This window comes from Rosa rugosa, chromosome 1 (assembly GCF_958449725.1).
Source record: "Rosa rugosa chromosome 1, drRosRugo1.1, whole genome shotgun sequence".
In the NCBI taxonomy this organism is placed as follows: Eukaryota; Viridiplantae; Streptophyta; class Magnoliopsida; order Rosales; family Rosaceae; genus Rosa; species Rosa rugosa.
In genome coordinates, this window is record NC_084820.1 from 26,156,053 (window position 1) to 26,417,955 (window position 261,903).

The 261,903-nt window shown below is 40.5% G+C and overlaps 10 protein-coding genes and 5 long non-coding RNA genes across 36 annotated transcripts; 5 read left to right on the forward strand and 10 right to left on the reverse strand.

Annotated features, from left to right (window-relative positions):
* Window positions 1-11,505: 11,505 nt before the first annotated feature.
* Window positions 11,506-13,910, reverse strand: LOC133724984 (glucan endo-1,3-beta-glucosidase 8-like). Its single transcript, XM_062151972.1, has 2 exons — window positions 13,412-13,910; window positions 11,506-12,689 (listed from the first exon to the last, which is right to left on the reverse strand). The coding sequence occupies exons 1-2, from the start codon at window positions 13,750-13,752 to the stop codon at window positions 11,594-11,596; spliced, it is 1,437 nt and encodes a 478-aa protein (XP_062007956.1). The 5' UTR covers window positions 13,753-13,910; the 3' UTR covers window positions 11,506-11,593.
* A 1,033-nt stretch (window positions 13,911-14,943) lies between these two features.
* LOC133725001 (glucan endo-1,3-beta-glucosidase 8-like) lies at window positions 14,944-16,779 on the reverse strand. Its single transcript, XM_062151997.1, has 2 exons — window positions 16,331-16,779; window positions 14,944-16,199 (listed from the first exon to the last, which is right to left on the reverse strand). Exons 1-2 carry the CDS (start codon window positions 16,663-16,665, stop codon window positions 15,095-15,097), a joined length of 1,440 nt encoding a protein of 479 aa, XP_062007981.1. The 5' UTR covers window positions 16,666-16,779; the 3' UTR covers window positions 14,944-15,094.
* A 7,080-nt stretch (window positions 16,780-23,859) lies between these two features.
* Window positions 23,860-26,459, reverse strand: LOC133725264 (uncharacterized). Its single transcript, XM_062152454.1, has 3 exons — window positions 26,316-26,459; window positions 24,587-25,181; window positions 23,860-24,494 (listed from the first exon to the last, which is right to left on the reverse strand). Exons 1-3 carry the CDS (start codon window positions 26,457-26,459, stop codon window positions 23,860-23,862), a joined length of 1,374 nt encoding a protein of 457 aa, XP_062008438.1.
* A 3,553-nt stretch (window positions 26,460-30,012) lies between these two features.
* LOC133724442 (S-adenosylmethionine carrier 1, chloroplastic/mitochondrial-like) lies at window positions 30,013-37,640 on the forward strand. Of its 2 annotated transcripts, XM_062151179.1 has the most exons (12): window positions 30,013-30,122; window positions 30,536-30,643; window positions 30,893-30,975; window positions 31,213-31,289; window positions 32,510-32,600; window positions 32,977-33,030; window positions 33,106-33,201; window positions 33,353-33,442; window positions 34,493-34,544; window positions 35,688-35,749; window positions 35,976-36,056; window positions 37,229-37,640. In XM_062151179.1, the coding sequence occupies exons 1-12, from the start codon at window positions 30,065-30,067 to the stop codon at window positions 37,352-37,354; spliced, it is 978 nt and encodes a 325-aa protein (XP_062007163.1). In that variant the 5' UTR covers window positions 30,013-30,064; the 3' UTR covers window positions 37,355-37,640. The 2 variants fall into 2 exon arrangements, with proteins under 2 accessions (XP_062007163.1, XP_062007164.1); XM_062151180.1 differs by lacking the exon at window positions 33,353-33,442.
* Window positions 37,641-38,073: 433 nt separating this feature from the next.
* On the reverse strand, window positions 38,074-139,025 carry LOC133724444 (putative disease resistance protein RGA3). Of its 6 annotated transcripts, XR_009853682.1 has the most exons (10): window positions 138,640-138,771; window positions 134,322-134,435; window positions 134,157-134,211; window positions 133,779-134,067; window positions 40,714-40,955; window positions 40,488-40,632; window positions 39,154-39,279; window positions 38,990-39,043; window positions 38,582-38,900; window positions 38,074-38,258 (listed from the first exon to the last, which is right to left on the reverse strand). XR_009853682.1 is itself a non-coding variant. In XM_062151182.1 (2 exons), exon 1 carries the CDS (start codon window positions 138,940-138,942, stop codon window positions 136,285-136,287), a length of 2,658 nt encoding a protein of 885 aa, XP_062007166.1. In that variant the 5' UTR covers window positions 138,943-139,025; the 3' UTR covers window positions 136,072-136,169; window positions 136,262-136,284. The 6 variants fall into 6 exon arrangements, 1 of the variants encoding a protein (XP_062007166.1); XR_009853683.1 differs by lacking the exon at window positions 134,157-134,211; XR_009853679.1 differs by lacking the exons at window positions 134,157-134,211; window positions 134,322-134,435 and having other exon boundaries at window positions 136,262-139,024.
* LOC133735241 (AT-rich interactive domain-containing protein 3-like) lies at window positions 61,165-61,916 on the reverse strand. The gene is made up of 5 exons (XM_062162655.1): window positions 61,868-61,916; window positions 61,674-61,725; window positions 61,518-61,593; window positions 61,322-61,388; window positions 61,165-61,239 (listed from the first exon to the last, which is right to left on the reverse strand). Exons 1-5 carry the CDS (start codon window positions 61,907-61,909, stop codon window positions 61,180-61,182), a joined length of 297 nt encoding a protein of 98 aa, XP_062018639.1. The 5' UTR covers window positions 61,910-61,916; the 3' UTR covers window positions 61,165-61,179.
* LOC133735250 (uncharacterized) lies at window positions 61,924-62,460 on the reverse strand. The gene is made up of 3 exons (XR_009858862.1): window positions 62,413-62,460; window positions 62,255-62,332; window positions 61,924-61,977 (listed from the first exon to the last, which is right to left on the reverse strand). It is a non-coding gene; the product is annotated as an uncharacterized LOC133735250 (long non-coding RNA).
* LOC133726284 (uncharacterized) lies at window positions 120,563-123,962 on the reverse strand. The gene is made up of 9 exons (XM_062153795.1): window positions 123,880-123,962; window positions 123,741-123,762; window positions 123,559-123,646; window positions 123,350-123,440; window positions 123,167-123,251; window positions 122,881-123,037; window positions 121,478-121,584; window positions 121,183-121,251; window positions 120,563-121,031 (listed from the first exon to the last, which is right to left on the reverse strand). Exons 1-7 carry the CDS (start codon window positions 123,960-123,962, stop codon window positions 121,580-121,582), a joined length of 531 nt encoding a protein of 176 aa, XP_062009779.1. The 3' UTR covers window positions 120,563-121,031; window positions 121,183-121,251; window positions 121,478-121,579.
* LOC133724446 (S-adenosylmethionine carrier 1, chloroplastic/mitochondrial-like) lies at window positions 126,962-168,554 on the forward strand. Of its 11 annotated transcripts, none has more exons than XR_009853684.1 (10): window positions 126,962-127,525; window positions 127,623-127,730; window positions 128,149-128,201; window positions 128,277-128,372; window positions 128,515-128,604; window positions 129,673-129,724; window positions 130,842-130,903; window positions 131,093-131,214; window positions 131,849-131,915; window positions 168,070-168,207. XR_009853684.1 is itself a non-coding variant. In XM_062151188.1 (9 exons), the coding sequence occupies exons 2-9, from the start codon at window positions 127,655-127,657 to the stop codon at window positions 168,193-168,195; spliced, it is 636 nt and encodes a 211-aa protein (XP_062007172.1). In that variant the 5' UTR covers window positions 126,962-127,525; window positions 127,623-127,654; the 3' UTR covers window positions 168,196-168,554. The 11 variants fall into 11 exon arrangements, 7 of the variants coding, with proteins under 7 accessions (XP_062007172.1, XP_062007175.1, XP_062007171.1 ...); XR_009853686.1 differs by having other exon boundaries at window positions 131,134-131,214; XR_009853685.1 differs by lacking the exon at window positions 168,070-168,207 and adding an exon at window positions 132,393-132,486.
* Window positions 140,961-142,135, forward strand: LOC133725296 (uncharacterized). Its single transcript, XR_009854342.1, has 2 exons — window positions 140,961-141,600; window positions 141,793-142,135. It is a non-coding gene; the product is annotated as an uncharacterized LOC133725296 (long non-coding RNA).
* Window positions 168,555-168,622: 68 nt separating the features above from the next.
* On the reverse strand, window positions 168,623-182,354 carry LOC133724445 (putative disease resistance protein RGA3). The gene is made up of 3 exons (XM_062151184.1): window positions 180,337-182,354; window positions 169,490-170,280; window positions 168,623-169,100 (listed from the first exon to the last, which is right to left on the reverse strand). Exons 1-2 carry the CDS (start codon window positions 182,252-182,254, stop codon window positions 169,586-169,588), a joined length of 2,613 nt encoding a protein of 870 aa, XP_062007168.1. The 5' UTR covers window positions 182,255-182,354; the 3' UTR covers window positions 168,623-169,100; window positions 169,490-169,585.
* Window positions 170,292-179,659, reverse strand: LOC133724447 (uncharacterized). Of its 2 annotated transcripts, XR_009853689.1 has the most exons (4): window positions 179,446-179,659; window positions 178,612-178,686; window positions 171,495-171,569; window positions 170,292-170,493 (listed from the first exon to the last, which is right to left on the reverse strand). It is a non-coding gene; the product is annotated as an uncharacterized LOC133724447 (long non-coding RNA). The 2 variants fall into 2 exon arrangements; XR_009853688.1 differs by lacking the exons at window positions 178,612-178,686; window positions 179,446-179,659 and adding an exon at window positions 172,329-172,808.
* A 3,947-nt stretch (window positions 182,355-186,301) lies between the features above and the next one.
* On the forward strand, window positions 186,302-197,928 carry LOC133724448 (subtilisin-like protease SBT2.3). Of its 4 annotated transcripts, none has more exons than XM_062151195.1 (4): window positions 186,823-186,957; window positions 196,374-196,482; window positions 196,754-196,803; window positions 197,766-197,928. In XM_062151195.1, the coding sequence occupies exons 1-4, from the start codon at window positions 186,844-186,846 to the stop codon at window positions 197,772-197,774; spliced, it is 282 nt and encodes a 93-aa protein (XP_062007179.1). In that variant the 5' UTR covers window positions 186,823-186,843; the 3' UTR covers window positions 197,775-197,928. The 4 variants fall into 4 exon arrangements, with proteins under 4 accessions (XP_062007176.1, XP_062007179.1, XP_062007177.1 ...); XM_062151193.1 differs by lacking the exon at window positions 197,766-197,928 and adding an exon at window positions 196,893-197,565; XM_062151192.1 differs by lacking the exons at window positions 196,374-196,482; window positions 196,754-196,803; window positions 197,766-197,928 and adding exons at window positions 186,302-186,781; window positions 189,361-189,768 and having other exon boundaries at window positions 186,897-186,957.
* LOC133724449 (uncharacterized) lies at window positions 194,499-196,176 on the forward strand. The gene is made up of 3 exons (XR_009853690.1): window positions 194,499-194,644; window positions 194,756-194,849; window positions 196,040-196,176. It is a non-coding gene; the product is annotated as an uncharacterized LOC133724449 (long non-coding RNA).
* A 76-nt stretch (window positions 197,929-198,004) lies between the features above and the next one.
* LOC133725412 (uncharacterized) lies at window positions 198,005-200,196 on the reverse strand. 2 transcript variants are annotated; one of them, XR_009854427.1, is made up of 3 exons: window positions 200,119-200,196; window positions 198,644-198,915; window positions 198,005-198,284 (listed from the first exon to the last, which is right to left on the reverse strand). It is a non-coding gene; the product is annotated as an uncharacterized LOC133725412 (long non-coding RNA). The 2 variants fall into 2 exon arrangements; XR_009854426.1 differs by having other exon boundaries at window positions 198,005-198,338.
* Between the last annotated feature and the right edge of the window lie 61,707 nt (window positions 200,197-261,903).

The window sequence follows — 261,903 nt, forward strand, 5'->3', positions numbered from 1 at the left end:
ACTAGAACAATTACACGGAGCTGCTAACTTGAAATAATGAAAATGAAAATAGAAGCTATTGACATCATGTTGAAAAGATACTAACATAGACATAGAAAGATACTATCACTATGTTGAAAAGTCGCTATAACAGTTATAGAGAGTTACTAACTGCAACAAATAACATATAAGAGATGGTTCATTATTCATCAATCAAAATACATCACAACACCATCAGAAAACAGAATTCAACCACAAAAACAAAAACACAAACCAGACTACAACACCATCAGAAACATAGATACCATAAGATCAAAATTGAACAATGAGGCAGAAAATTAAGATCCAATTTCATTACCATAACTCAAAACAATACAAAAGCTACTCAGAAATCAAAACAATTGTAAAATTCATAGTAATTGCCCAAATCAAACCAAAGCTATCAAACTGAATGAAAAAAACAATACAGGAATTTCTGCCATTTCCAAAAACAGTAGCAATACATGATTCAAACCACAAATCTATAAGAAAATCAAGAACTTAGCACAACGAACCATAGAACGATCAATTCCGGTGAGCTATATTCCGGCGACGGTGAGAATCTACTACGGCTTGTCTCCGTTCGGTTCGGCTTCGACTGAGAAAGGTGATGGAGATGGAATCGACAACAGAATAGGCGATGGCGTTGAGGAAGGGTGCTGCCGGAGCCAAGGCTGAGATCCATCGTGCATCAGAGATCCATTTCGTGCGTCCGAGATCTAGTCGCTAAACGGCGCGTCTGTCGGGGATTTAGTTCCAGTCGCCGACGTGATGGTGGAGAGGAGTGTTTCGCCGGAGAGAGAGGCAGAGGAGAGAATCGGAGATCTGGTTCCAGTCTGCGTCGTGCATCAGAGATCTAGATCGTGCGTCAGAGATCCAGTCGCGAAACGGTGTCGTACGTCGGAGATTCAGTTCCGCCGATCTCGTGAGGTTTGCAACGACATTGATTTGGTTTGTGAGGGATAGTCGCACCATGCCTCCAGGTCGTCGCCAACGTCCTCTGAGGTCTGCAACAACATCTTGATTTGAGAGAGAGAGAGAGAGAGAGAGATGAGAGATGAGAATTGAAAAGTATCAGTTCTATCGAAAAGAGAGAGAGAGAGAATGTTGAGGGAAAATAGGTATAGCATAAAAAGAAGCTGATGTTTTTGTGGTCTAAAGTGGCCTTATGTGTACAAAAAGATTTAGGTGGCTTTATCACTAATTAAAGTTTTAAAATGACACTTATATGTAATTTTCTATTATTACAATAACAAAACTTTCGTCAACAACCTGACATGCATATATCTTGCAATGGTTACAAATATATATATCCACATAAATAAGAAATCTGTTTTACATAAAATTATTTCCTATTGGCTACATGTTCTACCATAAAAAGTACAACTGGGAAGCTTAATTTTCTTCCTTAATCAGTTTCTAATTTACTAGAAGTCTTCAATCTCTGTCACATTGCATCACTTCAGTATATTTGAGTCCTGTCATTGGTGGAGATTTATGTTGGTATGAAAATATTTACCCATTACCCTCCAGCATCCAGAGCCATGAGTTAAGAATTGTTGGGTGTGCACACCAAAAGCTAGGCTCGATAATATTGCAATGTTCTACAACTACTTTTTTCAGAATTTTCAACAGATGGCTTGTTGTTGTTTATCATTATAACGTCTTCCTGCATACAAAAGATAAAAAGAGCGAAATTAAAGACCTGCATACGGGAAAACTACATAGAACTACGTACCAATGCTATAAACTATATATTGGGAAAAGCTAGTCCCTTGAAGTGTCTGGTCAATACTAGGGTTTATCTTATTAATCTATTTGATACCAGTTTGCCTTTGTCATGGAAAACTGGTATCAAATAGATTAGATATGAATCAATTCACCATGTTGCTCAGAGTCTCAACTCATTCATGGCCCCATATATGGACCTGGTCTGAATTTTCTTAGGTACCCGGGTGTTTGCCATACACCCATTTTGTTAAATATTTTGGACCATTGGATTAGTAATATATCCAATGATCCAAAATATTTAAAATTTGGTAACCTGTTTAGTCCTTAGCCAATTTTTTTTTTTTGAGTTGTAATGTCACGGGGGCGAAATAGTATATTCATCACAAGCCAGAATAGGCCGTTACATACCCTTCCGCTGTCATTTATAGACATACAAGAAGCTAGTGGTACGTACATATAATCCTACTCATTGTACATTCAAATACGTAAAAATAGCGGATAATCGGATATCCTCCTTCGGTACTACTCCAGAGACGCTAAAGAGACATAGGGTGCACAATAGTGCTAAGGTTCCTAAAACAAAGGAAATTATTGTAACTAGACAAACTAATTAACATAGGGATGGGCCTAAGGAAAAACCCTAGCCCAACATATTCAGTTCAAGGCAGATCCAAAGAGGCTCATGCAAAAAGCCCAGCAAGTCTGACCGGGCCCAGGCCCAACCTTCATCTCCACACACGCCTGGCCATCGAACAGATTCAGCGCCGCGCCTTCTCTGCCTACCATGCCGCGCCTGTTCCGCCATGATCCCGCCGCAACGAATCATCGTCACAGCCCAAATCACCCAGAATCACTTCGCCACACCTAGCATCACCACGATGCGCCCCGATCCAAAAGCTTGCCATCCCCGCCGCCGCAAAAAGTTAACCCTTCGCTGAAGGTCGTTGATCCAGCAGCAAACCGAGGTCCCGATTCCACCTACATAGCTACCACATATAGAGATTTCAAGCCAAGCCTTCAGCCCGAGCCAACCTGCAAAAAACCTCAAACAAGACCCCTCAAAAGGAGCTCCTCGAAACGATAGCTTTCATCCCCGTCCGGCAGCAGACCGCGCAGCGTCGGCGAGGCCAAAGGCCAACCAAGATCCCGGGGTCGCCACCGGACGAGAGCGATCAATTCGGTCTAGGATTGTCGCCACCCCTAGGGTTTTCGCTCTTTTAGTCCTTAGCCAATTACTATTAGTTAAATAGTATTTATTACTAATTAATTTTAGGGCAAAATATTGTTTAGTCCCTGAAGTATGGCTTCGTCCTCGATTCAGTCCCTGTCTTTCTAATTTAATCCCAAAGGTCCCTGAACTCACAATTTTCAGTCCAACTGGTCAATTCCCTCCACTTCCTCCGGTTGCTCGATGACGTGTCAGTCATTACTTGCCAGCTCGGCGCCACGTAAGACGCGGAATTTGTAAAGTGATGAGAATGCCCCTGCTTCAGTTTCTTCCAAAATTTCATCCAAAATGGTAAGTTTGACTATCATAGCAAATCATGAACACAAGATCGAAACAATCAAAAGCAAAGGAAAAAGAGCAAAGCAAAATTGGAAGTACCTTGAGGGAGAAATTTTTGTGCGGTCTCGATGGGATCCTTGCTCTGTTGTGTTGGACGAATGGCTAATCAGAATCGGCTATTTCATTTGAATGCAAGGGCATGTGCTTCGCCATTGTGGGTGTACTGAGCAATTGCTCAGACTGGGATGAAGAGGAGAGGGTGATGGTACGCCGGTGGGATGCGGATGCCCATTACAATCGACACCAAGCTTCAATTGAAACATTAAAATCAGAGCATACCCATTTGCCTCATTAGCCTAGATTTTCTGAAAGTGGATGCCCAGGCAAGCAGTTCGACGATTTGGGTGTCGGTAAGGGATGTCGGGTGCAGGCCGGGAGTCGGGTTGGCGAAAGTTGGAGTGGTGGCGAGACCGAAAGTAGGTGTCACTATCGCTGTCGCCGGGAGCATGTGGCCAGATGAGTTTTCGAGATATGAATTGATGTCGGATGACTAACTTATGATGAATCACCGAGAGGAGGTGCTGAGTTGTTACTGAGATGTAGGCCGGAGATGTGATGGTTGAGGCTGACTCGCCGGAGGCCTACAAAGGTGATGGTGACGGTGGTGAGCCATGGAGGCAACCGGAGTTCGTCGACTGTCAGAAAGAAAAACCAGAACCCAAACCCAGAGTGCCTCTCGTTTCATCTCTCTCCCATCCATGATCCCAGAACCATGAAATCTTCAGATTGGAGAAATAGAGGGTGATGGAAGTTGATGATAACCAGTTGGAGAGAGAGAAGTCGGACACCCATGAAGGTCTGGGTGTCCAAAGCAATAGTGGGTGCTGCTCCGTCGACGCGTGAGCCTACCTCCGGGGGTCGGCGAACATCTTGGGGGCTGGGTTTGACTCTCTGGAGGTCGCGTGGGCAACTTTCGAGCATCGCCGGATGATGGAGAGGCTGCCGGTGAATTGTCGGAAGCCACTAAGCATGATGGTGGTGGAGGTGAGGCACTGGTGGAGGAGAGAGAGAATCCCAGATATGCTTTCTCTCTCCTCGAGTTCTCTCACGCTAGGTCCAAAACTACCGTAATAGAGGCCAAGGGCATTCTCGTCACTTTACAAATTTCGCGTCTTACATGGCGCCGAGCTGGCAAGTAATGACTGACACGTCATCGGGCAACTGGGGGAAGTGGAGGGAATGGACCAGTTGGACTGAAAATTGTGAGTTCAGGGACCTTTAGGATTAAATTAGAAAGACAGGGATTGAATCGAGAACGAAGCCATACTTCAGGGACTAAACAGTATTTTGCTCTTAATTTTATCATTAGCCAATTAATGTTTGATTATCAATTAACAATTACACTATTGACAATTACGTTTTTTCCTTATTAAAAACAAAAAACTTCAAATTTAGGCTCACGGAATTAGTATTAATTAAATGGTCTTTATTGCTAATTAGTTATAGCATTAGTATTTTCCTTAACCAAATATAATTCTTTTTACATGTATTTTATGACAACCACAACAATTAATGTAAAAAAAGATAATCTTTGTTTTAAATGTAATAACTACTTCACGTACAACTTGTTATTACTATTTTTTGAACTAATTTACAAATGTTACCACAATGTGTTATCATATAGGTAAACCATTATATTTGGACTAAAAGCAAGTATGTTCTCATTGGTGTAATGAAGTTCTCTCTTGCGTAATTTAAGTAATATATTGTGTAATTTCCATCGTCGAGGTTGTAATTACTTTCAGTCGACGCAATTTACCACAAACTACAACAACTGATATAAAAACGATAATTTTTGTTCTAATTGTAGTAATTACTTCACCTACAACCTATTTACTAGTTTATGGACAATTTAACAAGTTTGACAACGGATTCACACATTTATACGATAAAAACCACCACATAAAAAAAGAACTCTCCCGCAAAGAAAGAAAAAACCCGACGGTGTGCTCTTTCTCTCCCAGCCGGACGCCGCCGGCGTTCCGGCCCGGGAGAGGATTTTGTTTCGGAATTGCAGGACTTCAGGGCAGCGGTGTGGTCCACGGATGGAGGATGGATCTTTGTTCTTGGGCTGTACAGATCGATCTCGATATGTCCATCTCGGATCGGAGGCGAACGCAGTTGAGGCGCAGCGACTGGGTGCGACTTTCCGGCGGTGGGATCTAGCGTCATCGCATCTGAGATCTGGGTTATGGCTGATAAGATCGAAATACGGCAATGGCAATCCAGGGTTGTTTCATCTATGGTTTCGGATCTGGTCCTGGTTGTCAGCCGGGTGTTGGGGCTGTCTGCGGTGTGGCAAGGCGTTGCGGTGGCGTAGGGATGTGGTGCGGCGGCGTGGTGCTGCGAGGCGGCGGCGTGGTGATGAGGGAATTCGCCGGCAGTGGGAGTGGTTGCCTGCAACGCGTGTTCTTTGCTGTGGGGAGTGGTGTTTGGACTGGGCCTCTGTTCCTGGGCCCTGCTGGTGGTTTTTTGTTTTTCAAGTTGTGTTGGTTTTAGTTGTTTGTTTATCGTTGTTGTTTTGTTGATAATAAGTCTCTACCATGATTTGGTAGGACGGCGTGGGCTTTGTGCCGGTCTATGCACCTTGTGTGAGTCTGCTCTAGGTAGGCGGCGAGTTCCTTGCTTTGGCAAATGGTTGCAACCTCCTAGTGGCAGTAACGTGTCTGCTCTAGGTAGGTGGCGAGTTCCTTGCTTGGTCAAATGGTCGCTGCCTCCTAGTGGCAGGGTGAAACTTAGTGTCACTAGATGTATTTTCCAGTGGCAACATGATGGGAAAGCTGTGAGTATGGAAATTATGCTATGCTGTAATCGAGTTGCAGATCGAGTTATCTTTCAGTTGTGTCACCGCTGTAAAGCAAATAGAGTCGCCTGTAGAGCGCTCTTTGCTAGTTGGTGCGTAATTGAATACAATTGTTTAGTAGAGAGTCATGATATTATTTCAGGGTGTTCTCTAGGTGCCTATTGTAATAAGGGGTTTAGGCTCAATGTCCCCCCCCCTTGTATTCGACAGTTTCATTAATAAAGGCTTGAGGGCAGCCGCACCAGCCCTTTATTCAAAAAAAAAAAAACAAAAAAAACAAGTTTGACAACAAATTTGTTGTCAGAGTGGTAAATCTTTATGTTTTTATCATTAATGAGATGATTACTTCAATGAGTATGCATTTTACCACAATCCACATCAATTGATGTAAAAATGGTCATTTTTGTTCTATTTGTAGTAATTACTCCACTTACACTAATGTACTAGTTTGTGGACAATTTAGCAAGTGTGACAACAAATTTGTTGTCAGAGTCGTAAATCTTTTTGTTTTTATCATTAATAAAATGATTACTACAGTGACTACACATGTTACCACAACTCACAACAATTGATGTAAAAGTGGTAACTTTTGTTCTATTTGTAGTAACTACGTCAAAAACTATATCATTTACAAGATTATCAACCATTTTACAATTCTGACAACATTTGTGTTGTGAACATGGTAAACTTAAGGGGCCGTGACCACTTACCCAATTTCAGTTTCAAAATTGCCCACTTACTCCACTAATAGTTTTTTAACCTCATTTACCCAATTCAGTGTTAAATGACAATTTCAACCTTCAACTAATTAAAAAATTACATGTTCACTCTCTCTCCTCTATCTCTCTCTGCAGCTGCAGACTCTCTTCCCCTCTCTCTCTCTCATCTCTTTCCGGCGATGAACATCCCCATCGATTTTGACGGCGCAAGTTCGGATCCTGATGGCAACGGAGACGGCAGCAACACAGTGAGGCTGAGTGACGCCGACGACGCTGCTTTTCCCTTGAGGGTTTCCTTTCCCGGACAGAGGCGACGCTTCGAAGCTCCACGCTCCAAGTTCGGGTCTGGGCTTCGCTCGGACGCTTCAACATCGCTCAGACGACGTCGTTCTCCAGGTTCGGGTCTGGGCTTTGCTCGGACGCTTCAACATCGCTCAGACGGCGTCGTTCTCCAAGACTGGGCTTCACTCGGAAGTTGACACTTCAACGTCGCTCAGACGCATCGTTCTGTTGGATTTTTTTTTGGGTAAATTTGGCATAAGGCTTATACATGTCTAAGAAAAGAGGAAAGAAGAAAGAAAAAAAAAAGGTTTTATCGAGGAGTTATTGCGGATAAATAATATGATTATTGGGGGGCAATAAAATTATTATTGACAATAATAAGATTATTACGTGGCAATAATAAGATTATTTATTTGGATAAACCTACAAAAACTTTCAAAATTATAAATATTTTCATTTTTCACTAATTATTGATCCCCAATACCCTTGTTATTGGGGAGCAATAATATGTTTATTGAGGGGCAATAACATGATTATTGGGGGGCAATAATATGATTACTGGGTATTATTTGGGGGTAATAAAATCGGACGCCGGAATCCGGTCACCAAACCGGTAGCCGGATTCCGGATTCCGGTCATCGGTCGCCGGAGTCCGCGGCCGGCCACTGGTCACCGGAGCACAGCAAGGTGGAGGATGACTTTTCTCTCTAAGTGAGAAAGAAGGAGAGGGCAAAAAAGTCCCAAAAATAAATAAAAAGAATAAAAAAAGAATTAATTGGGTATTAGGGAAATAATCTCTTAGAGTGTTTTGGGTAAATGGGGTTAAAAAACTGTTAGTGGAGCAAGTAGACAATTTTTAAGCTGAAATTGGGTAAATGATCATTTCCCCTAAACTTAATATTGGGTGCGGCTATTGCCACCCTACTATTTTCTTTGTTCACCCTACTTGCTCATTACACCCTACATTTTACTTTTAATTATTAAAATTACTTATCTAACCCATTTCTCTTTCTAAGAATATCCTTATATATATATATGACAAATCCAATTAATTTTTTTTTTAAGGAAAATCTCTCATTTAATTTATACCAATAAAAAAACTAAAATATATTCAAGTTTTCTAATAAAATCATGATATGATTTACTTCTATTTATTTAATTTTTGTTTTTGTTTTAATGTTCGTCTATTTTAATCTATGTCAAAAGGTTAGTAAGTTAACAACTATGAGCAATAAAAAAGAGATTAATTTTTTTTTTCATGTTTTAAATTTTTACTTTCGTTGTTCACAAATGATATTGCAAAGATTTTGATGAAATTAACACTAATGGTTTTGTGAATTGAATAACGAATTAACGATGAGGATGCAACAAAAAGATAAAAAAAAAGTAATAAATTCAAATTTGGGTGGAGAAGATGAAGATTATTGTTATCCAATGAGGAATTAAGTAGTTTGTGTATTTAATTAATTGGTTATCTATTTATTTTTCTTACAGAGATTTAGATTTTAGAAAATTAGTGTATTTATTAGTCATTTTGTACTTGGATAATATAGTCTTTCTATAATTCAAATGTTTGTAGGGTGAACTAAGAAAATGGTAGGGTGGCAATAGCCGCACCCCTTAATATTAGAGCAAAATATATGTAAGTACTCAGTATTGTAAGGAGGTTCTCCATTAATTTGATAATTAATGTTATCCATTTGATAAAAGTTGTCCTACTATAATATTTACATCTTTGACCACTCAATTACAATAACCACAATAAGTGTGGTCATGAGTCGTAATTTTTTTGATCAAAAGAGGTCAGCCCATTATATTATTATTATTATTTTTTTTGAACCAAACAATTCTCATTCAACTCAAGCCAGAATGGCACGGATACATACCTTCCCTTGCCATCTACGGGCAAGTCTAGGACGTGGCATGCTAGCACCACCCATTAGACAATCAGTGCTCACATATTCAGAAGCGAACCTATACACTATGAAAAGAATACATAGTAAATAGGCTACATTTAGATCTAAGATAACCATAGGTGCATTTAGTTGAGTTAATGATCCTCCAGGATCCCAAATACGAAACCCTGAAGAAACAGAGTGTATCCGGGTGGCCCACAAAAGAGCCCAATTCCAGCAGGTACACACAACAGGTTTGGGCGCTCCAAGCCCAGTTGAATTTAGCCCCCAAACTGATTTGGGCCGCCGAATCCTTTTGGGCTCCCAAGATGATCTGGGCACCCACCTTGCTGCACCCTTGCCAAACGCAACAGACGCCGCCATCTTCTCACCTCCGGTCACCTTGCCGGCATACTCTGCATTCACCAAGGCCTGGCTTTCTTCCATCAATGCATCTGCAAAACGACGCACGACGACTATCTCCTCCACTCCCACAGATTGGAGAGCAAAGATTCGGGCCGTCATCAATCGGATCAAGGACCCCAGAAGTGCAGCGAGCCATGATGCTCTGTCTTGGTCACCAGAAGCAAGCCTCTGCCATGGGTAACTCAGAAGACCGTCAAGGCCAGACCATCGAGTTTTCGAGTCATCAGGAGGTTTGAGTCGCCCCCTCCTCGGTCAGATCCTTAGTCCAGAATTCCAAACCCCCCCATTGTCGATCTCGCCCAGATCGATTCGGTGAGATGAGATTCCGGGAAAAGCCACCAGTAGTTGGCTTTTATGGGTTGGCATCGAGATGCATTGATGTTGGAGGGCTGCGGGCCAACAGCCTGATGCGGAGAGAAAACCCCCACTTAGAGAGGAGACCGGTGCCGATCTCCACAATTGGAGCACCACACAGAGGCGGCTAGGTTTCGGGAGCCACAAGCTCATTTTTTGTATACAATCATGATCCTATCAAATCTTGCGTAATTGTTTGAATTATGGACTAATGAACTATGTCCTAATATAGATTCAGCCCATTATATAGATTCAGCAAGCAGTATAAAAACAAAACACCCCTAAGGGGTCGACAGAAAGAATCGTTTCTTAGAGCACCCTAAAACCCTACTCTAAAACAGAATAGGAGCCCAACATACCCCTAGTACACCCACCTTTTAGAAAGTCCATGCACTTTTATTCTAAACAAACACCTAGTACTCCGAAGCATGAATAAAATGTCCCTCAGAGTTACTAGATGTTTGCGATCTCTTCTCTAAAAAAAAACAAAATATAAGGCCCATCATCTTTTCGTGAAAAAATATGCGAACCCAAAACTAGTTTAAAAACTAAAAAACTAACAGTTCTATGGACCCAGTCAGACCAGGCCCACACTGCTAAGGCCCAAAGATGAGAAACCCTAACACACCAGACCCAAGCCCAGTCCCAAGAGCTCAAGTTCGCCCTAGGAACACCATCTCCGTCGCCGCCAAAGACTCGCCGCCGTCGACATCTTCACTGCCTCTATCGTCTTCAAAGATGCCCCTGGTGGCTATGCTGTCGTTGCCACCACTAAAACAAAAACGAACCACAACCCCGGCCATAAGCTGCTTCGCCGAAAGCAACCTGGAGCAAAGTCGCTCCTCTAGCAACCCTGACAAAACCAGCATCCCACTTCTACCAATACCGGTTGTGCTGGTCGAGAGAGATGTCGCTCTGATCCTCCCAATACGAGAGTTTCCAATCTCAGCCCAAACTAGCCCTATACCTGCCCCTCGATCTCCATCGCATCCATCAAATGATGTTTCCCCAGCCGACGGCTGAATGCCAATCCAATCGTTTGTGCCATCAAACTCGCCACCACTGTAGGGCGAGACGACCCCTGCCCTCGTTCCCAGGCAACTCCGATCCCAGATCCAATCGGGCACCAGTCTATCATAGCCATCACAACCACCAACAATAACAATGAGAAGAAGGCAAAAGCCTATGTTTAGGGGATACCGACGAACAAGCCCGCCAGCACCACCGTAGATTAGACGAGGGAGAAGAGAAGAGATCCCCTTCCCTGTCAAAGGAGCAGAGCCGCCACCAGTCGAAACCAGCCGCCGCCACGGAAAAGCCTCTCTTGCGAGAGTCAAAGAAGAGAGCATTTTTTCTGTTTAATGAAATTTCTTATGTTATTTTAAAATTTGTCATGAGTCGTAATTTTAGTTCTACTAGGTGTATTTTATTATTTTGACATTATTTATTACTTGTTTCCGAAAGAATGTGTTGTTAATATAGTAAATTTTATTTTTTAAAATGACACATGTCAACATTTAAGTGGGTAACCTGTTAACCGGTTCAATAGGTTTCCACTACATTAATTTATTAAAAAAAAAAAAAATAAAGGTATGGCATACATCAAGGTACCCAAGACGACCCCCTGAACTAAATCGTCCAGGGTATAATGTATAATGAATAATCGAGTTTAGCGAATGCCATAAATTTGTAGAGACAGACTATAGAAGAAATGATCATAAAATGTGAATTACTCTGATCTCAATGAGTACATTACAATCGATTATGTATATAAATTATGTATCTTGCTTAGTTTACATTAATGTAAGAAAGTCATAAAGACTAGTCCTGCAAAGATACTCAATGCATAAGTCACTTGATGCCTCACTCCCGCACTGTAAATCTGTATATTGAATACGCAAGTTCCTTTAGAAGGATCGTTCTTTGTAATCGTTCCCTTGCCATCAAAATTGCAGGTCCGAACGTCTTGGTCTCTGCTTTGGAAGAAAGAATTGAAAGCATAGGAGACTTTCCCCGGCAAATCCAAATCGCATGACCTTCCACTTCCCAAAGATGTGCAATCCGTCTGAGAACAAGCGTAACTGAGTTCGGTTTTTAACAGAGTCTCATTTCGAACATCGCCGTTCAAGACACACCATTGCTTGTCCATGTACTGCACTCCTTGTACCGCCTTGAGCATGTTATTGTTCCCTTTCCCGGTGAGGTCCATCGGGAACTTGGGTTTTCCCTCATAGCCTAAGATGCCCCAATGGCGCTCAAAGTCCCCTGGGGCAATACTTTTTTTGTCCTCGTCAGTGAGCCCAAAAAGGTACACTTCCAAGTACCCTTTTCGAAGAGGGGTTCCGTCCGCCTTTGCTAATTTCTTGAGAAGTCCATCATAGAATTTCTTGGCCAAAATTTTATTGGCATTCTTGTCACCATCTGTAGGCCATCCGGCTTCTCCAATAACTATGTCAAAGTCCTGGTAGCCAACCTTCTTGAGTGACCAAATAAGTGTGTCATGATTTGCATCAAACACATTGGTATATTGGTAGTTGTTGTCTTCAACAGGTTTGCTAGTACCATCAAAGAAGGCAAATTCTTTGGGGAAATGAGAGCTTTGCTGGAGACTAAGGAAGGGATATATGTTAACGAAAAATGGAGACTTATTGCTCTTGAGCAAACCTAGTATCTTGAGCATCTCACTTTTGATGTCCTTTCGGAACTGACCATCTGATGGTTTGTCCGAAGCAGATTCATAAACATCAGCGTTGAAGGGCACTATGGCTTTGATTTTCTGTCTAGTGCCAGCTTCATCTAGGGCCTTTTGAATGTTTTGCAATGCTGGAAAAGTAGCCTTGAGAAAACTCCCATTGTAACTTGTTAAAAATGGCTCGTTTCCAACAGCCACATAGCTGTGATAAAACAAACCCAAAGTTAATCAACAATGTTCAAAAACAGAAAAGTTAATCTACAAAAGATCAAGTGAGTTTCAAATTTTCAGCTACAGATTTTTGCAAGACAGTTAATTTGCATGTCTATTTATTTTTTCTAATATTTGAAATAAGCTAAGAAGTTTTAAACATATGTGTACACACGTACACAATTTTTTATGTTGTATTTTATTTGAAGTTGTATATGAATTGTACAGTATATTTTAGAATTATACATTACATTTTGGTGGGCCAAATTGTTATTTTTTTTTATATATTCACCAAATTTTGCCACTGATGTTGGTAGCATTGAGAAAACACACTGATACAATAACAGTGGGAGAGAAAAAGGTTATATGCTGCATTGGGTTTTGTATGCCACTGTTGTTTTAACAGTGTGGATTGTCCCAATAGCACCTGCAATAGAGGGGATTGATCTCTCATTAGTAGCTGCATAGTGACTAATGGCATTAGCCACTATTATCAGTGTGCTTTGTCCCAATAGGGACTAATTCAAATCAGTGTGGAATGGGGAAATTTCTAGTAGTGTGGAATGGAGAAATTTCTAGTAGTGAGTTGAGCACATTGCCTATATCTAATAGCTAGAAATGCAAAAATTAGTTAAAATAAAAGCGAGGCAAATTGACAGTTTCACTAAATTGTGGCTATTAAAAACGACAAAGTTTACAGATACAAATCCAAACCTGATATCAACGCCCCCATTATGATCATATTTGGTGATATTTTCTTTCACCCACTCTTGGGCATGTTTGTAAGCCGAAGAAATTGAGGCCAATTTTTCGTTGGGAATTCCAACAATGACCGAAATACCTGACCCGGACAAAGCCTTCATGGTGGCAGGCTCTGCGTCGAAAAGCTTTACTCTCTTGATCCCATTGTCCTTGAGCATTTTTACTACATTGCTGGGATCCAAAGGGTGCGACGCCATTGCTCCCCAGTTGACACCTAAACCTTGAGCATGGTCTGTGAAGACCACTAACATTAGGCAGATTACACATGTTACAAGAATTGAGACTCGAACCATGGCTTCCGCAACTCAGATATGGAGCGCTACTGAAAAGATATGCACGGGAAAAACAACGGTCGGAAGTGTTGTATTAGCTAGGGCTACTAGCTAGCTGGGTTGTGCATGAGCAATTTGATCAAGTTGTAGAATGTAAATGGTGGCAATGGATTTTGATTAGTGCCAAAGATGGAGGACATCACTCTTATTTAAGCATTGAGAAAGTGATCATTTAATTTTAGCAAGTATAGACGAACGGTAGCTTTTGTGATATGCAACGGAATTGTAGATGAAATTCAAGGTGTGAAATTTTTCTCTCCTTGTGGTCTCTTTGTCTAATTTGGGGTCAAACCTGTCTCTAGACTTGTTAACGATCTTGGAAACTGACCTCAAAACTAGAGTCTAAAATTTAAGTGTGGTCTGCAAGAAAGCTGCAAATATAGGATAAAGTTATCGTCTCTTCGGATGTTTCTCTCTTGGAAGTTAAGCTTTAACCTTCACTGTTTTCAGTTTTTCTCTTTTTCTGATCGTGATAGAGAAGTTATACGAGCCAAATTGGGGAAGAAAGAATGAGACATTATGAGTAGGAAAAATGATAGAAACAAAAACAAATCAATTTCAAATATTTTCTCTATCTTTTCAGTCATTTACAATTTCTTCATCAGTTCTCCCTAATTTCTTCCTGACACCTCTCGTCTTTCAGCCGTTCTCCTACTTTAATTGAACGATCAAAATAGTTATCGGTTTTATCATCTTATTCCTAAAACGTTGCAAAATTAGGGCTCCCGTAATTGATCAGTACCATTATCAACTTGACCTTAATTAATTGACCATTATCAACCATGCACGGCTAAAGAGAGTATGCATGCATATATATATATATATTTACACACAGTCCTTCTTGGCTAAGGATGTCCTTACCTTAGCTTAGGAACGGATTTCAAGTTTTTAACCACTTTTCGATCACATATTCACATCTTAACCGTTCAGTTTTTAGGTCCTAATGTATAGATCACTTCTACAAATTTTCAGCCAAATTGATGAGGGTTAAGGTATCGAACTCGATTAAATCAATGAACGAACCGAATTTGTTTGAGGGATCCCTTGTTTTGACCATTTTAAGGGATCGCATATTAAGCTCACTTTTCGATCACATATCAACATCTCTACCATTCAATTGTTAGGTCTATATGAGTATATCACTTTTGCAAATTTTCAGCAAAATTGATAGCCATTAAGGAAGAACCTTGTATACACTCAAAACCGTTCAAAAGGAGTATATACAGATAGAAATTGCTTAGATAATATTACCCATTTCAACACATCACTTGTATATATGGCTACCTAGTGGCTATCTATTCTCTTACATTAATGCGAAGAAGGTCATGAGCAATAATAGTCCTGTGGAGAAACTCAATGCAGCCATATCTGTAGCAATACTTTCTACCTGTATCGGAAATAGACAGTCTCCTTTTGAGGGATCTTCTGTTACCCTTGTTCCCATCCCATTAAAATTACATGCCTCCACGCTTTGGTTTTTCAATTGGTAGAATGAATTGAAAGCGTAAGAGATTTGGTCATGCGGTTCAAGAGAGCTACATGAGCTACCATTTTTAATGCTGGTGCAATCCGAATTTGAGCAAGCATAGTCCTTTTCGACCTGTGCCTTACTCAAGTTTTTCACATCGCTGTTTAATAAGCACCATTGCTTGTCCATCATTTCCACCCCTTTTACCGGCTTGAGCATTTGGTTTTGCCCCTTTCCGCTGAGGTCCATTGGAAACTTAGGTTGTCCGTCATAACGAAATATGCCCCAGTGACGCTCGAAGTCCCCTGGGGCAATACTTTTGGTGTTCTCATCAAAAAGGCTGAAAAGGTACACTTCTGGGTTTCCTTTTCGAAGAGGGGTTCCCTCCCCTTTTGCTAGTTTCTTGAACAGGCCATCATAAAACTTCTGCGCCAATTTGATGTTGGCATCCTTGTTACCATCTGTAGGCCATCCGACCTCCCCAATTTGAATTTCCAAATCCTGAAAACCTTCCTGTTTCAGTGCATTGTAACATGTATCTAAATTTGCATCAAAGACATTTTTGTACTGGATGTTGTTGTCTTGAACTCCCTTGCCACCATCATCAAAGAAAGCAAACTCCCTGGGAAAATCAGAGCTGAGGGCTAGACTAAGGAAGGGGTATATGTTAACAAGAAATGGCGACTTCGCTTCCTTGAGAAATTTTAGAATCTGCACCATACTATCCTTAATGTCCTTTCGGAAACGACCATCTGATGGCTTGTCTGATTTCGATTCATACACATCTGCATTGAAGGGAGTGGTAACCTTTATTTTCGTTCCGATATCCTTGCTATAGTCATACAAGGCCTTTTGAATGTTTTGCATTGCCGGGTAAGTAGTCTTAACAAAACTCCCGTTGTAACTTGTTAAGAATGGCTCGTTTCCAACAGCCACATATCTGTAAAATCAAGTTGAAACAGCACCAAAAAATTGGACTGGAAATTATTTCTCCAGACATATAATAGAAAATTGGGAATATGAAGGTTAAAAATATTGACATGCCATTAGATTAAACAATTGAATTCATACTTGATAGCGACGCCCCCATCATACAAATAGCTGGTCACATTTTCTTTCACCCAGGCTTTAGCATTTCCATAATCGTTAGCAAGTGATTTTAACTTGTCATTGGGGATCCCAACCATAACCTCAAGGCCTGAACCGGCCAATGCGTCCATCATTGAAGGATCTGCATCGAAAAGCTTCACTTTCTTGAACCCATTTTCCTTGAGCATTGCAACAACTTTCTTTGGAGGCAAAGGGTTTGTAGCCATTGCACCCCAGTTGATACCATAACCTTGTGCAAGATCGATCGAGACTAACATCATCGACAAGAGCCATACAAGAACCGCGGCTCGAGCCATGGTGGGAGCCGGTTCTAATATGGGGGGAGAAACTAGTTACAATGGCAGCTAGTTTTGTATTGGCTAGGGCCAAGGGCAAATGTGTTAAGGAACAGGGAGATCTTTACTTGGGGTGAAAGGAAGAGTTTAATAGAGGTTGGACGGCCGCAATGGAGCTAGGTTTGTGGTCGCAATTAGAAAAACTAATCAACCAATTTTCTAAATTTAACTGAAATTCAAGGTGTAAATATCTTCTTTCTTTAACAAGCTATGGTGTGAATTTTTCTCACATCAATTTATTTGTTCCTATTTCTAATTCTGGACCATACATTTTTCTAGGATATATAGCTAGATCTAGGAATGAAAGCCTTAAATATAGGTAGGGATGAGGCGATTTAGGGATGGGGATCACAATACCATCCTTATCTCCAAGTTTATTTTTCGCCCCATCGATGCCCTTTTCAATCCCCAATAAATATCATCGGCCGGGATTACCCATCCCCATCGCCATTAGGGATAAGGCGTCCATACGGGCCCCGATCTCCAATAAGAATTTAATTAATCAAACATTTTTGTTCTTTATTTTCTTGCAAAAATTAAAATCAAAGTAACTTAAATTTCTAATTTTTAGACATATATTTTAATATAAAGTTAAACCACAAAAGAAAATGTAGGCACAAAATATATATTTTTTAATTAAAAAAGAAAGAAGAGAAACGTACTATTGGTGGCACTACACCATAAAGTCTCATTGATAGCATTCGAAAAACGTTATGGTAGGATACAATAGCGCTTTAGTAAACTCTATGTCTGCCCAAGCTATAATAGATCTAGGGTTTGTCATAGCAATTCTGCAAGCACTATGAAAAGTTAAACATCCATAGCGTTTTAGAAATGCTATTGTATAGGCTTCGATAGCACTTTACAAACGCTATCGTTAAACTTTTCATAGCATTTAGTCAATTGCTATGCTTAGATAATCCATAGTGTTTGTTTAAATGCTATTTATTCATGATCTAATAGCATTTCGATAGGGTTACTATCCTATACTTTACGCATTATACACTTACTATTACATGGATATACAACAATAAGTCCTCAAATATTTGATCACAAGTGCATTATTTTCATTAATAATCTCAAAACAATCAAAATACAACGTGACATTCATAAAGTTACACACCTACGTACTGCATTGTCTCAGCGGACAAGTTTTCCTACCTTGTGTACTATTGATACAAATCTAAATAAAATAAAGAATAAAACTACTCAATTACTTCTCTAAAGCATATCCAAAACTTTGGCATTCATAAGCGGACAAGTTTTCCTACCTTGTGTACTATTGATACAAATCTAAATAAAATAAAGAATAAAACTACGCCATTACTTCTCTAAAGCAGATCCAAAACTTTCGATGTTGAGTCACTTCGCCACATATTTGAGAGTGTTTAAAGGTGATTAGATCTCCTCATTCTTGACCACCATGAATCCTTCAGGTTATATTCTCATTGCAGTGACAGAAAATCCCTGTTCAATTACAGGCTAAGAAAAAAATAAATCATTAAATTTATGGAGGTTACCAAACCAAACAAAGAAACACAATCTAGCCATCCACCACAATCATAAGAGGAGCCAAAGCTAAAGCACAATCTAACCATCGACCACAACCCTGAATACAACTGTACGTATTGAGAAGCCAAAGCTAAAGGTGCTTTGTTGAAGCATTAAAGTTTCTATGCAAATAGAGAAACAAAAACCAAACAAGGAGCAAATATATATAGAACAAACAAATTTCATTACCTGAATTGCTCCAACATTTCAACCCTTGAGCTAGCTCTAAGTCTGTTAAATAACCTTGAACTCGTGATCACTATAAAATCTTGAGCTTGCGGAGATCGAGAATAGTTTGCGGTAGTTCAATTTGACAAAGGGCTCAGGTTATATTCTGGGCAATGGCGTGGGCGTGGCCGTCGCCGACAAGACTAGGCACCTTGACGTCTTCGCCATCAAGAACTGCGCCTCCAAGATGCTCATTGTCCTGCTAATGCTCTTAATCATATCTCCAGACTAAGATTAATCAAACATATATAAGATAACAGTTAACAAAATTCAAATTGAGAAACTGAAACCATAGCTAGCCCCCAATTTCACATTCTCGTACCCTAAAAAATTAATCCCAAATTAATTTTCCTAAATCCAAATAATCACCCATAACATAGAGGAAACAAAGAAGAAAAAACGGAGAATGGGAGATGACGTACCATGTTCCATGACAGAAAGGAAGAAAAGAGAGAACGAGAGAAGAGATGTGAGGACAAGAAGAGCTTAAGTTAAAATGTTTTCTTATACAAAGTTAAAAATAGTTTTAATTTTATAAACGAAGGAGAAGTGGCCCTTTTCAATTTTGAAGCCCGCATTTCATTTTAGAAGCCCGCTCCCGTATTTTACTTATTTTAAACTTCTTTCATAGCGTTTACAAAGAAAACAGCTATTAATATTAATTGAATTAATAGCACTTTGAGTAAAAACACTATTACTAAATGCTATGAAGAGACACTTTTGTTGTAGTGTGGGACTGTGGGGTGGGTTTAGGGATGAGAATTCCAGCCCCATCCCCTATTTAAAAATGGGGATCATGGATCTCCATCCCAAAATTTCTCCCCCATGCATTAGGGTTGACGATCCAATAGAGATTATCTCCAATGGAGATTTTTGTCATCCCTAAATCCTAAATATAGGTGATCGCATTACATAGTTGCAAATAGAGAAATGTTTTGGTGTATAAAATTCACAAAACTCATGTGACATGGATATCTCACAATTACATCATTAGTCTCCAATATTAAAAAAAAAAAAAAATTATAAAAGCGGTTCCAAAGATATGATAATGACTTTTTGTCAGCCCCATGAGCTAGATTAAATAAAAATGATTTTTTGAATTCAAGCTCATCAATAATACACACTCTTTTTTCTTTTTTGAAGAAATATAATAACTCTTTTATTGATTAGCAAAATCATACATAACAATATACTTGCGTTGGGCTGACAAAAAAATCTTTACCTAAACAATTCAACCTTTTTAAAGAAGCAATGAAGCACATCCAACGAAGTTCTAATTCATCCATAAAAAAATCAAGAGGCGCAAATGAAAGGAAAGCCCTTGGCGTCATATCTCAACAAATACAAAATTAGGTGCCATGTCCAATGACCCTAACTCACCAAGGTCTCAACCCCATCCGAGCCCAATAACCCAAACCCATATAGGGCTTGAGAACTAGGCAGACCTATTTGCTAAGGAGACCTAATAAGCAGGACAGCCTAACCACCACTCTACCGTTGTCGTTGCGCTCGTTGAGTCTGCTGGTAGCAGTTTCAGACTCGTCTCCACCAGCCTCAGGTCTGCGATAGCTTTTCACCTCGAGATTTTTGACATAAAAGACAGAGAACCCCGAGCACGAGAGGCCCCAACCCGGAGCAACACCACCGGTGCCACCACTGATCAATCTGCCGCTCCCACAAATCCACAGCCATACCATCTCATGAACCTCGCTAACCTTTCCAAGCTTATCACCATGGTCAATCTCCTGCCCATTAAAACCAACTTTACATCGCCAAATCGAGATCGAACCCGGCCACCCTTCCAATTTGCCTTCAATCGTCGTGGAATCGAGGAGGATTTGACTACCTTCTCCACCATTAAGAGAATCGAAGAGAAAGGAAAACCCACCCAACCCGAACCCCCAAACAAACAGAGCCAACTTTAGGGAGATTACTCCTCATATAGCCATCAGAGATGACAAAAGGTAAGCAAGCCGGTGGCCTGCCAAAACCTTAGCAGAGCAAGCATTTCCCTCTAAGTTTTTACGTACACACACACATATATATATATATACTCTCTAAGAGTATCTTTAGCACTGCTAGCCATTTTTTAGTCAAATTTTAGCCAAAGTAGCTAAAAAGTCATTTTGACTAGTCATTTTTTTACAATACGTCTACACCAATTCTTTCTACTTTGGTTAGTTTTAAATTTAAGTTACTTATTAAATGAAAAACCAAGAGTGTGTTTGGATGAGGCAAAAAAATGATGGAATTTAATTGAAAGTGAGGATTTCATAATTCCTCAAAGCCAATTCCTCCGTTTGGCATTATCAAATTAGAAAATTTAAAATTCACTGCGGAAGAAAACGAAGGAATCATTATTTAAATTCCTCACCTCAATTTCCACCAAAAATAGGTGTCATTTACGAATTCATTTGCAGTATTCAATTTTCATTTCCAAAACAAGGCTTTTTTCTATTTTATTTTAACTTTCTTAATTTATTACACATTTCAAATCCTAAATAGATACAACAAAAAAATAGAAATTGCAATTAATGGAATTTTAGATTGATGGAGTTAAAGATTCCATCATTTATAAATTTCTACGGATTTCATAATTTTATCATCCAAACACACCCCAATAGTTTAAATGTAGGATTAATTCCTGTTTACATACTTGAACTATTGGTCATTCTTCATGTTAGTCCCTAAACTTCTAATTTCATCAACAACACACCTGAACTCCGAATTTTCATCAGCCATGTCCAATTCTTCTATGAGCATTTCCACCGGTCTCGTTTTGACCGGGCACTAGCAGGGATTGATGATGTGGTGACCGAGCTGAAGGAAAATTTTGCTTCCACCGGCCCAAGCTTCACCAACCAAGTTTTGGCTTTGCATGACCAAGTCCAAAAAAAAAGGGCAAGCCCGTGACTATTTTCCTGACCCAGTCTGCCTAGCTGCCAGCTGGACCCGAGTACCACAAGTGGGTGACGTTAGCCACTGATGCCCAGAGAGAGACGCGAAGGAGGAGAGCGTGGAACACACGGATGAAGCAGGAAGCGCCACAACGCGTGTGCGGCATTTTTTTGTCGCGTAGCGACAGAGAGTGGGCCGGGGCAGCGACACGTGCACAAGAGCCGTTGGCTGAACATAAAATTTGAAACCAACGGTCCTTTAATCTGGGCTGTTGGTTTCAATTAATGTTGAGATCCGACGGTTTAGGAATTAATATGTATATATAGGGTTGTAACGGTAAGAAAAAAAAATTGTAAAAAATTCTAAAAATTTATCTATAAATACCTACCATTTTTTTTACATCTCACACCCAAAAAATTATACTTCATAGTTACACCTTCCTCCTCTTCATATAGCTCTCATCATCCAAATTTGTTTATATCCAATATGGCCGAACAAAGGGGAAACACACATCCAGTGGCCGGACAAGAGGGAGATCAAAGTGAAGATGATAATACCGAAGAGAAAAGGAGATGGACAGATGAGGAAGATGTTCAATTGTGAAAGTCTTGGAAAGCTGTAAGCCAAAATCCGGCAGTGGGCACAAATCAGAAAAAAAAACGACTTATGGAGGCGCGTGAAGCGACACTTTGTCGCAAATTGGCCCAAGAGCCGATCAGCTTCCTCTTTGCAGGGAAGGTGGAAAATTTTGAAGGTTGAACTCTTTGAGTGACATTGTGCATTAAGGCAAGCGAAAAATTGGTACAAGAGCGGTTCGAATGCGGTTGATGAGGTATGTATTTGTTGATAAATCATTTAATTTGTTGATACATTATAGTAAAATATTACTTGATAAATAATGTAGTAATTATAAAATCGTTTTAATTGTAGTAATTGTTTTTCGTTATAATTAAAATAATTAGTTGATAAATAATGATGTAATTACAACAATGTTTATATTTGTACTTATTGATTTTTATTGTAAAACGGTGAGATACTTACTTATTAAAATTATGACCTTTATAATAGATGACCCTTCATAATAGCGTTTATATTTGTACTAATTGCATTTTTTTTTTTTTTTAATTACGTAGCAAGATGAAGCACATAAATTGTGGCATGTCGGGATGAAGAGAAGAGGGAAGACCATAAGACACAATTTTCAGAGTTTTGATAGTTACGCTGTTGTGGAGGGCTTTGCACAATTTAAAGACATCCATTGCCATATATCCGGAGGAACATCAAATGAAGGAAGTCAACATATGCACACATAACCAATTGCTGAAAATTCTCCCATCAACTTGGACATGGATGTAGATGAGGTAATTGCCGGTGAAACTACAGATCCTAATGTGAGGCCTCAAGGAAGAAAGGCTGCGAAAAAAGCAATTCGGAAAGGAAAGAAGATAGCAAAAGATCAAAGTCCTTTGTCAAGCGCTGTCGAGAGTATAGCGAACAACCAAATAGAGGCAACTGCTGGCAAGAAAAAACTCGATGAGGAATTCGCTCGAAGTCTCAAAGAGGAAAATCAACGAGAATGTATCCGATTGCAAATGGATATGCGAAAAGAGGCATTCCTATTACAAGATAGGGAAGAGCGAATTAAAGAGAGGGAAGAACGTATTATGGAGATTGATACAAGTCAAATGACGCCAACTAAAAAGCGTTATTGGTCAAGAAGGCAAAAGAAGATAGCGGAGAAAGAAGATCTTGGCGAGCAGACGCCACCTTCTATGGGTGGATACTATCCGCAACCCAATTTTGGTGGTGCATTCCCACAACCAAATTTTGGTGGTGCATACCCATAACCTCCTTACCCCGGTGCATACCCACAACCACCTTTACTCAGTGCATACCCACAACCACCTTGTCCCGATGAATTCCCACAACCTCCCTTCACCGGTGGATTCCCACAACCCCCTTACCCCGGTGAATTCCCACAACCCCCTTATCCCGGTGGATACTATCCGCAATCACCTTACCCCGGGGGATATCATATCCTACACAACCACAATTTTCACCTTTCTCTACGGGTGATTCCACCAACCCTAACCCTAATGATGACCCTTCAAACACAAATTGGATTCCTAGAGAGGATGAGGATCATGATTTGAATAATTAGGTGATTATGCATGTTGTGTAATTGTATTGTACTTATTCCTAGTTTTTCATTTATGTAAGCACAAATTTTATGAAATAAAAGTTGTATTTGAAAATTCCTCTTATATATTAAAGCACATACCTTATATTCAAAATCATAGCACATAAAAAACATAATACAAACCAAATTAAAATCACACTGAATTAAAAAAAACATAGACATTAGCCAAATTAAAAGCACACCAACTTCCTAAAACATAATACAAGCTAAATTCAAAGCACACAAACATAAAAAAAACATAGATATTAGCCAATTATTCCAAAAAACCTATACCAGATCTAGATCTCCAGGTTGCCTTGAATGTTCCAGAAATGCTCTATCATATCTTCTTGAAGGTTTGAGTGACTGTTTGCACTTCTAATGGGCATCGTATCGATCCATGAATCCGTTGAAATAATAACCATCTCTACCAACAGGATCAAAGTCATCACCGGTCGGTCCTTCCCAAACCTGGGCCTCATATTGTTATCCTCTTCTTCATCGGACTCCAAATCTTCATCGCTGTCATCTGGTTTTTCATCCTCGATTATCATGTTGTGTAATATAATACAAGTCAGCATGATGTATCGAAGGTCTTCTCTATCCCAGCCACGAGCCGCTCCTCGAACAATACTAAAGCGCGACTGTAAAATGCCGAAACATCTTTCAACATCCTTCCTGTACCCCTCTTGAACCTGGGAAAACTTCAGATCCTTGGGTCGTGTAGGCCTTGGAATTAATTTCACGAAAGTCGCCCATTGCGGATAGGAACCATCAGCGAGATAGTAGCCTAAATTGTGAATTCTGTTATTCACTTGAAATTGGATCTGAGGGGCTCGACCAGCAATGAGCTCGTCAAACAACGGGGACTTAGCAAGCACGTTGAAGTCGTTGCATGATCCAGGCATTCCAAAGAAGGCATAAGAAGCGATTGCTTTGAGGATGATAGTGGGCACATGTTTTCCACTGCTGTATTCTCCAGCCCAACCTGTTGGGCAATGATGCTTCCAATCATCCCAGGAAAACCTCTTCTCTCAGCTTTGGCAAGAAGTCTTCTGAGGTCGGCCGGAGTAGGAGCCCGGAGGTATTCTGCCGAGTACAGATTAACGATTCCTCTTGTAAATCGTTTCAGAGCCTCGATGGCGGTAGATTTCGCCATCCGACAATACTCAAAGCATTGATCTGCCCCAGCACCGTAAGCAAGCATTCTTAAGGAACATGTCAGCTTCCGCTGGGGAAGTAGTCCGACTTTCTTAGCAGCATCTGATTTCTGAACAAAGTACCGGTCATAGCGACAAAGGTCACTGGAGATGCGGTTGAAAACATTGTGACTCATCCTGTACCGTGTCCGGAACTCCTTTTCACTGAAAACTGGACACTCCACAAAGTAATATTCCATCATGTTTTTCCCTCTTGATTCCCTAAATCGCTCCTCATTCGGTGCACGCCCCGGTCGAGAACCCCCTCGTCGTGTTTGAGAGGAAGCTTCAGCTTCAGCGACTACTGCTACCACAAGAGCATTAGTCGTACACATCTCTTCATGATCTTCATCTCGAGATTGTCGATACTTAGCCCACAATCTCTTCATTGAAATAAGGGAAGGAGAGGAAATGTGTTGGATCTGGAGATATGAAAAAGAAGGAGATTTGCCAATATCAGATTGTGTGTGAATGGTGTGCTGTCTCTTGCTCTATTTATTTACAATTTTCACATAAAACATGATCAAATGATAAGGTATGCTTTTTAAAATAGCTAAAGAGCTAAGATAGAGAGTCTGCTACACATACTTACCTCAGTTCATTAACATATGATACTATAAGTGTGCAAATGTATGAAATAGCTTGCCTCACAAAATAGTCATTTTTATTTGATCTGGCTGTTTATAAACTTTACAGTTTACACTCACAAGATTTGCACTCAACTTCTCGTTTTTCAACAATTTCTTTATCTTACTTCTTTAGCTACTTTGGAAACTGACCTCTACCAGTCTCCCAAATCTCTTTGGTACATTTGAGCATACAAATTTATGTGGTATCCCAAAAATTTCTTTTGACTCGAAAAGTCTTTATAGCCCCATTCTACTTTTGTATATATGGCGCTCTCTACATGTAGAGAGTGATACAAATTCTTTATATATTTGCTAAATTCACAATATACTCTTTTTTTTAGTTGTTTTCTATAGTTTTCAATTACAATAAATTATCTTTCAATAATTCAAAAAACAACAAAAAAATTAATACACTTTACATTAGAGACTGAGAATTGCTAGAATAACATTTTTGTAAGAATTCCTTTTTTTTGAAAAGGGGTTTGGAACCCAGCCTACCTGGGAGGCTCAGCCTTTTCAGTAAGAATTCCTTTTGGCTACTTTAATTTTGACAAATGGACACCTCAAAGTTGTTTAGTTTTTAGGGGAGTGTATCCAGAATGTTCTGTTTGATTATCACCATTGATTTTGGCATTATGAACAATGTTGATTTAGTTTTATTTTTTCTTAGATTTTTCCTTCGCTTTTCTTTTGGAAATAAGGATTAGAATTTTTTATCAAACTTTAAGAGTGAATAGCCTTCTCTTCTCTGCCGTTTTGAGAGTCAGCAGCTCTCCTGTTTCTCCACCCTCTGTGGAGTTTTCTGAGCTTGGTCTCAGTTTTGATGTCTCTTTTTCATTCTATGTCTCCTTGTTCTACCCCAATTTCTCATCAGATTTTCAGATCTACTACCACACCTCTCATCCTCCTCCATCTCATACACCTCACCCTCTCGTCTTTCATCCGAATTTTCTCTTTTTCAACAACCTCATCTTTACATTCAACCCTTAGAGTCTCGACAAGGATCTGTTCACTTAACTTCACATATGAAGATTGCAGCAGTATTGGCAAACCACTGAAGCTTGTGGACATAGCCGGACCAGTGGTGTTGACGTGTTGTGCTGCTGGTAGTCTCCACCTCCACGACTACCTTTACTAAGTTCTTTGTTTGTTCTTATTGTTATTCCTGTGCTTGCAATTTCGGAGTGGAGAATGATGGTGGAGAGTTATTTGTCCTCTGGAAGTCAAGAGTCTGTCGGAGCTCGTTTGGTCGTGAGTACTACCACGGCGACCAACTTGTGTTGCAGTGAAGATTGTGGATTTAGATCTAGGGTTTTCTGTTATTTTGGGCTTTTGGGCTTCGGCTTGTCATTTAGTATTAGTGTAGTTATGGGTTTGTCTATTAGGTTTTTGGGCCTAGGACTCCTACTGTCTTTGTTTTACCTTTGTAATATGTGTTTCATCTAATGAACGAGTTATTTGACCAAAAAAAAAAACTTTAAGAGTGAAAATTTTACTAGCACCTCTTATTAAAGGTTGACTGGTTTCTATTAGCTCGATAACCACTGACATAACTGACATCGGTTTTTTCATTTTCTTTATAGCAAAGTTAATTAGAAATTTCTATATCTGACATAATGCGGTAACTAGTTTGATACTTTGATTTGGTTCGACTTCATTTAGTTTCAACTGTGTTGACTTTAACAAATACTGCTTCAATTGCAATTTTTCATACTTAGTACACATCCAAATATATTCACTATGCAATTTGAATAAGATATTCAAATAACATTATTGAAAAAAATTAAAAGGCTAGAGAAATCGCGGAACATATTACTCGCCTGAGTGAAGTGGCTTTGACTTATCCTAAACGCTTTTCATCACCTTGGTACATATCCACCATCCCAACTTTGTCCTCGGTTTTCCTTGCTGGTCAAGCTAACTTCATCATTGATAAGTTCATATCGTCTTCATGATAGATAGATATATAGAAACACACACACACACACACACGCGCGCGCGTACACACACGTGGAGCCGTTCAGAAGAGGACTTCAGCAAAACTGAAAAGGTGCAGATTCGGAGTCATCGTGCATCCTCTCGCCTCGATTACGCACCGATGGCGGCGCTGCTATTGCCGGACGGAGACCAGGTCTCGTTGTTGAGCTTCTTCTTGCCGGTGGACTCGTTGGCTACGAATTTACAGTCGACCTCTATCATGTGTGAAGTTTCGGGTGACGACGCCTCCCAGACCTCCGACCTCTATCACCTTAGCCTTCATCTTAATGGTGACGCCGTCTGGGATGCCCATGGCAAAAGCAACGCCACCGTCGATGCCTAATGCAGCTGTGAGGATGGGCATTCACACTTTTGTTGCACTGCGGATGTCCTCTTCTGATCGAGATATATATATATATAGTGAGGGATTCTTTTTTTTTTTTTTAGTCATTTTAAGGGATCACTAGTGAGACTCACTTTTCAATCACATATCGGCATCTTTACCGTTCAGTTTTTAGGTCCCAATATATAGATCATTTATGAAAATTTTTAGCCAAATTGATGACTATTAAGGTATCAAACTAGATCATAACCAATACCCCGTCTCTCTTCCTTCTCTCTAAAAGCTAGAGAGAGAAAGTAGACCTCGTCCTCTCTTCCCCCTTCTCTCTGGCTTAGATCTGGATCCCTTCGGATCTTGATCACCGGCTAGAGAGTAGGGGGAGTGTGTTTGCCGGTCGGGCAGCTAGTCCCGGTAGTTAGCTTCTTGTTTTGCGGCTTGTTTTCCCAACCCAACCACAGAGATCCAGTCTTATCCATGGAGATTGTTGTCGGCGTCATCACCTCAATCCCCCTCCCATCCTTTTTCTTACTTTTCTTCAACCCACCCTACCCAAATCCAAAACCCATTATTCCTTCCTTGGCCAACCGCAACAAGTATGAACCTTCTATTTCGCTAGAAAAAAGTCCCCGAAACCGTACGATGTTATGGACTCTAGAATGACCCAGTCCCTTCGAGGGACAAGTGTGTGGGGAGATCGGTGAAGATTCCACCATGGGTGTCGGATAAAAGGCTTGCAAGCTTCATGCGACCGAGCAGGGGAAGGAAGATGGTGGAGGATCCATGTCAAGCTCTCCGACGGCGGCGGATTCCCTAATGGCGAAGGCGTGTTCTGTGTGGCTTTCGGTAACCACCGACCTGGGCTGGGTCTTTGTTTCGCTAGATTGTCTGGGCTATGTTTGGACCCTTTGTTTCTGTTGTATGTATCTCCTCGTGGGACTGTTTGTATTTCTTTGGACTAGTTGTCCGTTTTTAATGAATCGTTTATATGTATAATTGTAAATCGCAATTATGAATACCCAAACGATCATCAATTTGGTTGAAAATTTGCAGAAGTAATCTACTCATATAGACCTAAAAACTGAACGGTCAAGATGTAGATATATGATCAAAAAGTTGGTCTAGGAAAAATATCAAAGCCTCATGAAACTAACTAAAAAATTCAAAAGGAAAATCAATTAAAAGAAATAGCAGAAGCTTGAGCCCAAAAGTTCATTGAGTTTTCAATAATCTTTACCCATAAACCAAAGCAATGATCTTAATAGTTGCAAAAGATAGAACAAAAAAAATTAAGAAGATTTTCTTTCATTCTCTTTTTGTTGTTCTTACCTAATCACATGGTTCGGAGATCAAAGACATAAATTTTTTTTATCTTGTAACTAAGAAAGAACTCTCAAACTTGAATCCGTTCCTCATCGTTGTGATGTACGGGCAACAATCTTGGTGGTTGAAATATGTTTCTTTTTCTTTATGGGCAAATTAGAATTTTTAAAAATTTCAAAAAAATGACGACGTCTAAATGTTAAATAGAGAGGTCTAAATCTTTCTTCCTAAAGCACATCTATCGTGAATGCAATATGATGGCAGATTGCCTTGCAAAGAATAGCATTGATCATGCTTATGGAGTCATCGAATTTGATGCTCCTCCTGTTCATGCTGCTAATGTTTTTCTTGAAGATTTTGATGGAGCTACTAGAGTTAGAAGATCTGGTGTCGGACCTTCTAGTGGTCATGCTTAGCTAATTTTTAGTTTTGTTCTGTTTTCTAGGCCTCTTTAGGTCCCTTTGTAACCAAAAAAAAAAAAAAATTGAGAGGTCTAAACAGAGTCAATAAATAATCCCCCATCGTTTAATTAAGAAAAAAAAAATAAAAAACTCAACTTTTGTTTTCTCGTGTAAAGAATAGCATAAGATAGGAGGGATTGAAAGGGCTGTTATAGTGTTGTGGCACTTGTTTCGCATGAAAAATTCTTACATATGGCAGCCGCACCACGCTGCCCAATCAAAACCCATTAAATTTTATATCTATTCTGAAATTCCCTGTATTTTTAAAATGAAATACCTAAAATACCCCCTACTAGAAACCTAATTGGCTAATCCGTACCACGTGTCCCCTACGCCCTACGCAAGACTTTCTCGTTTGGCATACTACAAGTGCAGAAGCTATAAGCGTTGCCGGCTCCGCTCATTCGTTTTACCACTGCTGCTACAGCTCACTCTCTCTCTATCTCTTCTGTGTTGCACTCCTAATTTGGTGGTAAAGATTTGAGCCTTTTTTTTTTTTTCAGTTTCTCTGTGCAATGTTGTCAGCAACTCTTTAACAATTTCATGGTTGTTTCGACAGGTATTATCGGGCCGCAATGGGTCCTCTTACTCTGGCAGTCAATTCGGAGAGCTTTGCCGGAGCTTCTTCATCAGGTAAACCATTCTCTCTAGATTGCTGATGTTGTGTGTTTTGTCCGGTGACTCCAATTACTGAAATGCCCCGCTTCTGGGTCTGATGTGTTCTAGGCCTTGTTCAAAGTTTAAGCCTTTGTTAAAACCCATCACGCATTGTGGAATTTTGGATTTTATTTTGTAATTTAGAGAGACTCATAGCCTTCTATCTTAGAATTTGTGACATCCATTTTTCGGTTGCGGGTTAAATGTTAACTGAGGAGATTGTATACAATAGTTGATATAGTCTCTTTCAGCGTTATCCTCAGTTAAGTGAAGTTTATTTGGTTTACTGAAGAATAGTTAAAGTTCTTTGGCTTTCGGATATAGGAATGATGTATAGATGCAGTTGTATGCTGTTGCTTTTTTATTGAACAGGTAATATGGTTTTGCAGATGCATGTAGCAAGAAATTTCAGAATGTTACTATGGCAAAGCGGAAGTCTTTTGCATCTGTCAGCATGCAGGACGATAAGCCATTTGATTTCTTACGTACTTTATTTGGTATGTGTACTACTGTGCATTATTGTTGAAGTTACATATGCATTGAATGCTAGATTGCAGTCATCATTGTTATTAATTTGATTCCTTGAGTTGATGATTGTGAGAAGTCTGCTCTAAAGATTTGTATTTATGTAAAGTATAGACCATCCTTCATATCTTCAAAAGACCTTTAGTTATAAGATATTGAATGGATAAACTATTTACTTTCCTACTTTAATCGTGATTTAGCTTCTCTGGTGGATTTTGCAGAGGGTGTTATAGCAGGAGGTACAGCTGGTGTTGTTGTTGAAACAGCTTTATATCCCATTGATACTATAAAGACAAGATTGCAGGCAGGTTAACTATGCAAATAAATTTAACTTAACTTATGTGTTTTGTTAGACACAGTTATCTCTTAGTCCTCTGTCTCTTCAATCTTTCATTTTTTTAATTTTTTTTTTCTGGATAGAAAAAGCTACAATGGCTCAGGAAATCATTAATCTAGATTAATGTTGTTTCTCGCATTCAGTTTAATTATTGTTATTATTATTACTATTATTTTTTATCTTCTTTCCACTTCTTGATTGCAGGCTGCTCGTGGTGGAGGGAAAATAGTCTTGAAGGGACTTTATTCTGGATTGGCTGGAAATCTTGCTGGTGTATTACCGTATGTGCCTTCTGAGTACTTGATTCAATATTAAGTAGTAGTCTAGGACCATGTTTATCATAATGATGCAGACATGGCTTGTTGAGAATATGTCCAGAAATGACTCATTTCATGTTTCAGATCAGTTTTACTAGTTTGTTGATTATTCAAAATTGTCCGGAACAAATAGCTTCTTGGTCTTGAGTTGGGCGCTCTCAGAATATGGTCTCATAGGTTTTTTGATTATAAAATTGTGGATTGTTTGAATTCCAAATTCTCAATAGACTTATGCGGGTCTTAACAATTTATACCAGCTATTGCAACATGCTTTTAATTTCAAAAACTGCTCTCTTTTTATTTGATTTTTCATTTTTTTTTGTTGATTCAGTTTTATGAAGATCTTTTAGTTCATTCAGTTTAGTATTCTCTTTTAGGCCCATGGTTTGCTTTTATGTGGTATGGGCTTCGAAATCCTCTCACATTACCTAGCTAGGTATTTGCTAGAGTTTCCTGCCACCTGAAGATTGTAGGGTTCGGCAAGAGGCCCCAGTTTTGAGCTTGGGTCCGTGAATCAGGTTTGCAGGATTTCTGAGTATCAAAGAAGGATAAAAGTATTTACTTGATTCTCACTTGTTTGATTTTTCTAGTTCTATTTAAAAAAAAAAAAATTGCCTACATTGGTCTGCTTACACTGCTATGTTGAACTATGCTGTTGTCCAGTTTGGGGTGACTTTTTTAGGTTTCTAGTTGCAATGATCTTCATGGTCTTGTTGTCAATCTTGCTTTTGCAATTCATTCTTTCTGTAATAAATTTGTCATTTCAAATTTAAATATGGGCGAGAAATCTAGTTGATAGGAGATAATTTTTATGTGCTCTCTGCTCTCTCTCTCTCTCTCTCTATGTGTGTGTGTGTGTGTATTGGGTGTATTTGTGTATGTAATGCACATATCCTTGCTTTCATGCTTGGTATGTGTGAGCTTGCCTGGGCATGCTATCCATGCTTTATGTGCTTTCCAACCTTTTTAAAGGATGTTGATTTTTTTTTTTTTGTCAAATAAAGGATGTTGATTTTGCGTTTGCAATTTCAACTGCTGAGAATTTGCTTTCATTTGGGTTCGGTGATATGAGTTCATTTATCATTCTGGTTACCCTATCAGTTATACTTTTAGATAGTAATTTGAATATGTTTACCGTGTAAAAGAATTTAATTTATGTTTGATAATTATTTGTTTATGTACAGGGCTTCTGCAATTTTTGTTGGAGTTTATGAACCTACAAAGCAGAAATTGTTAAAGATGTTTCCTGAAAATCTAAGCGCTTTAGCTCATTTTGTAAGCGACTCTTGTCTCTTCCTTTCTTTATGTTTTATGTATTCTCGATAGGACATGATGATTGAGTGGTCTGACAAGTTTACTGAGCTTGTTGTTTGAAGGTCTTTGACAGCACACACAGTGTTGCTGTCAGCCTCAGGATGCTTGGTCGTCACACCACTGAATCCTCAAAAACATTTTGATGCATGCTTCCTGGGATCGGTTTTCTTATATTTTACATTATGTGAAGTACTGGTTTATCATCTACCTTAATTAAAACATTCTGTTTCTTGTCTTCAATGGAAATCCTTTATGTGGTTGTTCAATTCTTCAGCTGACAATTTGGCAATGTAAACTTCTTTTCTGAATCAAATTTTGTTTTTCATACTTTATGTAGACTGCGGGGGCTTGTGGAGGCATTGCGGCTTCGCTCATTCGTGTTCCAACGGAGGTAGAGTAGTTTATAGTACTCAGTCCATGCCTAAATTTGCTTGACCTGACCTTCTTTCTCTTTAATACTTTTTAGGTTGTAAAGCAAAGGATGCAAACGGGGCAATTCACATCCGCCTCTGCTGCTGTTCGCCTTATTGCTGCTAAGGAGGGCTTCAAAGGACTCTATGCGGTAGGTGTTTCCACTTTCCACTGTGGATAATCATACTAGTTCATACTTTGTTTCCCTCTTTCCTATATATAAAAGAAACAAATTACTTCTCTGTTGTGTTTCTTAAGTTATTGTCAATATATTAACTTTCTTTATCTTTTTGAGATGGTAGGGATACGGATCATTTTTGTTGCGAGATTTGCCATTTGATGCAATTCAATTTTGTCTATATGAGCAGCTTCGGATAGGTTATAAAGTGGCGGTAAGCTCCTCCTTTTTGCCTATTATATGCTTGCAGATTATAGTAAATAATTGGTAAACTTATGATGCCTAGTACTGTTTGGATTTATAGCCTTGATGCACGAACTGTCGACTATGGGGTTGATGCTTCTGTAGCACCATTGTGCTTAACCATGTTCGTTATGGATGATATCTAGGATGTGTTTCCACGTGTGATAAATAAGACAAGTTCCTTTGGGTTGAATCCTTATCCAAAAAGGTCGGATATGTAGGTCAGAGCTCACCTTCTCTTCTGATTTGTATTCCACTCAGATCTTATAAGAAAAATCCATATCCAAAAAGTATTCCCTGCAGTTATTTTCATGATGTTGCTTTCTTTACATGTGTTATACCACGTCTAGAATTCTATTCTTCCGCTTGAGTCTCTGGCCTCTTTCTGTTCAATTCTGTTGCCATGTGTTTTGCAGTTGTGTTGTTTTGCAGTTGTGTTGTTTATCTATATTTTCAGTTCACCTTTGAGTTGTATATTTTAGATGGAAGCTTTTATTAAAATGGGTTAAACATGAGAAATTACCATCAGACACAACCCCCCCCCCCCCCCCCCCCCCCCCCAAAAAAAAAAAAAATACATCAGCTCCCCAATCTGCATAAAAACAGCCAAAAGTGGAAGCCTTAAATTCTGAAGATCACAAAGAATACTTGCTTGTCAATTTCCCAAAGTGGAATTTCCTAAACTCTGAACAAGTAGTCATGAAACAATTTTCTGCCCTTTCTACTTCCCCAGTAATATACCAATGGGAGAGTCACAAACATTAGTTTTTCTATTCCAAGCCAAATGCACAAGTGGTAGCCCTTCCATGAGCAATAATCTATGATTATGTAACATGAGATCATGACTTATATAACAAAAATTGTGCATGTGAGTCAGACAACAGGCCTCATCTTGATGCTTCTATAACGTATAAATACACGGTGTGTATATATACATATATGTAACAATGATTTGTATTGTATATTCATTTTCTTCGTCTTGATATCTATAATTAGCTTTCTGATCTTCTCTTTTTATCAGGCAAAGAGAGAGCTCAACGATCCTGAGAATGCTATAATTGGAGCTTTTGCAGGTACTTAGCTTTCAACTCTCCCCTTTCATAGGAAATCAGCGATCATATTATTCTATTTTAAGTGTTGTCAACTCTTTGGGGATGGTTGTGGGATCTTCTTTAACATGCATAATGCGAATCCAGTGCGCGCCTTTGGTTTCTCTTGTCTGAGTGCAACTCTTAAGGAGTGTGAACTTTGGCTTCAGAGAAAAAAATTTCACACTAGTCCATAGCTTATTACCTACAAATGGGGTACACATTAATGTTTCCAAACAATATCAGGATATTATGCCATATCTATTAAGTATGATCCATGCATGCCTACCAAGTGTGCTGCGCAGTATGATTCAGTCAGTAAAATATTACTGCATCAGATACTGATGTTAATAATAGCTGGTATTATCCTTAGCAAATGAGAGACTCAAGAGTCCACAACTTCACATATATGGAGATCTTCATGGCACATTGATGTAACACCCAAAAGGCCATGTCACGAATGGAGTTTCTTGTAATAGCTTATATACATAGACCGACTTAATAGAACTCTCGACCTGGAACTCACCCAAATTCAGAGTCCCATATAGACAAAATTAGGGTGCTAAGGTCTCCCCTGTTGAAATTCTTCCGTCCTCATTGGGGCCTGACAACTCAAGTCTGCCAATCTGCCATGACTACTCCTCAGCCTACATGGGGTGATATTAGGATGACTACTAGTATTTGTCACAACATGAGATATTCTAAAATGAGTTTTTACTAATTCAGCTCCTCATATTGACTTGTGTAGCTCCAGAATGACTTGGCAGATATACAGTATTCTGTGTACGATCAAATAATTCTTACATAAACTGTAATAGAGTACTAAAGTCGTATCATACTATCTCTGAGCACTTAATGTTGGCAACATAGGATAATCAGATAACAATAGTGCGTTGTCTTTCTTATGTATTGTGAGTTTAATATGATAAGTTTTGGTGAAAAAAATTACTTTATGTCTATGGTTCTGAGTTTTAATTGGGTTAGTTTGGTTGGGAGGAGTTCCTGTCTGTCCGATTGTCTTCATAGAAGAGTACTTCTCATTCTCTTTTACTATGAAGAGTTAACTTAATTATCCATCTGTTATACCTAAAGCAATTATCTGATACATTTAACATCTAACTCTTCTAGGTGCATTAACTGGAGCTATAACCACTCCCCTTGATGTGATTAAAACCAGACTAATGGTACAGGTAAGGCCATCTGCTGTTCTGCATGATATTTGTCTCCCCGTGATGTTACTTCCAAATAATATGTGTGCCCTGGTGGTAAAGCCTGAAATTTATTGCAACGGTCCCATATTTTTGTCTATCATATATATGAGGGGCTGTAAAGTCGAGGCCAAATCAAAATTGATAACTAACTACGCTATTTGCCTCCAACTGTTTGCTCTCCTTTTTCTTTCCTTTTTTTCAAAAGGGATCTGCCAACCAGTACAAAGGAATTGTTGACTGTGTTCAGACTATTGTGAGGGAAGAAGGACCTCCCGCTCTTTTGAAGGTATGCATTGAGCCTTTATATCCCTTGTCATATAGAAATATAAAATATGATTGCTATGCATCTATTGGAGTCCTTGAAAATTTAAACAATTATGCAAAATGTTGTGCTCTTAATATTGAGTTTGTTTTTTCTTCAATTCTTGTAAGTTATGTTTCTTAGGGGAAGTGAAATTGATTGTTTAGTCTTATGCCTTGTTCATCAAGAATCTTGTAGTTACTTTGACTCGACCTCACTAATATGCTGACTTGACTTATATTTGACTATAACATCAATATGGTGACACGGGAAGTAAAATGTGCACTCAGATAACCCAGCTTCATGTAATGCATTGTTGGCAGAGACATATACGCTCTTTGCTGGCCACAAAGAGGGAATCTGTATTGGGAAGATGTGATATGATAGCATCTTTGTGGGTTGTGTGGATGGAACGAATAATTATATCTTTGAGGGAGCTAGGTGTGACGAGGTGGGTTCATTTGGGATAGGGTTCTGAGATTGGGCTTTGAACATCTGTCAGAGTTTAGAAAGTTATTTTCAGGCATTTATATTTAGGGAATGAAATTCACTCTTTATCAACAACTTCATATTTTATAAAATAACCTCTGTTCTCTGCCCTTTTCTCACATGCAGATCCATTAACCCATTCTTACCAAACTATTTGCCCAAAAACCTTTCGGATGGGCATTTCTGTTTTATGGTGTTGATTGTTTCATACTCAAAATTGTTTTGAGAACACCAGACTTGTTTATTTCACTTTTATCCGTTGCTTTTGCTTACCAGTTTTTGTTTAAATCTCATAGCATGAAAGCAGTCGTGTGATGGAGGTTTTATTGTGAATGAAAAAAAAAATGCACGAGACAGAGAATAAGTTGTACCGTGCTGGTAGAAATTGGCCTCTTAGTGTCCTCCTTCCTGGGGCCATAAAGACTTGTCCTTAATTTCAATAAAAGAAAAGGAAAAACAAAAGAGACTAGTAGTCCCTTGGTTTGTATAGATATGCCTAGACTAACATTATCCCCTTCCTGGCATTACTAATCAGGAAGTTCTCTTATGTTATTACAACTTAATGAATTTATGGTCCCCTCAAGTCATTACAAATCAGGGTATGGTGTGATTGTTGCCGGAGGCAATCTGATTGATTCCAGTTTTGTTTACATATATGTTTACTTCAGGGTATTGGACCAAGAGTGCTGTGGATAGGGATTGGCGGTTCAATCTTTTTTGGTGTTCTCGAGAGAACAAAGCGCTTGCTTGCTCAGAGACGACCAACAGTTGGTGAAGACACGAAGCAGGACTAACTTGTAGATTAACTAAGGGATCCTTTATGTTCTTCACTTTTAGTGTGTGAAATGCCTTCGGCATTAAAATTACTTCTTGGGTGGTAGTTTGAAAATCTTGCCATCAGCTTTGATAGGCTTTTATAATGTCTTGTTATTTCTTTTTTTTTTTTTTAATTTTTTCTGTACAAAGAGCCAAAATTGTCATTAGCTTGTACCAGAAAGTGAATAATTTTATTACTGGTCGAACACATTTCCATTTCCTTCATTGTTATATAAATTTCCTTTGCACCTTTTTCTTTTTCCATTCCCCATTGCATTATGTATTTTCCTATTCATGCCTTGCATCTTTATTAAGTTGCTTCTTACAATAAATGGTTAGCAACATCCATCACCTCAATACTGTTGATCACCATTTAAGCACTACAACCGGTAAATTGACAATTTAAACACTACTGTTGATCACCATTTAAACACTACGACCGGTAAATTGACATAACGCCTCTGTATCAGAGTCCTCAATCGGCTCTGCCAACAGGGGCATCCTCACAAACATGGCCTATGCCAGGGAATTCAGGAATAACCATCTCAAAAGTGGATGTCTTTCGTTTCAAAGCTTGGCTGCCTCCCACATATGATTATAATAATTTAAAGTTTGATCAGCTTCAAATTCGACTATACATTTCCCAAGTTTTTGAAACATTCCGGCTTATACCTTATCATACAGTAAAATCACACCATCACAAATGAAGCTACTCAAACAATCTCATTGCTTTATCACACATCACTTTTGAGTTCATCAACATCTCTCTAATTCCAAGCTCGAACATGATCCAAGCATAAAACAAATAAACAATACAGCAGTGCAGGACTTTTTCACTTTGAAGCACCTCCAATGGCGGCAGTCATGCTTTTGCTGGAAAGCCTACATGTTAAAAGTTTATGAAAATCAGGTAGCTAGCTTGCTTGTTATAAGAATCATTTCTGATTATAATATATGGTGTAATGAATAAAATTTCGCATTCTTTTGGTACTAACTCCTAATCTGAATCCTCATTTTACATACTTTATTGAATAAGCAGCTATTGGTACTTTATCTTGCAATGCAGTTGTGAAAGATTGGAGAAGGTAAAGATCATAAAACTAGTAGCTAGCATATATACGAGTGTAAAAGAAGAAATTAATGATCTGATATATGAAAGCCACATATGTAAAGAAGAAATCAGTAAGTAACAGATTGTTTGTTACCTAAGTATCAGTTGATTTGGTATTGTCATTGAAAGCTCCTTCTTGACCTTCAGCTTCATCTTCTTCATCATTGTGTGCCTTCATCTTCTTCATCTCTCAGTCGATCATTGGTCTACCTTCATCTTCGTCTTCTTAATCATCAGTATCCACATAAGAGTCGAGTGTAATCTTCACCTGACGTGCCATCTTTGACCAATCCAAGCTCGAACAATACAGCAGCGCAGGACTTCTTCATTTTGAAGCACCCTGATTGGAACAAATGGATATATTCCCAAGCAGCTAGTTTTCCTCGCTTGTTCAATAGGCATTGGAAAGATGTCTGCAAATTGATATACAAAAATATTAAGAGAGGAATATCTTTCTTCAGGTTTTTATCCTGCTATTTGCAGATCAAGCTTGGGATTTTACCGAAAATGTATTTGCTAAAAAAAGGAGGTTCTCCAAAGAATAAATCCAGCATCTCTGTCAGGTAAATCATCCACAGTAACCAAATAAGAAAATGCCACAAACTGAAAGAGGAAACTAGGAAGAAATTAGCTGCAGAATAACAGAGGAATAGAGGGAAATGGAACCTGAAATCAGTAGATGGATCTCTTTCCTGGAATCAGGTAAATCCTAATTCAACTCAAATGCTTTCGAAAACCCAGTAGTTACAATGTAGTCAGCTGCTGTACCCCAAAAAACTCACCCAATGCAAGCTGCATCATAAGCCAATCATAAAATAAGAACAGATACTTCAGAGTTTGAAGTTCACAGTTTTATTCACAGAACAAATATATTTTAAGCTATATGAAATCAGCAGAATACCATGTAGTCCAGATGCAAATAAACTAAGGCTTTGTTACAATCATATAATTCAGAACATACACCACCTCTAGCAAATTCTCATGTTTATTTCTTCCAAATTCACATCAAGCGCTGTTCACTTTTTCTTCACTTGTAAGCTCATTCACATTCACAGAAACACAAAGAAAAAAAGAAAAAAGTCAACAGATTCAAATTTTAACCCGCATGAAGCAGAAGAACTAATCAGCAGGCACTAAAGAGAAAAACTTGAAAATAACAAAACATAGAGCAAAAACACACCCTCAGATTAAGGTTGGATCTAAAGTTCCAAATTCTGTGCTCCTTCGGTTTTCTAGTAGTAAGATCGGTTTCAAGATTGAATCAGTGATCAGGCTGATCATTCTATTTTTTTTTTCTTCCCTTTTTCGGCATCAATTGAGCATATTAAAGCAATTGTAAACCATGTTCTTCTTCTTCTTTTTTAATGCATGCACAATCTCACTTGACACTGACCAAGAGAAAAGTAAAATGACTTAGATGGAAGGGCATTGTAGTTCCATGAGCAAATTACAGGTGAGTTTGGGATTGCAATGGCTTAATTATTGGTGAGACTGCAAGCATCAGTTCCTGAATATTATCAATCTAAGGACAGCTCCCACTTAGGCTTCTAAGACTAGTAAGACATTTTCACATAAACCAAGTCAAATATCAAACCCGGGCAAAACCCACTGAGGTTTCTAAGACTCATAAGACGTACATTTGAAAAACATTCCAAGCTGCCAACTGCACCTTATAAAAGTCTTCTTCTGTTACCACTTATCACCACCACACAAACTCAAAAAATTAGAAGTAAACTTTTCATGAAAAATCTTAAAACCATGTGTTGTGATAATATATTTTGATATAAAATGGGTCAAATGGGTATGCAGGACTCATAGCAAAGCATGGCAACATTGTTGAATCATTTTCTCGGCCTTTCAGCTATGATTACACAAGCTTTTTTCGTCTTCATATATGATCTATACTATGCCAAAGCCTATATTATGTTACAAGTAGAGTTAACAAGATATCTCACTCAAACCCAATATATATTCATTAAAATAGATGAAACAACCATTACCGGCTGTAGACCACTCTATCACAGGTCTCCTTGAGCCACCTGAAGCTCTTCCTGAGAGTCCCTTTCAGCTTCCCCTCCACAGTGTACACCTTATAGATAGCAGCCCTCTTCTTCCACTGACCTGATTCCAAACCCAGCAGGGATACTAAAAATAAGAACAAGTAGCTTAATAAGACAGATAACATGATGACCAATTTTCAAATGAGAAACTGAACAGAGCACTCACCTCTACGCCTCTAAGTGCTCCCTCCCCTATTCCAGCTTCACCAAGCAATCACCAATCAGCACACAAATCACCAAAATTCTCACAAATTGCAGCAATTCAATACTCCATATCGCGGCGTCGTCGCGGGTGGCGCGGTGGGAGGTACGCGAGGGATTGGAGGCGGACTCCTTGACCTTCAGCTTCATCTTCTTCATCATTGGTGTGCCTTCATCTTCTTCATCTTCAGTCCATCATTGGTGTACCTTCATCTTCGTCTTCTTCATCATCAGAGTCGAGTGTAATCTTCGCCTGACGTGCCATCTTTGACCACTCCTCACCTTTTAATTGCCTTTTGCAGCTTTTGCTCAATTCAGGACACCCTTCAATGTTCAGTTCTCTCAACTCAGTAAGGCAATGCAACCCTTGCGGCAAAGCCGACAATTTGGAGCATTCTTCAATGTATAGTTGCTCGAGGAATGTGAAGTTCATCAACTCCGGAAGTGCCGTGAGATTATGACATCTATTAAGTGTTATGCTCTGTAGAGTGTCTGCAGAATCTTCAATGAGCCAAGGGGGCAAAGCCTCCAAACTTGACTTCGCGATAACCAATGATCGAAGACGTTGAGGACCTTCCCCTGATCTCATCATCACCTGAAGCTTCGCGCAATTTTCGACACCCAAAGTATCTAAAGCGGTCATGCGTTTCATATTTGGTGGCAAAAATTCCAAATTATTACACCTGATCATGTACAATTTGCGAAGGTCGTTGAGGAATTGGATCTCTTCGCCCAAAGATTTAAGATTGACACAATCCTGAAAATACAAAAATTGAAGTAAGGGGAGGCGTCTAATTCCTTTTGGCAAATACGTCTGCTGTGTTGTTATCGACAAGCTTCGGAGGTTGATCAGGCTCCCTATGTATTTGGGTATCTCCTCAAGTGCGTGACAACCATCAAGCCACAAGGTCTCCAAATTCAGCAGCTTACTGATGGAATTGGGAAGCCTTTTTATCTTCCTATTATCAGACAAGTTGAGATATCTCAAATGATACAAACTACCAATGGAACTTGGTAGCTCCTCAAGAGGCGACCCATGGAGATCTAGCACCCGCATACATTTGAATCTCGAGATGCATGTCTTCACAAAATGTTGACTCATCTGACCATCTTCAGGAATTAGAATGGTTCGCAATTTTTTTGACATGAGCATGAAATCAGGAACTTGTGCCTCTTCTCCAAGCAAGTCCTTTTCAGATATTGACAAATGTCGAACCATTTCCAAAGCACTAGAGGAACGAAAATTAACTGTGGAGTACTCTACTTGTGCCACAAAAATTGCTAAATCATGAACTAGATCATGTATTTTAAACTTTATGGCGGTTTTGATATCCATCTCGACTTGAAACAACGATCTAGAGCAAAACTGCCTTATGTAGTCTATACCCATCTGTTCAAAATCTTCATTTTTCTTACTTGTTTTGAGGTAGCCTTGTGCTATCCACATTGGAACCAATTCGGGACTCTCAAATTCAAAATCCTTTGGGAAAAGTGAACAAAATGCAAAACACGGCTTTAAGTGTTGTGGCAATGCATCATAGCTCAATTTGAGTGCAGGTAAAATATTATCATTCCCTATACTCCACATGTCATCATCTCTGACACGCAACCAATGGTGTTGCTCTGTATTCAAATAGAGCATGCTCCCTACGGTAGTTACCGCTAAAGGAACTCCTCCACACTTCTTCACAATATCCTCTCCAATTTTTATCAAATGTTGATAACGGTGCTCCTCTCCTCTTTTAAATGCCCTTTGGATGAACAAGGACATGCAATCTTTGTGGGAAAGACTTTCTAAAGGATGCATGTATAAGGGACTCACAAGTAAAGCAACTGCTTTATTCCGTGTTGTTATGATGATTTTGCTTCCATTAGCTCCCACATTTAACAAAGTTTTTAAATCAGTCCATTTTTCAATTGTTACTCCAATCAACTCTGTATCCCAGATATCATCCAACACCAATAAAAATTTTTTACCTCTAAGAATATCTTGCAACTTTCTTTCCATAAGATCCAAACTTTCATCCTCACATTTTGGTCCATTTGCAGCATTAGTAATACCTCGAATTAATGTTTGAATATCAAAGTTGTCTGAGACGCATATCCACATCTTTGTCTCAAAATTTTCTTCTACCATGCTATCATTATACACCAATTTAGCAAGTGTTGTTTTCCCCAACCCTCCTAACCCAATTATGGAAACGACAGAAACATTCTCCTCACTAGAGAAATCAGTGTCATTCAAGAGATGCTTGATAATCTGTTTTTTATCATCATCTCTTCCAATAACATTTGAAGCCTCAACTTTAGAGGTAGTCATCCTCCTATCATCGTGCACTTGTTGGGGCGCACGTTGATCTTTGGCTTGCTCAGCAACTTCAACAAGAGAAAACTCTCTCTTGTCTTTTTCAATTTCAACTAGTCGTTCTCTAATTTCTTACACTTTATGTCCCAGCTTGAAGTTAAACACAATTGGATTCCAACGCGAAAAAAATTGGCGTACCTGTCCTTTGACTCTCCCACTATTGTTGACCAGAACTTTCTTCCGCAGCTTAGGGAACTCTAGTTCATCAAGGACATCGTCAACGTCATGGCAAACATCTTTGAGATCTCCCAACCAACGAGTGATTAGGGGATTCTTCACTTGCTTCTTCTCTGCATCCTGAAGCACTAGTTTGATGGCAGATAAGGTCTTGTTGAGCTTGGTGAGCTCAAGTTGGGCACCCCATGCCAAGGAGACCTCTTGGGAAGCATAGGAAGCTAGCCTACCCAAGACGTTCTCTGCAATGCTGGTGGCAAACTCCATGATGAGTCTGAAGGAAAGAAAGAAGTTATTTGAAGGAGGAAACAGTATATGCTTTTGTTGATAAAATGGGAAGGAAGAAAGTGATTGTGAATGTGCGTTTTATAGAAAGTTAGGAGCGAGCTTGCTGCTATCCGCTGACCCAAAGAGAAGTTGTGAAAAGAATAATGACATAGAGAAACAACAACTGGGCAATAGAAATTAAAGATGGATCAATAATAATATGGCTCAAGTCGACTATATTTCCAGTAAGACAAATTTGAACAGCTTAGCAGAGTCATAAAAGTCATTTTAAATGAGTTAATTTCTTGAATAACGTGATCGTAATCTTCAGGTTCACATAGTGAAAATGTCGTACTATATATTTAAAACGCATTGCTTGAGAAAACACCCAAACCCAGAAATTATAATATCTCAACCTGTCGGCCAATAAGATATTGAACTCTGTTACAGCTAATCATGTGTAATTAAATTAGTAAATTTGAAGCTGATCTTAATCAACTTGCGTAATATATTTAATTCTGTCCTCTAATCTCACATGCATACATATGCGTCTGACATCTTCCACGGCTCAAGACTTCGTAAGTCGTTCCAATTTCTGTAATTATATGTTTCCATTACATGTTCTTGTATAATACTTTTGTGTAGTACTATAGTCTGTTCTTAATTTAAGCCCATCGACTCAAAAGTCGGGCTATCTTTTGATTAATTTTCATTGTTTATGAGAGCCCTAGTTCGAGATCGGTGTTATTATTTATTTAAGTTAATTAGTTATTGAATCTAGATGAACCTCACGCATATTTAAGTGCAAGCTGTTGGCTATGCTATTCCAAAGTTCCATTAACTTATTATGCAACCGAAAAATACTTCACTCGAATTAATCCGCTAACAAGAGGAATTAGGCTGAGACACAAGCCTCTGAAATGTCTGAAAAACCAAAAAGCACATGGTTAAAGATTTTTACATCTGAGAAACCAAAACAATCCACCTTCCCATTCATTTTTACAAATTTTATCCCATTTACACTAATAAATTTCTTTACGTCCACACATTTTCTCAACAAAAGTTGTAATTTGAGATTGGAAAGCCTATGAAGACAGTGATACATTTTGAATTTTTCTTTTTTTTTTAGCTTTTTCTAGGCTATAGGTGGGAGATTATTGGCACCTAAAAATAAATCAACCTATACTACACTCAAACTCAATGATTGGTGCACAAATCAAAAATAGCCAAATAATATGACCATGTTCTCTCTTTCTGTTTTATTTTTTATTTTTTGGTTGCTGTGTGATAAATATGATAAAATTGACTTTAGGTCTTAGGGAGCAAAATTCACACTTCTCATTTACAATCTACACATCATGTTTTCTTTTTTAGTATATATATATATATATATACACACACACACACAACCTTGCTCAGGTGCGGATATCCGTACCTAAGCAAAAGGTACGGATTTCCATATTTGACCAACTTTTCGATCATATTTTCACATCTTAACCGTTCAGTTTTTAGGTCCTACTGTATAGATCATCTCTACAAATTTTCAGCCAAATTGATGATCTTTAAGGCATCCAAAACTGCAATTTACACGAACGAACCGAATTTGTCGAACCGGAACCGTTCGTGTTTATAATGGTAAGTTGCAGTTTTGGATGCCTTAACGATCATCAATTTGGCTGAAAATTTGCAGAAGTGGTCTACTCATATATACCTAAAAACTGAACGGTTAAGATGTGAAAATGTGATAGAAAAGTGGGTCAAAATTGGAAATTCGTTCCTTAGCTTAGGAACGGACGTCCGCAGCCAAGAAGGGCTGTATATATATATTTTGGAGTGTGGGGGAATGAAATCCACACTCCCCTCTTTATAATCTACACTCCCAATTGAGTTTTTAATTTATTTTTTTTATCAAGACATGATGCTTTTATTACCAAAATACCATAGATTTTAAAGATAAAATAATAAAAAAACTAGCAACCGACACACACGCGATGCGTGTGCAAACTTGATTTAGGCATTTCAGTAAATACAAGCAAATTCTATCAAAAAATCTATATTCTAAGCCATTATATGAGCTTCATTTTGTTTTTTCAATCCTAAGTCGGTCACTGTAATTTCAAATATTCAAAAATAAATATTAGAATTTGAATACGGGATACAACTTACAATTTTATTCAATCTAAGTAACAAATTCTAATATATCAATTTCCAAAAGGGTGGGTCTAGTTGGACCTCTAAATTAGATATTTAGACCTCTAACTTTTTTCAATTATTCATGGACTTTATCAACTCATATGAAAAGACAAATAAGGACAAAGAGAGAAAAAGAACAAAAAAAATACTCTTCTTACCTCCCCTATTAATATAACATTTATGTTTAAGGACATCTAATTTATGTGTCTGACCCAAACTGTATTGACTTATTCAAGTTGTAATAGGGTTAGTCTTGGAGATTTCCTCCGAGATATCCTATTCATTCTATGATTCAGTTTCCATGTATGACTCATATTCTTTGCTTGTAATCCTCTATATAAAGAGGCCCCTATTATCAATGAAAGTACAGATCATTCTCTCCCAATTTCAGATTTCCTAAAACACGTTATCAACATGAAGCCCTAACCCTGAAACCCTAAATTCATAACCTTCAAACCCTAACTTCCACCGCTGTACACCTTGAAGTCCTCGATCCCAGGAGTCCAGAACTGGAGGCGGAACCACTAGAACTGCCCGAAAAAGCCCTAAACCGGGCATTGGAAACCCTGAACCGGTCTGCTTAGCCTCGCTTGCGCACCCCTGTGCCTACCTCTGCACTCCCATGTGCCCTCCATGCCGTGCAGTTAGCCTCGCCTCAGCTTCTGCAGCACCCTTGGCGCCCCTGCGCAGCAGCTACGTGCAATTCCCGCGCAGCCTGCCCTAGGCCCCGCACACACCAGCGTGCAAGCAAGCATGTACAACGCACACACAACGTTAGCCTCGCTACCAACAAGCTCCAGCGAAGTTCCGGCCAGCAACCAGCCACCAGCGATCTTCGACGACTTTTTTCGGCCGTTTTCTGGCTACTTTTCCGGTGACCCTATTTCTAGGTAAATTTTTATAAAAATTCCCTCTTTGAAGTAATTTTACTTTCTTTTCTTTTCTCGGCCACTTTCAACCTCTCTTCTTCTACCTCCCACTTCTTCTTTTGTGGGAAGATTTAAGCTGAACTGTAGGGGTTCGAGCTATCTTCAAACTTAGAGTTTGTTGAGATCTCCAAACTTAGAGTTTGTGAGTATCTCCTCGAGTGCGTCACAACCCCAAAGGTGTAAGGTCTCCAAATTCACCAGCTTACTGCTGTAATTGGGAAGCCCTTTTATCTTACTATTACAAGACAAGTCGAGGAATCTCAAGTGAAACAAACTACCAATGGAACTTGGTAGCTCCTCAAGAGGCGACCCACAGAGATCAAGCACCCGGTATATTTGAATCTCGAGATGCATGTCTTCACAAAATGTTGACTCATCTGCCCACCTTTAGGAACTAGAATGGTTCACATTTTGTTTGACTTTAGCAGTGTTCTAAAACTCGGCCGCCCAGGCCGCCTAGGCGCTGGGCGGTGGCTCTCCGATTCGAGGAATGCCAACTCGGTACTATTGGGCGGGCAAATGTTCGGCGGCCGCCTAGGCAGTTTTAGGCGGGTCTGGGCGGGTCTGAGCGGATCTAGGCGGATCTGGGCAGAATGGATTTCGAAACCTGAAAATTTTTCAAGATCATGAATTCTTCTCTGTCCTCTGTAAAACATGTCTTGGTGAGATCAGATTGCACTCAGAGCTCCGCTTCTAAATTTCTGACCCAGAGTGAAATTGAGAGATAGAGATAGAGGGGGAGAGAGAGTGTGTGCCGTGATTTCGATCCAGTTGCTGGAGGGGGAGGGGGAGGGGGAGGGGGAGGGAGAGAGAGAGAGAGAGAGAGAGAGAGAGAGAGAGGGGAGGAGCAGCGAGGAGAGCAGGAAAGAGAAAAAAATTTGTTCTTTACCGTATTCTCTCTCTGACAGAGAATAAATAAGATTAATTGTTCTTTCCAATGGCATCCTTTCCATTTTCCAATGTTCCCCTACCCCTTAATTCATTTATTAACTTTGAATCGACAGACATTGGAATATGACAATAAAATATGTTATTATAGAGTATCTCATTATTCTTCTTTATTAATTATAATAAGAAGCAAATATATTTTGAGTCTATATATACTCTTATTTATATTTTTATATGCTATAAAAATGAATTAAAAATTAAAAAAATGTAAACCGCCTAGTCACCCGCCTAGGCGTCTAGGCGCTAGACCCTTGGTCACCGCCCGACTAGCGCCTAGCGATTTTTCGAACCTTGGACTTGAGCATGAAATCGGGAACTTGTACCTCTTCTCCAAGCAAGTCTTTTTTGGATATTAACACATGCCGAACCATTTCATAAGCATTAGAGGGACAAAAATTAACTGTGGAGTACTCTACTTGTGCCACCAAACTTGCTAAATCATGAACTAGATCATGTATTTTAAACATTATGGTTGTTTTGAGATCCATCTCGACTTGAAACAAAGATCTAGAGCAAAACTCTGTTATACAGTCTATATCATTTGTTCAAAATCTTCATTTTTCTTACGTGTTTTAAGGTAGCCTTGTGATATCCACAATGGAATCAAAACTTCACCCTCGAATTCAAAATCCTTTGGGAAAAGCGAACAAAAGACAAAACATGGTTTCAAATGTGGTGGCAAGGCATCATAACTCAATTTTAATGCAGGTAGAATATTGTCATTCCCTATACTCCACATGTCATCGTCTCTGACACTCAACCATTGGTATCGTTCTATATTCAAATAGAGCATGCTCCCTATTGTAGCTACTGCTAAAGGAACTCCTCCACACTTCTTCACAATATCCTCTCCAATTTCTATCAAATGTTGATAGCATTGCTCCTCTCCTTTCTTAAATGCCTTTTTGATGAACAAGAACATGCAATCTTTGTGGGGAAGACCTTTTAAGGAGTGCATGTATAAGGGACTCACAAGTAAAGCAACTGATTTATTTCGTGTTATTATAATGATTTTACTTCCATTGGCTCCCACATTTAACAAAGTTCTAAAATCAATCCATTTTCAGGTGTTACTCCAACCGACTCTGTATCCCAGACATCATCCAACACTAACAAAAACTTTCTATCTCTCAAAATATCTTGCAACATTCTTTTCATAAGGTCCAAACTTTCATCCTCACATTTCTGTCTAATTGTAGCATTGATAATGCCACGAATTAATGTTCTCTGCAATGCTTGTGGCAAACTCCATGATGAGTCTGAAGGAAAGAAAGAAGTTATTTGAAGGAGGAAACAGTATATGCATGCTTTTGTTGATAAAATGGGAAGGAAGTGAATGTGCGTTTTATAGAAAGTTAGGAGCTTGCTTGCTATTTCCCTTCGACACTAACCCAAAGAAAAGTTGTGAAAAGAATAAGATCCAAAGAATAATGACATAGAGAAATAACAACTGACCCATAGAAATTAAAAATGGATCAATAATATAGCTCAAAAACAACTTAATTTCCAGTAGGACAAATTTGATCAGTTAAGCAGAGCCATACAAGTCATTTTAAATGACTTAATTGCTTGAATAAGGTGATCGGAATCTTCGGGTTCACATGGTGAAAATGTCACATACACAAAAATATTATATATTTAAAACTTATTGCGTGAGAAAATGTGTGAAAATGACATTAAATAGTTCCTTAATCTCCGTGATTAGTGGGTACCTAACATGCCTCTGACAAATTCCACGGCTTTAGGTAGCCAGACGACGTTACAAGTCGTTCCAATTTGTGTTATTGTAATAAGAATGTTCTTGTTTAATATTTGTTCTAGTTGAAGACGATGGCCTCAAACGTATCTTCCATTGTTTATGAGTGCATGATTATCCCTGATTGAGCTATATTAAATATTGAATCCATGTGATGATGTGTTTGCCGCCGGTTCGAGTAAAAACTGTTAACTACTTAACTGTTATAGTTTTACTGTAATTTAGTTTTACGATAATTTATTAAACCTCATTTACATTAACAAATTTAGTTTAATGGATGGATTAAACTGATAAAAGGGGTTCCTAGAATCAATTCAGTGTCGAGGTTATCGACAACTGTGAGAAATGTTTGTATGCAGATATTATCTACACATACGTGAAATCTTGGTAATTTGTATCGTATTTTTAATTTTGATCCGCCTGCTCCAGTTAATTTTTCTTTTAATTTTTCACAATATTTGGTAGGGATTATTCCTTGTTGAATACAGTTCATATCTGCTCCTGTATCGATCAAGGCAACTATTTGAATAGTATAAGAGTCTGAAATTGCAAGAGTTATTAATGTTCTCCATTTTTGGTAGGTTACTCTAGTAATAAATCCAATAAATTGTTCGTTAAACACGTTTTCTTGAATATTTTGATCGTTTTGGCTAGTTTCTCCTTTTTCTTCAATTTTGGGTGGTTCCTCATTTGTAGGTTTGCTCTTGAGTTCTGCAATTTCTGTTTTTAGGAGAATTATATCTTTCTTAACTTGGTTTATTTCTTGCTATAAATCTGAAATTGTTACTTCAGAATTTTGTTTCTTATCAAGTCTTTGGAAAATATCTTTTATGTTATAGAGATCATTTGACTGATTATCTTTTCCTATATCTTCTTTAATTAAATCTTTGAAGATAGTAAGAAATTGAGCTTGAAGTTCTATGTCTTCTATTTTTGAGGCTATTTCTAAAAACTCATTTTTTGTTTTTCGGGAAATCATTTGAATTTTTAATTTGTTTTTGCAGTTACAAATTTTAATACCTTCTCTTGAGATTTTACATTCTGTTTCTTCTTCATCAGAACTTGAAGTTTCTGAGAAGTCAATTTCATCTATTTGTAAAGCTTCTTCTGAATCAGAGTCGTCATAGACTGAGCTATCTGATTCGGAATCAAGCATGATTTTGAGAAGTTTATTTTTTGTTTCTTCATCAAGATTTAAAGCATTGAGTTTTTGTTTGACTCGACAATCTTTTTTGTAATGTCCTGCTTTGCCACACTTGTAGCAAATAGGAAGTTTTGAGTTTCGTCCCAAGTCTTTCTTGACAAATTTTCTTTTGTATTTTTTATAAGGTTTAGAGTTTGTATAGGGTTTAGATGTGACTTTTCTGTCAGGCTTTGATTTACGTTTTTTATAATATTTTGAATATTTCTTATGATGCTCTGGCTTTTTCCTAGAAGGAGATTTGAGAGATTGATATCCAAATTGTTCACAAAAAGACCCTAGTTCTTTCTTTGTTGTGCTTTGATTCTTTTTCATTTGGGCTTTTAACCTAATATCATTACAGAGTTCTAAACCTGTGGTGTTAATCGTACTAATTAACTGTCCATAGGTTAAATCTCCATAAGGGATTTCATTGCCATAAGTTTGTTTTAACTTTTGTCTAATTTTTTCAGCAAAAAGATTTGGTAATCCTGATATGAATTTTTCTTTCCATACAGGTTGGTTTGAGTCAGTTCTAAGCATGACTTTTGAGAGAAAAACATCTTTGTACCACCGAAAATCTTGAAGTTTCTTGCATCTAAGATTTGTAAGGGTTTCGGCCATTCTATCTTTGATTGCTTTGTGGTCACCTATAAAGTGAGTCATGATGGAGTAACAAAGGGTTGCCACTACATCTGTTACAGGGTGATTTTGCTGGTCAACAATCATTGCACCAGTTGTTTGTTCTATTTTGACACTGCTTAAAATTTGATTGCGTTGATCAGATGTGAGATAATTATCCCACCATCCTTTCAATTGGCCAGTAAATCCTGCTACAAGGATATTACCGATTTCTCTATCTGTTTTTGTATTTTTGTAAACATTGCTAACCATTAACATTTCATTGATGTGTTGTATGATTCTGTATTCACTCATGCCGTCTATATTCCACTCATACAAAGTACCAGCAGAATATCCAACATGTTTTTCAAGTTTTGCTTCTTCAAATTGTAAATCTATTGGAGTCGGTCTTGGATAATAATTTCTTGAAGGGGGAAATTTTAGTTTTTCTATTTTGAAATTTTCTTCAATTTGGCTGACGTCAGAGTCACTATCCGAATCTTCTCTAAGGTCAGAAAGGGTATTGATTCTCAATGAGTTTGAAGGATTTGAACTAGTGGGTTCACTTAAATTTAATCTTTTTAAATGTTGTTCAATTTCTTCAAGTAGTTGACTATCATTTTTTAAAGAAAGGTTTTCATCTGGTTGAAAGGGTTTGAGTATAGGCTCATTTATTTCTTTATTTTTTCCTTTTGAGTCTGGTCTAGGTTCGGACCTAACCAATGTTTCTATTCGATCTAATTGGGTTCCTACAGTATCTAAATACTGGTTTGTAAAATTGTTTTGTTCCATAATTTTTTGAATATCATCTTTTGTTGATTCTTTTTGTCTATCTAGCGCATTTTGCATTTTGTATGGAGAAACAGTAATTGTGTCTTTTCTTATTGGAATTTTTATTTCTTCCATTGGTGGTCTCTTAGCTTCTAGGGTTTTCCACTACAACAAATCTGGGCATTAGTGGCCATGACAGTGATCACTAAAACTAGGAAATTTGGTCACTAAACGTGGTTAGTGACCAAATTCGGGTGGTCACTGTAAGTCCCTCACTGATTCTATTCAGTGACCAACTTACAATGTTGGTCACTAATTCAAAATGTCTTAGTGACCAAGATTTTATGGTCATTAAATCAAAATTTCTTTAGTGACCACGATTTCATGGTCACTAATTCAACATGTCTTTAGTGACCACGATGTTATGGTCACAAATAATAATGGCTTTAGTGACCTACATATTCATCACTAAATTGTATTACCAATAGTCACTAAATAACAAAATCGGCTCATTTAAAGCCATGCCCTCACATGGTTCTAGTGACCATATTTCTAGGTCACTAGTAATTTGATAACATTATTCTTGGTTGTTCTATTGGCATTATTAACTATAACAAATCTGGTCATTCAATGTCACTACAAATCAAATATATATGTGAACAATGGTCAATTCTTTATGCAATAAACGAATCAATAGTAGCCTTCAATATCCCAAAACCACCATATGAAAATGTACTGTAAAACTGATGGTTAACAAGGGTTGATTATATCAATCCAATAATAAACATCAACATCCATCTTGAAATACTAATTTTCTAAATCCAAAATATACAAATGTCAATATCCATCCTTGATAGCCATTTCAAAATAAAAGGAAGTACATACAAGTCTTCCTAGAAGTTCAAAAGCCTTCAATGATATGTATGTTGCTTGATGCCCTTTTCATCTGCCAATTTTTTCAATGCTGCACCTGTACATATTGTGTATGTCTAGATTAATTAACAAGAGCACATGGGCAAAACACAATCTGAAGGTAGCAATGGCAAAATATCCATCAGTCATATCCAGAAACAAATCTTCTATGTAACAACTTCGCTAAAACCTATCAATCTTGATTTTGCAACAACATGTAGGCAATGGAACTGAGATATTGATGGAAGCTTAATAAACAAGATAATATCATAACCAAAGCTATCCAACAAAACCCAGAAACCCAAAACAAACAAAACCCCACTGTTCACAGTCAAAGTTCAACACCACCAGACAAAACCCAAAACAAAAACTCAGCCTTTGAAAAAATGAAACAAGGGGTTTGGTGCTTTTGGTCTAAGGACTCTAAGCTGAGCTGGGTCTGGGTTTTAAGGAGCTGTTATAGAATACTCAAAAGAGCTGGAATATTTTTGTGAGTGAGTGAAAGACACAAACTCTCTTTTTCCTTTTAACTTCCTTCTTTATCAGCTTTCTGTGGGAATCAAAATCAAGCTGCAGGTAAAGTGAGAGAAGGTTTTGTGGGGACAAATTAGTACTATTGCAAGCTGCACAACTAATAAACTAATCAGCAACTGAAAGTCAAAAGATATTATGAAGGCTATGACCAGTAATAGTTGAACATACAAATGTTAAATGCCTTTGAATATACTCTGGAACAAAACGAGTTCAAATTAAAAAATTAAAAAAAGGGATGGCATATTGAAACAACTTATCAAGCTATTCTGTTATCGCAGTGCATATACTAAATTATCAAAATCATATAGCAAGTTAGCAATAGCTTATCAATCATCGCTGTTATCAAAATCCTATCCAAAAAATTCTCAAGAACTCACGAAAGGTAAGCTTCTTACAAAGTTTTACAATCTTATTTTTTGCAGGGAGGGGTCCTGATCCTACACCAAAGAGGTACATAGCATCTTCAAACCACTTCAGAAAAATCAAAACCGAAACACTAAAAACCCTAAAATTAATTCTAGTACCAAAACTTTTCATGAAACCTCTCTATTCAGACCCCAAAATCAATTTGATTGCCAAATAAACAAAACCTAAAGCCAAGTAGCTCAATCATGAAGTGGAATCAGTTCAACAAGCCTCTCAATCATGAAAGAGATACTTACAATCAAGTAATTCGTTGTAGAAGAAGAAGAAGCCAATAGGAACAGAGGAGAAGTCAATATGAGTCGGAGTCGGAGTCGATAACCGATGGAGTCGTTGATTCAAACTACCCAACCTGAAGGAGAGAAGAACACGATCATGGAACTTTCAATTCAGAATAACAGCTACAAAGAAAAACCAAACAACAGCTACAAAAATGGAATCCCTGTACATTTTGTGGAATAGTTATAACCAATTCTGCCAAAGAGGAATTACACTTTTGGCTCATCTCTACGGAAAACAAAATCTTCAAGTTCATTGAGAGCAAAATAAATAACCAGCAGTTCAAATTTCAAGTTCGTTTAGTTCTGTATCGTTTTCTGAGCAACAGAACAGGCCCAAGAAAGCTTCGGATTACAATTTTACATGGAATCGTACCTGAATCGCAATCAAAATTCGGTGCCAAAGCTTCGAATCCATTGCTAGTGACCAAAGCTCTCAGATTATCAAAATCTGCAACCGCTGATTGTGATTCTCCGGTTCTCGAATTGTCCTCAGATTCGTACACTAAGCTTCCTGAAATTCCAGAAATTAAAAAGAGAATGAAAACTCATAGATCATAAGATGAAGAAATTAACGATGAGCGAAACAAACGACAGACTAAAACCTTGCGAAGATTCAATCTGACGGAGTCGGAGTCGGAGTCACAGTCGTTGCTGAGGGAAGAAGGCGATGGAGTCCAGCTTTCGATTCGTTCACCTCGAGGTATGCGAGTTATATATCAAACCTTTACTAGTTCGCCGCTTGAAAAAAAAAAAAAAGATAAAATAATTGGTCACTAACCCTAAAACGACAGCGTATTTGTTCAAATGTAATCAAACATGTAGTGGCCAGACTTAGCTTGGTCACTATTAATTATACATTTGGACTAATAGTCAAATGATTAGGCGGGAATCTGAAAATTTTTGCGCCAACTGTTTTAGTGACCAGTGACTAATGTTGATCACTAATTCTATTATATTAATTACCAATTACAAGTTGGTCACTAGGATTTGGTCACTAATGCCCAAATTTGTTGTAGTATTCCTATCTGCTAGAGTCCAAGTTTTTGTGACTTTATTTGTTACATTAATTTTCTTGTTAGAATCATGTTCAGTTTTGGACAAGTCAAAGTACCAATCAAAGAAATAAACATTTAATTTGTGCTTATTTAAAAAGGCATAGTATTCTTCTTGAATTTGGTCTCTTTCTTGTTTGTCAAAGATTACAAAGAAGGCTTTACGTTTGGAACTATTTTGGTCAGAATAAAAGTCTTTCCTTAGGTACTCTTTGTCTATTTCAAAGGGTTTTAATATTGTAAAGATTTGAGGATCTCTTATTTCTTCTGCAGCCATTGAGGATTGGGTTGGCGAAGCTTGCCTAGTTTCTTGTTCTTCTACAGTATAGAAAGGTCTTGGTATTGTAGAGGATTCATCTAAATTTCTTAAATTAAGGTTTCTGAGATTTCTTTCATTTTCATGTGGAATTGGGATTGATCGGGTAGATCTATTTGAGCTTGAAAATTGTCTGCAGAGCAGATTGTTTCCTGTACTACTTGATGCAAAACGTATGTTTACGCTTCCATCAGAATTTTGGGAAATATAATCTACTTGATGGCTTTCTATGGGTTTTGGAGGAACTGCTTCATCAAGTTTCCACTCATAGGGTAGCTCAATGTCAGTCCACTTTATCATTTTGGGTATGACAATATTTGACTTTCTCATATCTGTTTCTAATAAAAGAGTTTGACCTTTTGGATCTGTAGACTTTGCTTTTGCACTTAACAGAGTATTCATCACTCTGTAGTGAATTCGGTAAATGACAGCCAAGGGTTGTTCACCTGGAGACATGTCATAACCATGTGTTTTGACATTTAAGGTTAAAGCTTTTAATAATCCTGGATCATTAAGTGACACAGGAAAGTTTGGAAAACATTCAAAGTGAATAGGTCCATTGCATAGACTTGATTCAACTAGTCCTAAAATTGAGTCTTCAAAGTTTCTGTGTCTACAATCGCGTAGAGCAACAAAAACAGAGGCTTTGAGACCATTTCTGGTCAAGGGTTGAATTCCTACTTGTACTGCACCTATATGCAAATACTTGTAGTCTTTCTTTTTGTGTTCTGCTAAAGCTTTTTGAGTAAACAATTGAATCATTTGATGGTCAGAACCTACTTCAATGGTTTGTTCTTGTGTTTTAATTGAATATAAAGTTTTGAAGTCAAAGGTTCCTATTTTGTAAATTTCATTGTAGCTTTTCTTGGGTAATTTCCAGTTTCCTACAATTTCAGTTAAGCTATGAGAAGACCACTCCTCACAGTTTAGCATAGTATCTGAAATACTACTCGATACAGAAGTCATCGGGATTTAAGAGATTTTAGAGGGAGATGGACTTAAATCTTAGGTTGAGGTCTCTTATGGGGCACCCAAGCTTACCAACGGTTTCACTGCGCTTCTCCGCGACTTACTACCGGGAACACAAGTTGCTACTTCCTCAAAGGACAACTTCCTAAGGTGTGGGTCTCTCTCTCACTAACTTCCATCTTTTTAGTAAATCTCTTTTATTTGGAATTGGGTATCTAATCCATTGAAGGACTTTGTTTAAGGGTTTGTAATTAATTACAAGTCTTGGAGCTCCTCTTTCTAGTTCAGAAGCCTTCTGAACATAAAAAGCTGAACAACTCCATGGAGATTTGCTAGGTCTTATCAACCTTTTGTCTAAGAGATCTTGAATTTCTTTCTTGCAATATTCTAATAATTCATTGTTCATTTGAATTGGTCTTGCCTTTGTAGGGATTTTTCTTTCGTCAAAGTCTTTTTCATATGGTAGTTCAACCATGTGAGTTTTTCTATTCCAAAAAGCATTTGGGATGTTTGAGCTGACTTCTTTTTCTAATTTTTCTTTAAATTCTTTAATTCTGTTTTGCAGATAAGGCTGTTGAAGTTGATGCTCAATTCTCTTAACTTGTAAATCTTCTTTAAGATGATTTATGTGGTTTTCTTTGTTTTGAATTAAATTTACTTTTTTGGTAATTGCAGCATTTCTAATTAAGTTTAAGTTTCTGGTTTTTGCTTTTTCGGTAAAAGGAAAACGAATTGTTTGACCTAAGATCGTTGTTTCTAGGCCTTCATCAGTTGTTAAAAATGGATGGATTAAACTAATAAAAGGGGTTCCTAGAATCAATTCAGTGTCGAGGTTATCGACAACTGTGAGAAATGTTTGTATGCAGATATTATCTACAAATACGTGAACTCTTGGTAATTTGTATCGTATTTTTAATTTTGATCCGCCTGCTCCAGTTAATTTTTCTTTTGATTTTTCACAATATTTGGTAGGGATTATTCCTTGTTGCAAGAAACTTCAAGATTTTCGGTGGTACAGAGATGTTTTTCTCTCAAAAGTCATGCTTAGAACTGACTCAAACCAACCTGTATGGAAAGAAAAATTCATATCAGGATTACCAAATCTTTTTGCTGAAAAAATTAGACAAAAGTTAAAACAAACTTATGGCAATGAAATCCCTTATGGAGATTTAACCTATGGACAGTTAATTAGTACGATTAACACCACAGGTTTAGAACTCTGTAATGATATTAGGTTAAAAGCCCAAATGAAAAAGAATCAAATCACAACAAAGAAAGAACTAGGGTCTTTTTGTGAACAATTTGGATACCAATCTCTCAAATCTCCTTCTAGGAAAAAGCCAAAGCATCATAAGAAATATTCAAAATATTATAAAAAACGTAAATCAAACCCTGACAGAAAAGTCACATCTAAACCCTATACAAACTCTAAACCTTATAAAAAATACAAAAGAAAATTTGTCAAGAAAGACTTAGGACAAAACTCAAAACTTCCTATTTGCTACAAGTGTGGCAAAGCAGGACATTACAAAAAAGATTGTCGAGTCAAACAAAAACTCAATGCTTTAAATCTTGATGAAGAAACAAAAAATAAACTTCTCAAAATCATGCTTGATTCCGAATCAGATAGCTCAGACTATGACGACTCTGATTCAGAAGAAGCTTTACAAATAGATGAAATTGACTTCTCAGAAACTTCAAGTTCTGATGAAGAAGAAACATAATGTAAAATCTCAAAAGAAGGTATTAAAATTTGTAACTGCAAAAACAAATTAAAAATTCAAATGATTTCCCGAAAAACAAAAAATGAGTTTTTAGAAATAGCCTCAAAAATAGAAGACATAGAACTTCAAGCTCAATTTCTTACTATCTTCAAAGATTTAATTAAAGAAGATATAGGAAAAGATAATCGGTCAAATGATCTCTATAACATAAAAGATATTTTCCAAAGACTTGATAAGAAACAAAATTCTGAAGTAACAATTCCAGATTTACAGCAAGAAATAAACCAAGTTAAGAAAGATATAATTCTCCTAAAAACAGAAATTGCAGAACTCAAGAGCAAACCTACAAATGAGGAACCACCCAAAATTGAAGAAAAAGGAGAAACTAGCCAAAACAATCAAAATATTCAAGAAAATGTGTTTAACGAACAATTTATTGGATTTATTACTAGAGTAACCTACCAAAAATGGAGAACATTAATAACTCTTGCAATTTCAGACTCTTATACTATTCAAATAGTTGCCTTGATCGATACAGGAGCAGATATGAACTGTATTCAACAAGGAATAATCCCTACCAAATATTGTGAAAAATCAAAAGAAAAATTAACTGGAGCAGGCGTATCAAAATTAAAAATATGATACAAATTACCAAGAGTTCACGTATGTGTAGATAATATCTGCATACAAACATTTCTCACAGTTGTCGATAACCTCGACACTGAATTGATACTAGGAACCCCTTTTATCAGTTTAATCCATCCATTTTTAACAACTGATGAAGGCCTAGAAACAATGATCTTAGGTCAAACAATTCGTTTTCCTTTTACCGAAAAAGCAAAAACCAGAAACTTAAACTTAATTAGAAATGCTGCAATTACCCAAAAAGTAAATTTAATTCAAAACAAAGAAAACCACATAAATCATCTTAAAGAAGATTTACAAGTTAAGAGAATTGAGCATCAACTTCAACAGCCTTATCTGCAAAACAGAATTAAAGAATTTAAAGAAAAATTAGAAAAAGAAGTCAGCTCAAACATCCCAAATGCTTTTTGGAATCTCAAAACTCACATGGTTGAACTACCATATGAAAAAGACTTTGACGAAAGAAAAATCCCTACAAAGGCAAGACCAATTTAAATGAACAATGAATTATTAGAATATTGCAAGAAAGAAATTCAAGACACTACACCAATTTTTCAATCAGACGACAGTTTTTCACTGTCGTCTGATTATAGAGTTTGTTGTTGTCTATCTCAATGCCGTCTGATACATAATCAGACAATACCAAAAAACTGTCGTCTGATAAAGTTTACTACAACAGCGACTACTATATTGTCTGTTGTCCGAATACCACGAAGAACAACAGCAATAATACCAAAAAACTGTCGTCTGATAAAGTTTACTACAACAGCGACTACTATATTGTCTGTTGTCTGAATACCACGAAGAACAACAGCAATTGGCAACTTAACTGTTGTGCAAAGTAATTTCAGTTGACAGACCCTAGAAGAATATGGACGTGTAATCAAAATTTAGAGAACATTGATTTGTAAAAAAACTGTTGTCTGAAGGAAGCTTGTACATCTGCAAAGTAATTGAATACTATTGACTGACTTTGAACAAGACAAGAGCAAAACTATTAAAGCCATTGTGTATCATTGCTTCATACTATTGTATCCTAAAATAAACTGTTGTCTGAGATTTTGTTGAACTACAGCTTTCTTGCTTCATGGATCCTTAAAGTCTCTTTTCAACCATATGGCCTCCCAAGATGCTGTACTAGTTGATCAATTCATACAATTGTAGCTTTTCAATTCTCTGTGGTCTTCGTTTTCATCAGACAATAGAACATATTATTTTTTTTTTGTGTTATATCTTGTTAGACAACTGAATATGTTTAATAACTATTGTAGATAGATGATTCGGACAACAGATTTTTCTTTCTTTTTTCATCATGTTCATTTGTTAGACAATGGTTTGCTGTTGGTTTTGAATTGTCTGAGATATAAGAGAAGACATACATTCTGTACAATTGAACACATCCTTGATTCCAAAAGCCATTTCATTCATCAGCAATATTCATCCAAACATTTACATAAGATTTAACATTGCCTAAGTGGCTATAACTGCATAAAGCCGGAAAACATAAACGCGTCCACATTGCATTAACCATGCCTATAACTAAAGCAAAAACTAAAACTAGCTAGCAGGAGGCTCATCAAAATACCAAAACAAAAATGCCTTCAACTGCGCATTAACCATGCCTATAACTAAAGCAAAAACTAAAACCAGCTAGCAGGAGGCAGGTGATCAAAATACCAAAATAAGAGCCCTGCCTTGAACAACCATCACAGCTATGCAATATGATACTTCATCACAAACTTAGCCCACTCTGACCTCACAACATCAACATCCTTTTGGGTGTAGAACAATTCGGATCGTCGCTGCCACTGAAACAAAAGATCATTGTTAACAAAGACAGATACGGAACTGATGACATATCATAAACATGCATCTCTGGAATAACATATAAACTTACATCTGCAATTAATGCATTTTAAGGGATTCATATGCATTCATTTTACGAAGTTATCTGTTAGGGGCCTATAAAATCCCTTTGTAGCCTGGAGAACGAATCTAGAATATCATATTTGAATCAGAATATTAGAGAGAAACTCTCAATCTATCTTCTGTTTTCTTAACTTTCGCTTGAGATTCAAGGTCCTTACAGAGAGGGCTCTCTACGACCCTTGGTTTTTACCAGGCATTGGTTCTCTTGCTTGCTTCCGCTACATTAGGAATATAACAAGCGGAAGCGGGTCACATCTTTGACAAAAAAGTATCCAAGGTTGATAAACTACATTCCTACCTATGTTGTTTTAGACGTCCTCTGTTATAAGGTAGTAAAATTATCATATGCGTAATTCGATCTGGGGAAAAACATCCCAACTTTAACAACAAAAACAAAGATAATAGTTGAAAAAGAGAGAGATACTGTTAATAAACTAGTTTACTAGCTAACCTCCTCACGCAGAAGTCCAGGAACTAGGGCACATACCTCAAAGCAGTCGCTCTGTAGTCAAATTTGAACTTATTCATGAGAAATAATCAAACCAATATCTTCAAGTCCCAAGAGAAAGATGATAGAAACTTACAAATCGTTTCACGTTAATTTTCACCCAATCTGCTGGCGGTCCAATATCGAATACCGTCATATCTAACCTATAAACAAAGAAAAATAAACATTGAGCTCTAACAAGAGAAAAGGTACTTATTAGTTATTATAACTATTACTATTTTGTTGTTATTATATATGAACAAAACCAATGACGCCTGAGGAAAAGTAGTAACCGTGGCTTTGTCGCTTTCATGTCAGTAATCTGGGCAGCACAATCCCCAGGAGATAGCTTTTTCCGCTTTAACAAACCTGCGTAGAGAAACCAATTTTCAAAAAAGAGAAGACCAATACTGCAGCAAAATGTGGTCAAAGTATTACACTCATGATACCAGAGCTCTTGAGCTGCTTGTCGCTTTTTGGCATAGTACTCAAATGCTTCTCCTAACATACAAGCAAAAGAAAAAGGGATTACCAGGAAAGGAAAAAGGAAAACAGAATATAAATATATATATATATATATATATATATATATATATATATATATCATCAAAATTCTCCAGGCCTTGGTATTTGCATCACCAACCTCGCCATTTCCAAAAAGGCATTGAGAGTGCCAACCCTGCATGTCACGAGCTGCACTGCTGCAGCATCCCTTAGTGTCCTGCCTGATCCACAAGTTTGACTACCATCAGCCTGCATTATAAATCCAAATGATCATTTAATCAAAAACAAATAAAAATAAACCAGAGACAATCAGGTACAGTTCCAATAACTAAGTACTACTGATTTAACACTGAGCATTGCTTTAATCATCTTATACACCCTAGTAAATAACAAACATATACACCCTAGAAGGGGCAGAGGCAGAAAAAAGAGCACACGTTTTATAACTGTAGAGAAAAAACCATCAATCTTCTTGAAGCACTGAAAACAATATTAGCATCATAAAAAATTAGCTAACTTTTATTACCCGAATCTCAACTCTAGAAGGTTCAGGAAGAGCAAGCTCACTGCCATGCCATCTATGCTTTTCAAACTCAAGTAATGCCTGAAAAAAAATGGTAATTGGGACTCAAGATCCATACAGTAAGGCATACAGTAACCAAAACATAATAAATAGAGCATAACCTTCTCGTAGAAAATCCGAAAAGTCCAAGAGACAGTAGTACAAGTCCTGTGCAGCATGAGAATCTACCCCTAAAACCCAAACAAATACCACAAAATTAAACCAAAAACTGAAACACAGAGATAGGGAATCGGCGATGAGATAAAACCCCGAAATCCCTCAAAACCACCAAGTCGAAGCTTTTGATTGAAAAAGTAGATCAGGTAAACACAAACACACAGAGAGAGAGAGAGAGAGAGAGGCCGGAGTACCTGAGAGAGGACGGAAAGAAGCGGTTTGTGTAGGTCTGGCTCTCTTCTTCTTCGCTCTAGTGGTTCTTCCTCATATCTGAAAGGAATTTTAAAAAAAAATCAGAAACAATCCTCAATTGTAATTGGGAGAGACATATTTACTCACCTAATGACCGGATTATTGGCTGCCTTTACACTGATGGGATGGCATCGAGCAAGGATGAAGAGAAGAAGAGGAAACGGGTGAGAGATGAAGGAGACTGAGAGATCTGGGTTTGGCATCTTTTCGAAAAAGAATGTCTTCCAAGTAAAAGGTTTGGTGGGAAATTAGAATTTAGCTAAAACGACTGAGCGGGGGATTCCTAAATTTTTGCTAGTCATTTACGGTTTCTGATTTTTGTGAACTAGAAACTGAGAGAGAGAGAGAGAGAGAGTAGGGTTTGGAAGGACAAGGAAGCGAGAGAGAAGGAGAAAAGAGATAAGTGTTGGTCGAAGGCGGGGAAGGATGAAGAGGAGAGTTGGGAGAAAATGAGTTGTTCTCGGTTAGGGTTTGGGGAGTAAATGCAAGTGTGGGAAAATATATCCAAGTGTGGGAATTAAAATTTTTGTTCCCACTTTCAACTGTTTTAATTTTAAGTTTACCGCTCTAAAGACCCTACCCGGTTTTTTAGGGAGGGGAGGGGGGAATCTAGGGGTCATCATGGGCCGGGCTAGGGCCGGCCCTACCCTAAATTTTAGGGCTTAAGGTCGGGCCGGGCCGGGCCTAGTCAAAGTCAACAAAATTTAGGGTCGGGCCAGGACTTAAATATGTTAACCCTTACCCGCCCGAAAAGCCCGATCAGTTAGGGCCGAAAGGGCCGGCCCGAGCCGGCCCTCAAATAGGGCCAAAATGGGCAAAAAAAGGGCCTTATTTAACAAAAAAAAAAACATTATTTTTTTCTTCTCAAAATATGGCTTAATAGTATATATTAATAGGCATATAAGGATTATATGTGATCCAAAAATTCTGAAATGGAAATTGACCAATCTGAAAATTCTCATATGTTTATATAACATTGATAGGTATTGTGTAAAAAAATTAGGCCGATCTGCCACGCATAAGGCGCCCAACGTAGCGGTCAACGCTTTGCACAAGCAAACTTCCATAAGGGGAGCGGCACCATGCGCGGACAAACGTTGCGGAATTTTGACATCCGTAAGTATACCCCCTACCCATGAGAGTGTGGGAGCTGAAAGATCAAAAAAAGTGAATTGCCAAGGACCGGTTAAGAGCATATTTGTTTTATGTTCTATTTAGGGTATTGAGTTGACCGGGTAGATCGAGGTCCAACCGAATGCGGAAATTGTTGAAATTTCTACCACTAACATATATTCATATGCAAACAACATCCAGCGGTTCATTTTAAAAAATTCCATTTCGTCCCCCATTTTGCTCATGGAGGGTAACAAGCCTAATAAACTAGTTATACATTACAAGACATATAAGAATTATGTGCGATCCAAAAATTTTGAAATGAAAATCGATCAATCGGAAAATTCTTATATGTTTATACAATAGTGATAGGTATTGTGTAAAGAAATTAGGCCGATCCGCCGTGAATAAGCCACCTAACGGAGCAGTCAACGCTTTGCACAAGCAAACTTCCCTAAGGGGAGCGGCACCATGTGCGGACAAACGTTGCGGAATTTTGACATTCTTAAGTAGACCCCCTACCCATGAGAGTGTGGGAGCTAAAAGATCAAAAAAATTGAATTGCCAAGGACCGGTTAAGAGCATATTTGTTTTATGTTCTATTTAGGGTATTGAGTTGACCGGGTAGATCGAGGTCCAACCGAATGCGGAAATTGCTGAAATTTCTACCACTAACATATATTCATATGCAAATAACATCCAGCGGTGCATTTTAAAAAATTCCATTTCGTCCCCCATTTTGCTCATGGAGGGTAACAAGCCTAATAAACTAGTTATACTACATTACAAGACATTTAAGGATTATGTGCGATCCAAAAATTTTGAAATGAAAATCGATCAATCGGAAAATTCTTATATGTTTATACAATAGTGATAGGTATTGTGTAAAGAAATTAGGCCGATCCGCCGTGAATAAGCCACCTAACGGAGCGGTCAATGCTTTGCACAAGCAAACTTCCCTAAGGGGAGCGGCACCATGCGCGGACAAACGTTGCGGAATTTTGACATCCGTAAGTAGACCCCCTACCCATGAGAGTGTGGGAGCTAAAAGATCAAAAAAAGTGAATTGCCAAGGACCGGTTAAGAGCATATTTGTTTTATGTTCTATTTAGGGTATTGAGTTGACCGGGTAGATCGAGGTCCAACCGAATGCGGAAATTGTTGAAATTTCTACCACTAACATATATTCATATGCAAACAACATCCAGCGGTTCATTTTAAAAAATTCCATTTCGTCCCCCATTTTGCTCATGGAGGGTAACAAAGCCTAATAAACTAGTTATACTACATTACAAGACATATAAGCATTATGTGCGATCCAAAAATTTTGAAATGAAAATCGATCAATCGGAAAATTCTTATATGTTTATACAATAGTGATAGGTATTGTGTAAAGAAATTAGGCCGATCCGCCGTGAATAAGCCACCTAACGGAGCGGTCAACGCTTTGTACAAGCAAACTTCCCTAAGGGGAGCGGCACCATGCGCGGACAAACGTTGCGGAATTTTGACATCCATAAGTAGACCCCCTACCCATGAGAGTGTGGGAGCTGAAAGATCGAAAAAAGTGAATTGCCAAGGACCGGTTAAGAGCATATTTGTTTTATGTTCTATTTAGGGTATTGAGTTGACCGGGTAGATCGAGGTCCAAAAGAAGGAGGAAATTGCTGAAATTTCTACCACTAACATATATTCATATGCAAATAACATCTAGCGGTGCATTTTAAAAAATTCCATTTCGTCCCCCATTTTGCTCATTAAGAAGTTAACATTACATTGGTAAAAAGGTTTCAACTCGACCAATTGATTATTTTTAGTTATGTTGATTACTTGATTTATTTCAAAATTGGTATTACATGAATATATTGTCCAATTTGAAATAATAGCTTTGTAATTATTACAGTTAATTAGTTAACAGTAATTATTGGTAAATATTAAGGGGAATACCCATAAGATTATATTAAAACGGCGGCGTTTTTGCCGAATTAACGGTTAATTCTTAAAAAAAATTTATTTTTTTCTTCTCAAAATATGGCTCAATTTAAAAGACTCATTTCCTAATATGGCAGATTGAAATAATTTTCTACACTTCCATAGTTTTATACATATAACACATGTAATAGAAAATAACCAAAATAAAATATAAATTTTAGGGCCGGGCTTTAAGGGCCGGGCCGGGCCGTAGGGTAGGGCCGGGCTTTATTTGTGTGACCCATACCCTACCCTAAATAAAAAAGGGTCGGGCCGGCCCGCCCTAATGGAAGGGCCGGGCCGGGCGGGCTTAGGGCCCAAGGGCCATATGATGAGGCCTAGGGGAATCTAACTTCAGACAACAGCATTTAGGGTGCATTGTCTGAAGATAATGTGACAACAGATGAATAAAAACAGTTGTGTGAAACCAAATCAGACAATATCTTTTAGCAAGTATTGACTTAAAAGTTATTGCACAACAGACAATGAATAACAGTTGTGTGATTGAACAATCAGACAACATCAAAAATCAACCATTGTCTGAATAAACCTTGGACAACATTGAAATAATAACTGTTGTCTGAATTGATCCATTCAGACAACATCAAAAATCAACCATTGTCTGAATAAACCTTGGACAACATTAAATAATAACTGTTGTCTGAATTGATCCATTCAGACAACATCAAAAATCAACCATTGTCTGAATAAACCTTGGACAACATTGAAATAATAACTGTTGTCTGAATTGATCCATTCAGACAACATCTATTATATCAACCATTGTCTGAAAATTAATTGCACAAGAGCCAAGTAATGACTGTCGTTGGATTCGAAAATTCAGACGACATATATTTTTTTGCTGTTGTCTGATTATTTCAGACGACAGTTAAAATGTTTGCTGTCGTCTGATATGTGTTGTCTGATTGAAAAATTGGTGTAGTGAGATCTCTTAGACAAAAGGTTGATAAGACCTAGCAAATCTCCATGGAGTTGTTCAGCTTTTTATGTTCAGAAGGCTTCTGAACTAGAAAGAGGAGCTCCAAGACTTGTAATTAATTACAAACCCTTAAACAAAGTCCTTCAATGATTACATACCCAATTCCAAATAAAAGAGATTTACTAAAAAGATTAATTCAAGCAAATGTTTTCTCAAAATTTGACATGAAATCTGGCTTCTGGCAAATCCAGATTGCCGAAAAAGACAAATACAAAACAGCATTTAATGTTCCCTTCGGACATTACGAATGGAATGTTATGCCCTTTGGACTCAAAAATGCCCCTTCAGAATTTCAAAATATGATGAATGACATCTTCAATCCTTATTCAAATTTTTCAATTGTTTACATAGATGATGTTTTAATCTTTTCAGAAAATATTGATCAGCATTGGAAACATCTCTACAAATTCTTTCAAATTATAAAAACCAATGGATTAGTTTTGTCTGCACCAAAGATCAAATTATTTCAAACTGAGATTAGATTCCTAGGACACAATATCAAACAAGGTACTATTGTCCCAATTTCAAGAGCAATAGAGTTTGCTGATAAATTTCCTGATGAAATTAAAGACAAAACTCAATTACAAAGATTCTTAGGATGTCTCAATTATATCTCTGACTTTTATGAAAAACTAACAGTTGTGTGCAAACCTCTCTATCAAAGATTAAAGAAAACCCCTACAGCATGGACAGATTCCCATACTCAAATAGTTAAATAAGTCAAAGCTTATGTCAAAACCCTACCATGTCTAGGGCTACCAGACCCAGAGTCCTTTAAGATAGTCGAGACAGATGCGTCCGACATCAGATATGGTGGAATATTAAAACAAAAATTAGCAGATGATCAACCTGAGCAATTAGTCAGATTTACCTCAGGATTGTGGAACCAAGCACAACAAAATTACAGTATTATCAAAAAAGAAATTCCAGCTATAGTGCTATGTATCACAAAATTTCAAGATGATCTTCTAAACAAAAGGTTTTTACTTCGCATTGATTGCAAAGCAGCAAAATCAGTTTTAGAAAATGATGTTCAAAACCTTGCCTCCAAACAAATTTTTGCAAGATGGCAAGCAATACTTTCAGTCTTTGATTTTGATATTGCATTCATCAAAGGAGAGAGCAATTCCCTTCCAGATTTTCTCACAAGAGAATTTTTACAGGGAAGATGAGTGAAAAAACCAATCCAACATCAAAAGAATCCTATGCAATGACTCCCGCAAGGCCACAGCAAAGCAGACTGGTTTCCAGTCCAAATACTTTAAATGTTGCAGGACAGTTAATTCCTATCAGGAACTCTTTCACTCCCTTAGTGGAGCAATCTCAAACTTTTGCTCAAAATTTACTCTACCAAAATCTCCTGCTTTACCGTCTTCAAGCCAAACAAAGACTTCAAACCAGCAAAAACCTTTTAAAAGCCCATATTTTATCAAACCTGAAACCAAAACCATTCTGGTAATTGATCCAGAAATCTATGATACTGAGCCTTATCAAATTCTTAGAAAATCAACTTACCCCCATTATTTTGTTACCAATGATCCAAACAAAGGCCAAAGGTTTTATGAATTTATCTTGGTTGATACTAACTCAATCACAAGCACCCACAACCAAGACAAAGAAAGTGGTCAAATTTCCCACTCAAAAATCCAAATTCGCCAAATCTTAACTTTTGATGACTGGAATCAGCATCCAATGACTCCCAAAAGGTTTTCTCAAAACTTTATTCCTCAACATTTTACTTACTGGGATTACGTGGATGCTTGAACAAATGTATTTTATCTTCAAAATAAAAGCAGGCAACATTCCTGGTTTGTTTTCTTTTGCAAAAACTTTCGTCCAAAATTCCCTTCATGGTTCAAATCATGGTGGCAGTACTTCGGTGCAACCAAAATTATTTTGCCTCCACCAACGAAGAGCTTATTCAAAAAATTTTCAAGAAAATTGTGAACTTTCTACCGTCAAACCCTTTGATGCAATTTTTACTTTTTATGCCTTTCAAAATATTGCATGGATCATCTCGTGGGATATAATTGTATCTCCACCAAATCAGGACCAATCAATGACACTGATCAGAAGGTTCAAATAGAAGTGGTGGGATGGCTTCACAGTTGATAGGTTCTCTGAAGAGTCCCTCCTCCAATGGTTCAAAACCCATCCTCAATATTGGAAGCAAGGATCAATAATCCAATGTCAAGAACAAAGCCAATTCTTGTTACAAAAGTCCAAGATTCAAAGTCAGCTAGCAGGCATCTCTTCTCCTCACGAGTATGCCCTAAAGCTCAAAGAGGTGTTATCTCAAATATCTCAAAGCGACAATGGAGATGATGACAATGACATCACGGATGAGGTTCAATCTCATTTCGCAAATCATGACCCAGATGCTTTTGTGCTCGGCGATTTTTAATCGCACAGCTGTCTCTCAAAACAGTAAGAATCTCTCAAAAGATCTCAAATCAGACAAAACCCAAATCAGATCTGCAAACGGACAAGGCCCAATCTTTACAGGTGTCCTAACCCTGATAATTGGGACATGTGTGAATAGTTCAACCTCCCTCAAAATTCACCCGTTGTTGACACGTTCCTTGCTACGAACATGCAGGAGCAAACATTTCAAGTCAAGATTTTCCTTTCAACATGCAAGTGAAAGTGACAAGACCAAGAACATGACCAAGATTTTCAATGATGGTGACTTTACTCTCCAGTATGACTAAATTCATGCATGAGAAGAAACACGTCAAAAGTTGATGCACCAAAGTCTTCAAAGCCTGTCAAGTTCGGCAAGATCTTATCTTGACGAATCTCCTCAAGTCCAAGAAAAATCAATTCACTTTCCAGCTGTATTTTTACTACAGTATTGTAAACGGCTATAAAAAGCCATCAAATGTAACAAGTTAGGCAGAGTTATTTAGAGAGTTGGTTAGAGAGTTTTCTTTCAGAGTCTTTTAGAGTAAAAAAAGAATTCAAAAGAGAGTTAGTCTGAGAGTTGCATTGTAACCTGCATACTTCCTCTCATCAAGATCAATCTTGTATTCAAACACTTTCATCAATCAAAGTTGTTCTTCAAGTTTCAACACTATTTCAAGGTATCTTACTTTTATTATCTTGATATTATTTTATCATGTCTTTATACTTACAATTAAAATTAGATATTGCCGAATATCAATTTCAACTTCGAAAAATACGTTTACAACAAAAATTTGTTGAAGGAAAATATCATGTTGTCCTTCTTCATGCAGATCCAGAATCTTTTGATCATGACTGTTATAAACTATATGATATGCCTTTTGAAAATTTTCAAATTATTATTTCAATGATTAAAAAAAGAATAGATAGGTGCCAAAGGGTTCTTGAATTGTTAGCAATCTAGAAATTCTGAATCCTGACAAGTCATTTTCAAATACTGTGAAGCCATTTCAAACCTAGTTAAGCCCCTCAATTCCAGTTTAGCTCCGCACTTTTTTTCACTAAAAGTTGTAATTTGGGACCGAAAAGCCTTTAAAGAGTTTCACACATTTTAGAGAGTCTCAAATATAATGCCTTCATAGAAGAAGAGTACTATTGACTTTTACTTCAAATGGAACTTAACCTAATTATATGCTTCTGTTTGACCTAAACTAAGTAGCTAACCATTCAAGTACATTTAATAGACTTCTGGTGGTAGAGCCTGAAAATTTTTGCAATCGTCCCATATTGTCTAGTGTATCTAGATTAGGGCTGTTAATTTCAACACGACCCAATAACACAACTCGAAACTCATACGAAATAAAACAGGTTGAATCCGCACGATTTAAAAAGCAGGTTTATTTGTATGTCAACTCGCTAACACGAGATGAACCAGCGTAACTCGTTTATTAAAACGATCGGGTCATGTTGTATGTAGTTCGCATACAAGACCCATTAAAAATAAGTTTTAGGGGTTTAACATCTTACATGGGTCAAGTGGTGAAATTATGTATTATTATTTCAAGATTTTATTCAAATTTTTTTTTTTCAATTTAATATCAGAAAGATTTAAGTGTTGACCCATTTATATGATTTAAATTAGTCATCGAATTCAACCCGACTCGACCTATTTATTAAACTGATTAGATGAGTCATCTCGGGTCACCCGTTTATTTTCGACATGATTATTAAATGGGTTGAGTTTGGGTTTGTCTACTGTGACACATTTAATACCTTGACACGACATGACCCAATCCATTGACAACCCTAATCTAGATATGGTATTTCAATCAAAACTGAAAAATCTGACATAAGTACCCTGTAAGATTTAAATTTTTTGAGAACCAATTTAATTATAAATACAATTGTGATGATCACAATATAGGCTCTTATCTATCTATCTATAAAGCCATGGCAAGAGTTTTGGTGTCAAAAGTGTCACCAAAATAGGGGATTGAAATCCACCCTCTCCATTTTACAATCCACACTTCTCCTATCATTTTTTGGTTGAAATTTTGATAAGAAGACAAAATTTAAGTCATAAAGACAAAATTTAAGTTACTAAGAAAGGAAACACAGAGTATGAATTGTAAAATAGGGAGTGTGGATTTCACTCCCCCCAAAATATGAGTAACTTATAATGCTCTTAAGAATAAAAATATCATAAAATGAAAAATGAAAAAACATAAATATAAGAAAATTAAAAAGGGTGGTTCTAGTTGGACCTCCAAATTTGATATTTGGACCTCCAACTTTTTTTAATTATTAATAAACTTTGTCAACTTATATGAAAAGACAAATAAGACAAAGAGAGAAAAATGAAAAAATAAGTAAATAAATAAATATTCTTCTTATCTACTCCAACCAAATATAACATTCAATTAAATTTTTTTTTTTCGATATTTCCTTATATTGCCTATATAGTTTTATAATTTACCTAAAACAATTAAGTAAAAATAATAATTTCTATATATGGCCCATCATTCATTACAAAAGTAAATTCAAAACAATCTGATTTGGAATTTTCTTAAACTAAATTAATTGAATATTATGATATAGCTATTACTCGATCTTCCAACCCAAAACCCTCGAAATCCTTCTTTTAGCAAATTCAAAGGGATTCAAACAACATATCAAGATCGAGAACCAACCCTCTGATTAATTTTGGTGGAGGAGAGACCTACTCATAAGAGAGCAATGTCATGTGATTTGATTCATTCTTCTTCTCGTGGTTGAAGATAGAGATAAAAAATATAATAACAAATTGTTGTATCTCATATTCAAGGGCGTTTTGGTAAAAATAAGGAGGTCTACTTAGCTTTTCAAGTATTCTAAAAAGTAAATTAGAGGTGTACTAAGTATGAGAGGTCCACATAGCAAATTTGGAGGTCCAACTAGAACCACCCTATTAAAAAAGTTGGTGAAAAAAAAAAAAAAACAACAACAACAATAGCATGTGCATCACATGGGTATGAGGACTAGTTAAAAATATTATTTTACCGATGTCTAGTGTAAAGAGTTCCAATATAATATACATGAGGGCTTTAAAATTGTTCTTTTGGTTGCTTCTTTCATTTTCTTTTTAAAAAAGGGATCTGCCAACCAGTACAAAACAATTGTTTGCTGTTTTCAAACTGTTGAGTGGAAGAATGACCTCTTGCTCTTTTGAAGGTATTAATATAATTTATAATGAGCTTCATTCAGGGTGTCTCTAACATACTAGTCATTTTAATTAGAAAAATCGTTCGTACCATACTTGACGTTTCAGCCATTCTAAACATTCGTACCTCAAGTTTGAAAAACTTTAGAACGATACCTGAGAATCTGAACCCTACCGAAGATTGGTACCTGGAGACGTTAGCTACATTATGGAGGCTTCCAGGCATATTTTGAAATGTATTTTCGTCGCTTCAGTTATTCCCGTCATTTAGTCCGTATACTTTGGCACCAAATTTTATACTTGGATCTTTTTTTGTCAATCCCGGGAATGCCATCACCTAGAGAATCACCGAATTGAGCACCTTCGGTCCTGATACCTGTCAAGATAGAGAAATAAGTCTGGGATAGACTGGAAGTGCCGGCCTATAACCCTCTAATGCCTAAATCAGTATCGATGTTAGATAAAGACACAATAACGGTACGGAGAAGATACAGTTTTGACTTACTTAATTTGAAAGTATATGCCTGTATGTGTAGGAAGTGTTGGGAATCGCGCCCATAAGGCTTCCATGTGGGAGAGTGTGCCCTCTCCATATATGATGCAGAGGTCTTGCAGCCGGCCTGAGAACTGTTCTTACATCCATGTCTTGTCGTCCACCGGAGGTGGTTCTGGTCAACGTGGATGTCAGCGACTTATTGTGCTCCGCTGTGGGGGTTCCGATGTGCCTCCGATAGGCCAGAGGCGGTTTCCGGTGGTTGTTTAGCTGTGTTCTTCCTGCATTTGCGCTTGACATGTATATGGTATAAACAAGTCTCCCAAGTCCCCAGTCAAGAGTTCTCTTTGACAGGGAGTTTGTCTAGGTACAAACATCAGGAATACGTGGCGAGAGGCCTGCCGGGAGATGCCCATAGGGAAGCATCTTGCCGGGACACCCAATCACACTAGTCCCCAGTCAAGAAGGGTCGAAGGCCGGGTCCCGGTGAGAGTTCTTAAGGTCCTACCTGTATGGCAGGAGAAGCTGTTGGTTTTGAGAAGTTTGGGATACTTGTGCTTTCGAGCACTTTGATTATCATTTCATGGTGACACGTGGTATGGCACATGATGTGACAAGTGGCGCACTGGGGTTCACAGTTCGTGCGTGATAAGACGTCATTTCAATTTCCGTAATGAGCCATAAATGCAATGCATAACCGTCGCTTGCACTAATAATTAGGGGTTGTGTCTGGACACATGTCATAATCGTAAGGGTCGTGTCCTTTCAATTTTGAAAGATCGCGATGGATCATCATTTTTCGCATTTATATAAGTGACTGGAGAGGGGAAGAGGAAATCACTTTTAGGAAGATTTCGGATTTCTTTAGTCTGGAGAGCTTCAAAGCCACAGAATTCCAGTTTGTGTTTTTGTGTGAGGTTTGCGCTCTTCCTGGGTTTGAAGGAGATTGAGGTATTTGCAACCACCGTCATTCTTACGGCCCGTACCTAAAGTTACCCGTTTACCTGTCATTTGGACGGTAAATGATAAGATTCTCCCATTTTTACTTTCGTAAAACCATTTATAGGGCCCTAAAGTTGACTTTTTATTTAGTTCACTATTTTAGGGAACATCCTTCACAAAAGATATAGGGCACGATAATCGAGTCTGTGGACATGCGGCACGTTAAAATCAGGGGGCCGTGACCACTTACCCAATTTTAGCCTAAAAATTGACCACTTACTCCACTAAGAGTTTTTTACTCCCATTTACCCAATCTAACATCTATTGACAGTATTGCCCTCATTTTAATTAATAAATTACACTCATCTCTCTCTCTCTCCCCCCTCCCCTCTTCGATCTATTCTCTCTCTCCTCCCCCCCCCCCCCACCGATTTCTCTCTCTCTTTCTCTCAACTCGTCTCAACTCTCTCTCTCTCTCTCAAATTCCACTCTGATTTCGACTTCCGCAGGCGCCGGCGACATCACAGTAGGGTTGGCGGTGATGACGAAGCGGTGAGGCCACAGTTGTTTGGTGACTTTCGGAGAAGTTCAACCTCCGGCAGTGATCGGATTCGAACCGAGAGGATCCGAATCGGATCCTGCAGAACCAAACTCCTCGATCACCTTGTTGCTTCGAATAGGACTCCGATCGATCTGCAAGTACAGCAATTTTCGGAGGCAAGAACCTATCGAGCACAAGCAGCAGATCAAGGAAGCCACCGCCTCCGTGAAAACCTGAAACAAAACGAATCTCGCCGCCGGGTCAATCCAAAACTCGAATTCTGCACAGCCACCACTCTGGTTTCTCCACCGCCCGGAGCCATACCTGAGATAAGCCAATCACCGGCTAGTCCTCCAACCCAACCGGTCGCATCTTCCGCTGCCCAATCCGGTCATGACCCCCAAACACCGGTGAGAAAACCAGCCGGCCTCACACTCCGGTGGGTGCCCATAGCACTTTTTTTTTTTTTTTTGTATACTGTGAGCTCCGAGAATGAGGAAGGAAAAAAAAAATTACGTGTACAATTGAACATATAAATTGATCAATTGTGTCTGTAATGTATTCATTTTGGTTTTGGGAGTTTATGCAATTCACTTGAGGGCAATAATATGATTATTGGAGGGCAATAATATGATTCTTGGGGGCAATAATATGATTATTGGGAGGCAATAAAAAGAGTATTGGGAGGCAATAATATGATTATTGGGAGGCAATAATATGATTATTGGGGGCAATAATATGGTTACTGGGTATTATTAGGGGGCAATAAATTCAGACGCCGGAATTCGGTCACTAGTCCGGCGACCGGATTTGGGATTTCGGTGACCGGTATCCAGATTCCGGTCTCCGGTCGCCGAAGTCCCGTCACCGGAGTCCCCGGCCGGCCACTGGTCACCGGAGTCCGGCAAGGTCTCCGATGACTTCTCTCACTAAGTGACAAAGAAGGAGAGGGCAAAATTGTCCCAAAAATAAAAAAAAAGAATAAAAAAATACTTAATTGGGTATTAGGGAAATAATCTCTTAGAGTGTTTGGGTAAGTGGGCAATCTCTTAGAGTGTTTGGGTAAGTGGGCAATTTTTAAGCTAAAATTGGGTAAATGATCATTTCCCCTAAAATCAGAGTTTGTATGAGTAAAATGCAGTCTACATAAGTTTAATTATTTCGTCGGAGTTTTTCCGAGACTGTTATAGGGGCGATATCACAATTCTGATCGTGGGTATATAAAAGAGGAAACCTACGTTTTTGGGAAGGGGGAACCCTTGGTTTCTCAGGCTATATAGTTCATGACCTTCTTTCATTCTCTTTTGGTTGTTCTTACCTAATCACGTGGTTGAGAGATCATTCAGAGAGCTTTACCGGAGCTTCTTCATCAAGTAAACCATTCTCTCTGGATTGCTGAAGTTGTGTGTTTTGTCTGGTGACTCGAATTACCGAAATGCCCCGCTTCTGAGGTTGATGTGTTCTAGGTCTTATTGAAAGTTTAAGCTTTTGTTAAAACCCATCATGCATTATGGAAGATTTGGATTTTATTTGGTAATTTAGAGAGATTCATAGCCTTTTATCTTAGAATTTGGGACATCCACTTTTTTCGGCTTCGTGTTAAATGTTAATTGAGGAAATTATATGTAGTTGGTATGGTCTATTTCAGCGTTATCCTCAATTAAAGTTCTTTGGCTTTCGGATATTGGAATGATGTACCAATAGAGTTGGTATGCTATTGCTTTTTGATTGAAGATGTGATATGGTTTTGCAAATGCATTAGCAAGAAATTTCAGAATGTTCCTATAGCAAAGCGGAAGTCTTTTGCATCTGTCAGCATGTGGGACGATAAGCCATTTGATTTCTTACTTGCTTTATTTGGTACATGTACTACTGCAATTGAAATTCCTGTTTTTTCTTTCCATTTCACACAACCAGAAACACAATTCTATTGTTCTTCGGTTACACACAGCAAATCCACATCATTATTAAGAGAATAGGCTTTGTTAGCCAAAACTGAAATTGTTTATTTTTATACCCTCAAAATAATAAATAACTTTACATATCTATCAAATTCTCAGGGATAAAAAAGTTAAAATTTAAATGACTAATTTAAAAAAATATATTATTTTTTAGAAATTAACCATCTACTTCTCCATACCTATAGGGTGTGAGCAGTTTCTAGTATATTTAATAAGAATTAAAATTATGTATACATCATGTTGAACGGATATTGGTGAGGGAGAAAAAAAAATTCCTATTATAAACTAAATCGAAGTCTACTCATTATATTTGCAACAAAAAAAAAACAGAGCTAGCAATCAAGAAAAAATTAAAAAACTTTTGAAGTAATTAATCATGAGGTACAAAAAATAGAGAAACTTTTTTTTTTTTATACAAAATAGTTCATGTTAATTAAAATTTAATTTTTGAAACCCAATACCTTGTGTTTGATTTTTTTTTTTTTTTTTTGAATGAGAGCTTTCATTCATACATCCAAAATTGGTATTTGGACCTCTCACTTTTTCCAAGTAATAGTTGACTTTGTCAACTCATGTCAAATTACCAATAAAAACACAAATAAGAAAAAAAAAAAATCTCTTCTTATCTCTACGAACAATAATAGTCTTCAACTTGGAAAAATTTTTCTCCTCCAATGTAAACCCTAAAATATATATCGTCAAATGTTATTTAACGTCGAAGTCAAAATTTTCTGAATTTGACTTTGTCCTCGTAAAGTGATAGATTTCCTTGCTCACATAGCTGACAATTTACAAGATCTATCACTACGCTATAAAAAAAATAAAAAATAAAAGGAGAGAAAATGGGAAATACAAAGACACCTCAGTTGATGAAGCCCTACTCATTCTGAATGCAATCAAAAATGTGAACGAGAGGCGACAAAAAGCAGCACTCCAGCACGTTTATATGACAAACGCATCAATGGGTAATTGTCCACAAGATCTTCCCGCACATCATCAATGCAGAGCAATTTTATGTGGAACTATTATATAGATATGATGAAAAATTCGACCCTAGCTCTGATATAAATCTATGGAGAATGCACTAGACTCATGGTTGATTATTGTAATTTCCCCCACTATCCCATACATATCTGAAACAAAAGGACCATGCATGCATGTTCATTTCAAGTTGCTATGGAAACAAGTAGGAGAGAATCAGTTTAGGGACAATGACACCTAAATGCAATGAAAATAATACTTGGAAAACATATTTGTACGAGATGATGAGCAAACATGGTATTGTTGCCTACGGTAACCAAAAGTCGACAATTCATTGAAAAAGTGCTAGCACCTCTGTTACTCGTATGTGGAGGATAAACTTCCAAAAAAAAAAAATTGATGCAATTCCAAATCTTCAAAAATTGGAGGAGATCCAACTACTAATTTTTGAAAGTATGAATAGAATCTAAAAATAAAAATAAAATTATTGATTTTATTGGACGATGGGCATTATAGGAAAATTAGAGAGGTGTAGATAGCAAATTTGTTATTTGTAAAAGTAAGTTGGAGGTCTATTAAGTAGGGAGGTCCAAATGTCAAATTTGGAGGTGAATAGAAGCTCCCTTTTTTGAATAAAGGGCTAGTGCGAGCTGCCCTCAAGCTTTAATTAATGAAACTGTCAAATATAAGGGGGGAATTGAGCCTAAACCCCTGATGTACTACAATAAGCATCTATAGTATTTAAAGAAGAGTCACCATGGGGGTAGGAGTGAAATCCTTTGATCCTCTTTTAAAGAAGAGGAAAAAAAAAAAAAAACTACAATAAGCATCTATAGTATTTTTCAAAATAGTATCAGAAATCTTTGTCTAAGACATGTATTCTAACAAGCACCAACTAGCAAAGAGTGCTCTACTGGCTACTCCATTTGCTTTGACACAGCAGTGATATAAGAGAAAGATAATTCGATATGTAACCCGATTACAACATAGCATAATTACCATAAACACAGCTTTCCTACTATGTTGCCGTCAGAGAATATATTCGACGACACTTAATTTCACCCTGCCACTAGGCAATAGCGACCATTTGACGAAGCAAGAAATTCAAGAAATTCGCCGCTGACCTAGAGCAGACAAGACACTATGAGTGCACACACAGGCACAAAGCATGACTAGTCCTACACGATAAGTATAGGGATTTATTGCTCACAAAAAGCCCAACCAAATCAAACAACATAAATAAATAACAACTTTAAATAACTAAAGACTATAAAAGAAAAAAGAAAAAAAAAGCAACTCATCTTGGACCTAGAGTGATACCCCAGGCCTAGAGCAGGCCCACAACTGACAAATCTAGAGAGGATCCAGCCTTTGCTTCCAGCCCAAGATTGCTTCTACACGGGCAGCACCTCCACCATCACCCTTCCATCGCCAACGCGCCGCCACCGCTGTCTGACCCCACCATCATCACCGACCAGGAACCATCACAAATTATCCCCCACCACCATAATCCCAAGATTGGGGAGACCAAAACAAGAGTCAAGATGAGATCATGTTCCACCGTCGTCCTCCCCAGAACCGCCGTCGCCGTCCAGAAGGAAAATCAATGCCAGCATCACTATCGAACACCCTGTGGCAAGATCTAACCTTCACGCTAGAACCAGCCTTCAATGGATTCGCAATGGGATCCGATTGGATTCAATCACAGACCCACCATTCAGATCGGATCCAACCACAAACCCGCCATCAGATCAAGTGAGGAACGCAGCCACAACGTCGGTCTCCAGCGTCTGCCTGACCCCCACAACCTGTGCATCCACTGCCTTTAGGTGAAAGCATGACAAAAGAAAACTCTTCGCTCCATTGTCAGATAACCAGAAGCACCACATTCGACAACCTCCCGTCCGGCCACACCTGACGCATGCCGACGACGCTAGAGCTCCGCGTTAGTGCTATGGCGCAGCCGGACGAGACAATCCAGGGAAGCGGCAAAGGTTAGGCTAGGGATAAGAAATTTATGTTGTCTGATTGAGGAATGAATATGTAATTAAGATCTATAGAATAATTATATGAGTCATTTACCAATAAGGTTATTAGTCTCAGTCAAAGATCCATGCGGTGAATACATCAATTAAAGTCCTGCATGTGCGGACAGATTAATGCTGACTACATTAATAGCCTGCTCTGACAGGATAACAGGTATTCAATTTTTTCTAAAAAGCTCATGTAAATTACATAATTGCCACCGCTTGTTTTTTGCCTCGTTCTCTCTCTCTCTCTCTCTCATTCATATTTTTGCATGTACAAGACCACAAAATGCTCTTCACTTCATAACCACTTCTTTTTTCTTTTTTTTGAAATTAAAAATTGATTCGATACAACACAAACCAAGACATACAAAACCACCAAGGCAAACAAAGACAAAGAAGAGAAGCACGCAGACCAAACAAATATCCAATCAAAGTGGTGCTGAAGAAGTAATTGAAGAGCAGTCATTCTCTATTGCACAAGAGCTTTTACGTTTGGTTTCATTAGAATACTTGTTGCATTATCACTTGAAATCAATGTAACAGACTGTCAATAATATTCGCAATTACGGTCAATAACTAAAACGAAATTGTGGTTACAAAAGATCCAAGTCACTTTGAAACAAAATAACCAAACAAAATTAGTACATGTGTATTGCTAGCTTTTGAGAAATAAGGTTGCATATTCTCAATAGCAAACTATCAATATGAAAATAGTACTGACCCTCAGTAATAAAAAATAATATTGACCGTCAATAATGTAGAGTAATTGTTGCTGACACCCAGAACCAAATATTTATAGCAAAATAGCACTGTGACCAGAAAGAAAGAAAATATCATATAAATTTGAAGCAAGATAACAAGCAAGACAAGTATAGTAGCTGGAAACCCTATAAACATGTATTGCTATCCTAAGATAACTAATGCTACTGATCGTCAAGAGCAAATAATGTTATTGATTGTCAATAATAAATGTGTAAGCTACACCCCAAACCAAACAGAGCAAAATGAATGTGAAATAAAAGATCATAAAATCTTGTTGAAACAAAATAACAAACTAAGATTCTTAAATCAGCTGAAAAGCCCATAACATGCATTGTTATCCAATAAAAAACAACTCTACTGACCGTCAATTACAAATAATGCTACTGGCGGTCAATAGCAAATAATGCTACTGACCATCAAATACAAATGGGAAAAATTCACCAACGGTGTCTGGACACTTAGGGGACTTTCAGAATGATACCTGAACTTACAAAGTTATCAATGTGATACCTGGACTCATTTTTTTGTATCAATGTGATACCTACGGCCAATTTCCGTAACGGAGCCGTTACGGAAATTGGCCGTAGGTATCACATTGATACGAAAAAATGAGTCCAGGTATCACATTGATAACTTTGTAAGTTCAGGTATCATTCTGAAAGTCCCTAAGTGTCCAGACACCGTTGGTGAATTTTTTCCTATTTTGCACGTGCGATGCACGTGAGTCACTTAATGAAGACAAAAGGACCGATTTACCCTCAAATTCTTTCTTTCTTTTCTTTTCTTTTTTTCTTTATTCTTCTTTCTTTCTTTCTTTCTTTCTTCTCCTTCTTTTCTGGTTTCTTCTTCCCCTGATTTGAATCATCAAGATTCAAATCATCTTGCTCGTCCGATTCCTACCGTCGATCGTCGATCAAACACCGCCGCTGCGTCTCAATCCATCTTCATGCACCATAGATGTTTCTGGTTCCCCCAACTTCAAATCCTATAGCAAATTGAAATTGTGCATTAAGGCTTCACCGCTCACTCCGAGTTCATCCTCACCGTCGTCGCCAATGACTTGACCACAACAACCTCCACCACCGCACAACAACTTCGTCCTCTGTTGCTTCTCGATTGGGTTTGGGGATAAGGACTGCTTCTTCCTCCACCGCTAGCGAAATCGTGGAGGCTCAATGCCACATTCTAAGGGCCACCGACCGGAAGGACCGCCACAGCAAGGTTTGCACCACCAAAGGCCCCAGGGACCGCAGCATCCGGCTCGTCGCCCACACCGCCATTCAATTCTACGACATGCAGGACCGGCTTGGATACGACCAGCCTAGCAAGGTCGTCGATTGGCTAATCAAGAAAGCCAAGGCCGCAATCAACGAGCTTGACTAGCTGCCACCGTGGAACCCAAACTAAATTTATGTTCATACAACATTTTCTCCGACGATGCCGATATCCGCCGCGCTGGACACGCAGAACGTGAGCCTCTATTTCTCGATGGTGGAGGCTCCGAGTTCTTTTTCTACTAATCGGCGAGGCACAATGGTGGGTAGCAGCGGAGTGGCGAAGCTGGTGAATAAGAACAGCTCGAATTTTCTGCAGGTGAGGATGGTGTGGAGGCCGAAGTTGTTAATCTTTGTCTGCCTAAAATTGCCTCTGATCGAAGTTGGGCTAAACCGATGAAGTTGCAGGTGAGGATGGTGTGGAGGTGGTGTTGCATGTCGGGAACGAAGGAGAGGATGGAGGGGTGGGATTGGAGCTGTGATTTGAGAGTGGAAGGCTGGTGGAGTCTGAGTTTCTGATCAATGGTGTATAAAAGGGGGTCGGAGGAGAGAACGAGAGTGGTGGTGGTTAAGTCATTGGCGGCGGCGGCGGGGATGAACTCGGAGTGAGCGGTGAAGCCTCAATGCACAATTTCAATTTGCTATAGGATTTGAAGTTGGGGGAACCAGAAACATCTGTGGTGCATGAAGGTGGGTTGAGACACAGCGGCGGTGTTTGATCGGCGATCGGCGGTGGGAATCGGACGAGCAAGATGATTTGAATCTTGATGATTCAAATCAGGGGAAGAAGAAACTAGAAAAGAAGAAGAAGAAAGAAAGAAAGAAAGAAGAACAAAGAAAAGAAAGAAAGAATTTGAGGGTAAATCGGTCCTTTTGTCTTCATTAAGTGACTCACGTGCATCGCACGTGCAAAATAGGGAAAAATTCACCAACGGTGTCTAGACACTTAGGGACTTTCAGAATGATACCTGAACTTACAAAGTTATCAATGTGATACCTGGACTCATTTTTTCGTATCAATGTGATACCTACGGCCAATTTCCGTAACGGTGACGGAAATTGGCCGTAGGTATCACATTGATACGAAAAAATGAGTCCAGGTATCACATTGATAACTTTGTAAGTTCAGGTATCATTCTGAAAGTCCCCTAAGTGTCCAGACACCGTTGGTGAATTTTTCCCAATACAAATTTGTAACTTATACTAGGATCCCAAATGAAACAAACACAGCAAATGAAATGTGATTAAAAAATATCTGAGAAAATTAGAAAAAAACCCAAAAAATGAAGCTCCTATGAAGAAAAACTCATTCCTATAGTTTCTTTTAATCTACACCCATTCACATAATTAAACCTTCCTTATAGGTTTTAAGTCTATAATTAAGTTTTTTCACGTTTTTTTAGTTTGACTATTTTACCCTTCTGATTGGATAAGGAAAATATTCCTCAAATATAGCTGTTTTTTTTTTTTTAAATTTAAATATGGCATAAGTTATAAACACAAATTAGAATTTAATACAATCAATTTATTTTCCCTTATTTAAAAACGATTAATTGCCTTAATTATTGTATATCTCTTCCTTTCTGATTTGATCTATATATTTGCCATTTTTTAGTAGATATGTTTCTGTAGATATTCCTATTATTAGATATCTCAACGTGATTAATCGCCTTAATTATAGTATATAACTGATGCCATATTTTAGGAGATATGTTTGTGTAGATATTCCTTATTTAAAAAGATTAATTGCCTTAATTATTGTATATCTCTTCCTTTCAAATTTGATCTATATATTTGCTATTTTTTATTAGATATGTTTGTGTAGATATTCCTATTAGATTTCGTAGATTTCTCAACGTGATTAAACATCCTTTTGTGGAGATATTCCTATTATTAGATAGCACCTAAACTCTAGGTGGGAGTATTCTTTAGCCATCAAAGAACTTGTAGAATCTATTGAAAAACAATAAGAGGAAAAAAAAACATGCAATTATTCAATAGCATAAACCCTGAAAAATCACAAAACAAATACCTCTTCGTCAGGAAGACACACACCTATTGAATAGGTAGCAAACACAATGTTCATCAACCGTGCCAATCGGATTAAAGGGATATGCAGTTGAACAAAGGCAACCCACCAACCTCTGATTGTGTTATCCATTTATATCACAATCACAATTTGAAATCAAAAACATAATCGCATGATTGTGGAGGAGGTCGCACCTAAACTCTAGGTGGGAGTATTCTTTAGCCATCAAGAACTTGTAGAACCAATTGAGAAACAATAAGAGGAGAAAGAAACATGCAATCAAGAACTTGTAGAGTCTATTATACCTATTCAATAGCATAAACCCTGAAAAATCACAAAACAAATACCTCTTCGTCAGGAAGACACACACCTATTGAATAGGTAGCAAACACAATGCTCATCAACCGTGCCAATCGGATTAAAGGGATATGCAGTTGAACAAAGGCAACCCACCAACCTCTGATTGTGCGATCCATTTAAATCACAATCGCCATTTGAAATCAAAAACATAATCGCATGATTGGGGAGATATTGATACCGGCTTTGAATGTAGAGATTAGGCTTTTGAATGTGGAGATTACATAACCTCCAACCCAGAGGAAAGTTTTCAATTGTTGGAATCAAGGGTTGAGTAATTCCGGGCAACGTCTATGGGCAACCGTTTCATGACTTCCATCGGCAGCAAGACTGGATTTTAATATTAATCCTATTTAATAGGTGAATGGGGAATTTGATAGTGGCAGCTTTAGTAATTCTTAACAACATTGGGTTTTAATATTTATCCTATTTAATAGGTTTTTGTAAAAGTAAATTGAGAATTGGAATTGGTCTACTCATTTCATTTCATAGCCCCTTTATATAGAGAATGAATTACAACGGAAACATCAATTACAATGATGACACTAAATGCTGATTGATCCGTAATCGATGCTGATTGATTGGTAATCACTGATTCCTTGATTCCCTCTTCGTCAGTTACTTTGCCGAAGACACATAATGTTATTTTCCTTTAACACTCTCCCTTGTGCCAAGTCAAAGACGAAATGGTGCATGAGTTGTTGCTTCACTAAAAACCTCGCCAAGTAACAATAAAAACCCTGTGGGACAAAAAATACACCTTGGTCGAAGGAAAAGAGCACAACGCACCTTTTACATTAAAGGATGACATGTGTGTGTTAGACTCCCCCTGACGTCTACACCTCCCCCTGATCCTTACATTAATCAAGGGAGCTTGGAAAGTCTTCGCATTCCTATGTTTTTCACATGTTTCTCAAATATGGCCTTAGGCAATGATTTGGTGAACAAATCTGCCACATTCTCCTCAGACCTTACTTGATTCACTAGAATCTTGAGGAGGGCCTGTTGTTGCTGATTGTAGAAAAACTTTGGCGATATGTGTTTTGTATTATCACCCTTGATATATCCTAGCTTCATCTGTTCAATGCAAACTGCCTTATCTTCATAAATGCAAGTAGGCTCTTCAGTGGTAGAACTCAAACCACTAGTCCCTCGAATATGTGTAATGATAGCTCTTAACCATATACACTCACGAACCGCCTCATGTAGAGCAATGATCTCTGAGTGGTTCGAGGAGGTAGCCACAAGGGTTTGCTTGGTTGATCTCCAAGATATCGTCGTGTTCCCAATGGTAAATACATAACCAGTTTGATAACGACCTTTATGTGGGTCAGAGAGGAACCCAGCATCAGCAAAACCAACCAAAACATCATTTGGAGTTTCGGTGTAGTGAGTGGCGCTTTCGCCATCAACATTTCCTTTAGGGATTGCAGTTCCATCTGCGGTCCCTCTTATCTCTCTGTAGGGAAAGAACAGTCCCAAGTCAATGGTTCCTTTTAGGTATCAGAAGATGTTCTTGATATCATTCCATTGACGCTGCGTTGGCGCTGAGCTAAATCTAGCTAACAAGTTCACTGAGAACACAATGTCTGGTCGAGTACATTGGGCTAAGTACAATAATGTGCCTATTGTACTTAGAAAGGGAAGTTCAGCTCCCAACACCTCTTCGTCATCTTCCTTTGGACGAAATGGATCTTTCTTGCATCCAAACTTAGACCGATCATGGGAGTGCTAGCAGGATGCGCTTTGTCCATGTTAAATCGCCTAAGCATCTTTTGGACATACGCAGACTGGTGGATTAGTATTCCACAAACTCAGTGTTCTAGTTCAAGGCCTAGACAGAATCGAGTTTTCCTAAGATCCTTCATCTCAAATTCGGATTTCAAGTAGCTCGCGGTTTCTCTTATTTCATCAAGAGTACCTATTATGTTCATATCATCGACATATACAGCTACAATTGCAAATCCAGAACTTGTTTTCTTTATGAATACGCAGGGGCACAATTCATCATTCTTATATCCCTTCCCAATTAAGTAGTCACTTAGACGGGTATATCACATCCGCCCGGATTGTTTCAATCCGTAAAGTGAGCGTTTCAACTTAATTGCAAACGCACTCCGTGGTTTAGAGTCACTTGACTTGGGTAATGTAAGGCCATTAGGCACTTTCATGTATATCTCTAAATCAAGATCCCCATAGAGATATGCAGTAACCACATCCATAAGCTGCATTTCCAGTCCTTCGGAAACTACCAAGCTAACTAAGTAGCGGAACGTTATAACGTCCATTACGGGAGAGTATGTCTCCTCGTAGTCAATTCCAGGGCGTTGTGAGAAACCTTGCGCCACAAGGCGAGCCTTGTACCTCAGGACTTCATTCTTCTCATTACGCTTTCTGACAAAGACCCATTTATGTCCTACAGGCTTTACACTTGGCGGGGTTAGCACTACCGGGCCAAATACCTGTCTCTTTGCCAGAGAATCTAATTCTGCCTAGATTGCTTCTTTCCATTTAGGCCAATCTGCTCTTTGTTGACATTCTGCAACAGAGCGTGGTTCGATATCATCGTGCTCTATGATTTCTTGAGCAACAATATATGCAAATATATCATCAATGTGTATGGAAGATCTTTCCATCAACTCATACGCACTCTCATAATCCATTGAGATTTCTTTGTTCTTTGGAATCATTTCAAACATCGGAGCGTCCTCCAGTATTGATTCACGGACATAACTATAATAAGAGACAATCTCATGAGAGGGATTCTCTACATTGATGATTAATGGATCGGTTTGTGCCTTAGTCGCCCTCTTCTTCCTTGGGTGAGTGTCAATCGAACCAAGTGGCCTCCCCCTCTTCCTTTGGGGAGCCACGGCCTCAACCACACCTCCACTAAGTGTGGTTGCAGCGCCTCTATCTGCGGCGCTGTGCCCTTTTTTGGGGACTTCTAACCTTGCAGGCACGTTTGCAGCTGGTATATGTGATCTTGTCACTTTTGTGATATCAGTAAACGTATCAGCCATCGAATCTGCTACGTTCTGAAGATCGATTATTCTTTTCACTTCACTTTCACATTGTGAAGTGCGGGGATCAAAATGAGACAGGGTGGGGACAAACCACGACAATTCTTGTCGTTCCCTTGGAAAATCCTTTTTCCTATCTCCCCTTAACGACGGGAAGACTGTCTCATCAAAGTGACAGTCCATAAATCTAGCGGTAAAGAGATCGCCTGTCAAGGGTTCCAAGTAGCGGATAATTGTTGGGGATTCGTATCCAACATAAATACTTAATCGTCTCTGGGGACCCATTTTTGTGCGCTGTGGGGGCGCAGTAGGTACATATACTGCACAACCAAATATGCGTAGGTATGAAATGTCAGGCTCATATCCAGTTACCAACTGGTACGCAGAAAATGGTTGGCTAGCAGTGGGTCTGAAATGAATAAGTAAAGTTGCATGCAATATTGCATAACCCCATGCAGATATAGGCAGGTTGGTGCGCATAACCAATGCCCTAGCCACCATCTGTAGCCTTTTGATGGTGGCTTCTGCGAGACCATTTTGTGTATGCACATGGGGTACAAGATGCTCTACATCAATCCCAATAGACATGCAATATTCATCAAATGCTTTTGATGTAAACTCTCCAGCATTATCAAGCCTTATAGACTTGATAGGGTGATCAGGGTGGTGAGCCCTTAAACATATAATCTGTGCTAGGAGTTTTGCAAATGCAGCATTTCTTGTGGACAATAAAGCGACATGTGACCAGCGTGTCAAAGCATCCACCAGAACCATAAAGTACTTGAATGGTCCGCATTCGGGATGGATAGGTCCATAGATATCTCCTTGTATCCTTTGTAAGAATGGAATGTTTTGTTTTGTATCTTTAGCATAGGAAGGTCTCGATCCTGCTTTTGCTAAAGAGCAGGCTTTGAAAAACGAGTGATGTGCCTTTGAAATAGTCAATGAGGCATAATGGGAGGGAGGTAGTGCTTCTGGTACTTCAGAAGGCAATGGCTGCATTTGAGCAGTACTAGGACCGACACCTTGCAGTGTGGCGGATTTTTCTCCCATTTTATTTTTCACTCGAAAGAAGGGATGTCCATATGAGTTCTTTAAAATACGGATCATCATGTCACGACCGGGGTGCCCTAGGCAGTCCTGCCAAAGCCTGTATGAGTTAGTGTCCCACATTTCATTGTTGGTGACAGCATAGGATTCAATGATCCGAATTGTAGTGAGGTACAGTCCACTAGATTGACTCATAAGTTTCTCTAAAATGCGTTTCCTTCCACATTCATTAGAGGTATTATAAAGGTATTCAGTTACATTCTCACAGTGTGTTTTTACATGATAACCATTGGCACGAATATCTTTGAAACTTAACAAGGTTCGATTAGCTCTTGGTGCATACAGAGCGTCTGTGACATTAAATATATCTCATACTCTTTAGAGTATTTCTATTTTAGGTAGAATGATAATCTTTTCATTCAAATAATTTTTTCTTTTTCTAGATGTATTGCTTTACATCTTTATAGTGCTATTTTGAACCATGTAAATATGTATAGTAAATAAATTTGAATAAATTCAGTGCTTCAGAATAAAATTTGAAATTTATTAATAAACCAACGAAAATCAAATCAAGGTCTTGTTCAGAAATCTAATGCATCAAATCATTATTGAAATCAACTTTAAGACGAAGCAATAGTCTAATTCACTACACCAATTTTGTTATCAGACAACGGCAAAAAACCGTTGTGTGATTTGATGTATAACCGTTGTAGAGTGAGCCGTTGTCTAATGAAAAATCAGACAACGGTGGAACACAGTTGTGTGATAAACACACAGACAACAGGTATGTGTTATAACTGTTGTTTGATAGCTCGGCAGATGGCTCGGCAGATGCCAAGCGCGCAGCTGCGCAGCAGTTTAGGGGCGTCTTCAGACAACAGTGCCAGTTTGCAACCGTTGTATGTTAATCATGTCAGACAACATTTTTTTATTTTGTCTGTTGTCTGATTGCTCTTCAAACTTCAGTTCTTAGACTATATCTGTTGTGTGATTAAATTTAGGACAACAGAGTTCAATTGCTTCTGTTGTGTGATTAACTTGTAGGACAACAGAGTTCAATTAATTCTGTTGTGTGATTAGCTATTAAGACAACAGAGTTCAATTAATTCTGTTGTCTGAGTATTAATCAGAAGACACTGATTCGTTAAAAACCGATGTGTGATATATTGATTACAATGTGTTTTTCTCCCATTTTTGGTCATTCAGACAACAGGCAGTGATCATTAGCTTTGGTCTGTTGTGTGATCATTTGAACATTCCATTCCTGAATTAGATTGTGCATTCATTTGGTCTATTTACGAAATGAACAGTACTCTATCAAATACAAACATTGCAAACCATCAAATGATTCATATAACCATTACTTTAAACTTCAAAAGCAAAATGGGTGCATTTCCCAATCATTGAAACCAACATTTTACACAAGAAAAGCATTCTAGTGCATGCCCATCTACTTGGGACATCACCAATTCGGCTTGTTCTCAGCTTCTTTCTCTTGGGTTCCACAGGTGGTTGGCTCTGAGTAGCGCAATCTGGCTCATCATCTTCTACAGGTTCTGCTTTTGGTCCTGTATATTGCCATTGAGTACCACAACTTGGACAAACTCTTTCACCCTGAAATTCATCAAGCAGATTGATTAAGCACTAGGCTATTTTGTTCTTTTGTTCTTTACTACCATATAAGTAAATCAATAGGGGAGTCAATAAGCTAATCAATATCAGTGAAGAGTTCGGCAATGTTAAGATCTATTTAAATGTGGAGTGCAAAATCTACTGCCCTATCAATATAATATACCTTTTTCTTAGCAAACAGTTTTCCTAGGCAGTACTGATGAATTCGAACCAAACAACCCTCTTTCTGGCATAACACTGCCTGTCAGACATAATACACCAGCAAATTGTCATATACGACAGCATCAGCAAACTATTGGCAAGTTGCGCTAGTAATAATTATCCTGGAATTAAAATGGTTAGGAAGGAAGAAAGAAGCATAAGAGCAAGGCTGTAACTTGAATTATTTAATTTAGAGCAGTCGAAAATCACAAATTATGAATTGAACAATTGTGAGACAAAGCAAGAGACAACCTTCACGCCAGCTTCGTTGCACACTTCGCATGAAGGAACATCATTATTGCGAAACCAACTTCGCAGATCAAGGAAGGATCTGACACCAAGTCCAACATAGAAAATGTGCAGTGAAGGAAAGCCATTTATCCCGTACAAATTCATCAAGAGTTTTTTCCTTCTGGGACATTGAAAAGTTCTTCAATGCAGTAGGGATAGGAAGTGAACCTCCTTGTGATTGTGATGATGTACCACTGTTAACCTAAAGAAAGACCACCAGAGTTATCAAGCATGCATGTACAAGATTAATAACCTTTGCGTATTAAATAGTGCATCCCTTTGATTTTACTCTGATTCCTTAGTCTCAAATTCAGGTTTATTTTTGGCCTTTCTTTAGTTCTGCAGCCTCATTAATCTTAGAGAGTGGCACATTATATTAATCTTAGTTCGGATAAACAAGACCTTTTTACATTATATTTGGGTTACGAGTCTACTAGTCCTCAATCAAAGACACAGTTGTTGGGTTGTGTGCTGCCTTTTGCTTGGTCTCATACGTTATATACATGTCAGACACCATATTATATCTAATCACTCAGGCTAACTTGATTAGAGTAATTAGCTAAGGAGGCCAATTCAACCCTTTTTTCTTTCGGAATGAGGGAGACCACATCTGACACCCATACAAGTTCGCAGTTGAGCAGAAGGTGGATATATACCTAGAGTTCTAGCGTTCAGTTTCTATCAAGAGCTTTTTATAAATATCTAAACCACCAATAATCCACTTTGAGAACTTCCTTATTGGATAAGTCCCTGCTCAACTAACTACAGTCATCTTAAATATACTTCTCCTATTTTGTGTTTGTAAAACTGGAAAACAGGCAGCCAGGAAGGCAAATAATTTCCTATCTATTTCGTCAACAAGACCTACTTTATCAACTTAAGCTTTTATACAAAAGTTAATGCAATGTAAAGACAAAGCTTGCTGGAAATTAGAGTTAGTGAGCAAAAATTTTCACACCTGATTCTCTAATCGTAGATTAAGAGCATCACTGCTAGATATGGTTCCTTGAGCAGCTTCTTGCACTATTGCTTCTATCTGATAATATCAAAAGAATAGACCAGAAAATATAAATGAATAAACAAATATCAAAATAAAACACAACAAAAACATTAAGACACATACAATTTCAAAAAAAGAAAAAAGAAATACTGATTAAGCCCTATAATTAAACTTGTACTGTTCTTTACATACACATCTGTAGACGAGGATTATGCTTATGCTCCAGCGTGCACACAATGCACAATTGCATATGATTACACACCCCACACATACAAAGATAAAACTGAAGACACTATACTAAGATAACTTTGTGTTTGGAGGGAGTGATTATAGCAGAAACCCAATTCCAACCAACTGCAACAGTCTATGAGAGAAGTGCATGGACATTCTAATCACTGGTATCCTTTTCGTTTAACTTTTGGCTTCAAAACTTCTTTGTAAAGCATGAGCTGGAGGAATAGGTATATATCTTGCTTTAGACACAGGTGAAGAATCTTTATAAATTCAACTAATTCACCATTTGTCCAAAGTATCTTACATGACCTTTTGGAGGATAAAGATTTCTCTATAGGTGACACACAAACTGACAAATAAAGTGGATTGGCTTGGGAAAATACTTATAATCAAACACACAAAATGGAAGGTACAAGAAAATCAAGAAGAAAGAATCAAAGGGGAGTCTATAGGTAGGCATATCAAATGCATCAACGGATGACTCAATAATAACACAAACAAGCAGCAAGTGTATGGACACAAAAGAAAGCAGGACCCAAAAGAGCCTGAGTCCCACCAATATTGGGTCAAGTAAGGAAATAAATCATAGCAGGGATCAAAGATAAGTTTAGCATAAAATAATGGTCAACGACGCTCCTAAGATGATAATTGATAAGCCAAGAGAGCCTTTGTCCTAGCATCAGCTAATAGACACAAATTTTCATAATAAAGTCTAGTAGATTCATATGCTATTAATATCATGGTCAAATCAGAAACAGGTTATAAAACAAAAGAGTTAGATTTCAGGACTAATTTCTGCACCCTTAAATGCAACTTGCAGACTGAGATGAGTCAAATGCCAATAGAACCAAGTCACTAGAACTTAGGGGTCACATATCAATTTAGAAGTTGCATGGACTAGCAGAATCAAAATTTAAGGAAATGACTAACATTTTGATTCTTTTCCTCAGGTATCTTAGTAGTCTATACATCAATTTTTGATTATGAAATCCCAATCACTCTAATTTTCAAACAGTCCATAATTGTCCAAGTACTCATCAAATTAGTCCTGTGTCACACAGCATTAGCAAATATATTCAAATAATATATAACCAAATCCAGCTACAGATTCTCATCACTGGACTTGTCCATCCAACTTATAGAGAAATAATGAGAGAGGGGGACTACAAATTTTAAACAAGTTCTTGACAAAGCTAAATCTAACAATCACCCAAAAAATAGAAAATGTAAGGCAGAAGATAATAATCTTTTTCCTATTCAACTTTTCATAACACATCACCTGAGGAATAATGAACTCACATTAAGATTATGAACTTCACATTTTGGTCAACCTGCTGTACAAAGGAGGTGACTTCAGACCATACGTACCCTCTCTTTCAACTCAGACTGTTGATGATTTTAGACCTAAGAGTAAAATTGAAAGAATGATCTCTGTTGTGAAACAAGTACAGTATGAGAAATCCATGAATGCCACTCCTTTGCATTGCAATAAGTAGTAAAAATCTATCAAGGCAATCAACGAAAACACCGAACAACCAACAGCCATAACAGTAGGATCAAAACATCAAACTTGATTATCACAAGTCATGGGTTTACCTTTGCTAATTTCTGGTATTGTAACAGAAACTTCGTTTTCCAAAGCTTGCTGCCGAGACTGGGTTGGTGATGAGTTGATGATGCCTCGTGCTACAACCCAGAAATCTTCGAAGTTCAACTCCCACTCAAGGTCAGGCCTCGTCCAGGGAAGCAGTCGAACCAGAAACCAAGCCCAGACTCGTCGGAGAAGTCGCCGGCGTCGAACCCGAGCTAACCCAGAAACCAAGTCGACAAAACTCCATCAATTTTGAAAACCAATTAGCCTAACACGTAGAGAATGGCATGAGGATGAGTTTCCATACCAGATGAAGCTTAATCGGTCGCCGGAAATTGCAGAGGTTGCCGGTGAATGTTCGGGCTTCTCGTCCTCGGGTTTCCTTCTTCGTTCAGTGCATGGACAATCCAAGGATAGGAGGCTGTTGGCGACGGCAAGACTAAGAAGATGGTGGTCGTCCATCGTCTATCGGTGGCCGGACGTGGAAGTTCCGATTGGTCGCTGGCCGGGTCGCGCTGTGTCCGGGTCAGAGAGCAAGCTCTCTCTCTCTCTCTCTTTCCCTGTTAGATAATCACCCAAGATAAATATTAGGTACAAAATCAAACGATCGCTCCAGTATGACATATAATGCTCGAAAACCCTAAAATCAAAACAGAAATTACATACCACGAGGAGGGGTATTGTCTTCAGGAGCCTTATTAATAAGCTCGTTTTTCGGCAACTCGCCCAAATCTTGCCATCGGAGGATGACCGGCGGCGCTGCTTGTTCTTCAAGTTCTTGGCCCATGGCTGTGTGGTGTAAATCCAGCTAATTGAGGAGACGAGAGTTAGGTCAATGAAATTTGGGTTTCAGATTGAGGGTTCGACCAATAGAGATTTGGTTGATTTCGAGGAATCTGAGATTGGGGGTTTCCCTATTTGGGATTTCAGAATGGAAGAGAGAGGAAGACTATGATTTCTGGGTAAAGAAGAGAGTTGGATGAAGAAGAGAGCCAGAGAAGACTGAGAGTGAGACAGGGAGAGGAGCGATCTGAAGAGAGAGAGAGAGTAGAACGTGAGAGTTCAGCGACGAAGAGGACAGAGATTTCGCGAGAGAGATGGGGAGCTGTGAGTGTCGGGCATCTTGAGAGAAGAGATCGAGAGGTTATGAAAAAAAGCCAAGGCACTAACTTTGTTTAAATGTGCCCCAGTTGTGCAAGGCATTAAGCAATAGCTTTGTTTTCTTATTTTTTTGGTAGTTACTCAGACAACGTACAGATACATTTACGTTGTCTGAATTGCTACATAGCTGATGAAACAAAAGATGAAAATTTCCCGCTTGTGCAATCGAAATGCCAGTTTTGGCGCTTAGGCTAGGCATTTCTCATTCACACAACAGAAATAGTTCTTTATGTTGTAGGAAGTTGCAAGCATGACAAACCATTGAAGCCAAATTTGCTTGTTTTGGGGGGGAATGAATGTCATTTTGGAGACTTCTCCAAATTCTGCCACTTACTTGCACAACGGCATATTAAAAACCATTGTATGATGATTTGCAAGTATACTCCTACAACACAAATAACTAAACTGTTGTACAATTTAGTGGCATCTAGGGTACAATTTGGAGCCAAATTTGAGTCCATCTAGGAGGGAAATCTGCCGCAATTTTTTTTTTGATTCACACAACAGATTATTCTTGTTAGGGCTGGGCTCGGGTCGGCCCGGCTCGGTTTTGGGCCGAACCCGACTTCGACCCGGAGTCCTCGGTTGGGCCTAAATTTGGACCGACAACTGTTTCTAAATGGGCTGGGCCGGAATATTCGGTGACCCGAATTTTCAGTTCGGCCCGGGTCGGGTTCGGTTCTAAATGGGCTTTTTTTTATTTATTCAGTATTCACGGCCCAATTACAAATCCATGCAAAACAAGCATAAACACAACATGCCCATGAAATGCTCAATACAATTACAACAAGCATAAAGAGGAAAAAATGCAGTTCAATACACAGTTTCATAAAGTCCTAGAAGGAAAAAAGGCAGAAAAATCCGACAAACTCATAAACCATAGAGCAAAGTTCATAACAACCAGTTAACCACAAGTCCAGAAACAGATACCTAGTCCATTAGTTATTACATACCCAAATTTAACTAACAAAGGAGTTTCAAACTTAAAAACAGTTCATGAAAACATAAAAACTAAAAGGCAGATATGCAAATCTGCAGCCAACACCAAAACAGCAGCATAACATGCATCTCTCTACTTTAAAGCATCATTCATTCTTCTGCAGAAACATCCACCTGAGTTATGACACTCCCTACCAATCAAAACAGCAACAAATTGTCAAATTCCTATTAGTTTGACACTTGAAATTCAACAACACAAAAAATAACAAACGGATTTTATAACAAATTTACCTGATTCAAGCTTTTCAAGTTCACCATAAAGCTCCAGCTCCGACCTAGTAGGCTCCTTGTATTCATTAAAAGCTCCACCCCTTAACCAATCGTTGAGGCAAACCAGGCCCTCAACCATGTTTGGAGTTAATGATGCTCTAAATGGATCCACAACCCTTTTCCCTAAGCTGAATGCAGACTCTGAAGCCACTGTCGAGGCTGGAACAGCAAAGACATCCTTTGCAATCTTGGACAGAATTGGATACCTAACAGCACTCTCCTTCCACCAATCTAAAAGCTGAAAATTTTTGTTAGCAGGGTCTTCCGCAGCTTCAAGCAAATACTTGTCGACTTCATTCCTGATCTCCACCACATGTTTCTCCTTCCTAAGCTTCATAAACTTATTTAGTGATGCAGCATGTGAGTCATCATCTCCTTGTGCAGAAGCACTATCAGAAACAGGAGGCTGTGCTAGATCATTTGAGGCTTGTGCAGCCACAGGATCAGATTGGTGATACTCGTTGTATAGCTGCATGAGGGACCTCTTCACTTCATCTACCATAAATTCAACCATGCTGCTGTCCGGATGCAGTTTTGGAAAAAAGTATTCAAGATACAATATTTTGTATCTTGGATCCAATACAACAGCAAGCAACAAAACTGTGTTAATGTCCTCTAACCTCAACCAGTACTTGTCGAATTTCTTCTTCATTGAGGACCCTATGCTAACCATCAAAGGATCATCACTAGCTGCACATTCTTCTAATTCATCGACTATGGTACAAATCCATTGAATAGGTTGGTTTGAAGTTACTACCTTAGTCCCACTAAAATTCAAGGTTGCATCATAAAAGATTTTAAGGAACTTCACTAATCTCGCAGCTTTCTCCCAATCCTCATTCTTAGGCGGCCCAACCCTTTTACTTCCTCCAACTCTCTCCAGAAAATAGTTCTCATACTGCTGATCCTCATCTTCAAGCCTAGAGAAGGCCTGCCGATACTTAACAGCAATGTCCAGCATGAAATAGGTGGAGTTCCACCTTGTGCAGACATCCAAAGGCACTATACCCCCCTTATGTTCAACCTTCTCTCTTGAAGCACACTTCCTAAACTTGTCAAGTCTAGCAGGTGAACTTCTAATGAACTTAACAGCATTCCTAATTGCATCGATGGAGGAATCAAGCTCCTCCATCCCATCCCTCACAATCAAATTCAACACATGGCAGCAGCATCTAACATGCAGAAAACTCCCACCCAACACTAAACATTTCCAATTTCCAATCTTCTCCTTCATGTAATCAAGTGCAACTTGATTACTCGAAGCATTATCAACTACAATGCTAAAAACCCTCTCGATACCCCAATTAATCAAGGAAGACTCTATCAATTTACCTATGGTCTTTCCTCTATGGTTTGGAATAACACAGAAATTGATAATTCTTTTGTGCAGCACCCACATTTCATCTATGAAATGGGCAGTGAGGACAAGATAATTGATATTCTGGACCGAAGTCCAAGTATCAGTGGTAAGTGATACCCTCAGATTATTCCTAGCTACAAACTCCCTTATCTTCTCCTTCTCAAACTGATAGAGATCCCATATATCTCTACAGATTGTCCTACGGCTAGGTACTGTGAATTTTGGTTGAGCAATTTTCATGAAATCCTTAAATCCCTCCCCATCTACATGACTAAATGGCAATTCGTCCCTAACAATCATCCTAGCACATGCTCGTCTACACTTCATGGGATCATAAGCTAAAGCAACTAAATTACCACCTGAGGAAGCAGACTCGAAAGAAAGGAACTTCTGCCTTTTTGCTGGCATGTAAGCCGGGCACTTCTTGCATTGGTACTGCATGTGAGTCCTCATCGATGTTGTCCCGTTGGCTTTGGAATCGCAGGCATAGGTCTGGGGGCAGTATTTGCACTTAGCTCTCGGTTTCGCCATCGTCGAACCATCTGGATTCTTCTGCTTCACAAAATGATCCCAGACTTCTGACTGGTTCTTCCTCTTCCCAAGTTCTTGAGCTTCACCGGTTGCTGCAGAAGTTGGTGTTGCTGCAGATGTTGGTGTTGCTGCAGATGTTGGTGTTGCTGCAGAAGTTGGTGTTGCAGCGACAGAAGGAGACATGAGGAGTTGTCCGGCTTCAGCCGAAGCTGGTGTAGTTCCGATGCTAGACTGAGTCGGAGTCTGTGACGTCCCATCACCAATCTACAAAATAAAAACAAACAGATAGACAAAGTCCCAATAAACAAGTTAACAATAAACTCCAAGTTAACAATAAACTCAAACTCCAAGTTAACAATAAACTCCAATAAACAAGTTAACAGTTAACAATAAACTCCAAGTTAAAAACAGACTCCCATGAACAAGTTAACAATAAACTCCAAGTTAACAATAAAATCAAACTCCAAGTTAACAATAAACTCCAATAAACAAGTTAACACTTAACAATAAACTCCAAGTTAAAAACAGACTCCCATGAACAAGTTAACAACAGACTCCAAGCTAACAACAAGTTAACGAGAAACCCTAATTTGATTTCCAGAAACCCCAAATTAAAACCCTAATTTGATTTGCCGAAACCCTAATTTGATTTGCATCAAAATTGAACAGAATGAGAGAGTCCAGAGACTCGAGAGAGTGAAAATATCTGAAAGTTTAAAAAAAATCAAGAACAATGAAGATTTTAACCCGAACCCTAAAATCCAAAGTCTCACAAGTTCAATCCGAATCCTCACAAGTTTTACAGAAAACCTATCACAATAGAGAGTCCATGAATATCGAAGTGAAAACAGAAAAGTGAATTACCGAGTCCATGTCAGAGAGGCGACAAAACTGCAGATCGATGTGAAGATCGGCGTGGTCGGGCTCGGCGTAAAGATCGGCGGGCAGCAAACAACTTTCTGCAGCTAGATCGGGCTCGACGTGAAGATCAACGGGCTGCCAGCAGTGTTCTGCAACAAGATCGGGCTCGGCGTGAACATCGGCGGGCAGCCAGCAGCGTCTGCAGCAAGATCGAGCTCGGCGTGAACATCGGCGGGCGGTCGTTGCGGCGGTGTGCAGTCGGGCTCGGAGTGAAGCGTTGTGGCGGTCGTTGCGGCTGTGTGCAGTCGGGCTCGGTGTGGAGTCAAGAGAGAGAGAGAGAATGAGATGGGAGGCCGAGTGTGAGAGACTGAGAGTGGAGACTGAATGAGATCGCACTCGGTTTAGGTTTAGGTTACTTAGGTTTAGGAGTGATCGGGTGCGGGTGTTCTACATGCAACCAAATGTCCACCAATCATAAATTGACACATAAGAAAACTAATAAAAATATATATAAATATAATAAATATACCGGTTCGGTTTTTTGCGGTCGGTTCTGATAATTAACCCGGTTCCGACCCGGTTCAATCCGGTCCGGTTCGAAATCTGAATATTTTTGCACTGCTTTTTCCGGTTCGGTAACCGCCACCATTTTTCCGGCCCGGTTCGGCCGGTTTTGCTCCCCCGGTTCGGTTTCTGCCCTCCCCTAATTCTTGTAACCGTTGTGCAATGGCCTTCTAAACAAAAACTTTAGAATTTAAACCACCTTATACAACGTAGGTTTACTAAACATGTTGTCTGATTCACTTTTCTTCATCACACAACACTTTTTTTTTTTCGTTGTGCAAAAAGTGTAGTATGTTGAGGTTTTTGGTGTAGTGATTAAAAATGAGGCATTATGCCTTCACAACTGTTTTTGGAAAATAAAATAAAGCAGATCAGTCAAGATTGAGAGCATCCATTGACTGAGCAAGTTCCTCGTTGCCATTGAAGTCTGCAATTATGAGGTTGACGTCTGGGTCATGGCCTCCTTCTTCCATATAGTGAGCCTCTTGTTCTTTAGACTCCCTATACCTCTTGTAATTGGCTGCTACTCTGTTGCTTGCTTGGCAGTTCTTGTACCAATGCCCAATTGACTCCACACCTATAGCATGGTTCATTGCCAGCTCTTTCCTTTTTGACAGAAGGATTCTTAGGTGCCTTTTGCACCTTGTTTCCACGACTCCTACATCCCTTTCCACGTGGTACATTGTTGCCACGTGGGTAGGGATCAGCACGTCCAACCCCTTTTGCATTGGGTTCTTTCCACTTTTTATTTTTTCATAATTAGCCTCGGTAATTTTCTTTGTCCCAACGGGCCTAGCATTGTTGTTCAAGAGAACCTCATTATGCCTCTCAGCCACTTGCAGTAGGTTGATCAGCTTATTGAAGGTTGTGATTCTTTTGTTGTCATACTCCAGCCTATACTGGTTCGCTAGTATAAGTGCTGAAGTGGGAAAAGTAGAAAGACTCTTCTTGATCATATCATCTTCTGTGAGTTCCTTTCCACGTAAATTTAGACGTGCCTTTAGGCGCAACATGTCCTTGTTGAAGTCATTGACCTTTTTGTAGTCAAGCAAGTGGATTTCATTCCATTGAACGGTCAATTCTGGGAGCAAAGTATCATGAATGTTCCCAAAACGTCCCTTAAGGGCATCCCACAGTTCTTTGGCAGTCTTCAACTGAAGGTACTCCCAGCGTAGGCTAGGATCAATATGTCACCTCAGAAACATTAAGGCATTTGCTTTCACCTTATTAGATGGTTCATCATCTTTGGGGTCGGTAATGGTGGCACTATAGTCTTTTGCCACAAAGGCAGTTTCCACATCGGAAACCCAACGATGGTGCTCAAGTCCTTCTGAGTCCAATATGTCAAATTCAGGTCGAGTTGGATCAACCATCTACATAAACAAGAGGGAAGATATAAATTACGCAGTCATAAAGACATCCACGTGAATTATTTTCCAAAAATATGAATTAGATTTCAAGACCAAGATTCGTAATGGTCACATTTTTTTTCGATGCTATGTGAAAATGCTTCATCACGGTAAGTGTGTATTATAATGCGCATGAATTTTCATTATCATGGCAAAACGGAATTTATATGTTGCATGCGAAAAATAACCATAGCACATATAATAATAAAGAAAACATAGCATATATAAAAATAAAGTACATGGCATGCTCAAAATTCACAAATATACACCAAAATATAAGTTACACAAAATAATAGCAATAATATATCATGCGTAAATAAATAAATGTAAATAAAATTTGCAGAACATGCTTGAAATTTTACAAAAATATAAACAATAAAATATATAATCATGCTTAAAGATAATTATATAAAACATAAATAACAAGACATGCTTAAAATGATCAATATTATCTAACTAAACATACTCAAAAGTTCATGATAAATACATGAATAATAAAATATAAAGCATATGCTCAAAAAATAATTATAAATAATTAAATATTCCATAGCATGAAATTAAATAAATAAAAGAGAACATACTTGGTTTCCAGAAAATAAAATGATCCTAGCGCACGCGCGTGTTGATGCAGGCGTGCGTAGCGATGTTTTTTTTTTTTTTTCAGCAGTGGGCCGGAGTTTTTTTTTCTTCCCCTTCTCTTTTTCTTTTCTTCTTGCTGGGCTGCGTCACCAGTGAGGCCTGCTTTTGTTTTTTTTTTTCTTCTGGGCCGGGTCTGCTCTTTGGGCTGGCCCCTTTACTTTAGGCCGAGTTTCTTTTTTCCTTTCTGTTTTTGTTTTTTTTTTCTCTGGGCCTTCTGTTCTTTGGGCCTTTTGTTTTTTCTCTGGGCCGGGCCTTTTCTTTTGGGCCGGGTCCCGTCTTTTTGTTTTTTTTTTTTTGTTTTTCTCTTTTTTTTTTTTTTCTTTCTGCACCGAGGAGGTGTGGGGATCCGCGCGAGGTTGAAGGCGTGGTGCTGCAGGGTAGAGGAGCAGCGCTGGGCTGCTGCAGGGGCGCGACAGGGATCTGCTGCAAGGTGCGCTGGGAGGTGAGGAAGCGGCAAGGCTAGGCAACTGCAAGGCCGGTTGCTGCCGGATCGAGATGGGCTAGGAGCGCGGCTGGGAGAGGAGAGATTTTATTTTATTTTATTATTTTATTATTATTATTTTTTTTGGTGGCGGCAGAAAAGAAAAAATATTTTTCTTCTTCTAGGGTTTTGGTTTTTTTTTTTATGGGATATTGACCACTTACACAATTTCAGTCTAAAAATTGCCCACTTACTCTCCACTAACAAGTTTTTAATCCCATTTACCCAATTTAAACATCAATGATGATTTTGCCCTCATTTTAATTAATAAACCTACACTCCTCTCAGACTCTCTCTCTCTCTCTCTCTCTCTCTCTCTCTCTCTCTCTCTCTCTCTCTCTCAAATTTCACTCTGATTCGACTTCCGCCGGTGCCGGCCACATCACAATGGGGTTGGCGGTGATGACGAAGCGATGAGGCGTCCGTTGTTTGGTGACTTTAGAAGAAGTTCAACCTCCGGCAGTGATCGGATTCAAACCGAGAGGATCCGAATCGGATCCTGCAGCAGATTTCTCAAGTACCAATCCAATTGAAGAAGCCTCACCATGTACTCGTCATCGTCGAGCCAGAAATAGTTCCATGCTCGGAGCTTGGAGACTTTCGCGATTAGTTTCGCTCCCTTGTGCAATTCGGCGGCGATGGATTCGATCTTGTCATTTTGATCGTCGAAAATCTGGTGGCCTTGTCGAATGGACTGGATGATTTTATTTCTCAAGGAATTGAGCGTGTCCTCTAAGAAACCCAGGATGGGTTTCAGCTTTATATTTGTGTTCTTCTCCATCGCTTAGGTGACTTGATCATATATTTTTTGGAACGCCGCTCCATTGTCGCCACCGCCATGATGATGATGATGATGAAGAAACTTTTTTTCTTTTTTTTTGGAGAATGAGAAACTCTAGTCTTGTTCTGTTTCTATCTCTTTGAATTTGATAATCCAACTTTTATATATATATATATATATATATATATATATATATATATATATATATATATATATATATATATATATATATATAGCTTAGTGTTCCAGGATGGAGGTGTCGGTCTGTTTTCACCGCTTCCATGAAAACCCGAAACAAAGCGAATAAAAAGATTACTGGGGGGCAATAAAAAGATTACTGGGGGACAATAAAATGTTTATTGGGCCAATAATAAGATTATTGGAGGGCAATAATAAGATTATTTATTTGGATAAACCTCCTAAAACTTTCAAAATTAAAAACATCTTCACATTTCACTAATTATTGATCCCCAATAAACTTGTTATTGGGGGCAATATCTTTTTTATTGGGGGGCAATAATATGATTACTGGGTATTATTGGGGGGGTAATAAAATCAGACGCCGGAATCCAGTCACCAGTCCGGTAGCCGGATTCGGGATTCCGGTGACCGGTTGCCGGATTCCGGTCACCGGTCGCCGGAGTCCGCGTCCGGCCACTGGTCACCGGAGTCCGGCAAAGTCTCCGATGACTTCTCTCTCTAAGTGACAAAGAAGGAGAGGGCAAAATTGTCCCAAAAATAAATAAAAAAGAATAAAAAAATACTTAATTGGGTATTAGGGAAATGATCTCTTAGAGTGTTTGGGTAAGTGGGCAATCTCTTAGAGTGTTTGGGTAAGTGGGGTTAATTAACCCCAAAATTGGGTAAATGATTATTTCCCCTTTTTTTTTCTCGATGGAAAAAAACTAGAAAACTAGGGTTTTTTTTTCCTCTTAGCTATTTGCTCTGAGCGTGCTGATAACGTGTAAAAGTAAATTGAGAATTGGAATTGGTCTACACATTTCATTTCATAGCCCCTTTATATAGAGAAGGAATTACAACGGAAATATCAATTACAATAATGACATTAAATGCTGATTGATCCGTAATCGATGCTGATTGATTGATAATCACTGATTCCTTGATTCCCTCTTCGTCAGTTACTTTGACGAAGGCACATAATGTTATTTTCCTTTAACAGTTTTTTTATTTTGAATAAACCTAATTAATTGGTTTGGGTGTATATTAAAACACTCTTATGGATGAGTTTATTTTAAAAGGGGTGTGTGAATTTGGGTGTAGAATCAAATTCCCCTAAAAAAATTTGAAACAAAAAAGCAAACAAAAAGTACCCAAGCAAAATCTCAGTTCTCTAAACCAGTTACATCAACAATAATTATTATTTGCAGGTCAATAATAAAGAATTTCAAACTCAGTCAGGCTATAAAATCATGAAGGTCTAAGAATCTCTCAAGATGACTCCCTCTTGAGGTGTTTGAGACAATTACTCTACCTATTAGCAAGAAAATCAACATGCAAAACAAATCGATTCAAAAAGAAATCTTTATACCTCAAATTCTTACAATTGATCACAGGGTTCTTAAAAAAGGTGAGAAGTTTTCCTCTTTATGACAGTAATTTGCAGTGACATTGGTGACCTAGCTCACCGCCATATCTTGACCTTCGATTCAAATCTTCTAGCAGAAACCACAATAGTTGAGCAATCTCTCTCTCTCTCTCTCTCTCTCTCTCTCATAGTCATGAACCAGATCTAGATCTGATAGTGTTGTGGCTATTTTGGTCAATTTCCTTGTAACGGAAAATTAATAGAAAAACAAAAAAATGACGTAATACTATTTAATAGACCACATGGTCGTTGAAGTGTGTCTGCACGGATCGCGCAGAGTAATTAGGCCGTGCGCGTAGTAATAATGTCATATATTTTGTATGTGATGGTAATTTGCTATAATTAAATCATTGAAATGACCAAATTTTTAAACATAATAGTTTGTTTGCAAATTATATATATATATATATATATATATATATATATATATATATATATATATATATACGGACGCGTTCCAAAGAGGACGTCCGCACTTTTGCTAAAGTGCGGACGACGGCGCTGCAGCCCAACTCAGGCCACGACGGCGCGGCGCGGCTTGCCGGAGGGAGGCCAGGGGTCGTGCGGAGGGGTCTGCGGTTGAGTGGAGTCGCCGGCGACGGGTTTTCCGGTGCTGCACAGAACCTGCAGTTGCAGGTGAGGTGGCTGCCCAGAAACCGGCAACCCCGACCTCCTCCGACCTCGAACGGTGCCCAGAAGCCGTCTGGGATGCTTCCGGCCTCCTTCCGGCCCAATTCGCACCGCCGTCGACGCCTGAGCTGGGCTGCAGCGCCGGCGTCCGCACTTTAGCGAAGTGTGGACGTCCGCTTCAGAACCCGCCTGTATGTATATATATATATATATTTTATCCAGAGCGGAGCTCCACTTTGAAATTAAAGTGTGAAGTTCGAGTTTTGGGTCACTTTTTGGTCGCATATCCACATCTCGACCGTTCAGTTTTTAGGTGCTAATGTATAGATCATCTCTACAAATTTTCAGCCAAATTAATGATCGTTAAGGTATCTAACTCGCGTAAACCAATGGACGAACTGAATCTGTCAACCTGAACCGTACTAGTTTTAAAGCAGTTATCAATGCCTTAATGATCATCAATTTAGCTGAAAATTTGCAGAGATGATCTATACAGTAGTACCTAAAAACTGAACGGTCGAGATGTGGATATGCAACTGAAAAGTGACCGAAAACTCAAACTTCACACGTTAATTTCAAAGCGGAGGTATATATATATATACACAGATCCTATCCAGAGCGGAGTTTTCGGTCACTTTTCAGTTGCATATCCATATCTCGACCGTTCAGTTGTTAGGTACTACTGTATAGATCATCTCTGCAAATTTTCAGCCAAATTGATGATCGTTAAAGTATCTAACTCGCTTAAACCAATGGACGTACTGAATCTGTCAACCTGAACCGTACTAGCTTTAAAGCAGTTATCAATGCCTTAACGATCATCAATTTGGCTGAAAATTTGCAGAGATGATCTATACACTAGTACCTAAAACCTGAACGGTCGAGATGTGGATATGCGACCGAAAAGTGACCCAAAACTTGAACTTCACACGTTAATTTCAAAGCGGAGCTCCGCTCTGGATAGGATTTTTGTGTATATATATATATATATATATATATACTATTCGCATGATTTTTTTTTTTTTTTAAGAATGTTTTTTATTAGAGCATCTAAATTTACTCACTTGACCTCTTATGTTTTTATACCTCCTATCAAATTTTCAAGTACTAAATTTATTCACTAAACCTCACTCAAGTTCTTTAAATTACCTCACTCATTATAAAAAACATTCTTAAAAAAAAAATAAAAAAATCATGCGAACAGTATATGAACTTTCGCCCACTAATAATTTTCATACCTTAAATTTCAAAAATATCAAAATAGTACCTAAACCTTTCATTAGACCTAACATATACACCTAAAATCACTAACGACCTCAAGTCCTTTCCTGTTCTGTCCTCAACCCTTTCCTTTTCCCCCCAATTTGGGTTGGTGGTTTTCCCTTCGTCGCCTGGCTTTGTCAGTGTGGGATCTTCTTGTCGTCAAAATCTTGGCTGCTCAATTCTCTGGTTTGCACTGGTATCTCCTGGGAACGTCTATGGAAGACGGAGTTTGGAGTGCACGTGTCAGTTCAGTAAGAGGAAATGTAGGTGGGAAAGGTTTAGCCTTTTCCCGGTTAAGAAATCGAAAGGAGGGGTAAATGTAATTGCACAGTTCATCTTCTTCATATCTTCTCTGATTACTGCTGCACAAAAATATGAACAGAGCTTTAAGAATATGTCCAGCAATTCAAAAGTGATTTATTCTCATTCAACTTCTTTGTTTGGGTACATACAGAATCAAAACCATTTCAAACCTTGAAACCATGTGGTCAAAGTAGAGAGCAACCGCCACTTAAGCAAGCATAAAAACCATATATAGATCCCAGTGGTTGCTCGTCCATCTCTCCTAAATCCCAGCAGCAATTTTCCAGCGGCGGCAGTATTCCTTGACTATCTCAACCGCGGTAGTATTGATCGACCCAACCGAAGCCACCTAAAACACCAAAACTTTAAATTGAAACCAAAAGATGACTTCGAGTATACCATCATGTATAGCTTGGAGAGAAGAGGAATTTCCATACCTCACTTGCAACCAACGGCGATCGAAGCTGCCGGAAAATGCATCAAAACCGCCGATAAACCAAGAGTTTTCGAGCTCTATTCATCATCTCCCGTCGTCGATTGACCAAACAAAGGCCATGTTCATCATCGTGCCGCCAAGGCAATTAAGACGCCGCTGGTCAGACACCGAGATACAGCCGGACGGTGGAGATACTGTCGGGTCAGCGTCGGGGCTTCCCGGTTTGTGAAATGGGTTGACGGGACTGGTTCCTTCTAGACCGATCTGAATATATATGTAGAAAAATTACCGTTAAGATCGAGCGGTGATGATTTGAATGATCCAGATCCAGCCACCAATTTTGTTTTTGTTAAAAATAAATTTCAGTAATTCAAAACTTCGTAAATTCCATTTCAAAAAAAAAAAATCTTCATAAATTCAAAATTGTTGCGGAAATTCCAATAAAAAGAAAATTGTTGCAGAAATTTACATAAAGAACAAAAAGTAAGAACAAAACTAACAACACTAGAGAGAGAAGTTGCGGGTTTGTTTTGTAATTTTTTCTTCTATTAAAAAAAAAAAAAAAGAGAGAAGTTGCTATACAACGATCCTGATCACATGGTCAGCAACTGACCATGGATTTTCTGGTCACTGACCGTCCGATTGAGATCGGACAATTGACAGCTAAGTAATGAGATTTAAGCTGAGAGCTGTCAACCGTCCGATCTCAATCGGACGGTCAGTGACCAGAAAATCCATGGTCAGCAACTGACCATGTGATCAGGACTGTGCTATACAAAGAGTAAAAATTGACACAATTATTTTGGAAAGTCACCACTACGTTTAACCTTTATTTTCATGGCCAGCACGAACATTTCTTTACCTTTATTGGCACCTGACAATTTGAAATGCATATTGCTCACTCACAGCAAATACTATCATTTGTCATATCCAGCAATCACCTTTTATTTTTCTGGTAAAGATGAAGTAGTGGAAATTACAACACTTATTGTTTAGAAAATGTACTGATCATGAACAGGATCAAGGAAACAAATTTTATCAAAATCGACCGTTGGATGTTATCGACCGTTGGATGTCATCATGACAAAAAGAAGTAATTATTTTCAAAATTTCAACTATTTTCATCATCATTTGGGTCTCGATCTACTAGATCAATCCAAAATCCTAAATACTAATATGCACATAACCGCTCATTCACAATTTTTTTTTCTTCGATCTGTCAGCTCTCACACTCTCGTGGGTATGAGCTATATCGACAAATGTAAAAATTTTAGGAAGTTCATCTTCTCATGATTCAGCTCCCTTTAGGGAAGTATAAGCTTATAAAAGATTGATCGCTTTGTTTGATATCGAAATTATGGCGGATCAGGTTTATTTTTTATACTGTACATATTAATACGCTATAAATAGATGAGTAATGTCAAATTTACCGATTTCGAAGTTCGATTTTTTGAATTGCACAAAATCCTTATATGCCTACTAATATGGTCTAACTTGTTTATTAGTTATATGAAAAAGTGTACTTTTCATAATCAACAAGGTGGAGGAAATAGAATTTATCAAAATCGATCGTTGGATATTATCATGACAGGAAGAGATGGTTATGGTCAAAATTTCAGCAATTTTTGTCATCTTTTGAGTCTAGATCTGCTAGGTCAACCCTAAAATACCACATAAAAATAATATGCTCATTACCACTCATTCGCAACTTATTTTTTGATCTGTCAGCTCTCACACTCTTGTGGGTATGAGCTATATCAACTATTGTAAAAGTTTTAGAAAATCTATCTCATCTTGGTTCAGCTCCTCTTAAGGAAGTATAAGCGTATAAATGGTTGACCGCTTTGTTTAATGTCGAAATGACGACGGATCGGGTTAATTTTTTTGCATAGTACCTATGAATACGCTATAAATAGATGGGTAATGTTAAATTTATTGATTTTGAATTACAAATTTTTAGATCGCACTAAATCCTTTTTTTTTTTTTTTTTGAAGAATATCATGTCGATATATTAATATTACTCAGACCAGAAATGACCATTACATATCCTCCCTCTACCATCTATGGGTAGATAAAGAGTTTGTGGTAAACCACAGCGATACATATATTGTGTAAGCCCCCTTTAGGATCTTTGTGTTTTACAAAAGCAAAATCAGAAATAGATGAACTGAAAACAGAAACAACACAGCAGATTTTAGAGTGGTTCAGCCAAAACTTTAGCCTACGTCCACTTCGTGATCTCTCTTGAGAGATTCACTAGCACTATGAAGAATTTAGGTGTTTACAAGTACTTATTGCAGATCCCTCAAACCCCTCTGACTAGTTCTTATCTCTCTATCACCTTGACTCTCAGTTTTCTGCACTTTCTGTCTTCTATATCAGAAAACTGACTGCAGCTCCTATTTATAGGGCATAGAGGCTGCTGATACAACATGGGATTAGGATTCCTAACCCTAATAGACTAAGCTTTTAATACAAATTCTAATAGAACTTGAAAGACTAACTTTCCTAGAACTTATAGAAAAGCTGCGCGCAAACCTCTTTCCTTTCTAGACTTGGATTTGAATTCTGCATCCTAATTTTCAGATTGTATCAATGAGCCAAAAACACAACAATCTCCACCTTGGTGAGTTGATACCAAAACGATTGCTGCAACCTTCAGGATGTCTTGAACTTCTTGAAGTAATCCCGAACAAACCTTCAAGAACCTTCACCTTGGCAAGACTCTTCTTGCCTCAACGCACCTCAAGTGAGGAGGTGCTCCACCACAACTCAGCATGTTGTGATACTGAGCAAGTTCAAGCAATGCTTGAACTTCTCTACAGCAACGGGCTTGGTAAGACAATCTGCAGCATTGTCATTTGTGTGAACCTTCTCCACAAAGATATTTCCAGATTCTACCCAATCTCTGATCCTGTGATAGCGAAAATCAATGTGTTTCGTCCTTGCATGAAACACCTGATTCTTTGCCAAATGAATGGCACTTTGACTGTCACACTTCACTACCACGCCTTCTTGGTGAATTCCAAATTCACTTGCTAGCCCATTTAACCAAATAGCTTCCTTTGAAGCTTCTGTTAATGCCATATATTCTGCCTCAGTAGTAGATAGAGCTGTGACTGCTTGAAGAGTTGATTTCCAACTCACAGGTCCTCCTCCACAAGTAAAAACATAACCTGTTGTGGACCTTCTTTTATCTAAGTCTCCTGCATAATCTGCATCCACAAAACCAGCCACACATGCTACTTCTTGTTTTCTCTCAAACATGATTCCAAGCTGCCTAGTCCCTTTTAAATACCTCAAAATCCACTTCACTGCTTCCCAGTGGGGCTTACCCGGATTTGACATGTACTTAGAGACAACGCTCAATGCTTGAGCTAAATCTGGTCTTGTGCAAATCATCGCATACATGAGACACCCTACTGCACTTGCATATGGAACATCCTTCATCGCATCAATCTCTTTTTGACTTGATGGCCTTTGTTTTGCACTTAACTGATAATGTGCAGCTAATGGGATAGAAACAACCTTAGCTCCATCCATGTTGAAGCGTTCAAGTACCCTCAGAATGTACTTTTCTTGTGAAAGCCAAATTTTACCAGCTTTTCTATCCCGCCTTATTTCAATTCCAAGGATCTTTTGTGCAGCTCCTAGATCCTTCATGTCGAATTCAGCTCCCAATTTCTTCTTAAGCTCTTGAATTTTCGACATGTCCTTGCATGCAATTAGCATGTCATCTACATACAAAAGTAGTAGAATAATCTCCCCATCTTCGAATACATGGTAGTAAACGCAGCAGTCATATAAACACCTTGTGTAGCCTATTTTCAGCATGTATGTGTCGAAACGCTTGTACCACTGCCTTGGTGATTGCTTAAGTCCATATAGGGACTTCTTTAACCTACAAACCAGATCCTCTTTTCCTGTTTCGACAAAACCCTCCGGCTGCAACATATAAATGTCTTCTTCGAGGTCCCCATGAAGAAACGCAGTTTTCACATCCATCTGCTCAATCTCCATATCATACTGAGCTGCTATAGACAACAATAACCGAATCGAAGTGTGTTTGACGACCGGAGAGAAAATCTCGTCATAGTCCACTCCCTCTTTCTGCGAATACCCTTTTGCCACCAAACGTGCTTTATACTTTATGGTATCAGCATCATGTATTCCTTCTTTCTTCCTAAACACCCACTTGCAGCCAACAAGTTTTCTTTCTTTGGGTTTAGGAACCAACTCCCACACGGAATTCTTATACAAAGATTCCATCTCTTCCGTCATAGCACCAATCCAACCTGCCCGTTCTTCACTTTCTATGGCATCTTGATAAGTAGTTGGATCTCCTTGACTTATACTCAGAGCATGACTCACATCTTCTTCCTGTTCGAATCCAAACCTTTGTATTTTTCTTGGATTCCTCTTAGGTTTGTCAAGTGCTATGCTTCTTTTAAATGACTCAGGTGCTTGTGGGATAGGGGAATTTCGACCCCTCTGTGGGGATTGCTCCACCTGAGCCCTAACTGGTGACTGTTGTTGCTGCTCTGTTTCTTCAATAGCTCCTTGATCATTCCCTACTTGCTCAATTTGCTCCACCTGAGCTTGAGAATCTTCATCTGATGGTTTAGCTAATGAAATCTTGATTGCTTCTTCTTCAACAACAGCCATCTTCTCCTTCTTGCTATTAACCTCCTCATTCAATGGCATAGTCTTCTCATCAAAGATTACATCCCTGCTGATCACCCTTTTGTCGTTGACTATATCCCACAACTTATAACCTTTCACCCCTTTCTCAAAGCCGATGAACAAGCACTCATGGGACTTAGGTTTCAGTTTGGTTCTTTCATCGCTGGGAATATGTGCATAAGCACTGCAACCAAACACTCTCAAGTTGGAATAATCAACTGGCTTTCCAGACCATACCTCCTCTGCACACTTGAAGTTAATAGCCCTAGAAGGTGATCGATTAACCAAATAACATGCATGATTAACCGCTTCTGCCCAAAAAGTTTCAGGCAACCCCGCATGAAGTCTCATGCTTCTTTCTCTCTCCATGAGAGTTCTGTTCATCCTTTCTGCAACACCGTTTTGTTGAGGAGTCTTCTTAACAGTAAAGTGTCTTGTGATGCCTGCATCTTTGCATAGCTGTAAGAACTGATTATCTCTATATTCACCTCCATTGTCGCTTCTCAAACACTTGATTTTTCTGCCTGTTTGGTTTTCAACTTCAGCTTTCCACTCCTTGAACTTAGTGAAAACTTGGTCTTTAGTTTTCATGAAATATACCCAAACTTTCCTTGAAAAATCATCTATGAAAGTGACAAAATATCTGGCTCCACCCTTTGATTTTGTTGGTGTAGGCCCCCAAACATCTGTGTGAATATAGTCCAATACTCCTTTGGATTTGTTCTCACTGCTGCCCATATTGAACGTCACCTTGGTCTGCTTTCCTAGTGTGCAATACTTGCAAAATTCAAGCTTGCAGCTCATTACACCTTCCAGCTGATCCCTTTTGTGTAATTCTTGCAACCCTCTCTGACTCATGTGCCCTAGCCGTTTATGCCAAAGCTCAGTCTTGTCTTCCTCCGTACAAACTGCAGCTCCACCTATCACCGTAGAACCCGTAAGTTTATACATGTTATCTGGTTGCATCACACTCCTCATGTAGACCATTTGTCCCTTTCCTACCTTGAGCTGTCCTTTTTCAGATTTATACCAAAATCCAGCCCTATCCAAAGTGCTCAATGAAATCAGATTTCTGCTCAATTTTGGGACATGTCGGACGTTTCCCAGCGTTCGGACAATTCCATCATGCATCTTGATCTTTACTGTTCCGATTCCCATGATTCTACAAGGTGAATCATCTCCCATCAACACTTCCCCGGTGTTCCTCTCTTCATATGTGTCGTACCAATCTTTGTGTGCACACATATGAAATGTGCAGGCTGTATCCAAGGTCCAATATTTAAGCGCGCCGGAGCTGGTTGTTACTGCGAGAAGTTCTCCATCGTCACTATAATTTCCAGTAACGACATTGGCTGACTTGGAGCTTTCTCCTAACATCTGCGCCTTTTTCTCCTTCCATTGTTTGCAATTCCTTTTCCAGTGGTCGAGTGAACCACATTCGAAGCAACCATTCTTCTTTTCTTTGCCTTTCCCCTTGGATTTAGACCTGCCTTTTTCTTCAAATCCACCACCTCTATTCCTGGACCTTCCTCTCTCCTTGCCTCGGACATGAAGTCCCCGTGCTTGAGAACTTTCTTCATTTTTGTCCATTTTGACATATGATTCCAAGTTCTCACACACTTTAGAAAGTGTGATAGTATCTTTGAATATCATGGTGGTTTTGAAGTGCTTGAATGAAGGTGGAAGCGAATGAAGTAACATGACAGCCGTGTCTTCGTCATCCATCTTTGCTCCAACCTTCTCCAAGTTTGATATGCAATTCTGAAAATTGCATATGTGATCATTAAGATCATCCCCTTCCTCCATCTTGAGGCCAAAGAGCTGTTCCTTCAAGAGTAGCTTGCTGCTGATAGTTTTACCCCTGTAGACGCTTTCAAGCTTCTCCCATGCTTGCTTTGCAGTCATATTCTCACCAATATGAAGCAAGACATTATCAGCAAGATGCAGCTCAATGGAGCTCTTTGCTTTCTTATTCTTCTTCGTATAATCTGCTTCAGTCATTGTTGCAGGCTTATCTCCAATTGCCTCATCAACCTCTTGCTGAACCAGAACGTTCTTCATCTTCCTCTGCCAAAGCGTGAAGTTGTCCTTGCCATTAAAGGGCTTAATGGACGGTTTCACATCTCCTGCTTCGACAATGACTTTGCCGTTCACCATTGCAAAACACCTTGAACCTGGCTCTGATACCACTTATTGTGTAAGCCCCCTTTAGGATCTTTGTGTTTTACAAAAGCAAAATCAGAAATAGATGAACTGAAAACAGAAACAACACAGCAGATTTTAGAGTGGTTCAGCCAAAACTTTAGCCTACGTCCACTTCGTGATCTCTCTTGAGAGATTCACTAGCACTATGAAGAATTTAGGTGTTTACAAGTACTTATTGCAGATCCCTCAAACCCCTCTGACTAGTTCTTATCTCTCTATCACCTTGACTCTCAGTTTTCTGCACTTTCTGTCTTCTATATCAGAAAACTGACTGCAGCTCCTATTTATAGGGCATAGAGGCTGCTGATACAACATGGGATTAGGATTCCTAACCCTAATAGACTAAGCTTTTAATACAAATTCTAATAGAACTTGAAAGACTAACTTTCCTAGAACTTATAGAAAAGCTGCGCGCAAACCTCTTTCCTTTCTAGACTTGGATTTGAATTCTGCATCCTAATTTTCAGATTGTATCAATGAGCCAAAAACACAACAACATAGACTAGATCCGATCATTTGACGGTACCCATGCTCACTTATTCAAAGCAAGCCTATAACTATGAACTAATCTCGCATAGTAATAGGCTAGTTAAAAACAACACTAATTAAATAATGGGTACAAAGACCCAATACTCATTCTGGACCCAAGAGATCCCGGCCCAAAACTTGATTTCAGAGTTGTAGTCTCAACCAGTGGCCCAAGAAGCCCATGGACACCCCAACATGCTTTCCCTGCCACTAGAGTCGCCGACGGCCATTCAACCAGCCATGATTTGAACAATGACATAGTCGACGGTAAGTCTTCAGTCTTCGCTGTCCAAGCCATCGAGAGTTGGGCACGGATAGGAGCCCAAAAGCGACACACCGCCTGCCATACTAATCTGGACACCCAGATCCAGTTATGGACCTGAGCCCGAGCCCATGTAATTCTGCCACCAGCTGCTAGCTTCGCCGACATCAGCATCCTCACAGCGACATCACCGTCACAAGCTTGTAGTAGCGCTCCCCCGTCCTTTGCATTGGTCTTCGGTCCAAACATATCAAACCTTAAGGACCCAAGATCAACATCGCCGCCATATCCAATGGCATCGGTAAAACTCATCTCCTCACTCAACAGCAGCCAAATGGTTCCGTTGGCTCCTCTGCCTACTAGTAGTGCTCCTCTATCTGCTTCAACAAGCGCATCATCAGCAGCCTTGGGGAAGTTCAATCGCAGCCACATAGGCGTCACATCGATCCCAGCCATTGTAGGAGGCAACGAGGACGAGGAAACCGGGTCACCATCGTGGATGAAGCATATATTTGCCAGCCTTTCACCACCTCCATGGCTTTTGCCAGCCCAAATTAACAGGGCTCCAGGACCTCCGCCAAAATAGCCTTCAATAATAGGGGTCAGATCCGGCCAAGATAGATCAATGGAAGGGCAGAGGTGCCCTGAGATTGGAAATCGGCCGGAGCCGCTAAGCGCCTCGCCGGCAAGTGGAGGTGGGGTTAGAGTTAGCACAAGGGGAGGCGCTGCTAGAGAGAATAAGGTTTTCATCTTTTTTTCTTCAACCAGGATTGATCGCACTAAATCTTTATATGTCTACTAATGTGGTCTAACTTATTTATTAGTTGTATAAGAAAATTTACCTTCCATAAGCAACAAGGTGGGGGAAATAGACTATATCAAAATCGACCGTAGGATGTTATCATGATAAGAAGAAATAGTTATGGTCAAAATTTTAGCTATTTTCGTCATTATTTGGGTCTCGATTTAGTAGGCACTACTAAAAAAAACTTCAATTGCGACGGCAAATAGTGATTTTGCCGTAGCAAATATTATTTGCGACGGCAAATTAAGCTTTTGCGACGGAAATTCCAGCGTTGCAATAGGTGGCGTCACAAAATCCAATTGCGACGGTAAATTTCCGTTGCAAAAAGTATTTGCGACGGAAACTATTGTCGTCGCAAAGGCTAATTTAGTTGCGACGGGTACTTTGCCGTCGCAAAAAGATATTTCATTTTAAAAAAAAAAAAAAATCTGGTGTGAATTTCACACCAAAACTAGTACTGTACTGCAAAAATTATAAATTGAAAAATGTTAAAATATCATATGAACTCATTTCAATTACAAATTGTACATACCTCCAACAATATGGAGTATTTGCTATCTCACCAAGCATAATTAACACCCCCTTTGGGACACCCACAAGCCATGGAGAGACCCAACCGCTACTTGCATCTTGTAGCCCTATGTTCAAGCTACGCTACGGTATCCGGAAGTCGCAAATCCGTCGCCGGGAAGCCACCTTTCCGGCCTTGCCAAGTTGCCTCTATAATAGGCATTTCTAGACTAGAATAGTTGTTACTTGTCCCACATCGAAGACAATGTAAAGGAAGAGCACTCCTTCACCTATAAAAGGAACTCTCCTCCCACTTAAACACCATTCATTCGATTACACCTCTTGTAATCTTGTTGGGCCGCAAGGCTCGACACACTAGTACACATTCAAGTGGACGTAGTCTCCCGCTAAGGCGGGAGGTGAACCACTATACATCTTGTGTCACTCTCTCTCTCTCTCTTTACTTATCGTTAATTAGATCCCCACGGATCCAAGCATTAACATTGACGCCGTCTGTGGGAAGCCAACAAAAAGGCTTCGTCAAATACCATGAACTTCGGTAAACATCAAATCAGGGCTTGGTCAAAGCCCATCGGGGCCGGTCAACGCCCATTAGGGCCGGTCAACGTCGTTCAAGTCTGGTCAACTACCGGTCAATGCTGATCAATGGCTGGTCAACGCTGATGAGGTGAGGTCAACGCCACACTACCAAAAAAAAAAAAAAAAAACTTGGCGGCAGATCTTCTCTGGACACCCAGAGATCTCCTCTGGACACCATCCTACCTTCACTTATCATCATCCGCTAGCAATCACAGCTTGTTGCCATCACAGCAAGGCTACCTAGCGCTGTCAGCAACAGCTCCGAGCATCAATCGGCGGCGCCGTCGAGCTCTCCCTTCCGCTAGGCAAGCTTCTGAGCTTCAGTCGGCGGAGCACCATTCTTCCGCCCATCTCCATCAGCGGCACATTCTTCCGCCCACATCCGTCAGCGGCAAAGCTCCAGGTCAGCGGAAAAGCAAGCTCCGAGCATCAATCGGCGACTCCGTCGAGCTCCATTAGCGGCATCGCTAAGTAGCATCAGCGGCGAGCTTCGGCAGCCAATGCTAACTCCAGCGGCAATCACCAACAAACCTGCACTGATTAGCATCAGTCACCACCATCATCCGCTGACCGCTAGCCACTACCGCCGGATTGTACACCGCCGACCACAGAATACCAAACCTGCAATTGATTTGGGCACCCAATCTTCTGTACAAACTATCACCAAGATGCACCGCCGGTGTGAGGCTGCTGCTACTCATCTCATCTCCGCCAGAGCCACCATTAGAACTTAGCGGAAGGCTAACCCATTGCCAGCGGTAACAATCAGCGAGCAGCTCCAGCGGCACCGCTAACCTGCGTCAGCGGCAAAGGCCAGCGGACAACTTCCAACCGCCAGCTGCTAGCAAGCTAAACCTCCTCCGATACCGCTTAACAAACTCCGCTACCGCTAGGCAACTCTCCACACCCAGAAACTCTGGGCACCATGGCAACTCCATCACCACCGCTAAACACCAGCAGCGACCACCCTCCGCTGAGTTTTCTCCTCCGCTGGGCATCAGCGCCGAGCCTCTCCCGCTGGCCATTTCCACCGATCACACACCGCTGATCGTGATCTGCCGGATGCAAAGCCAATCATCGCTGGCCGCCCTCTTCTGGTCAAAACTCCGCCGGTAAAATGCTTCGCTCCGCTAACCGGCAACGACCTCCATCTAGCGCCTCCGCTAGACCTGCCATGCAGCGACTCCTCCACTGCCCAAGGCCCAAGCTCCACTGACTGGAGCTCTGTTCGCCAAAACCTCCAACAACTTTGAAGCACCAGCAGCATGGCGTAATCGGCATGCTCGCACACCAGGACCTGTCCATCAACTCAAGGCAGGAAACGCGTCAGCTCTCCGATGTTTGGGGCTTGACACTTGACGGACAGAGCTTGAAACTTGACGCTTGACCCTTGGCAACTTGTCCAAACTCGATGCTTGACTCGCGTCAGTTCACCAGTATCTCAGTTGATTAACATCTATGGCAACGCTCAGACCAACCAGATGAGTCTTTCTTTAAATTCTTATCTCTGGTTGATTATAATATATACATGCTGCATTATTTCCTATAGTTTATCCCTACATGCCTCCAAGTACACGGCACTTACAAAGCCCACGACAGCATGTAACTATAGAAACGTGTGCATGTTTCCTATGTGATCAACTGAGCATGGTCATACATCAAGAATTAATATGATGCTTTCACCTTATGCCTATATCGGCCACATGCTTTGTTAATTATATATTGATAATTATGTTGCATGTGTCTCTGAAACCAACTATCAAAACCATGCATGCTAACATGCTGGTGCTTGATTAAAGTCCTTGTCTCAAAGGTTATTTACATTGGTTGACTTCAACCACATGCCAGCTATACATCTTTTGCACAGGGCATAATCGATAAAAAAAAAAAAACATTAGTTTGCCTATATGTCCAATTGAAAATTATATTGAGTTTGCATGCTCCATCTTTACTTGATCACAGACTGTGAGGCTAGATTTGAGTTTGCATGCTCTCCATCTTTACATTATTTTATGAGCACTTGAGCCTACTGATTCACACATTAACATGTGCAAAAATGAGCATATTCAACTATGTACTTAAATTACATATCAAAGCAAGCATACACATTGCCACTATGTATCCAATCATCACACTTATGCTATATGATTATTTCATTTGCATATAAACGATGTGTTATGTAGAAATAATGAGAGCTCGTATGTTCCCCGTAAATTGGACATACAAAATAGACATATATACATGTTATTTGTCATCAATCACCACATTTGCTTATACACTTTGCTTACAATTTTGTCAAAGTACAAATGCAAATTGTTGATGTTGCTTTTACAAATACACATATTGATCATCTATTTGGTTTCAAGGAAATGCAACTATCTCTATCGAGTATTCACTACTTGCAAAGATTACCGCAACTATGAGTTGACGGACATTATCGGAGTACTTTATCCGCCACAAGCAATGGACCGTCACGCTCGGCCAACTCCGCTAGCCTCCAAATCGGCATAAGATAAGTAACTATATCTTATCTTTTACGCTCTTTCAAATTGAGCTAATGCCATGCCAATCACATGCTTTTACTACTTCTAAGCATGACTACAATATATCACACTTGATATGCTTTTACATGCTTCCATAAACTTTTGAGCATGCCTAAAACATTTCGTAGATTTGGTAACACTTTCTAGGTCTCACATACTAGATATGCCATGCTTCACATACCGATCTCAAACAATCTCTAGGCATGTTTACAATAATGCAAAAATGATATTAGCATCCCCAATACAAGTACATGCTATACACATATGCCGTGTTTCTATTTAATTGCAACCAAATTAAATAAACATGGGACGCTCATACAAAATATTATTACTTGCTCTATGTGTTCATCATTTTTCATTCAACCGCCAAGCGGTAAGGCAACGCCTCATAATGACAATGACCGCTACGCGGCATTGCAGTCAAGCTTCTCCTCTGAGAAATAGCAAAGGGACTAGTTAACACAGCCCACGGCAGCCATTGATCCGGCAGTTAACCCCGACGCTTGGGTACCAAAGATTGGGCTCGCTACCCAACACCCTCTGCTCCGCGCAGCTCCCCTCATCAAACAATTTTCTGACCATCCGGAGGTCTATAGCCAGGAGTGGGGGACTCCTCGCAGGGCCTAGCAGGGGCCCACCCGAAAGGGCAAAAGCGTTCGCTCCAACCAATTCTAGATGGACAACGCACTCGCACTAATTATGCTTGATATACGGCACAAAGCTACGCTTTGGTATCAACCCGCCAGAACACCCTCCTTGACTGGGGACTTCGGGGACTTGTACATACAGCCCGACATAATTAGCAACGGTCACACTCATGCCTCAGGGCATCACCTCGAGCTACCCGTTAATGCCTCATGGCAACACCGAGCTCCGCGCTCATGCCTTCGCGGCACCCCCGAGCTTCCCGCTCACGAGCTTCCGCTCATGCCTTCCCGGCAACCCTTGAGCTTCCCGCTCATGCCTCCCCGGCAACCCATGAGCTTCCCGCTCATGCCTTCCCGGCAACCCACGAGCTTCCGCTCATGCATTCCCGGCAACCCACGAGCTTCAGCTCATGCCTTCGCGGCACCCCCGAGCTTCCCGCTCACGAGCTTCCGCTCATGCCTTCCCGGCAACCCACGAGCTTCCGCTCATGCCTTCGCGGCACCCCCGAGCTTCCCGCTCACGAGCTTCCGCTCATGCCTTCCCGGCAACCCACGAGCTTTCCGCTCATGCCTCCCCGGCAACCCTTGAGCTTCCGCTCATGCCTTCCCGGCAATCCTCGAGCTTCCCGCTCATGCCTTCCCGGCAAATCCTCGAGCTTCCCGCTCACACCTTCCCGGCATTCCCAAGCTTCACATTCATGTCTACTCGACACACCACGCGTTAATGGAACATGGAATTTTTCTACCATTTGTCGCTTGCGACAAATCGAATTCTTTTCGCGTTCCATTAATACGACCGACAACCAAACAAACGCTTACCTTCGCAGCGCTCATACAACTTACATTTATCATAGGCAATCCATATGCTCACACGACCATACGCGCTCTCGAGTTTGTACGTCATAATCGATCGTACTCGGCGCCATTCGCGTGTATACATCAACATGTATCATGCACCCCATACGTTTATATATGCCAACGCATATCCATACAACTCACATTTGTTGCCCAATGCAACGAGCATTCTACATATGCGCGTTTTCTTTTTTTGCAGGATTAAACGAGTCCCTTCTTGCTTACGGAGTTCGGGGACTTGTAGGGGCTCCGTACCGCCCGGTTAATTATGCTTGGTGACATCATGTGTATAACTCCCCAACCAAGAAGCTCCTCTTACTTGGGGACTTCGGGGACTTGTACATACCTCCAACAATATGGAGTATTTGCTATCTCACCAAGCATAATTAACACCCCCTTTGGGACACCCACAAGCCATGGAGAGACCCAACCGCTACTTGCATCTTGTAGCCCTATGTTCAAGCTACGCTACGGTATCCGGAAGTCGCAAATCCGTCGCCGGGAAGCCACCTTTCCGGCCTTGCCAAGTTGCCTCCATAATAGGCATTTCTAGACTAGAATAGTTGTTACTTGTCCCACATTGAAGACAATGTAAAGGAAGAGCACTCCTTCACCTATAAAAGGAACTCTCCTCCCACTTAAACACCATTCATTCGATTACACCTCTTGTAATCTTGTTGGGCCGCAAGGCTCGACACACTAGTACACATTCAAGTGGACGTAGTCTCCCGCTAAGGCGGGAGGTGAACCACTATACATCTTGTGTCACTCTCTCTCTCTCTCTTTACTTATCGTTAATTAGATCCCCACGGATCCAAGCATTAACACAAATCAACAATCACAATTGTAAGACCAACCAAAGGTTTTGCAAAATTACAAGCATCAAAATACCTAAAACTACTAGCTTCTTGTTGAAATTAAGAGTTACACACGAAGCTAGTGACCAAAACTTCTAAACCATATTTATGACTAACATCCTCCTTGCTTGTAACATTCTTCACCCGAAACCCGAAAACTATTGGAAGGAGACCTTGGGTTGCCCAGGAAGTTATACAATCCTATCAGCTTCTTCTTCATTTACTGATCCATGACTTGTGCTTTTGAAGAGCCCCACAAGCAAAATAGAGACATATCCTTAATAATTTATCCCACAGATAGCAAATAGCAAGTAAATACCAAAGAGATAAATTAACTTTTGTAACCATAGATAAAACTTATGATTGAGAAGCATACAGGTTTTAGAGTGAAATGGAAATGAGAAAGAGCATGATTCTTAAAGCAAAGTTTCTTGAACAACATTTCTGCATGATCAAAGATATAGACCACAACGCTAATAAATCAGCAATTTTATGAACACAAAAGGATGCACGCATGCAAAAGATCAAAAGATACTCATACAAGGTGACTAAAAGCATAGCAGAGATAGAAATAACAACAATAAAAAACATGCACCTTATTCTTATACTTGTCTTTGGATGGCAATGAACCAGAATCTGCATTCATCTTTTGAAGATACTATTTCTGCAAAAAGTTGATAACAATAGCTACTCAATTAGAGAAAAGATTTACATATTTACATATCAATACTAGACTATCAAAATCATCCTCTTACTAGTATGAATGAAAAGAAAATGCCCTAATTCTAAATTATTGATACAAATATCATGCTATTCTTATATGAATACCCCAAAAACGACATTAACGAATTCAAACTCCAAATCCAATTGCAATGTCCTTACTGACTTACAAGAGTAAAGCTGGTGACAGTGTAGGTAGTATTGGCAACAAATCAGCAGTAGACCTTGTACCATATTTATGCCCAGCAAAAGCAACCATATGTCCCTCATAGTTATCCTGCAAATTCAAAACCACAAACCACACTAAATTGATTGAATTCAAAACAAGCCAATATTCAACACCCTTAATTAAAATCGCAATGTCCATTATCTTCACAACCTTAACTGAAATCTGATACTTTCAGTATATGCAGGTATCAATCTTGCTAAACTACCAAAACTAAGACTAACATTATGCAATGATCAACCTCAACATCAACATTAACCTAAACCCTTCAAACCCTTGTAGCAATTCACAAAATAAAAGGAGCACCAAAACGAAATGGAACGGGAGATAGATAATGAACTGGAATGAATGGGAGAGAGGACCTTACTGTCAGTACAAAAGATAAAAACACAATATCAGACCATAATACATCATAGGTCAGCTTCAACTATGTCATATCACTCAACATTAGATTCAGTTATCATATGGAATGTCAATAACTTTTTGCCAGATCGTCTGCTCCTCAAGCTTAAGAGGTAAGAGTTTCTTCCAGAAAACTAAAGCTATTCCATTCACCACCAAGGCACCAATCAATTACCAAAAAACAAGTATAATGCATGTCACATTACATTAAAGGTAAGAGATTAGATATGCAGATCATGCAATCCAAACTACAAGATCCTAATCTTCAAAGGTCAAACAGAATATAATCAAACAATCTAAGGCTCCTTGATCATTTTTAATTAGTAGAAGAAAGTTAAAATAAAGCAAAATGAATTTTTCCAACAGTGGACAGAATCAGCTCTCTGCTGCAAGTCATTACATCAACTGCTATCACTCTTTGATCAACTATCCTAATCATAGATAACTCATATACCTAGTCCTGGTATCTAGCTTTTCATCTAACATAGATAGCTCATACCTAGCTCTTTGGTGGCTTTAAATAAATTTTACGAAGAATGCCATACATGTTACCCTTTTTCTATGAACAAGAAAGACAGAACAATGATTAGTTATCACAAAATTTTCAGATGACTCGGTGTTTTTTTTTTTTTTTTTATTTTGTTATGAACACAAATAAAAAGAAACTGGAGTCGGAAAACAACTTTTTAGAAAATCATCAAAACTGAAGCAAATGTTTCATATATATATATATATATATATATATATATATATATATATATATATATATATATATATATGAAACATTGCACAAGGATGCGCCTTTTAATGCCTTTCCCCCCTCTATTACCAAAAGAAAATGCACAAGGATTTGCAAAGCGCATGAGTGATTTGAGTAAGCATCGCAAGCCAAAGTAAATCAAAAGATTAGATAAAATAAGAATGGCATGTGTGAGGGTTATGTACCTGCTGGTATATCGCGGCCAACTTTTGGAATTGGAACTGACGCCAAGATTGGAACATTGGATTCCATCACTCTTAATACAGCAGGGAAGAAAGATGAACCGAACAACTCCATCTTACTGACTTCATCGATGACAAATAGGTCAGTATCTTCTCTTACCTGATAAGAATAGAATTCTTCAATTCAAAAACTCATGACATAGACATGATGCACTCGGCCGTCTAATCCATAAATAAGATCACTTTTAACTACATGTTTAACAATTAGCAGTGCAAAACAATATCCCACCTGCAATTCAGGAACTGCCAAGGACTCAAACGACGCAACATCTACTTTGTACTTCCCCACAGTGGGCCATCTCAAAGATTCAGGGCTGAAATATATAGCAATATTGATGCGTTGAGCCTTAACTGGAACTAAATGAATGAATGATTGATCTGGACAATTAACAATTACAAAGATTGAGAAGACCTGGAAATGATGGATGAGGCAAGCGGAGCGGTACTGCCGTCTAATGTGACCACCTGGAACCCAACTCTCTCACCTCCTTGTCTAACCTCACCTATACAATTATAATTGATAAAAGACAAATTAACATTGTAAACATCGAATCCAGAGTTGTATGTACATGAAAACAGTTTAAGAAATTGAGATTGAGAGTGAGAGTGAGAGGGGATTACTGATGTAGAAACCCTGAATCTTTAAGTTAGGGTTTGAGGATTTCAGGGTTTCAAAGACTTTCACTATTAGAGTGGTTTTACCAACACCCTGCATCAGATTTAGAATCATATATAAATCTTGTCAAAAATTGGAAGTTTATAGAGAGAGAAGATAGAGAGAGAGAGAGTGGTTGCAAACTAACCAGAGGTCCAGTCACCAGCAAGCTTCAACTGAATAAGCTTCAACCCTCATCCTCCTCTTCCTCCTTATCTGAATCGACCACCGCTTCGAGATCAAGAAAAACCCATATCGGAGAGCCTCTTTTTGCTCCGCCTACACACCCACCACCACCGCCACCACGATAGGGGTCGTATTCATCGTCCTCCTCCTCCTCGGCCACGTCGTCAATGAAGCTCGATCTCATCCGCTTGTCACCAAATCTCTCTCTTCAATGGCGGCCGAGGATCACTAGGTCAGGGTTTTGAGCTCGGTGAATGAAGCGTGAGAGAGAAAGAGGACTAGAGGAGGAAGTGTCGCGTGAAAGAAATTGATCTAGAACTGAAGGAATAGTCATATTTGTTTCTTTTTTTTTAATTATACAAGCGACGGCGTGACCATATCGTCGCAATTGATGTATAATTATGCGACGGTAATGTTATGTCCGTCGCAAAAACTCTTTAACATGCAACGGTAAAATAGCCGTAGCACATGCCGTCGCAAAAGCTGACTTTTTGCGACGGAAAACTTTTCCGTCGCAAATTTTCGAAGCAATTGAAGTTTTTTTTAGTAGTGAGGTCAATCCTAAACCTTAAATACCACATAAAACTAATATGCTCATAACCTCTCACTTGTAACTTATTTTTTCAATCTGTCAGCTCTCACGCTCTCATGGGTAGGAGCTATATCAACTAATGTAAAAATTTCGAGAATTTTATCTCCTCAAGGGTCGGCTTCCCTTAAGGAAATAGAAGCTTTTAAAGGGTTGACCGGTTTATTTCATGTCTAAATGACGGCAGATCAGGTTAATTTTTTTACACAATACCTATTAATATGCTATAAATAGATGGGTAATGTCAAATTTATCGATTTCTAATTTCAATTTTTTGGATCCCACAAAATTCTTATGTCTCTACTAATGTGGTATAACTAGTTTATTAGTTGTAATGAAAAGTATACCTTCCATGAGCAACAATGTGTAGGAAATACACTTTATCAAAATCGACCGTAGGATGTTATCATGATAAGAATAAATGGGTATGGTCCAAATTTCAGCTATTTTCTTCATCGTTTGGATCTTGATCTAGTACGTCAACCATAAACCTTAAATAGCTCATAAAGCTAATATGCTCATAACCGCTCACTTGTAACAAATTTTTTCGATCTGTCAGCTCTCATGCTCTCGTGAGTAGGAGCTATATCGACTAGTATAAAATTTTCGAGAATTTTATCCCCTCAAGGATCAGCTTCCCTTAGACAAGTAGAAGCTTTTAAAGGATTCACCGGTTTATTTCATGTCGAAATGACGGCGGATCGGGTTAATTTTTTTATACAATACCTATCAATACGCTATAAATAGATGGGTAAATGTCACATTTATCGAATTTCAGTTTCGATTTTTTGGATCGCAAAAAATCTTTATATGTTTACTAATATGGTCTAACTTATTTATTAGTTGTATACAAAAATATTCCCTCCATAAGAAACAAGGTGGAGGAAATAAAATTTATTAAAATTGACCGTTGGATGTTATCATGACAAGAAGGAATCATTATGGTCAAAATTTCAGCTACTTTCGTTGTTTTTTGATTCTCGATCTACTAGGTCAACCATAAACCCTAAACACCAGATAAAACTCATATGCACATAACCGCTCATTCGCAACTTTTTTTTTTTTCCGATTTGTCAACTCTTACACTCTCGTGGGTATGAAATATATCAACCAATGTAAAAATTTCAAGAAGTTTATCTATTGGTGATTCAGCTCCCCTTAGGGAAGTACAAGCATATAATTAGTTGACCGAATGGATAGAAGTCGAAATAATAACAAAGTTGGCTGAATTTTTTTATAACATGCATAAAATATTCAAATCCTCTCATCCTACAGTCGATTTCCCCAGTTTCGTATGTCTTGATGGATTGCCCTTTGAGGAATTTAATATATAAATATAGTTATAAAAGTAACTATATTTGACCAAGTGGACCGAAGTCGAAACGAATACAAAATTGACTGAATTTTTTACAACCACAATGAAATATTCCGTGAGCCTGTGGTTTTTTATTAAGGAGTTAAAGAGGAATTATTATAAATTGAGTTTATGGTTTCGGTGATTATTTAGAAATCTCAAAAATATTTTCTAGAATTTTTCTTTATGTGGAATTTTCAATTGATCGATTCGATAGTAAAGTACGGAACGAGACGAGTACGTGAGAATTTTCGGAAAGTTTTTTAGACACATTATGACTTTTCAAAGTTTTCAGAATAATGAAAAATTACTAATTAACGTGGTGCAATGTTAGCCGTTGATAAACCACCGCTTGATCTCTACCTTCTATCAAAATTTAATTCTAGGCTTTAAATACCCAATTCAGATCAAAGGGGCCAGAAGCATCGGGCCTCCCGACCCGTTTTCCAGACCCACGAAGTCAGCCGAAATCTTTGGCAGCTCTGGTGGATCTTCGACTCAGTTTTCCGGTGACTCGATCACCGTTGGCGATGCTGCTGTGCTCTGCTTTCTTGTATTCTTTATTGTTCGCACTTCGCAGATACAGCAACCGAATTAAATTGAAACAAGTTGAAAACGCCCATCAGTTACCCCTCTCTACAACTCTTCTCATTCAAACTTTCTCCCTCAAAATCAAAATCAAAACCAAAAATTATTTCCTGAATTGTAATTTGTTCTGCTCTCTTTGGCTCAATCAAATCCAATTTGTAGACCGGGTCTGTGTCCCCATCTTCATGAAGAGAATGTCCAACAAAAATCGAGTTGTTATTATCAATTTGAGCTCTTCTGTAAGAGTTGCAGCAGAAATTCAAGACAACTTAAAATTATAAAATTAATTCAATCTGTTGATCTTATTTAATGGAAAGCATGTTTCTGTTTTAGTGGTGAAGAGATGAGAGCTTTGAATTTGATTTTTGAGTTATAAAATCACACGTCTCTGTTGATGGTGAAGAGATGAGCGAGGAAGACGCTTCAGAATTTGATGGAGACGAGTCGCAGAGTGAGAGTCCTTTTACAATTCTTAGCCGGTTTACCCAGTTTACCGAAATGTACGGTCACGATTACACTACAAACACTGACCGTTGGATTGGCTGCTTATGTGGCCGAGCATTCCATGCTTGGAGCGTGGAAGAATTTTCGGTATCGCCCCCTATTGAAGTATTGATCTCAAAACCCTCACTTTTGTAATTAATTAATAATATTAAAGCCTTCACTGTGTACGGCTCCACCGCCATGACCACCAAATTGAGATCACAATCACCATTAGAAAAAAGATCACAGAGAGCCCTTTTATTTTATTTCAAAAAGAAGGCGAAACTGGGAAAGCAAAGATTGAGAACCACAAGAAACCAAGCCAGAAGAGGATGTAATCATCTGAAAAAGCCACTTCCATTTACAAAAGCTGGGGGAACATCTGATTGGATATTCCCTTTTACAACTACAGTTAAACTAGAACACAAGAAAAAGCCAGAACAAAAGCTACGGTCGACGGCGAGGATGATGAGGAGTTTCTTCGGCGACGGTCCACGACGGCTTCGCTCCAGATTCACGAGCACTCGTTTTCTCTCCGGGGCGGCGGCATTCGTCTGCCTGGAAGAGCAGCGTGGAGGTCTAGAGAGACAGAGAGAGGTTGAGAGTCTGGGAGAAAGAGAGGTTGAAGACAGAACAGGAAGTCAACCCTTATGAATTGGATTTTTATTTGGTAATTTAGACAGATTCAGAGCCTTTTATCTTAGAATTTGGGACATCCATTCTTCAGTAGTTGGTACAGTCTATTTCAGCGTTTTCCCCAGTCAAGTTTATTTGGTTTAGAGCTGTATGCTATTGCATTTTGCTTGAACAGGTGATATATGGTTTTGCAGATGCATGTGGCAAGAAATTTCAGAATGTTACCATGGCAAAGCGGAAGTCTTTTGCATCTGTCAGCATGCAGGACGATAAGCCATTTGATTGCTTACGTACTTTATTTGGTATGTGTACTACTGCAATTGAAATTCCTGTGCCGCATATGCATTATTGTTGAAGTTACATATGCATTGAATGCTAGGTTGCAGTTCACTATGCATCATTGTTATTAATTTGATTCCTTGAGTTGATGATTGTGAGAAGGATGCTCGGTTCTAAAGATTTAAATTTATGTAAAGTATAGAGCATCCTTCATATCTTCAAAAGACCATGAGTTATAAGATATTAAATGCACAAAACTATTTACTTTCTTGTATATTTTACATTATGTGAAGCACTGGTTTATCATCTACCTTAATTAAAACATTCTATTTTCTTGTCTTCAATGGAAATCCCTTATATGGTTGTTCGATTCTTAAGCTGAAAATTTGGCAATGTAAACTTCTTTTCTGAATCAAACTTTGTTTTTGGAACTTTATGTAGACTGTGGGGACTTGTGGAGGCATGCTGCTTCACTCATTCGTGCTCCAACAGAGGTAGAGTAGTTTATAGTACTCACTCCATGCCCAAATTTGCTTGACCTGACCTTCTATCTCTTTAATAACTTTTAGGTTGTAAAGCAAAGGATGCAAACGGGGCAATTCACATCCGCCTCTGCTGCTGTTCGCCTTATTGCTGCTAAGGAGGGCTTTAAAGGACTCTATGCAGTAGGTGTTTCCACTGTGGATAATCATACTAGTTCATACTTTGTTTCCTCTTTCCTATATATAAAAGAAACAAATTACTTCTCTGTTGTGTTTCTTAAATTATTGTCAATATATTAACTTCTTTATCTTTTTGAGATGGTAGGGCTATGGATCATTTTTATTGCGAGATTTGCCATTTGATGCAATTCAATTTTGTCTATATGGGCAGCTTCGGATAGGTTATAAAGTGGCGGTAAGCTCCTCCTTTTTGCTTATTATATGCTTGCAGATTATAGTAAATAATTGGGTAAACTTATGATGCCTAGTAATGTTTGGATTTACATCCTTGATGCACGAAGTGGTGGACTATGGGTTGATGCTTCTGTAGCACCATTGTGCTTAACCATGTTCGTAATGGATGATATCTAGGATGTGTCTTTCCACATTTGATAAATAAGACGAGTTCCTTTTGGTTGAATCCTTATCCAAAAAGATAGGACATGTAGGTCAGAGCTCACTTTCTCTTCTGATTTGTATTCCACTCAGATCTTATAAGAAAAATCCATATCCAAAAAGTGTTCCCTGCAGTTATTTTCATGATGTTGTATTCTTTACATGTGTTATATCACATCTAGACTTCTATTCTTCAGCTTGAGTCTCTGGCCTCTGTCTGTTCGATTCTGTTGCCAATGTGTTTTGCGTCTTTTTTCTCTATTTTTTTAGTTCACTTTTGAGTTGTATATTTTAGATGGAAGCTTTTATTAAAATGGGTTAAACGTGGAACATTACTACTTAGGATGATATGTCAAGATGTCCACTAGAAAGCTACATACCAGCTACACGTATGAGAAATTACCATTAGACCCCCACTTTTAAATTACATCAGCTTCCCAATCTGCATAAACAGCCAAAAGTGGAAGCCTTAAATTCTGAAGATACTGAAGATCACAAAGAATACTTGCTTGTCTATTTCCCAAAGTGGAATTCCCTAAACTCTGAACAAGTAGTCATGAAACAATTTTCTGCCCTTCCAACTTCCCCTTTAATATACCAATGGGAGAATCACAAACATTAGTTTTTCTCTTCTAAACCAAATTCACAAGTGGTAGCCCTTCCATGAGCAATAATCTATGGTTATATAACATGAGATCATGACTTATATAACAAAAAGTGTGCATGTGGATGAGACAACATGCCTCCTCTTGAATGCTTCTATAACATATGAATACACGGTCTGTATATATACATATATGTGTATTGTATATTCATTTTCTTTGTCTTGATATCTATAATTAGCTTTCTGATGTTCTCTTTTTATCAGGCAAAGAGAGAGCTCAACGATCCTGAGAATGCTATAATTGGAGCTTTTGCAGGTACTTAGCTTTCTACTCTCCCGTTTCATAGGACATCAGCGATCATATTATTTTATTTTAAGTCTTGTCAACTCTCTTTTTTGGGGATGGTTGTGGGATCTTCTTTAACATGCTTACTAATCCAGTGCTTGCCTTTGGTTTCTCTTGTCTGATTGCAACTCTTAAGGAGTGTGAACTTTGGTTTTTCACACTAGTCCATAGCTTATTACCTAAAAATGGGAACACATTAATGTTTACAAACAATATCAGGATATTATGCTATATCTATTAAGTATGATCCATGCATGCCTACCAAGTATGCTGCACACTATGATTCAGTCAGTAAAATATTTCTACATCAGTTACTGATGTTAATAATAGCTGGTATTATCCTTAGCAACTGAGAAACTCAGAGTCCACAACTTCACATATATGGAAATCTTCATGGCACATCGATGTAATACCCAAAAGGCCATGTCACAAATGGAGTTTCTTGTAATAGATTATATACATAGACCGACTTAATACAACTCTCGACTTGGAACTCACCGAAAATTCAGAGTCCCATATAGACAAAATTGGTGCTAAGGTCTCCCTTTTTGAAATTCTTCTGTCCTCATTGGGGCCTGACAACTCAAGTCTGTCGTGAGTACTCCTCAGCCTACATGGGGTGGGATGATTACTAGTATTTGTCAGAACATAAGATATTCTAAAACGAGTTTTTACTTATTCAGCTCCTCATATTGACTTGTGTACCTCCAGAATAACTTGGCAGATATACAGTATTCTGTGTACAATCAAATAATTCCTGCATAAATTGTAATAGAGTACCAAAGTGGTATCATACTATCTCTGTGCACTTAATGTTGGCAACATAGGATAATCAGATAACAATAGTGCGTTGTCTTTCTTATGTATTGTGAGATAAATATGATAAGTTCTGGTGAAAAAAATTAGTTCATGTCCTTGGTTCTGAGTTTTAATTCGGTTAGTTTGGTTGGGACGAGTTTCTGTCTGTCTGATTGTCTTCATAGAAGAGTACTGTTCATTGTCTTTTACTACGAATAGAGTTAACTTAATTATCCATCTGTTTGACCTAAAGCAATTATCTGATACATTTAATATCAAACTCTTCTAGGTGCATTAACTGGAGCTATAACCACTCCCCTTGATGTCATTAAAACTAGACTAATGGTACAGGTAAGGCCATCTGCTATTCTGCATTATATTTGTCTCCCCTTGATGTTACTTCCAAATAATATGTGCGCCCTGGTGGTAAAGCCTGAAATTTATTGCAGCGGTCCCATATTTTATTCTATCATATATATGAGGGGCTGTAAAATTAAGGCCAAATCAAAATTGATAACTAACCACGCTATGTGCCTCCAGCTGTTTGCTCTCCTTTTTTTTTTTTTTTTCTTTCTCAAAAGGGATCTGCCAACCAGTACAAAGGAATTGTTGACTGTGTTCAGACTATTGTGAGGGAAGAAGGACCTCCCGCTCTTTTGAAGGTATGCATTGAGCCTTTATATCCCTTGTCGTATAAAAATATAAAATATGATTGCCATGTATCTTATTGCAGCCCTTGAAAATTTAAACAATTATGCAAAATGTTGTGCTCTTAATATTGAGTTTGTTTTTTCTTCAATTCTTAAGTTATGTTTCTTAGGGGAAGTGAAATTGATTGTTTAGTCTTGTACCTTGTTCATCAAGAATCTTGTAGTTACTTTGACTCGACCTCACTAATATGCTGACTTGACTTACATTTGACTATAACATCAATATGGTGACTGGGAAGTAAAAATGTGTACTCAGATAACCCAGCTTCATGTAATGCATTGTTGGCAGAGAAATATAAGCTCTTTGCTGGCCACAAAGAGGGAAACTGTATTGGGAAGATGTGATATGATAGCATCTTTGTGGGTCGTGTGGATGGAACGAATAAATATATCTTTGAGGGAGCTAAGTTTGAGGAGATGGGTTCATTTGGGATAGGGTTCTGAGATTGGGATTTGCTTTGAACATCTGTCAGAGATTAGAAAGTTGATTTCAGGCATTTATATTTGGGGTATGAAATTCACTCCTTATCAACAACTTCATATTTTTAAAATAACCCTCCGTTCTCTACCCTTTTCTCACATGCAGATCCATTAACCCATTCTCACCAAACTAGTTGCCCAAAAACCTTTCGGATGGGCATTTCTGTTTTATGGTAATGAATGTTTCATACCCAAAATTGTTTTGAAAACACCAGACTTGTTTATTTCACTTTTATCTGTTGCTTTTGCTTTCCATTTTTTGCTTTCCAGGCGTGAGATGGAGGTTTTATTGTGAACATAAAAAAAAATATGAGAGAGTTGTACTGTGCTGGTTGAAATTGGCCTCTTAATTTCCTCCTTTCTGGGGCCATAAAGACTTGTCCTTAAGTTCAATAAAAGAAAAGGTAAAACAAAAGAGACTAGTAGTCCCTTGGTTTGTATTTGTATAGATATGCGTAGACTAACATTATCTACTTCCTGGGAAGTATTCTCTATGTATGAAGTCATTATTAATCAGGAAGTTCTCTCATGTTATTACAACTTAATGAATTTATGGTCCCCTCAAGTCATTACAAATCATGGTATGATGTGTTTGTTGCTGAAGGCAATCTGATTGATGCAAGTTTTGTTTACATATATGTTTATTCCAGGGTATTGGACCAACAGTGCTGTGGATAGGGATTGGCGGTTCAATCTTTTTTGGTGTTCTCGAGAGATCAAAGCGCTTACTTGCTCACACACGACCAACAGTTGGTGAGACACGAAGCAGGACTAACTTGTAGATAAACCAAGGGATCCTGTATGTTCTTCACTTTTAGAGTGTGAAATACCTTCGGCATTAAAATTACTTCCTGGGTGGTAGTTTGAAAATCTTGGCCATCAGCTTTGATAGGCTTTTATAATGTCTTGTTATTTCTTATTTTTTATTTTTTCTGTACAAAGAACCAAAGTTGTCATTAGCTTGTACCAGAAAGTGAAATAATTTTATTACTAGTCGAACACATTTCCATTTCCTTCATTGTTATATAAATTTCCTTTGCACTTTTTATTTTTATTTTTTATTTTCTCTCATGGCATTATGTATTTTCCTGTTCATGCCTTGCTTCTTACAATAATTGTTCACAGTGTCAAAACAATTTAGCCAATAAATGGTTGGCCAATACGACCGGTAAATTGACATAAATGCCTCTGTATCAGAGTCCTCAATCGGCTCTGCCAACAGGAGCATCCTCACAAACATGGCCTAAGCCAGAGACAACCTTCTCAAAAGTGGATGTCTTTGCTTCAAAGCTTGGCTGCCTTCCACAGATGATTATAATAATTGAAAGTTTGATCAGCTTCAAATTCGACTATACATTTCTGAAGTTTTTGAAACATTCTTGCTTATACCTTATCATACAGTAAAATCACACCATCACAAATGAAGCTACTCGAACAATCTCATTGCTTTATCACACATCACTTTTGAGTTCATCAACATCTCTCTAATTCCAAGCTCGAACATGATCCAAGCGTAAAACAAGTAAACAATACAGCAGCGCATGACTTCTTCACTTTGAAGCACCTCCAATGGCTGGACGCATGCTTTTGCTGGAAAGCCTACATGTTAAAAGTTTATGAAAATCAGGTAGCCAGCTTGCTTGTTATAAGAATCATTTCTGATTATAATATGGGGTAATTAATAAAATTTCGCCTTCTTTTGGTACTAACTCCAAATCTGAATCCTCATTTTACATATTTTATTGAATAAGCAGCTATTGGTACTTTATCTTGCAATCCACTCGTGAAAGATTGGACAAGGTAAAGATCATAAAACTAGTAGCTAGCATATATACGAGTGTAAAATAAGAAATTAATGATCTATGATCTATTTTGATTTAAATAAGATATTGTTAACCATTTTTTGTTGTTGTTAAAACTCTTAATTATCTGATATATGAAAGCCACATATGTAAAGAAGAAATCAGTAAGTAACAGATTGTTTGTTACCCAAGTATCAGTTGATTTGGTATTGTCATTGAAAGGTCCTTCTTGACCTTCAGCTTCATCTTCTTCATCATTGGTGTGCCTTCATCTTCTTCATCTTCAGTCGATCATTGGTGTACCTTCATCTTCATCTTCTTCATCATCAGTATCCACATAAGAGTCGTGTAATCTTCGCCTGACGTGCCATCTTTGACCAATCCAAGCTACTCCAAGCTCGAACAATACAGCAGTGCAGGACTTCTTCATTTTGAAGTACCCTGATTGGAACAAACGGGTAAACGGGTACTACCAAGCAGCTAGTTTTCCTCCTTGCTTGTTCAATAGGCATTGGAAAGATGTCTGCAAATTGATATACAAAAATATTAAAAGAGGAACATCTTTCTTCAGGTTTTTATCCTGCTATTTGCAGATCAAGTTTTGGATTTTACTGAAAATGTATTTGCTAAAAACAAGAAGTTCTCCAAAGGAATAAATCCAGCATCTCTGTCAGGTAAATCATCCAAAGTAACCAAATAAGAAAATGCCACAAATTGGAAGAGGAAACTAGGAAGAAATTAGCGGCAGAACAACAGAGGAATAGAAGGAAATGGAACCTGAAATCAGTAGATGGATCTCTTTCCTGAAATCAGGTAAATCCAGTGCTTTCGAAAACCTAGTAGTTGCAATGCAGTCAGTTGCTGCACCCCAAAAAACTCACCCAATGCAAGCTGCATCATATGCCAATCATAAAATAAGAAGAGATATTTCAGAGTTTGAAGTTCACTGTTTTATTCACAGAACAAATATATTTCAAGCTATATGAAATCAGCAGAATACCATGTAGTCCAGCTGCAAATAAACTAAGGCTTTGTTACAATGACAATCATATAATTCAGAACATACACCGCCTCTAGCAAATTCTCAAGTTTATTTCTTCCAAATTCACATCAAGTGCTGTTCACTTTTTCTTCATTTGTAAGCTCATTCATATTCACAGAAACACAAAGAAAAAAAGAAAGAAAAAAGTCAACGGATTCAAATTTAAACCCACATGAAGCAAAATAACTAATCAGCAGGCACAAAAGAGAAAAACTCGAAAATAACAAAACACAGAGCAAAAACACACCCTCAGATTAAGGTTGGATCTAAAGGTCCACATTTTGTGCTCCTTCTGTTTTCTAGTAGTAAGATCGGTTTCACGATTGAATCAGTGGTCAGCCTGATCATTCTTTTATTTTATTTTCTCAGCATCAACTGAGCATAATAAAGCAATTGTAAACCATTTTCTTCTTATATTTTTAATGCATGCACAATCTTACTTGACACTGACCAAGAGAAAAGTAAAATGACTTAGATGGAAGGGCATTGTAGTTCCATGAGCAAATTACAGGTGAGTTTGGGATTGCAATGGCTTAATTATTGGTGAAACTGCATGATGAAGGATACGAGCAGAATATTCTAAGTCCAAATCTTCAAATAAACCTAGGCTTTATTGTTAGGATTCTTATAATTATTAGGATTATTTCTTTAGGATTCTTTAAGATATTCCTAATTATTCTAGAATTATCTTAGCCTCCCTATATATAGAGGCCTTTGTAGTCTTTTATTTTCATATTTCTCTCCGGGTTTGTGTGATGCAACCTAACCTTAGGTGTGATGCCTAAGACCTCTGGGTGTGATGCCTAGAAACCCTCCTGGTGTGATGCTAGTAGCCTTATCCTAGAAACTTACTGGTGTGATGCTGGTAGTTCTATCCTTTTCTTCTTAACTTTCTTATTCTAAATCCCTTTTCTTCTTAAAAAAAACAAGAGCACAGCAACCAAATCCAAGAGTACTCAACTCAAACAAACCCTAGTTCTACAGTTCTTTTGCTACTTGTCCTGCATCACTGCAAGCATCAGTTACCGAATATTATCAATCCAAAGATAGCTCCCACTTAGGTTTCTAAGACTAGTAAGACATTTTCACATAAACCATGTCAAATATCAAACCCGGGCAAACCCACTGAGGTTTCTAAGATTCATAAGATGTACATTTGAAAAACATTCCAAGTTGCCAACTGCACCTTATAAAACTCTTCTTTGTTACCACTTACCACCACCATACAAACTCAAAAAATTAGAAGTAAACTTTTCATGAAAAATCTTAAAACCATGTGTTGTGATACGAAATTTTGATATAAAATGGGTCATATGGGTTTGCAGGACTCATAGCAAAGCATGGCAACATCGTTAACAAGATATCTCACTCAAAACCGATATATATTCATTAAAATTGATGAAACAACCATTACCGGCCACAGACCACTCTATCACAGGTCTCCTTGAGCCACCTGATTCCAAACCTAGCAGGGATACTAAAAATAAGAACAAGTAGCTTAATAAGACAGATAACATGATGACCAATCTTCAAATGCAGGAAAGATTTCATGAGAAACTGAACAGAGCACTCCCCTATTCCAGCTTCACCAAGCAATTACATCAATCAGCACACAGATCACAATCAAAATTTCCCAATTCAATCAAAATTATCTCATTGAATTCTGATTCGTTACCTGGAGACGACGAATTGAGGTGACTAACGCCGTCGTCGCGGGTGGCGCGTTGTGAGGTACGCGATCCTACCGTCGGCCAAGCGATTGTCGGCTTCATCTTCTTCATCATCAGCGTCGAGTGTAATCTTCACCTGACATGCCATCTTTGACCACTCCTCACCTTTTAATTGCCTTTTGCAGCTTTTGCTCAATTCAGGACACCCTCCAATCTTCAATCCTCTCAACTCAGTAAGGCAATGCAACCCTTGCGGCAAAGCCGACAATTTGGAGCATTTTTCAGTGTGTAGTTGCTCGAGGAATCGGAAGTTTATCAACTCCGGAAGTGCCGTGAGATTATGACATTCAGAAAGATATATGCTCTGTAGAGTGTCTGCAGAATGTTCAATGAGCCAAGGGGGCAAAGCCTCCAAACTTGAATCCGCGATAATCAATGATCGAAGACGTTGGGGACCTTTCCCTGATCTCATCATCACCTGAAGCTTCTCGCAATCATCGATAAGCAAAGTATCTAAAGCGGTCATATGTTTCATATTTGGTGGCAAGGATTCCAAATTATTACACCTGCTAATCCACAAAGTGCGAAGGTTGTTGAGGAATTGGATCTCTTCGCCCAAAGATTCAAGATTGACACATCCATGAAAATGTAAAGATTGAAGTAAGGTGAGGCGTCTAATTCCTTTGGGCAAATACGTCTGTTGCGTTGTTATCGTCAAGCTTCGTAGGTTGATCAGGTTGCCTATGTCTTTGGGTATCTCCTCAAGTGCGTCGCACTTGTGAAGGTGCAAGGTCTCCAAATTCAGCAGCTTACTGATGGAATTGGGAAGCCTTTTTATCTCACTATTACCAGACAAGTTGAGGAATCTCAAATGAAACAAACTACCAATAGAACTTGGTAGCTCCTCTAGAGGCGACCCCCAGAGATTTAGCACCCGCATATATTTAAATCTCGAGATGCATGTTTTCACAAAACATTGATCTATCTGGGCATCTTCAAGAACTAGAATGGTTCGCAATTTCTTTGACTTGAGCATGAAATAGGAAACTGCCTCTTCTCTAAGCAAGTCTTTTTTGGATATTGACACATGTCGAACCATTTCCAAAGCACTAGAGGGACGGAAATTGATTGTGGAGTACTCTACTTGTGCCACTGAAATTGCTAAATCATGAACTAGATCATGTATTTTAAAACTTATAAATGTTTTGACATCTATCTCAACTTGAAACAAAGATCTAGAGCAAAACTGTCTTATATACTCTATACCCATATGTTCAAAATCTTCATTTTTCTTACATGTTTTGAGGTATCCTTGTGCTATCCACAATGGAACCAAGAAGCCACTGTCGAATTCATAATCCTTTGGGAAAAGTGAACAAAATGCAAAACACGGTTTCAAGTGTTGTGGCAGTGCATCATAGCTCAATTTGAGTGCAGGTAAAATATTGTCATTCCCTATACTCCACATGTCATCATCTCTGACACGCAACCAATGGTGTTGCTCTCTATTCAAATAGAGCATGCTCCCTACAGTAGTTACCGCTAAAGGAACACCACCACACTTCTTCACAATATCCTCTCCAATTTCTATCAAATGTTGATAGCACTGCTCCTCTCCTTTTTTAAATGCCCTTTGGATGAACAAGGACATGCAATCTTTGTGGGAAAGACTTTTTAAAGAATGCATGTATAAGGGACTCACAAGTAAAGCGACTGATTTATTTCTTGTTGTTATAATGATTTTGCTTCCATTAGCTCCCACATTTAACAAAGTTTTTAAATCAATCCATTTTTCAATTGTTACTCCAATCGACTCTGTATCCCAAATATCGTCCAACACCAATAAAATTTTTTTACCTCTAAGAGTATCTTGCAATTTTCTTTCCAAAAGATCCAAACTTTCATCCTCACATTTTGGTCCATTTGCAGCATTAGTAATACCTCGAATTAATGTTTGAATATCAAAGTTGTTTGAGACGCATATCCACATCTTTGTCTCAAAATTTTCTTCTACCATGCTATCATTGTACACCAATTTAGCAAGTGTTGTTTTCCCCAACCCTCCTAACCCAATTATGGAAACAACAGAAACATTCTCCTCACTGGAGAAATCAGTGTCATTCAAGAGATGCTTGATAATCTGTTTTTTATCATCATCTCTTCCAATAACATTTGAAGCCTCAACTTTAGAGGTAGTCATCCTCCTGTCATCGTGCACTTGATGGGGCGCACGAGGATCTTCAGCTATCTTAGCAAACTCAAGGAGAGCAAACTGTCTGTGTTCATTATCAATTTCAACTAGTCTTTCTCTAATCTCTTTCACTTTATGTCCTATTTTGAAGTTAAACACTACTGTATTCCATCGGGAAAAAAATTGGCGTACCTTTCCTTTGATCTTCCCACAGTTGTCGACCTCCACTTTCAACCGCAGCTTTTGGAAGTCCAGTTCGTCCAAGACATCATCAACGTCATGACAAACATCTTTGAGATTTCCTAACCAACGAGTGATTAGGGGATTTCTCACTTGCTTCTTCTCTGCATCCTCGAGCACTAATTTGATGGCAGATAAGGTGTTGTTGAGCTTGCTGAGCTTAAGTTGGGCACCCCATGCCAAGGAGATCTGTTGGGAAGCATGTGAAGCTAGCCTACCCAAGACGTCATCCGCAATGCTGCTGGCAAACTCCATGAAGAAGAAAAAGGGAGGAATTCTGAAGCTAGTGAAATAGGAAATAGAGTTGCGTACATAGCAACTCAACCTAGACTTGATTATAGAGCGAGTGAATGAAGTCCAGTCAACCACGCCTTCCCTTCCCTCAATCCTTATTAAATGGATGACAGCAGGATTGTCTATTGTGGAGCGCTGCACCGTGCAGCGCGAGTACTGTTCATCACATGGGCTGCACGTGATGTCCTGATTGTTTCCCAGCCAGTGCCACAACCTTTAGAAGCCGGTCGGGTCACAAGCAGAACATGAGAGCCACATGACTGCTATTCGATCGATTATGAGTGATGCCGATTGCTGAGGAGCACGAACGATGTGATTAGGGCTTCGTATATTCTACTACACCGGAAAGATCCACGAGATTTTTGGTTGGGGGGGGGGGGGGAGAGAGAGAGAGAGAGAGAGAAGGGAATTACCATTCAGTTTACTGCACTTGGAATGCTTATCAGGTAAAATCATAATTTCATCATTTATTTTACTTCAGCTCCCTTTAGCTAAGTAGTGGTGTTGGTTTGGTTGGATTGTTAAAGTTTTGAACTTGTTGATAATGATGAGGTGATCAATTATCAAATTTCTATATCCCTTGATTAATTTTAACTAGTGGTCCAAGAAAGCTGAATGTAAGTTTTGAATAGTAAGAAATGCACTGATGAAGTTCGGTTTTTGAGCTTAGGATATGCAAAATGTAATGGAATGACAAAGTTTCAGCTATACATAGAATGTTTAAGAGGTTTTTCTTTATATTAAAAAACTTATGGAAATGGACTTGGATATTGTTTTGTTGCTAATTGTATTCTCAATTGAAACCTGGAGCACCAGAAGGAGGGAAGAACTAGTTAGGTTGTTACATTACATTAATTTAGGAGAAATAATATTAATGAAGTTGGAACCAGAGATATGTTGGTGTAGTGTTGTAACAACCTGGAATTTTAAGTAACAACCTGGAATTTTAAGTACATATTCAAGTGATAATATTTTCTTTATGAGCTTATGTGTGTGCGTGTATTCAAGCAGTCTATCACCTATTACATATAGACTTGTAGGAAACTAGTTTTACTGAATGAATGGGTGGGTTTAAGAATTTTTGGACAAGATCTTATAAACCCAATCAATGAATCTGTTAAAGTATTAATCATAGCTTGAAATATTTAAAGCACGAAGTGGAAATGAGACATTTTCGACTATGTCAAATGTTATAATGTAACAGCTGCAAATTGATATTTACATGCCTTGGTAATTAAGCACATGCATCTTTCTGCACAAGTATGTAGCAATCTCTTGTTAGAGATGAGTTGAACTGAATTAAATCCAATATGTGTGTACATACAACAAAGGTCATGAAGTTATATAGGGATAAGAACTTTCATTCCTATCTCTACAATACTTACTGATGAAGGTTTCTATTAAGAGATAGGATTGTACAATCAAGTTTATCTATTGAATGCTTGGTGATCAAGTCATAAGTGATAGGGATTAGAAACTTGGCTTTTTGAAGGTGGGTGTCCTGAGTAATTCTTAGGTTGATGTTAGGTTCGAATTCTTACTTTGTTTTGACAACAGTGATGAACAAACCTCTATGCATCTGTTGCACATCCATAGAAGTGATAGAACTGATCAGGAACCTTAAAGTTAGTAGGAACTGAGAAAACATTTAATTGGGCGATTTCTGTACCATGATCATTTAGTTAAATTTGAGCAACCATATCCTTTGATCTAGACCTTCATTTTAGAAACCATTTGCATGTGTTGAAAGCTTATACTTTAGACTTAATATGTTTATAGTTTCGTACAATTTCATTTAAGATTTAGTGGTTAATTTTGAGGCTAAAAACAGAGGTCTGCATTCTGTAGTTTTTGACCCAGTTGCCTTTTTACTAAAAACTGTACATGTCAGCTGGGTATTTGAAATTGGTGTCTTCATGAAAGTTTCAGTAGACCTTGTAAAGATCATTTCAGAATTGAAATCTCATGAAAAGGAGTTTTCTAGAATAAGTTATGATTTTTCGAAGTTGAGGGTCTGCATCAGAAAATTCTTCAATTGTCACTATGTTCTGTTTGTTTCATTTGATTTCAATAGTTTCCTTTATTCAAACTTGTTCACAAACTGAACGTAGACATTCCTAACTTTCCAACAAAATTTATGACACCATTTTCAGACTTTACTTCAGATAGTTATGTCATTGTGAAATTGGCTTAGCCATATCTGTTTTCTGTCACAACAAATCTGTAAGGCATTTTGGTTAGTTATTTAGCACTTCAAATAAAATCCAAATGGCCTGAGATTTTAGGTACTATTTTCTTAAGACATAAGCTCTATAGTGAAGTTCCAGAATGAAAGGGAAAAGATGTTGTTGCAGTCCTTTTATATCATTAGAATCTCTTATAAAACTGGAACTTCGCTATTGCAGATTAACATTATTGAAACCCCTGATCACGTTCTTGATGGAGCCATCTTTGTCATTTGTAGCGTTGGTGGTGTACGGATCAGTAAGCATTGGTGGTGTACAGATCAGTCAGTCAATTACTGTTGATAGGCAAATGAAAAAATACGAGGTTCCAAGAATTGCATTTACAAACAAACTTGATTGAATAGGAGCAGATCAATGGAAAGTTCTGAATCAGGTGCCTTATGTCAATCCGTTCATAGCATATTTTCAAATACCTTATGTATGATTTTTATTTGGTGTTTGCTTTGAGGTACTTTCTGTTTCAATGACATAATATTTCTAGTCACCAAGTCGTACATATTTTTCTGGAATAACTCGCAGCATACTATTTTTGGAATGTATTTCATGTATTATTGGTATGACTCAGAAGAACTACATGCCGAATAGGAAGTTCATGGTTCCTGAATAGCAATTGCAATGCGGAAGGAAATTTCATGCGACTGAACAACAATTGCAAAGCAAGTTGTAATATATTGGGCCTGAACAGCAGGGCAGAATGACAGCTTAAGAATCTCATGTTATTACAATACCAATTGAATTGCAGATGAGATATATGTAGCTTACCTGCGAGATCAAAAAATTGTTAGTCATGTTCGATTTGAATAGAATTAGTAGTAGTTTATTAAAAAATGTTGAACACTACAATATTCTTGTGAATGTACCTTATTGAAAATTTTAAGAGTTTACTGCAGACATGGGCTCTATCTTTTCATCTTTTTTTATTTAGTCCTTTGATTTTCTCCACGAATTCCTCAAAAAACTAATTCAGAATTCCTCAAAAAACGTTTCTTCAAGTATGATCAAATTACATGAAAAGCTTTCTTGGTGAAAGTCGATTTAATTTAATTAGGTGATAACAATTGCTCAATCCATAGATTGAAAACTGATGGAGAACAGAAATGAGCTTCAAGCCAGCTCTTTTACTGTGTAAAAAAATTTGAACTCTACAGTTGTCATGATATTGTTTCCCATAGAAAATATTTATTTTGTAGACTAGAAAATGTTACTAAATGTGATGAAATGTTATGTATATAGTCATATAGACACAACATGACAGAGTGGATGGGCAATTACAAAACATAACATGAAGTTACGTAAGGTGACGTAAACTTCTGAAGCATGACGTAAGGCTATGGAGACTGACTTAACCCTATGAAGATTGATAAAACCCTACGTAGTGTCAGGAAAGTTGACGAAAGTTTACGTAGGTTGACGAAACCTTCCCGCTTGCCAAGAACACCCTCCTTTTACAGCTCCAAAAAACCCTTGACATTACATACCAACCTTGAGGGCTACGGTCTGCAGACAAAAGAAACCGAATATTGAATCAATTAGGAATTAGAGCAACGGAATTCTAGTAAAAACCTGTAATCCTACTCCAAATATCTTGACGTGCAATCTAGTTAAACAATTGCCAACTCAAAACTGTGCTTAACTCTCTTTAGTATTTAAGGTTGATTTGTTGAAGAAAAAGTTGGCTTTGACGAGAAAGTCGGTAAAATGGATTACAAAAGAGGTGGACTTGTTAGCATGCACAAGTTTGGTTTATGGGAAATAAGTGAAGGTTTCACTCCAATACTTTCATAACAGGGTAATCGAACAGCGGATGCAGACGACAACTTTTAGTCCTCTCCAATTGCATTATTGCACTCTCCTTCTCTTATAATGGCATTTTCTACTTAAGAAAAGCCTGGGTTTCTTAGTTTATGGGTTGTTGGCATTCTCTCAACAACTGTATATATATTTGGAATCAATTTCAGTTTCACTTCTTTGATTTTGTTTTTACAGATTGTAATCGTTGAATGTAAATTAGTTTTCCTTCTTTGAATATTGCAGCCGCAGCAACTTAATTCGTTGCTTTTGCTTTATCAGTGTGCATTATTGTGTTACCAAGTAGCAGCCAGAGCTCACTAAAGCATGCACTCACCTTCATCACTTGCCTCACAGCTTGATTGCATTTTCTTTTGTTGTTTGATGCTATGAAATCCTATATTAATTTCATTTTGTTTTGATGGCTGTATTTCATCTTGGTTGATAATTAGAAAATCATGCAACCATCTTAGCCAAAGAAATTAAAGTACAACAAACTAAATGGATAAGAAACATTTCATTAAATCATCATCATCTCATTCAACTCCAATTATGAAATTGCAATTGGAAGTGTAAAAGATTTCATGAGACCTCATTACATCTTTCAATTGTGTAACTACCAAAATAAATTACTCTTCTAAAATAAATTAAAACAATGTGACATCTCCATAAAAATATTATCCATTTGCTCATGTCGATTAAAAGTGTGTTATTTGAGCTGGATCAACACTCTCCATTTGTAGTCTGATCATAAGCATAAATGGTCAGACATGGAACAAGAATCCATATGGAAATTGATAAATCAATTAAGGTAGATACCAAGAAAACAGATACAACTTAATTAGAGTTCAGATGTATTTTTATCCAGTATTCTAATTACAATGCAATCTTAATTGATCATAGACAATAGGAAAGGGAGACTAACTTTACCCCAATCACCATGCCGAAAATCTTTATACCACATGAATGATAAAGACTAGTGTGTTTAAACGTAGAATGGTGCATTGAAGATGACATGTACAAAGCATACAATGTTTCCAAGTAAAAGAGATTATGTTAGAAGCAATTATCATCAAACAATACTATTGCCCAAGTCCAAAGTTTTTTTATATTTTGTCAAGAATATGGGCAAGTGCTACTTGACTCAACCTTCTTATTTAAGTGGCAAATGGTCAAAAGGCAACTCCTGCAGTTTGTTGATATAAACCATGCCTGAACTCTCACATGCACTGCTGCCTTTAACTTTTGAAAGCAAAATACCTCGAACTTTAGCCAACAACAGCCTACTCAAATTCCCAGTGTATTATAATGTAAGTTTCAAATCTAGAACAACGAGCAACAACTACTTATACCTATATGTATTATAAACCTCTAGTTATAGCACAGCCACCCAAGCTTCTATCCTTGCTTCCCTTTCACTTCTACCAGCAATACCATATGAGTTCCCATTTATGCAAGCCAACTTGAAGCAGTATAAAGGAAGAAAATGCTGCAGAAACTAAATGGCCAGAACATCAACAACTTACAGCAAACTTCAGAAGAAGGCACGACTTTCCAACCCCAAGGTCTCCAATCAACAAAAGCTTAAACAAGTAATCACTGCAGGCAGAAGAGAACATTTCAAGACAGTCAATGATATGCTATTCTCAAAATTCTAAATACTTACAACCTCTAAATTCTAGACACAAACTAATAATCAACACTTTCGGTCAAACCATGATGTAAACTATATTTAGCAAAAAAGCCAACAGCACATTAAGATCATAGACCAAGGTCTAGCTGAACCAATAACCTCAAACCACAATCCAAGCTAAGCAATTCTCATAAGGCAAATCAGCATCAACTAGATTTGCTTAAAAATTAAAGGAATAATTGTTAGAGAGACTCAATCTTCTCCTGAAATCAAGTCATCTATTTCTTCTCCATTGATTTGTTCATAAGCTGTTTTGATACTGAGCTATAATTGCTTATCAGTTTTTATTCTAGCTGTAAATATAGTTTAATGCTTGCATTGTAACATCAGTTTATTACTACTATATATGTGTACAATTGTAAACATCAACTTAATGAAAATCACTTTCTACATGGTGTCAGTAGTTTAGGTTCTCACCTTGCTCCTTCTCCTCTGTCATCTCGATCCTTGTCCTCTCGATCCTATGGCTGCCCTCACCCCTTCCTCCAATCCCTCTCCAAACACCTCCAACTTCATCAAACTCACCGAATCCAACTACTTGGTTTGGCTTCATCAACTCAAACCGTACCTCAATGGAAATAATCTTTGGGGCTATATTGATGGCTCCATATGCACCTGCACCCACCATCATGTCCTCTCCCACCACTCCAATATGGGATTGTCTTGCTCGACACTTCTCTCAGCGCTCTGTGGCTAGCGCTGCCAATCTCAAAATTCAGCTACTTGATCTTCAAAAAGGAACCCAATCCGTTGATGAGTATCTTCGCCACGCCAAGTCTATTGCTGATTCCTTGTCCTCCATCAACAAACCCGTTCCGGATGAAGACTTGGTACTTGCAACCCTCCATGGCCTTGGTCCTGACTATCTTTTGCTTCGAACTGCTCTCACTCAGAAATCACCTCTCCCAGATTTTACAGAGCTGCGTGCCAGGATTCTTTCCTTTGAAGCTTCTCAATCTCGCTCCTCTGAGTCAACTCCGGTCACTGCTCTCTATCATCAAGGCCAAGTTTCTTCCCGCCGTGACAATCGCTCCAACATCGGCAGAAATTTTTCCAGAGGCGGTCGCTCCAACACTGGCCGCTCCAACCGTGGTCATCACTCTCAGGTTGCGGCACCTTTTCCTAGGCAACAGATGCACGCCCCCTCTCTTGGGCCTTTTACTTCTCCTGCTTGGGCTGTGCGCCCTTCACCACCTAATGGGCTTCTCGGCCCAGCCCCAACTTGGTGTCCCAATTGCCATACCAACCACCATGGGCTGCATCAATGTCCCCATCAATTTCCTGGGCCATCTACTATTGCACCTTTTGCTGGAGCCCATTTTGTTGCTGATCCCAATTAGTATCCGGATACGGGTGCTACTCATCACATGACCTCTATGACTCTCCATAATTCTCAACCCTATGGTGGCCCACATAATGTGTATATGGGTAATGGGGATTCAATGCCCATTTCTCATACTGGTACCCTTCCTTTTTCCTTAGGATCTTCTCAAGTCTCTTTATATGACGTCTTTCGTATTCCATCCATTCGTAAAAATCTCTTGTCAGTTGCTCGATTCACGAAAGATAATCGTGTATTTTTCCTTTTCGCTCATGGTTTTTATCAAATCTATTGCTTACTTACTGGTCGTCTCTTGTTTCAGGGCCCATGTAAAGATGGTCTCTATCCATTAAATCTGTCAAGTGTGTCTCCTACTCCTCATGCTCTTGCATCCACTCACTCCACCGTCTGGCACAACCGTTTGGGCCACCCTTCGTCACATGTTTTAGCTCGTTTATGGTCTTCTATTGGTTCTAAATTATCTTTTCAGTCATTTTGTAAAGATTGTGCGTTAAGCAAATCTCATCAGTTGCCTTTTCAATCTAATAATGCAGCTGCAACTACTCTATTTCACATAATTCATAGTGATGTTTGGTCTTCTTCTACTTATTCTGTCAGTGGTTTCAAATATTATGTGCTCTTTACTGATGAATTTTCTTGGTATACTTGGATTTATCCCATGCGTCGCAAAAATGAAGTTCTTCCTCATTTTCAAACCTTTGTCGCTATGATCCAAAATTTATTCCAAAATTCCATCAAATTTCTACAAAGCGATAATGGTACTGAATATGTCAATCATGCTTTCTCTAACTATTGTAACTCCCTGGGAATTCAACAGAGGTTTTCTTGTCCTCATACTCCACAACAAAATGGCCTTGCCGAGCGTAAACACCGCTACCATGGCTCGCGCTCTTCTTCTTACTTTGGGTACTCCACATAATGTTTGGGTTGAGGCCGTCTTAACATTCGTTTATCTTATTAATCTTCTTCCTACACCGGTCCTTGATTGGGACACACCCCATACTCGTCTCTATGGTACTCCGCCGTCTTATTCGTCTCTTTGAGTCTTTGGTTGTTCTTGTTTCCCTCATCTAGGTCCTTATGTCTTAAATAAACTCTCTAGTCGTAGTCTTGAGTGTGTTTTCTTAGGCTACAACCCTAAACATAAAGGCTATCGGTGTCTAGATCCAACAACTGGTCGTGTCTACGTTTCTAGGCATGTTTTATTTGATGAAACTAGTTTTCCTTACAAAAAATTGCAGGACCCGTCAGTTCAAGACTCCAAATCATTGGAGTTCACTCAATTAACCAGCCCAGTTCTCCTCCCAGCGGCCCACTTGCCACGCAACCCGAGCTCTCAGCCAAACTCATTTGTTCAAACTTAATCATCGATATCACCTGCCTCAGACTTGGTCGCACCTCCTCCACCAATTCCTCCGTCATCTCCACCGATTATCACATACCATCGCCGACCCCGGCCTACCTCCAATTTTTCTGCTCCGTCGTTGCACGTTGCCTCTCCTCACGGCAGCGACGGTCCTCCCATCCACACCACCGCAGCATCCTCAGCTTCTGTCGCTCCAGGTCAAGATCCGCATCCCACCGACGACCCTTCTCTCCAGTCCAATTCTCCACCTCCTTCAGCGCTGGTGGACACCAATCCTCCTCCGAAACACCCAATGGTCACGCGCCTTCAGGATGGTACTCAAAAACCCAGAATCCCAGGTGATGGCACAGTCAGGTATCCTATTCCTCCTCCTCACCATGGTTGACTCGGTTGAACCTACATGTTACTATCAAACTTCAAAGAAGGCTGAATGGCGTGCTGCTATGGTTGAAGAAATCAATGCTCTGATGAAGAACAACACTTGGTCTTTGGTTCGTTCTTCTCCCACACAGAACACTGTTGGCTGCAAATGGGTTTTCAAAGTGAAGCTGAATCCGGATGGCTCCGTTGAACGCTTTAAAGCACGACTTGTGGCCAAAGGTTTTCACCAACAGCAAGGTATTGATTTCCATGAGACCTTCAGTCCTTTTATCAAACCTCCTACAATACGTACTGTTATTAGTCTTGTTGTGTCTCGTGGTTAGTCTCTTCGTCAATTAGATGTTAAGAATGCTTTTCTCCATGGTTTTCTTATGGAGGATGTCTACATGACTCAACCTCCTAGTTTCGTTGATCAATCTCGGCCCACTCATGTCTGCAAACTCCACAAATCACTATATGGCCTTAAACAGGCTCCTTGAGTGTGGTTTCAGAGGATGACATCCTTTCTGTTGTCTGTTGGGTTTACCCAAAGTTTGGCAGACTCTTCCTTATTCATTTTTGCTTATGGTCAGCACACTATTTTCTTTTTGTTGTATGTTGATGACATTGTGGTCACGGGTAGCAATGATCGCCTTCTTCAGAGCTTCATTGATGCTCTTGCCCGTGGTTTTGACATCAAGGATTTGGGGCCACTGCACTACTTTCTTAGTCTCCAGGTTCACACCTTCTCTCATGGGCTTCACCTTAATCAGGTCAAATATGCTCATGATCTCCTTTCTAAACATGATAGTTGCTTACCAAGCCGATGAGTACCCCTATGTCTGTCAAAGATACGCTCACTGCCACTGATGGTGCGTTACTTGATAATCCCACCATATTTCGGACACTCGTCAGTGCTTTACAGCACCTCACGATTACACGTCCGGATATCGCTTTTGCGGTCAACTCGGTTTCTCAGTTTATGAGTCAACCTCGTCTTCCTCATCTTGTTGCCGTGAAGCGTATTCTTCGCTATGTCAAAGGAACTCTTGGTCATGGTTTATCCTTTGCACCTCAGCATCAGCCAGTACACCTCTCCGCTTACTCTGATGCGGATTGGGCGAGCTGTCCTGACTCCCGCCGTTCCACGTCAGGTTATCTTGTGTATCTTGGTTCAAATTTGATATCTTGGTGCTCCAAGAAGCAGCCCATGATTGCCCGCTCGAGTGCCGAGTCAGAATACCGTTCTCTTGCATGCCTGCGCTGAAACTACTTGGTTGGGTTATCTGCTCTATGAACTTGGTGCTCGCATTCAGTTCCCCATCTTATTGCATTGTGATAATCTCAGTGCTACCTACATGGCATCCAATCCTGTGTTTCATGCTCGAACTAAGCATATTGAGCTTGATTATCATTATGTTCGCGAAAAAGTTGCTCTTGGCAGTCATCGAGTCTGCTTCATTCCCTCTGTTGATCAGCCAGCTGATTTACTCACCAAACCACTTCACAAGTCACGTCATCTTCTACTTTCAGGCAAACTTGTTCATCCGGACCCGCCAAGTTTAAAAGGGGGGGGGGGGGGGGGGTGTTAGAGAGAATCAATCTTCTCCTGAAATCAAGTCATCTATTTCTTCTCCATTGATTTGTTCATAGGCTGTTTTGATACTGAGCTATAATTGCTTATCAGTTTTTATTCTAGCTGTAAATATAGTTTAATGCCTGCATTGTAACTGCAGTTTATCAATTGTAAACATCAACTTAATGAAAATCACTTTCTATAATAATCCTTCTGATTCTACTAATCATGAAGACTAAAGTTAATAAGACAAAAAAAAATTCAAAATTGATAAAAATTTGCCTCTGGACCTTGCTCTGCGTCCTGATTACTCTGATTCCTCCACCGCTATCGATTACAATGACTATTACTATGACTGCAGGTGTTGGGCTCGCGTCTTGGAAACTTGGTACGTGTTCATCATCAGATCTAAAAGAAACCCCAAAATCAAACTAAGAAAGAAACCCCAATTTGGTTTTACCCATTACCTACAAATTGAAATGGAGAAAAGCATTACACATTCGTGCTGAGCGAATTTTCTTTGCTCAGACTTTGGATTTGGGCTTCTTCGATAGGGAGGACGGGAGGAACATAGAGAGAGAGAGAGAAGCGAGGGTGCAGAGCGAAGGGTGATGGAGATCGGGAAGTAAGTGGAGGTTGAAGGAAAGTGAGAGGACTATGGTGATGGGAAGAGAAATGAAATGAATCTGATAGCTAAAATGGGGGAGTTGGAGGGAAGTCTAAATTTAAGGGTTTCCATATAAGAGGGAAGTGAAATTGCACAAGCAGGAAACTTGATATTTTCTAAGCTGCTGAACGCGGGATTTTGAAATGTTAAATTTGAATGCCTTCTACAATTCCTTCAAGTAATTTATTTATGGATTAAATACTGCTCACTCCCTATACTTATAGGGTTTCATCGTTTCAGTCCCTGACCTTTGAATTTCACCTAAAAAATCTCTGAACTCTCAATTTCCTCCCAATTCGTCCCTGCCGTCAATCCTCCGTCCAACACTCCGTTATCTCGCTGACTTGGTAGTCATTTCCATGTCAAGTCAGCTAGGTTCATTAAATTTCAAAGTAAAAATGTCCAACGTACTTACCCTTTGCTTCAATTTTTCCATTTTTTCACTCCTAACTTGGTCAATTTTGTTGCTCCAAATCCCCAAATCACATAGATCATAAACCAAAAAATGATAGCTGATAATTTTCTATGGCATAATAACCCAAACAATCAGAGTAAGCTGGAAGCATAAATTGAGCAATTAAGGTTCATCAACTATGAAGGTTCAAGACAACCATTCACCTACATTCATAATAAACCCAAAACACATGGTATTAGCAAGCCACAAAACAGAGATCTAATTTACCCAAAATAAGAAAAATATGAGCATTACATCCTCAATAATTGTTCAAGTACCAATTCTGCTGGAATTGAAGATAGCTCTAATCATCTTATCAAAAGATTAGAGCTAGCAACCAAGTGTCACAGCACAAGGTTGCCCAAAAAAAGGATGCCTAAAAATTAATCATGTGCTTGCTAATGTCCGTTCCCTTTCGACAACTATTTTCCATCTCCTTTACCTGAGTATTGCTTGATCCTTTTAGAGGACCTTGTAGCTGTTGCATCCTGCTTCCTTGACGCCTTAGAAGATTGGACAGGCCTTGAACCTGTTGGGGCAAATGCAGCTTGTTGAGGCCTTGAAGTTTTCGGGGCAGATGCAGCTTGAACATGCCTCGAAGTTTGCTTAGCAGATTTTGCAGCTTGTTGAGGCCTTGATGCTTTTGAAGCTGACCTATTTGCTTCCAACCTTGATGCCTTCAAGGCAGCCATTTTTTTCTGGAAACATACACAAACCCAATAGAAGTACATGAGCAGAGTTTAAAAAAGGTTGAGCATTACATACATGGACATATAGAGAAGATAATGAGTGTGATGTTACCCTTTGGTACTCTGCCCTTTCCTTGGCTTTCTGCCTCAATTCATTATTGGTCATGGACTGTTTCTTGGCTTTCTTGGAATGCAACAAATAAGGAACAAGTAATAACCATGTTAATTGACAACCACACTTCAAATGACAATTACTTGAGTCATATAACTACTTCATACTCCCATTTTACCTGATTTTCAGAAGTTTGTCCCTCCTCATTGGAATTCTTCCTCTTCAATTCAATGCTGCAGTCTTTTTTCTTTTGGGGGTAAATGCTTTGACAACTTTTGATGTTGTGACCAACTTGGCCACAATTGCGACACCTCAGCGATCTTTGTACCCTTCCTAGTTTAACACCATCATCTGTCACCTTTTCTGAAGCATGCTTGAATCTTTTTGTTTTTGGTCTTCCAGGTTGCCTTGTATATTGGCAGGCTGGACCAAGTTGCTATAGATACTCATATAGGTCTTCTTGAGATAGCATGCATCTGGGTCTTCCCTCTTCATGTATATGGCAGAAATAGCATGCTTGCAGGGGATTCCAGTCAAGTCCCACCTCCTACAAGTGCATGTCCTCATTGCAAGGTTCACTACATTCTTTGATCCCTCAATATTCTCAACCTCAGCAATGTCTCCACCATTGAATGTTGCAATACATTCCAAAGTAGCCTTTTCCTTGTTTCTCTCTATAATAGCCCTTGGCTTGGGGCAGATATTCCCATGGTACCCTTCCATTTTTTCCTTCCTCAGAGCAATCCGTCTCATTAGCTTCACCCTTAATTCTTCGAACATAGTCACAGGGGGTTTACCCTTAGCATCTAATATCCAGGCATTGAAGCTCTCACAAATGTTGTTAATCATGATGTCACAGTCCACATCTGTGTTGAAGAAAGCCCTACATCGATGTATAGATGGTCTCTCGGGTGCTGCAAACATAATCAATTAGGTTGTGATGAAAAACATCATATTGTAAAGAAAATGGAACATTGCAAGTAAAAGCTAATCAAGTACCTGTCATCCACTTGTAGGCATCATTATCCAGGCTTTTCATCTCATTCATTTCTTTCTGAAAATAAGGCAAGGTGGTTGCCTTGGCACAAGCCCACATTTGATCCTTCATGACCTTTCCCGGAAAGAGCTTTGTGAATTTTGTCCACATATGCCTCACACAAAATCTAATGTGAGCCCTTGGGACTACCTCTTCAAATGCAGGTATTAAACCTTTCTGTTGATCACTTATAAACACCCAACCCCTTCCTTCATGTTGAATGTCTAGATCCTTCACCAATAACTCCAGAAACCAGATCCATGCATCCTTGGTTTCCAACTCCACCATCGCATATGCCACCACCCATGATGTGTTATTTGCGTCAACTGCTACAACTATTAACAGTTGCCTCCCAAAAGGTCCCTTCAGGTGTGCCCCATCTAGTCCAATGACATATCTACATCCAGCCTTGAAGCCATTCTTGAGAGCTCCCAAAACAAATATACATCCGTTTAAAAACTGGTATCTTGCTACCCTTAGGAAAACTGCACTTAATATCAATAGAGGTTGCTGGATCAACCCTCTGAAGCTCCCTGCCATAATCACATAGCCTTGCATACTGCTCTCGGATCGATGCTTCCCTCATATTCCAACAGAGCTGCCCTTTTAGCTTTATATGCCATTGACTTGGAAACCCTTGCTCGAATGTTTGATGACATTGTCTTTGCAAGAGATTCTGCAACAACAAACAATTCACACTTTAATATATGGTAAAGCAACACAACTGCAAACATAATTAAGCAACACAAATGGACAACACATTTAGACTTTGAACTTTCATACCTGGCTTCACAGTCTCATTAACCACAATCTGGTCCTTAAACTTTGCTGTCAAATATCTAAGCTTCACCATGCTATTGTTAAATTTTCTTGTGCACTTGCGTGTACCATCATATCCCTTGATCATGAGAGTGCTCTCATGCTGCATTTTGGAAGCAAACAGAAAGAAGGGACAATTTTCCTCCTTGCATACAACCCGCAGCCTTGTCTTATCATTCTTGATGAAGATATACTCCCATCCACCTTGAATAACATGCTCCCTCAATGCATCTCTCAATACTTGAAATGTGGCAAACTTCTGTTTTAGTTTAAATTCTGGTTTCTTCATGTCAGATTTGGGATTGAATTCCAGTCCTTCATCTTCAAGCTCCCCATCAAAATTTATGGTAAAACCCAAATTCTCATCATCAGAATCTTGAAAACCAAACATGGCCTCACTATCCAAAAACTCAGTCACATTTTCTTGCTCACTTTCCCTTTAATTAACTACTAGAAAGCCCTACACAAGCCTTAGATGTTCTTTGTGTAGCTTCTTCATGCAAAACTCCATCCATCCAATCCTCATCCCCATACTGTTTATACTCCTCATCATTGGCCTGGGGGTCATAGTCCTCATCCTCACTGCCACCAGAACTGACTTCCTCACTGTCCCCTTCATCATATCTGCCTTGCTCACTGCCCCCATCATTAGAAACCCCTTCCAAGCCACCAAAGGTCTGAATAGCATCCAAGTAATCGATATTTACATCATGAAAACCTGAACTTTCATTCTCTACACCACTAGACAGCCCCTGCATACTAGACTGCCCTCCACATGACTTATGTACACCACTAGACTGCCCTCCACCACTTGTCACTTTCCCTCCAGTTGAGCCTTGCTTACCACTTGAAGTATACTCCAAGAGCTTTTGTTTTCCCTTGTCCTTTGGATTAAGACCACAAGCTGTGCTTGCTTGAGTAGGTACATGGTCTTGGTCAACCTCTCTGATCTCAATTCCCTTGCTTCTTCCTAGTCTTGGTTCATTTGGTATCTCTTTAATCACCACACCTGGCTTTTTTGTTGGTTCATCCGGTAGTTCTTCTACCACCCCACATCTACCTTTTTGACTGAAAAAGAAATCTTCAAATATGAAGCAGCCCTCATCCTCTTCCCCAAACACTCCTTTAAGCTCCATGTGGTCCAAATAAAGTATGACCAACCGCTAATGGGGTACAGCTGTACACATAACCATCACGTCTGCATCTGTTTCCAATTTCATCAACTCATCAGTTTCATCCCCACACCTATACCAATAATCGGTTCTTTGGTTTCATATCCCGGATTGAGTTGCTTAGCCATGTTTTCTACCTCTACAAGGGACATCTTATCCTTGTCTACGTTATCAAAGTAATCCACCTTTCCAGCAACGTATGTGCCCTGCCTGAAGCACCCTCCATGATCAACTTTAACCGTAAAATAGTCTGGATGTTCTGCAAATTCAACAATGAAAATGGTTGGTCAATGCATATGGTCAATTAAAAAGAGTTGGTCAATGAAAATGGTCAACAAAAAACCTTTAGTCAATGCAAAAAACAGTTAACCAAACTGCCTCCATGAATAGTTGAAAACAAAAAGGAACCAAACAAAAAAGCCTTTATAGGGCCAATATTCTTCACACATGGGAGACAAAGACAAGCACAATTCTTTACTTTACTACAAACTAGGACCACAACCAAAAACCACACAGAAACAACAATATTAAAAGGGGGCCGTGACCACTTACCCAATTTTAACCAAAAAATTGCCCACTTGCTCCACTAAGAGTTTTTTGACCCCATTTACCCAATCTAACTTCTACTGACATAATTACCCTCATTTTAATCTCTCTCCTCCCCCCTCACCGATCTCTCTCTCTCTCTCTCTCTCTCTCTCTCTCTCTCTCTCTCTCCACATCCGCACCTCCGGTGCGGCGTCGAAATTAGGATTAGCGCTTTCTCTCTCCGGTGCGGCGTTGAACTCCAGATCATGCCTGAAGCTCTCTCTCTCCGGTGTGGCGGTGCAGCGTCGAACTCCGGATCACGCCTGAAGCTCTCTCTCTCCACCGGCGGGGCGGCCTCGAACTCCAAATCTTGCCTGAAGCTCTCTTTTCACCTCCGGTGCGGCGTCGAACTCCGGAATCACCCTGAAGCTCCAGTCGGAACTATCAGAGTTAAACTAAGTCTAGATGCAGAGCATCGACGGCAAGGCCGATAACAGGTTGGTGTAGACCACTGCTCTGCTTATGCTACTCTTCGCAATTCCGTTCACTCCTTCTGCTATGGGTATCGGGTCTCACCCATCTTCAATCTGTCTTATAACTTGATTATTTGTCCATGGCAATTCCCGTCACTGCTTCTGCAATGGGTCTCGGGCCTCACCCATTGAAGTCGGAGAAGGGAGATCCGTAACCGTCGAAGTCAAAGATGGGAGGAGAAGAAGAAGTGGGTGCCCAGAGCATTTTCTGGGTGCCCGGACTTTTTTTTTTCCGGCATCCTGATTTTTTTTTAAAATTTTTTTTTTCGGCAGTAGACACATTATTGGCCCCCAGTAGACTTTGATACGATGGACATGGATCACTATAGTGTGGTGTTTTGATAAGTTACCTGTTCTTTTCTGTGTATTAAAGTCAAATTATCTGTGAATCCTACAAAATTGTGCATTTTTGGTGGTCTATTGGGAGGCAGTAGAGACATTGGACTTTGTATTGGGGGGCAATAATATGATTATTGGGAGGCACTAATATGATTATTGGGAGCCAATAATTTGATTATAAATTGATCAATTGTGCCTGTAGTGTATTCATTTTGGTTTTGGGAGTTCATACAATTCACTGGACGACAAATAATAGGATTATTGGAGGCAATAATATGATTTTTGTGAGGCAGTAATATGATTATTGGGGGGCAATAATATGATTACTGGGGGGCAATAATATGGTTACTGGATATTATTAGGGACCGATCGCAGGTCGTCAGATTCCGGTCACAGTCACCGGATTCCGGTCACCGTTCGCCGGATTCTGGTGACCGGTGGTCGGATTCCGGTCACCGTTCGTCGGATTCTGGTGACCGGTCGCCGGATTCCGGTCACCGGTCGCTGGCGCCCTGCCACTGGTCACCGGAGGCCGGCAAGGTGGAGGATGACTTCTCCCTTTAAGTGAAAAAGAAGGAGAGGGCAAACAAGTCTCAAAAAAAAATAAAAAAGAATTAATTGGGTAAAGGGGAAATAATCCCTTAGAGTGTTTTGGGTAAATGGGGTTAAAAAACAGTTGGTGGAGCAAGTTGGCAATTTTTAGCCTAAAATCGGGTAAATGATCATTTCCCCTATTAAAAGCCAAACCTACACCCAACCACAATTTCGACAGTATTAAAAGCCAACCTAGCAAATTCAACAACCACCGAATGCAAATCTCAATTAACTAAACCCACACACATAGTAGGCACAATCTCTATTACCACTCAATACAACAAGCCATATTTCTCGAAACCCAGAAACCCACAAAGCATACCATATCCCCAATTTTTAATCAAACCCTAGCACTCGAAACCATCACCACACTAAGAAAAACCATTTTTAGCTACCAGCAATCCCATAGCAATAACCCAGAAACAGAAGGCCTAACCAATTTTAAAACCCCCAATTTTGGATTTCAAAACCCTAGATTTCGTCATCTTCAATCCATTCATATCGGAGATGAATAGCTCCCCTCCAAAACTTACCATAATTAGGGATTTCATCCTTCACGTTCTCCCCGTCTGCAGCTCCAGGAACCCACAAATCAGCGTTGTTCGCGACCATGTCGCCACCATAAAACGTCGGTCTCTTCTTCGACTCAGGTTGCCTTCCTCGCTCCTAGTAACAAATGATAGGTAATCTGATTATGATTTACGGTTTTCGATTTGCAATGTTGCCGGATTCTGGGTTTTTTGGGAGTTTAGGAACGGGGAAGAGATTGGCTCCGTTCTCACAAATTCACATCTTAGGGTTTTTTTTGGGAGTTTAGGAATAGGATTTTGAGTATATCAGATCGAACACACCGTAATAGAGGCAGGATTGTTTTCGTCATTTTACAACCCACGTGGATCCACTTGGCGCCAGGTGTCGACTCAAGTTGCCATATCAGCATCTTAACAGACAATTTGGAAGGAGGATTGACGGCAGGGACGAATTGAGAGGAAATTGAGAGTTCAGGGACTTTTTAGGTGAAATTCGAAGGTCAGGGACTGAAACGATGAAACCCTGAAAGTATAGGGAGTAAACAGTAATTAACTCTTTATTTATCTATTTTAACACTAGCATTAAGTGTTATATGATTGTCACTATATGTGACTCTGATTATACATTGGTTTTCAATTGATAATTACCGATCATTTGATGAGATCATTGTAACACTTTATGACTATTGTAGAAAATTCAGTCAATTTTGTTTTCGGATTGACTTCGATCAATTTGGTCTACCATAATTTTAAAACCTTATAATTACATATTAGATTTCTCTAAGGATAACCTCGTCGAGACTTATTATTAAGTTTGTAACGGAAGTTAGTTTTGTAGCTATTAAGTTGACCGATGCCGTAACCACCAACAACCATCCCAATAATTTCAAACGACATGTGTAACTATTCAGTGGATACATATAAAAGGTTGAAAACAAAATTTATCAATTTTGATTTGGTTATTAGAAAGTAATATCAATGTGTCTACTAATGTTGTATAACTTATTCATTACATATATAGGAATATATCGACTTTCAAAAGTGACAATGCGGACGTGAAAGGTAAATTTGAAGAAAAATATTTTCAAGCATCTAATATAATTACAGAGATTACATAATAAATCTCGAACCTTTTAAGCAATCATATATATATATATATATATATTCACTAGTTATATCGAAAGTATACATTCCATAAACAACAAGGTAGAGGAAATAAAATTTATCAAAATCGACCGTTGTTTATTGTCATGATAAGAAGATATGGTTATGGTCAAAATTTCATCCATTTTCGTCGTCTTTTGGATCTCGATCTACTAGGCCAACCTTAAATCCTAAATACCACATAAAACTAATATGGTCATAACCACTCCTTCACAATTTTTTTTATTTATTTGTCAGCTCACACACTATCGTGGGTATGAGCTATATAGAAAATTTTATCTCCTCGAGGTTCAGCTCCCCTTAGGGAAGTGTATGTGGGTTGACCTTTGTTTGATACTTTGATGTCAAAATGACGGTGGATCGGGTTAATTTTTTTACACAGTACCTACTAATACATTATAAATAGATGGGTAATGTCAAATTTATTGATTATCAATTTCAATTTTTTGGATCGCACAAAATCATTATATGTCTACTAATGTGGTCTAATTTGTTTACTAGTTATATAAAAAAAATATACCTTCCATAAGCAACAAGGTGAAGGAAATAGAATTTATCAAAATCGATTTTTGGATGTTATCATGATAAGAAGATATGGTTATAGTCAAAACTTCAGCTATTTTCGTTCAATACAAGCTTCAAAAGTCAAGGGCATCATCGGATTGTACACTTGACAAACCATCTGTTGGATGTGACAAGTACATCATTTTAGACTTCGGGTTCAAAACTCGGACAATTCCATCAAATTATGATGTTGATCTACTCAATCGACCAACAAGACTTCATAACCCTATTTTTTTGGTCCTTATAAGCTTCAAATGGCAAGGGCGTCATTGGATCATACCCTTGAGACACTGACTATTAGATGTCCAAAATAAATTATTTTAGGCTTCGAGTTCAAATTTCAAAAAATTCTATCATATTTATGATGGCGATCCACTTGATCAACCAATTAAGGCTTAATAACCCTATTTTTATTCACTACAAGTTTCAAAGTGTAAGAGAGTCATCAGATCATACACCTGAGAAACCTTCCGTTATATGTGCCAAGTATATTATTTTAGGTTTCGGGTCCAAAATTAAGAAAAATGTGTCATAGCTATGACGTCGATCCATTCGGTGATTAGGGCTTAATAACACTGTTTTAAATTCAATACAAGCTTCAAAGAACAAGGACGTCATCAGATCATATAGCTGAGAAACCTTCCATTAGATGTGCCAAGTAAATTATTTTAGGCTTTGGATCCAAAATTGGGAAAAATATTTCATTGTTATGATACTGATCAGCTCGATCAAATGATTAAGGCTTAATAACCCTAGTTTTGTTCACTACAAGCTTCGAAGGGCAGTGATTAAGGCTTAATAACCCTATTTTTGTTCACTACAAGCTTCGAATGGCAAGGGCGTCATCAGAACGTATACTTGAGAAACTTTTGTTAGTGTACCAAGTACATTATTTTAGGCTTCCGCTCCAACATTCGGAAAAAACCGTCATCCTTATGATGTCGATCGGCTTGGTCAAACGTTTAAGACTTAATAACTCTTTTTTTCTCTCTCTCTCTCTTCACTACAAGCTTATAAGGGCAAGGGCGTTGTTGGATCGTACACTTGAGAAACCTTCCTTCAGAGGTGTCAAGTACATTATTTTAGGCTTTGAGTCCAAAATTCAGAGAAATCCGTCATTGTTACAATGTCGATCGGCTCTGTCAAACGATTAAGACTTAATAACCCTATTTGTATTCACTACATGCTTCAAAGAGCAAGAGCATCGTCGGATCGTAAACTTGAGAAAATTCTGTCAGATGTGCCAATTACATTATTTTATGCTTCGGGTTCAAAATTTAGAAAAATCTATCATCGTTATGATATCGATCGGCTTGATCCAACGATTAAGGCTTAATAACCCTATTTTTATTCACTACATGCTTCAAAGAGCAAGAGTGTCGTCAGATCGTACACTTGAGAAACCTTCTGTCAGATGTGCCAACTACATTATTTTATGCTTCGGGTCCAAAATTTCGGAAAAATTCGTCATAGTTATAACGTGGATCCACTTGGTCAACCGATTAAGGCTTAATAACACTATTTTTAATTCAATACAAGCTTCAAAGAGTAAGGCCGTCATCGCATCGTACACCTGAGAAATCTTCCATTAGATGTGCCAAGTACATTATTTAAGGCTTTGGATCCAAATTTGGGAAAAATCCATCATATGATATCAATCGGCTCGGTCAAATGATTAAGGCTTAATAACCCTGTTTTTGTTCACTACAAACTTCAAAGGGCAAGAGCGTCGTCGGAATGTACACTTGAGAAACCTTTTGTTAGATGTGCCAAGTACATTATTTTAGGCTTTGGCTCCAAAATTCAGAAAAAAAAGGTCATCGTTATGATGTCGATCGGCTCGGTCAAACGTTTAAGGCTTAATAACCTTTTTTTTTTTCACTACAAGCTTCAAAGGGCAAGGACATCATTGGATCGTACACTTGTGAAACCGTCCGTCAGATGTGCCAAGTATATTATTTTAGGCTTCGGGTCCAAAATTCAAAAAAATCCGTCATCGTTATGATGTCAATCGACTCGGTCCAATGATTAAGGCTTAATAACCCTATTTTTATTCACTACATGCTTCAAAGAGCAAGGGCGTCGCCGGATCGTACACTTGAAAAACATTCCGTCAGATGTGCCAATTACATTATTTTATGCTTCGAGTCTAAGATTTGGAAAAATTCATCATAGTTATGACGTCGATCCACTTAGTCAACCAATTAAGGCTTAATAACACTATTTTTAATTCAATACAAGCTTCAAAGAGCAAGGGCGTCATCGGATCGTACACATGAGAAACCTTCCATTAGATGTGCCAAGTACATTATTTTAGGGTTTGGATCCGAAATTGGGAAAAATCCATCATCGTTATGATAGCGATTGGCTCGGTCAAACGTTTAAGGCATAATAGCCCTATTTTTCTTCACTACAAGCTTCAAAGGGCAAGGGCGTCGTCGGAATGTACACTTGAAAAACCTTCTGTTAGATGTGCCAAGTACATTATTTTAGCCTTTGGCTCCAAAATTCAGAAAAAACCGTCATCGTTATGATGTCAATCGTCTAGGTCAAATGTTTAAGGCTTAATAACCCTATTTTTTTTTCACTACAAGATTAAAAGGGCAAGGGCTTTGTCGGATAGTACACTTGAGAAACCTTCCGTCAGAGGTGTCAAGTACATTATATTAGGCTTCGAGTCCAAAATTCAGAAAAATCCGTCATCGTTACGATGTTGATCGGCTCGGTCAAACGATTAAGGCTTAATAACCCTATTTGTATTCACTACATGCTTCAAAGAGCAAGAGCATCGTCCGATCGTACACTTGAGAAAATTCCGTCAGATGTGCCAATTACATTATTTTATGCTTCGGGTTCAAAATTCGGAAAAATCCGTCATCGTTATGATATCGATCGACTTGGTCCAACGATTAAGGCTTAATAACCCAATTTTTATTCACTACATGCTTCAAAGAGCAAGGGCGTCGTCAAATCATACACTTGAGAAACATTCCGTCAGATGTGCCAATTATATTATTTTAGGCTTTGGCTTCAAAATTTGGAAAAAAAAAACCGTCATCGTTATAATGTCGATCGGCTCGGTCAAACGTTTAAGGCTTAATAACCCTATTTTTTTTCCCTACTAGCTTCAAAAGGCAAGGGCGTTGTCGGATCGTACACTTGAGAAACCTTCCATCAGATGTGCCAAGTACATTATTTTAGGCTTCGGGTCCAAAATTCAGTCATCGTTACGATGTAAGTTCCGCTTGGTCAAGTGTTTAAGGCTTAGTAACCCTATTTTTTTTTTCACTACAAGCTTCAAATGGCAAGGGTGTCGTCGAAACGTACACTTGAGAAACCTTCCGTCAGATGTGCCAAGTAGATTATTTTAGACTTTGGGTCCAAAATTCAGAAAATTCCGTCATCGTTATGATGTCGATCGGCTCGGTTAAACGATTAAGGTTTAATAACCCTATTTTTATTCACTACATGCTTCAAAGAGCAAGGGCGTCGTCGGAACATACACTTGAGACACCTTCCGTCAGATGTAACAATTACATTGTTTTATGCTTCGCGTCCAAAATTCGGAAAAATCCATCATAGTTATGATGTCGATCGACTCTGTCAAACAATTAAGGCTTAATAACCCTATTTTTATTCACTACATGCTTCAAAGAGCAAGGGCATCGTCGGATCGTACACTTGAGAAATCTTCCGTTTGATGTGCCAATTATATTATTTTATGCTTCGGGTCCAAAATTCATAAAAATCTGTCATTGTTATGATTTCAATCGGCTCGGTCAAACGATTAAGGATTAATAACCCTATTTTTTTTTTCACTACATGCTTCAGAGAGCAAGGGCGTCATCATATTGTACACTTGAGAAACCTTCCATCAGATGTGCTAATTACATTATTTTATGCTTCGGGTCCAAAATTCATAAAAATCTGTCATCATTATGATGTCAATCGGCTCGGTCAAACGATTAAGGCTTAATAACCCTATTTTTATTCACTTCATGCTTCAAAGGGCAAGGGCGTCGTTGGATCGTGCACTTGCGAAACCTTCTGTTAGAAGTGTCAATTACATTATTTTATGCTTCGGGTCCATAATTCGTAAAAATCTGTCATAGTTATGATGTCAATTGGCTCGGTCAAACGATTAAGGCTTAATAACCCTATTTTTTTCACTACATGCTTCAAAGAGCAAGGGCGTCGTCGGATCGTACACTTGAGAAACCTTCTGTCAGATGTGCCAATTACATTATTTTATGCTTCGGGTCTGAAATTCGGTAAAATCCGTCATCGTTATGATGTCGATCGGTTCGGTCAAATGATTAAGGTTATTAAGACTTAATAACTTGAATAAAATGTATTCAAAAGAAGAAGAATGATAGTCGACGAAATGTTACGATAGTTGAAAAATAAGTTTACCTCTAGAATGATAGTTGACTATAGTTGTCGAAAGGTTATGATAGGTGAAGAATGAGTTTGTTATTGAATGGTAGTTGATGATGGTTGACGAAATGTTAACGTTGAGTGACAGAAGTTGACGATAATTGACGAAAGGTTACGATAGTTGAAGAATGAATTTATCTCTTGAATGGTAGTTAATAATGGTTTACGGCAATTGACAATAATTGAAGAATGAGTTTACCTCTTGAATGATAGTTGACGGTAGTCGACGAAAAGTTGATGATAGTTAATGATAGTTGATAATAGTTGACAAAATGTTACGATAGTTAAAGAATTAGTTTACCTCTTGAATGATAGTTGACAATGGTTGACGAAAGGTTGACGATGGTTGACAAAAGTTGATGAAAGATTACGATAGTTAAAGAATGTGTTTTAACTCTTGAATATTGCATAATCTTATATTTATATATCTATTTCCTTTTTGAGCAACCCCATCTAGACATACGAAAATGGAGAAACCGACCGTTTGGTGAGATTATTAGACTATTTTATGCATGTTGTAAAAAATTTAGGCAACTTCATAATAGTTTCGAATTCAATCCACTTAGTTAATCATAGTAACTTATATATCCTCAACCATAGTAACATATATAACATTTCGTCAATTATCCTCAACCATCGTCAACTATTATTCAAGAGTTAAAACTCATTTTTCAGCTATAGTAATCTTTTGTCAACCATCGTCAACCTTTCGTCAACCATCATCAACTATCATTCAAGAGGTAAACTCATTCTTCAACTATTTTTGACAAAATCGTTAACTATCATCAACTTTTGTCAACCATCGTCAACTTTTTGTCAATCACCGTCAACTATCATTCAAGAGGTAAACTCATTCTTCAACTATTTGAACATTTAGTCAACTATCATCAACTATCGTTGACTATCATCAACTTTTGTCAACCATAGTCAACCTTTTCGTCAACCACCGTCAACTATCATTTAAGAGGTAAACTCATTCTTCAAACCAGTAGTTGGGAGAGTTTGTGTTCTTATGGCATTGCCTAAAAGGAAGGCAGTTCAAAGGTTAGGTAGCTTGTCATGAAAGAACTGCAAATGCCTTGGCTAGAAAACTAATGTAATAGAATGACACGACTGTGTTAATTGCATAATGGAGGTTGCTTACATATAATATAGTTCCATTTGCTACTGCATTTTCATCAAAACCAATGAGCAAGAAACTATTCTAGCAATGAATTAACATAGAAATTATATCCCAGAAGTCCAGAAATGGATGATAGAGATTCATTGACCTAAGAACTTAAACTGAGCCTAGTTATGGCTTCTAAAGCTTTTTATCAGAATGACTAGGAGACTCGAGAGTAGTAATTGCAGATGATAATGAACACACTTCCTCATCAGAAAACCAACAATGAAGAGGTCAATACTATAAAATTTACTTCATAGACTCAATTTTATGAATACCTGAATATTTGAGTTTAATATGAAAAGCCATGATACAGAGCTTCCATAAGAGATGTCATGAATACTACAAACATGTACTGCCAAGGGTTACAGCAGGTTATTTTACAACAGCAACAAGGCAGTACCTTCAGACATTTAGGACAAGAGCATTTCCATTTAAAACAATTCAAACAAGAGCAATCGGGACAAGAACACGATCAAGATGGAAAAATGCAGCAATTTCTGCTGCATGAACATGAACTAGTTTTGTAGCAACGGGATCGGGGACATGAGCAGCAATTGCCACTTTGGTAGTCAAGGGCAACTGAAACACGAATTACAGTTACATGGACTGCAGCATGAATCCTTGCATAAACCACAGCATTTACCGCTGCATGAACTGCAGCAGGAGCAGCATGGCATTTCTAGGTGAAGAGAGCACCCATCACAACAGCAGCAACAGCAAATTGATGACAAACTAAAACAGGGCATTCCACTGTACCACAAACAATCTTATGTCATATTAGGAAGTTTGGGCATTATGTCTAATTGATTGATACTGCATTACAGAGGAGGGAAAAGAAGAGGACAAAGATACTGCTAATCAAATGTTAAGGTTAAAATGCACTACAGAAAACAGCAGAGGAAACAGAGAACCAAATCATTTGTTTTATAAGTTATTATCCTATATCCAACCAAAATAATGAAATCCAAATCAGAAAACTACTTTGACTGACTAAAATGCACTTGTGAAAATTACATATATTTAGCTCAGTTCTTAGCTGGAACGTAAAACACGGTCTCAGCAAGCACACCACATTCTACACCTGAATCCATTCCATCATAATAGGACCCTGAATCAGGCCAATCACGTTCATGATTACATATAAAGCAATCAAAGTAAAGATTTTACCGACTAAGATTACAAAGCACTACTTCATATGTAAATTACAAATTGAAAGAAACATGTAATGGACATTTACAGAAACCTGCCAACTAAATGAAATAGTTGATGAAATTAATAATATATGAAGTGCCCAAAGGGATATGTATCAAATATCACTCCAAAATTACATGCACTCATATCAGGAACACATAACTTATATATCATTTAAGCACAGGCTAAAGGCATATGGCAACTATTCAAATAAAATATTCTTGACTTTGGGAGCAAGCTTAGATAGCAGACAACTCGATCAAGAGGAACAAAGATCATGTAACTAATCAATGAAATAAGGACTGTTATAGAAATAAAACTGATGATGAGTGAGTTAGAATTCAGAAAACAATAGAGATTCCAGAATTTAACACAACTGAAACAGATTAAGGAGAACTATTAGATGTACATACCTCAGTCAATTTGTTTTGATACTGTGCTGATCCTCCCTGAAAATCCATAAGCTTCCATTCCAAATGAATAACAATCTCGACAACGCCTGCGTCACCCAAACCCAAAATCAGTGGCATGCACCAATTAATTCTGCAATACTATGACCACACTGCTTTTTGAATATAGACCCAAATGCCCTGCACCGCAATTTCCAATTCTAAAGCCAGATGACAACAATATCTTTTGACGTTCGTACTTGATGCCAAGGAAATTACTTAGACCACAATATCCTTCATGGGAACAAAGCGATTACAGCTGATATCAATTTCCTTAGCGCATAATTTGAAGACATCAATCTCAAGCACATTTTTAGAGAAGTTGATTTTGCAGCAGACCCAGTTAGCAAACCTGAGATACAAGATTTCCTCAAGCTACTTGTGAATACGAAATTAGTCTCATTTTGGTGTTTAATGTAATCTTATTTGATAAGTTAAACCGCGGGTGCCGTAGAGATTCCTCTGTCTAGTTCCTTTTCTTTTTCTTATAAAAATAAAATAAAAAAATCTTCATGGAAACTTGACTATCGAGTTAGTGGTCTGAGAAGTATACCCGGCTACTGTTGCAATTAGCCTCAAGAACTCAGGATGCTCGATTGTTACACTAATGAAACCTCAAAAACATTTTGACACAGACATGCTTCCTGGGATCAGTTTTTTTTTTGTGCATTGAGCAAACTTCTCAAAAAGTGGTTAAATTTTTAATGAATTCTGTGTACGATTGAATAATTCCTACATAAATCGTAATAGAGTACTAAAGTGGTATCATACTGTCTCTGTGCACTTAATGTTGGCAACATAGGATAATCAGACAACAATAGTGTGTTGTCTTTCTTATGTATTGTGAGATAAATATGATAAGTTCTGGTGAAAAAAATTACTTTATGTCTTTGATTCTGAGTTTTCATTGGGTTAGTTTGGTTGGGACGAGTTCCTGTCTGTCTGATTGTCTTCATAGAAGAGTCCTGTTCATTGTCTTTTACTACGATTAAAGTTAACTTAATTATCCATGTGTTTCACCTAAAGCAATTATCTGATACATTTAATATCAAACTCTTCTAGGTGCAATATTAACTGGAGTTATAACCACTCCCCTTGATGTGATTAAAACTAGACTAATGGTACAGGCAAGGCCATCTGCTATTCCGCATGATACTTGTCTCCCCTTGATAACTAAACACGCTATGTGCCTCCAACTGTTTGGACTCCTTTTTCTTTCCTTTCCCTTTTTTTTTTTTTTTGCAAAAATGGATCTGCCAACCAGTACAAAGGAATTGTTGACTGTGTTCAGACTATTGTGAGGGAAGAAGGACCTCCCGCTCTTTTGAAGGTATGCATTGAGCCTTTATATCCCTTGTAATATAAAAATATAAAATATGATTGCCATGTATCTTATTGCTCTTGAAAAGTTAATTAAAAAATTATGCAAAATGTTGTGCTCTTAATATTGAATTTGTTTTTTCTTCAATTCTAGTAAGTTATGTTTTTTTTTTTTTTTTTGAATAGTAAGTTATGTTTTTTAGGGGAAGTGAAATTGATTGTTTAGTCTTATGCCTTGTTCATCAAGAATCTTGTAGTTACTGTGACTCGACCTCACTAATATGCTGACTTGACTTACATTTGACTATAACATCAATATGGTGACTGGGAAGTAAAAATGTGTACTCAGATAACCCAGCTTCATGTAATGCATTGTTGGGAGAGAAATATAAGCTCTTTGCTGGCCAGAAAGAGGGGAACTGTATTGGCAAGATGTGATATGAGAGCATATGTGGGTAGTGTGGATGGAACGAGTAAATATATCTTTGAGGGAGCTAGCTAGGTGTGAGGAGGTGGGTTCATTTGGGATAGGGTTCTGAGATTGGTATTCGCTTTGAACATCTGTCAGAGTTTAGAAAGTTGTTTTCAGGCATTTATATTTGGGGAATGAAATTCACTCTTTATAACTTCATATTTTTAAAATAACCCTCTTAGTTTCCTTCTTCCAGGGGCCATAAAGACTTGTCCTTAATTTCAATAAAAGAAAAGGTAAAACAAAAGAGACTAGTAGTCCCTTTTTGGTTTGTATAGATATGCCTAGACTAACATTATCTACTTCCTGGGAAGTATTCTCTATGTATGAAGTCATGATTAATCTGGAAGTTCTCTCATGTTATTACAACTTAATGAATTTGTGGTCCCCTCAAGTCATTACAAATCAGGGTATGATGTGATTGTTGCTGCAGGCAATCTGATTGATGCAAGTTTTGTTTACATATATGTTTATTCCAGGGTATTGGACCAAGAGTGCTGTGGATAGGGATTGGCGGTTCAATCTTTTTTGGTGTTTTCGAGAGAACAAAGCGCTTACTTGCTCAGGGACGACCAACAGTTGGTGAAGACACGAAGCAGGACTAACTTGTAGATAAACCAAGGGGATCCTTTATGTTCTCCATTTTTAGAGTGTGAAATGCCTTTGGCATTAAAATTACTTCCTGGGTGGTAGTTTGAAAACTTACCATCAGCTTTGATAGGCTTTTATAATGTCTTGTTATTTCCTATTTTTTATTTTTTCTGTACAAAGAACCAAAATTGTCATTAGCTTGTACCAGTAATTTTATTACTGGTCGAACACATTTTCATTTTCTTTTTTTTCCATTGCATTATGTATTTTCCTATTCATGCCTTGCATCTTTATTAAGTTGCTTCTTACAATAATTGTTCATACTGTCAAAACAATTTAGCCAATAAATGGTTAGCAACATCCATCACCTCAATACTGTTGATCACCATTTAAACACTACAACCGGTAAATTGACACAAACGCCTCAGTATCAGTGTCTGAGTGTCCTCAATCGGCTCTGCCAACAGGGGCATCCTCACAAACATGGCCTATGCCAGAGATAACCATCTCAAAAGTGGATGTCTTTCATTTTAAAGCTTGGCTGCCTTCCAGAGATGATTATAATACGTTGAAAGTATGATCAGCTTCAAATTTGACTATACATTTCACAAGTTTTTGAAACATTCTGGCTTATGCCTTATCATACAGTAAAATCACACAACTATCACAATACATTTCTCAACTTTTTAAAACATTCAAGCTTATGCCTTTTATCATACAGTGAAATCACACAACCATCACAAATGAAGCTATCGAACAATCTCATTGCTTTATCACACATCACTTTTGAGTTCATCAACATCTCTCTAACTCCAAGCTCGAACATGATCCAAGCATAAAGTAAGTAAACAATACAGCAGTGCAGGACTTTCATTTTGAAGCACCTCCAATGGCGGCACGCATGCTTTTGCTGGGAAGCCTACATGTTAAAAGTTTATGAAAATCAGGTAGCTATCTTGCTTGTTATAAGAATCATTCTGATTATAATATGGGGTAATTAATAAAAGTTTGCAATCTTTTGGTACTAACTCCTAATCTGAATCCTCATAATTTTACATACTTTATTGAATAAGCAGCTATTGGTACTTTATCTTGCAATGCAGTTGTGAAAGATTGGACAAGGTAAAGATCATAAAACTAGTAGCTACCATATATACGAGTGTAAAATAAGAAACTGATGATCTATATTATGCTTTAAATAAGAGTTTGTTAACCATTTTTGTTGTTGTTAAAAGTTCAAACTCTTAATTTTCTGATATGTGGCTGTCATATATGTAAAGATGAAATCAGTAACAGATAGTTTGTTACCTAAGTATCAGTTGATTTGGTATTGTCATTGAAAGCTCCTTCTTGACCTTCAGCTTCATCTTCTTCATCATTGGTGTGCCTTCATCTTCTTCATCTTCAGTCAATCGTTGGTGTCCCTTCATCTTTGTCTTCTTCATCATCAGCGTCGAGTGTAATCTTCACCTGACGTGCCATCTTTGACCACTCCTCACCTTTTAATTGCCTTTTGCAGCTTTTGCTCAATTCAGGACACCCTGAAATCGTCAATCCTCTCAACTCAGTAAGGCAATGCAACTCTTGAGGCAAAGCCGACAATTTGGAGCATTCTTCAATGCGTAGTTGCTCGAGGAATGTGAAGTTTATCAACTCCGGAAGTGCCGTGAGATTATGACATTTAACAAGTGCTATGCTTTGTAGAGCGTCTGCAGAATCTTCAATGAGCCAAGGGGGCAAAGCCTCCAAACTTGAATTCTGGATGGCCAATGATCGAAGACCTTGAGGACCTTCCCCTGATCTCATCACCTGAAGCTTCTTGCAATCATCGATAACCAAAGTATGTAAAGCAGTCATGTGTTTCATATTTGGTGGCAAGGATTCCAAATTATTACACCTGTCAATCCACAAATAGCGAAGGTTGGTGAGGAATTCGATCTCTTCGCCCAAAGATTTAAGATTGACACATCCATAAAAACCTAAAAATTGAAGTAAGGTGAGGCGTCTAAATCCTTTGGGCAAATACGACTGCTGTGTTGTTATCGTCAAGCTTCGCAGGTTGATCAGGTTCCCTATGTCTTTGGGTATTTCCTCAAGTGCGTCGTGTCACGCCCCGAATTTTAAATACAATTAAAATCCGAAACATGAATTATACAACTTAATAGAATAAACGTCCTGAATTTTTTTCTCACAACAACCACACTTCACACCTCTTAATAATACATCTCACAATTTACAAAGCTGTAAACTGAAACAAAAACTCTAACCCGCACGATCTCCGCCTTGATCTTCCTGACCTGTAGGATTTCCCGCTACACCATTTGAATTTAATAGTGCACCGGGAATTGGCAACAACACAAAACCCGGTAAGCTTTAAAGAAATCTTTAAAGCTCGTATGAGTAAACAAGAAAGAACTGTTGATTTTAAATTACAATTCTTATAACTCGACAACACAACCAACAATCTCAACATCCACGACGCAAACGTCAAACCAATTCAATATCACCACTTTGGTCCTATCTCACAACACTATCACCACTTTGGTCCCATCCCATAACACGTTAGAGCTCTAACTGCCTCGTTACCTCTGACACCTTGGCCTAGGGTCAAGCAACGGCAAAAATACTTCGGTTAACACTATAACCGTCGCGCTTTGGACATCCCCGTCCTCAGCACCATATACTTCGGTTAATAATAAACCGTCGCGCTTTGGACATCCCCGTCCTCAGCACACAACTTCGGTTAATAATAAACCGTCGCACCTTGGACATCCCCGTCCTCAGTACACAACTTCGGTTAATAATAAACCGTCGCACCTTGGACATCCCCGTCCTCAGTACACAAACACTCCGGTTATCCTTAACCGTCGAACTTCGGACACCTCGTCCTCAGAATCCTACTTTCTCCAACTCTATACATCCTCCAATGTAAATCTTGAATATTAACAAGAACTCATCAATCATGTTCATCACATAAAAATATGGTAAGTCACATGTCAATTCATAATAATTTAATCATCCCAATTCCACACTCTTCAATGTCACACCATTCACATATAATCACGTAAATATATATATACGTAATTATCCGCTCAGGGATAATCACTAATACCAACTATAGTTCACATGCAATAAAACTGAGAAATTCATTTGTATAGTAAAAATCATTTTACTTACCCATGGACCGTAGTTGATCAAGTCCATATGATTTTAAAACAAATATTTATTCCATAAATATTTTCACGCAATTACGACAAAATAAGGTAATTAAATTTATTCGGTTCGTAATATGAACCACGTGAGGTTTACTCACCTCTAATCCAGCTGCGTCTTCTAAAAAGCCAAATACATCAATCCGAATCGTCCACCAAATCAATCCGTCGATAACCTAATCCAATAATGATCTTAACTTAGCCAACAACTCATAAATGTAATTAAACGACGATCCAACGGTCAGATCTGAATATAATGATGATCCAACGGTCGGATTCAAATTAAACGATGATCCAACGGTCGGATCTGAATTTAATGATGATCCAACGGTCGGATCCTCACGGATCGCCCTTAGGATCATCCTCCAAAATTATCACGAAGATCCAACGGTCAGATCTTCCTGAATCGCCCTTACTAACATCTCCACAAAATTATATGAAAATCCGACGGTCGGATTCTCACGAATCGCCTTCCGAATAACTATTTCTCAATTATACGAAGATCCAACGGTCGGATCTTCGCCCGTGACCTCACAAAGTCATCGGGACAGTCATACGATCAACATACTAAAATTTGAAGTAAAACCGATGGTCTGATCTTCACAGATCGTAAACCGAAGATAAAACGTAAAAAACCGTAAATAGTAACGTAAAAACGTAAATCCACTATTTATCAACTTTTTCTAACGTGACCATGTTATATATCAAAACGCTCGTAAGGATGCGTAGATCATCACCTAGATAATAAAAACTCAAAATATGGTCGAATACGCCGCCACAAGCGGCGGTCAGTGGGCGGTCAACGGCGGTCAACGCGGCGGTCAACCACCTCCGATGCAAAAGTCGTCAACTACAAACTTGTTCAAAATGACGAGTTGATCCACTTTCATAACTAGCATGAAGTCTGAAAACGAAAGGAAGTGGTCGGAAATTACCTAGAACAGTCGAGGTGGCCGGAAAATTTCCAGAATCCGGCGAAATTTGCAGAATCCGGCAAGGCTTGATTTCGACGTCAAAACTTCAATTTCAGGCTTCGATTCCTTCTAGAGAGTTGTTAAGAAACTCAAGACGAACGCATTGGTTCAAGAATCACAGAAAAATATGGTCTGTAGCTCGAGATATACCGATCGAAAGCTTCGGTGGTCGGAAAATTTGCAGAATTTTGCAGAATCCGGCGAGGGCTCCGATCGACGTAAAAACTTCAATTTCAGGCCTCGATGCCTTCTAGAGAGTTGTTAACAACATCAAGGGGAACCCACTGGAAAAAGAATCAATCAAAACGATGCACTACAGCTCGAGATATACCGATCGAAGCTTCGGTTTTTCGATTTGATCGGGTCTGGCTTCCAGCCGCCACCACGAGTAGCGCCGCCGTGCAAGGCCACTTCTGGGAGCTTCAGGACGTTGAGGCGAGCTCGTGGGTGAATTTTGGTGAGGATTGTTGGCCGGTAGCTTGAGATATCAAGCTTGGAACCAAAACGAGCTCAAACCGGGCGGAGCTTCCCGCCGCCGCTGGTGGCCGTGTCGTGGTTCAAGGCTGCCACCTGCAGCTGCGCAAGGTCGAGGCGAAGCTATAGGAAGTGTTCTGGTCTTGATTGGTGGCCGGTGGAGTGAGAGAGAGTTTGGAGAAGTTTTGCTCTGTTTTGGGTGGTTTCGGACGTGAGAGAGAGAGAATTCGTTTCTTAGCTTAATTGATTCGTTCTTCCACTCATGCATAATCATGTTAAAGCACCGGCCTTCAAATTATGCAATTGTCCACTAACCTTAAATCACGGAACCGGTGTTTGCCACCAAATTGTTTGATTAAAAAAAACTAGGTTATTACAATCTACCCTCCTTAAAGAAATTTCGTCCCGAAATTTAAGCGCAAGTTAATTGCTCTCGATTACAGTTAACCTAACCATCGAATCTCCATCTTTCCCAAAACTGTAGTAATCTACAAAACCACAGCCCTTTGTATAAAAATACATTCCTATGGCCACTAAATCCTTTCATCACAAACGTAAACTCACACAACGAGAATTCACAAATGAAATCCTCATCCCCACTTAAGTCATCAACATGACATTCCTTCACCGCATCATTTCTCAAAATTACAACACAACAATTGCCTCAAGCAACCCACACTCAAATCACCACGTGGCATTGCACATATAGCTGTTTTCACACAGATCGTCATCCTGTACTGGCATACAAGCACAGTAAACACTCCCACAAAGCGTTTCGCTTCTCAATTAGCATCACTCAAAACAAATCATTCTCAAAAGCACGCCAATAAAACATGTCACCCAGTGATGATGACTTGGGCTTGCTCAATCCTTGGGCTAAGCATTAGGGCTGGCCAATTGGGCCGAAGAAACCGAACCATTCACATTTCGAACCGACCCGAAACAAGTTGGGTTTAACATTTGGGCCTACCATTCGGCCGAACAATTGGGCTTACTATTTGGGCCTACCAATCGGCCCACCAACTTTCAGCTCGACTACGGTATGAAATTGTACATACCGTATATACGTATGCATACCGTACAGACCGTATATATGTATGTATACCGTACAACTGTATATACGTATGCATACCGTACAGACCATATATACGTATGCATACCGTACAAACCGTATATGCGTCCGTATATCAAGCATATACGGGATCCAAAAATATTTGTAGGAGGTAAGGTTCGAACTCCAGACCCCCTAAACCAATGCTTCTCTCCCAACCACTGAAGCAAGAGCTGCTTTCATTAATAGAAGCACACGCGTTATATTTATTATGTCCTAAGCGAACATAAATAAAATATATCAGGAGGCAAGTCTCGAACTCCCGACCCTTTAAACCAATGCCTCGCTCCCAACCACTGGAGCACAAGTTGTGCTTAATAAAATGTGTACAAATTTTATACTTATTATGTCATAAACGAACATAATAAAAATAAACGAGAGGCGAGGTTCGAACCTCAGACCTCTTGTACACGAACTTTACACTCAACCACTCGAGCACGGCTGCTCACGTTATTATTCATACCAATCCTTTTATTTAAACCAACTGTTTCAACTGTTTCAACAATTCGGCCCAAAACATCCAAGACTGTTGCAGAAACCCAGCCCAACGTATCCAAAACTGTTACAGAAATCCGGCCCAACTCATCCAAAACTGTTTCAGAAATCCGGCCCAACTCATCCAAAACTGTTTCTGAAACTCGGCCCATCAGGCCTCCACCCACAGCTACAGTGATGCCTTGATCCGAGACAGGCCCAAGTACGGCCCACTTGTGTCACGGCTTATCCCTTCCGTGATTTACGGCAGTCAAATCTGCTTTCGGCTACAGCTGTCTGCCACAGCGCCTCGAGATTCCCTCGGTCCCCTTACACGCTCAACACGCGCCAACAGCTTTTCCGGGTTTCGGGGCGACTTTAATCCAACGCGTGGATTCAAATTCTGAGATCGTTCATCCAACGGTGGAGATCTGCTCACCTTGTTCTATAAATAGGTGCATTCTGGAGACGCGACTGTTCACTCCAAAGGAAAAGAAATTTTCTTCCGAGCTCAAGCCTTTCTCTCTCAACTCTTCAGCCTTTCTCTTCTCAAATCCCCAGGTTTTTTTCACTCTCAAATCTTCAATCCTTCTCTCTCAGATCTTTTCTTCCATTTGAAGATTCGATCTCTTCTTTCCTCTGAACTTTCAGATCTCCAATACCCCTTCATCGACCTTAATCCTTCTAAGGTCAATCTCCCACAAACACTCAACAACTTCGTTCTTCAATTTACACTTCCTCTCAACTCATCACCATGGAACCACGAACTCTGCAACTAATGGAGCTACAAACCCAGCAACAAATCGAGGATGGAGGAAACAACCAAGCAGCCGGGAGTAGTGCCAACACAGATTTCTGGCGAAGCCGTGCCAGGTGGGTTCCTACTCCAGATCAAATAAGGATCCTCAGGGATCTTTACTACGACAAGGGAGTTAAGACCCCAACTACAGAGCAGATTCACGAGATCTGTCTCCAGCTGCAACAGTATGGACAGGTTGAGGGCAAGAACATTTATTTTTGGTTCCAGAATGTCAGGGCTCGAGAGAAGCAGATGAAGAGGTGCAATCAGGCTGCTCAAGTGCCCATGGGAACTAGTTCTCCTGGTACTGGTGGATCCATTGATCTCAATTTTGGGTCCACTGGTTCTACTGGTGCTGGTGGATCCATCGACATCAATTTTGGGCCAGCTGGTGGATCCATTGACATCAATTTTGGGTCCACTAGTTCTACTGATGATGGTAGATCCATTGATCTCAACTTTGGTTCCACCTATTCTACTGGTAATGAAGGATTTCTTGATTTAAATTTTGTTTCATATTCTTCCTCACACTTCAACACTAATACCAGTACAACTCTTTTGGCACAACAGGAGGACAAACATCCCTGCAACAACGAGGAGGAGATCACCAGGAGGTTGAAACTCTTCCTCTGTTCCCCGTGCACGGCGAGGACGTCTTTGGTAACCCGAAGACTACTTCTGAGGAAGGTAGCGCATTTGGTTACTATTCTGGTGGCTCAGGCGGTTACAACAGTGGCTCTAACGTTTCTCTTGAGCTCAGCCTCAACCCATCCGGAGCTACCAATTAGGCTTAGTATAGCGTAGTTCCAATTTCCTTTTTGTAATATTAAATCAATAAGATGGTGTGCATGTATGTCGTTTCTTCTTTTTGTTAAACCAACAACAACACCAAGGATCAACCTTGGTCACCCAATACTATTTTCAAAACCATTGACAACTCTGCTGCACACATCAATCATAATGATTTATCACAAACAATCAATTAAGTTGCACAGAGGTCAAGCTAGTATCCTCTGAGTCAAACCAAACACAATAATTTCGTCGCTAGAATTAGGGATTAATAAAGCTAAACACTTCCTGAGTTAACTAGGAAAACTCACATCCTTAGAGTTACTCGTGCTAGTCATATAAAATCTCAACCATTCCCTCTAAAACATGCTCCATCAAACTTACCATAATTCAACCCTAAGATTTCACGATTCATACATCGAATCAACTCCATACCGCATAGTAATTCACTTGAACCACTATGGATACCCAATCATGTCACTATCATCAATACCCAAAATTGTATTTAACCATTTCACCTAAAATCCATAACCATAGAAACACACTCTCGTCCAAGATCATTAACAAAGAGTTGATTCTAATTCTCCCCATTATCTATCAACTAAAAATCAAACTCTATTTCAAAACTTTAAGTGTCCCGTCTACATAAACTTAAAACACAAAACAACCTCAAATATATAGTCGTTCGTCTCAATCACTCAAACACGAGATCAAACTCCTTTCTCACAACTTAAACCCTGCTCATCAACTTACAAACACATGGAAGAATTAACCACAATAATTCATTCCCAAACCGCAATACTACCCACCACTCCACATGAGTCAAGAATCAAATCAAAAACATCTGTATATCCAACCTAATAAGGCAAAAATTCCATCAATTCATACTCGTATCCACACTAGGTACGTGCATAGGCCAACATCATGCCTTCAACCAAACACCTCAACATCCAAAAGAACCTCACTTCCATAAAACAATCACCCTAACTCAATAGAGTTAAATCCGAAGGTTTCCATCCCTTAAAGATTATAACTCGCGGTAACTGAACTTATTCAAATACGAACCTACAAGACAACTCTGTAGTTCTAAGTACTACTCCTTCGAATATTCAACACCTAAGAAATATAGTATGCTTGGCTAATACACGTATAACACTTAAAACACAGTATAAGTCAAATACAAGTCCATATTAACCAAGTCAATACTACAGGGAAGGTGTTAACGTTCCTAAAACGACTTAGCGGCCTAAACAACTTCCAACACTCACACATACCCAATGACTTAGCCAATACCGAAGAGCGCACGATGGGGATCCGCTGCAGACGGGCCATCACTCGGAAGGTATTGACACGTCACCAAATATGTACCTTACGCTCTGATACCAAACTGTCACGCCCCGAATTTTAAATACAATTAAAATCCGAAACATGAATTATACAACTTAATAGAATAAACGTCCTGAATTTTTTTCTCACAACAACCACACTTCACACCTCTTAATAATACATCTCACAATTTACAAAGCTGTAAACTGAAACAAAAACTCTAACCCGCACGATCTCCGCCTTGATCTTCCTGACCTGTAGGATTTCCCGCTACACCATTTGAATTTAATAGTGCACCGGGAATTGGCAACAACACAAAACCCGGTAAGCTTTAAAGAAATCTTTAAAGCTCGTATGAGTAAACAAGAAAGAACTGTTGATTTTAAATTACAATTCTTATAACTCGACAACACAACCAACAATCTCAACATCCACGACGCAAACGTCAAACCAATTCAATATCACCACTTTGGTCCTATCTCACAACACTATCACCACTTTGGTCCCATCCCATAACACGTTAGAGCTCTAACTGCCTCGTTACCTCTGACACCTTGGCCTAGGGTCAAGCAACGGCAAAAATACTTCGGTTAACACTATAACCGTCGCGCTTTGGACATCCCCGTCCTCAGCACCATATACTTCGGTTAATAATAAACCGTCGCGCTTTGGACATCCCCGTCCTCAGCACACAACTTCGGTTAATAATAAACCGTCGCACCTTGGACATCCCCGTCCTCAGTACACAACTTCGGTTAATAATAAACCGTCGCACCTTGGACATCCCCGTCCTCAGTATACAAACACTCCGGTTATCCTTAACCGTCGAACTTCGGACACCTCGTCCTCAGAATCCTACTTTCTCCAACTCTATACATCCTCCAATGTAAATCTTGAATATTAACAAGAACTCATCAATCATGTTCATCACATAAAAATATGGTAAGTCACATGTCAATTCATAATAATTTAATCATCCCAATTCCACACTCTTCAATGTCACACCATTCACATATAATCACGTAAATATATATATACGTAATTATCCGCTCAGGGATAATCACTAATACCAACTATAGTTCACATGCAATAAAACTGAGAAATTCATTTGTATAGTAAAAATCATTTTACTTACCCATGGACCGTAGTTGATCAAGTCCATATGATTTTAAAACAAATATTTATTCCATAAATATTTTCACGCAATTACGACAAAATAAGGTAATTAAATTTATTCGGTTCGTAATATGAACCACGTGAGGTTTACTCACCTCTAATCCAGCTGCGTCTTCTAAAAAGCCAAATACATCAATCCGAATCGTCCACCAAATCAATCCGTCGATAACCTAATCCAATAATGATCTTAACTTAGCCAACAACTCATAAATGTAATTAAACGACGATCCAACGGTCAGATCTGAATATAATGATGATCCAACGGTCGGATTCAAATTAAACGATGATCCAACGGTCGGATCTGAATTTAATGATGATCCAACGGTCGGATCCTCACGGATCGCCCTTAGGATCATCCTCCAAAATTATCACGAAGATCCAACGGTCAGATCTTCCTGAATCGCCCTTACTAACATCTCCACAAAATTATATGAAAATCCGACGGTCGGATTCTCACGAATCGCCTTCCGAATAACTATTTCTCAATTATACGAAGATCCAACGGTCGGATCTTCGCCCGTGACCTCACAAAGTCATCGGGACAGTCATACGATCAACATACTAAAATTTGAAGTAAAACCGATGGTCTGATCTTCACAGATCGTAAACCGAAGATAAAACGTAAAAAACCGTAAATAGTAACGTAAAAACGTAAATCCACTATTTATCAACTTTTTCTAACGTGACCATGTTATATATCAAAACGCTCGTAAGGATGCGTAGATCATCACCTAGATAATAAAAACTCAAAATATGGTCGAATACGCCGCCACAAGCGGCGGTCAGTGGGCGGTCAACGGCGGTCAACGCGGCGGTCAACCACCTCCGATGCAAAAGTCGTCAACTACAAACTTGTTCAAAATGACGAGTTGATCCACTTTCATAACTAGCATGAAGTCTGAAAACGAAAGGAAGTGGTCGGAAATTACCTAGAACAGTCGAGGTGGCCGGAAAATTTCCAGAATCCGGCGAAATTTGCAGAATCCGGCAAGGCTTGATTTCGACGTCAAAACTTCAATTTCAGGCTTCGATTCCTTCTAGAGAGTTGTTAAGAAACTCAAGACGAACGCATTGGTTCAAGAATCACAGAAAAATATGGTCTGTAGCTCGAGATATACCGATCGAAAGCTTCGGTGGTCGGAAAATTTGTAGAATTTTGCAGAATCCGGCGAGGGCTCCGATCGACGTAAAAACTTCAATTTCAGGCCTCGATGCCTTCTAGAGAGTTGTTAACAACATCAAGGGAAACCCACTGGAAAAAGAATCAATCAAAACGATGCACTACAGCTCGAGATATACCGATCGAAGCTTCGGTTTTTCGATTTGATCGGGTCTGGCTTCCAGCCGCCACCACGAGTAGCGCCGCCGTGCAAGGCCACTTCTGGGAGCTTCAGGACGTTGAGGCGAGCTCGTGGGTGAATTTTGGTGAGGATTGTTGGCCGGTAGCTTGAGATATCAAGCTTGGAACCAAAACGAGCTCAAACCGGGCGGAGCTTCCCGCCGCCGCTGGTGGCCGTGTCGTGGTTCAAGGCTGCCACCTGCAGCTGCGCAAGGTCGAGGCGAAGCTATAGGAAGTGTTCTGGTCTTGATTGGTGGCCGGTGGAGTGAGAGAGAGTTTGGAGAAGTTTTGCTCTGTTTTGGGTGGTTTCGGACGTGAGAGAGAGAGAATTCGTTTCTTAGCTTAATTGATTCGTTCTTCCACTCATGCATAATCATGTTAAAGCACCGGCCTTCAAATTATGCAATTGTCCACTAACCTTAAATCACGGAACCGGTGTTTGCCACCAAATTGTTTGATTAAAAAAAACTAGGTTATTACACGTCGCAACCCCCAAGGTACAAGGTCTCCAAATTCAGCAGCTTACTGATGGAATTGGGAAGCCTTTTTATCTTGCCATTAGAAGACAAGTTGAGGAATCTCAAATGAAACAAACTACCAATGGAACTTGGTAGCTTCTCAAGAGGCGACCCACGGAGATGTAGCATCCGCATATATTTGAATCTCGAGACGCATGTCTTCACAAAATGTTGATTCACCATACCATTTTCAGGAATTAGAATGGTTCGCAATTTCTTTGACTTGAGCATGAAATTGGGAACTTGTGCCTTTTGTCCAAGCAAGTCACTTTTGGATATTGACACATGTCGAACCATTTCAAAAGCACTAGAGGGACGAAAATTGACTGTGGAGTACTCTATTTTTGCCACAAAAATTGCTAAATCATGAACTAGATCATGTATTTTAAAAATTATTAATGTTTTTAAATCCATCTCCACTTGAAACAAAGATCTAGAGAAAAATTGCCTTATATAGTCTATACCCATATGTTCTAAATCTTCATTTTTCTTACATGTTTTGAGGTATCCTTGTGCTATCCACATTGGAACCAACATTGAACTCTTGAATTCATAATGCTTTGGGAAAAGTGAACAAAATGCAAAACACGGTTTCAAGTGTTGTGGCAGTGCATCATAGCTCAATTTGAGTGCAGGTAAAATATTGTCATTCCCTATACTCCACATGTCATCATCTCTGACACACAACCAATGGTGTTGCTCTGTATTCAAATAGAGCATACTCCCTACAGTAGCTACTGCTAAAGGAACTCCTCCACACTTTTTCACAATATCCACTCCAGTTTCTATCAAATGTTGATAGCGCTGCTCCTCTCCTCTTTTAAATGCCCTTTGGATGAACAAGGACATGCAATCTTTGTGGGAAAGACCTTCTAAAGAATGCATGTATAAGGGACTCACAAGTAAAGCAACTGATTTATTTCGTGTTGTTATAATGATTTTGCTTCCATTAGCTCCCACATTTAACAAAGTTTTTAAATCAGTCCATTTTTCAATTGTTACTCCAATCGACCCTGTATCCCAGATATCGTCCAACACCAATAAAATTTTTTTACCTCTAAGAGTATCTTGCAACTTTCTTTCCATAAGATCCAAACTTTCATCCTCACATTTTGGTCCATTTGCAGCATTAGTAATACCTCGAATTAATGTTTGAATATCAAAGTTGTCTGAGACGCATATCCACATCTTTATCTCAAAATTTTCTTCTACCATGCTATCATTGTACACCAATTTAGCAAGTGTTGTTTTCCCCAACCCTCCTAACCCAATTATGGAAACAACAGAAACATTCTCCTCACTGGAGAAATCAGTGTCATTCAAGAGATGCTTGATAATCTGTTTTTTATCAACATCTCTTCCAATAACATTTGAAGCCTCAACTTTAGAGGTAGTCATCCTCCTACCATCGTGCACTTGTTGGGGCGCACGAGGATCTTCAGCTATAACAAACTCAAGGAGAGCAAACTGTCTCTTTTCATTATCAATTTCAACTAGTCTTTCTCTTATCTCTTTCACTTTATGTCCCATTTTAAAGTTGAACACTACTGGATTCCATCGGGAAAAAAATTGGCGTACCTTTCCTTTGATCTTTCCACAATTGTCGACCTCCACTTTCAACCGCAACTTTTGGAAGTCCAGTTCGTCTAAGACATCATCAACGTCATGACAAACATCTTTGAGATTTCCTAACCAACGAGTGATTAGGGGATTTCTCACTTGCTTCTTTTCTGCATCCTCGAGCACTGGTTTGATGGCAGATAAGGTGTTGTTGAGCTTGGTGAGCTCAAGTTGGGCACTCCATGCCAAGGAGATCTCTTGGGAAGCATGTGAAGCTAGCCTAACCAAGACGTTATCTGCAATGCTGCTGGCAAACTCCATGAAGAGAGAAAGAGAGGAATTCTGAGGTTAGTGAAGTAGGAAATAGAGTTATGTATAATTGTATATATACACTATATAGCAACTCAATCCAGACTCCATTATAACGAGTGAATGAAGTCCAATCAACCGAGTCTTTCCTCAATCCTTTTGATGGCAGCCACAAAAGCAGGCATCAATTATTTTGCACTTCTTTTTTAAGGGTGTGGCTGTGCCGCTGTGGGCCTGTGGCGCAGCGTGGTTACTGTAGATCACGTGTATTGCATGTGATTATGACGTGAAGGAGTTATCATTCCACAACCTGTAGTTGCCGGTTTACTCATACGTGAGAACATCTGTTTTGTTTTTGCTTTTGTTTTCTAAAGAATGCTGTTTTAGAGACTTGAGAAAACCCAACATCTCCTAAAAAAATAAAATAATAAAATAATAAAATAAATAAAATAACGAACATTGCTGAGGAGGACGAACGATGTGGTTAATGGCCTTAAAGGAGCTAGATGCCCATGTATGTTCTGATAAGAAACAGGTGATCAGGAACAGAAAAACGTAGCATCACATAGTTTACCCCCAAGGCTCATTTGAGGATTAAAAAAGGTAATAATTACCATAAGCTACAGATATTTTTACTGCTTTTGGCATTGCTTTAATAAAGGCTAGCAGTTTACTTAAGTTGATTAATATGAACTTCCTCATCTTCTATTATTTATATACAAATACTCAGGCGCATTAAACAAATATCAAGGACATGAACTTTGATTTGTGGGTATGTTTGTGAAGTATAATGTGAGTGCATTCCCATGTCTGTAATTGTACTTTCTGCCATTCAACTGTTAGCAATGCGTTGATGATCAATTCCACCAAGTTTAATGATACTGTTTTATTTTAGAGTATTTGCTTGTCTTTGTCTTGGTATTGTATGCCTCTAGGGATGCTGTCTTGTTTGTCACTTTTTAATAGATATACTACCTAAAACATAAACACATGGAACACTGATAAGAATCATATATCAAATATATTTTTACATCATATAAAAATCATTCTTTGCAGCTAAGATGATTACTTTGCTAATCATTGTATTATAACACCAAAACAGAAAAATCAGAAACCAATTAAGTCTTACTATAATGAACAAAGAAAGAGAAAGCAGCTTGGTGACAGACTAGAGGCAGTACTTGCATTCCTCGATGGCATCATAAGTCTTCGTCTATGCCTCAACTGACAACTATACAAAAGCATCGCAAGAGATCAATCCCCCATACTGTCATTGGAAGAGAGAAAATAAATTGGATTGACGATACAATGGTGTGATGTTCTAGACCTAAACTCCGGTTGCACATAAGATTACTAAAAGTCAATGTAACATTGTTCAAAATAGAAAAACATGGCTTCCCTAAGATCAGGCCCCATTAACAGGGTATAATGGAAAAGCAACTACCTTGAAGAGCCATAATCCAGGTTAAGTAGGAAATTATTCAAGCCATGAAGCCATTTCGTCTAAGACATCATCAACATCATGACAAACATCTTTGAGATTTCCTAACCAACGAGTGATTAGGGGATTTCTCACTTGCTTCTTCTTTGCATCCTCGAGCACTAGTTTGATGGCAGATTAGCCCTAATATTGTAACCCTATACCATAACCATAACCCTAAACCTAAAGCCTCAAAAAGCAACTGAATTGTGAGGAGCTATAGAGTTGGAAAATTTTTATGTCCGCAAGATGGAGCTTGGTCATATGAATCTAATTTGTACTCGTTTTGACTTCAATTCATGTAGTCAACTAAAGATACCTTTATAAATATTATATTTATAAATTAGATTCGTGAAATGTCAACTCTGTTGAGACATACCTAGTTGGAGAAACCCCCCGTGCCCAGCCCTCAGAGCCAATCCTTTTCCTGAGGTGACGGATCCATTTTGCCGACTTCCCTTGCCTACGTTGTTCCATTGACCAGAGGATGTTCACCTTGGAGACCTGATGCGGTTATGAGTACGACCGGGCGTGAATGGCACTCGGTCCTCCAGATTTTCAAGGGCCGCCGAGGGCGCACCGGACACCACGCGACGTGCGGTGGGGACAAACCATGACAATTCCTGTCGTTCTTGCTGAACATCTGTGTTCTTATCTCCCTTTTTTTTTTAGGATTTAGGGTTTAGTTTTTGGACTGGTACATGTTCATTTAGTGAAACAAAGATGAAAATTTCTTTCTTTCATGTCAAATTTGGTGCTTTCTTATTTGTATGTGTGGGTTTTGGAGTGTGTATCTGTTTGTTTTCTTGAATTTAATTGATTCATATTTGTTTAAAGTTGGGGTTTGCTTTGCTTGGAATTGAGAGGGTATCTGAACAATGGTGGTGTCTTTCACTTGAGTTTATTGGAATTCAGAACAAATTTAGTGAAATTCAGTGATGCATTTTTTTTTTTTATCAAATAAACAACTCAAATGCTACAACTAATTTTTCGTGAGTCAAACTCACAACCTCCTATTTATGAAGGGGAGACTATGCCGCTAGACCAAATGATGCATGTTTTCATTTATTTGTTTATTTAATCTTTTTCTGTATATTTTTACTTATTTGGTTTCAAAATTGAGTTGGTTTTGCGGTTATGTGACTTATTACTTGCAAGATATGGTTACTCTCTGACTATGAAATTAAGCAGTTTCTTCCTTTTCTTTAATGAGGCCCATAACATTACTTTAGATAATAGCATCTGGTTTTTTTTCTTTTCCTTTTTTTCTTTTTGAAAGGAATAGCATCTGGTTTTGTCTCTCAATAGATCTTCTGATTTGGGAAATGAATTATTTAATCTTTTCCTTTGTCTTAAAATCAGTATACGTGATATGTTTACAGAACAATACAAGGGAAGGGAATGAATTCAACCAATTGGAATTTGATGCTTTGAGCACAAACCCATTTGGGGTTGCAAAATTAACTGCAATATGATATGTGTGCTCTCAGTGAGTGGTGTGCACATCTATTTCTTTGATAAACTAAATCCTCATGATTCTAGATGTACAGAGAAACAATAACAGTACAATTTTGAAAGCCTGGTTTCTGTCTGTGGTAAATAGCACTAGCAAGACAATAACAATGACATAATATATGTGCTTTTGGACTTCTGATAGGCATATCTGGTCTTTAGGGTCTGTGGATGTATTATAAGATGGAATGTGTACATAAGCCACAAGGCCTATATCCAGTCAATTTTTTGTTCCCTTTTTTGGAGGAACCTGCTAGTTCATTGTCTTCTGCGTCCACAGTTATTCTAATGACATGTTAATTGGCTTACAGCTGAGGAGGTTGATCTCTCCCAGGATGTACAGAAGTGGGAGGCTCACTCCAAGAAACAATTTATAAGTCATGTCCTGGCATTTTGAGGCAAACGTAAGGCCAAGGTTGCTTGACTTGGTTCTCTACCTCCCGCTGCTCAGAAGGTTGGTGGTGGAACGATGAAACTTGGCCCGGTCAAAACAAAGATGCCTTCAGGACTGAGAGTAAGTTTTTCAATTCATAGTTGTTCTCTATAGGCTTATTCTTATTGATAGTGAAATCTTATATCATTGTCTGAGTTATATAAAATAAAACTTATTAATTGTATTGCCTCTTTTCTTGTTCTTGGTTGGAAACTTTAGAACTCATCAATTGTTAACTGTCCAACTCAATGTACTATTTGTTATTTTGCTTGTTGTGTATAGAAGAGTATATGAAATTTACTCTGTTGGTATTTGGAATTGCATCTATGCTAGGCCTCAGTTGGTATTGGAATACAAAACTTATGTAAGTATATAACTACTCATTAGTTAAGGAATAGTTCTTAGCTTTAGATGAAATCTTAGAATGTCGAGTTCTATATAATTATCTAGACATCCTTGTTCTTAGATACATTGATCTGTTCTTACTTATAAATTGGAGGTTCTTAAGACTTGAGAGTCGCAAGATGTACAAAAATGAGTTGGAGATGCAAGTGGGATGGCTCCTCATTCACAGTAATTAATCTAGACCCAAGTCTCTTTGTATAGTCTTGTTGTGTTTTTTGCTGCATGCTGGTAGAAATGTAACTATGTAGCTCTATACAGTCACTTTTTTTTCTTCTCTGTGGCCATTTTGGGTGTGTAAGAATTGTGAGTATATTCGGTTATACCGTCTTAATCACATCACTCACATGCCTATTTATTCCACTATTTCTGTTTACAGGGCATTTTACAAAAGCTTTGGAGGCTTTGCTGCTGATATTGTTGCCGCAATAGACCAGGTACCTGCAATTTACTTGGCATTTCTGAAAACTATAACCTATCAAACAGCTGATGAATCTTCAGTGGGGTTTCTTAACCAAAACGAAAAACAATTTTATTTTTATGTTATCCTTTGCCAGCTTCTAGAATATTTAATTTTGATACTTTATTTGCATTCCAGGTTGCTTAGGATGGGGTTGACATAATAAGCTTATCAATCACTCCCAATAGACGTCCTCCCGGAGTTGCAACGTTTTTCAACCCTACAGATATGGCTTCACTATCAGCCGTAAAGGTTGGTATATTTGTTGTCCAAGCAGCAGGAAATACTGGAGTACTGGACCATCACCAAAAAGCATGTCTTCCTTCAGTCCATGGATCTTCACTGTTGATTCTGCTTCTCATGACAGAACCTACAGCAACTCTATAACCCTTGGCACAACGTCACCATTCCTGGAATTGGACTTGCACGTAAGTTTGTTCCCCCCTCCTTATTGATCATTTTTTTTTTTTTTTTTTTTGCTTATAGGATCATCTAACAACAGTACTCATTGCACCTTTCATTAAGAAGCTGACTTGTTAACTGATACAGACTGGATCAATTCTTAATGAAACTAGGTCCACTATATATATATAGGCCCGATCAAGGGCGGACGTCCGCACTGTCGCTAAAGTGCGGACGTCGATGCAGCAGGCGGCTTCCAGGCGGCGGCGGCGGCGCGGGCTGGCCGGAGGGAGGCCGGAGACGTCCCAGACCTCTTCTGGGCGGCGTTCGAGGTCGGAGGAGGTCGGGCTTGCCGGTTTCTGGGCAGCCACCTCACCTGCAGTTGCAGGTTCTGTGCAGCACTGCAGAACCGTCGCCGGCGACTCCATCGGACCGCAGACCCCTCCGCACGACCCCCAGCATCCCTCCGGCAAGCCGTGCCGCGCCGTCGCCGCTTGATCGAGGCCGGAGCAGCGACGTCCACACTTTTTCTGGGTTGCGGACGTCCGCTCTCGAACGGATCCGTATATATATATATATATATATATATATATATATATATATATATATATATATATTGTTTTTTATTTGTATTTTTCTGAAAACAAAACAAGGTGCATCATATTTTCTGAGCATCTATATTTGGATCTTCTGTGGAATGCAATGAGTGGTTTTTTTTGTTTTTTGGTCAATGAAATCATTCATTAAAAACCAAAGGGGAATAACCCAATGGAAAGAGCCCAAACAAGGCCCAATTACAAGTAAACCTAACAAGGAAAATTACTACTCAACCCAAATCCACATAGATAGGGCAAAAGAGTGTAACCCTAAAAATTAAGAAAAACATCATCTCCTACAATACAACAGCCGCCACCCAAGCCATCCGTGCCGCCGCTGCCCGGAGTAAAAAAGTAGGGAAAAGTGCCATATCGAGGAGATAAAATCCAATAACCGCTGCCAAAACAATCCCAAAATACAAATCCAATCGAAACCAAGGTAATGAGATGATAAATTGGAGCCAAACCCTACTAACACTCTCTTCTCCACCAGAGAAACTCAAACTGGGAAGAAACCGACGCCACCGAAATGGGACAGAAGCCAATAGCAAAGAAAAAATCCAATGGTGAATGGGGGGTGAAACACCCATGCGTGAGCACCCATACACCTCTAGGTAAGTGTTTCTCACTTTTAAGAGGTAGCCATAAGAATCTTCAAGGAACAAGTCTTTGGTAGTTGGAGGGGAGTTTATGTGAGGAAATGGGTGAGGGGAATCATGGAGGTTTGTGGATTTGAAAATTTTCTGGGATGTTTGACAAAGAAAGAAGGAACAAAGTCCTCTAAATCTGAACATAAGTCAGGAAATCACCACAAAGAGGGTATAAAGCCACCACAGAGGATGTAAAGCCACCACAGAGGGTGTGAGATAATCAAGGGAGATGAAGTGAATGCAAGACAGAGCAAGGAGAGTCCCCCCCAGCTCTCAAGCCACCGATCGAGATCCGGAGGGATAACAAATTCACAATCTGGGGAAGAGAGAAGGGGGAGAGAGCTATAGTTCTAGATCTGGTTTCTCTCTCTAAGTTTAGAGAGAGAGGCTCTCAGTACTGGGATAACTTAGGCAATGAGTGGTTGATCACTAGTATGTAAAGGTTTTGAGATTTTGCAGTGATTTTTTTTGGAATGTGGTAGCTTATATTATATGCTGGTGAAAGATATAATACCAGTGCATCATAGAGCAGAACTTGCTGTATGTGTAGCAGTATCAAGTGTGTTCTATAGAATAAAATAGAAAACACAATCAAATAAGAGGCAGAAACTGAGATTAGTACAAAAAACACTGGAAATAATATACACACACACACAATTGAAATAGTACATATATCAAATGAGAAGCAGAATATTCAATATATGAATATATTGAAGAATGATATGTTCGTTAACTGATGCTGCGTGATGTGTCTCTGTATGCCTACTTGATTTGGAGATAAACTTGATTTTTTAAAAATAAACTTGGTTCCTTTCTCCAATTAAATGTCACTAGTAGATTGATCCTTACACAAAAAATTTCACGTTACTTCAATAATAGAGCTGTAATTGTACCCATCTCTTACATAGAGTTAAACAAATTAAGTCACTTCAATAATAGACCTGATCCTTAATTTCACTTTTTATGCATAGAAGCTGTCATTGTACCCATAAACTCTGGCAGAGTTTAACGTTTCAGATATGTTGGTTGCCTTCTAAAGTATGACATTACTAATATGTTCCTTTTGAAGTACTTCAACGTTAACATCTCGAAGCATGGCATTACCACTTGCATGTGAGGTTGTGAACTACAGCAACCAGTTAAAATGAAGGGTGAACCTGATAAGTTTCTGTTTCTGTTTCAGCTGGTACACAGAAAGATACATTGTACACACTGATTTCTGCAATACATGCTTTGAATAATGACACAACAGTTACAGATGATATGTATGTAAGTGAATGCCAAGATCGAGCAACTTCAATCAGGATCTGGTCTAGGGAAACCTCTTGGTCTGCAGCTACTCAATTCGATTTGTGCTTGGGATGTTCACAATATATACAGCAAGCCTTACAAACAGCGCAAAATTTAAGTGCTTGGTTTTGTTTTCTTTGTATGGATTCTTTTATGATTGGTTTTCAGCTCAACCCAACTCCAATGAAAATACCTGGCCTCTGTCACAGTAACCAAGTTCTTTTAGTGCTTAAACCCTCTCTAATACAGTAAAGCACACCAATTTTGCTTTGGTTCAGCTGCCAGTAAAATGCACATCAGCGTCTGTGTCAATCTGGCAAGATTGGCAGAGGGAAAAGGAGGACGAACTTTTGTGCTTAAACATAAAGCTTGTCTAAAGTTGCATGCTAAAACGTTGAATTTGTGTAGGTTGTATATAAAAACTTAAAAAGATACAGATTCCTGGTGTCAACTTTATTCTGTTAGTTAAAATCTATTTACATTCACAACATATTCCAATTGTAAATGTAATGACTAACATCAACCAGATTACTGCCAAAAAAAAGGGAAGCTGATGTAACTGAAATTATGTAAACTACTCAAGTATATCCAATGCATAAGCAGAGGGATACTAGCTACCTCACCACTCATATTATCTTAATTTGATCACACAAATTGAACAGAATTTATAAGCTTTTAACAGGGTAATAATGAGCTTCAATTTTTTGATAGACGTAAAACCATGTAATTCCAACATTCAACGCATCAAATTAAATCTACCAAATCATAAAGGCAAGAAGCGAAAGACCCAAACTTTTGTTTAAAATGAAATCATTGAAATCAAAACATAAAAAATAATCGGGACACATGGAAATCTAATATTGTAGCGAAAACAACATAATTTAGACCAACTTGCATATTAACAAGTACTATGTAAAAATATTTAATCTGATGATCCGCGGTCATTTCGACATTGAACAAAGCGGTCAACCCTCTATATGCCTATACAGCCCTAAGGGGAGCTGAACCACGAGGAGATTAATTTCCCGAAATTTTTACATTAGTTTATGTAGCTCATACCCACGAGGGTGTGAGAGCTAACAGATCGAAAAAATAAGTTGTGTATAGTCGGTTACGCACATATTAGTTTTATGTGTATTTAGGGTTCATGGTTGACCATATAGATCGAGACCCAAACGACAACAAAAATAGTTGAAATTTTGACTGTAACTACTTCTTCTTGTCATAATAACATCCAACGGTCAAATTTGATAAATTCTAATTCCTCCACCTTGTTGGTTATGGGAGATATACTTTTCCATATGACTAATAAACAAGTTAGACCATATTAGTAAGCATATGAGGATTTTGTGCGATCCATATAATCGAACTTAGAAATCGATAAATTTGAGACTTCCCATTTACTTAATGTATTAATAGGTACTGTGTAAAAAAGTTAACCCGATCCGCCGTCATTTTGACATCGAACAAAGCGGTCAACCCTCTATACTCCTATACATCTCTAAGGGGAGCTGAATTATGAGGAGATAAATTTCCTGAAATTTTTACATTAGTTTATATATCTCATACACACGAGAATGTTAGAGCTGACAGATCGAAAAAATAAGTTGTGTATGAGGGGTTACGTGCATATTAGTTTTATGTGTATTTAAGGTTTAAGGTTGACCACGTATATTGAGACCCAAACGACGACGAAAATAGCTGAAATTTTGACCATAACCATATATTCTTATCATGATAACATCCAACAACCAATTTTGATAAATTATATTTCCCTCACCATGTTGCTCTTGGAAGGTATAATTTTGTAACACACCTAATAAGCAAGTTAGACCACATTATTAGGCATATAAGGATTTTGTGCTATCTAAAATTTGGTAACTGAAAATCGGTAAATTTGAGATTACCCATCTATTTATAGCGTATTAGTAGGTACTGTGTAAAAAAATTAACCTGATCTGCCGTCAATTCGACATCAAACTAAGCGGTCAACTCTTTATACACTTAGGCCCCGTTTGGGATTGCTTCGCTTTAAAAAAAATCAGCTTTTGTTCAAAATTTTGGATTTTATTGTGTTTGGTAAATAAATAAAAAGCAGCTTTAATTGAAAGTTATAGGTCACTGGCAGCAGATTTTAGAAGCAGCGTAGTGGTTGCTTTTAGAAGCTGTTGTGGATCAAAACACAGTCTGCAGTTGTTTTATGTACTGACAGCACTTTTAAAAATATTATTTACCAAACATGAAACTGTTTTAATTCACAGCTAATTATTCTCACAACACAGATGCAGTAGTTTTTTTTAAAAGTCACAGCAATCCCAAACTAACCTTTATACTTTCCTAAGGGGAGCTATATCAGGAGGAGATGAACTTCTAGAAAATTTTTAAATTTGTTTATATATCTCATACCCACCAGAGTGTGAGAGCTGACAGATTGAAAAAATAAATTGTGAAGGACCGGTTATGAGCATATATATATATATATATATATTAGTTTTGTGGTATTTAGGGTTTAGAGTTGACCCAGTAGATCAAGACCCAAACAACGACGAAAATGCCTGAAATTTTGACCATAACTATATCTTCTTATCATGATAACATCCAATGGTGGTTGCTGAGCGTTTTAGTTTGATGAGTATTTAGGGTTTATGGTTGACCATGTGGATGGAATCTTAAACGATGATGAAAACATGTAGATTTTTTACCAAAATCATATTTATGCGCCATGATCACATCCAACGGTCAAATTTTTCAAATTTTATTTCCGCCAGCTTGGCAGCTTGTTGGTTTTGGAAAGTATACATTTTCATATAACCCAAGTAATAAGTTAGACCACATTAGTAGCTAAACACATAAGGGTTTCGTGCGATCCAAAATATTGAAATTGGAAATTGATGGATTTGACATAATCCATGGATAGTATGTAAAAAAGATAACCCGGTCCAATGTCGTTTCGACATTGGTCAAAACGGTCAACCTTATATACCCTTATACTTCCCTAAGAGGAGTCGAATCACAGGGAGATAATAGGTTGATACATCTCATCCTCACAAGAGTATGAGCGCCGACTGATTGAGCAAAAAGTTGCGTTGGAGTTTTTACGAGCGTTTTAGTTTGATAAGTATTTAGGGTTTAGGGTTGACTATGAGGATGGAGGTCGAGACGATGATGAAAATATGCAAATTTTTTACCATAGTCATATTTCCCTGCCATAATCACATCAAACGGTCCATTTTTCAAATTGTATTTCCTCCGCCTTGTTGGTTTTAGAAGGTATACATTTGCCATATAACCATCAAACAAGTTAGATCACATTAGTAGATACTAAAGAACTTCGTGCGATCTAAAAGATTGAAATTGAAAATCGATAAATTTATCATTATCCATGTAATTGTTTAATTACTTTGTAGTATGGAAAAAATTAACCCGTTATGCAGTTGTTTCAACATCGGTTTGAGCGGTCAAACCTATATACGCATATACTAATAAGTATAAATGAGAATGAAATTGGTTGAATATTTTACAACAGATACAAAATATTCCAAGCCTCTCATCAAATGGTCGGTTTCCCCAGTTTTGTATATCTTGATGGATTTGTACTTTGAGGAATTTAATTTCTATATAGAGGCTTATAATGATAACATCGGTTGACCATGTTGATCGATGAAGAAACGAGGATGAAACTAGCTAAATTTTTTTTACAACAAGCATAAAATATTCCATTCATCTCATCCAACAGTCGGTTTCTCCAACTAGGTATGTCTCAACGGAGTAGACCTTTCACGAATCTAATTTATAAATATAATATTTATAAAGGTATCTTTAGTTAACTACATGAAATCATGAATTGAAGTCAAAACGAGTACAAATTAGATTCATATGACCAAGCTCCATCTTGCGGACATAAAAATTTTCCAACTCTATAGCTCCTCACAATTCAGTTTGAAAATACAAGGACAGAATGTGATTTTCTGGAGAATGGGGATTGCAGTGCACTGATCAATCCTTACTGGGCAGCAGAAACCAAAATAACAAACTAAACACCAGATTTTGGTTACGCAGTGAAAACCTCAAGTATGAGATTAAAAACACTGCGGGGCTCTTACTCTTGAGAACCCAAAATAAAGATCATCATATTGAAAAGGATATGTTCTTTTACAAACTTTGAATAGCACTAGCTCGGCTATAAGATTCACACAAAATCTAATACAAAGTTTGTCTTCCTTCTAGAACTCCTTCACTTGAACGATCTTCAAATCTTGTTCTTCTTTCTTCACAGTCTCTCTACTGATCTCAAGAGAGTTTTATGAATATGAGAACACAATCAATGACACTTATTCATGGACCAAGTGCATAACTCTTTTGTGAAGACTCAAGTTCAAAACCAAACTAACAAGCAAGACTCTAACAAAAATTCTTGCGTTCTGGAATATATATATTTGCCCGTGTATAATCCTCAATATGTATGCAACTGACGGCCACCCACCTCCTATGAAAAGATGTTACCCTAATACACATTAATTAGGAAAGAAACTTCCCTTAAAGGAACTCCACAAATCTTAAGGAAAAAAGCAATTAGGAATAGGGACGGCCTAACAAACCCTAGGACATCAATACTATGAATTTAACTATTAGAAGACCATTTAAAAACGTAAATTCATGAAATCAAAAACCTACTTTCCAAAATCGGACTCCACAATAAACTGTCCCCATGCTTATGCAAATGCATTTACCTGTTTTCCTGAGATCAGTAAAGAGTCTTCAAGCTTTGTATGGGAATGCCAATACGACATGTACAAGAATTGTACCTACACAGTTGCTTTTGAGGCTTTAAGTTTAGGGTTATGGTATAGGGTTACAATATTAGGGCGGGAGATTCAAATTTTAGATTTTTGTGGGAAGTTTCAACTTTTACACCCACTGAAGTTTCACGGGGTATAAATACAAATTTTTATTTATCAAATTAATTTGTTTAATGTTTCACTTTCATTCTCAAAAAAAAAAAAAAAAAATGTTTCACTTTCCGAGTGGCCACCTAGTCGCCGATCGCAATCCCAAATCTTGCCATCTCGATTTCGAAGTGGCATTGCCGTCTCATTTTCAATGACAGCCCATAGGCCCTCATGCCACGTTTCTTCACCCTCTAGAAATTTCTCTTTCCGGATGTCGATTCGATACAGGTAAACGTTTTAAGATTCTTCGGTTTTAAACCCAACTGCATCAAATATATCAACTAAATCCAGAAGATATATAACTGTTTTGGACATTTATTGGTGTGGATGAGCTAACAGAGACAAGGAAAGAATGAAGAGGAAAGCTAAAGAGAAACAAGAGAGAGCAATCAATAATGGTTATTCTCTCCTCACATCCAATCACTTTCTTCAGGTACTCTTCATCTCTTCTTTTTTTTTTTTTTGAGAAAAGGAGATAATATCATTCAATTATCCATGGCCAGAAGACACGTACATCGAATGCTGTCTTACACCAAAATCATACATGGTATAAGCTACCAGGCAAAGGACAGGTGACCCTCACTGTTAACAAATGCGCTCACTTATTGAGCCTATATACAGGAGATCAAATCCTCACTACAAAACCTCTCTTTTGAAAAGTAAACCTAGTCGCCTAGAGACCTCAATTGGTGTACAACTAGAGAGAACTAAGAAGCAAGTAGTAAAAGACTCAAAGTCAAGTACTAGGCAAGGAGACCCAGGAACCAAAAGCTTCCCACGTCCTTATCTCGAGAATCCTCCGTCGTAACTACTCAAGAGGATTTGCTAGAGGCACAAAAGTGCGTAGTTCTCTAACAAAATTAGAGAGTAATACAAACCTAGGATTCCCAAAGCAAGGAAATATTAGAGTAACTAAAAAATAAAATATAAAACTAGGGCAAAACCAGCCCAAAATAAGGCCCAAGAGAGCAGCCCAAGGAGATGAGTCCAGCCCAAGGCCCAACAAAAGATTGACCCGAGCCAGCCACCAAAACCATCCTCCACCAGCGCCGACGATCACCGCCAGACCTGTAGTGGCCGTGACCCCCACGAGATCGTGCAGAACCTCCTAGCCACGCCGCCACAACGATCGCTCCAGATCCACCATGGCCTCGCCCCTGCAGCGATCCTCCCAGACCACCAAAGCTGCGCTGCCACACCATCACCCAAAAAACCGCCATAGCCACGCCACCATCACATGTCCAGGAGAGCTCCGACGAAACCCCGCCGCCAAAAGTCGTGGAAGCTCCGACGACCCACCAAAACCTGCACAAACCGATCAGCCAGGACTCCTTTGCCAAACCTCGAGCCACCCCCATTCAGAAGACTACACGGCCATTACTTTCAAAACCCGCCCGGCAGCAGCCCAGTCGGCATGGCGAACCACCACCGATGAGCGCCGCCTGACAAGAAGGCTAGGAGATCTTGAAGAAAACCCTAGGCACGGTCCGAGTTTTTTGGAGCCTCTTCTGTGAATAGATTCATTTTTTCATCTCTTCTTGTTCAATATAACTTTTTATATATGTTTGTGGTTTTCTCTATATCTCTACTTTATCTCCCTAAATTATTAGTATTGTGTCTCAGAGAGCAGAACAGAACACCAGAGCAAATGAAGAGTAGAGCATATACTTGATCCATGCTTAAAACCCAATTTGCAAAATAGGCAGAAGAGATGCTGTTTGGCCTTTCTTCTCCGCTGTTGACAGTTTTGCCATCTTCAGGTGTATTCTCTCACTTCATTCTTTAGTCAATCTGAGAATGATTTTACCCTTCGGAGGGGTTTAATAAACATGAAAATAGAAAAGATTTCATCTTTCGTCTTTTTTTATTTTTTATTATGTTTTTGGAACTATGCTGTATGCAATTAGTATACATGTTTACAATTTAAGGATTTTGCTAAAGGTTACCGTCATTGCAGGGTCCCTTGCAGAAGAAGATGTCAAAATGGCTTCATGTGCTGATGAAATATGTTCTTATATTTATCTTTACCCAGGGGAGCTGCAATCTAAAAAGGTTATCTTCAAATGGTAAGCATTTGTTTCCTTTTATTTTGATAAGGTGTATGCATGGTTGTTGTGGAGAAACTAAATGAATAAGAAGGGAAACTTAATGTTAATTAGTCATTTGACTCAGAACCTTTTGAATCATTTACCATTTTCTTCGAACAAACTCCGATATAAAGAGTTTTTCAGTTGGACTAAGTTTCCTTTTTGTTAGAACAAGAGCAAACTAGTTGAATTCCTTGTCATTATTGCTGGCATATAGTGTAGGGACCTGACACTTTTCATCTAATTTAAGGATGGAATCGTAAAAGCCAGAATGATATTCATCAGCTGCACCATTATCTCGTAAGTCAGCTTTACGAGTTGAATAATGAAGTCTTTGAACATTGATCCTATGCTAATACTTACTGAACCGTGTTTTATATGTTATACAGCTGATGCATGCCTGCATATTGTTTCTCAGCGTGTTGACATTATCAAAATCTCATCATTTCCATTTCAGTAACTCCTGATAAGATCACTATTTATTTAGTGCAATCCTCTCTAGTTATTTATTGAAGGGTTGTAATGTAGCTAGTTTTGATTGGTTTGGATAGGTCCCCAAATTCGAAGATTATAAAATCACCGGACAAGAGTACATGGACTGCAAAAGATGTTGCTGATCTGTTTTGGCTGACAAGTCTACATTGGTGTTGTTCCACCTTATTTCTAAAAGCATTTTGTTTTAAGGCTGATAAGTAGACATCTTTTCTTGACTACATAGAAATAGACATATGATATAGTACAAGTAACAGATGTGATTATCGTGTTGTGAAGAGTTTTCCTTTTAAAGTTAAACTAGGACTAAAATTAATGTCAATAGTGATCTTCTAAACCTTGGCCAATGGCCATTATAGAGTATCCCTGACCTTATTCTCCGAAAGTCTAGTGTTCTGATTTCAGTGCCCAGTTAAAATTTCTTGCAGCGGGTTACCACTCAGTATATGGCTGAGAGTTCAGTTCTTGATGCACCGTTAGCCTTACTTGTCATGCCCTCCATTAGCCTTTCTGTTTGCAGCATATTATTAATTGTTGTAATATGGCCTGATGAACCAACATTTTTTGAGGAAACATGTTAACATAGACCAATGCCCAAATACTTATGAAGCAGCTATTGAATTTACTGCTACTTATGAATTGTGCTGCTGGCCTGATGACTCCAACATTTTTTGAGGAAACAAGTTAACATAGACCAATGCCCAATTTACTTATGAAGCAGCTATTGAATATACTGCTACTTATGAATTATGAAATTTTTTGTGATGCAGAAACTGTAGATTAATTTCACCTTCTCCCTCCCACAGAAAACTATGTTCCTCTATTCAAGGATTCATGGAGATTTTGGTGACTGTCTATTTGATTTCTTGTCCCACTAGTGCAAAACTTGAGAAATTTGTATACCTTTATTCTATTACCATTCAAATTTTGGCTCTAAGTAGAAGTCATTTATGTACTGCAATTGAAACTTGGAACTGGTAATCTCCTTTCATTGATGATTTATAACATTGTGAACTTACAAAGGGGCCTCATTCAATTTTGAGCAAATAGTGTCATATGTACAATTGACAGTTGAGGAAATTTAAAAGCTACAAGTGAACACTTCATCTGGTTCACAACTAAAAGTATAATGGCTAGCAGATTAATCCCAAGTTGTAGCAGAATATTCAAAAATGAGGCTTTTTGAACGTGCAGGCGGCTGGTAAGCTGGTAGATTAATGTTCATTGCATTGCCATTTCCAAGTCCTTCATTTGTCGAACAATTGAGGTCGGGAGGAGACAAATATCTCCTATAGGATCATAACAACATTCAAAGGTAAAAAGTAACAATATCTCCCAAGTGTCTATGTTCAACATCATTTAAAGACAGAAAAAATGTAGTTAGTATTCATCTATTCAACATTCTCTCTACCCACACTAAAGGATTACAAGGTAAACTGCTACTAAACTCAGTTCACATAAGACAATGAAAGATATTATACAAGTAACCCTCTGAAAGGTTAATTAATTAATCATCTCAACTCCCTTGCTAAAGCGAGACAATATTCTAAATAATAACAAATAGCAAAACTAGAATAAGAATTAAGTCGAATCACATGTGAGTTGCAACAATATAGACAACAGATTAAGGAGTTTGCTTGAAAAATACCTGTAAGACGTTTCCCAAGTTGGACTTCAACTTCTGTACCAAATGAAATATTACTGGCCAGGGATTTGAGAGGATCCACAGTAGGATCAACAGAAAGTAAGCTAGGTATCTGTGGTGCATACACTAGCCTCCAGCTTGCCTGATCAAACTTTCCCTTCCCTTCTACCTCGGCATTAGTTTTTCAAGTGTTGTAGTTGCAAGCTTTTGAAATACAAGTTGCCCTCACCTTCCAAGATGGGCTCTGCCAATAGACTTTCAAAGACTCTAGCAGCCTGTGTATAATGAACAAATGGGTCAGATTAAATTGCCTATAATTCCAGGTAATGAAAAGTGAAAACTTGAACTAACTTGTGCAATTCCAAGTATTAACTAAAGCAGAACTTGAGGAGAAACAAAATGTTCTGAAACTGATAGAAATGAATGAAAAAAACATAGCTTGTGTTAACAAATGATTCCACTCATTCCAGCAAACATATAAAGCTCCATCTTCAGAAGATAATTTCCTTTAAGAGCTAGAATCAATTTCTTATGTGATAGCCTGATAGGAGGAAGAATTGATGGGGCTACAATTGCTGTTTGATTGTGTGTGTTAATGCTCAAAGTCTGGCGGTAGCCAAACCTTCGTTTAACGCGGGTCCGGCGGGCGGACCGCTACTCTGTATACTTGGTGATTCTTGCTGGCTGCCAAATGAAAGACAGGGCGTCAGAGGGAGACCGCGTTGGGCGGTCTTCACTTCTCCGATGCCTAAGTCAGTTGATATATAGGCAGCATAATAATAAATGAGTAGTTAATGCGTAATAATGAAGAGAGAAGAGAGGACCTTTTATAGGTGAGGAGAGGTCTGATCTTCTCTTTGTTTTCGATGTGGGACTGATGTGCCTCAGTTCCCAGTTTTAGTAGCTTCTGATGCCGTCTTGGCAGAGTGCGTGGCGGCGCGTCAGCGGTGATCCCGGGGAACTCTTGTGCTCAGGTCGTGGCCCGCCTGGCTGCCTATCCGTGGGTCACTGCTTCGACGGTAGTTGGTACTTCTGGCGGTACGATGAGCGTGGCTGATTATAGCTAATTATGTTTTGCAAACGTACATGTAGGTACAGTGTGTGAATTTAAATTGTTGACTTCATATTCATGAATTTAAGGTGATCTAGAACTTCAATCAACCATGATAAGAACTTCTGGAATAGAATGAACATAATTAAATAGTAAATACTAGTAAAATATGAGCTGGAGTCGCTAAACCCATTTGGAAAAGTAGAATGCTATGGTTGGAAATAAGAGGACAATAGTTGATAAGAAACTGATTGAATGGGATATAATTTTGCAAGAACAATTCTAGAATATATAAACCCACCATGACCGGTTCATGGCACGCACGACTAGTAAGCAACAATGTCAGGATGGAAAAGATAACCGGAATTACAATTGCTAGAAAAACCCCAGCAAAATTAACATATTGGACAACAATCAGGAATTAAACCTGGTGAGGGGGTGTGCCGTGTTGCTCACAGGCGGGATTTGACTCCGGTGACGGTTCACAGAAGACGCTCTCCTGAAAGTCTGAAACTAGGTTCCCGCAGATGAAGTTGCTTTGTTTGCTGGGAGGGTGTTGTGATTTCAGACGACGACACCAACTAAGCTCTGTTTGCACATTTATGGTTTCTTCAATGATATTTTGCAGAGATGAAGGATGACCCAGAAGACTTCTCAAGCCTTCCAACCTTATCTCCTCTAGATGCACATGCCTTTCCCCTTCTCCCTTAAAAGCCCCTCTGGTAACAATTCGAATCACAGTTTCATATTCCCTGTCCTATGTGAGTTGACACGGTCAATCTAACGGAAATCCTAACGGCATCTGTTGGTCTACAATTCTGTTGGTTCATTGCAGACTCTAATTTCTCTCAACTTTCTAATTAAAACATTGAAGCTTATGCCTTATCACACAGTAAAATCACACAACCATCACAAATGATGCTACTTGAACAATCTCATTGCTTTATCACACATCACTTTTGAGTTCATCAACATCTCTCTAATTCCAAGCTCAAACATGATCCAAGCATAAAACAAGTAACCAATACAGCAGTGCAGGACTTGTTCATTTTGAAGCACCTCCAATGGCGGCACACATGCTTTTGCTGGAAAGCCTACATGTTAAAAGTTTATGAAAATCAGGTAGCTATCTTGCTTGTTATAAGAATCATTTCTGATTATAATATGGGGTAAATCATCCAAAGAAATAAATCCAGCATCTCTGTCAGGTAAATCATCCAAAGTAACCAAATAAGAAAATGCCACAAACTGAAAGAGGAAACTAGTAAGTGTATATACCTCCACTAATATGGAGGATTTGCTACATCACCAAGCATAAGTAACACCCTCTTAGTGGGCCTATAAGCCATGGTGGGACCCAACCGCGATATGCATCCCGTAGCTCGATGTCCAGGCTACGCCATGATAGTCGGAAGCGGCCGAGACCTTGCTGGGAAGCCACCTTTCCGGCCTTGCCAAGTTACCTTCACAACATGCTTTCTAAGACTAGAATAGTGGTTTTACATCCCACATTGAAGAAAATGTAAAGGAGAGGGGTTCCCTTACCTATAAAATGGACCCCTCCTCCCACTTAAACTCCACTCCATTACATCTCTTGTAATCCCCTTGGGCCGTGTACATACATAGCACTTGCTGGCCATAATTAGCACTTAGACTTGACCATGTCACCTTATCGGAATGACTTCAATAGTGTAACCCCTGGAAACGCAGCAAGACAACCTCCACCGGCAAGCCAACTCCAGGTCGAAACATGCCTTGACGCGCCGACACGCGCCACCCAAAGTTGTCTCTGCAGAAAGGACCAAAACTCAGCAAACTGAAGTGTATCAGTCCCACATCGAAAACAAGACTGAGATAACTCACTATGTCACCTATAAAAGGTCCACTTCTCTCTCTTCATTGATTACGCATTCAATAGCTATTTACCACTACATTTGTCAATACAAGTACATCGTTTAACTTTAGCATCAGAGGAGCGAAGACCGCCAACTGCGGTCTCCCCTCTTGACGCCGTTGTATTTCTCTTGACAGATTAGCGGGATTTCGTGAACTCTATACATATCGGAAGATTGGACCCTCGTCCACGTTACCGGAAGCCGACATCATATGGCGGTATTCTGAGCATTAACATTGGCGCCATCTGTGGGAACTCCTGAACTAAGAGTCATCCCATTAACCTACCATGGCTAGCGGAAGCGGCGAGGGCGTTGGAGACCATATGCATGTAGATAAGCCCGCCAACCCTCAGCCCAACTCTACCAATCCATCAACTGTCAACCGTGAATTATTTACCACACCAATTAACGTGGACGGTCAAAATCTCAACACCCCCGAGGTGCTCCCAATACAATCTATCGTGGAAAATCAAACCGGCACAAGCCGTCAAGCACAAGGCCGGGATCTTGCCGCTATGTTAGAGATAGCCTTGGCAGACTTGCACAACGCAAACAAAGAGCGAGAAAAGGAACGAAAGGAGAAGGCGGAAGCTCAAAATCAAGTGGCCACACTATTGTCAAAATTTGACGAGCTGAAGAAAGCGCTAGGAACAAATGCACGATCAACCCAAAGTGAACACTCCCAAAGCGCGAGGCTCAGTCCAAGCACAGGGACAAAAGCAACACCGATACCGGTAATCCCAATGGGTGTCGCCTTAAACCCAGCTGAACTAGCGGATTTAGGACCGACACCACCGCTACAGTTAGCACAAGAGCAGGTGGCGGACTCACAGCCGCAATATGATAACTCATTCAGCGCCGGTCAACAGAGGGGAACCGGGAACATGCTGGCACCCCGACAACAGTTGGTGGCGCCAACCCAACACATGCCTAGACCAACTGTTGACGCTACCACCTTGATACTGGAAAAGATGTGGGAACTAGAGGAGAGATTGCTGAGAGTTGAGGCCGACACTCTACCACCAGCATAGAATCCACTCTTTGCGGCACGACCAAGTCCATTTACCACCAAAATTTTACAAACCGTCAGACCCACATATGCCAAGACGCCCAAGATAGCCCAATTTGGCGGCTCAACAGATCCATTCGTGCACATGGACACTTTCAAGAAAGTAACCAATAACAAGGGATTTGATGACGCAACGCTTTGTCACCTATTCAGCGAAACGTTGGATGGCGAGGCAATGAGTTGGTTTTTCGAATGCCCACTAGGTTCCATGGACTCATTCTCAGCTCTGTCAAATGCATTTTTGTCAAGGTTCATCCTCATGACGGACGGTTACCACAACTCCAGCCAACTATTCAGCATCAACCAAGGTATTGATGAGTCATTAAAATCATTTGTCACAAGATGGAGGACCGCCACATCGAGATGTCGGGATCTTGACAAAACAATGGCGCTGGCGGCCTTCAAGCAAGGACTTCACAAGGCAAGTTTTTATACCACCTCAACTGTAATTGTCCAAATGCCACATATGACTACGTCATGAATGAGGCAGTCCTACATGCCCAAGCTGAATACAGCACTTATGGCACCACACCGCCACCACCACAAACTCCACTTAAAACCCCCCAACCCGCCACGTGGCAACTAGGAAACACCACCACCACTACAAACATAACCACACCACCCAATGACAAAAAAAGGGAATGGCAACATGGCAACTACCAAGACAAGCGGCAAAAGGATCAACAATATCACAACAAGGGCAGATCTTTTCACAGTGATCGCCGCGACAATCACGACAACCGCCACAATAAGCCCGCCACAAGTGCTCAAAAATTTGAGTTCTTTACAGTCTTGACGGCGTCGTAGGAAGAAATATATGATAAGTGCAAGGATCAAATACCACCACCACCCCCAAGAAAATACCCCAAAATAGGAAAACCTAGAAACAACATGAAGATAGCGGTCACAACACCAACGACTGCAACGCCCTCAAGACTGCAATTGAGTCATTATACCACGACGTAAAGATGGAGCAGTACAAGGTCCGACAACCGCCTCCGGTTGTCGCCAACATCGAACCAATGCGGCGGATTAACACCATTGATGGTGGTGCTTTCATAGGCAACTTATCACATAGAGCAAGAAAGCGTTATTAGCTCGCTAACCACCCAAAAGAGGTATTCAATATCCGCTATGACCGGTCGGCCAAAATGGCCAAAACTGGTTGGGAACCAATCACCTTCTCCGAGGAGGAGGAGCGGGGTATTCACTCACCTCATGACAACCCATTTCTGATAGATGCAATCCTCGACAAGTGGTCCGTAGGAAGGGTACTGGTAGATAGCGGGTCCGTTGTCAACGTCATATTCAACGGCTGTTACAAACAACTGCAGCGCAACAACAAACTTCTGCAAGACCACGGGCCGTTACTTAGTTTCTCCGGTGACGTGACCCAACCTCTGGGGTCAGATTATATGTGCTTGTCGGTCGGGACAGTCCCTTGTACGGCGGAAATACATACTGAATTCATTGTGGTAGACTGCTTCAGCTCATACAATGCCATTATCGGTTGCCCAGCTCTCAACAAACTCAGATGCATTATAGCCGGATACATGCTACTCATGAAGTTCCCAACGCCCAACGACACTGGGTCTGTCAGGGGAAGCCAGCCAATTGCACGAGAGTGTTACTCAACAACGGAGTCAAGGTTAAGAGGCCGCCATGAAATTTTAACGGTAGCTAGTACACCACAGTTGACAGACAAAATTGATGACCCCAGAGATGGCAAGAAAAAATACTACAAAAAAGAGCAGGTCAACCCAGAGGCGTCGCTACGCATCGTAAGCATCTCCGACGAGCACCCAGAGAGAACAGTTCGTATCGGAGCCCAACTCTCCCCCGAGATAGTGGCTGAACTCACCCAGTTTCTCAAGGAGAACGCCGCAGTCTTTGCTTGGTCATACGCCGACATGCCAGGAATCTCTCCCGACATAATTCAACATAAGCTCAGCATCAAGCCATCTTTTTACCCCGTCAAGCAGAAGCGACGGGCATTTGACGAAGAAAGATATCAGGCTATCAGGGAAGAAGTAACCAAGTTGCGCGACATAGACTTCATTCGTCAGGTTCATTATCCGCAATGGATCTCCAACGTGGTAATGGTAAAGAAACCTAACGGGAAGTGGTGGATGTGTGTCGACTTCAAAGGTTTGAACAAGGCATGCCTCAAGGATAGCTTCCCGCTACCTCGCATTGACCAATTGGTTGACGCAACAGCAAGACATGAGCTACTCAGTATGATGGATGCCTTTTCTGGCTACAAGGAGTGCACAACATTCACCACTGACAAGGGTTTATATTGCTACAATGTCATGCCCTTTGGCCTCAAGAATGCCGGAGCCACATACCAAACGGTTGATGAATGCAATGTTTGCGGAACACTTGGGTAAGATCATTGAGGTATATGTCGACGACATGCTTGTCAAAAGCGTAAAAGCCGGCGGTCATGTGGCCAACCTCCGCATCATCTTTGCCATATTGCTAGCATATGGAATGCGCCTGAATCCGGAAAAATGTTTCTTTGGCGTAACTGCCAGCAAGTTCCTCGGATATATAGTCAGTGAGCGGGGAATAGAGGCTAACCCCGACAAAGTACAGGCAGTCATAAACATGAAATCTCCGGAGAAAAAAGTTGAGGTACAAAGTCTGCAGGGAAAGTTAACGGCTCTCTCCCGGTTCATTTCCAGACTTACCGACAAATGCCTGCCTTTCTTCAAGGCAATGAAGCGATCCCATTGCAAAGTGGTAGATTGGACGCCTGACTGTGAAGCGGCATTTCAGGGCCTCAAAGAGTACTTGGCCTCCATCCCGCTACTCTCAACTCCAGTACCGGGCGAAATACTGTACATCTACCTAGCAGTATCCAAGTCCGCCATCAGCTGCGCAATTGTCCGCAGAGAGGCATAAGAAGAATTGCCGGTGTTCTACGCTGGTAGAGGCATGAATGGAGCGGAGACAAGGTACCCGCCACTTGAGCAGCTTGCGCTAACACTCATAATGGCCGCTAGGAGGTTGCGTCAGTATTTCCAAGCACATACAATCCATGTTCTCACAAATCAACCGCTAAAGCAAGTTCTCCAAAGTCCGGAACACTCAGGACGCTTTAGCAAATGGGCAATAGAACTCAGCGAGTTCGACATCGATTACAAGCCAAGAACCGCCATTAGGGGACAGGCTGTTGCTGATTTCATAGCAGAGCTAACGGAACCACAGCCGGAACATACCACCGATGTAATGTCGGAGGACAACATTCAGCACCCTGAAGCCACTCAAACGAAGACACAATCGCAGTGGGATCTCTATGTAGACGGTTCCGCATGCTCCAGGGCTTGCGGCGCCGGTATAATCCTTACAGGGCCAGGGGGACTTAACGTAGAGTACGCCCTAAAGTTTGACTTCAAGGCCTCCAACAATATGGCGGAGTACGAGGCACTTGTCTCGGGGTTATTGTTGGCCATCGATTGTGGAGCAGAAAGTGTCAACATCTTCAGTGACTCACAGCTGGTGGTAAATCAAGTCAACGACATTTTTCAGGTCAAAGACAAACAACTGGTGACATACCTGGGATACGCCAAGACCCTACTCGGCAAGTTCAGTTTCTTCAACATCACGCAAATACCCCGCAAAAAGAATGCAAAAGCCGACTCCCTGGCACGCCTGGCAATAGCTCAACCACATCAAAGTCCCGCCGATACTAGGGTGGAGACCCTTGATAAGCCTAGCATCACTAAAACTCTGGCGGAAATTTACACCATCGAAGTAAGCCCAAATTGGATGGATGAGATACTCAACTACAAACGTGACAGCACATTGCCATCCGACAAAGTCGAAGCAAGACGACTGGTACGAAGGGCAACACGTTACAACATTCAAAGCGGCAAGCTCTACCGCAAGGGGTTCACACATCCCAACTTGAAGTGTTTAACGCCAGAAGAGGGAAAACAAGTCCTAGCAAAAATACACGCTGGAGAGTACGGCAATCACTCAGGAGCTAGATCATTAGCCAACCGCACCATGCGCCAAGGATATTTTTGGCCGACATTGGGAGATGACGCCAAAGAAACATCAAGATCATGTCACAAATGTCAGCAATACGCAGACCTTCCGCACGCACCAGCAGAACCATTATCTATTATTATTGCACCATGGATTCACTCCATGTGGGGGATGGACATTGTCGGAAAACTCCCAACCGCCAAAGGTAAGTTCAAATACATAATCGTAGCCATCGATTACGACAGCAAATGGATCAAGGCTGAACCATTAAAGGCCATCACAACCGCTAAGGTCCAGCATTTTTTATGGAAAAATATCTACTGTCGTTATGGAGTGCCCGACACAATCATTACCGATAACCGAACGCAATTCAACAACGAAGAACTCATCAGCTTCACCGCCAAACTAGGCACCAAGATGCGTTTCGCCTCGGTGGCACACCCCCAGACCAATGGTCAGGTTGAATCCGCCAATAAAATCATCAAGAAGCTGCTAAAAAAGAAATTGGAAAACAAGAAAGGCTTATGGGCTGAAAAACTCCCGGAGGTTCTTTGGGCCATCCGGACAACGCCAACATCCGCCAACGGCGAAACTCCATTATGCATGATGCTTAGCACAGAAGCAGTCCTCCCCATTGAGGTAACCCAACCAACAGCTAGGATTGACGGACATGACGCCACAACAAACGTTGCCGGCGTCAACCTCGACAAAGACCTATTGGAAGAAAAACGAGACAAAGCCCACCTGTACAACTTGCAAAACAAACAGCGGGTGTCACGTTTTTACAACAATCGTGTGAAGGCCAGAAACCTACAACTTGGCGACTGGGTCCTGAAAGAAGTCATACCACCGCCAAAAGCACTTCGCCCAACTTGGGAAGGACCTTATCAAATCATAGAAGTGGTGAGCCCCGACACATTTTACTTGAAAAGCAAGGAGGGCATCACATCCACTCACCCGTGGAACACTCAACATCTCAGCTACCACTATAAGTAGCGCCGCAACATGCCCACGAGCATCTTCACGTAGCTCATTTTTGCAAAGTTTAGCTAAGCAAAGCTACCCTACGGGTACATATTTTTGTAAGAAGCTGGGTCCGCCCAGTCGTCAATGAAACGAGGAATTATTCAAACCATTGTCCCACACATGCACAAAAAAAAAAAAAAAACATAATAACAAGTCAAATATATCAAGTCTGGCCAGGCCAACACCTTTGCTCCTCAGGACAAAGGCGATATATGTGCATTTATCGGGCCAATCTTAATCCCTTTCATGTTTCATTAACGTGCAAAAATAGTTCCACCACAATCCCAATTGAATTCGCGAACAAATCCATCACAACACAGGAAAATAAAACAAGCGTCACATTTAAGAAATTGGGACTCCCCAAACAAAAGTACCATTCTGATTACAAAAACATGTGTAAAACGCCACAATGCAAAAAGGAGCAACGACAAAAATAATAGCGACCTATCCTAATCTTGTCCAGCATGGGAGGAGGACCCTGAAATATGATCATCACGACGGCGTTTTTCGACAGGCTGACGAATACCCATTTTTTCCCTCTCCCCTTTACTTGTCGGTGTCGGTGTCTCAGGATTACCATCAGACCTCACATCTTCCCCAGAAGAACCACTCTCTCCGCGTCCATCAGAAGAGCCGCTTTCTACGGAACCGTCATCTTCAGATCCCTCGACATCCTCGCCAGGCGTGGGTTGTGATGGGGCTCGATCAACTATTATTTTGTCAAAGTTCAAATAGCCGCTATCTTTGAGCTCCTTAAAGTTGGCGGCAACACCTTGTTTACCGGCATCTATCAGAAGTGTCTTGAACTCTGCCGACTTCTTAAAGGCATCAACCGCCTCTAAGCGCACCATCTCCTTCTCATCCTCCGCCAGCTTCACCATCTCCTCCTGCCTGGCAGACTGAAAGTCCGCCAACTCTTTCTCTTTGGCGATAAGTGCCTGCTGCAACTGGGCGATGGTATCCTCCCTCTCAGCCTTCTCTTTCTTTAGGACCGTTAACTCGGCATTGAGGTTGGCGATGGTAGTGGTGTCGGCGATACTTTTGTCCACCGCACGCTTGAATTTCTCCTTCACATCGAGAAGGGCACCGTCAAGTTTGGTAATATCCCCCGCGGTGGATTTGTTTTTTTTCCCTCTCTGCCGACAAGTCACGCTGTGCCTGCAGGAGCTCTTCCTTCAGTTTGCGCTCCTCCGCCGAACCTTGGTGAAGATAAAGATCATGAGCACCCTTCAGAATCAGATCGAGGGCTGTCTCCAACTTTGACGACGCCGCTGGCCGGGAAACTCTCGCATCGCCGCCAAGACCCAGCCGCTCACACACCTTGAGCAGAAAAGCCTGCTGACTGGCAAGCGCACTTTACACCAACCCAATAACAGGGTTGTCGGAGACAAACTTACCTCCCTGACATCCTTGTGGCCAACCGCCACATTCTTCTCTGCAGCCTTCATCTTCTTTAAAGGATCTGGAGAAACGGCGGAGGCAAAAATTTTCGTCTTCTGCGGCACACCAGTCTTCACTACTTGCTGACCCCTGGCATCCCCACCAGTACCGCCGGTAGTCTTTTGACCGACATGTTTGGGCCCTCCTCTGTCGGCCACAGCTTTTGTCCTCTTCTCTCTCTCAATATCGTCCCCCGCCATGTCCGGCTCCCCGACAACAGTTGTCACTTTCTCCTGCGACTTATCGGCGGGTACCCCCAGAACAAACCCTGTATCTTCTTCATTCTCTTGCTCACTCTCCGCCACATTCTTTTCTTTGCCCCCTGCTTTCTTCTTCTTCAAATTGGCTCGATTCGAGTGTAGCGGAGCCGCCAGAATTTTTGCCTCTCCCTCTGTCGTTATCTCCCTTGTTTGCGGATCAACAGTTTGCTTCCACACCTTAGCCGCCTCGTCAATCATAAAGTTGACATAGTCTTTGATACCGCCAATGTTAGCCATCGCCTTTTTAAGAACTTCGATGGTTCTCTTGTTCGTACGAATTACCGCTACAAAAGAGAGCAAATATACCGTCACTTTTCAGACAATAACAACATCACAGTTCTAATAATAGATTTCGCTTACTAGGCTCCCGCGTCAGGCGCAGGTGAATAAGTAGCGACCAATGTGATAGGACGTGAAGATCCAAGCAGCTTTTGTGCGACCAACAGTAGTGCACCCGACACACCCGCTGTCGTTCGATATCCGTCAACTTCGGTCTCCAACCCTCTGCAGACAGAGACAAGATATCACATAACGGAGCAGACGCAATAACAAAACATGGCGGCATAGACAACAAGCAAGGAAGCAAATATCGCACTCAATACAAAAATCAAGCCTCAAGCACATAGACAACAACCTTTTATGGCTTGAAACTTCGAGGGAACCTGAAACCGCGGAGCCTTCGCCCCCTCTGGCCTCGTGTCATATTCCCAACCTTCGGTGGTAACACACACGGCGGCTCGCCATTTTGTGGAAGAATCAGGCGTATGTTCCAGAAGTTTTGGAGCTCCAGGTCGACGAGTTAGTTTAACAGTCCCGCCACATTTTTTCAGCTCGTTATATGTCAACTCATAAAAGAATAGTACTTCAGCCACTGTCGGAAATTCACACCCCGACAAATCCCACAAGCCGGTCAAAGCCAATAACATCTTCCACATGTTTATGGACACTTGACCTACCGCAACATTCAATTCATGCAGCAGATACTGCAGGCTTGGAAGTAGCGACAACTTTACTCCGTGATTCAGTATAGCCTCGTGAATAGCGGCATAATCCTCTGACAATTCAGTAGCCCTCTCACCCTTCTCTAACGGCCGTAACTTCACAATACTGGGCAAGCGAAACCTATCTTTCATTTCTGTATCTTTCGCCACGACATAATGGAGGAAGGTTCGTCTACTCCGACACCATCACTGAGAACCCACGAGAAGTTGGTAGGTTCGGAACTCTGACCTTCATCCCCAATCTCAACCCTATCGTCACTTTGTCCAGAGGCGCCAACACTTTCTTCGCTATATCGGATACCTCCTCCTCCCTGGTACGACGAACAACTTCATGTTCTTCACTTTGACGTGCTACCTTAGGTGGCGGATAAATGGTCTGGAGAGGGACAATATCTAGCAGTTCTTCCAAGCTACCTCCTGCAGAAGTGGGACGACGCAACGAATGAATAAAACCCCTCTCCGACGAATTAAGCAATGACACGTCCGATTTTTCACTACTTGAGATATCGATAACGGCCGACATGCCACACAAACACTCTAAACCTAGAAGTTAGCAGTCAAGTCAGATCTAAACCTACCCTAGGCCATTAACAACAAGAACTCATTCAAGAACACAGTCACTCCAAAATCCCAGAAAGTCCCCAAAAAGTCCCAGAAAGGCCAGAAACCCTCAGACCCTCAAACACGGAGTAACACAAAAACCACAAACATATCTTTTCGACACAAACGAAGAAAATGCATTCACACAAGGCAGACCAAAACAAGAACACAAAAAAATAAACCCAAAAACATAGAACATACCTCGGTTCCGCAAAAAAGCAGGAGATGCAGAGCAACAAAACGACAAAACGTAGGGCGATCTCGCTCTCGCTTTCCTTCGCTTGAGATGTTATCTTTTCTGCTTCACCGGATCTTTTGTTTTCTTCCACTCAACAAAGCACTGCTTGATAGGAGTATTTTAATGCGACGTTTTAACTGTTATTTCCTCATATTTACTTAGTTATTTCCTTAAATAAATCCTTCTTGTGTAGGAAAGTTTCTATCTTTAGAAAGTTTCTATGTTTAGGAATTTTAATAAATGTTTCTATTTTTAGGTATCTTGGAGCTGAAATGAAGAAATGGAGTTTTCCTGGTCCGACTAGGAATCCCAGTCAACGCAGGAATCCTGATGAGGCTAGGAAACTTGAAGGTATTAGGAAACCACATGGCTTGAAGATGACGCTGGAGATATTATAGGAGATTAAATCTGATTTTTGCCATGGGAAATCATGAAGATAACGTGAAAAATCAAGGAGAGTATCAAGGGAGAGTTTCAAGGGATTGTGCAACAAGAAAATGCTCAAAACAAGTCCAGATTCGTTCCTTAATTCCCTCAAGATATGTTGGCTGAAATTAGAGAATAAAATCTGCAATTTTAATGTGAAAATCAAGAGAAAATCAAGGGGAGGATGTTAAGGATAAAGCCATGGAGAGATTTAAGGGAGAAAAGGTCCAAAATGAGTCCGGATACATTGTCTAGGTTCATGCCTAGACATTTGGCCGAAAATTGTGAATAAAATCATATTAAATCATGGAAAATTCAGCAACAAAATATTAGGGATTGATTTTGGAGCTTTTTGATTGGTTGGATGACATAGCAGAGCTGACATGGCATTATCTGATTGGTTAATGCTGTGTGGATCAATCTTGAAGACTTGGAGACTAAGTTGCCATCCTCCTATAAATAGGAGCATTCTCTACACCAACACACCAACACAACAACACCACTTCTCCCATTCTTTTCTACACACCAAAAATTCTATCCATTCTCTAGTCTTCAGAAGCTCTGCGTCTCAACCAAGGAGGAGAAGAAGTCATGCAATACATCAAGATCCTAGCCACCATCCACCCTTGGTCGTTCCTAGAAGATTGCTTGCTTTCAAGGATCTTCAAGTTCTTCGTCTCAAGGCTTCGTCATCCATCTTTCACGGTGTATTTCATGCTTTTCTTTTATTTTCCTTTGTTTGATTTGTAGAGTTATGAATTCTAGTTAACATGACGTTAAGGGCAAAGTTTAAAGCCCATTTATATGTTTTGAAATAAAGTTGTGATTTTTATATGTTGATTTATATGTTGCTTATGTGAGATTGCTTGATTGATTTTGTTTTACAGAAAACTTTTATATGTTTATGTTCTTTGGTGGCCAACTTAGGATATATGCATGTAATTGGAGCTAGATTTAAGTAGTAAAGGCTTTGGACAAAAGTCGAAATCAATTAAGGAGGATTGCAAATAGATGAACTTTTTCATACTAGGTTGTGCACTTTGGTTGACATCCTTTCTTTGTTCTTCATGCATTGAATGTGTTCTTGAGTAGCTAGCTTTCTAGACTATGATTGCATGTTCAATAGGCTTAATTTAGGTGCTTTCACTTAGATTAAATATTGAAGGAAAGTAAAAAATGGGAAATCGTTTTCTTATTAACGTTTCACATGGTCAACTTCTTTCTCATGACATAGAAAATCAACTATAGGAATTGTAATTGGATTTCATTCATATGGATATGGTTTTGATTTTTATTCCTTACGTTCCACCCTTGTATATATGTTTTTACTTTTTCTTTATTTTATTTATTAATTTTATATTCCTAAGACTCCCTTATTTGTGTTTACTTGTATATATTTCTTTTCTTTGTTTTATTTTTGTAAATAATACTTTTTACTTTTACTAATTAATTAATTGTTTTTGCAATTACAGGTGTACCCTCAATCCCCGGCTTGAACGATCCCTACTTATTCTATACTAACAACTACATGCAGGGTTAAATTGCGCGCTTACTTTTAGCGTATCAATTTTTTTTGAATAGTGCACCGGGTTGTCACACAACAAACCCGGTAAGCTTTTGCAAGCCCGTATGAGTAACTCAAAACAACTCACACCAAATCACGGGATAAAAGCCCGCACAACTCACGCCAAACACGAGGAAAACCTTTCGACTCGAGAATAAGGAAAACATACCATGGTTCCCAAAACAATACTCTTTTCCAAAAAGGAAATCACAAAAGTCACACCGTGACAAAATCATATAAATCGTTAACCTAACAATTCAAATATGATTAATCGATCCAACCTGGATAAAACACATAAACACATCAATCATACCTATCGTTAACCTAACAAATAGCATATGATTCTTTTAGTCCAACCTGGACAAAACACATCAAATCGGTCCAACCTGGACAAAACACATCAACACACCCTCAATCATACCTATCGTTAACCTAACAAATAGAATATGATTCACAAGTCCTCCCAGGACATTTAAAAGAAAGAATCCCCGAAACTCTCTTTTAAAAACACGTACTCATGAGCATCAGATAGCTCCCCGCTACCCCCCACGATGTACCAACAACAAATCATTCCAACCTAGACACACAACACATCAACACAGATTTACCACGAAGCCACTAATACATGAATACATATGTGTGTGTGTGTATATATATATATATATATATCCCATAATATATATATGTACACACAGTCATTCACTCAGAAATGCCACTAATACATGAATACATATGTATATATATATATCCCATAATATATATCTGTACACACATAGTCATCCACTCAAAAATGCCACTAATACCATCTATAGTCACAGTTAATCCCATAACTCCAAGACAATATGGTAACTAGGCTCATAACACAGATAAATCATTGGTCACCATCTGCAACCTATCACCATCTGTGACTCTTGGTTTTCAGACCCCGTCTGGTCTTAGAACCAACCGTTGGTCACCATCTGCGACCCATGCTTTTCAGACCCCATCTAGTCTCAAGTCAACGTTAAGTAAGTCACACCCGACCTAAAAACGTTACGACCATCTAGTTCCGGCTTTCCCCATCCCTGCTCACGATCTGTGACCCTTGGTACAAGGACCAATACATTTAAAATGAGTCACGCTTGACTCCAAAATGTAACATCAAACTCAATACTTTTCAAAAAATAGAAAACATCTTTTTCCACAATATTATTTCTATGAAAAGTCCCATTCAACAATAATATGAACCCATCATGCATATTATTCATCACACATCATCCATAAGAATATATATATTTCACGTAAATATATATATACGTAGTCATTCGCTCAGGAATGCCTACTAATACCAACTATAGTTTGCAGTTAAATAATTAACGCCAAAACAATAATGGTAATTCCGTTCATAATGAACCTTGTGAGATTACTCACCTCGAAACTCCCGCTGCGTCTTCAATACAGAACAAAGAAGCCAAACCACAAAACAACCGTCGAAGAATACTTCCCAAGTACCTAATCACATACGGTTTCAACTTAGTAACGATTCACAAACGATTCACAAACGATTTAAGTTCGAAACCCCTGTTTTGAACTAAAATCCCCAAAGTGACGCCAATCGAGGCGAAACCACATCCGAGACCACCCAATGTCTCCGGAATACTTCTACGATCGATATGCCAAAACCACAAGTCGATCGGAAGCTCGAATCCTCACGGATCAAAACATCGAACGGTCCGAAACCGTAAAAATCACAACATGCTCATACGATCTCCAAAAATTACAAACAATATATCGAAATGCTCGTATCGACGAGTAGATCGAACTCAGGAACAGAAACTATCCCTGAGGTGGCCGGAAACCACCGGAAAACACCACCACAGTGGCGGCGCCGCCGCTGGCCCAAAGTCGGAATTTGACAAAACTCCCAACACCAAAGTTCTTCATCTCCACTCCAATTTAAACTTTCATAACTAACACAAAGTCTAAATCATAGCCGTTTGGCCGGAATTTACCTCGCAATATCTGAAATTCGATGAACCCTAGAATTTCAAAGCTTCGATTCGTCCTCCATAAGTGAAATCGTCCCAAGCTGCTTTGGGAGAAGCATCAACGTCCTATGGGCTTTAAAGGCCCTCAAGAATCACCGGCAAAGGTGGCCGGAATCGGAAGTTCACACCTGGTTCCGACGCAGCTCCGCCGCCAAACTTCTCGGCCTTGCACCGCCCTCCACAGCTCGTTTCATGCTCCAATTCTTCCACAGACCTCAAGAGGGGATTGAGGCGAAGAGAACCCACTTTGAATCGCGTCCTATGGTGGCCGGAGGAGGGAGAACGAAGCCGGCGAAGTGGAGAGGAGAAACCGGGCTCGGGAGAGAAGAGGAAAGCTCGGGTTTCCATTTTGGGAAATCTGGGCTTTTCTGCAATTTTCCCAAAAATTCGTCATTTTATACAAAAATGGAAAGTTTTTCCGAAGCCCATAACTTCTTCATACGAACTCCGATTCTCGCGTTCCGCATGTCCAGGAACTCGTATCGACGTGCTCTACAACTTTCGTGAAGGAAGTTTTCGGAGAATCTCAACGTATCAAAAGTCAACCTTGAACCCCCCCTAAATCCACACTTTTCGAATACAAATTCATCCGAAACACTTCCGCTCTGTCCACGAGCCACGAAACCATCCAATAACCACAATTTAAATTCCGGAAAATCCTCGGAAAATAAATACGAATTTCCGGGGCATCACACCTACATTGTCAGAGGATCATGCAAAATCTGGTCAAATAACCCCAAATTTCAAAAACAATCACCGCCATAGTCACTTCTCTTCCGCTAAGTAGCTTCATCTCCCGCTAATTAGCCTTATCCTCTGCTAATTAGCCTTATCCTCCGCTAAGTATCCTCATCCTCCGCTACGAGTCACCAAACATCGAATCAACTATCCGCCACAACTTAAGTGTTACCGCCAACAAAGCTATTTCACCGCTAACACTTATCTCGTCTAAAACAAGCTTGCAAGACGAGTATACCAACTCATCAACCGACAACTACTGACCAACATGTCTCCGACATCGTTGCTTCCTATAACAATCAACAGTCGCTCACCCGACACAATTTACATTTAGCGGAACATTCCCAACCAGGGATGTCCCATTTATCATCGGTACACCGACCTTAACGAGGCGGTGCAGTCAAGTTCTTCTCCCCCGGGAAAGAGTAAGGGAACCGTTAACATAGCTTACGGCAGCCATTGATCCGGCCATTAACTTCCCGACACTAAGGCACCTAAAGAGTTGGATCGCTACCCACCGCCTCATGCTGTCAATCAGCTCCCCTCAACAAACAATCATCCCAACCAAACGGAGGTCTTTCTTAGCCGGGGAGTGGGGGACTCCTTGGAGGGCCTAGTAGGGGCCCACCCGAAAGGGAAAAAGCGCTCGCTAAGACAAAATCCATGGTTGACGACGCACTCGCACTGATTATGCCTGACATGTAACTGAAGGTTCCGCCTTAATTGTGGTAACTCCCCAACCAAGAAATCCCTCCTTGACTGGGGATTTGGGGCACTTGTACATACATAGCACTTGCCGGCCATAATCAGCACTTAGACTTGACCATGTCACCTTGTCGGAATGACTTCAATAGTGTAACCCCTGGAAACGCAGTAAGACAACCTCCACCGGCAAGCCAACTCCAGGCCGAAACATGCCTTGACGCGCCGACACGCGCCATCCAAAGTTGTCTCTGCAGAAAGGACCAAAACTCAGCAAACTGAAGTGTATCAGTCCCACATCGAAAACAAGACTAAGATAGCTCACTATGTCACCTATAAAAGGTCCACTTCTCTCTCTTCATTGATTACACATTCAATAGCTATTTACAGCTGTACCTACATGTGCATTTGCAAGTAAAATTAGCTATAATGAGCCACACTCATAGTACCGCCAGCGGTACCGACTCCCGCCAAAGGAGTGACCTACGGAAACACAGCCAGGCGGGCTACCGCCTGAGCCCCGGATTGCCCCCAGATCACCGCTGACGCGCCGCCACGCGCCGCGCCAAGATAGCATCAGAAGCTCCAGATGCTGGGAATTGAAGCACATCAATCCCACATAGAAAACAAAGAGAAGATCAGCTCTCTCCTCACCTATAAAAGGTTCTCTCATCTTTCCTCATAAAATACGCATTTACTACTCATTTATTGTTATGCTGTCTATATGCATTGACTGACTTAGGCATCGGAGAAGAGAAGACCGCCCAACGCGGTCTTCCTCTGACGCCCTGTCTTTCATTTGACAGCTAGCGAAGATCACCAAGTCCTCAGAGTAGCGGTCCGCCCACCGGACCCGCGTTAAACGAAGGTTCGGCTACCGCCGAACTTTTTGCATTAACATTGGCGCCGTCTGTGGGAATCCTTGAACAAAAGGTCATCCCACCACAATTACCATGACTAACGGTAGCGGGGGAAACGCTGAAGAGCAGGCGGACCAATCCGCCATTCCCCAACCCACCAACCCAGCGGTAGGCATTAACCGCGCACTATTCAACACCCCAGCCAACCCCGGCGGTGAGGCAAATCCAAGTAGCAGCCGCCCACCGGGCCAAGATCTCACCGCTATGTATGAGCTGGCACTGGCGGACCTTCACAAGGCAAACAGAGAGCGCAAAGAGAAGGTCGAGGCCCAAAAGCAGGTGGCCACATTGATGTCAAGGTTCGATGAACTAAAAAGGACGCTTGAGGCAAACGCCAACCCAGCGCAAAGCGAACAGTCACGGAGCACCAGGCACAGCCAGCCTAATACCGGCATATTGGTACCGGCACCAATGGTGCAGATGCAGGTCCCGCTGAACCCACCAGAGCTATTGGGAATGGGGCCGCCCCCCGTGCCCCAGCTAATGGAGCAGGAGGCAGAATCATTGCCGCACACCTACCGCTCGGGGACTAGGGCTAGGACTAAGGGAAATCCACCTGCCCCTAGGCGAGGACCAGTCTAGCGGAATATCCGGCCAGGCCCCGCTGGCGACGCAACCGCCCAAATATAGGAAAGGATGCAACAGTTAGAGCAAAGGTTAATCCGGGCGGAGTCGGGCGCCCCAGCGCCAATTTCAAATCCGCTTTTTGCGTCCAAGCCAGGACCATTCACCGCTACGATCTTGCAGGCTGTCAGGCCGGCGCATGCAAAGGCTCCAAAAATGTCACATTACAGCGGTAGGTCCGATCGCTTCGTCCATATGGACACCTTCAAGAAGGTCACCAACAACAAGGGATTTGATGACGCCACCCTGTGCCACTTATTCAGCGAAACGCTGGACAGTGAGGCAATGAACTGGTTCTTTGAGTGCCCGCCGGGATCCATCGACTCATTCCACGCATTATCACACGCCTTCCTTTCTCGGTTCATCCTACTGTTCGCCGGACACCATAACACAAGTCAGCTGTTCAACGTCAAGCAAGGTACGGAAGAAACACTGAAGGCATTTTTCACAAGGTGGCGGGCGGCAGCATCTCAATGCCGCGATCTTGATAAAACAATGGCTTCGGCGGCCTTCAAGCAGGGACTCCTCAAAGGGCCATTCCTCTATCACCTCAATTACAATCATCCAAATGCCGTGTACGACCACGTCATGAGTGAGGCGGTCATCCATGCCCAGGCAGAATTCATCACATATGGAGAAACCCCACCAACACCAGCAAAGTCAACGCAACCCTCCTCCAGTCATCAGGAGACCGCTAGCAAGACCCCTGCTGCGCCGGCAACTGATAAGAAGAGAGAGTGGCAACAGGGCCACTACCAGAACAAGCGGCAGATGGACCAACATTATAACAAGGGCAACCGCCCACCACACGGGGATAACCGTAACAAACAGACGGAGTCTTCTTAGCGGTATGCAGTGTTTACAGTTCTCACGGCCTCGTATGAGGAAATATACGATCAGTGCAAGGATCAGATCCCACCACCACCCCCAGGAAGGTACCCAAAGACGGGAAAACCTAGAAACACCAGCAGGTGGTGCAAATACCACGAGGACAGCGGTCACAACACCAGCAACTGCAATGCTCTCAAAACGGCCATTGAGACCTTGTACCGTGACGGCAAGATGGAGCAATTCAAGGTGCGCCAACCGCCACCTGTGATCGCCAACATTGAGCCCTTGGGCCGCATCAACACCATCGACGGCGGTGCTCCAATCACCAACATGTCTCATAGGGCAAGAAAGCGCTATACCCGCGCTAACCACCCCAAGGAAATCTGCAACATCCGCTATGAGAGATCCGCTAAACTCCCAAAGTCTGGCTGGGAGCCTATTACCTTCTCGGAGGAGGAGCAGCGCGGAGTGCATCTACCCCACGACGATCCATTCTTGATCGACGCAATTCTCGATAAATGGTCAGTGGGAAGAATCCTGGTGGATAGCGGATCCGCTGTCAACGTCATATTCAATGGTTGCTACAACCACCTCAAGCGGAACAGGAAACTACTCCAAGATCATGAGCCATTGCTCAGCTTCTCCGGTGACGTCACGCAACAGCTGGGTTCTGACTACATGCGGCTGACTATCGGCGCTAGTCCATGTATGGCGGAGATACATACAGAGTTCATAGTTGTCGATTGTTTCAGCTCGTATAACGCCATCATTGGCCGACCGGCACTCAACAAGCTCAAAAGCATCATCGCCGGGTACATGCTTCTCATGAAGTTCCCCACACCCAACGACACAGGCTGTGTGAAGGGAAGTCAGCAATTGGCACGAGAATGTTATTCAACGACTATAGCACGGTCAACGCGCCGCCATGAAATCCTGACGGTGGGAAACCATGCTCCGCCACCAAATATCTTCGAGGATCCTAGGGATGACGAGAAGAAGTATGTAAAGAAGGAGCCAGTCAACCCAGAAACGTCGTTGAAGGTTGTCTACATCTCGGACGAGCACCCTAAGCGGACAGTCCGCATAGGCGCTCAATTAGACCTAGAGGTGGCGGCGGAACTCACTCAGTTCCTACGTGACAACGCTGCCGTCTTTGCATGGTCATACGCAGACATGCCAGGTATCTCCCCTGAAATCATCATACACAAGTTGAGCATCAAACCATCCTTCTATCCTATCAAACAGAAGCGGAGGGCCTTTGATGAAGAAAAGTACCGTGCAATAGGAGAAGAGGTTGCCAAGCTCCAGGGCATTGGGTTCATCAGCCAAGTCATCTATCCCCAGTGGATTTCCAACCTGGTTATGGTCAAGAAGCCCAGGGAAAGTGGCGGATGTGTGTCGACTTCAAAAATCTTAACAAGGCATGCCCAAAGGATAGTTTCCCACTACCCCGCATTGATCAACTGGTTGATGCAACCGCCGGACATGAGCTCCTTAGCATGATGGACGCTTTCTCCGGCTATAATCAGATCAAGATGCATCCCGGCGACCAGGAATGCACCACCTTCACCACCGACAAGGGCCTATACTGCTACAATGTTATGCCTTTCGGTCTGAAGAACGCCGGCGCAACTTATCAACGACTGATGAATGCCATGTTCGCGGAACATCTCGGCAAAATAATCGAGGTCTACGTGGACGACATGCTGGTCAAGAGCATAAAGGCTAGCGGGCATGTGGCAAACCTCAGAATAATTGTAACCATTCTCTTGGCCTATGGTATGCGCCTCAACCCAGAAAAATGTTTCTTTGGCGTCACCGCTAGCAAATTTCTGGGTTATATCGTCAGCGAACGAGGCATAGAGGCCAACCCGGACAAAGTACAAGCCATCCTCAACTTGAAGGACCCTGAGTGGAAGGTGCACGTCCAGAGCCTCCAGGGCAAGCTAACCGCCCTTTCTCGATTCATCTCCAGACTCACTGACAAGTGTGCCCCATTTTTCAAAGTCCTAAAAATGACTCACAAGAAAGTCATCAACTGGAACCCAGAATGCCAAGCAGCATTCTAGAGCCTGAAAGAGTACCTGGCGGCAGTCCCACTTCTTTCCATTCCTGTGCAAGGAGAAACACTGTACATATACCTAGCGGTATCGGAGTCAGCAGTAAGCTGCGCCATTGTCCGGCGGGAAGGCGAGGAGGAGCTCCCGGTGTTCTACGCCGGCAGAGGCATGAACGGAGCAGAAACAAGGTATCCTCCCTTAGAGCAACTCGCTCTCGCACTCATCATTGCCGCCAGACGCCTCCGCCAGTACTTTCAGGCCCACACAATCCATGTGTTAACCAATCTTCCGCTAAGATAGGTAATGCAGAACCCTGAACATTCAGGGCGCCTCAGTAAGTGGGCCATTGAGCTCAGCGAGTTCGACATTGATTACAAACCAAGAACCGCCATGAAGGGCCAGACGGTGGCAGACTTCATTGCTGAGCTCACCGAGCGTCAACCCAGTACGGGGACAGAACCCGGAACGAAAATGGTGACCGTTGAGGAGCCAGTTCCCCGGCAGTCAGATTGGAACCTGCACGTGGACGGCTCCGCTAGCGCCAAGGCCAGCGGCGCCGGAGTCATCTTAACAAGACCCAGGGGGCTGAGCGTGGAATACGCGTTGAAGTTCAATTTCAAAGCCTCCAACAACATGGCGGAGTATGAAGCACTCATTGCCGGCCTACTCCTTGCCATCGACTCAGGAGCCGACAGTGTCAACATCTTCAGCGACTCTCAGTTAGTCGTTAACCAAGTCAACGACAGTTTCCAGGCCAAGGACCAACAGTTAGCGGCATACTTGGGGTACGTCAAGACATTGCTTAAAAAAATTCAAATTTCACACCATCACACAAATCCCTAGGGAAAAGAACACCAAGGCTGATTCTCTGGCGAGACTGGCAACCGCTCAGCCACACCAGAGCCCAGCGGACACAAGAGTGGAATGTCTTGACAAACCAAGTATCACAAAAACCCTAGCGGAGATCTTCAGCATTGAGGTCAACCCCAGTTGGATGGACGAGATCATCGAATACAAGCGCAATGGCACATTTCCAGAGGACAAAGTCAAGGCGCGACAGCTCAAGCGGAGAGGAACCCGCTACAACATCCAGAATGGCAAGCTTTACCGCCAGGGATTCACCCACCCCAACCTCCGTTGTCTGACCCCAGAGGAGGGAAAGGTCGTGCTGGGGATGGTACACAGCGGAGAATGTGGAAACCACTCGGGCGCCAGATCCCTGGCAAATCGTACAATGCGACAAGGTTACTTTTGGCCTACACTCGGCGATGACGCCAGGAGGGTATCAAGATCTTGCCATAAATGTCAACAATATGCTGACCTCCCACATGCCCCGGCGAAACCACTGTCGGTCATCATCGGTCCATGGATTCACTCAACGTGGGACCTGGACTTGATGGGAAAATTCCAAACCGCCAAAGGCCAGTTCAAGTACATCATTGTTGCCATCGACTACAACAGCAAGTGGATAGAGGCGGAGCCACTGACGGCATTAACTACCGCCAAAGTAATGCACTTCCTCTGGAAGAACATCTATTGCCGCTATGGTGTCCCACATACAATCATCACAGACAACGGCACACAGTTCAATAACAAGGAGCTCATCTCGTTCACCGCTAACCTGGGTACCAAGATGAGTTTTGCATCTGTCGCTTATCCACAAACCAACGGCCAGGTCGAAGCACCAAACAAGATAATCAAGAAGCTGCTAAAAAAGAAACTCAACAACGCCAAGGGTTTGTGGGCGGAGAAGCTTCCGGAAGTCCTATGGGCCATCAGAACGACCCCAACTTCCGCCATTGGTGAAACACCATTTTGTATGATGTTCGGAACTGAAGCCGTCCTACCTATTGGGGTAACTCAATCTACCGCTAGGGTCGAAGGCTACTGCCCAGAGACCAACGGCGACGGCGTCAACCTTGACAAGGACCTCCTAGAGGAAAAACGACACAAGGCCCATTTGCACAATCTGCAAAACAAGCAGCGGGTATCGCGTTTCTACAACGCCAGGGTCAAGGCCCGGAACCTCCAATTGGGGGACTGGGTAATGAAGGAAGTCATTCCACCGCCAACAAAACTCCGCCCAACTTGGGAAGGTCCATACAAAATTGTGGAAGTCGTTAGCCCCGACACCTTCTACTTAATGGACAAGGATGGCGTCACAACGACCCACCCTTGGAATACCGAGCACCTTCGGTACTACTACAAATAGTCATGCCGCTACCCAAGAGCATCTTGACTTAGCTAAATTTTTGTTCAATATTTAGCTAAGGGAAGCTACCCAACGGGTACTACCCCTCTTTTGTAAACGCTGATCAGTCAGCTATCAATGAAACGAGGAATTATTCAAACCATTGTTACCAAGTCTAGCACAGAGGGCAACTGGCAACGCCAGCAAAGTTAGCGGACAACGTCCACTACATTGTGCACTTGGGCCAATTTTAATTTCTTTAATGTTTCATTGATTGGCAAAAGAAAACTCTAAGTCAAAACTCTAGCGGTACAGACATATCATGACAAACACAACAAATTTCGAAATTTCACTCATATATTCAGGGCTGGGACTCCCCACCCAAAAATATTCAATACACAATTTTTACACCTCAGCGGCTACAAAAAAGGGTTCAGCACCATCATCTTCAGGGATTGGCACGACTGCCATCAGCATCCTCGCCTTCAGCATGGGGCGGCGAATGTAGGCGACTTGTCTGGTCAGACCCTTGAGCGGTGGGACTTGGGGTCTCTATAGTACCATCCGCCCGGGTATGGGCTGCCAGAAATCCAGCACGAGACACCTCCGACAGAGTGGGAGGTGGGGTCCGCTGAGAGCCATCCGCCGGACTCGCGCCGCTTTCTCTGCTACCCGAGCGTGCACCTTCAACCTGAGCGGGGGCCATACCCTTCGCCGGCGGGGTATTCTGAGCTGGCGGCACGGCGGGCTGGGACGCCTTCGCCCAGTCGATGGCGTCCTTCTGCCTCAGCATCCCCACGCGGTCTCCCTCTGACGCCCTGTCTTTCGTTTGAGAGCTAGCGAAGATCACCAAGTCCTCAGAGTAGCGGTCCGCCCACCGGACCCGCGTTAAATGAAGGTTTGGCTACCGCCGAACTTTGAGCATTAACAACTGCTACATTTGTCAATACAAGTACATCGTTTAACTTTAGCATCGGAGGAGCGAAGACCGCCAACCGCAGTCTCCCCTTTTGACGCCGTTGTATTTCTCTTGACAGATTAGCGGGATTTCGTGAACTCTATACATATCGGAAGATTGGACCCTCGTCCACGTTACCGGAAACCGACATCATATGGCGGTATTCCGAGCATTAACAGGCCGCAAGACCCAAACACACTAGTTAAGCTTTTAAATGGATGTAGTCTCCCGCTAAAGCGGGAGACGAACCACTATACTTCTTATGTCTCACTCTCTCTCTCTTTCTTTAACGTTAATTAGAGATTTCGGTTTCTAACATTAACATTGGCGCTGTCTGTGGGAAGCCGATACAATGGCTTCGTCACTTACCATGCTTTAAGTCAGCTTAACGGGACTCAAAGAAATTTTTTCTCTTTGAGTTATCTAATCTGTCGCTCACTGAGCACTCATTTTCTTTTATCATCACTCAATCTTGGACGATCATCAACGCCAAACTCCAGCGTCAACTTTGATCAAACTTCTTGGCGGCAACTTGTGCCCAGCTTTGATCAAAACTGATTAATCAAGCCTGGCGGCAACTTGTGCGAGTTTGCTTATAAAGAAAAGCCTAATTGAGCCATCAACAATTCATCTCGCCCTTAGCGGTAAACAAAAAAAATAATTTGGATGTCAATTTACTCTGGACACCCAGAGATCTACTGTGGACACTTTGGCAATCTTCAATCAGTGCCAGCCGCTAGGTGCGTTAATCCTGTTCAATCATCATCAACACCGGATGAACAAATTCAGCGGTATACAGCTCACTACAGCCGGCGAGCCTACTGATGCACTCATTAACGCAGCACACCTTAATGCCCAGTCTTCTCCGCTCACTCGTTGCACCCAGCGGCATCTAGCAGCAAGCTTGGCGTACTCACCCACTCCACACTATAATCACCTGTTGCTCGAACGTGCACTTTCCGCTTGGCGCACTCACTTGATCTACAATCATTGAATCCCCCAATCATTCGCTAACTACATCACCTGCAATCTGCAATTGCAGCGGTCTCCGATATCGATCAGCGCCGACTCCTTCCTATCCTTCGTCAACGACAGCAAGTCTAGCGAAAATCTGATGCATTGCTAAGAAACCGGACGCACCGCTAGGCCTAGCAACATCAAGCACCACCCAATTCAGCCTTATGCGCTGGAAGTCTACATCGATCAAGCGTTCACTCCACACCACAATAATTGTTCAGTGCACCCATTAGCAGTCACTTGTCCCACCCACTTACAGCCGCTGCATCATAGCTGCAATCTACCGTCAAGGACAACACCGTTAAGCATCATCCGCCAAGGGCCCTCCGCCAGCCGTTACCACTGGCATCCTCCGCCAACCGCTACTGCTAGCCACCACTCCACTAGCCGCCACCGATGGCCAAAGCTCCGCTCAGTAGCACCCCCTACTGGCCAAGGCTCCGCGGCTCGGCCAACCCGCTAACCCGTTGACCAAGCTCCGCCAATCTGCAATTGCAGCGGTCACCAGAGTAAAGCAACCACAACCCAAATCTGATTTGGAAACCCAGCTGACCGCACATCCTCACCACCATTACCGAATGAGCAACGATCAATTCTATGGGCATTTACTCCGAGCACAACCCAACAACAATCTCTGGTCACCTGTCGCACCTAACGCTCAATTCTTCTAGTCATTCTATATTTACAAGAGCAAAGAGAAATCACTTTCGGGTTTTGCTTCGAACGCCTGGTTTCTCCATCGATTCCATGCCACTTGCAGCAGAGAGGCCAACAAGATAAGATAAGTCTTCTTTTATTTGATATGCACGACACGTGCCTACCACTTGCCCATGATCAGAGTAGAAGTCAACAGAGACATGGCTAAAATTCAATGTCTTGCATATCCTTGTCTTCCGTGCACACATTTAGCACAAGAATGGTCACTCACTGACATACTATATTCAATACCATGTATAGCTCAATGCAACTTCATATATAACACGTAATCATCCTAGTCCATATCTAATTGACTAATTGTATGTCGGCAGCTACTTGACCATGCAAAATGATTAGCTCATTGAAATGCACAGCACATGTCTATTGTTGTTTTACTATTATCAAGATGCAAAGAACTTGATAAGATATTTATGCACAAACTTGTCAGCATGACATTAATCACCTCTTTTTTTTTTTTTTGAACGTAAGAGAATTCATTAAAGAAACCAGAGTACAGAATACAACAAACAAACTGAAAAGAAAGAAACTAACCCCTCCCAAAACAAGCAAGGAAGAGAAGCAAAACAATCCAAAAACTAAGTCAGAGCATGTCCGACATCATATAAGAGAATGTGAAAGAAGGAGGAAGGTGGAAACTGAACCCACTCAGCTGGACACTGCCTCCTGCGAACTAAACAATCAATGTGGTCTGCTGCCTGATTAGCCATTCTGCTGGTCCAAACCCAGCTGTGAGAAACAAGATCAACTGTCAAATCTCTAATATGATCCACAAGAGGCAACACAACCCAATATGTAGATGTATTGGAATGGGAAAGGAGATTGACAAGTTGGAGAGAATCAACTTCAACCAGAATATGAGAAGCTCGCAATGAAAGGGTCAAGAGTACACCCAATCGGATTGCCAAAGCCTCTGCAACTAGTGGTGAAGCAGCAAAAGTGAACGTAGCCAGCCCAGAAACAAGACAACCAAAGGAATTTCTAGCCACAACAGCTAAACCAGAACCCTCCTTTGTCCAAGAAGCGTCAATATTTATCTTAATCTAAGTAGGAAGGGGAGGAAGCCATTTCGGTTTGGGGGGAGGACGCACAAGTCGATGCAAATTGGCATTTGGAATGGAACTATCAGAAACAAGACCCAAGAACTCAGAAGATGCAGCAAAAGAGAGAGAGGCTACCAATGCAGAGTTAGGTTGGGTGTCATTAAACACACAATGGCATCTATGTTTCCAAATATTCCAAAGCAAGAAAATGATATGTGTAACAGTACTACACCTGGTTGTAAGTGAAAAAGAAGAAGGGAAACATAAGTGGAGAAACCATTTAGCTAAAGTAGTGAGCTGATAATGGGGAGGGCGATAACCTAAAGGATGAAGGAACTATGTTTTAAGAGTCCAATGGCAAGCTAAAAGGAGATGCTCAATCGTTTCGGGAAAAAGATGACAGAGAGGACACAGAGGATCTTTTGATAATTTCCTACGAAACAAATTGGCCTTAGTGGCTACAAAGTTAGAAACCGCTCTCCAAATGAAATGCTTAATTTTTGGGAGAGATTTAAGGGACCAAACAAGCTTCCAAAGAAGGGGGTTGATAGTAGAAGATGAAGAAGGATGAGAAGTAGCGAGGACTGGATGTGTACGTGTTGAGTGAGCTATATGATATCCCGAGCGGACCGTATAAATCCCTGCCTTTTCCATAGGCCAGATCAATCTGTTTCGACTATTTGGAGATGTTAAAGGAATGGACAGAATTGCTTTTCTTTGAGTGAATGTAGTAGCCCCCACAATAGTTGAGAGAGTCCAAGAGTGTGATGTCCAGTTAATCAAAGATGATACTTGCAACATATGATCAAAGGGAGATGATGTTGTAAGATGCATACCAGGAAGCTGAGGAATCTAGTTCGAATCCCAAACTGGAATATTAATTCCATTTCCTATCTACCACACCACATTAGGCCTAAGAAGATCTCTTCCATGAAGCATACTGGACCAAAGCCAAGAAGGAGAGGACCCTTTTCTTGCAGTGAAGAAAGTATCCATAGGAAAATATCGTGCCTTAAGAACACGAACCCATAGAGCTGTAGGATTAGAAAGAATACGCCATCCTTGCTTGGCTAGGAGAGCTTGATTAAAATCTTGAAGATCATAAAATCCCATGCCTCCCTTAGATTTAGGAAGGCCTAGCCTTGACCAATTCAGCGAATGAATACTAGAGTCGCCTCTGTTGCCCCACCAGAAACGAGCAACCATAGAATTAATCTGATTACACAGAGTGTTGGGAAATTGAAAACACATCATAGGGTAAGCTGGAACTGCCATAGCTATGGACTTGATTAAAATCTCCTTGCCCGCGCGTTGCTACAGGAGTTATGAATTTTATTCATTGATTTGATCCAATATTAAAACTATCAAAACTGTGAAACTATTCATTACAAACTTTTGTCCTCCCTTTTTTTTTTGTACCTCTAATTTTTTATTCATTACAAAAAGATAAAACACCAAACAGTGGAGCATGCAATTTTTTCAATCGAGCAATTCTAGGAGTTTTGTGTTGCAACTTCGTATTATGAACTTCCTTTTCAGCAATTTGACCAGCTTTTCTTTTCAGCTAGGCTGCAATGACATTTGTATTCACATAAGCTCAATTCAACTTTATTTTCTTTAGAACTCTGTTGATGTTCTGAAGTCCGGCGGTAGCCGAACCTTAGTATAACGCGGGTTCGGTGGGCGGATCGCTACTCTGCTGACTTGATAATCTTCTCTAGCTGTCAGACGGAAGATAGGGCGTCAGAGGGAGACCGCGCTGGGTGGTCTTCACTTCTCCGATGCCTAAGTCAGTCAAATACACATAGAAAGCATAGTCGAATAAGTATTGAATGCGTAATCAATGAGGAGAGAGGAGAGGACCTCTTTATAGGTGAGGAGAGGTCTGATCTTCTCTTTGTTTTCGATGTGGGACTGATGTGCTTCAGCTCTCAGCTTTAGTAGCTTCTGATGCTGTCTTGGCGCAGTGCGTGGTGGCGCGTCGGCGGTGATCTGGGGGCGATCTTGTGCTCAGGCCGTAGCCCGCCTGGCTGTCTATCTGTAGGACATTCCTTTGGTGGGAGTTGGTACTTCTAGCGGTACAATGAGCGTAGCTCATTATAGCTAATTATGCTTGCAAATGTACATGTAGGTACAAGTCCCCCAAGCCCCCAGTCAAGGAGGGCAATCTTGGTTGGGGAGTTGATCGGCGGTTTGAAGCGTTTCTTCCGCTAGACTTTGCAAAAGCATAATTAGCATCAGTGCGTTGTCAACCATGGATTTACTGAGCAAACGCTTTATACCCTTTCGGGTGGGCCCCTGCTAGGCCCCCCGGGGAGTCCCCCACTCCCCGGCTAAGATGGACCTCCGGATGGTCGGTAAATTGTTTGTTGAGGGGGAGCTGCACGGAGCAGAGGGTGTTGTGTAGCGAGCCCAATCTTAGTACCCGTGACGGGGGTCAACGTACCTGATCAGGGCTGTCGTAGACTGTTGACTAGTCCCCGTGTCCCGTAGGGACAATCTGACTGTAACGCCGCGTGGCGGTCGTTGTCAGAGTGAGGCGTGGCCTCGGGATCCGCCGCTGGCGGATGTCCCCCCGCTGGTTGAAGCAGGAAACAGCGTCCAGTAGACGTGCTTGGCGGTACTTTATTGAGCGGTAACGCGCTGAATAAAGTACGCGACTTGCCAGATGAAAGAGGGTTCCGCTAGCGGTGTGTGGTGTAGCGGAAGACGCCCCGTTTGCAGGATGACAAGGGAGAAGCTCCACTGTTGGAGACTTCGATGGTGACGAGACAAGTGAGAAGTTCCGCTGGCGGGGTTTCGCTCAGCGGAGACTTCGTCACAAGATAAAAAGTGAGAAGTTCCGCTGGCGAGGTTTCGCTCAGCGGAGACTTCGTCACGAGATGAAAAGTGAGAAGTTCCGCTGGCGGGGTTTCGCTCAGCGGAGACCTCGTCACAAGATGAAAAGTGAGAAGTTCCGCTGGCGTGGTTTCGCTCAGCGGAGACCTCGTCACAAGATGAAAAAGTGAGAAGTTCCGCTGGCGGGGTTTCGCTCAGCGGAGACTTCGTCACTTGGCGATGTTTCCCTAAGTGGTTGCTTCCATTAGACGCTTCGTCTGATGGTGGGTGACACGTGGCAAACTGCCAGAGGGTTAGCGTTTGGAGGCGTGATCTCCTCAGCCTGGCCGTCTTCTCGCCATTAATGCGAGTAATGATGGATTTCGTAACTGAGGCGTCGCCTCGGTTAACCCGGAGAGTTATTGTAGACGTGGGACACGTGTACGGCTGGTACGTGATGTCGTTTTTTACTCGACGGCCCAGAATCCCTTGATGTGGACATAAAAGGGGGGGAACGTAGCGAGATTTGCCAGTTTGCAAAAACTTCAAACCCTACTCGTCTTCAAGCTCTGCGCGTCCGAGATTCAAGAAAGAGGCTGCTGTGATTTTGCGGAGTTCTCGTGCCCGGAAAGACGAAAGTTTCTGTCGTCGAAGACTAGCGCGCACCATGACTCCAGAAAGTTCACCGCTGAGGTTAGTATTCTGGTTCTCTGTCCTGTTTCATTTGTTTTGTCGATTTCTGGGTTTTTTGCTATTTCTGGGATTGGTGTCTGCTTTGTTGTTCTGGGAGGGTGTAGAGTGTGATTTGGGGGTGGGTTATGGTGTTTGACAGAGAGTTGGTATTTAGGGTTTTGCTAGATGGTCGAATCTGGGTTGAGTGTGTTTGTTCGTGTTTTGGTATTTTCTGGGTAGCTGTTCTTGGTGTTCTTGGCTATAACTGGGATAGGGATAGGTTAGATCCGTTTTTGAGCTAACTGATTTGGGTTTTAGGGTTTGGGATGGCTAACGTCGTAGAGATTTCGAGCAGTGAGGACTCTGGGTCTGACGTATCGTTCAGCGCGGCGGATAGAATTTTTATTGACTCGTTGCGTCCGTCTGCCTGTGCAGGAACGTCACTGCCAGAACCGCTAGAGGTCGAGCCGCTACAAACCATACCCTGGGAAGTAGTCATGGGTCGTGCTTCGCGTCCGGAGAGTTCTAGGGCGGGGGAGGCTGCCGCTGCTCAGAATAGACGTGAGGAGCGGCTGGCAAGTAACAGCGCCGCCAGTGGTTCCGCTGACGGGGGAGATGTGACGGGGGAGGATACAGAGTCGGCATGGGTTCTCCAGGATGGGACCCCCGTTGACGAGCCTGGAGGGAGGATGACTTCCGTCGCCGTCAATCGGTTGAAGCGGATGTTTCGGTTGCCTGGCGTGGTGAAACTGCGTCCGCCGACGGTGGATGAGAAGGCCTCCATTCTTCCAGCGGGGTTCGCCGCTGTGCACGAGGCAATATTCTGTCAAGGGGTGACACTCCCGCTCGTGCCTAATCTACAAATCTTGGTTTGTGAGTTCGGCCTTGCCTTTGGGCAGATCTGCCCCAACATGTGGCGGTTGATGTTGGCGATGAACTCACTATGGCGGCTGTCCGGCTGCGAGGGGCCAACTGTGGCGGAGGTACTGCATTTCTACGAACTGGTGTACGTGAAGCGCCAAGGTTGCAGAGGGCAGGTGAATTTGAGTCGCCGTCAGGGAGCGCCCAAGCTGATCGAGAACTTGAGGGATTCGATGTCCTACTGGCGGGGGACCTTCTGCGTTGCCACGGTGGGGTGGGAATACCAAGCTGAGGCCAACGAGGGGGAGCCGACGTTTAGGATTAAGTCGGAGTTTCAGCCCATCCGAGGTTGTCTGGCGGTCTCCGCTGAACACGTCTGGCGGTTTACGTTATGTATAGCCTTGTACCGTATACTAACCATTATTCTTGTTTTGTAGCGGGCTTGCGGTATAACCTGACTCGTGAGGAAGAGTGCCGCGTGGCGCGCATCAGAGGCTGTTGGCGGAATCGCAATTTGCTGGAGTTCCGTCTCCTGACCGGTTGGGAGTTGTTGGTCGATCAACAACTCACTCGCGCCGTTGGTAAGAAACCTCCGCCATACAGTACCTTTGGCTAGTTTGTCTGAGGCTAACGTGTACACATTTTTTTTTTTTTTTTTTTTTTTAGAGACTCCGCCAGGTAACAAAGCTAGCCGCGACGCTTTTGAGAAGGCCATGGACCGCGCTGAGATTGACAATTTCTTGGAGGCCATGTACGCCTCAGGGCAGGCGGCCCAGGAGACGGCTGTGAACCCGGAGACACTGGCGCTGAGCCCATTCGAGGTTCCGGTGGTGCTGCCCATGCCGCACCATTCCCACCTTGGCGCCGATGGCCTGCCGGTTGTTCAGGCGGCGGCCAATGTGGAGGGCGGGAAGAAGGGGTCCGCTGCTCCCGCTCCGCAGAAAGAGAAAGTGGCTGCCGTTAGGCGTGGGCCACAGAGGGCGGGGCAGCCGGCGGCTGCGCCCGCTGGAAACACACGGGTGCTCCTGCGGAAGCGCCGGCAGAACGACTCCACCGAGGAGGATGAGGATGACGCGGAGATCATCGGGGTCCGCCAGCAAAAGAAGGTTCGACAAGCTCCGCCTAAGGCACCGGCGGCTGCCGACAGAGAGGCGCCTTTGAGCGATCTGGACTCCTTCGCCGCATACGCCGAGTTCATGACCGACAGTGAGCGGGAGTTTCTCTTCCATCTCTGCGAGCGGTTGGGCTTTGGCGGCTTAGTGGGGATTACACGCCCAACGGCGATTGACAACTCGCCCTTTAGCTCGGCCTTTGGTCACCTGGCGGTTGGGCTGAACGAAATGTTCCTGGCGGCGTCGAAGCAGCCCCGGACTGAGCTGCAGCTCAGGGAGGAGATCAAGAGACTCGAGGGGGAGCTGGCGGATGCCAAGGACAGGCTGGCGGGTGTGGAGCGGCGCCTGATGAAGGCGGACTGCGATGCTGCGGACGCTCGTGGCAAGCTGGAAGTGGCCGTCCAGCGGGATGTGGAGCGAAATGATCACGTCTCCAAGCTGGAGCAAGACATGGCCCTGCTGCAGGAACGGGTGGCCGCTAAGGAGAAGAAGATTGATATCCTGCAGCGGGAGTCTGCCGCCAGGCAGGGGGAGGTGAAGAAACTGGAGGGTGAGGTGGCCCGCCTGAGGGACGAAGGGAGCCGTGCCGCGGCCGCCGCTGTGGGGAAATTTAAACAGTTGGCGGAGTACAAAAAAGCGATGACTGAAGCGGCGAAGGCTGGCGCCCTAGCCAATGTGGAGATGCTGACCCAAAAGGGTGCCATTGACTGGGCAAAGGCGTCCCAGCCCACCGTGCCGCAAGCGCAGAATGTTCCGCCAGCGAAGAATGCCCCGCCAGTGTAGAATGTCCAAGTTGAAGGCGCTGGCTCAGGCAGCGGGGAGAATACTGCGCAGCCGGCGGATGGTTCCCAGCGGACTCCTCCTCCTACCCAGTCGGAGGTGTCCCGTGCTGGTTTCATGGCGGCTCATACTCGGGCGGATGGGACCATAGAGACTCCAAGTCCCACTGCCCGAGGGTCTGAACAAACAAGCCGCGCACAGCCGCCGCCGCATGCCGCAGAAGACGACGCGGAAGCCAACCCCTGAGATGCTGAACTTCCTTTTTTTTTTTTTTTGTAGCCGCTGAGGCTGAATTTTGTTGGATGTAAAGAATATTTTTGGGTGGGGAGTCCCAGCCCTCAATATATGAAATGAAATTTGGAATTTTGGTTTGTCATGATATGCTTGTACCGCTAGAGTTTTGACTTAGAATTTTCTTTTGCACTCAATGAAACATGAAAGGAATTAAGATTGGTCCAAGTGCACAACGTAGCGGACGTAGTCCGCTGACGATTACTGGCGTTGCCAGTTGCCCTCAGTGCTAGACTTGGTAACAATGGTTTGAATAATTTCTCGTTTCATTGATAACTGACGGATCAGTGTTTTCAAAAGTGGGGATGTACCCGTTGGGTAGCTTCCCTTAGCTAAATATTGAACAAAAATTTAGCTAAGTCAAGATGCTCCTGGGTAGCGACATGACTATTTGTAGTAATACCGAAGGTGTTCTGTATTCCAAGGGTGGGTCGTTGTGACGCCATCCTTGTCCATTAAGTAGAAGGTGCCTGGGCTAACGACTTCTACTATTTTGTATGGACCTTCCCAAGTTGGGCGGAGTTTTGTTGGCGGTGGAATGACTTCCTTCATTACCCAGTCCCCCAGTTGGAGGTTCCGGGCCTTGACCCTGGCGTTATAGAAACGCGATACCCGCTGCTTGTTTTGCAGGTTGTGCAAATGGGCCTTGTGTCGTTTTTCCTCTAGGAGGTCCTTGTCTAGGTTGATGTCGTCGCCGTTGGTTTCTGGGCGGTAGCCTTCGACCCTAGCGGTAGGTTGAGTTACCTCAATAGGCAGGACAGCCTCAGTTCCGAACATCATACAAAAAGGAGTTTCACCAGTGGCGGAGGCTGGGGTCGTTCTGATGGTCCATAGCACTTCTGGAAGCTTCTCCGCCCATAAACCCTTGGCGGTGTCGAGTTTCTTTTTTAGCAGCTTCTTGATTATCTTGTTTGCTGCTTCGACCTGGCCGTTGGTTTGGGGGTGTGCGACAGATGCAAAACTCATCTTGGTGCCAAGATTGGCGGTGAAAGAAATGAGTTCCTTGTTGTTGAACTGTGTGCCGTTGTCTGTAATGATTGTATGTGGGACACCATAGCGGCAGTAAATGTTCTTCCAGAGGAAGTGAATAACTTTGGCGGTAGTTATTGCCGTCAGTGGCTCTGCCTCTATCCACTTGCTGTTGTAGTCGATGGCAACGATGATGTACTTGAACTGTCCCTTGGCGGTTTGGAATTTCCCCATCAAGTCGAGGCCCCATGTAGAGTGAACCCATGGGCCGATGATGATTGACAGTGGTTCCGCCGGTGCATGTGGGAGATCAGCAAACTGCTGACACTTGTGGCAAGATCTTGATACCTGCCGGGCGTCATCACCGAGCGTAGGCCAAAAGTAGCCTTGTCGCATTATGCGATTGGCCAAGGATCTGGCGCCCGAGTGGTTTCCGCACTCCCCGCCGTGGATTCCTGCCAGCACGACCTTTCCCTCCTCTGGGGTTAAACAGCGGAGGTTGGGGTGAGTGAACCCCTGGCGGTAAAGCTTGCCATTCTGGATATTGTAGCGGGTTGCTCTCCGCTGAAGTTGTCGTGCCTTGACCTTGTCCTCTGGCAATGTCCCATTGCGCTTGTATTCGATAATCTCGTTCATCCAGCTGGGATTGATATCAATATTGAAGATCTCCGCCAGGGTTTTTGTGATACTTGGCTTATCAAGATATTCCACTCTTATGTCCGCTGGACTTTGATGTGGTTGGGCGGTAGCCAATCTCGCCAGTGAATCAGCCTTGGCGTTCTTTTCCCGGGGGATTTGCGTGATGGTATGAAACTTAAATTTCTTGAGCAGTGTCCTGACGTACCCCAAGTACGCCGCTAACTGTTGGTCTTTGGCCTGAAAGCTGTCATTGACCTGGTTAACGACTAACTGAGAGTCGCTGAAGATGTTGACACTGTCAGCTCCTGAATTGATGGCGAGGAGCAAGCCGGCAATGAGTGCTTCGTACTCCGCCATATTGTTTGAGGCCTTGAAGTTGAATTTGAGTGCGTATTCCATGCTCAGCCCCCCTGGTCCTGTCAAGATAACCCCAGCGCCGCTGGCATTGGCACTGGCGGAGCCATCCACATGTAGGTTCCAGTCTGACTGTAGGGGAGCTGGCTCCTCAGCGGTTGCCAATTCCGTTCCTGGCCCCGTCCCTGTGCCGGGTTCGGGTTGACGCTCGGTGAGTTCAGCGATGAAGTCTGCCACCGCCTGGCCCTTCATGGCGGTTCTTAGTTTGTACTCGATGTCGAACTCGCTGAGTTCAATGGCCCACTTGCTGAGGCGACCTGAATGTTCAGGGTTCTGCATCACTTGTCTCAGCGGTTGATTGGTTAGCACATGGATTGTATGGGCTTGAAAATATTGGCGGAGGCGCCTAGCGGCCACGATGAGTGCGAGAGCCAATTGCTCTAATGGAGGATATCTCGTTTCTACTCCGTTCATGCCTCTGCCGGCGTAGAACACTGGGAGTTCATCCTGTCCCTCCCACCGTACAATGGCGCAACTCACCGCTGACACTGATACCGCTAGGTATATGAACAGTGTCTCTCCTTGCACAGGGATAGAGAGTAGTGGGACTGCCGCTAGGTAATCCTTCAAGCCCTGGAATGCCGCCTGGCATTCTGGGTTCCAGTTAATGACCTTCTTGTGAGTCGTTTTGAGGAGTTTGAAAAATGGGGCGCACCTATCAATGAGTCTGGAGATGAATCGTGAAAGGGCGGTTAGCTTGCCCTGCAGGCATTGGACGTGTACCTTATACTCAGGGTCCGCCAGGTCAAGGATGGCCTGGACCTTGTCCGGGTTAGCCTCGATGCCTCGTTCGCTGACGATATAACCCAGAAACTTGCTGGCGGTGACGCCGAAGAAACACTTTTCTGGGTTGAGGCGCATGCGATAGGCCATGAGAATGGTTATTATGATCTTGAGGTTCGCCACATGTCCGCTGGCCTTTATGCTTTTGACTAGCATGTCGTCCACGTAGACCTCGATTATTTGTCCCAGATGTTCCGCGAACATGGCGTTCATTAGCCGTTGATAAGTTGCGCCGGCGTTCTTCAGACCGAAAGGCATGACATTGTAGCAGTATAGGCCCTTGTCGGTGGTGAAGGTGGTGCACTCCTGGTCGCCGGGATGCATCTTGATCTGATTATAGCCGGAAAAAGCGTCCATCATGCTAAGGAGCTCATGTCCGGCGGTTGCATCAACAAGTTGATCAATGAGGGGTAGCGGGAAACTATCTTTTAGGCATGCCTTGTTGAGATTTTTGAAGTCGACACACATCCGCCACTTGCCGCTGGGCTTCTTGACCATAACCAGGTTGGAAATCCACTGGGGATATATGACTTGGCGGATGAATCCAATGCCCTGGAGTTTTGCAACCTCCTCTCCAATTGCCCGGTACTTTTCCTCATCAAAAGCCCTCCGCTTCTGTTTGATGGGATAGAAGGATGGTTTGATGGTCAACTTGTGTGTGATGATTTCAGGGGAGATACCTGGCATGTCCGCGTATGACCAAGCAAAGACAGCAGCATTGTCACGTAGGAATTGAGTAAGTTCTGCCGCTACCTCTGGGTCAAGTTGGGCGCCTATGCGGACTGTCCGTTCAGGGTGCTCGTCCGAGATGCAGACAACCTTCAACGACGTTTCTGGGTTGACTGGTTCCTTCTTTACGTACTTCTTCTCCTCGTCCCTAGGGTCTTCGAAGATATTTGGTGGCGGTGCCTGGTTTCCCACTGTTAGGATTTCATGGCGGCGCGTTGACCGCGCTATAGTCGTTGAATAACACTCTCGTGCCAACTGCTGGCTTCCCCTCACACAGCCCGTGCCATTAGGTGTGGGGAACTTCATGAGAAGCATGTATCCGGCGATGATGCACTTGAGCTTGTTGAGTGCCGGTCGTCCGATGATGGCATTATACGAGCTGAAACAATCAACGATTATGAATTCTGTATGTATCTCCGCCATACATGGACTAGCGCCAATAGTCAACCGCATGTAGTCAGAACCCAGCGGTTGCGTGACGTCACCGGAGAAGCTGAGCAGTGGCTCATGGTCCTGGAGTAACTTGTTATTCCGCTTGAGGTGGCTGTAGCAACAGCTGAAGATGACGTTGACAGCGGACCCGCTATCCACCAATATTCTCCCCACTGAGAATCTGCCAAGAATGGCGTCGACCAAGAATGGGTCGTCATGGGGTAGATGCACCCCGCGCTCCTCCTCCTCTGAGAAGGTATTAGGTTCCCAACCCGCCTTTGGGAGTTTGGCGGACCTCTCGTAGCGGATATTGCAGACTTCCATTGGGTGATTAGCGCGTGCATAACGCTTCCTTGCCCTGTGAAACATGATAGTGATTGGAGCACCGCCGTCGATGGCGTTAATGCGGCCCAAGGTCTCGACGTTGGCGATCACAGGTGGCGGTTGGCGCACCTTGAACTGCTCCATCTTGCCTTCACGGTACAAGGTCTCAATGGCTGTTTTTAGTGCGTTGCAGCTATTGGTATTGTGACCGCTGTCCTCGTGGTACTTGCACCACCTGCCGGTGTTTCTAGGTTTTCCCGTTTTTGGGTACTTTCCTGGTGGTGGTGGCGGGATTTGATCCTTGCACTGATTGTATATTTCCTCATACGAGGTTGTGAGGACCGTGAACACTGCATACCGCTGAGAAGACTCCGTTTGCTTGTTGCGGTTATCCTCCTGGGTTGGGCGGTTGCCCTTGTTGTGGTATTGGTCCTTCTGCCGCTTGTTCTGGTAGTGGCCCTGTTGCCATTCCCTTTTCTTGTCAGTTGGCGGTGCGGCGGGTGCTTTATTAGTGGTCTCCTGCTGACTGGAGGTGGGTTGTGTTGTCTTTGCTGGCGTTGCCGGTGGCGGTGGGGCTTCTCCATATGTGATGAATTCCGCCTGGGCGTGAATGACCGCCTCACTCATGACATGGTCATATGCCGCGTTTGGATGGTTGTAGTTGAGGTGATATAGGAATGGCCCCTTGAGGAGTCCCTGCTTGAAGGCCGCTGATGCCATTGATTTGTCTAGATCGCGGCATTGAGATGCTGCCGCTCGCCACCTTGTGACGAATGCCTTCAGTGATTCGTCTCCCCCCTGGTTGACGCTGAACAGCTGACTTGTGTTATGATGTCCGGCGGACAACAAGATGAACCGAGAGAGGAAGGCATGTGATAATGCATGGAATGAGTCAATGGATCCCGGCGGACACTCGAAGAACCAGTTCATCGCCTCACCGTCCAACGTTTCGCTGAACAAGTGGCAAAGGGTGGGGTCGTCAAATCCCTTATTGTTGGTGACCTTCTTGAAGGTGTACATGTGGACGAAGGGGTCGGCCATGCCGCTATAGTGTGATATCTTTGGGGTTTTGGCGTATGCCGGTCTAATAGCTTGCAGAATCGCAGCGGTGAAGGGCCCTGGTCTGGACTCGAAAAGTGGACATTGGGTTGGCGCCGGGGCGCCCGACTCCGCCCGGACTAATCTCTGCTCCAATTGTTGCATCCTTTCCAATATTTGGGCTGCTGTATTACCGGCGGAACCTACCTGGATACTCCGCTGGGCAAGTCTGTGCCTCGGCGCAGGTGGATTGCCCTCAGTCCTTGCCCTAGCTTCCGAGCGGTTGGTGCACGGCATTGATTCTGCCTCCTGTTCTAACATTAATTGGGGGATGGGCGGTGGTCCCATCCCCAATAGTTCAGGTGGGTCCAGCGGTACCTGCATTTGTATAACCGGTCCTGGCACCAGTGTGCCAGTGTTGGGCCGACTACGTCTGGTGCTGCGTGATTGCTCGCTCTGCGCTGGATTGGCGGTTCTTTCCAGCGTCCTTTTCAGGTCATCAAACCGTGACATCAGCGTAGCCACCTGTTGTTGGGCCTCAGCCTTTTCTCTGCGCTCTTCTTCACGCTCTCTGTTTGCCTTGTGAAGGTCCGCCAGTGCCAGTTCGTACATGGCGGCGAGATCCTGGCCTGGTGGGCGGCTGCTGCTTGGATTGGTGCCAACACCGGGGTTGGCTGGGGTGTTGAATAGTGCGCGGTTAACACCTACCGTTGGGTTGGAGGGTTGGGGGATGGCGGATTGGTCTGCCTGCTCTTCAGCGTTTCCCCCGCTACCGCTAGTCATGGTAGTTGTGATGGGATGACCTTTTGTTCAAGGGTTCCCACAGACGGCGCCAATGTTGATGTTCTGAAGTCCGGCGGTAGCCGAACCTTAGTATAACGCGGGTTCGGTGGGCGGATCGCTACTCTGCTGACTTGATAATCTTCTCTAACTGTCAGACGGAAGATAGGGCGTCAGAGGGAGACCGCGCTGGGCGGTCTTCACTTCTCCGATGCCTAAGTCAGTCAAATACACATAGAAAGCATAGTCGAATAAGTATTGAATGCGTAATCAATGAGGAGAGAGGAGAGGACCTCTTTATAGGTGAGGAGAGGTCTGATCTTCTCTTTGTTTTCGATGTGGGACTGATGTGCTTCAGCTCTCAGTTTTAGTAGCTTCTGATGCTGTCTTGGCGCAGCGCGTGGCGGCACGTCGGCGGTGATCTGGGGGCGATCTTGTGCTCAGGCCGTAGCCCGCCTGGCTATCTATCCGTAGGACATTCCTTTGGTGGGAGTTGGTACTTCTGGCGGTACAATGAGCGTAGCTCATTATAGCTAATTATGCTTGCAAATGTACATGTAGGTACAAACTCATTCATTACGTTATGTTTATCCTACCTCATAACAGTAATAGAATTTATGCCAGCAGAAGTCCTGCAGAATGAGATATGCACCCTGTGAGCCCCTGAAAATTTTAGTTAATTTCCAAAAGTAATTTCTCGCCAATAGGATTTTTCGCAAGGTAATTTAAGTGAAGAAATCGATTTCGGAGATTGTTTTGGTGTCGAGACCACCTATTGGGCCTTATGATTTAAGGTTTGGGCCGAGATTCTTTCATTTGGGCCGAGAAGGTTACAGACGTTTAGTGAGGCAACCGTTTGTTGAATTTTCGAAGATGATAAATTGAGTTGTAACAAAGTCTAGCTTGGATTTTGGGTTTTTACGAAATCGAGTTTTGGGCCTATGATGAAGTCGAGAAATAACTTAGGAAGTTTTCGACGAAAAACGAATCAAGTTGCGAGCCCAAACCCGAAAATAAACAGCTAGGAGAAATTTGTAATTTGTCGCAAGGGCAAGATGGACTTTTCACACGAGCTATGAATAAATGGGTTATGAAACCCCAAATCTCAAAACCCTTTCTTCCTCTCTCAGCTGTAGGGCTGGGCACGGGCCGGGACGGGCCGGTTACTGACTGATACCGAGCTCGGTACCGAAAATTTTATTCGGGACGGGACAACGTTTTTTCAAAGTTGGTACCGAAGGTACCGAAATCGATCGGGATCGGGTAGGGCCCGGGCCCAATTCGGCATACCCGATTCCTTTTTTTTTTTTTTTTTTTTTCCCACACTTGATACTTTAACAGCAATCCAAAATTTCCTGATTTCAATCCTACATCCTAGAATCTGTCCTCTTAGCACTGCAACTTATAAATCTAGACAATCAATTTTGCCTTAAACCAAATCAAACAATGTAAAATACTAAAATGAATTGAAGAATTCTTGAAAAGAAGAAATGAACTAGTGAAGATGGACAATAATACAATATGTGCAATTTGCAAAACAGCCAAAACTGTAAAGTGCAAAACGGCAAATTGCAGATATGTGAGCGACACCAAAAACATGCTCTCCATCACGAACAGCAGGTCCAACTGTCTCCTTTTGCCCTCAACCCCAGATCTTCAACCCTCCCTCCACACCTTCGATTCACCTCGATTTCAAATTCAAATTCAAAATCAAATCGATTTCATATGGCACAGATCGAACAGATTAGCGAGTACCAAGCCTCCATGATTGTTGATGATGACGAAAAAAGCCACGAGCCCACGATTCCGGGTCGGACTGCTCCAAATCGAGCTCCTCCTCGGTTGTTTCGGATCGGTTCGAAAGTAAGGTCGAGGATGGTGCTTGAAGCCTTGAATCCTCATAATAAAGTAAGGATTGGGGATCGGGCTTGCTGTGCCTGTGTGAAGGGAAATTGGAAAGAAATTGGGGATCAGGGATTTAGATGAAGAACAGAAGAAGAATTGGAGAGTGGAGAGTAGAGAAGAGAGCTTAGAATTGGAGAGTGGAAAGTGGAGAGTGCAGAGTGGAGAGTGGAGAAGAATTAGGGATCGATCGATGTCTTTGGAGAGTGCAGACTGGAGAGTGGAGAGTAGAGAACGATCCCCAGATCGATCGATGTCTTCATTTAGCGGCTTAGGGCCTTAGGCCGTTTAGTTTAGGTCAAAATGTTTTGATCAGGTGTGGTCATTCCTTTGTGTTCCACAAACTACCCAATCAAAACCAACCAAGTAATATAAAAAATTAAAGATTTAATTTAATTAATTTTAACGGGACGGGACGGGATCAATCGGTTTCGAATACGCTAGTACCGGTACCGGGCCCGTTTCCACGGGACGGGACTGGACGGGCCCAAATAGTAAATTTCGTAATTTGGTCCCGGCCCATACCGGCAGATTTCGGGACGGTTTCGGAACGGTACCGAGACTTCGGTTTTGGATGCCCAGCCCTACTCAGCTGCGTCCGGAAAGCACGTCTCTGACCACCATCTCGCAAAACCGCCACCACCAATCAACGCAGCTCCTGAATCCGACCCAAACCCAAGAAAAATCTAAACCATACATCAACCTCTCCCGTTCCCGTCTTCCCACTGCCAGCGCCGGAAAAACACCATCTCCGGCCACCACCTTACAACACCGCCTCCACCAGTCGAACCAGAGTACAAATCCGACAAAAACCCACCCGGAATCGACGACATGCATCGATTCCAGCCTCCATAGTTGCGATGCCACCGTTTACCTACCTTCATCGACCTCCGGCTGTTTCTTCAGCTCACCACCACCACCGCTCAATTTAGCGAGCAATGAGGAGTAAAACCCAGAAACTATTTCATTAACCGACGCCGGAAGACCGCCGTATGCGCCATCACCGGAGACTCGGATCTGTGATTCTTCGTTCTTCAATTTTCGGCCAAGTTCACGCTACAGCGCCACCATGGATGTAGTCAGCGCCTCAATGTCTAGAATAGCCCCTAACCTGGACCTCCGATTTCGACCAGAGCCACCCAGCTTCGCCATGAGAGCCACTGGCTTACCTCTTTCGTCTGGTAAGCTATAATTTGTCACCTCTCTTTGGATAAAGCCTTTTGGCTGTTACGAATCGAAGTCCTAACCTGATTGTTTAATCTGAGATATGAGGTTTTGTGGAGTTTGCGATTTTGGGATTTCTGGAGAGGAGAAGCTCCTGAGATAGTTTTGATTGATATCGGAAAAAAAAAAGGGTAAGAACCTTGAACTATGTTTTGGATTTGGAATTAGTTGCGGGAATTGTTTATTGATGGTATAATTTCTGCTAGGGATTCATATGGTTAATGGTTGTGGAATGCAGCTAGGACAGAATTGGTTTCCAAGTTGGAGAAGAAGAGATGGTAAGTTTTGGTCTCTGCCAATCCAGGGCTTTGGTGTAGTGATTGTAAATTTCTAGCGATTGTTACTAATTGGAATGGAGTCTGCTTTATTGCTTCGTTTGCTTAGTTGACTGATGCCTTGATGATAACTTGACTATACTGTGGATAAGAGTGAACTGGCAGTTTGTATTGAGAAAATTGGTTTTATTAGTTAAAATGGTGAATCAGTTATCAACTGTGGAATGTTGTAAGGCAAGGTGAACGAAGTTGGTAATGAGGAAGATTCTTTGAGTCTAGTGGAAATTGACAGTAAAAAGGTTAAGCGAAGCATAGTTAAGTAAATTAAACCACGAGCGGATTACTTAACTTTAAAGCGACCATAACTTGGAATGATTTTAAGAATCATTACTATTTATTTGCTTAAGTTTTAAAGACCAAGTAAGAATGTCAACTTGGTTGACCCGAATTACATCAAGGAAAGAAGTACGATCACCATATCCCGAATGAGCTTATTACGTTTAGTGGAATGTTCGGGAATGGAAATTGTCATTTGTTTTCTTAAAGTAAAAAGGGTAAAGAAATAAAGGCCAAAGTGCTAAGCACGATCACCATATCCCAAATGGTTCAAATGCAATATCATTTGGATGATTTGGGAATGGATAGTAGATTTTTATGTTAAAGGATAATTTGATGGACTTTAAGGGAATTAAGTGAATGCCTTAGGTGCTCGATTGATTAAGTTAATGATATCAAGTTACTTATTGGTTTAATTTTATTATAAAGGACTCGAGCGTGTGCGCATGAAATTGGAAGAAGTATCGAAAGTCGGAAACGAAGCTAATTGTGGACGAGCACTCCATATCCAGGTAGGGTGAGCTGTCCCTTCCTTGTTAGAGGCTTTTCTATATGTGGAATGCTCTAGTATAATAATATGTTGCCTGCAAGTACGTTTTTGGTTGTTCATTAGTCGATGCCTCGTGATATCCGTGTTTCCATAACTGATAATTGCTTATTGCAAAAACCGAGGCTAGACTTGCATGTTGAGATACTGTACCCATCATATGTTTGTACTTGTGACCTAAAAGTGAATGGGACCTAGACGCGTAGATTCCTAGGGATCCCACGGTGTCGATAACCGTGAACCTCCGGAGGGGGCTGTGCTCCTATGTTTGTCGAGGAATGGTGAGTACCGACAGTGAACCAGTCATAGGAGACTCAGGGCCAGGAAATGGACACTTTCGCTAATTGTAGTCACAAGGACTACAGAGTAGTTGGCCGGTTCTTGAAGGATGACGAACCGGGTCGGTCACCGATTTGTTTTAGTTTAGCCGGCAAGTAAGTATCTCGGAGCTCCAAGTTGTGTGAAGCATGCTGCATATGTTTTATAAAAGAGAACAAATGTTTGTGGTTGCCTCTTTTAAAGTATTTTCGATAAACGTGCACAATATTATGTAGTAAATATTTTCAAGTTTATTATTTTTCAAACCTAGCATGGTTGGGTCGGCCCCTACTGGGCATGCGAGGACGAAAGCTCACCCCTACAACAGTGTGCAGGTCTTGAGCATGTGGTCGGGGAGCGTACAGAGGAGGCACATGGCCCAGCTTAGTGCATTCTTCATTAATTTTATCAAAAGAAGGTTTTGGTCCTTGATCGGATTTTGAAGTCACTTATTTATTTACTTTTTAATCGTTTCCTACTCACTTATTTACAAAATTTCGAGAGACCCGCAACCCTGGGGCGCGTCTCTTATACTTGTATTTACTTAGTGATTTGTTATTTTCCAAATTGGGCTCCTATTGTAAGACCAAATCCTTAAGCCCACTTTAAATTCCGTTTTGAAGATATGTTGTTTGGTTGCTAGAATGATTTGTCCAAGAAGATGTTTTGTAAACCAACAACCTAAACCCAAAAGGCCTTGCGATTTCGGGTTGATGAGTTATCAGGATGTCATTCGTGACATGTCGGTTTCTCATTGGCTCGAGGTCGCGGCGCTGTGGGACCCCCTCTCTCGGGTCACTACACACCCAAATGAGATATGCACCCATTTGACTTGATAGAAGAATTTATTAGTGATGGATATAACAATTGAAGAAGGCTTTCATATATGAAGTTAGGCATATATCATAACCAACAAAGGGAAATCAAGTCAGTATGAATCTTTAACAATTGCAAACACAAAGAAGTTGCCTCACAAAAGTGATCAATTTTTTTATTCAAACCTCTATCTGGAAGTGATTTTTGTATTTGCTGAACTTATATATATGTGTAAATGGTGAGGACAATTGGTGCATGACTTGAAACTGAAAAGTGGATGATCAAGTCGTGATGAAGAAAAAAGGGAATGCAGGACACTGATACTGGAAATGAATTTCAGTGTAAAGGTGCAGAAGGAATGTGAATTAGCTGAAAAATTACAGGTAACAGAATCAAATTTATTAAGTGGATATATAAGAAATCATCTAAATTTATGTTCTCGAGTACTTCAGATATTAAATGAAAGTATTGAGGGCATATATTTATGTGTGAGAGGAACAAAGATAAACCAAAGTATGAACAAAGATGCCAAGAATAGAATGGATAAAAGAAATAGACAGAAGATTATATCAACAAACAAACTGATAACATCAACTCCATTAAAGTATCAGATTCCATTAAATTTCGGTGATTTAATTTAGGTAGATGATATAAATTTTGGGGAATTTGATTCTACACCCAAATTCACACACCCCTTTTAGAATAAACCCATCCATAAGAGTGTTTTAATATACACCCAAACCAATTAATTAGGTTTATTCAAAATAAAAAAACCTATTAAATAGGGTAAATATTAAAACCCAATGTTGTTAAGAATTACTGAAGCTGCCATTATCAAATTCCCCATTCACCTATTAAATAGGATTAATAGTCAAAATCATCTAGCAAATATTATGGAGTTTGATTGACGTTATTGTTGGTATTACCTTCACTTTAGGTTTTTATCAGTACTTAATTTTAGGTGTTTATATTAATGTCATTATTATCATATAATGATGAATTTTTGGTATGTTTCTTCCTATATATAGAAGCTAGTGAATTCATTCGTCATTTTTTCTTTGGGTGGAGACGTTTCACAAAGTTGCATATGATTTCAAAGGATGATTTCAAACGACCTATTCATGAGGTTTATTTCATCATTTTCTTATGGGTTAGAGACTTTCTTTCAAATAGGTACATATATCATATTCGTAATTCAAATTACCTATTCATCAGATTTATTTAGTATAATATCTTTGTTAATCTTTTGATTTTGTGTAAAGCTTGAATTGGATGGTTTTTTAGTAATTAGAAATTTCAATTTATGAATCTGGTACAAAACTTAGTTTCATTCCTTCAAAATAGAATCGTTGTTTCTAATTACCTGATACTTAGATTGCTTTAATATGTAATACCTATGATTTAGATGTTTGTTTTTGTAGTTTTAAATTATTTGTGTGACTCTATATCATAGGTTGTTTATTCCATAACCTATAGTATTGACAATTAATATACCTATAATTTAGATAATATATTTTGGATATATGTATTTAAATCCTAATAGAGTTTTACCTTTGAAATAGATCTATGAAGGTAATTTGCAATTGTATAAGGAATCACAACATGCAGGGCACTAGTAGTTGAGAGATTTATGAAGACTACATTGCAAAGTGCTAGTCGAGATGACGGATGAAGTGTTATAATGTTCTTTATATTAGGTTCGAAAATGTAAAGTTTATATTTTAATTGTAAAAATAAATTTAAAATTGTTTATTTCAATACTGGATGAACATCATTTACGGTTGTACTCATTGTCCCTATTTCAATAAATTTTTAGGTTTATTCCTTCAAAAAGAATGTGTATTTAAATTACCTTGATATTAGAAATAAACTTCTTAATATTGTAAAGTTCATTTTCAATTGTAAAACAATGAATGATAATAATGAGTTTGCTAAATTATAGTGCAAAAACTCTTGCACATTCAAAATTATTCAATGTGCCAAAATTAAGGGATAATTATATATTAAGCAAACTCTATAGTTACACATAACTATTATGTGGTCCTTGACCACCCCATAGAATCAGGCACCTATGTGGAGAAAAATGTAGGGGCGGAAAAAAAAATTCTTGAAGCAATCAATCTACATCAAGTACATTTTACATGGGCTAATTACATTAACTCGACCATTTTAGAAAATTAATGAATATGGAATGATTGTATAACTACACCTATTAGAACGGATAAGCAAAATAACATACCTTAATGAGAGGATGTTTAATCATGTCGAGAAAGAGAAATATTTATATAATAGGAATATAACAGAATCTGATGATACACAATAGCAAATATATAGATCACATCGGAAAGGAAGAAATATAGGATAATTAAGGCAATTAATCGTTTTAAATAAGAGAAAAATCAAGGATTAAATTGATTGTATTAAATTCTAAATATTTAAATTCAAAAAATAGTCAACAGCTATATTTGAGGAATATTTTATTTATTCAATCAGAAGGGCAAAAAAGTCAAACTAAAAAATGTGAAAAATGTTAATTATAGATTTAAAACCTATAAGGAATGTTCAATTATGTGAATTGGGTGTAGATTAAAAGAAAATATAGGGATGGGTTTTTCTTAATAGGAGCTTTGTTTTTTGGGTTTTTATCTAATTTTTTCATAAATTTTTGATGTGACAGCAACAAAATTGCAATACAGAGAAATAGCTAAAGGAATCACTGATTATACTAACCTCGCAGCAGAATCCTCAACTCTCCAAACGTCTTTCAAACTTTTTGAATATATGCAGCCTTCAAGCTCCAACTACACAGAAAACAATGAATTAAATTTTCAATTTGTAAAGATAGATAAAAAAAGAAAGAAAAGAAACCCAAATGGAATTCATCTACTCAAACAATTTGACATAATCTGACATAGTTCATATGCATATATCTCAGGCATATAGTTCAATCAATTACAACAGTGCATCGCATAGGAGCGTTTATATAAGAAGTCAGGCACATCCCAACAATAACTTTAACACAAAGCTTCCACACTGCAGTTGATGACGTACACAAAATTTGGAGATGCTCTACATAATATTGAATGCAATGAGTTGAATCTTCGTATGGGGACAAAATTATGTTCTACTAGCATAATATTTTTTTTTTTTTGAACCAAATCAATCATTTCATTCAACTCAAGCCAGAATGGCACGGATACATACCTTCCCTTGCCATCTCTAGACAAGTTTAGGACGTGGTATGCTAGCACCACCCATTAGACAACCAGTGCTCACTTATTCAAAAGCGAGCCTAATAACTATGAAAAGCAATACATAGCAATTAGGCAAAGTTTAGAAATAAAAACAAAATTAAATTTTCTCCTTGCCCTTAACAGTTGGGCTAGGAGGTTTGGAGAGATAAGCAAAACAAGTCTCTTGCGCATCCGCAACCTTCTTTGACTTTGGAGGATTTTTATTCTTTGCTCCCAGAGGCCTTCCTCTTTTCTTCTTTGTGCCAGAGCTTGTTGGCATCACATCCTTAGGCACTAAAATATTCCCAGGAGCTTCAACCATACCCAAAGATCTGGTAGAGAACTTACTTGTAAACATAGGCAGTTTTTGTTTCTTTGCCTGGATATCTGGCAGCAACGGTTTGAATAATTCTGGTAGCAGAATCTTTAGTTTTTGGGGAGACTTTGAAGGAGAGGGGGGGAGGTGACGCTTGTCACCCCTACTCTCCTTGTTCTCTGCTTCAACCGGTACAGCTGGTTCTGCAGCCTTAGAGGCCTTCGGGCTATTTCCTGCAGACCCTACCTTCTTATCAAATTCCATGCCTTCACTTGGAGCGATAAGCTCAAAAAAGGATACTGTCACGCCCCGAATTTTGAATAAAGAAAATTCAAATCCGAAACGCGAGAACAAACAAGCACAAGAAAAACACACAGAAAATTTTTCATTAAAACTAAGCAACAAACAAACTGAACTCACAATGTCAATACCGACTCGTTCTTTAGAGTCACATATCACATTACAATAGTTTACAAATTAAACTGAATATCAATTCAACGTGTAACTGTTAATGCTTTGATCCGTTGGGGATCTAATTTAACGATAAGTAAAGAGAGAGAGAGATTGACACAAGATGTATAGTGGTTCGCCTCCGCCTGAGCGGGAGACTACGTCCACTTGAAAGCTTATACTAGTGTGTCGAGCCTTGCGGCCTAACAAGATTACAAAGTATGTAATGGGATGTCGAGTTGTGGGAGGGGGGCATTCCTTTTATAGATGAAGGAATGCCCTTCTTCTACTTGTTCTTCGATGTGGGACAAGTTTCCACATAGTTCTAGTATAGAAAGTTTAGAAGCATGTAGAAAGCTATGTTGTGGTGACATCTTGGCAAGGGCGGGAAGGTGGCTTCCCGGTGGCGGAATTGTGACTTCCGGATACCGCCGCGTAGCCTGAACATAGGGCTATACGATGCATGTCTCGGTTGGGCCTTGCCATGCCTTGTGGATGTCCCAAAGTGGGTGTTACTTATGCTTGGTGATGTAGTAAATACTCCATATTGTTGGAGGTATGTACAAGTCCCCGAAGTCCCCAAGTAAGAGTAGCTTCTTGGTTGGGGAGTTATAACCACGAAGTCATCAAGCATAAGTAACCGGGCGGTACGGAGCCCCTACAAGTCCCCGAACTCCGTAAGCAAGAAGGGACTCGTTAACCTGCACAACAAAAACAAAAAGCAGGCATACGTAGAATGCGCGTTGCATGGAGCAACAAATGTGAGTTGTATGGATATGCGTTGGCATATATAAACGTATGAGGTGCGTGATACATGTTGATGTATACACGCGAATGGCGTCGAGGACGATCGATTATGACTTACAAGCTCGAGAGCGCGTATAGCCGTGTGAGCATATGGATTGCATATGATAAATGCACGGTGTATGAGCGCTGCGAAGGTAAGCGTTTGTTTGTTTGTCGCTTGTATTAATGGAACGCGAAAAGAATTCAATTTGTCGGGAGCGACAAATGGTAGAAGAATTCCATGTTCCATTAATGTGTGGTGTGTCGAGTAGACATGAATGTGAAGATTTGGGAATGCCGGGAAGGCGTGAGCGGGAAGCTCGAGGATTTCCGGGAAGGCATGAGCGGGAAGCTCGAGGGGGATGAGCGGAAGCTCAATGGGTTGCCGGGAAGGCAGGAGCGGGAAGCTCGAGGGGGATGAGCGGAAGCTCAATGGGTTGCCGGGAAGGCATGAGCGAGAAGCTCGTGAGCGGAAGCTCAATGGGGCGCCGGGAAGGTATGAGCGGGAAGCTCGTGAGCGGAAGCTCAATGGGGCGGGCCCCTGGTAGGCCCCGCTAGAGAGTCCCCGACTCCCCAGCCATGTTTGTTGAGGGGGAGCTGCACGGAGCAGAGGGTGTTGGGAAGCGATCTCAATCTTTGGTACCCAAGCGTCGGGGTTAACTGCCGGATCAATGGCTGCCGTAGGCTGCGTTAACTAGTCCCTTGCTGCCGGATCAATGGCTATTATGAGGCGTTGCCTGACCGCATGGCGGTTTTGGTCGTAGACCGTGGATGTGTACAGTATGTATGTGCATGAAAAAATGACAAACACATAGAGCAAGCATGTACAAGTAGTAAAGTGGCCAAGAACATGTCGTAGACATGCGTAAGGGTTTATAGAGAGATGTATAGTCATGGCATCGGCGGTAGCTCAATTTGCAAGAGCGTAAGAGAAGATATTGTTACTTATCTTATGCCGATGTGGAGCGAATTGGAGTCGGCCGAGCGTGACGCTCCATTGCATTGTGGCGGAGAAAGTACTCCGATAATGTCCGTCAACTCGTAGTGGCGGTTGAATGCTCCATAGAAATAGTTGAATTGCCTTGAAACAAAAGAAATGATTAATATGTGGATTTGTAAAATCAACATAACTAATTTGCATATGTACTTTGAAAAGATTTGAAGCAATTTGTATAAGCAATCTAAGATGAATTGCAATTTGGCCATGTTAGATGGACTAAATGCATGCTTCATGTAATCATTTTTGAAGTGTTAAATGATTGTTAAGTGCATTGAGCGGAGAAGAATGGTGGAGCACTTGAGTAAGGCCATTAAAAGCGAAGCATCAATTAAATGCGGACACGAGTGTGTGCAATCAGCAATATATATGCTCAGTGCCGCTGCATATATAGTTGTATATGACCAAGTTTGAACAAACAATATAGGCATTGATCATTCTTGGAATAAAGCTGCTAGACATATACAATTATATATGTCATAGGAATTTAAAAGGCACTGCCGCATGACCAAGTACAAGAAACTATGGGCGGAGCATGTGATCTTGCAGGCTTATGATTATTATAAGCAGGTAGCCATATACACAGAGCTGCATAATGTGAATGCAATTGGATATGCATGTCATGGTCTGATGGAGACATGGAGACATGGATTGTCAATGCCTGACATGGACTTTCATAGGTGCACATGTGTTGCATATGGTAGGTCACCAACTTTTGCAAGAAATGATAAGATAATATATGTGCTTGGTCAAGGACGTGTAGCAAGCAATGAGGATATATTAAATTATATATATGCTCTGTCAATTATAATAGGCATATACATGTGTTCGCAATTTAGCCTTGCAGCACCGAAGGAAAAACTTATCTGCTTTCCAGTTTGGTTCAGAGAGGAGGCGCTGAGCTGCATCCGAGGCTTGGCGGAAGGTTCGCCGACGCAAGACTCGTGGGTGGAAGACCCGCTAGCGGACGGACGGAACCTGCTGGCAGAAGACTCGCCGGCGGAACCTGAAGAACATGCCGGCGGAGCGGAGCCTTCGTCTAGCGGATCGGAATTTGACCGGTTAGCCAGCGTTGAAGTTCGGCGGAGGTGTGCCGCTGAAAAAGTGTGGCGGAGCGGAGGTCGCTAGTTGTTGCTCCCAGCGGCGTTGGTGTTGGCACTCGTTGCACTAGGTGGTGGTGGGAGCATCTCTGACCGAGCTAGCTAGAGTGCAGCGGAGCATCGCCGAAGCTAGAGTGCAGCGGAGCATCGCCGAAGCTAGAGTGCAGCGGAGCATCGCCGAAGCTAGAGTACAGCGGAGCATCGCCGAAGCTAGAGTGCAGCGGAGCATCGCCGTCCGAGCTAGCTAGCGGAGGAAACTCGGCGGATTTGGGCGGAGAGGAGCCGCTGGCTAAGTTCGGCGGTGGAGCCCTTCCGGCGGTGTCCGCTTGACGGAGGAAGGTCGGGAGTTGGGCCTGCTAGCCGTTGACGGTTCTTAGCGGAAAAAGTACCGCTGGCTGGCCACCGCTGCTGGTTCCGGCGGAGCGTTGATGCTGACGTAGCCTAGCGAAAAAAGGATCCGCTGATGGTGTTTAGCGGTGGAAGGTTGGTGGTGACGGAGCTTCGCTGGCGGTGGTGGCTGGCGGAACTGCAGGTGTGCAGCGGAACATGGTGAGTTGGGCGGTGGTGTGCCGCCGGTGACTGGATTTTGCCGCTGATGGTTGAGCAGTAGAGCTCGCTGGCGGTATAGCTAGATAGCGGGGCCGGTGGAGCTAATGCTTGACGTGGCGGGGCTGCAGCAGGGCGGAGCGGAGCTGTGGTGCGCCTGCGAAGGCTGCGTTGCGGAGTGTGTGTGTGCAGCGGAGGAGTAGCCTTTGGCGCGCATGCAAATTTTGAAACTGGACATGGGTGCCCAGAGAGTTTTTCTGGGTGTCCAGAGTAAATCCAAAATTTTTTTTTTTTTTTTTTTTTTTTGTAGTTGGCGTTGACCTTCATGGGTTGGGCGTTGACCGAAAGTGTGACCAAGCCTGATGGGCGTTGACTAGCTCCGCCGGGCGTTGACCAACCTTGCTGGGCGTTGACCAAGCATTGTCGTCCGATATGTTGGTGTTTTGAGCAATTTCTGCAAATTTTGACCACTCCTTGGGCGTTGACTACGTGTTGACCGGCGTTGACCAGTGTTGACCGGCCCACAAAGTGCAAATTTCTGCACATTCTGCTCTAGTTGCCGCCAAGAAACATTAATTCGAACATAAACTCAAAGAAGGGAGGAATTTCTTCAAGTTCCGCTAAGCAGACTTAGCTCATGGAAGGTGACGAAGCCAATTGTTGGCTTCCCACAGACGGCGCCAATGTTAATGCTTTGATCCGTTGGGGATCTAATTTAACGATAAGTAAAGAGAGAGAGAGATTGACACAAGATGTATAGTGGTTCGCCTCCGCCTGAGCGGGAGACTACGTCCACTTGAAAGCTTATACTAGTGTGTCGAGCCTTGCGGCCTAACAAGATTACAAAGTATGTAATGGGATGTCGAGTTGTGGGAGGGGGGCATTCCTTTTATAGATGAAGGAATGCCCTTCTTCTACTTGTTCTTCGATGTGGGACAAGTTTCCACATAGTTCTAGTATAGAAAGTTTAGAAGCATGTAGAAAGCTATGTTGTGGTGACATCTTGGCAAGGGCGGGAAGGTGGCTTCCCGGTGGCGGAATTGTGACTTCCGGATACCGCCGCGTAGCCTGAACATAGGGCTATACGATGCATGTCTCGGTTGGGCCTTGCCATGCCTTGTGGATGTCCCAAAGTGGGTGTTACTTATGCTTGGTGATGTAGTAAATACTCCATATTGTTGGAGGTATGTACAGTAACCACTCTCACCAACTCACTACACAGCGGAAGACTACAAGTATCAGCGCCCTTCTACACCCACGTGACGGAAAGTCCACCTCAGCTTCGATAACGATCACCCGATATTCTAACCTGCACAATAACGCCTACACCATAGAATAGTGCACCGGGAATGTAAACAACAAACCCGGTAAGCTTTTCAGCCTGTATGAGTAAACTCAATTAAAATGACTCACGTCACTCATGCTTATAATTTCTCAATTCGTGAGATAATTAAAGCAACAATATTTAATTATCACAACAAAAACATCAAGTTCAAAATAATCAATATCATGCTCAATAATTTCAACCCAACTAAAACCCCACATTCTCTGTCTCTCAATTCATTTTACGTCCCCACAATCTATTAGATCACTATTCATTTGCCTCAACGGCACAATCAGGAAATCATACTCATTTCCCTCAACATAACGCGGTTGCCAAAATCATGCCACCCCAACTCATTTATCAATCACTACAGATCACAACCCACAACTGTACCCACAATAAGAATTTAGCAAAATCAATAATCCCTGCATAGAAACTTAGTTCAGGAGATCACATGAAAACAAACAAAGAAATCATATAAATCCCTGCATAGAGTTTAGTTCAGGAATTTACATTAAAACAAACAATACATAAAGCAGTAATCCCTGCATATAACTTAGTTCAGGAGATTACAATAAAGCAAACAATACAAAAGGCAGTAATCCCTGCATATAACTTAGTTCAGGAGATTACAATAAAACAAACAATTCAAAAGACAGTAATCCCTGCATATAACTTAGTTCAGGAGATTACATAAAATTCAACAATTAGAAGGGAAAGGAAAATAAATGAAGAAGTCAAACAACTCACACTAAAGTCAATGATCACCCATCAACTCCAAACTAAAGTCGATAGTCGATGTTCACCCATCGACTCAGACTAAAGTAGATGATCACCCATCAACTCATTTGAAATCAAGTCCCACATGGACGACAAAAGAAAGGACACCAACACTCTCTTTTAAGCAATTATACCCATGGGTATACAATAACACAAAGTTATTCCCCAAGCAGTATATTGTACTCAAAGACATACAATAACACAAAGTTATTCCCTAAGCAGTACATTGTACTCAAAGGCATACAATAACACAAAGTTATTCCCTAAGCAGTACATTGGCAGACAGACTAGAGCTCTAACTGAATCGTAGCCTGTCACCTCGGCCGAGGTTCAAACCTACGATAATACTTGCCTCGATCACCAATGTGATATACGATACTCAACCGAACATTTCAAAGTCCACATGACTCAAAATGTCAAAATCAACTCTCAATCATTACTTCACCAATGTCACACCATCCAATATATATATTCCACGTAAATATATATATACGTAGTCATTCGCGCAGGAATGACCACTAATACCAACTATAGTTTTATAAATTATACTTCTCGAAAATCATTTTATATCAAAACATTGTTTTAACTTACCCATGAACCGTTGTCGATCAAGTTCATATATTTTAAAACAAATAATTTATTTCGAAAATGATTACTCATGCTAACAATAAAATATACTAAAATAAAACATAACTAATTTATCAACCGAAACACCGTGAGATTTACTCACCTCCAAATTCTGCTGCATCTTCTCTAACAGCCAAGATAAAGTACAGAACACACTCCATCAATCACCTAAGTAAAATGCATCACAACTTAGTATACGGATCGAAAACGATTAAAGTTCAAACCCCGGTTAAACTAAAATCCCCAAAAGTAATGCCAATCGAGGCGAAACTTCATCCGAGACCACCCGAGATCAATATAACAAAACTACAAGTCAATTGGACGGTCGAATCCTCACGGATCGAAAACCGATCGAACCGAAAACCCTAAAACTTGGAAAATTCATAACATGCTCATACGATTTCCAAAAATTACAAACTATATATCGAAATGCTCGTATCGACAAATAGATCGCACTGAGGAGCAGAAACTGCCCCAGAGGTGGCCGGAGGCCGCCGGAAACCGCCACCACAGTGGCGGCACCGCCACCAAACCAAAGTCAAAATTTGACAAAACTCACAACATGAAAGTTCTTCATCTCAACTCCAATTGAAACATTCATAACTAGCACAAAGTCAGAATCAAAGCCATTTGGCCGGAATTTACCTCGCAAGTTCAGAAAACCGATGAACCCTAGAATCACAATCTTCAAAATTCGACCTCCAAACCTTGAATCGTTGCAAGCCGCCTGGAGGGAAGCATCCACGTCCTCTGGGAAAGAAAAGCCCTCAAAGAACACGAGCTATAGTGGCCGGAGCTGGAAGAACCCATGGAGGCGATTTCAACGTCGGCAGCTCCACTTCTCGGCCTTGTACCGCCGTGTACGGTGCTTCCCACGACGAATAACCACTACAGACGTGTAGAGGGGACTGAGGAGAGCAGGATTCCCTTTGGAATCGCGCCGATTGGTGGCCGGACGGTGAAGAAATCGGCCGGCGAAGGGAGAGGCCGATCGGGCTCGGGAGAGAGAGAAACTTTCCGAAAATGGAAAGTGGGAATTTTCTGATATTTTCGGATTTTTTTCCTATTTAACCAAAATGGAAATTTTTTCCAACGGCCATAACTTCTTCATACGAACTCCGATTTTCGCGTTCCACATGTCCACGAACTCGTATCGACGCGCTCTACAATATCCGTGAAGGAAGTTCTCACAGAATCTAAACGTATAAAAAAACGTGCACTTCGAATAATTATTCGTCCGAAAATAATTTCACTCCACCCTCGAACCACGAAATCGTACAAACGAACACCTTATTAATCCCAGGAAACATTTAGGAATTAATAACAAATTTCCGAGGTCTTACAGATACCTCCAGGTCCGGAGCTGCAATTACTGCCAACGCTAAAGGTTGGTGCTCCTTCTCCATTTCTGTGGCACTTAGGACTCTGTCACGCAGTATGATAGGTTTGCGTGCTTTAGAAGCTTCCTTGGGCTGGAATAAGGACCTGTAGATAGATGGCAAAATAGGTGTCTGCACACCCTGAAAACGAAAGGTTCCATCGACAAAAGTGTTAGCCGCAAACCCTAGAGAAGGACCAACCAAATCCTTCCTCTGTTCTCCAGTGCTCCGTCCTATACCTGTTGTGGCATGGCTACCAAGCAAAGGGCAAAAGTCTCCCTCATGATAAATCAAATTGCAATGATCACACTTGCCCACCAGGTTTTCAAAAAAATATGAAATTTCAACCTCAACTCCAGGTGCCAGTTTTAGGGTTTTCTTGAGGAAAAAAGGTTTCGAAATATCATATGCCACATGAACCCTAACCTTACCCGTATTTGCAAAGAGTTTTTCATCCAACTCAAGATACTTACCAGCCACTAAAGCGATACTTCTGATCATGTCAGGCTCCTCAAATGATGGCCGAATATTACTAAGTCGAACCCAGAAGAAGAGGACAGTCAGATCAACCTCTTCAATAGCCTTGATGCCATCATACTCCTGAAGCACAACCGAAGCTTGGTTAAAACGCCATGGTCCCCCCTTTAAAACCTTGCTACGATCCTTGCGCAAATCAAATTCCAAGACAAAACGGTTTGGAGCCCGCTCTTGAATCTTGAAACCTTTGTCAAGGACCCATACTCGCTGGAAAAAACGCTTCAGATCATTCAAAGCAGCCGGTTTCTTCACTAGAGGACGTGCCAACAAAAAGGATTGCTTGGCACGTCGCTGGATTCCATTCGAGGCTCTTGAGACATCTACCACATCACGGCTAGCAAGCGCAAGTGATGCAGCAAAGGACGAGGTTACAGCATCAATGTTGCTGGGTTTGGGATCAACAGAATAGCGACGGAGGTCGCTTTGGTTGTTTGGTTTGGTGGCGGCACACATAGCGCTGCCCTAGGGTTTTTAGAATTATCTACTTCTACTAGCATAATATAGTAGAACAAATCATGTTTATAATCATAAGGCCATCATTATTAGGCTGTTGTAAAGTTGCATAGTTGCTCATTGGATTCAAATACACAAAATAATTTCAGTTAGGATCTTACCAGGAATAATGGATTCAAAGGGGCTCGAATGATCACTGAACTCTTTTTTTTTTTTTTTTCCATGTATCCATTACAAATCAAATGTAAAATTTTCTCAAAAGATGGGTATAAAGTTTCTTGTTCTACCATGATTAAACTTCAAAGCATCATATTAGAGAGATAGAATGACTATGATAAAAAGAAAAGAGGGAATCGAAAAGAGTTTTGAAATCCTCTGTGTCTGTGGGAAAATAAAGGTTTAGGATTTGAGGATGATTGACTTGCCAAATAGAAAAAAGAAAAAAGAAAAAGAAACATATTTACAAGGGAGGGTAGTTAGGGTAATTTATAAAATAAATTGAATTAAAGTAATAGAAAATTAAAAGGGGTGTGTGAATAGAGAAAAAGAGTGTGTGAATAGCACCACCCTAAATAAATTAGTAAAAAATTAAAAGTTAGAACTCCTTTCCCAGAACGCCTAGCTAACTCTTCAAAGTCGATCTTATACCTATATGGTTTCTAAGCAAATTCAGAAGTGAAATGCTGTGATCTTTTTTGAATTGATTGAAGGGGTTAGAAATAAAAGTTATTGAAGATTGAACCTGGTCAGAATTGCAGTCAGATGCAGTAGATAGAACAAAACTAAAGTGAGTGGCCATAAGCTCCCCAAATACCAAACCCTTTTGTTCAGTTTCGGGACTTTCATCATAAAGTTCTAAACCGGTCTGCTCCTTTCGACATTTTCCAGAAAGCACATAGCATTATAGCAAGTCGGCGCAGCACATATGAGAATAAATCGTGGGACAGGTAAACACCATGACCACAACACAACCAAAGTACTTAAGGGATCTTCCAATTTTCTGATTAAAAGAAGTAAGCATTTTAGGCTCTACACGTGATTATAATAGGGAACCCAGAGGTTCTCTTCTCCTATAAATATAAGCATGCAGCTGGACCAAAGTCATACACAACACATCTGTATATCTTTGCTCTCTCTCCACCCCACAGTTTTTCTCTCTCAAATTGAGAAGCGAGAAGCTGATTGAAATGGGCTCCAATATAACAGTGACGACAACAATAATCAATGAGTAGATAACATATAACAACATCTTACAATGTATATGATACATTATACATTATACATTATACATCATTCCAAAATGCAAGCTTATATGAAAAATTTACCTAACACTACTGTAAACAGCTCCAAATAAACCAAAGGATACCTAAAGTCCTAAACAATGAAAAAGAAATAACAAAAATAGTATCTTTAGATGTAAAGCCTTTTCTATTTGCTTTTATTGTACTTTTCTTTTCTCAGATTATCAGCAGAATACAATAACATCAAACAAACAAAAAAAACTCACCCCTAGAACACAACTGATCTGAGAGATAAATCACTTGAAAGACCAACAATAACAATATGCAAAACCTGCAACCAAAATCAATGACAACCCAATTAGATGCACATATTAGCAGCCTTGTAATTCAAGCATTTCAGTAGAATTAAATCAATCACTTCACAGAATTTCATAGAAAGACTGAAGTAATTCCAAGTATCTATCTCTATTCTCTATTGTTAATCAATAGATCACAGACAGTGACCAAGTACAAATTCTCTTCGTCCCTCTTTTTTTTTTCGTCTCCTCTCCTTTTCTCTTCGTCCGCAGAACCCAAATGGTTTTGCCCTCTGAAAACCCAAAAGTCACTATTATGCAAACTATAATAGGAAATCAATTATACACAATCGCTCACTGAATCAAATATGCTTAAACTTGTTGTGCCAGATAACCCAATTGTATAAAATTAGCAGAAATCAAAGAGCAAAAGTACCTGATTGAAATCAAGACTGAAACTTTAGCGTAGAATCCAATCCAAATTACGAACCCATAAACTAAATGAGAAGAATCAACGATGGCTCACTTAGTTGTCCTCACTACATTTATGCCATAGACAGACACACTGTGCATTTATGCATGAATGCATCTTATTATCTATGCCCATAGCATAGCTGCCATCATAATACGTTTTGTATTATGTGCATCTTATTATCCTCTGTCACTCTGAAATTCAAAACACATTGTTTGTAGTTGACCAACTAGATGGCTTTGTACACTTTGCTTAAATGCTACTTATATTCAAAAAATTGTCTATCTCATTAAAGTACATACATAAGCTATTAGTGTCGATTTTACAAATCCACATATTAATCACCTATTTTGTTTCAAGGAAATTCAATTATTTCTATCGAGCATTCAACCTCAACTACGAGTTGACATACATTATCAGAACACTTTATCCGCCAAAGCAATGGAGTGTCATGCTTGGACAACTCCAACATGATTTGGGTACTTATATCAATTCCAATTCCAACTCGCTCCAACTATATCTTTTCTTTTATGCTCTTTCAATTTGAGCTAGTGCCATGCCAATGCCATGCTTTCATAATTTTGAGCATGCCTATAACATTTCGTAGATTTGGCAATGCTTTCTAGGCCTTACATGCTAGATATGCCATGCTTCAAATATTGATCTTAATGATCCTTAGGCATGTTTACAATGTTATTAGCAACTTTATTACAAGTACTTGCTACACACATGCCATGCTTAAATCAATTTAATGAGACACTCGCTTAAACAAACTATGCCACATCTAGAAGCTTGTGACACTTATGACTTAATTAAACATGCTTGGATAACGACTTGCTTGGGTTACGACTCACTTGGGTATCGAGCATGGCCACGACTTGCTTGGGCCACGCCCCGCATGCTCGCATAGCACCTACTCGCTCAACTACACCCAACTTGCTCGAATACAACCTAACTCGCTCAAACATATCCAACATGCTTTAGTTAAGCTCTAGGTTCACAATGCTTTATAGCTTTCATCGGAAGCTACTCCCAAAATTTTATATGGACACCCATCACACTTGCAATTATCTAATATGCATGTCACATGGCCATAAGATCCATATATTATTACTTGCTATACTTATTTGTCATTGTTCATACAATTACAAACTTTACATATACTCTATATGTAAACATATGGTCTAGCCTCCGGGCACCATACTTTGTCAAACTCTCCCCACGGGAAAGAGACCTAAACCTAAGATTCCACGAGTCTATGGTCTACGACCAACCGCCAAGCGGTAAGGCAACACCTCATAATGACAATGACCGTTCCGCGGCATTGCAGTCAAGATTTTCTCCTCCGAGAAAGAGTAAAGGGACCGGTTAACGCAATCCACGGCAGCCATTGATCCGGCAGTTAACCCTCGACGCTTGGGTATCAAAGATTAGGTTCGCTACCTAACGCCCACTGCTTTAGTGCAGCTCCCCTCATCAAATAAATTTCCGACCACACAGAGGTCTATAGCCAGGAGTTGGGGACTCCTTGGAGGGCCTAGTAGGGGCCCACCCGAAAGGGCATAAGCGTTCACTCCGGAAAATTCTAGATGGATAACGCACTTGCACTTATTATGCTCGATATACGGCACAAAACTACGCTTTGGTATCAACCCCGCAAGAAAGCCCTCCTTGATTGGGGACTTCGGGGACTTGCACATACAGCCCAGCATAATTAGCAACGGTTACGCTCACGCCTCAGGGCATCACCTTCGAGCTACCCGTTAATGCCTCCACGGCATCCCCTACCTTTAAACGTTCTTGCCTCTGTGGCGTCCCCTAGTTTTAAACGTTCTTGCCTCCGTTGCATCCCTGAGCTTTAACTCTCTTGCCTCCCGGCGACCCCCGAGCTCTGCGCTCAAGCCTTCACGGCACCCCCGAGCTTCCCGCTCATGCCTTCCCGGCACCCCCGACCTTTACGCTCACGCCTTCCTGGCACCCCCGAGCTTTCACGCTCTTGCCTTCCCGGCAATCCTGAGATTTACACTCACGTCTCCTCGACATAGTACACATTAATGGAATATTGAATTCTTCTACCATTTGTCGCTTGCAACAAATCGAATTCCTTTCACGTTCCATTAATATGAGTGAAAACAAAACAAACACATGCGTCCGCGTAGTCATCATTCATGACTTACAAAACTCTTGCCTTCATGGCACTCATGCAAACACCTCACCAGCGTAACCTCGTCAACTCGACCTCGTTCATTTTTATGCGCGCATCACGCATTCATCAT

Coding starts and splice junctions, on each gene's coding strand:
- LOC133724984 (XM_062151972.1), bottom strand. CDS start 13,752: ATGGTTCGAGTCTCAATTCTTGTAACATGTGTAATCTGCCTAATGTTA. Junction 12,690..13,411: donor AATGGGGGCGTTGATATCAG/GTTTGGATTTGT, acceptor GTTTTATCACAG/CTATGTGGCTGTTGGAAACG.
- LOC133725001 (XM_062151997.1), bottom strand. CDS start 16,665: ATGGCTCGAGCCGCGGTTCTTGTATGGCTCTTGTCGATGATGTTAGTC. Junction 16,200..16,330: donor GATGGGGGCGTCGCTATCAA/GTATGAATTCAA, acceptor TTGATTTTACAG/ATATGTGGCTGTTGGAAACG.
- LOC133725264 (XM_062152454.1), bottom strand. CDS start 26,459: ATGTCCACAAGCTTCAGTGGTTTGCCAATACTGCTGCAATCTTCATAT. Junction 25,182..26,315: donor TTCGGATGAAAGACGAGAGG/GTGAGGTGTATG, acceptor TCATATCTCCAG/ATCCAACACATTTCCTCTCC. Junction 24,495..24,586: donor TGCCAAAGCTGAGAGAAGAG/GTTTTCCTGGGA, acceptor TCATCCTCAAAG/CAATCGCTTCTTATGCCTTC.
- LOC133724442 (XM_062151179.1), top strand. CDS start 30,065: ATGGGTCCTCTTACTCTGGCAGTCAATTCGGAGAGCTTTGCCGGAGCT. Junction 32,601..32,976: donor TAAGCGCTTTAGCTCATTTT/GTAAGCGACTCT, acceptor TACTTTATGTAG/ACTGCGGGGGCTTGTGGAGG. Junction 33,031..33,105: donor TCATTCGTGTTCCAACGGAG/GTAGAGTAGTTT, acceptor AATACTTTTTAG/GTTGTAAAGCAAAGGATGCA.
- LOC133735241 (XM_062162655.1), bottom strand. CDS start 61,909: ATGCAGGGTTGGCACTCTCAATGCCTTTTTGGAAATGGCGAG. Junction 61,726..61,867: donor GCCTTTTTGGAAATGGCGAG/GTTGGTGATGCA, acceptor CTTGTATGTTAG/GAGAAGCATTTGAGTACTAT. Junction 61,389..61,517: donor ATGAAAGCGACAAAGCCACG/GTTACTACTTTT, acceptor CTTTGTTTATAG/GTTAGATATGACGGTATTCG.
- LOC133726284 (XM_062153795.1), bottom strand. CDS start 123,962: ATGAGATCGAGCTTCATTGACGACGTGGCCGAGGAGGAGGAGGACGAT. Junction 123,763..123,879: donor CGTGGTGGCGGTGGTGGTGG/GTGTGTAGGCGG, acceptor ATTCAGTTGAAG/CTTGCTGGTGACTGGACCTC. Junction 123,441..123,558: donor GATTCAGGGTTTCTACATCA/GTAATCCCCTCT, acceptor ATAATTGTATAG/GTGAGGTTAGACAAGGAGGT.
- LOC133724446 (XM_062151187.1), top strand. CDS start 127,655: ATGGCAAAGCGGAAGTCTTTTGCATCTGTCAGCATGCAGGACGATAAG. Junction 128,605..129,672: donor GGATAGGTTATAAAGTGGCG/GTAAGCTCCTCC, acceptor TCTTTTTATCAG/GCAAAGAGAGAGCTCAACGA. Junction 129,725..130,841: donor TATAATTGGAGCTTTTGCAG/GTACTTAGCTTT, acceptor AAACTCTTCTAG/GTGCATTAACTGGAGCTATA.
- LOC133724444 (XM_062151182.1), bottom strand. CDS start 138,942: ATGGAGTTTGCCAGCAGCATTGCGGATGACGTCTTGGGTAGGCTAGCT.
- LOC133724445 (XM_062151184.1), bottom strand. CDS start 182,254: ATGGAGTTTGCCAGCAGCATTGCAGATAACGTCTTGGTTAGGCTAGCT. Junction 170,281..180,336: donor GTACCTTGGGGGTTGCGACG/TGTAATAACCTA, acceptor CGTGACACGACG/CACTTGAGGAAATACCCAAA.
- LOC133724448 (XM_062151192.1), top strand. CDS start 186,758: ATGGCTTCACTATCAGCCGTAAAG. Junction 186,782..186,896: donor CTTCACTATCAGCCGTAAAG/GTTGGTATATTT, acceptor TTCTCATGACAG/AACCTACAGCAACTCTATAA. Junction 186,958..189,360: donor TCCTGGAATTGGACTTGCAC/GTAAGTTTGTTC, acceptor TTTCTGTTTCAG/CTGGTACACAGAAAGATACA.